Here is a 288,358-nt window from a genome sequence, read left to right on the forward strand (position 1 = left end):
GAAATACTTTTAAAGCTCCTAGTGCTGCAGACTGCCCATCATAAGCAATAAATATAACTATTATTGCCATTGCCCCTCCCACCACACTTGCTGTCATTCCTATGGCCAGTTCTGTAGGGCAGCCGGCCCTTCGGACAGGGCACACCCTTCCCCTGTGCTCTCAGTCTCCCCCATGCTGCCCCACGGCTGCCCCAGAGAGACTTCCACGTTCCGGGATGTAAGCCCTCGCTGCCCGTCTCTCCCTCCCTACTGCCACTAGCACGAGCTGCTTCCCTAGCCTTTTTTTTTTTTTCCCCAGGAGTTTCCATCGCAGGGTGTTCCCAGCAGAGTGGACTGGGTGCTTTGAGGGGCAGCACCCCTGTGGCACAGGAGTGGGGGTCCAGGTTCTCGTGATTTTGTTGCCTGTGTGCTGTGAGTGTGGAACCTTTTCTTTTCCGTCACAGGGGTTTTAATGAGCTATTGGAAGGGACTGCACCAGGGCCTGTAAACTGGTGATCCCACCATTTTACACCAGAGATCTAGTTGCTGCTTTTAAACTGGGAACACAGAGTGAAGGCACAGCCTGATGCCTGTGAAGGGGGCCCTTTCACCAGGCGAGGCATCCAGGCCTTTCTTATTCACGCTCTCTTTGACCTGCGGAGAAACCTTGATTTTAACCTGAGATGGCCAAGGGAGTATGATAGCTCCCTTTTTACACACATTTAGAGAAGTTGGAAGATCGGAGGTTAAATTTTCTCCTCAGGAGTGCTAAGACGAAATCTAAAGATGGCCAAGGAAAACTGCTGAGACAACATTCTCTTCATGTTTCCAGGAAAATTCAGAGCCTTTATGAGAAGTTCTGTGTACGGAACCCAACAAGATTACATTTGGAATCAGGTTTGTATTAAGCCTGTACCTGTAGTGACTGAGTTTCAATAATGTATGAATACACAGTTCCTTCATTAAAAGTTTGGCTGCTTTTATACTAACAAAGGCCAGAAGAGGCATACATAATAAAAATAAATACATGAACAGTTTACAAAGATGTTGTGGGTGAAATATAGTCAGGATCATACACTCAATCAGCTCACGTGCCCGCAGACCCAGTTGGACACCTAGTTTTCCCTGTGTCCTTCTAATAGCTATCCTAGTTCTGGAGGGTAGGGATGGAAGCAGAAGCTCTTGGTATCTGGGGGCCATTAATAATTAAGAATGTCCCTATGAAGTTAGCATTAGAAACATCCAGGACATTGTAACTAAAGTAAGAGCAGCATCTACACAGCCGCTACTGAAATGCAGCATGACCAATGTAAAACATGGAACTGTAGATTGTTTAACAAACATTTTCAAAGCCCCTTAAAACATAAGCAAAAACTCTAATATTGGTTGTAAAACTATCTGAGTCATGAATAATAACATCAAAACATGGAAAAATCTCTCTTTCCATCAAATAGGGCCATCCAGTATACTATGTCCAGGGCACAAATGGTCAAAAGAAACTCCTCACTTCTACATGAATTATGTAGATATCAAGAATTCGGTGACATTAACAGTTACTGGATCGGAGTTCCAGCCACATTATTTACAGAAAGTTTAAGCCCTCCTTGACCCCAAACTTAACTTTAATGCCTCACATTCCTCTTCACTACTTCTATTGTTGCTAGGGACTGGAAAATGAACTTTCTTCTTGGTGATTGCAGGTGTGCCTTAGACTGTATAAGGTGAATAGGCTTTGTCCATTTGGGGGTCCTTTGGTTAAGAATGTTATAAAGAGTTCCACTGGGACATGATCACAGAGAATCACAAAGACAGCACCAATGCTGAACTCGGAAATTTCCCTCTTCTCTGATCTGGGCCCAAGGCTAGAAGAATACAGTATGAGGTAGCTCTCAGGATCCTCTCCCTGACACTCTGTACCCTGGGTGGAGGCAGGGTGAGAGAAGGGAGTACAACCTCCATCTTGGATCTGAAGTCTGGGAGCCGCCCAACCCTCTAATCTGAGGTTTTGTACTTGATTTTGCGCAGAAGGTCTAATGCTCTGATGCAAACAGGATTCTGGTTGCTTTGACTTGCTAACTTAGAACAGTGGCCTTTACATGGAGAACATGTATCCCAGGGGTACTTGAAAGGGTTGATGATCTTAAGTTCATAGATACTGTGAACTTAAGATTCCCCTAATTCCCTGACTTATAAATATTGCTGTTAAAGTGTCATGTTAGAAATGTAATATTTTAGTACACATTGGGATTTTCTGGTAGATTGCAGAGATGGGAGTTAGACAATTTTGGACTAATGATTTTCTTCTTCTGTGCCCTGTATTTGTCAAATATCCATCTGAGGGACAGTTTCATGAAAGCAAGGCAAAAATAATGTTAACTAGTGTTGAGTAAGAAAGGTTGATTATTGAAAATGCCCCCTCCTGCAATGCATTTAAATATAAGCAGCTCTTTTCAGCTCTTCTTGATATTTATCCTTCAGACATATTATTAGCTAGGAAAAAAAAACAAACTTCAAATAGCAAAGTAGTATAGGTTAGTGTCCCTAATTCCTTTAAATGTAATCAGAATGTTTTCTCAGATTTTCAAACTTTTCAAGATATACTAGATAAAAGTTCTATGAGATCTTTTCACTTGGCACTTACTCTTCAGGTAGTTAAAACTAATTTTTATCAGATACTGCTTGAAATGTTTATTAAAATACAGTAAAACCCTCATCTTCTTTCATCATAAAAGTTAAATATTTTTAATATTTTTTAATATTTTCTACCTCCCGTTAATAAAAAGTAAACAATACCCTGTGTACAGACCAATTTTTTACTGCATCTACTTTCTCTTTCATTAAATGTAAAAGGAAATATTAGATATTGATTCATTTCATCAAGAAGTGCAATGTAAATAAAATTGAACTTTTATGCTTAATAATTATCACAATTTGTGCTATATTTATGTTGTTTGAATAGTAGTATATTAATAAGCGATCCTGGAGGGAGCTTGGAAAGATAGAGGAGTAGGAGAACCCTGAGCTTACCCTGTCTCCATATTCTCAACTAGATACCATCCTCATCCAAGTCAATAAACTGGAGAGTGGTCTGAGCAAAGGGTGGCAGAACTAACTCCGCAAGTAAATATAGAGAAGTTGTATCTGAAGAGTTAGGAAGGTCAGAAAGGTGGAGGGAGGCTGCCTGCAGGAGGAAGGGAGCTGTGCATGCCGAGAAGGCAGAGAAAGGGGCCCTTGCAGCAGGGGGCTCACATGAGGAAGACTAATCCCTGTAACATTTGGCTTTAAAAACCGGAGGGACTGAATTCCATGAGTTTGTAAAGCCAGTGGGACTGGAGCCTGAAACTTTAAAAGGGTGAGTGATAGTTGGGTTGCTGCACTTAAAGAGACAGCAGCCTGTGCAGAGAGGCAACATAAAAATGGCAGTTAGCACAATGCCAGGGGCAAATGGGAGATAGATGTGTTCATACTGATTTCAGAGTGTGGGGGGCCACTTCTCTGAAAATGAGGGAGCTAGCAGGTGCTCTTTTCCTCCCCTGCCCCAGCATAAACACAGAGGCACCCGTGGGAGGCAGTGCTGCACAGACACTTGCCATTAACCCCCTAGCAGTGTGCTATGCCCACCAGTTCTTCTGAGGACTTGCCCACTCCAAGCCTGCTAGCCTCAGCCCTGGGCTCAGAGAAAATTTTGTTAAAGCCCTGAGTGCACCCCATGCGGCTGCCAGGTACACAGCTGTCCACGCGTGCCATACCCACCTACTGCACCATGCCCAGCCATGGGCCCCCAGGCACTGTTGTGTGCTGCACCCAGCTGTGTGCCCCCAGCCACCCTGGCATGCAGCCCCCAACAACCGCAGCACTTCAGGGGAATCTGGCATAAGACTAGTGGCCCAGTGCAAATTTTGCTAACACAACTGCCCTGCTCCCAAGTTCCCTAGCGGGCAAGCCCCCTTGGAGCTGGCCTGCCTGGGTCCACTACCACCACAGAGAGCAAGCACAGCCTACAGCAGGCAGAGCATCAGTGCAGATGGTTGCACTGAAAGGAAAAGTGACTCAGTGACAACAGCAGGGCATAAGCAACACACATAGGATACTCTCCTGATGTTCCAGGTTCTAGTGGACAGGGGACACTGCACTGGGGCACTCTAGTACCTCTTCTTCATAAAGTCACTATTTTGAAGAGCAGAAGACACAGCTGACTTTCTTAGCACATGGAAACACAGAGAGGCAGACAAAATAAGGAGATAGAGAAATTTATTCCAAATGAAAGAACAAGACAAGGCCACAGCCAGAGATCTAAGTGAGACATCTAAGTAACATTCCAGATAGAGAATTTAAAGAATGATCATAAGGATACTCACTAGACTAGAGAAAAGAGTGGAAGACATGAGTGAGACCCTTAACACAGAGATAAGGAATAACATATCAGAGATAAAGAGTTCAATAAATGAAATGAGAAACACACTTGATGGAATAAGCAGCAGGATGGAAGAACCAGAGAAGTGAATCACTGAACTAAAAGAAAGAGTAATGGAAAGTAATCAAGCTGAACAAAAGAAAGAGAAAAGAATTATGCAAAATAAGAATACACATAGGGAACTCAGTGACTCCCTCAAACACAATAAGATTCATATTACAGGAGTCCCAGAAGATGAGAGAGAAAGGGGGTCAGAAAATTTATTTGAATAAACCATAGCTGAAAACTTCTTTAATCTGGAGAAGAAATATATATCCAGATCCAGGAGGCACAGAAAACTCCCAACAAAATCAGACCCACACCATGACATATTATAATTAAATTTGCAAAATTTAGTGATAAAGAAAAAAAATTTTTAAAGCAGCAAGACAAAAAATAAGTCAGTAACTTACAAGGGAAAAAACCGTAAGATTAGCAGGAGATTTTTTCAAAAAACTTTGTAAGCCAGAGGGGAGTGGCATGATATATTCAAAGTGCTGAATGGGAAAAAACTGCAGCTAAGAACACTCTGTCCAGCAAGGCTATCATTCAGAACAGAAGGAGAGATAAAAAGTTTCCCAGACAAACAAAAACTAAAGGAGTTCATGACCACTAAACCAGCTTTGCAAGAAATATTAATAGGGGACTCAAAGAGTCCACTCTTTGAGTGGAAAGAAGAGACCAAAAGTGACAGTGTATAGGTAGGAAAAATGAATATTTCTGTAAAAAATCAGTCAAGGAATTCACATTATATAACATATAATTCATATATATAAAAATATAATAACATATACCTAAAATGTGGGGAGGGGAGGAGTAAAGAATGGGTTCAAACTTAAGCATCCATCAATTTAATATTGACTACTATATTCATAAGAGGTTATATACAAATCTAATGGTAATCATATATCAAAAACCACTAATAAATATGCAAAGAGTAAAGGGAAAGAAATCCAAATATATAACTAAAAAAAATCAGCAAACCATGAAAGAAAGACAAGAAAGGACTAAAGAAGATCTTCAGAAACAACCACAAAACAAGATACAAAATGGCAATAAATACGTATCTAGCAATAATTATTTTGAATGTAAATGGACTAAACGCTCCAATCAAAAGACATTGGGTGACAGAATGGATAAAAAAATAAGACCCATCTATATGGTGCCTACAAAAGACCCATTTTAGACCTAAAAATACCTGCAGATTGAAAGTGAGAGGATAGAGAAACATCTTATCATGCAAACGAATGTCAAAAGAAAGCCAGAGTAGCCATACTTACGTAGGACAAACTAGACTTTAAAATGAAGACTGTAACAAGAGACAAAGAAGGACACTATATAATAATAAAGGGGACAATGCAACAAGAAGATGTAACAATTGTAAATATTTATGCATCCAACGTAGGAGTGCCCAAGTACATAAAACAGTTAATAACAAACATAAAGCAAGTTATCAAAAATAATAAAATAATAGTCGGGGACTTTAATACTCTACTTCCTTACATCAATGGACAGATCATCTAAACATTAAATCAACAAGGGAAACAATGGCTTTGAATGACATACTGGAATAGATGGATTTAATAGATATATTAAGAACATTCCATCCTAAAACAGCAGAATACACATTCTCTTCAAGCGCATGTGGAACATTCTCCAGAACAGATCACATATTTAGTCCACAAAACAAACAAATTTAAGAAGATCGAAATCATACCATGCATATTTTCTGGCAAAATGCTGTGAAACTGTAAGTCAACAAGAAAAATCTGGAAAGGCCACAAGTACATAGAGGTTAAATAACATGCTACTAAACAACAAATGGGTCAACCAGGAAATCAAAGAAGAAATAAAAAAAGTACATGGAAACAAATGAAAATGAAAACACAAGGGTCCAAAACCCCTGGGATGCAGCAAAAGCAGTTCTAAGAGGGAATTTTATAGCAATACAGGCACACCTCAAGAAGAAAAAATCTCAAACAACCTAACCTTACACCTAAAGGAACTAGACAAAGAACAACAAACAAAACCTAAAACCAGCAGAAGGAAGGAAATAATAAAGATCAGAACAGAAATAAATGATAGAGAAACTAAAAAACCCAATAGAACAGATCAATAAAACCAGGAGCTGGTTCTTTGAACAAAATCAATAAAATTGATAAACGTTTAGCCAGAATTATCAAATAAAATAAAATAAAATAAAATAAAAAAGGACTCAAATAAAATCACAAATGAGAGAGGAGAAATAAGACAACCAACACCATAGAAATGGAATCATAAAAGAATATTATGAAACACACATGTATGTATGCCAACACATTGGACAACCTAGAAGAAATAAATTCCTAGAAACATATAAACTACCAGAATTGAAAAAGGGAGAAATAGAAAATTTGAACAGACCAAAAACCAGCAAAGAAATTGATTGAGTCAGTAATCAAAAAACTTCCAACAAAAAAAGTCCAGGACCAGATGGCTTCACAGGCAAATTCTACCAAACGTTTAAAAGAGAATTAATACTTATTCTTCTCAAATTATTAAAAAAAATAGAAAAGGAAGGAAAACTTCCAAATTCATTCTTTAAGGCCAGCACTCCTCTAATACCAAAACCAGATAAAGACACCACTAAAAAAGAAACCAGATAATGACACCACTAAAAAGGAGAATTACAGGCCAATATCTCTGATGAACATAGATGCAAAAATTCTCAACAAAATACTACAAAACCGAATTCAAAAATACATTAAAAAATCAGTCACCATGATCAAGTAGGATTTATTCTCAGTATGGAAAGGTAGTTTGATATTCACAAATCAGTCAACATGATACATTACATCAATAAGAGAAAAGATAAGAACCATATGATCATTTTAATAGATGCAGAAAAAGCATTTGACAAAATACAACATCCATTTATGATAAAAACCCTCAACAAAGTAGGTTTAGAGGAAACATTTTAACATTATAAAGGCCATATGTGAAAAATGCACAGCTAACATCATCCTTAATGGGGAAAAGCTGAAAGCCCGTCCCCTAAGGTCAGGAACAAGACAAGGATGTCCACTCTCACCACTTTCATTCAACATAGTACTGGAAGTCCTAGGCTCAGAAATCAGACAACAAAAAGAAATAAAAAGCATCTAAATCTGGGGCAACTGGGTGGCTCAGTCATTAAGTGTCTGCCTTTGGCTCAGGTCATGATCCCGGGGTCCTGGGATCGAGCCCTGCATATGGCTCCCCGCTCAGTGGGAAGCCTGCTTCTCCCTCTCCCACTCCCCCTGCTTGTGTTCCCTCTCCCACTGTGTCTCTCTCTGTCAAATAAATAAATAAAATTAAAAAAAAAAAAGGATCCAAGTCAGTAAGGAAGAAGTAAAACTCTCATTATTTGCAAATGACATGACACTCTATATAGAAAATCCGAAAGACTCCATCAAAAAAGTACTAGAACTGATCAACAAATTCAGTAAAAGTTACAGGATACAAAATCAATGTGCAGAAATCTGTTGCATTTCTATATACTAATAATGCAGCAACAGAAAGAGAAATTAAGAAAACAATCCCATTTACAACTGCATCAAAAATAATAAGTTACCTAGGAATAAACCTAACTAAAGAGGTAAAAGACCTGTACTCTGAAAACTATAAAACACTGATGAAAGAAACTGAAGATGACACAAAGAAATGGAAAGACATTCCATACTTATGGACTGGAAGAACAAATATTGTTAAAAAGGCCATACTACCCAAAGCAATCTATAGATTTAAAGCAATCCCTATCAAAATAACAACAGCATTTTTCACAGAACTAGAACAAACAATCCCAAAATTTGCATGGAATCACAAAAGACCCCCAATAGCCAAAACAATCTGGAGAAAGAAAAGCAAAGCAGGAGGCATCATAATTCCAGACTTCAAGTTATATTACAAAGCTGTAGTAATCAAAAACAGTATGGTACTGGCACAAACATAGACACATAAGTCAATAGAACAGAATGGGAAACCCAGAAATAAATCCACAATTATATGGTCAATTGATCTTTGACAAGGCAGGAAAGAACATCCAATGGGGAAAAGACAGTCTCAACAAATGGTGTTGGGAAAACTAGACAGCAACATACAAAAGAATGGGACTGGACCACTTCCTTACAGCATATACAAAAGTAAGTTCAAAATGGATCAAAGACCTAAATGTGGGACAGGAAACCATAGAGCAGAGGCAGTAACTTCTTTGACATCAGCCATAGCAACTTCTTTCTAGATATGTCTCCTCTTTCTAGATATGTCTAGATATGTTTCCTCCTATATATGTTCCCAAGGGAAACAAAAGCAAAAATAAACTATTAGGGCTACATCAAAATAAAAGGCTTCTGCACAGAGAAGGAAACAACAAAACTAAAAGGCAACCTATGGAGTGGGAGAAGACATTTGCAAATGACATACCTGATAAAGGGTTAGTACCCAAAATATATAAAGAACTTGTACAACTCAACAACCCCAAAACAAATAACCCAATAAAAAATGGGCAGAAGACCTGAACAGATATTTTTCCAAAGAAGACATCCAGATGGCCAACAGACACATGAAAAGATGCTCTACATCTCTATCATCAGGGGAATGTAAATGAAAACATCACCTCACAACTGTCAGAATGGCTAAAATCAACAACACAAGAAACAACAGGTGTTGGAAGGATGTGTAGAAAAAGGAACCCTCCTGCACTGTTGATGGCAATGCAAACTGGTACAGCCACTCTAGGAAATGGTATCGAGGTTCCTCAAAAAGTTCAAAGTAAAACTCTTATGATCCAGTAATAGCACTACTGGGTATTTACCCAAAGAACACAAGAACACTAATTCAAAGGGACACATGCACCTCTAAGTTTATAGAAGTATTATTTGCAATAGCCAAGATTTGGAAGCAGCCCAAGTGCTCAATTGGTGAATAGATAAAAAAGATGTGATTTTATATTCATATATATATGATTGATATATATATGTATATATATATATACATATATATAGTGAGTCTCAGTCAGAGAAAGACAAATACCCTATGATTTCACTCCTATGTTGAATTTAAGAAATAAAACAAGCAAAGGGAAAATAAGAGAGAGAGAGACAAATCAAGAAACAGACTCTTAATTATAGAGAACAAGCTGCTGGTTACCAGAAGGGAGGTGGATGGGAGGATGGGTGAAATAGGTGATGGGGATTAAGAGTACATTTATCACAATGAGCACTGAGTGATGTATGGAATTGTTGAATCACTACATTGTACACCTGAAACTAATATAACACTGTATGTTAACTATGCTGGAATTAAAATAAAAACTTAAAAAAATAAAAAGGTAATAAAAAGAGTATTAAAAATAAAAAATAGTATATTAATAACTAATAATGTATCAATCCACAAGAACTTTATAAAGTTATGTATATGTTTTGGTAGTAACTTAATAACATACTCCTATGTTATTAAATACAAGGTTTGTGATCATAAAAGTATCTTAAGCTTTTATTTTTTTATTTTGAAATGTCTTATTTATAATATAGTGATTATCTTTACAACATCCTTTGCAACTATTTAAATTTATGATGAAATATGTTAGATGTAAACTTTAAAATATGCAAGAGGTATGTAGTTTTTTTAAAAGCAAATTTTCAGGGTACATACCTAAAAACATTGACTTAAAATTCTGGAGGGAAGGGATGCCTGGGTGGCTCAGTCAGTTAAGCATCTGCCTTTGGCTCAGGTCATAATCCCAGGGTCCTGGAATGGGTCCCTCAAAGTGCTCCCTGCTCAGCGGGGAGCCTGCTTCTCCCTCTGCCTGGCATTCCCCTGCTTGTGCTCTTGCTCTCTCTCTGACAAATAAACAAAGTCTTTAAAAAAAATTCTAGAGGGAATATGTGGGTTGAGCCCTTACTTCATGACTGCTACTAAATAAAGTAGTGGATTCTTTTCTCCCTAACTTCACCTTTTCTCACTAACCTCCATTCTATACTGAGTACTGTGTACCCCTTGGAAAAATAAAAATGGCTCTGGTTTTGAGATCCTATGAGATCCCAGCTAAAACCTCAACCATTTGAAAAGTCTAATAAATAGAGAATGGAAATTTGGCCACCCTGGGTTTTAGGAAATTCTGCTTTATATCGGTGAAAAGAAGTAGTCCGTTCACAATCTTGGTAGTGACCTTAATTCCCTAGAAATTTAAGGTTCCAGATAGAAAATTACAACTGTAGAACTCATTCATTTTAAGAAGACAAAATACAGAAGGCATCTATTTAAATTAATGTGTTAGACCATGTCAAGCTTACTTAGGAGAAAGGTGGATATATCTGACAATGGTGCACAATGCAAAGCCAGATGTTCATACTTTTCAGAAAAAAATATATTTCCAATGTTAAATCTTATAAAAGGCTCTATTTTAAAATGCTCCAATATTTTCAATTATATTCTAATTCTTGTGTTTGAATTATTATTGATGAGAATTATTAATAATAAATAACAATACAAGTTGAATATCAGCAGTAAGAATGTTAATAAAAGATATTTAAAAAATTTTAATGGCAAATGAAGTCAATCCTTTCATTATTTTCTGAATTGAAGGTTTAAAGAATGTAGCCACTCTATAGTATAATGACATGAGTTGACTTAATACTCATAGGCAAGTGACCGTAATGCCTTATTGTGTTAAATACAGATTTTGAAATTATAAATCTGACTCAAATTCTTATTAATGCTGTTATTTCTAACTTAAAATAAATTGATCTAGGCATAATACTGCAAGTTACAGTTTTATATTTAAGTGGTTAAGAGCTACTTTCAGGGGGAATAATGGTATTCTAGTATCTCTTTCATGATTCTAATAAGTTATCTAAGTATTCTACATTTCACAAGCGTCAAAAGACAACCAGCATTACCAGTTTTTCTTTTTTTTTTTTTTGGGAATCAGATATCCAAATATGTACCATTATGAGATTAAAATTTAAGATTATTCAATGAGTTGTCAATGATCAAAATAAAAGCATTTCTATTGGATTTTTTTTTAATAACAAATCTTCAGTTCTTTGCAGGCTCAGAAACTTGGATCATGACAGATTTTATGAATATTGATTGGATATTGATTTCCTTTAATTCACTAGTTTTTCTGGAGAGTTTTCCAGATTCACAATCAATTGGGGAAAAAAAAAGAATTGGAATGCATTGGGACCTGAGGTGTTGGATGGGTCAACAGGGGGGATGGGTGGTCTCAGAGCACCATTGGTTTCAGTTAGGCATAAAGGAACTGAGTCTAGGAATATTATTTGTTCAATACTAATGCACGGCTCTTAGAGGTGCAATATGCCAGGGCCAATGGCACCACTGTGAGCAGAGATTTTCATACTTTAATAAGAATCACCTGCGGATCTCATCAAATTAGATTTCATTCTGTATGCTTGGGTGTGAGACCTGATAGTCTGCATTTCTAACAAGCTCCCTGGAGACAGTGATCCTGCTGGATCACTTTGAGTGGCAAAAATTCACAGCATTTGTATTATTCTTCCAGTCTAGAAATGAGATGTTTGGCCAAGAGCTGGAGGCCATGACTTTCTCATCAAGTCAGCTGTTAAACAGTTATAAGGATTTAAAAGATTATTTAACCTCTAAGGGACCCATTATCTCCTTCTGTAAAATTACAGGTCTGGACTAGGAGATGTGTCAGGTCGTTTCAGAACGATAAAATTTAAGGATTTTAAGATAACACTCATTTTTATTTTGGCTGCCATGTCTTGTATTTTCCCTCATAAACAGTTAACAAAAATCAGAAAAAGTTTCCTCGTACTGTATTACCCCCAAAGGTCACCAATGAGTTGTGCTTTGCATTCTTTGAGGCCAAGATGATAGCTATTTTTTTAAATGTCAATTTCCACATTCTTCCTCCATAATTCTTAGAACACTATTCAGATTTGAATTTTCTTTTAACTTTAAGGACAATTCTTATGAATACTGAGTCTATGGGATTACTTACCTGTCACCCAAATGAAAATGTAGTTCCTATGATTTCACATTTTTCAGAGAAGCTGTAATATTCTTAAGTAGAGGGTAACCTTTAATTGGAGTCGATCTCATACACTGCACCCCTGCTAAGGGACAATCACTAGTAACAGTTTCAAAATATATTTAACAGGGAACAAATTCTTTCCCTTCTCTGACTAGAATTGGAGTCAGCTCCTTCCAGTTTATTTCCATTATCAACATCTTTACCCACAACTTCATGTAACTCTTGTCTGAACTACTGTACTAATCTACCAAACTTGTGTTCCATCTCCAGTCTTTCCACTCCATAATTATTCCTATAAAGGCCTGCCAGATTTCAACAAAGTGCATGCCTCTTCTAGTCAAAATGCTGCAAAGGCCTTTATTCAACACCTTCATGCTATGGGGTTCCTACTACTTCCCTTCAACAAGTATTTTCTACCCTTCTCATATCTGTGCCTCTTTATACATCTCCTCTACCTGGTATACCTTCTTCTATAAAACCCCACCAATTCTTTAAGACCCATGATAAACACCAATTCTTGCTTAAAATGTTCCCTGATTCTTCCAGCAAGAAGTTGAATTCATGTAACACCTTGCTTTTGACTCTTCTCAACATCTACTGCCCTATGTTACAATTTTTGTATATGCTTCCTCTCACTCTCTACTATACAATTCTTGGGAATCTGTAGTCTGTCTTTATTACTGTAACTCTCACAGTGCTTTTTCAATTCTCTGTATCTGTGGAAGAAATGAGTGAATGTATAATACAGCTTCACTATTATTCTATAGATCAAGATGCTCAGAAACTGTACAAGTTTTAAAATTATTCCTTGGTCTTAATTAGTATTTCTTTTGGATAAATTACTTAATCTCTGTGACATAGTATTCCTTATATATTTTGGGGTGGGTGTAAAGGATGTCCAGTAAATTTTTTTACTCACTTAATGGATATAAAACACTATGCTATATGAACGCTGGAGAAGGAAATCCTTTGACTTTCCGGATCATGGTAAATATTGTCATAGGATATGTGTGTTTCAGTTTCAACTACTGTGCTGCCAAGAAAGTTCCATGTGTGAATTAAGAATAAACCAAGATGACATAACTTATATTTAAGATTCTAAAGATGCAATCTCATTATATTGGCTTCACAATTTATCGCTATATAGGGTTAATATTTTCAAAAGGAAAAGTAGAATTTCTTCCTGAAGATACCATAGACACCACCTTAGAAATGCTATTATTGTCCATCATGGCGTGGGGACCATAAAAGGTGTCCTGTGCAAGGTACAGTGCACATACATTATTTTCTTAAAACATGAAAGTGAAAAAGTAAAGAAAAAAGAAAAAAAAACCAACCTATAATCATTGTAGGATTTGTGAACTTTGGGCACATATTAAATTGCTTTCCTGTGCTCCATTAAATACAACATGATGGTCAGGAATTTTCAGCTCCAGTGCATTAACCCTTTTGGGTTACTAGGTTGCTCTATCAGTGCCTTATAATAACCTTATAAGATAAAGCTTGAGAAAATTTGTTCCATAATCAAAAAAATTAGCTATAATTGACCTGTAATATTACAAAAACTTTTCAGACTGACAGAACATCAAAAAAATCTTAGTTTTACATAATTTTCTTTTTTTTTAAAAGATTTTATTTATTTGGCAGAGAGAGACACAGTGAGAGAGGGAACACAAGCAGGGGCAGTGGGAAAGGGAGAAGCAGGCTTCCTGCTGAGCAGGGAGCCCGATGTGGGGGCCCGATCCCAGGAACCTGGGATCATGACCTGAGCTGAAGGCAGACGTTTAACGACTGAGCCACCCAGGTGCCCCAGTTTTATATAATTTTCAACATTAATACCTCTTCTAGTCAATTCCATTGCCAGGAAATATAACTTTTAAGTAATTCTAAGTATAAATATGGTAATTTAATTCAATAAGACTTTCAAAAATTACTTGAGAAATCTACGTTAACTATAGATGAATTCTCCCATCTTTGTCTATCAACAGTAGTTTAAGAAGAAAAAACAAATATGGTATAATTCTGTGAGGAATATTTTCTGTGGTATTCTTTTCTTTTTGTACCTATCAATCCTTCCATTGAGGTCATGGAAAACATATATATAGGGAGAAATTAAAACTAATAGATTTAAATTAATATCCATTATATGCATTTGAGAGCTTTAGTTTGCTATAGTAGTCACTACTTCCTTAACATTCCTGATACTGTTTCATGGTAGGAGTTAGCTCATCAGTGAGAAGATCAAGGAAAGTTTGTGTTATTAACCCCCCCTTTACATACGCTAATGTGATTCTCTTTTCTTTGTCTCTTCTTTGAAAGATACCAGCACATAGCTTAGATGGCACCATTCAAGTGGTCTAGTCTGAAACGAATGTAAATATTGTCTCTTTGTTTATCCACAGAATTACCTTTCTAATATACTTGTGGAATATAACACAGCCATACTGCACATCCTGATTCTATTCTCAGAGAGATTATTTACATAATTACTCATTATAAAGCAAGAGTGTAACAGCAAACCAAGAAACCAGGTTTTGCACTGATGGTCTTTACATCGCTTTAGAAAAGCTTATGTATGACTTTCTTCACAAATTTAAATCTGTTCATATTTTGGGAAAAATATATCCCCATGGCTCCTGAAGATAGCTGAAATTGCGAGACTTGGAAAAACATGTATCATCTGATGACAAAGACTGCTGCCCCAAATATTCTTGTATACTTTTTACTAAAGATTTCACTAGCTTTTGCCATCTACCTTATGTCACCGGTACTTGCAATAAACATGCAAATACCAGATCAGAAACATTGAGGTTCCCAAAGTGTGGCATGAGTACTACTGTCATTATACAAGATGATTTTTCGGGGGTACAATAACATTTCGTACTTTAATAGATACACATTTAAAGTATTAGAAAAAATACACCTAGCAAATCAAACTCATTACTCTACAGTTATTCTTTTTTGGGTCAAGTTTTCTTCTTATATAACTTTAAGTTTAAAAAGTAAGTGCATTTAAAGAAAATATTAGGTAAATACTATTTAGAGCTTCTGTCATGATGGAGGCTGGGCAATGTGATGAGTGGAAAAATGAGGTGGAAACTTGGGGTCAGTTAAAAGTGGTCTGGTTTTAGCTGTCACTAATTAGCTGTCCTGCTTTAGCCAAGTCAGACTTCTTTGGGCATCTATTCCATATTTGGAAAGAGATGGTTGGGGGGGTCACCATTCTATGATGTTTTGTTCTCTTTTCAAATGCCATTATAAGGAATACTGATCTCTGTAAAGCAAAATGCAACATTCTAAGACTTAACACAAGATGTACTCATTTCAACCAGTCAGGGAAATCAGCAGAACTAATGTGGAATTGATTTATTTATTTTTTTAGGAAAACACTCTACTGGTAGATTAGACTAATCCTTTGAAAGATTAGACATAAACCTGAATTTACTTAGTAGCTTTACTTTTTTTTTTTTTTTTTTTTCAGATGGGAAGGATTCCAAGTACCTTTGGATTCTCTCATCAGTATAAAAGCCAAACAGAGGAGAGTTTTACGTGCCATATTTCACACGTGTTACTATATCCTCATCCGGGAGCAAGAAGCCTGGATGTCCTTGATAGAGTCAGATGAAGGATTTAAGTAAAGTCAGTCTTGAAAGAAAAATACATTTCAGTTTGAAGGGGGAAAAGATAGACAAACATTAACTTAAGGTAAAGAGTTGTATTTTAAGAAACAGGAGGGGCCTGAAGCTCTATAACTTAAAATAGCTGGTTTTGGTTGCTGGTTTTAGTTTTTCACTCTGAAAATAGAAAATATGTTAACCAGTTGCCTATCTTGGGGAGTAATAAAATGTGAACCCCAAATTAGCACTACGTGACTCTATAGAATGGTCTTGAGTTAGTTCCTTTCCCAATGGTTGAAGGATACAAGTTCAAATCAAAATCCAGCAGTGATTACCAAAAAGCATTCAATGTAGAAAATCTCTACCAAGTAATATTTTCATGGTCAGCCAGGCTCTTTGTTTTTTTTTAAATAATCTCTATAGTTTGAAAAGTAAACCACCGTTTCCTTGAATTGGAGTTGCTGTCCCTTTTCCTAGAAGGTCCCAGGTTCACAGGGAAGACTGCCTTCTTGAAGGGTACCTATCTTTACTTCTGGCCTAAAAAGAAATTCGATTAACCAATTAGATTCTGAGATGAAAAAGAGAAGGTTTCTATGATGATGATGAATTCTGTGAATATTTGAACTGAACATTTTGGAAATTATCCGATTTAGGACTAAAGTACTTCCATTTTCTATTTGGAATATGAATTACATCTATTGAGCCTATTCAGCTCAACAAACAAAGGAACAAAAACAGACACAACCAATACAATCTATTTTTTGTGGAAATATATCTGCTTGTAATGGTGCAAAAAAAAATAGCAAAGATGCCATGAGTGAAAAATTTTACCTATGATCTCTAAAAGGGCACATTCATAGAACACATCTAAACATGCAATATAGAAGTATAGAAACTGGCCCTCTGGAATATCAGCAACTTCATTATCTGTGGCAATTTCAAATAGAAAATGTGGCTTCACAATTCCTAGTTTTTCCAATTATGCTATTAAAAATATCTATAACCGTGCATTCTTGATCTGTGATAATAATATGGCCTTTGTCACCCTCAGTCACAGTGCATCTCTGGCCCCCTGGGTAAGACCGGGTGTGCTGTGTGGAGCTGCTCCGGACTGGACCAATCACTGCTGGCTCAGTCTCCTCCGCAGAATGGTAGCCAGCCTTTGTCTGGTCTCATTTACTGACGATGCTCCACCCCAGGGAGGATGCGGTTGGGGCACAGTGGGCAAACCTGAGCTGCTGAGCCTCTGGGACTGAGCCAAGGTTGGGGAAGTGGTAGGTTTTGCCACTCTGTGCAGGCTGGGAATTTTGATTCCTTTCCCAGAGTTCAGTCTTGTAAGGCTTCTTTCCCCCTGATTACTGACCACGGCAGCAGAGGAGGTTAGGCTGCCCTGGTTAAGGGAACACGGTGACAAAGGTGAACTTCCACTGAGCTTCCTGAGCTCCAGAAGTTGTTCTCTGGCTTGACTCAAAGCCTCTGTCAGTTCAAAGCGTTCTTCGCACTCCCTACGCACTGTTTCCTGAAGAAAAGTGTTCTGAAATGAAAAAGGAGTGGGGAAGCATCCCCAGCTTTAAACTGTACATATGGAAAGTCACTGGCAATATAAATGGAGAATTAAACCAGAAATCAGAGGTCTTGTCTTTGACAGTCTTTGTGGATACTCTACCACATGGGTCAGACAAGTCAAAAACACGAATGATTTGTGAAGCTGGAAAGAACTTTAAGAGGACATTTGATTCAACCCTTGCAGTTTGCAGAATAGGAAACAAGAACCAGGATCACTCAGATGGGTAGTAGGGGGCTGGGAATGGAACCCAGAACTTCTAATGCCTACTTTAGTGGGGTTTCAGCTTGTTGGCACATGTGATGTCTAATAGTTAATATCTGTAGGGGCAAGTATGTTATTTTATAATAAAGGTAAATTGCAATACATAAGACAGATAAAATTGCTTGAATTATAAGACTGAAAGAATTATATCAGCTATGATATTTAAACAATAAAATCAGTTACTTTATATGATCCTTTCTCAATAGAACTTAAATATACTGATCATTTGCTATTTTGTAAGATATATATCAAAATAAAGAACAACATCTTTTGCTTTTAATTCTATTCAGCAATCATTTATCAAGTCATTAGAAGCTGTAGTGGATACAATACCTGCCATCAAGAAGTCTGCAGCCTTGTGAGTTTGAGCAGAGCCATTTTTTTAATTTCTCTAACAGAATTTGGAGCCAAGGGTAGTAGCTATGGGGTTGAAGATTAAGGAAGAACTTTCTAACAGCCAGAGCTGTCCGGAGGATACTCTGAAGGGTTGACTCTCGCTTGACTGGGATGTACTGGATCAAATTTAAGCTTCAAATGTGTGACTAAACTAGAGATCACTAAGGCCCCTTCAAATTCTGAGACTCTACAGTTTCAGTTGAAGTTACCCATCTTTCATCTATGGTATTCATCCAAATTACTTCAAGGCCCATGGTAAGAATTAGGTCTTGGATCTTTCTAACCTCCTGACATTCATGTGTGTAGGATATCAAAAAAGAGGTTGAAAAGTAAACAATTCAAGGTAGTACACAATTAAAATGATTGTGCCATAGGATTCTCCAGATAAAAATGAATTTCCATCAGGTTAGTTTGTTTGTAGAACTATCCAAGGCCTTCCCAAATCTGACTCTCAGTGGGAAGTATCCTCCTAAGGCTTTACTGACTAATCTGCTGTCAGTGGAACTAAATAACAAAGCATTCGAGAAAGTAGCATCTTCCTGTATTTGAATTTCTTGTGATTATGATCAGAACTCTATTCAATTCCAAATTTGGTAATCAGAATTGAGGAATATGGCACAATTCCAGATTAACAGTTGCTCCATAATTTTCTATAAAATCAGCAGCACGTCTGGGTCAAACAAAGTCTCATCATTTACATATATTATTAACACACATATGTGTCCATATAATCATATATTTTTAAAAAATCATGAAGGTTAAGTATTTGCTTCCAGTTAACTTGTTTTTTTGTTTTGGGTTGTTTGTTTTTTTTGTTGTTGTTGTTTTGTTTTGAGGAACTGGAGACCAAGGATGGTGTTTGTGGCTTTCTGGCTTTCTCTTCTGGTTTTCCTTAACTTTACCTAAAATACTTGTTGAAAAGGTAAGGGAAGGAGGGCTAGAAAAGATTAATCAGTTGCTACGTTAGGTGTCATCTCATTTCCTGCTCTTAATAACTATTTTTGACAAAGAAAGACACCTAAGCCCCACTGCTTATATAACTTGCTGAGAGTAACTCAGCTCTGAAGTGTCAGGGTCCTTCCTGCTTCCAGAGCCCTGCTCCAAGCTGCCCATGCCTAAATGAATTGTCTAATTAATTATATCAAGCATGCAGGGACCATTTTATTCTAGGACATGGAAGCAATAAAAAAAAAAGACACTTCATTTGGTTTTGCCCAAGTTTTCTAAACATAACCTAAACTTTATTTTAAAAGGCACAGCAATGCTTTATTTCCTCTCTACTACTGAGTTAGCTGGCAAATGTGTTGAAGTGATTAGATTTAAGGGGCTTTCAATAACTTTGTATAAAAAAATTCCCTTGATTAAGAAAGCTATAAGAAAGACTTAAGTTTATTTGAATACATAAAAGAAAAAAACTAGCAGTTAACTAATGAGGTCAATAAATTGGTGACATGAATAATAGGTCCACCAATATGGAAGGATAACATGATGGGTGATGTAATGACAAGAGCTCTCATTAAAAGAAAAATAAAATTCAATCCATTTACTAAAATTAAATTCAAGTCTGAAAGAAAGGGAGCAGTGTTCTATGGAAAACATCCATAAAACAAGTCACTTAAAAGCTACTTTAGGCAAGTGACACTCCACTGAAGGAGGAAATGAAAAGGTGGAGTGAACCCAAAGATGTCCCCATAGCAAGTATAATGGGACCAAAGTGCCTGCCAGCTCCAGATTGAACTTTGGAAGGGCTGCTGACGATCTTGGTCTGGGGCCCACTACTCTGGAACTCATCCTTCTTCAAGGCTATTAGCTTCCAGTACAAAGGACTATTTCTTTCTTCTATTATTTCCAAGCCGGGAGGACCTCTGAACTGAAAACAAGCTGCAGAGTTAGAACTTCTATTTTTGTCTTTGCCACAAATGCTGTGAAATCTCAGGTGAATCTCACAATATCTGCATATCCTCTGCTACCATCCTCTTTTTTTTAGGGGGTGCAGAGAGAGAGGGAGAGACAATCCTAAGCAGGCTCCATGCCCAGTACAGAGCCCGAAGCAGGGCTTGATCTCATAACCCTGAGATCATGGCCTGAGCTGAAATCAAGAGTCAAACGCTTAACCAACTTAGCCACCCAGACTCCCCTGCTACCATCCTCTTTCAAAATTGAGATTACAACTCAGTTTTGTACAACAGGCAATTCAGATGTTATAAATTTATCCAACTATGGAGTAACAAAATGGAAATAGAACACATCAAGTTGAGAGGATTGCTATTTCAGGGGTGGACTGTGTGTGACAGGGCATGACAAGAGCACATGTGGATGTGGCCAGAGTCAATAAGGCACATTAGTGGAAAATTCCATCATGTGTGGAAAAGAATCATTCACTTGTGATTAGATTGCTTTCAGTGATTTAGGCAAAATGTCTCTTTTGGGGCTGTGTTTTTGGAAGGTTGTATTGTTACAGGATTTTATTGTGTGTTTTCATTGAACAACATAGGAAAATGTGTAAGATAGAAGTGCAGTAAGATTGAAAACACTGGGCAAACATGAGAATAATCAGTGAAGCCATACATTCTAAATGTTTCAGGTAAAATTATCTTTGGCCATATCTTAGCATGGTAAAATGGTATCACTGGATTGCAACTAAATTGTAAGTCAAACCGAAAAGGGAGGCACAAGCCGGGTGAAGAAGGGGCAGTGGGGTTTACCCAGGCAAAGTGGGCAGGGAGTACAAATGCCTGGCAGCATGAGAGGGAGAGGCACATCTTGGGACGACACGTAGCTTAGTAGGACTCAGGTGCAAAGTGCAGAAGAGGAGGAGAAACCAGGACTGAGGCAGAGAAGAGTGAGCAGGGTCAGACTGAAGATGACTTTAGTAACATGATAATAATAGAGTTTTAACTTAATTCTGAGGGCTATATGGAGTCATTGAAAGGTTCATTTCAAGCAGGGGGCTGGCATGGCCAAATGTGCATTAAGGGAAGATCCCTTTGCTAGCTCTAGGGAAAACGGCCCCAAGTGGGGCAAGATGGGAGGCAGGGAGGATAGTAGGAGGCCAGTGTTTTCACAGAGGAGGTTCCTATCCCATGTGCCCCTTGATTAGGGTGGGCTGGGCATGGAAGAACTACTGTTTCTGGGTCCTTAAGCTCTGTTGATGGTGAAGAGCATTATCTGTAGATACATCTATAACATTTTCAGATGAAGGCCCCTTTGAGTGGGTTTAAAATATGGCTTAATTGCACTCCCAATGGGTAAGAAAATGTCAAAATGAAAATATAAATTAGCTCGCCATCTGTTTGAAATTTCTAATATTAAAAAATGGCCAATTTCCCCCACTCTTTGCAATGTAAGTGTGGTTTATTTTTATGTTTGTTTTCATTTTTATCCTTAGAGACAGCTGGATTGCTTTCAATTCCAAAAACAGTGGAAGAAGCAAGAGAAGGCTTTGCCGGCTAACTTGATCACTCTGAAGGTGAGAGTCCCATTTGTGATGGCAATCACCTGAATCTGGCAATTAGGGGAACATGCCAAGAAAGCAAGTCCTCAGTGAAGAATAAGTACAGATGGGTGTCTTTCTTTGTGCTTTATACCCAGTGAGGTCTGAACTAGTCATGGAATGATCAGATTAGAGTTTTCATCCACCCAAACTAGATATGTTCCAGGGTGAGTGGATGGCTGAACAACTTGGCGGGGGGGGGGGGGGGGGACCACGAGGGGAGTGGAAACAAAGAGAAACTGTGGGAAAGGTGTGGAAATCAGAACAATGAGTAGGAGCTAGCCTTCCATTTAACACTTCTGGTCAACTAATCTGATCAGCCCAAAACACTGCAGAAAAACAGTGGAAATGGCCCTTTGGTAAGACAGGAATGAGAATCTGAGTATATTTCCAGGAAAGAAGTAAGATGGATGTTAGGCAGGTTGTTCTAAAATTGTATCCCTATGCTCACAAACATAATGGGCACTGTGAAATAACTACTGCTGATAGATCAAAACAGAAGTAGAAACAGGGAAATAATCTCCTGGACTAATATGCTTCAAGAGCAAATTTTCAGAATGGGGAGGAAAAGCCCGTGAAGGCACAGAGTTCAGGATTCATTCTTCTAAGTCAACAATCTACTAAGAATTTAATTGGTATTAATTCAAAACAACAGAAACAATTTCTTCATATTTTTTCTCATTCTGTCAATTTTCTGGCATCTACACTTTGCATCAGGACAAATGGTCTCTGACATGTAAAAGGCAGCCTTGTTTAGCTCTCCCTCTCCTCTACTGAAGGCTCTCAGTCTGACTGCCACATTCCTATCTGCCCCATGCCCCACCATTAAGGTTCTCAGGCTATCAGTTCACCCAACCTCCCTACCAACCAACCCTAGGAATAGCCTCTGGCCCCTAAAAGCTTCCCCAGTTCTCCCCCTGCTCCCTGGGGAGCCAGAGGTTAGAGAAGAGATTCAGATGTTCTAATTCTATTTGGTCCCAAAGTTGAGAACTACTCATTTGTTGATATACTAACTGGTACTTTGTTTTCTCATAAATGGAATTACCAGAGAAATGTGTGCCATTTTATCTATATCGATTGAATATGTAAATATAGAAAATGCACATCCTAAAACTAAGCAAATCCCTCTTGCAAAAAGCTATTTGTGTTTGCAAACATCATGTATTCCTCAAATTTAATCTTTGAGTTTACATAAATCCATTGTTGCCGGATTTATTAGTAAACTTTCCTAAATAAATGGGTTTTCCTTTTTAATAGATTTTATCTTTGGAAAATATTTTAAAAGCACAAAAAAGTTTTAAAGTCATTGATGATCCCCAAATTCTTTTAAAAGTATGAGAAGTGAAAACCTTGCTATCTCTTCCTACCCCCAAAAAAGTACCACTGTAGATAGTGTGGGGAAAGTTCTTCCTTCACTTTTTCCTATCACCTCTCTGTGTCTGTAACTCTACAGAGCAACCTCATGCACTCTCATTTTTTGTTTTCTAAACAAAATCATATCCAAGATGCCAAGAGATGGTCAGGTGAATGAACAAAACCAACAAAAATAGCTGTTGTCAAGAAATTAAGTATACATCTACAATCCATTAGCCACAATTTTGACATCCACAAAGCTCTGAGAAGAAAAATTTGTGTAAATTATAACATTTGGTAATAAAATCTGCCTGGACTGATAATCTTTATTTCACTCAGTGGGAACATTCCTATGCTTCACTGCAGAAATATTGATGTCATTGCATGGGAGGACCTGCCCTAGATCTCTGGGGGCATAGGTACTTCACTAATTTTCTAAAATATGAAATAATTTGAATTCCAAACCTATCTGAAACCAACATTTTCTATAAGGGATTGTGGCTCCATAGAAGTTGTGTGCTCCCTTCTTTAAATTTATTATGCTAAGCAAAATAAGTCAATCAGAGAAAGACATGGATCATATGATCTCACTGATGTGAGGAATTCTTAATCTCAGGAAAAAAACTGAGGGTTGCTGGAGTGGTGGGGGGGTGGGAGGGATGGGGTGGCTGGGTGATGGACACTGGGGAGGGTGTGGGCTATGGTGAGTGCTGTGAATTGTGCAAGACTGTTGAATCACAGACCCTACCTCTGAAACAAATAATACAACATATTTAAAAAAAAAGAAGAAGATAGTAGGAAGGGAAAAATAAAGGGGGGATGAATTGGAGGGGGAGACGAACCATGAGAGACTATGGACTCTGAGAAACACACTGAGGGTTCTAGAGGGGAGGGGGTGAGGGGATGGGTTAGCCTGGTGATGGGTATTAAAGAGGGCACATACTGCATGGAGCACTGGGTGTTATACGCAAACAACGAATCATGGAACACTACATCAAAAACTAATGGTGTAATGTATGATGATTAACATAATAAAATAAAATTTAAAAAAATTCTTTTTCTCCTTATAATCTTTGGTAGTATTCTCCAATTTTCCTTCTACCTCATTAGACATTCCTTCTCTGTCACTGTTGCTTAATTTTCTCCTCCCAGCCTCCAAAATTTGGAGTGCCTGTTCTCAACCCTCTATTACCTCAATTCCCTGGTGATCTCATTCAGTACCAGGGCTTAAGTATCAGCTACATGTGGTTGTCTCAAAATCAATCTCTAGTCAGCCTTCCCCTGAACATACTGCCCATTCAATACCTCCATTTGGATATCTAATAGACACGTTGAGATTAACATGTGTCAAATCAAATTCTTGATATTCCTCCCCAGTTGTATTCCTTTCCTAGTGTTTCCCATCTCAGTATATGGCACTTTCACTCACTCGGTTGCTGACATTCCAAACTTTAGAGTTAGCCTTGATCCCTCGTCTGCTCTCACATCATCCAACCCATCAGTAATTTCTGTTGCCTCTACCTTGAAAATATATCCTGAATCAGGCCACTACTCACCTTCTTCAGCACAATGACCATCCATGCATTTCTAGACCTTTTCAAGGGCTTTGTAATTGCTGCTCCTGCTTTCATTTTTGTCTCCCTTCAACCTATTTTCTACACAGCAGAGTTATCCTCTAAAAATAAATCAGATCATGTCACTGCCTTGTTCATAATTTCTGGGTGGCTTTCCATCACACCAAGAAAACAATCCAAAGTCCTTGCTGCAAGACTACAGACTCCACATGATTTGGTCCCACCAAACTCGCTTTCTCCCACTGTCCTCCTTGCTCACTAAGCTTCAGCAATGCTTGCTGATTTCCCTGTGGTTTCTCCAAGGTTCCCAGAATGTTCTTTGCTGCAGGGCCTTTACATCTCACATTTCCTCTGCCTGAAATGTTCATCTTCTCACTTCAGGTCTGCTTGACTATAACATCCTCAGAGAGTCCTCTGACCAGCCCATCCCCCACAGGACCTCTCTTTCAGAAAGTATCCCTTTACTCTATTCTTCTCAGCATCTATTTTTTATTTTCTAAAGATTTTATTATTTATTTTGAGAGAGAGAGAAAAACTAAAAGGGAGAGAAGGCATGCCCATCAGTTGAGAGGGGGCAGAAGGGGAAGGGCAACGGATGGGAAAGAATCTCAAGCGGACTCTGCACTGAACTCAAGAGCCAGAAGTGGGGCTCGATCCCATGACCCTGAGATCATGACCTGAGCCGAAATCAAGAGTCAGATGCTTTATCACCTGAGCCCAAGTGCCCCAGCATCTATTTTTTAAAAACCTGTTTACATGTTCTAAACCTTGACTTTTATCCTATCCTCTGCCACCCTATTAGGCCCTTTTTATAAGTTACTCCTTTCCATTGTTTTAAATTATTTTTTTTAAATTAAAGTAATAACTCACATATATTTAAAAATTAAAACAGTACTATAGTATAATGAAAAAAAGCAGTCCTTCATACTTCCAAATCCTATATCCCAGGAATAACCATTTTCAGATTTTTAAGCAGTTTCTTGTGATATTTATTTCCATATTCCTAAATAATAACATTATGTAGTTATCTCATGGTTTTTCAGTTTTGAAGTCATTATCTCCTGGCTTCATAGAATGGAAAATGAAGATTTAGCTTCCTATTCCAACTCCCGGTAGATGTTTCACCAACTGCCCCCCCTCGCCCACGCCCCAGAGCAGATGTTTCTCTTCCCCTAGGAGAAATTTCTATCACAATTTTATTGGAAAATCTTCCCAATCTCCATCACGATTTTTAGTCAAATCTATATTTTACTTTATATGATTATAGTATACAAATTTTATGTATTCCTGAGCCATGCAGTGTACTATGATTACATTTCCCTTCTTGCATAGCATCCTTCCAGAGTTAATTATTGTCCCACTATTTATCTGCTTAGGGTTCTAGGTGTTGATCACTAATTTTTCATTAAACCCACTTATAGAAATGTAAATATTCTTTCAACATGTTCAAACTCTCCATGTAATCCATCAGCTTCTCTTTGTTCTTGGAAACATACTTCTAAAAATGCTCTGTTCTTCTGCTGACCCCAGGCTGGTTGTTCTCTAAATCTGGTGCCCTGCTGTAATTCTTGGATTTCTCCCTACCATTGTCCTGGGGATTCTCTCCACTTCTCTCCTGTGTTGGAACTCTTACTTCCCAATTCCTGTATCTTCTCCTTTCTTATTTTGTTCCCTCATTGTGGTGTCATATATCATCTGATAACTTCCCAAGAAAGGCTGCAAAGGGAAGTATCATTTTTGAGAACTCTAAAATCTGAGAATATCCTTATTTGACACTTACTTGATTGATCATTTGTCAGGTTATAGAATTCTAGGTTGAAAATAGTTTTTCTTCAGAATGTGGAATCTACTGTCTTCTAGTTTCTACTGCTGTTGTTAAGAATTCTGAGGCCATTTTGATTCCTGATCCTTTTTAAGTGACCCTCCCAACCCCCACCCCCAGCCCAGAAACTTTCTAACTACTTATATTTATCCTTAAGGTATTGCTATTTCATGATGAAGTGCTTTGGTGTGATTGCTTTACCATCCATTATAGAAATGTATGTCCTTCAGTATGTGGAAATGACCTTGATTAGTTTCTGGATAATTTTATTTCTTCTGCTTTCTCTGTTCTCTCTTTCCAAATCTCCTCTAATCTTCTTTTTCTAATTTTCTTTTCTTTTCTCCAACTCTGCTTTTTTCTTCTACTTTCTGGGAGATTTATTCATCTTTATCATCTAACCAAAGTATTGAATTTTTTATTTCAGCTCTTATATCTTAATATTTATTCTCATTCTTTATTCATAGCCTCCTGCTCATGTTCTATGGATGCAATATCTTTTCTCTGAGGATATTAATTATGCTCTTTTTTGAAGCTCACATTTGCTCCCTGTATTATTTTGTATCTTTTTCTTCTGAGATCTTTTTTGCTTGTTTGATCCTTGTTTCTATCTCATATTAGAGGTATTCCTAAAATGTCTGGTGATCTTTTGGTTGTTCATGTTTAAATATGAGTCTCTAAAATGTTACTGGAAGCTCTGTGTGCCTACGTGAGGGCTTATTGATTGGTATACTTCTTCGTGGGTAGATACGACATGACTATTGCCATTTTACTGGGAGACCCCACTTATCAGGATCCATAGGTCTTTTCTTTTCTTTTCAGCCACCTCACTTCTCCAGAGAGGGCACTTCCAATTTCCTAGCTGTTGATATATAAACCTAGTTGTCTGTGTTCTGGGAAGTAAGTAGGTAAAGTGGACCAGGAGGTCTCACTCTTTAAGATACAGACTTTTCCTTCCAGCCTTCTCCTACATTCTGCTGTTCTGTACCCTCAGGTCCAAAGCCTCTCACATCCAGAAAATTTATGTTTTCTAGAATGTAAATCTTTGATACCCTGCTAGAATAGTGAGTGAGGGTTGCTTAGAGGTTAGGGAGGCATCTGAGTATCTATCTGTTCCTTTTATAATCATTCAAACAATCCTATTTTCAGATCCACTCTTCTCTCTTTCAGAAGAATCTCATGTCTCCAATTCCTGAGCTTTTCCAGTGCTGTGTCACAAATTGGATTTGCTCCTTTTAGGGTTCCACCCCACTCTCCCAATCCCCACAGGCATTAGGTTTCAACATCCTACAGTCTACTAATTACTTCTGAATTATTTTCCAAAATTTGGTCAACATCTCTTTCATCTGGTGTCAACTCCTTCCTCTCCTGTTCTCTTTTCCTTATGGATGTATTCACTTTTTATTAACTTACTGTCAATTTCGTGCTGTTTTGAGATGAAGCATAGATAAACATATGTATTCAATTCTCTACTTTAACCAAGAGTATTCCTTTTTATCTTTGAATGTCTTTGAGTTTCATTAGATGGTTAGAGGAACTGATAGAATTTAAAACTTCTGTCCCTTTGTTTTCCTTATTGATAATCTTAAGACAACAAAAATATTGAACATTCCATACCAGTTTTCCTTTGGTAGTTGTATGTGAACTCTCTCTCTCTCTCTCTCTTTTTTTTTTTTTTTTTGGATTTACCACATTCTTCCTCTGGATTACAACAAGACCCTTGACAGTGGGGCCTGGCCACACTGTCTTGACAGGACTCATATGAAGCTAGTAGGAAGGAAAACTGGTAGCAAGAAGCATGTGAATCTATTTTAACCTGGTTTTAAATGATGATGTTCTATTCTCTAACATACTAGGTTTCTTTTCTGACTTCTTTCTTCTTTTAAAAAAATATTTCAGGGACGCCTGGGTGGCTCAGTCAGTTAAGAATCTACCTTCAGCTCAGGTCATGAACCTAGGGTCTTAGGATCAAGTCCCACATCGGGCTCCTAGCTCAGCAGGGAGCCTGCTTCTCCCTCTGCCTGCTGTTCCCTCTGCTTGTGCTCTCTCTCTCTGTCAAATAAATAAATAAAACCTTAAAAAATATTTTCAATTTTTTTAATGTGTGTCTTCTCCCTATGAAGAATTTTCATGGGCCTTCTTTTCTTATTCACATTTCCCATTCAGTTTTACATTCTATTTTCTCCTCTTATTCACCTGCACCTCTTGTTGCTTCACCTTGTTGACCCTCGTTGTCTCTGTGGACACTCTCCAATAATCCTTGCCCCACGAAGGAATGCCCATTTGCCCTTTAGAGGCTCTGGCTTTCCTCCTATCCTTGAGAACATTCTTTCAAACAATTAAAAGCAAAGTCCACCCATTCTCTGACCCCTTGAAAGAGAATAGGGCTTTCCTGACCTTAATTAGCTTCCTTATTAGACCATTAATTTATCTTTATTCTAATGAGAATTTGTTCTTAACTTAAATGTGGCTTTATTTCTCTAGAATCTGAGAAATTTCAAGTGTCTGGAATGTATGATCAAAATAATAGTGTTTTTCACCTTACATGCTACTACCTCTATTCTTTCTGGCTCATACATCCTATCAGTTATTGTCTCATTTCCTCTTTTTACAAGAATATTCTGGACTTTGGCATGCTTAACCAGAGAAGCAGCCTTAATTATTTACTCTTACAGTTCAATGGTAATTATTTAACTTCTAATGGAAAATCTAATCTACCTCCCTTCCTCCCACCCCAGCTAAAGGAAGTCTGTCCCCAGGCATGTCCTTAGGTAACTTTACTTTTGGAATGATGCCATTCTATTCCCTAGTAATGATCAATGATTGTTTATGTGCCAAACCGGTGTCTTGTATTTTTCAAGAGTGTGCATTAAAAAAACAAAACAAAACAAAAAACAAGCTCCATCTCTAAGTGGCTTCCTTTTACAACTAATGAGCAGGAAGAGCACATCTAACTCCTTTTGTCTGAAAAAGAAATTCACTCTTCACTTTTAATCTAGTTTCTCTTGACAAAGTTACCTCCAGCAGCACTGAGATTGGCAGCCTCTAGAATGGCTCCCAGTTATCCCTGCCCTCTTTTATTCACCCCCTTGTGCAATCCCTTTGCTTTGAATGTGAGCTGGACTTACTGGCTCATTTATAATGAATCGAATTTAGCAGAAGCATTGGGATGTCACTTCCGAGATTAGGCTAAAGACTGCCTTCTATCTTAGACACCCTCTCTTGCACTCTCAGTCTTGTTAACTTGCTTGCTCTGAGGGAAGCCAGCTCCATGTGTAAGTTGTTCTATGGAGAAGTCCTTATTGCAAGGAACGGAGAGAGTCCTCTGACCAATAGCCAGCAAGGTGCTAAGGCTTTCAGCCCAACAGCCATAATAAAATAAATCCTGCTAACAACCACAAAGTGAGCCTGGAAACAAATCCTCCTCTAGTTGAGCCTTTAGGCAAAACTGTACCCCTAATCCCCTGATACCCACCTCACGAGAGGCTTTAAGCCAGGGGTACCCAGCTAAACCACATTCTGACCCACAGAAACTATGAGATAGTATATGTTTGTTATTTGAAACCACTGAATTTGAGGATAATTTATTGTGCAGCAATGGATAACCAATACAGGTCCTTAAGGCTAATTTTTAAGACTAGTCTATGCTTTTTATATGTTAATTTTTTAAATTTTATTTTATTATGTTATGTTAGTCACCATACAGTACATCATTAGTTTTTGATGTAGTGTTCCATGATTCATTGTTTGCATATAACACCCAGTGCTCCATGCAATATATGTTAAGTTTTTGTTTATGTCTTTCTTTCCTCTGGATGTCAATTTAATTTTTTTTTTTTTTTTTTTTTTTTTTGAGAGGGAGAGGGCGAGAGGCAGAGGGAGAGAGAGGATCTTAAGCAAGCTCCACATTCAACGCAAAGCCTGATGTGGGGCTCGATCTCATGACCCTGAGATCATGACCTGAGCTGAAATCAAGAGTCAAACGCTTAACTGACTGAGCCACCCAGGTGCCCCTGGATGTCAATTTAATTACTCATATAAGATTGTCTTTAAATTCTTCTTTGAGAGCAGGAAACGGCAGTTGTCAGTCTTGTTCATAATTGCACAGATAGGGCCTAGCACAGCGCCCGGCCCCTACATAGAGGTTCAGTATATACTTACTGGATTCAACCCTTCTATCTTTTTCTGCTTGTCCTAGTTTATAGGTTACTCCTTACTTTCCATATTGCCATTTCTTTAGTGATTTAAGAGTTAGAAAACTTGCTGGTCTAATTGCCTTGACCTTTCTTTCCTTTAACCTACCATCCCTTCTCTAGAGCTTCACCACTGCTGTCTCATTTGAAGCAATCCTGCATCGCCTCTCTCCTTGGGGTTTCTTCAGTGGAACTGAGTCCATGTGTGCTCTCCCTTCCCCCTCCTGCCTGGCCTGTGAAGCAGCTCACTTTATCAGGGAGGCTGTGCTGCAGTGTGTCTGCAGGAGACACTCAGCTGACCCCCTAAATATCTGGAGAGGTGAGTACTGTGCTTAGTGTTATTTTAAAAGGAAGGAAGGAGTAAGGAAAGAGAGAAAGAGAGAAAGAAAGAGAGAAAGAGAGAAAGAGAGAAAGAGAAAGAGAGAAAGAAAGAAAGAAAGAAAGAAAGAAAGAAAGAAAGAAAGAAAGAAAAGAAAGAAAGAAAGAAAGAAAGAAAGAAAGAAAGAAAGAAAGAAAGAAAGAAAGAAAGAAAGAAAGAAAGAAAGAAAGGAAGGAAGGCAGGGAGGAAGGGAGGGAGGAATGAAGAAAAGAAAGAAGAGAGAAAGAGAAAGAGAGAGAAAGAAAGAAAGAAAGAGAAAGAAGAAAAAGAGAGAGGGAAGGAAGGAAAGAGGAAAGGAAAGAGAAGGAAAGAGAAGGAAAGAGAGGAAAGGAAAGAAGAAGGGAAGGGAAGGGAAGGGAAGGGAAGGGAAGGGGAGGGGAAGGGGAGGGGAGGGGAGGGGAGGGGAGGGGAGGGGAGGGGAGGGGAGGGGAGGGGAGGGGAGGGGAGGGGAGGGGAGGGGAGGGGAGGGGAGGGGAGGGGAGGGGAGGGGAGGGGAGGGGAGGGGAGGGGAGGGGAGGGAGGGAGGGGGGGAGGGAGGGAAGGGAAGGGAAGGGAAGGGAAGGGAAGGGAAGGGAAGGGAAGGGAAGGGAAGGGAAGGGAAGGGAAGGGAAGCGAAGGGAAGCGAAGGGAAGCGAAGGGAAGGGAAGGGAAGGGAAGGGAAGGGAAGGGAAGGGAAGGGGGAAGGGAAGGGAAGGGAAGGGAAGGGAAGGGGGAAGGGAAGGGAAGGGAAGGGAAGGAAGCCTGGAGATGTTGAGTGCTAAGCCTGAGGGTCTCTTTGAAATTTAGAAGCAGAATCACTAGAATTCAGGTTTCCTGAAATAGGAAACATCGTATCATGGAGATTCAAACATGAATCTCCTCCATGCTGTGTGCCCTAAACTGCTTAGCAGTTCAGAAATAAGACTTTATTAGAAAAGAAAATTCAAATCAAAATAAGTCCATTCTAGTTTAAATAAAAACATTGCTGAAATAATCATGCATACATAAGATAGACCAACACATGTAAATTATCCTATAGTTTAGGTTGACGGAAAGATAAAGCCCTAAAGAGAAATTACTTTTAAAATATATTGTTCCAGGGTTCATAGGTGGCTCAGCCAGTTAAGCGGCTGCCTTTGGCTCAGGTCATGATCTCAGGGTCCTGGGATAGAGCCCCACATCTGGGCTCTCTGCTCAGTGGGGAGTCTGCCTGTCCCTCTGCCCCTCCTTCTCCCCTCCCCCTGCTCATGCTCTCTCTCTCTTTCTCTCTCAAATAAATATCTTAAAAATAAAATAAAATATATTGTCCAAATTATTTTTTGAACTTAAGCAGCAAGTGCTCTAAAAGTTTCTTTGGCAAAGATTTAACATCAAAACAAATAAGACATAAATATACAAAGATTCCTAGTCTTAGAAGTTTTAAATGGTCATTTACAACATTGTAGAACTGTGTGCCAGGAAACTGCAGAGATTCTGTAGTTCAGTGAATTCATTTTATAGAAAAGGAAGCCAGGTGCAGAGTTAAGTGACTGCCTAGTTAAGAACACAACCAGGATGTAATCCCAAGTCCCTGACTAATAGTCCCCAACTCTTTGCATGACACCAAGCTGCCGTTCAGGTTTTTGTCTGCTTGTCTCGTTTTTGGAAAGAATGTGTGCTCTTTCACTAATGGCGAGGGCTCCACCCTCTGCTTCCTACCTGTTCCTGGGACTGGTGAAACTGCTGTATCAGTTGTGTTTGTGCCAGCATTACTCTTTCTAGCTCGTCTGACTTCTGCTGCATTTCCTTCCTCAAGTCCTCTGAAACAGAATCATTACTATCAATTTCCTTCTTCAAGCGGGATTCAAATTCTGCAACCACATTTTTAAGGTTTTCGATTTCTTTCTCCTTTGATTCAGAATCTTCAGTATACCGGATATAAGATTCATGGAGCTTCTCTTCAAGAGTGGTCACTTCCAGCCTTAGATCTCTAGTAGCACTTGCGATTAAGTCCGATATCTGTAAGATAAATCTTGTATTAACTTGTAGGCAATATCTCTAGGTAACCACCGAGTTCTTAAGGTTCTAAGAGGTTTATTCTAAATAATCAGTGTACGCTTCTGATCAAATGAAAACAAATCCTATGATATTATGTAGGTCTTCAAGATTTTTTTTTAAAGTTAAAACTAACATGTATTTTTACCACCTTAAATGGAATTGCATATTAATGACTTGGGCATCCTTGGAAATATATAAATCTCTGTGTCTGGACTGAGCTACCAAGGACAGCTCAAGTCTTGATCCAGGTACCTGTCTGGATTCAGTATGAGGTGACTTTGGGACCTAGAAATGCCTGATGTTTGGGGGTGCATATAGGGGAGCACCACAGTTATATTCTACTCATACCATAGCAGTAAGTTTTCATTTGATATATTTTTTCTTTCTTATATACAATGATTGGAAGTACCCTAGATACTACAACTTTGAAAGCAGCACTGCCCAATAGATGATAAAGATACTCTGTGATATCCAATATGGTAGCCACTAGCCATATGTGCCTACTAACAGTAGTGTGTCAATAAATATTCAGTAACTGACTCATATACACAAAAGCCAGATTTGTATTGAGTCTCCATGGTGTAAATATTCTCACCCTGACCGATTCCAAGGTGACATCACCAATTGCGGAGTTGGGAAGAGATGCACTCCATAGGCTCTGGCTTGCCAGGACTGGCTAGTGAGCATTAAAAGTGTGGCTAATGTGACTGATGAACTGAATTTTAAATTTTATTTAATTTTAATTAATTGAAATTAAAGTCACCATACATGGCTAACATATTAGACTGTGCAATTCTAGAGAATACCAGAAAATATATATATATATATTTCAAAGTATATTTCAAAGTATATATATATACTTTGAAAATATACTGTCTCTGTAAGTGGCACCTCTAGATAAAGAGATGAGAGAATGAGAGATAAAGAGATGAGAGAAGATGAGCAGCTTTTGCTGAGAGTCCTGGGAGTCTTTAGAAGGGAAAAGGCTGCTTGTTTTTTTTTCCCTTAAAAAACAAAAGAAAGAAAAGAAAACAAACCAGGAAGAGCAAAGCTGCTTCTGATGAAACATATCCTTATTATTTATGCTATGGATATAGTCATATTATAAATATTAGTATAACAAGAAACCAGTCCGTGAAGAATCTGGAAAATATTCATAGACCAAAGTTCCAAGGATTTTGTGAACTATTACTTAATAGTTATATATCCAAAATTTGTTTCAAATGTTAAATTTACATTAAGAATAACTTCTGCACGAAATCTATTTACACTTAGTAACTTTAAAAATTAAATTAACATTCCATTATATTCAATTAATCCAGGAAGGAAGAGGGTCATTGCTAGGTCTGAGCAGTAGTTTCCATCATCCAGAGGCGAGTCGACACTGAAACAGACCAGATTATCTTTGGGAGAGGAGACTCACATAGCCACAAATAAGTTTTGACCTCTTCAAAAAGGGAGTCAGCTTTTAAAAATAAGAGAATTCACTTACAAAATCTGTATTTATGACTTACTTTGAAAAATCATAACCCCTGGCAAGTTGGGGTCTGCCTTAAGAGGCCTCCTCTCGGAGCAAACGAGTCTAGGAGAGGTAGAAATTTGGGTGAGCTGAGACTTCAAGCTCCCAGCAAGTGCGCCATTGTCCCAATAGAACTTTACTTACAGAACACAAATTCAAAGGTAAAATTACGAAGAATTTCAAGACAACATTTGCAGAGCATTACACCCAAGTAGTATGAGGCCTTTTTGAGTGTGGGACCCTGTGATATTGTACTTGTCACATACTCACGTAGCTGGCCCTGCCTATCATTGACAGTGCTATTGAAAAGGCTGTACCATATCTCCTGTACACCAAAGTAGAGGCCATTAAGTCTCATCTGATACTTAATTTACACAGACTATTAGTGAGTTTATTTGAAGTATGATTTCCCCACTGAATCTTGGTTAATATACACACACATATACATACACACAAACACAAATATATACATATACACAAAAACATGCATATATATGACACTCAGGTCTTATAATAACAGGGCAACCTAAACAAAACCTTAGACTATGTTTAGGGGGGCCCCAGATGGCTCAGTTGGAAAAGCATGCGACTTGATCTCGGGGTTGTGAGCTTGAGCCCCATATTGGATGTAGAGATTACTTAAAAATGAAATCTTTAAAAAAATTATGTTTAGGACATACTGTTTCAGAAATTATGGAGGTAATTACATTTTTAAAATATTTCCCTTCATTCAAAAATATCTAGAATTGGAAATACTTGCAATTAAAGGAGATAGGCTTTAGTTGTTGGTAAAATATCTAACCATGCTAATTATTAGTTATGTAATTTATGCTTTTATTTGTATTTATTTATTTTAAAGATTTAATTTATTTGAGAGCGAGAGGGAGCATGAGGGTGGGGGGGCATAGAGGGAGAGGGAGAGACAGACTCCCCATTGAGAGCTGAGCCAAACATGGGGCTGGATCCCGGGACCCCAAGATCATGACCTGAGCTGAAGTCAGATGCTTAACTGACTGAGCCACCCAAATGCCCCTAATTATGCTGTTTTAAAAATACGTTTATTTTGGGGCAACTGAGTGTCTCAGTCAGTTAAGCGTCTGACTTCTGGCTCAGGTCATGATCCCAGGGTCCTGGGATCCAGCCCCTAGTGTACCGGGCTCCCTGCTCAGTGGGGAGTCTGCTTCTCCCCCCGACCCCCATTCGTACTCTCTCTCTCTCTCTCTCTCACTCAAATAAATAATCTTTTTAAAAAGTTTATTTTAGTAGAAAAAATTCCTTACAGAGCTGTATCGTATGCTTATATGATTTATCTCAGCTATTAATTCTGGAAATGATCTAAACCACTCCACCGATGTCACTAAGACCAAGGCGCAATGATCCTGAGGAAAGTTCCTTGAGTTAAAAATACTGTACAGTGCTCTTAGATGGAAATGACCAACATCTACAGTTTCAAACCCATTAAATAATAATGAACATCATGATGACAGACCTTTGTTTGTAGTTCCTCTTGTTCTTTCTTATATTTTTGGATTATTTCTTGGTGTTTTTCCTTTTCAATATCAAGCTCTAGCTTAGCTTCTTCCTTAAAAAGCAGAGCTTGCTCCTCAAATTCAACTAAATGTCGGGCTCTTTCCTTGGCCAGCTCAGCTTCAGTCTAGAAAATAGCATTTAACACACATATAAAGCCATTTGACCTTAAGATGAGTAAATTAAGCTTATTTTCAGACTAATTTTTTTAAAAAATTAATTCTAATATTTATTTTTTAATGAATCTAACTTTTTAATTCTAATATTTAAAAATAATCTGACTCAGAACTTAGGCCAGAAAAATTGACCTTGGGTCAAATAGTTCAAGATCTCCTAAGACCTTCTAAAGACTTGTAAAATGAGTAGAGAAGTTAGGACAATATCTTACGACAGTTTTCAGAAATATTAAAAGCTTAATCTTCTGTATATGTGTATTATAAACTCAGTCCCACCCAGAAACCCTATAAGAAAAAAATAAAAAAGATTTTGAGGCCTTTAGACTACGTTCTGTTGAAAGCTCAGAGGGGATACAAAGTACAAATATTGATTTTTTTTAATGGTCTTTTCTTGATGGAGATCCCAGAAATTTTTGGAGTCACAGATTATCATTTTAATGTGATTGAGGCCAGAAGGATGATTAAGGAAAACACAGTCAAGTCAGTGATGACTGTATCCATGTTGTACTTATATAGAACCACAGCACTGCAAGGGACCTTAGAAATCCCCTGGTTCCATTTCTCAAGCTTCCATGAATTGTGGAAAGAATAAGCAGGGGCTTTGGATTCAGATGAAGTTGAGTTTAAATCCTGGCTCCAAACCCTGGCTCTGCCACATTCTAGCTGTATAATCTTAAATTGTGACTGTAACCTCTCCTGGTGGAGTTACAACTAGTTGCCTTGGGAGTTGTTATGAGGATAAACGGGACAAAACATATGTATAAAGCTCTAGCACAGGCAGAGATTCAATAGTCAGTGGAGATTACTTCTATGCTCTGACTCTTCAGTCTCTACCACAGAATCTGCACCAAACGATTGTCTGCCCTGTGCCTCAATACCACTAGAAACCATAACTCACTCCTTCCCAGCAAGCATTTCCATTTTCAGTCAGCACTAAGCATTAGACAGTTTTTCCTTTAGTTGAGCCAACATCTCTCTCTCTGTGGTTTTTCACCGTTGGTTTTGGCTCTGCCTATTAGAGCAAGAGAGAGAACAAATCTATGAGTACTGGAGTCATTCAGGCCTGGTTCGTCTAGTGAGATTAGAGAATCTCAGTGACAGGCTGGCTCTAGATTTACATTGTGCCATGATTATGAATTCTTAGAGGGAGTAAATGCCAGATAACTTGGAAGAAAAACTGTCAAACTTGACTTCCTGTGACTCTGTGATTCAGATCACTCTGAGAGGAGGAAAGAGGTCAACATTAATTTCTCAGGGAAACACTGAAACCAGGGTACCAGAAAACAGAAAATTTGCCAAGAAAGTTTACATAAAGTCCTTTAAGTTAAATAAAATACAGATAAAAGACTAGCCCCAGTGTGGGGTCAGTCGAGTTTGTTGCACTGGTTATAGGACTAAGCATTTCCTCCAAGGCAAAACAATTATGTTTATACTAAATGCAAGGAGTTATTTTGGCTCTCTCAAAATAAGTTTCTGGACCGTTTGAGAAAAAGGATGCTAAGGATCATTTAGGAACATGATAGCATTGCTCAAATGTATTGTTCTCAGACTCCTAAAGGCAAGGGAAGCCTCAGGGGCACTCAGGAAAAAACAAACAAACAAAAACCCCAAAACAGATGTTCTTCTGAATTCCAGGTACTTACATCTACCCATCTCCTGCTAGCCATCGAGATATACCACAGGTGTCTCAAATAAACGGTATGAACCAGAAACCTAGATACAATCCCCTCCCCACCTGTTCCTTCCCCAGTCAAGACACAGTAACCACAATCCATCTAGTTATTCAGGTCAGCAACTGGGACATCATTTTTACCCTTCACACCTAATCCAACACCAAGTTCTATTCACTTTGCCTCCCAAAGATGCCTTGAATCCTTTCATTCCTTTTCATTGCTTGAATTAAGAGAGTAAGAATATATACAGACTAGATGGGACAGGACAAACTATAAATTAGATGACAGAAAGAATTTAGGACTTTAAAAAAAATTTTTTTTTAATTTATTATGGGGAAGAGGCCATTTAGGAAATCAGTGGAGTCCCTAGAAGAGGATGGAACACAGAAGGTATTCAGGGAAGAAAAGGAGGTAGCTGATGGACTGAACAAGTCAAGTAGCAAGTCAGGTAGCAAGTCCTTCTTGTCCCTAAACTATTCCTTGGAACAACTATTGTAGGTAAAGAGAAAAAAAGGAAGGAATAGAAGGAAGGGGGCACCTGGGTGGCTCAGTTGGTCAAACATCTGCCTTTGGCTCAGGTCATGATCCCAGGGTCTTGGGATCGAGGCCCGCGTGGGGCTCCCTGCTCAGCAGGGAGCCTGCTTCTCCCTCTGCCTCTACTGCTCCCCCTGCTTGTGCACATGCACGCTCTCTCTCTCTCTCTGACAAATAAATAAATAAAATCTTAAAAATAAAAAGGAATAGAAGGAAGGTGGGAAAGAAAAAGCATGTAAATAGAAGAGAGAAGAGTGATTTACTATTACTGAGTTGATTTTTAATGTGCACAACCAGAGAAAGAGAAGCAAAGTAACGAGCTTCAGGTGGGATTTGTAAACATTTAAGGAAGCTGCAACAATGCCAAGGGCCACCTGAATGTGTTGACACTGTAGCATAGAAAGATACCACTGGTTCCTTCATAATCTGAATAGATTGAACAAAATGATGAGCCAACAAACACAGTGATTTTTTTAAGCCAGTATATTATTTGTCATTGAGAAGATGAATTCATGCCAAATTATGTTTATGTTTTTTATATGTTGATATAAGCTCTTTAAAATATCTTAGATAGGGGCACCTGGGTGGCTCAGTTGGTTAAGTGTCTGCTTTCAGCTCAGGTCGTGATCCTGGGGTCCTGGTATGGAGCTTGGCTCCCTGCTCAGCAGGGAGCCTGCTTCTCCCTCTCCCTCTGCCCTTCCCCCTGCTCCTGCTCTTTCTTGCTCGCTCACTCTCTCAAAGAAATAAATAAAACCTTGAAAAAAATAAAATAAAATATCTTAGATAAAAGAATAAAATATCTTAGATAGGGGCACCTGGGTGGCTCAGTTGGTTAAGTGTCTGCTTTCAGCTCAGGTCGTGATCCTGGGGTCCTGGTATGGAGCTTGGCTCCCTGCTCAGCAGGGAGCCTGCTTCTCCCTCTCCCTCTGCCCTTCCCCCTGCTCCTGCTCTTTCTTGCTCGCTCACTCTCTCAAAGAAATAAATAAAACCTTGAAAAAAATAAAATAAAATATCTTAGATAAAAGAATAAAATATCTTAGATGGCAGAACTTATGTTTATGCAAAATAAATTAATCTGGTGATGGTGCTTATATAAAATATGAACCACTTATATAATAACTAATAGTAATTTTAATAACCATGGGGAAAATAATATATGAGCTTAGGAGTTACACAAAGTAAAATAAATTGTTATCTCTGTACACATTTCAGTTTTTAATTTTTTTGCTTTTTATTTATCCATATCTCCCATTACTTCAAACTCCCTCCTTGGTGAAGGCTTCCTGATGACTCTAGAGCATTCTGAGTATGTTGTTTTTAATTCCCTTTGTATTTGTATTGAAATGCATAATTAGTATTTTATAACACCTGTGTCTAATACTGATGTCCAAAATTCTGTCTTTTCACTATTTTCCAAGTGAGATATTTGTGGTTGATTCTGCAATAATTTTCTGTTTTGGAGCCAAATACCATGTTGTAACATATTCATTCATTTATGACAATCCCTATAAAAGCAAAGGAATTTCAGATGTTGAAGTAGTAATTAGGTCATTTGTTTATATTTGATGTACGTATATAATTTTAAAAAATATATCTCCTAAAAATCAATTATTTTACTGTTTTCCAAAAGTTAAAAAAATGCTGGTTGAAAACTAATACTTCAGATTATTTATTAATTAACTGCTGAATAAATATATTGTAAAAGTAGATGATTATTCAAATACATAAACTTTGCAGTAAAAAAAAAAAAACAATGCTAAGGGATCAGAATATGTGTTGAAGTCCTGCCAAGAACTGTGTAAACTCAGTATGAAAGGAGAGAATATTCACTTGGTACCAATACAAGGTAGGATCGCATGGTACAGAACACATTTTATATATTAACTCATTTAATTCTTATAACATATAATAATAATATAATTATTATTCACAGTGGATTATGAAATAGGCTCAGAGAGGTTAAGTACCTTCATCAAGATCACAGAGGTACTATGAGATGGAAGGGGTGTGCACACTTCGATGTTTCTGGTAGAACCCATGGCTCAGCATGTTTCATTTTTCCATGTAGCCTGTCTCCTCACACATCTACATAGCATAGTGATTAAGGGCATGGACTTGGTATTTATTTAGTTTCAAAATATTTGGGGATCTTTCCAGATAACTTTTTGTTAATAAATTCTATTTTAATTTCACTGTGGTCAGAAAAAATACTTTGTATGTCTTGAATCCTTTCAAATTTATTGAGAGTTATTTATGCTCCAGAATATGATCTATTTTAGTAAATGTCCCATGTGCACTTGAGAAGAATGTTTATTCTGCTGTTAAATGGGAGAATTTTATAAATATCAATTAGGTCATGTTAGTTAATAGTGTTGTCCAATATATTTCTTAAAAATAAGTTGTTCTAAAAAAACTATTGTATTATTTTCCACAGAATATATCTCTAATAATTTTCTAGGTATTTTTCTATCAATTATTGAGAAAGGGCTATTATTGACATCTCTTACTCTAATTATGGATTTGTCTATTTCTCCTTGCTGTTCTATCAATTTTAAAACCCTGTTATTAGGTGAATAAACATTTAGGATTATTATGTCCTCTTGGTGAACTGATCCCTTAAACATTATGAAATGATGTTCATTATAGCCCTAATACTCTAAATATTCTGATCTTTGTTTTGAAATTTACCTTTCTTTTTTTAAAAATATTTATTCATTTATTTGAAAGAGAAAGAGAGCACTGGGGGGGAGGGTCAGAGGGAGAGAGAGACTGAGAATCCTCCAGTAGACTCTGTGCTGAGCAGAGCCTGACTCATGGCTCGATCCCAGGACGCTGAGATCACAACCTGAGCGGAAATCAAGAGTCAGCCACCCAACCAACTGAGCCACCTAGGAGCCCCAAAATTTACTTTTCTAATAGTAACTAGTTCCTCTTTCCTTTGGTTTGTGTTAGCATATACTTTGTGTTATGCATCCTTTATTTTTAATGTATTTGTTAAAATATTTCTTTACATTAAAGTGTATTTTTTTGTAGGGAACATATAGTAGAATCTTGCATTTTTATACAACATGACAACCTCTGTCATTTAATGGGGATATTTAGGCCAGGGCTTGGCAAACTATGGCCCACAGACTAAATTCAGCCATGCCCATTCATTTGCTTATTGTCTATGGCTGATTTTAAGCTATGCTGGGCAGAGCTGAGTGGTTCCAAAAGAGACTCAGTGTCCCCACAAAGCAAAAATATTTACTAACTGCTCTTTTATTGAAAAAGTATGCTGACCCCTAGTTTAGATGATTTACATTTAACTAGATTATTGATATGATTAGCTTTAAAGCTATCTTGCTATATGTTTTCTATTTGGTCCATCTCATCTTTTTTCTTCTTCCTTTTTTTTTTTTTTGTCTTCTTCTGAATTGAGTTTTTTTTAATTCAATTTTATTTCCTTTGCTGGCTTGTTAGCTATAATTCTTTTTCTATTTTTGTGGTTGCTTTAGAATTTATAGAGTACATCTTTAACTTAATGCAGTCTGTGATAGATCACTTCATGTATAGGAATCCCATAATAGTATACTTCTAATTTTCCCTTAGACACTGGGCTATTTTTGTAATATATTTTGCTTCTACATCTTATAAATCTCATATTAGGTTGTTAATATTTTTGTTTCAATAGTTAACTATATTTTAAAGAAATTCAAATTATTAAATGACTCATGTTTTTCCACATTTTTGCCATTTCTGATGCCCTACATTCCTTTGTATAGATCTATATTTTCACGTGGTGTAATTTTTCTTCTGACTAAAGAACTTCTTTTAACATTTCTCACAGTGTGGATGTGCTGGTGATATATTTGCTCAGCTTTTTCATCTCTGAAAAAATCTTTCACCCTTATATTTGAAAGATATTTTCACTTTGTGTGGATTTCTAGATTGGCAGCTTGCACTCCCCTCATTCTTTCAGTACTTTTACTCCCACATTCTTTTTGCTTATATTGTCTTTTTTTTCTAGAGAATAAAAGGGGGGGAGGGGCAGAGGAAGAGAGAGAATCTTAAGCAGGCCCCACACCCAGCATGGAGCCCAATGCGGGGCTTAATCTCACAACCCTGAAATCATGACCTGAGCCAAAGTCAAGAGTTGGACACTTAACTGAGTCACCTAGGTTCCCCACTTATACTGTCTTTGATGAAAAATCTGCTGTCATCCTTATCTTTGTTCCTCTTTATATGTCTGTTATCTTCTGGTTGCTTTTAAGATTTTCTTTCTATCACTATTTTTGAGCAATTAGATTAGAATGCTCCTTGGTGTGCTTGAGGTTTGTTGAGCTTCTTGAACGTGTGGTTTATAATTTTCATTAAATCTTAAATTTTTCCAGCCATTATTTCTTCAAATATTTTTTCTGTCCTTTCTTTCTCCTGTCCTTTGGGGATTCTAATTATGCATATATTAGTCCACTTGAATTTGTCTCCTAGCTCACTGCTGTTCTTGTTTGTTTTGAGTCTCCTATTTTTATTTCATTTGGATTGTTTCAGTTGTGTGTCTTCAAGTTCACTAAACTTTTCTTCTGAATGTCTAATCTGCCACTAATCCCATCCAGTGTACTTTTTATCTTAGATATTGTACTTTTCATCTCAGAAGTTCACTTTAGATCTTTTTTTATATAATCCATATCTCTACTTAACATGATCACCTCTTGCTCTAGTTTTTGGGCAAATGGAATACGGTTATCGTTAACTGTTTTAACGTCTTTGTCTGCTAATTCTAATATCCGTGCCTTTCTGAGTCAGTTTTTATTCATTGATTTTTCTCTCATCATGAGCCATGTTTTCCTTTTCCTTTTGGATGGCAATTTTTGATTGAATGCCAGACATTGTAAATTTTACCTTGTTAGATGCTGGATATTTTTATACTCCTATGAGTATTATTGAACTCTCTTCTGGGATGTTAAGTTTCTTTGAATCGGCTTGATTTTTATAGTTCTTCCATTTAAAATTTGTTAGGCAGAATCAGCTCAGCATTTAGTCTAGGGCTAATTTTTTCCTACTACTGATGCAAGAACCTTCTGAGAAGTATCTACACAGTGCCCTGTGAATTATAGGTCTTCCAGTCTGGCCTTGTGTGAGCATATGGTATTCCTCTCTAGTCCTTTCAGATGGGTCTTTCCCTGCCTTTGGGTAGTTTCCCCACACATATGCACTGACCATACATATACTTAATGGGGACTCTTTGTAGATCTCCAGCATTCTTTCTGTGTGCAGCTCTCCCCTGAGAACACTATCCTGTGAATTGTAGCTATCTTGATCTCTCTGGTCTCCTTAACTCAAAGAACCTGCCAAACTACCTAGATTCACACTTCCTGCACTGTGGCCTTAAATTTATTTCAAGGAACTAAGTTTGGGCAATCACAGAGTTTATCCCATTTGTCTCCTATCTCTAAGAATCATTGTCCTTCATAGTCCGATATCTAGTGTCTGGAAACCATTGTTTTCTATCTTTTCTCCAGTGGCTTAGTTAGTTAGGAAAGAGGGTAAATCTGGCTCCTATTAGTCCATCTAGGCCAAATGCAGAAGTTTTGGATTTTGTAGTTAGCTCTTCTTTTTTTTTTTTTCCAGGTTTGTATCAGTTGTTATTTCCTGGCTATATCACTTTGGCAATTTACCTAACTTCTCTGAGCCTTATTTTTTTCCATGTACAAATGGGAATAATAATTAAAATTACATTTATGGAAAGCATTAAGCACAAGGCCTGGCATATAATAAATGCTCTAATAATGGAGACTATTCTTATTATCTTGATTAAGGGTTTAAATCAGATGATATTTTGCATAAATGAAAATTTATATTTTATGACAAGTTCAGCCCTGTCAAATTCTGTTATTTTACAAGTTATCCTTCTAAATTCCATTAATAGTACACTTAAACACATTAGGAATTATTCAGCCATTTGGCTCTTCTATTTTGAAGAATTTTAGATGTTCTGTTTGCTTCCCTTTGGTGCTAGAATTGACTATTTCTTGAGATAAACTCCAACTACCCTTACCCCCCCCTGCATTTTCACTATTAATCCAGTTGCTCAGCCAGGAAGTAATGTTCAGTTTGTTTGTTTTAACTATTGGTTTTTAAAAGCTCTATGTACTATTTAAAATGAGGTCAATAGTAGTACAATTCTAAAATGTTCCTAAATAGGATATGTTAATAATAATCTAACAAAATATTTGGTTGGAATTTGTTTATCACACTACCAAGTAATAGTCAACACATGACTATCACTTAATGTCAGCAGTTTGGCTATAGGAAATTTTTTAATTACAAAAATTTTAACTGAAAAGCAACAACACTGTGTATTTGGGACCAATTTTAAATGTTCAGTATGCACATTAAATTATTTTTTTCATATCAAAGGAATACTTTAAATAAATAAAAATCCATGGCAATTAGTAAATACGCAGTTTATTTTAAAATGTGCCATCTTTGTTGCATAGCAACTATTGATTCTATTATGTGCTTTTTACATACTCTAAAATAATTAAGTACAGGCACAAATTGCTATCTACTTTTTTTGAATGTTAAAAGCATTTAGTTATGAAGTTTATTCTAATATGTGTATTATATATTTGTAAAGGGAACATTTCATTCCTACACAAAGGCACAGTGACCCAAAAAAGAGATGACAATGTCATATTAGTGATTTTCCTTTCTGATGAGAGGACTTTTAGGGAACTCTTTATTCATAGTCTCAATAACTAGCACAGCCAAGACATAATTATCATTCCTTGGCTTTACTAGTCTGGATCTTGATTTACTGTTAAGCTAAATGATAAGATTTATTAACAAGAAGTCATGCCCTCTCAACAAAATGAAATGCCCATTTATATCATAGAAAATTATACATGCCAAAATACATCTATGATATAATTAATTTATTAGAATGATATCATGGTCTTAGCAAGAACTTAGAAAATCTTACATAGGTTTATTTTCATCGTCAAATTAACAGCATGAAGCAAGACCATAATGCTTTTATAAGATCATTATATGATCAAATGCTAACATTAACTTGGTCCACTTGCTGTGTTAGCACCTCACAGACAGGGTACAGTAAACAGCAGTGATAAATTGTAAATGCAGAGACTTTTCCAGTAGATTGTATCTGAAAGTCCTTCATGGGGTGTTACCATGAAGATAAAGAACTTCTACACAGCAAAGGCAGGAAAGTTCACTCTACCAGTCTAAGAGGAGCTCAGGTGTTTGAAGGAAGGGAAGAATCTGTGAATCTCTATTCACATTAATTCCATCAGGGAAATTTCTGCATCAAAAGATGAAATGTTTACAATATCTCTTCACACATACTTCCAAATTGCTCTCCAAAGGGTTGTTGTAACTTCCAGCCCCTTAAAGAGTGAGTATGAAAGATTATCTCACAAGACCTTACCACAATGCCAAAACCACTCTGTTAACTGCATGGGTTAAAAAAATAATCTCATTGTTTCAATTTGTACTTTTTGGATTGCTGGTTAGGTTGATCGTCTTTTTTGTATTTTCAAACATGGATTGGTAAGGATGGAGGAAGTGAATAAGAATAGACTAGCCAAGTGAATACCCCAAAGCTAATAAAAATTAGAAAGAATTAAAGAAATGCAGGCTTTAGAGAAGAAGGAAAAGAAAAAGTCCAAACTTCGGGCACCTGGGTGGCTCAGATGGTTAAGCATCTGCCTTCGGCTCAGGTCATGATCCCAGGGTCCTGGGATCGAGTCCCGCATCGGGCTCCCTGCTCCTTGGGAGCCTGCTTCTCCCTCTGCTTCTCTCTCTCTCCCCCCACACCCCTGTCTCTCATGAATAAATAAATAAAATCTTTAGAAAAAAAAAGTCCATACTTCAAAATAAAACAAAGAATGAACCACTTAGAGCAACTTTAGTCTGCATTCTCAACGTTTAATTGTTGCCTCTATGCAACTGTTGTTATAGTGATCATTTCTCTTACAGCCTGAATGTGCTATCCCTGAAGGACAAGGAAAGTGGGATTGCTTTATAGAGAGCCAGTAATGCCTGAGTCTGGCCAACTGAGTAAGGAATGTAAATGAAAGTGAAAAATTTAGGACTGACCTGAGCCAGCAACAATATCTAAAGGGTTTCAATTTGGTGGATGGTAGGGTGTGGAAGAGTCCAGGTGGAGATGTTAGTTTGACGTGGCCACTGCTTGTTGCTTGAGGTTACAAGTTATAGGGTCTAGTCATCTGGGAGAAGAATCTGATAATAACCAAACAGGTTGTCAGGACTTTAGTCAAGCAATCTGAATTTCAGTAGCCAGCTCTACCTCTAGATGCAAATTTACAATGTTATCAGAAAACCAAGGATGAAGGCTAGTGCTAGGGCAGGCATCAGCTGGGCAAGAGTTGGAAAGGCTTCAGGGAATTGTTCAGGATAAGGCCCAGGGATCAATCAAGGAGTATCAGAAGTTTATGACAGGGAAATGATGGGTTGCAGCCTCAATGACTAGAGATGTACAAGGCCTGAGAAGGTAGGGACGAATAATTTTTAGAATATTATTTGTATCCTTTAAAATTATGCAAGTAATACATCTTTATTACTGAAACTCTGAAAAATTTAGAAAAATTCAAAGACAAAAATTAATGCATTTTTCAGTACTGTAAGAGAAAATATTTTCTTTGTAAACAGTGAGCTAAATACTTACTCATTTTACTTTGCCAAAAGTTCATAACTGAGTAATTTTGTCATTTTACATTCTCTTGTAGTATCTTCTTAAAAGCAGAGAAATTGTGAGAATAAATAAATATTCCCCTGCTTTTAAGGATGTAGTCAAATGCAGATTCTGTCCCTTTACAGGAAAAAGGTAAATACTTAAAAATAAAAACTATACTTTTACATGAGCACTAAGGGCTATCTTAATTTTACAAGATTTTAAGTTCCGTTCTTACCTTTTTATTTCCCATTATGTTGTCTAATATTTTGGAAAAGACACACACTATAAGCATGTTTGGTCTAGGAAATTCCAGAAGGAATCATAGAAGCAAAGATATCTGGAATAGTCTCCTGGCAAACAGATATAAATTTTTTTAAAGATTTTATTTATCTATCTGACAGAAAGAGTGAGTGAGCACAAGCAGGAAGAGCGGCAGAGGGAGAGGGAGAAGCAGGCTCCTGGCCGAGCAGGGAGCCTGATGTGGGGCCCAATCCCAGGACCCTGGGATCATGACCTGAGCTGAAGGCAGATGCTTAACCGACTGAGCCACCCAGGCGCCCCAAAGAGATAGAATTTTTAAAAACCAAATAAGACACATGCTGATGAAAGCTTACATTATCATTACCTTCTCTCTCCAGTTATCATCGTTCAGCAGCTTCTGTCTGAGGGTTTCCTGCAGCTGTTCGATGCTTTTCTGATGTGAAATCAGCATTAATTCCCTGAGAACCATAAACCCAACAAATGAGTCAAGACCCTGATACTCTTCCTAAATTGCAGTTCCTGGCTCAGAGAATAGTAATTCACAACTTAATCTGTTTCTTCTCTTTAACAATATATACACTGCCACTAGATACTACTTTTACCATTAACAGCCATTTACAAACACTACATACAAGGTAAGTATTTTCTCATACTTAATTTTTGCTTAATAAGTTATGTTATTACTTTTGCACGAAATAGTAACAACATATGTGGAGTCATAAATATCATAAAACATTACACATGGTTCCAAAGTTTGACTAAATTCTAACACTAGACAATATTTTGCTTCCTAAAAAAAGGGAAAATATGTTGGGATATGCCATAAAATCAACACATGTTTGTGGTTCTTGCTAGATTTTTCTTTTACTTGTCTCAAGTGATAGGAACAAACCAAATTAAGTAGAAGATAATGTCTCAAGTACGGTATAGTACAAAACATATTAGAAAATTGAAAAGAAAACACAAAGAACATTTTAATAGTTTAATCCACATAAATGGATCTTAAAGTTTAGTTTGTAATCCCCTGGGTGGAGGTAAGTACAGAAGATTCATAAGAGCATCTCAAAGGGGCACTGAAATTAAGCCTTTGAATATCACAAGTAGTGGCAAAACACACTTGTTGATCAGGTCTCCTTCCCTTTTCCGTAATCACTGCGTCCCTCCTTAGTTTCTGTGTAGGTAATTCTTCTACATTGCTTATTCCTCTTTCTAATCTCTTGTTTTCTATCACCACCTTGTTCCTTTTAGCTCAAACTCCTTTCTCAAAATTGTGGCTTTCAATTATAACTGCCTGTTAGATATCCCCACCCTAATGAACCATTAATACCAGATCCATTAAAAAACAAATTCACTATCATCTCCTGCAATCTTGCTTTTCCTTTTGACTTCTGAAAATCTTCAAGAGTCAAAATCTTTGGCTTGAAATCCCTGAGTTTTCTCTGACTCTTTCTTCTCCTTGTCCCACCGCATCCATTCAATACCAAATTCTATTATTTTGCTTTCTGAGTGAACCCCAAACTATTTCCTCTCTCCCTTTCCCACTACCAACAGCCTTCCTTGTTAAGGCTCTTGACTTTTTCTCCCACCTATAGTATTATAATAGACTCTCAATCTATCTCTTGATTTCTTTTCTAGTCTCACTCTTAAAATATTATTAAATATTTTTTTACCATAGTAAAAATAATGCCTACATTTCTAAGCTAGAAAAATTTAAGGACACAAGCATATGAAGACATGTTGTACTTGGTAACCAGGATTATGAATATCATTTGAGGGAAACTTATTAAAAAAAAACTACCCAGACTTCTCTTTCCAGAAGTGTATTGGACTAGGTACTTTGACAACTCTCCTACTGAAAATAAGTAAACATTTTTTTTAACTTATAAAAAAGAATCTTAAAATTCATCAGTAAGCTGGACAAAAAGTGGGAAGGATGCAGAGAACAAAACTCAAGTGAAAGAACAGGAAAAGGATAGGAGTGGAAAACTACCGAAATCTGAATAAGATCTGTAGTTTAGTTAATTGTATTATACTGTTAATTTCTTAGTTTTTACAGATGTGTCATTGTTATTAAAAACTGCCAAAGAGAAACATAAACTCTCTCTTTACTGTCTTTGTAACTTTTCTGTAATTATTTCAAACTAAATCTTTAAAAAAGTGAAGTAAAAGGAAGAACCCCCAACAATAAGTAGAGCATTGAAACCAATTCTCACCTTGAAGGTACCTTCCAAATCTGATGAACTTGAGCTTTAAATTTCATAGCCATGAAGGGCTCAGGCGAGAGAGTCTAAAAGGAAACTCACCTGCATGAAGCTGCATCTCAAAGAACTGCACATGCAGTAAATGTGTGAAATTCACACCTAGTATGTGTAAAATTCAAATAACAACTCTCAAGGTACAAAAGAAAATTACTGGTTTTGAATTTTGTTGCTAGGTAGAGGGAAAAATATAAATCTCTCATAGGAATTTGTAAACACAAACTAACCCTAATGCAGATTTTTATTGTGAATTCATACAACCTGAGTGGTTAGAAGAGCTTCATGTTGAAAAGGTATCTTAAAGTGGTAATAGGTTAACTTTATCTCCAGATGCCTGGTAGAAAAAACACCAATATTTTTGGGAGCAAGCTATCTTCAACTTGGGACTCAAAGATTTTCTACAGATAAAAAGTCAAGACCTATGCTATCCTGATTTTTTAGAAATCACAAAACTATAAAAGAAAAAAGAAAGCCATAATGCAGCAACCCAAGGTCAAGCAGACAAATAATTCAGTAAGAATATAGAGGATTTTAACAATGCAAATAAGACTGATTTAAGGTTCATGTATAGAACCCTGTACCCAATTAGTAGAAAAACACACAATTATTTTCAGCTCACATGAAATGGACATCCTAGGCCAGAAAGTAAATTTCAAACAATTGTTGTCTGATTAACCTGTATGGTCCAACATGGTAGCCGCTAACCATATGTAGCTTCTAAGCACTTAAAGTGTAACTGGTTCAAATTAGGATGTGCCTAAATCTAAAATGGACACCATATTTGAAAACTTAGTACCTCTAAAAAATCTAAAATATCTGTGATAATTTTTAAAGATGATTACATATTTAAATAATTTGTATATATGGAGTTAAGTAAAATATATTACACATTTTACCTATTTTTCTCTTTTAATGTGGCAATTGAAAAATTTAAAATTACATATGTGTTTCACATTATACTACTGAACAGCACTGTTAAGAGTCCATAGTCTCAGAAAACAAACGTCTGTAACAAAAGATATGTAAAATATCTCCATGTATTTGGAAGTTAAAAAATTTTATTTCTAAGTCATGGGTCAAGTAAAAAATCATAACTGATATTTAAAAATATTTAGAATTGAACAATAATGAAATTGCTACATATCAAAACTTACACAATATAGTTAAAGCAGAAAGGATAACTCAATTGTGGTATAGTTTAGAATACAATACAGATAAAGAAATGAAAGCTTTTCAGCTACATGCACCATAATAGACAAATCCCAGAAACATAATCTTGAGCACAAAGAAAAAAAACATTGGGTAACACTTATAGTATGATTTTATTTCTATGAAGATAAAATATATGCAAACCCTAACTTTTTTAAGGAATGTAAACAACTTGGTAAGATTATAAAGTGAAGAAAAGAAACATCAGGTGTTATCTATAGGTTTTAATACTCTTTATCCATTTGAGGAAGTTCCCTTCTATTCCTAGTTTGCTGAGAACCACAAAATGCAAGTTGGTGGTTTCCTCTGCGGAATGAGGCACTGTGGTGGGACTGGGGAGAAACACAAAGGGACTTCAAAGGTAATGGTAAGGTTCTTTTCCCTAAACTGAGTGGTTGACACAAAAATGTTCACTGTATTGTACTACTTTATACTTTACACCTATGTTCAGCTCCCATGTATCTATTCAATACTTATTTAAAAAATAATTAGTGATTAAAGCCTGAGCACATGCATGTGGAGGAAAAGGAATCAAAGGGAAAGACTATGGTGAAGGACCAGGCAGGTGACTAGTAGGGTAGAGTTTACCGTCAGCTATGCACACTTGGGATAAGGCAGTGTCATTGGGCCCTGAAAGGACAGAGGTGAATTAGGAAGGCAGGATCCCTGTCCAAAAGGTGCTCAAAATCCAGTAATGTGAAAGAAAAATTTATCTTTCAGAGTGTGAGGTGCACCCAGCAGGTTCTGATGCTTGCTTAGTAGTTGCTAGGCTGAAGTAAGTGAAACAGAAGAAACAAAGAATGAGGACAGCAAAAGTGGGAGTACATTAAAAATCTCATTTGTGGCTTTCCTACAAATATTTGTCCATTCCTGTCTCCCTTGCAGACTCATCTTCCCGTACTTGTCGTTTAAATGTTTGTGTTCCTCAGCACTTTTTCCTTTCTACTCTTTCTCTAGGTGATCTTATCCACTTCTATGCTTGAAATGCAATCTAGATGCTGACAACTCCCAAATTTTATCTCTGGCTCAGATCTATTCTCTATTCTGAGTATCTGACTCATGAATCCAACTCACTGACTGCTCTACTTTTATATTTCAGGGACAACTCAAACTTAACATATTTGTAATCTCAGAGGCTCAAAGTACTAGAGTTTATTTTTTGCTCATGTTATGTGTCATCTGCTGCTTTGTGCCCCACGTTTTGTTCCAGGATGTAGCTCAAGGAGCAACTCTTACCAAGGAATGCTATTTTTTGTGGCAGACGGAAAAGAAAAATCTCCAAAACTTTGGATCTGTTAAAGCTTCTACTCAGAATTGGTGCATTCTCTCACATTTCAGTGGCAAGAACAAGTTGAGTGGCCAAGTCTGATGACAGTCAGGCATGGACAGAATAGTCCTCTCACTGGGAGGTGTGCACCTGGCATGGGGCGGAGCCCATCGAAATTCTGAAATTCCCTTGGAAGCCAACGTGAGGATCTCTACCCTGGAGGTGGGGGATATTCCTTGCTCAGATTATGGTTCATTTTTTTTTTAAGATTTTATTTATTTATTTGACAGAGAGAGACACAGAGAGAGAGAGGGAACACAAGCAGGGCGAATGGGAGAGAGAGAAGCAGGCTTCCCGCTGAGCAGGGAGCCTGATGCGGGGCTCAATCACAGGACCCTGGGATCATGACCTGAGCAGAAGGCAAATGCTTAACGACTGAGCCACCCAGGTGCCCCATCATTTTTATTGCTGAGTAGTATTTCATTGTATGGCCACACCACAATTTATTTGATCAACTCACCTGTTGATAGACATATAGGTTGTTTCACAGGTTTGCGCTATTACAAATAAAGCTGCTATCAATACCTCTGTACAAGTTTTTTTTATAGATAATCCCTTAATTTCTCCTGAGTAAAACACCTGGGTAGCAAGGTTAAGTGTAATGCTTAACTTTTTAAGAAACTTCCAAACTTTCCCAAAGAGGTTATACTGTTTTACATCCCAACCAGCAGGGTACGAGAATTCGTTTCTCCACGTCCTTGTCAACACTTGGTTATGTTCAGACTTTTTAATTTGAGACATTATGAAAGTGTGTAGTAGTATCTCACCATGGCTTTAATTTGCATTTCCCTAATGACTAATGATGTTGAGCGTATTTTTTGTGTACTTATTGACCACTTGTATATCTTCATTGGTGAAGTGTCTGTTCAAATCTTTCATTCATTCTTTATTAGGTTGTTTATGGTCATATAATGGAGTTTCTAAAGTTCTTTACATATTCTGGAAACAAGTCTTTTATGAGATGTTTATTTTGCAAATATATTATTCCAGTCTACAGCTTGTCTTTTCATTCTCTAAACTGTCTTTATAAGAAACAGAAGTCTTAATTTTAATGAAGTCCAACTTATCAGGGTTATTTTTTTCTTTTATGGAGTGTTCTTTTAGTGTTGAATCCAAGAAATCTTTGCCCAACTCAAGGTCATAAAGGTTGTTCTTCCATGTCTTCTTTTAGAAATTTATGATTTTAGGTTTTATATTTAGATCTATATTTTGAATTTATATATTTCATAGTATGAATCAAAGTTCATTTTTCACACATGTATATACAATTATTCTAATACCAATGGTTTTAAAATACTATCTTTTCTCCAATGAATTGTTTTAGTACCCATGTAGAAAATCAATTAACCATATATGTGTGCCTATTTCTGGATTCTCTATTCTGTTCCACTGATCTATTTGTCTTTCTTGAGACTAGTACCACACTGTATTAAATATGTAGCTTCATAAGAAGCCTTGAATTCAGGTATTGACTTTGATCTTTTGACCATTTAGGTTTTATTTATTTATTTATTTGACAGAGAGAGAGAGACAGTGAGAGAGGGAATACAAGCAGGGGGAGTGGGAGAAGGAGAAGTAGGCTTCCCTACTCTCTCTGAGCAGGGAGCCTGATGCAGGGCTCGATCCCAGGACCTTGGATCATGACCTGAGCCGAAGGCAGAAGCTTAAGGACTGAGCCACCCAGGTGTCCCAATTTAAATTGTTTTTTTTCCAAAGTTGTTTTGATTATTCTAGGTCCTTTGCATTTACATGTGAATTTTAGAATTAGCTTGTTAATTTCTACAAAAAGTTGTGTTGGAATTTTGTGATTGCACTCTTTTTTTTTTAGATAGAGTGTGTGTGTGTGTGTGTGTATGTGTGTGTGTGTGTGTGTGTGCACGCGCACGCACGCGAAGAAGGAGAGCTGAGCGTGGAGCTGAGCACAAAGCCTGACACGGGGCTCCATCTCATGACCCTGAGATCATGACCTGAGACGAAATCAAGAGTCTGATCCTTAACTGAGCCACCTAAGTGCCCCGATCCACTTATCATTATGAAATGAATTTCTTTATTCCTGGTAATATTCTTTGTTCTAAAATCTATATGATATCAATAGTATTTCAGCTTTCTTTTGATTAGCATCAACTTGGTGTATTTTTTTCATTGTTTTACTTTTAAATTATTTGTGTCAATTACGTTTTAAATAAACTTCCTATAGGCAGATTATAGCTGAATCTTACTTTTTTAAATACAATCTGATAATCTTCACCTTTTAATTGGAATGTTTAGACAATTTACATTTAATTCAATTGTTAATATGGTTAGCCTTAAATCTACCATCTTGCTATTTGTTTCCTATTTATCTCATCTGTTGTGTGCTTTTCCTTCTTTTTTCTGCCTTCTTTTGGATTTTGCATGTGTCTTATGATTCTATTTTATCCACTGTTTTGGCTGTTTAGCTATAAATCTTTTGTTTAGTTTTATTTTAGTGGTTGCTATAGGATTAATAAGGGCCATCTCTAACTTATCACAGTTGTGGTAGACTAATTGCCTTCAAAGATATCCATGTCCTAATCTACAGAGTCTGTATGTTACTTTATATGGCAAAAGGGACTTTGCAGATGTGATTCAAGTTAAAAGTCTTGAGATGGGGAGATTATCTTGGATTATTTGGCTGTGCCCTAAATGTAATTACCAAGGCCTTTATAAGAGAGAGGCGAGAGCATTAATGTGGGTGAAGATAATGATGTGACAAAGGAAGCAGAGATTGGATTCATGCGGCTAGGACGCAGAGTGCCAGCAGCCTCTTAAAGCTGGAAGAAGCAAGGAAGGGGCTTTCCCCTGGAACTTCCAGAAAGAACCAGCCCTAGTGACACATTGATTTTAGTCCCTTAACACTCGTTTGGACTTCTGACCTGCAAAACCATAAGATAATAAATTTGTGATGTTTTAAGCCACGAAATTTGGGGCAATTTGTTATAGCAGCAATAGAAAACTAATGCCATGTTCTACCTTCAAGTGGTATTATACAACTTTAGGTATGAGATTAGAATTTTATAATAGTAAACCTAATCAAATAAGGAACAGCAGTCGATGGAAACTGAGTAGCACTTGACCTGGTTTTTAAAATGCTAGTATACAGAATGGATGTGGCTGGCCATGCCCTTGTTAGAGGTAGCAGACAGCACAGTCTTGGCAATTTGGTCCATTTTATTTCTTAAGCCTGGTTTCCTATTTGAAAAGAGGTCTTACTGATTAGAAAATTCCAACAAGCATTTCCAGATGGGTGCCTGTCAGTACACTAGAAGTTACCTTTATTGTAAAATGGGTGTTGCTGAGTATTTGAGATGCTCAAATTTCAGTCTCTCTGGAGACAAATATAATTTAGATACAACCAAAAGTGGAATCCATTCCATATACATTCCTCTCATAGGCTGAGTGCAAAACACCACTGCTGTTATATGTTCCCTTTTAGAACAAAAACTGAAAGTCTAGTAGATTATAGATGCTAAAATATAGTAGGCCAAGATTTAAACAATGTTAATGAAGTGATAATTATTCACTGAATTTTCAGAGTTATGAAGTTCCCTATGACATTTCCACAAAGTATAAGGTGTTTTGAATGAACTCTTTTAAAAATCATAGACTTAAAGTCTGCAGTGGTAAGTCTGCTTGACATTTATGACTATAGAAATGAGAAGGACTTTCAGATTTCTTTGATACCTGTTGAGCCTCTGACCCAGACTCTAAGACTCTTGTGCGATTCTTTAGTGGGACAAGGCAGAAAGAATAATTATATGTGATTATACAAATACTTCCCCTGATTAGCATGAAATGGGCATTGAGTAATGTAAACAGAGATGATTATATATTTGAAAAAGATAATCCCAATTCCAAAAACAAAAATCACACTTATATACTATACCCATGGAAGAGCTTACACATTGTTCAGGAATACAAAACCATTTTAAGACACTGATGATGAAAAAAAAAGCTCGTGTTGAAAGAAACTAAAAGGGATCAATTTTGACTCTTGTGAGTCTTTCTGCTAGAAATCTAGAGGAATAAGAAATAAAACATTGTTAGATGCATATTCCATGTTTTTCCATGTTATAAAAAGCTGAAAATATGTAGCTATTTTTGAATATCATACAGACATCTAATTTCCTCTTCAGAACCAGTTCTAGAGATAAAGATGCCTTAGAGTTACAGGAAACAACACAGATTTAGGTCCTAAATTTGGATTTTACTAAGAATCTAATAAAGAAGATTATAACTAGAATCCAGGAGTTTGGACTGTATTCCCACCTCTGATTTTTGATAAGTCAGAAGCTTTCTGGACCTGAGAGGAACACTGGGAGCTTTTGAATTTTAACTCATGCAATCATGGTTTCATTCGGATTAAATTCTCATCCATACATCCATCTATCCAGCAAATATTTATTGAGTGCCCATTATGTGTCAGGCATTGTTTTAGTCTCTGGGGATATAGTGGTTCTTTCTTGCCATTTTTTTGGTAATACACTAATGTAATTACCTAAATGTTCAAAGAAACAAGATCATGAAGTAGAAAATGACCATCTAAAGTGACACAATTCATAAGCAATGCTGGCTCAATCTCATACCAGCTTTGAGCTTTCTGCCGTGCTATGCTGTCTTGGCTTTCTATATTTGGGAGGGAGGTGTGGCTATCTGCAGCACTCTCCCCTGCAATTTCATGAAATATTGTTTCAAAATAACATTTCTGGAGTTGACACAACAGGCAAACTAGGATCTCTCGCAATTAAGAGTATTTATTTTAAAATTTTTAACTTTTAGATCCTTAGACCCAAAAGAAAATGAGAATCTAATTTCTTATATACATGCAAATATCTTGATTCCCTTAATTGTAGTTAAAAACGTAACTGCAAACAAATGTCAAACCATAATGCCAAACGACAGCTTTAAATTCTATTTCACAAGTTGTTCTTTTAGAGATGTCTTCACATTGTCAATCAAAGAGATAATTTTGATTTTGCCACAACTCTTGCCTTAGTTAAAAGCAGTTAACTCTGTGGTATCATAAGAAGTTTGGCCAGCCTCTTGTTCTGAGAGCTGTTGATAGATAGGAAATCAGAGAAAGAGGTGAGTCTTGGAAAAAAAAATGATAAGGTTTGTTATTTTAGAGTGACGTTACTTAAAACATTTTGTTTCATAATGCTTTCAACTAATAGGATAGCATCGAAATTGAATCACTCCACAAACTGATCTTATAACTTGAAGAGTAAAGCAGATAATATTGAATTTGACAGATATTTAATAAATAGCTACATCACCAGTGCAGGGTATAAACATTAATAAGATAGGATGCTTTAAGGAGTTAGCAACCTAAGAAAAGATGAAAAGAGGGGGAATACATTTTCCAAGCACTTACAACCTAGCAGGCAAAATATTAGATGCTTTAGTCTTCATGAGAAGATAGCTATTATTACTATCCCCATTTTACAGATAAGGAAAATGAGCCTTAAAGTGGCTGAGTTGTCCAAATTTGATACTGGTCAAGTGGAGACTTAAACCTATTTGCTTAACTCTAAAGTCCGTTTTTTTTTATACTTAAGCCACAGTACCATGAGGTAACAGACCCTTTATACACTGCTTCTGAATCCTTTTTTATAGTCTACATTTCTCATTTTTTTAATCTTCTTGAAAATATGGCAAGCCTCATTAAAGGAATTAAACATTAAGCTTCTCTTCTTCTAGAATGTGCTGTGAAATGTTATTATTCTATTTTCATTCTGAAGATATAGCTCCACTTCTGATTTTGCCAAGACACTAGAGAATAGAAGACAAAAGTCACCATCTTATATTTATTGAGTGAATGGAAGAATCCTGAAAGAGTAGAGAGGTGGGGTAAGAAAGTGAGGGGGCGGGGAGAGGAGACACAGAGGGAACACTCTGGGTTCTCCCAGGGCTGGGAGTCCCCTGAAGGCTCAGTGTTACAACATGGTTGAGAAAGAAGTCACACAGAGAGGAGCTGACAAAACAGACCTTCAAGACAGATGCTGAGGGAACTATGTGAACTGTAGTGGAGGGAACAAGGGCAATGAGGTTAGACACAGCAGAGCTTGAGTTCTGTCTTTGCCAATTATGTGACCCTGAGTGAGAGATTTAGCCTTGCTTAACCTCTTTCCTTATGTAGAAAATGTGGGAAAATGTGGAAAATGACCTGCTTCACAGGTGAAGGTTCCCAACTCTGCTAACCAGTGCCTTTGGGCAAATTTGGAAATGACTTCCCCTCTGGGTTGGTAAATTAGAAATGATATTCCTTCTGGCTGGGGTCAGACCTAGAGACAGAAGGCTTGATAAGGGAAGAAGGGAATAGCATACTTATGAAAGAAAACTGAGCTCCTTCCCCTGTGGCACGTGGCAAGGACAACAGAGTCCTGACTGGTTTTCTGATCCCTTACTCCTTCCACTGAGTGCCACATAAGGATGCATCTCATTCATGGGGCGCCCGGGTGGCTCAGTCGGTTAAGCACCCACCTTTGGCTCAGGTCATGATCCCAGGGTCCTGGGATTGAGCTCCCAATCATATGGGCTCCCTGCTCAGGGGGGAGCCTGCTTCTCCTTCTCCTCCCTGCTCATGCTCTCTTCTCACTATCTCTGTCTCTCTCCCTCTCTCAAATAAATAAATAAAATCTTAAAAAAAGAAAAAAGGACGCATCTCACTCAGGACATGAGCACAGAAGCCCTTAGAGGGCTCCCCGGAACTGTGATACCTATGGATTGTGTGTGAGAGAGTTTGAGGGAGGCGGGGTAGGGGGAAAAGAGAGGGGAGAGAGAGCATGAAGAAGCCTGCATGTTTAATTATGGGGTCATGTCATATACAGGAAAGCAGGAAACTCTCTGAAACTCCTGAAAAATAAATTGCTAGATTTTTGTATATGTTCTTCTGGGGTGAGGGTTTGTAGTTTTCAGTTAAAAACAAACGAACAAACAAAAATCAAAGACAAAGGGAGAAAGGAGAGGACCTGGGAACTGAAAAGAAGTTAAGGTCACACGTGTAAGGGAGGCTGAATAAAACCCTTCCTTATAGCCTATAAGATACCCTTCTGGAGGGACAGGAAACACTTAAGAAAACTTCATTTAAAATAGATAAAGAGGAGCACCTGGATGGCTCAGTTGGTTAGCCCCGCATCGGGCTCCTTGCTCAGCAGGGAGTCTGCTTCTCCCTCCCCCTGCCTCGTCCCAGCTTGTGCGCCCTCTTGTGCTCTTGAACTCTTCCGCGCGCTCTCTCTCTCTCAAATAAATAAATAAATCTTAAAAAAAATAAAATAGAGTTAGACAGACAAAGAGATACAGACATATATTATTTATTTCACAGAAGAAATAACACGTAAGCAACTTGCACATAACTTTGGTTACAACTAAGCTTTTCCTCCAACAATGCTCTTCACTAATTCCATTCTATTATTGGCAAGTCAGTCAAATAAGTATTTTCCTATAGTTCTTCTTGGAATGTACCAAGATGGTGCTAATACAGCTCTTGGGAATGCATAGAGTATGAGAGCTGTTACAGACAGCTGCGTGTTTCAGCACTATGGTTGTAGCCCACGTGTTAGTGCATAAATTTCTCTAAGTGTTATATGTGGGCAGTCTCCAAGCTTAAACACATATGTCCTTATAAAACGTTATTTGTAAGTTGGTTATAGGGAATTCCAAACACATTTTACCATAGAAATACTTTTCTATAAAAATGGCATTAGGCCTGCAGGCCAGCCCACAGAACCCTATTTAATCCACTATAGGCCTGAAGCGCTGTCACAAATTCACAGTCTGGGCCGAGTTCTGGCTCTGGCTGATGAGCCCCCCTCTAGCCCAGAAGCAGGAGAGCAGAGAGCTCTTTGCATAGAATTGAGAAAACAGCTGCCCTTTTCTCTGGCGCTGGCCACTGTGCTGGCTGCATCCTTCCTCATCCACCAAGGAGACCTCTCTCTCCAGCCTCAGTGTCTGTAACCAAGCTGGCCAGACCTCTGCCCCCAGCATCCGTGATCTCGAAGGACCTACTTTTCCTCCTTCCAGTGGAGCCTCTTGTCCTAACAGAGCTCCCTGAGTGTGGGGCAGAAAGCAACGCATCATTAGGTAGATTTGTCCTAATACTTCAAGTATTTCCTAGTTACCAATTCCTCTCCTGCCCCAAATTCAGTTCTACCAGTTTTTTCCTAGGGTCAGTTTTGGCTTTTTACATCTTCCTTTTCTCCTCTTCTGAAGCTACATAGCATCTAAATTGCACCTTTCTCATCACGGTCTCAGTGGAGTTTTGGCGGGGGTTCTGTATCAGGCGAGGGGAGGGAGGGGCGGCATGTACGTGAGGCTGCCTGAGCTTATGGAAGCACACACCGTCACTGGGAGCAACTTGAGCTTTGGCCTTTGGAGAGCACATCTGCCAGCCTGGTTGGTTGCAAGGCCTTCCGTGACGGTGGTTTTGGACGTTGCTGTGTAGCAGATTTCCAGGCACCACCCAGTGCTACTGAACAAGAATCTCTGTGTTATCAGTATCTTTATCATTTCTTCTTTGGAGGGACTTTTCACATCTCCAACTGCCTAGGAACACCTCTATTTAGAGGACCCACTGGCACTTCAAAGCAAAGCTTTACAGGGAAACTTGCTCAGTTGAGAGACAGGTTACTACTAAAGGGAAGAAAGCGGAGAGAGGAAAGCCAACACCATGCATGAACCTTAAGGAATGTCTGTGGTCAGGAGGGGATGGAAAAGAACCAGAGACAGAAAGGGGGCAGGTTAACTGGTTGCCCCAGCTGTCAAAGGAAGACTTGTATTATTTACATATATAATACCTAATTTATATTTTAATATCTTGAAGCTGTTCATTGATTTTTGCCTTTGCCTAGATGGGGAAGTTTTAATATCACAGAACTATCCATTTTCTTAGTATTTTTAAAATTGTTCTTTAAAGTTAAAATTATAGTCTTTTGTTTCAAATGAGATTTTCATATATCTTTGATAAACATAAAGATCTAGTGTCTAATGTGTATTGGTGGTTTTTTTTTTTTTTAATCCTGTACCATTTTAGGCATAACAGATTGCTTAAAGAGAAAGAGGATTCTTTGATTGGCTTGTCAACAAAAGTTTCAAGGTAGGTTTGGACAGAAATGTCAAAAGCTTCCAAAAGGTCATTATTCTTCAAAATATCCTTTGAACTTGGCTTTCTTTTATTTTTAAGATTTATTTATTTATTTGAGAGAGAGAGAGAGAGTGCATGGGGGAGACGGGCTGAGAGAGAGGGAGAGAAGACGACTCCCTGCTGAGAGCAGAACCTTATGCAATGCAAGGCTCCATCCCACGACCCAAGATCGTGACCTGAGCTAAAATCAAGAGTCAAATGCTTAACCGCCTGAGCCATCCAGGTGCCCCTAACTTGGCTTTCATATATCCCTTTTGGCTCAAAATGGAGTAAATCCTGGCTATTTTGCCACTACCCACTTGGTACAGACATTTAAATAACCCAGCACAAGCTGGCAAGGGGTAGGAGCTGAAGATTTTCATTTTGCTCATGTCTGTTAGGCTTAACCATACATAAAGTCCTTTCATTAATATCAAAGCAGTAAATGACCTGAGCTGTTCCCACTGCCCATCGCCATACCTTCTCCACTCAGCATCAGAACAATCTTTCCACAGGGTCACTCCTCTGCTTAAATCCCCTCAATGGTTTCTTTTCATTGCACTGTATATAATACCCAACTCCCAAAGGCCTAGGAGACCCTGCATGGTTTGGTCCTCGTCTGTCTCACTCACACTTGTTAGGCCTAAAGTCACACTGCCATTTCTGAGAACTCACCAAGCTTGCTCTTTGCTTGTAAAGCTCTTCCTGGCTTTTGGCCCAGTTACTTTTACTTGTCTTCCTTTGTGTATCATCTTGGAAGTCACTTTTATGACTGCTCTTTCCAAATCAGGACCCCTTTCTATCAGTCTCTGCAACAATACCCTTTTACTTATTTTATATCTGTTATTACAATCTGTAATTATTCTAGTTAGCTCTTTACTTTTTTTTTTTAACTATGCATCTCATTAGAATGTAAGCTTCTTGAGGACAGGGATGTTTCAGATTCACTCTTATATCCCCAGGGTACATAGTACCTGGCATACAGTAAATGCTCAACAAATAATTGTTGACTGACTAAATTACCCAAAGCAAGTCATTCATTCCCTCAACAAATATTTATCGAGTGGATACATGCTAGACTTTGAGGATACAATAGAGGACAAGGCAGACAAAATTTGAAGGTGGCCTAGGACAAAGAAAAAGGACAATGGGTTATGTCTAGGAGTAATCCTATGATAGTATGATAACTTACTGGTGCATAAGCACATTTTTATTTGTTATGTGGCAGATAGTAAACTTAGTGTCACCAAATGATTAGGTAATACCATGCCTGCTTTTGGATAGACCAAAGTGTAAAGAGCAAAGAAGGAAACAGGGCAAGTATATGAAAGAAAAAAAAGGGGAGAAGAAGAGAAGGTGGTAGTTCAGTGATGTCTCTATTCTCTGAAAACTTAAAGAAATTATCTTTCTCATTCAACACTTAAAACATAAGGTTAAGATTAGAACCATACTTAATGTCTTTAAAATGTGGCAAAACATACACATCCAGGTGAGCATGTATTTCAAAGCAATCCTCCAAGAAAGTTCTCTATTTATTCTAATGATGCCATCAATCCTCAAAACACTCATAAGACTGCCTTCTTCAAACTGCAGCAAGGGATAATTTACTAAAAAAAAAAAAAAATACAATTTATTTTTTATCCCACATGGTATTTCCCAGATTGACTTCCTACCATGTTCACAGGACTTGCTTTCACTGAACCTACTGAGACGGTTTTTAAAATCAAATTCATAAAAAAATAAAAAAATAAAAAAAATCAAGTTCATCCTAAAGGGCAAAGATTCATCATACAGAGACTATTCTAAAACATATGCACTTAAGTCAATCCTCAGAAAAGAGTTCCAGAAATGTTTGAGCAAAGACAGGATCTTTTCAATGACCACTGTAAAGAAGATGGCATTCATTCTGATAAACAAGTAAATCTAATTAATCTGACACCATTAGAAGTGGGGTATTCTAGGTAATACAGGAATATAAGGAAATTACTCAGATAACCAAAGTTATAAGCAGATTTTTAAAAATTTCTTTCTTGGTGTCCTCGTACATATGATTCTGTACTTTTTAATGTAGAGTATAAAGCTGATTTTTATTTTTCTCACTCAGGGTCATCATGATGGCCATCAGTTATTAACCCATGTTATAAATATAGGAACACTCAAAGTTATTGATGTGTGTTAGGCTGTCTTTATTGCATATTAGGTCAAATTGCAATGCTTTTCAAGTTTTTGTTTGGATTTAGAGGTTTTTTTCTTCTTATGCATGACCAATCTTTCAGCTGCCATTCCTTCTTGTTATTAGTAACTTGGCCCTTGCAAATTCCATACTTATGAAATTGCTGCTTCTAATGGGCTATGGGCTGAGTGACCATGCAATTGTGAAATGGCAGAGGTGGTGGGGTGGAATGAAGAGTCATGTAACTATAAGGTATACCATCTTTGCAAGAGGCAGGTTGTTGGTATGGCTGAGTCAGGAAGAAATCATGGGTGGCAATCAGCATCACAGTTGTTCATCTTATCCCAGGTTGGACCAGAGATAAGACTTGTTCTCCTATGAACTGGACAGAACCCCTTCTAGCCTGGAGTAGAGACAGATATAACCCAGGGCAAAGAGTTGATGAAAAAGTTCTAAGACAATTAACTTAATTCTAAGCCGCTTGCTACCCACTCCCAGACTTTTCCTCTGGGAGCAAATAGCTGCCTTTGTAAAGAACTAAAAAAAAGTTTATAAATCTTCTAAGTTAGAAACTGGTCTAATACTCATAAAATGAAATTAACAAAATAAAAAATAAACTAAAAGAATTCTGGGAAGAATGAAAAACAAATAGCCAATTTTGCATTCTGTGCAGAGAATAATGTAAGACAAAAATTCTTGCCTTATGGAACTTATGTTCTTCTGGAATATAATAGTTATATTGATAAATGTAAATGGGATATCTCCCATTAAAGACTCCCAGATTTGATAAAAACTAATAAAATAAAAGCCCCAAATGTGTGTTACTATCAGATACGCCTTTAAAACTAAAGAACTCAAAAAGAATGAGTAAACACATACGAGGCAAATGAAAACAAAAAGAAAGAAAGTGGGGTTGAGAATATTAAGTACAAATAAGGTTAATTTAAAGACAAATTAACTGAGCGACAATATCTAGGAAGGCTAAATGAACATGCTTTTTAGCTTCCCTTTACAACCTGAATGCAAGAGGTATCTTTGTGGAGAGTCCTCAATAAGAGGTGTTGATAAGTAACAGAGAAGAAACGTAGGAGCTAATAAAAGGAAAAAGTGATACAAAAAGATGTTTTCCTGTTGCAAAATGATAGAATCCAACAATTATTGGCCCAGGTGAAATTCAGTAGTATAAGATCACACATGGTCTTTTTGATACTTTTCAATAAAAGTCTAACATCAAATGCAATGTGTATTCCATCTCTACTTTCACTAATTATGTGACTTTAAACATGTCATTTAACCAATTTGATTTCAGTTTAATCATTGTCAAATGAGGTGGTGGGATGTGATGACCTTTCCTGTAAAATATATCCTTAATGCCGTGATTTCACTGTCATTAATATATGTAAGACCTTGATATTTCAAATATATATGGAATATTGACTTAAATGAAATATTTGGAAGAAATTATTAGGGACTGCACCTTTCATTTTTCAGTGTTACAACCTCTTCCTTTGTCTGAGTCAGAAGAGTTTTGGTTATCTGTAGTTCATTTTCTGCAAGGTTAATTCTTCTTTTTATGTCTTCTTCTTGCCTTTCTTTTGCAGTCAGTTCTTCCTGTAAAGTTTTATATATTTGTTGACAAGCCATTAAAGAATCCTCTTTCTCTTTAAGCAATCTGGTATGCCTAAAATGGAACGGGATAAAAAAAAAAAACAATAAACATTAGACACTAGATTGTTATGTTTATCAAAAATATATGAAAATCTCATTTGAAGCTAAAGACTATAATTTTAACTTTAAAGAACAATTTTAAAAATACTAAGAAAATGGATAGTTCTGTGATATTAAAACTGCCCCATCTAGGCAGAGGCAAAATCAATGAACAACCTCAAGATATTATAAATGTGAATTAGATATTATATATATGTAACATATATGTGTATATATTATATATATGTATATGTAATATATATGTAAATAATACAATAAGAAAAGCTAAGTACATAACAGATAAAATGTTACTTAGAGTATGGTTTCAAATTCAATGACTAAAAATATTAATTTAAAAATTTGCAATGTGTACCGTGACTCAGAAATAATGGATTCAAACTTCAGTTTTCTAAGTTCTCTTTGACAGTCATCAGCTTCATTAGATTTATTCCTAAAATAATATAAAAGAGGTTAAAATATTTTATTTCAAAATAGTTCAAGTATAAATGTTTTCCCTTTTTAAAAACATGTTTTTCCTTTATTACTTTTCTTATCTTTATATTCTATTTGTGATTATATATGCATACTTCCTTGAAATGAGAAATATAAAAGTTTTTTTCTGCCAAAAAATAACCTAATCTGTTAGTCCAACAGTATGTTTTTCCGTATCATTATTTTATTCATCCATAGGAGAAATTTCTTAGCAACTTTATATTATTATTTCTTTAAAGAAATAAACATTCAGGTCACTTCTATAATGGCTAAGTAGGCCCCTGTCAACGATCTGCATATAAATAAAAAGTCTAAACTTTGCAGAACATTAAAAAAAGAAAAACCCCTATTCGAAGGCATTGGAAAGTGAACAAAAACAAGAAGATTCTGGAGGGAAGCTGACACTTGGAATGAGGTGACAGCATGAAGGTCAGGCTTTTTGTGTTGTTTTTTGTTTGTATGTTTTTGTTGTTGTTTTTAATGATTTCAAACCTGAGGCTCCAGTCTGCATCATGAAGGGGAACTAACATTCTGAAAGAAAACACAGTCTGGCCTAAAGAACTAGAGCACAGTTTGGGTCAACCATAGTGCTGAAAAGTGAAGAGTGACTCAAAATAGGAGAGTCAAAAAGGAGTCCCAATACCTCAGATAGACCCTACACACACACATCTGACTGAGCCCTGAACTCTACATGCACAGGGCAGACTCCAAGCACGCTAAAGATAAAAGAATTAAACAGAGATCTGAGCTGTTGCCCCAGAGACAGAGTTTACAGTCTGAGGCCAACCAAATTAACTAACTGCTTAAAGCAGCACCACCCTCACCCCCACCAACAATAGTATTTGGAGAAATATAACAGAATCCAGAATTTCCATAATATAACATTTTTACAATGCCCAGAATATAATAAAAATTACTCAACACAAGAACAGAAAAGCATGACCTATTCTCAAGAGAAATGACAGTTAATAGGGACTGCCTCTGAGATGACCCAGATACTGAAATGTGCAGACAAGGATTTTTCAAAGAGCAGTTATAACTCTGCTCAAAGACATAAAAAAAAAAAACCTCTAATTAGTGAAAAGATGATAAATCTCAGCAGAAAAATAAACAATTAAAATGAACCAAATGGAAATTCCAAAACTGAAATAAACATATGTCTTGATTTTATGTAATTGGGTTTTGTACCAAAACTCAAAAAGTGAATATATTAAGAAAGAGTAATATTCCAGTTTAAGTTTGTATAGGCTGCTTATTAATAAGTCATTATCCGAAAGTACCTTAAAATAGCTTATAAACTGTACAATGAATTATATGTTAGATTGTCAATGAGTTTGCCCTACTTGTAGAATGACTTTAATTTCTTATAAGTAATAATTTATTTGCATCATGAACATAAACATTCATTTATTTTTAAAACCATTTTTATTGTAAAATATGATAAAATTGTAAGCTACAGGAAAATTACATTAAAAATTATATAATGAATTATTAGGAGAAAACTCTTATAACTACCATCCAGGTAAAAACATAAAACCTGACCAGCTACCCTAGAAGCTTCATGTCCCTCGTCCCAGTCACAGCCAACTCCCTCCTCCCTAAAATAACCATTTTCATGAATTTTATGGTTATTACTTTGATTTTCTTTAGCATTTTATTACCCAAGTTTTATCTGTGAACACTATATTTTAGTTTAACTTTTTCTTTTGCAAAAAATGTCTTTTTAAAACATGTTATTTTCTTTTATTATCCACTTTTTGTAAAATAGATTAAGGTATCATGTTGACATACAATGAAGTACATATATACTTTGATATGTCTGCCATATACATAAGCCCACAAAACCATCAACAGACTCAAGCAGCACATGAGCATACTCAGTCTCTAATGCCATGCCTATTCAAAGGAACTAAGAGTACTCAGAGAAATGGCTGCTTCCAAGACTAGGCAGAGTAAGTATATCTGAGATATCTTGTTATATCAGAAGGTGAGGAAGTGCTTATAAAAGATGAGGAAACCATGTTCCAAAGTCACGGGAGGCAGCTTGAAGGGGCTCTTACTGGCTAAGCTTAGATAATTTATGTATCAAAACAATTCAGTACAGTAATCAATTATAAACCATTGAAAAAATAAGTTCATCAGTCTATACCAATAATAAATAAATAAATAATGAGAAGAAGTGAAGCTCTTGTTTAAAGTAGGATGCTGGGGGCTAATTAATGGGGAGGGAGGGCTGGAGTCAGAAAAATCTTCATTTAGCAACCACTGTAGCAAAGTTTAGATAAGGTAAAATCATTAATTGATGCTATATCGAGGGATAAATTTTGATGAGGAGGAAAGATTTAAAGTGTATTTAAAGTGCCTCTTATAGACTGCTTACTAGTTGAAAAGGAACAACAACAACAAAATAAAACCCAGGAATAAGGGAGTGAAAAAAACTGAGCGGTACCTTTACCAGGTGATCAAAATTAGTATCACCAAATAAAGGCAGGCCAATGGTCATACCCTGAGAAGGACACATCCTCACTTATATGGTTTTCTGGCTAAGAGTACATGCCCTTAATCCAATCAAAAGGAAACATTAGACCAACATAAAATGAAAATTTTTATTTAAAAAAGTTTGAGGGGTTCTACATTTTTCAAAAAATGCCAGTGTCATATAAAAAGATAAACTGAAAGTATTCCAGAATTAGGAGGCTAAAAAGACATGCCAAACAGGCTGACTCTACTAGTCCTATACGAGTGGAGAAAATGCTATAAAGGCCAACTAACAAAATTAGAATATGGATGGTAGATTAAAGTACTGTATGTAAATTTATGACACAGATTCCTGTGCTTTTGTAAAGTATCACCATCCTGAGGAAAGGCAGGCTAAAGTATTTAGAGGTAAAGCATCAGGTTGTATGTAACTTATCCTCAAATGATTTAGGAAAGAAAAGTGTGTGTGTGTGTGTGTGTGTGTGTGTGTGTGTGTGTGTGTGTGTGTGTGTGTGTGTGTAGAGAGAGAGAGGAGGGGGCCAGGGAAAGGATGAGAGAGAAAGCAAATGGGTTAAAATGTTAAAACTGGGTAAAAGCTATTTGGGTGCTCTCTGCACTATCATTATGTTTACAACTTTTTAAAGTTTTAAGTTATTTCTGAACAAAACATTAGAAAAGAAGCAATAAGGAAAAGATTGACATACCATTAGAAAAGTGGACAAAGATTATGCTCAGCTGAGTCACAAAAGAAAGAATTCAGAGTCAAATATGCAGGAGTAAAATGTTTCATCAATCAAATCCGTATTTTTTTTTAGTTATTACACCCACTATTAGCTAGGAAGTGGAAAAATGGGTATGAACAAATACTGCTGAGATTATAAATCAGTATACTCTTATTGGAAGGCAATGAGTCATTATGTATTAAAAGCATTAAAATTATTTGATTCTAGCAAAAATTATCCAAAGGAAATACTTGTGAGATTTATCTATATGAATTTCAAAGTACCTTACTCATAAAAGTGAAAAATTTAGAAATTCTAAAAAAAAACAAACGCTTAGTAAATAAGTTATGATTCATCTACACATTGAAATACTGTATAGCCATTTAATAGTTATCTATAAATGTATCATGTAATGACATGGAAAATATTTTTTGGAACATGTCATATATTTATCACTAACTGAAAATGATACATTTATATCACTAACTGAAAACATGTTAAAATACACATTACTTATAAAAAGAAGAGTTTAAGAAAAAATTCTTAGAAAAAGGACTACAAGAATTTATCAAAATACAACTATGATGTTCTTTTTTGCATATTCCTGTATTTTCCAAGTTTTGTATATCTGCTTTGAAATCAAACAAAAATGTTACTTTAATAAATGCTTTGAGGGGTGCCTGGATGGCTTAGTCGGTTAAGCGTCAGACTCTTGATTTCAGCTTGGGTCAAATCTCAGGGTCATGAGACTAAGCCCTGCCTTGGGCTCCACATTCAGTGTGCTTAAGATTCCTTCTCCCTCTCCCTCACCCCCACCCCACTTGCACGCTTTTCTCTCTAAAAAAAAAATATGCTTTGAGCACAAGGTGATATACGGAATTGTTGAATCACTGTATCGTACATGTGAAACTTAATATAACACTGTAAATTAGCTAACTGGAATTAAAATAAAAACTTTTAAAAATGCTTTGAGGTACAGCATCCCCACCATGACATTCACTCTATGTTCAGACTCATATACAACTTTTCCAATCTAGAGGCAGGGCCAGTAGAACTTCTTTTAGTGGTTATTTTGCTAACTATATGGACAATTAATCTAGAGTGCCTACCATCCCAAGGATTCCCCTCACCATGGTCAGCTCCCACGCCCATGCCAGTTAAGCCACTCTTTCTATGGTTTACCCTCATGACACAATAGCTATCTTCACCTTCATAAGGATGGGGAGAGGGGGAATTGGAGGGAATAAAAAGAAAGCCTACATCTTTTTCAACACTACATTCTTTCCTTACCCTCAGCAAATAGTGTCAATCCTTTCTCTTCAACTGCTTGGAATAAGCCTTCAGAAAGGCCCCTGCTAAACAAACATAAAGGAAATAAAGTGAAATAATTGGATATTTTTGTTGATTTGAAAGGCATGTTTCAGGGTGCCTGAGTGGCTCATTCCATTAAGCATCTGCTTCAGCTCAAGTCATGATCCAAGAGTCCCAGGATTGAGCCCCGCATCACGCTCCCTGGTCAGTAGGGAGTCTGCTTCTCCCTTTGCCCCTTCCTCTGCTTGTGCTCTCTCTCACTCTCTCTCTAATAAATAAATAAATAAATATCTTTTAAAAAAGGCAAGTTTCCATACCATTCCACTGCTTCATATGAAATAACCATGTTCAAACTGTCTCCTTGATACTTCCACCTTGCTGTCCAAAAGGCATTCCAAATCTAATACATCAAAAGCATAGTTTATTTCCCTCACCCCATACCTATCTCTTCTACGATTTTCCCATTTCAATCAATGACACCAACACAATAATGACAAGGTAGCCTTTATTTCCTTCTTATAATTGAAAAAACTGAGACTAGAGAGATTAGTACCATGCCTAAGGTGACATAACTACTAAACAGTAGTGCTGGAAACAGTCTGGATCTAGAGTCGAGGCTCATAGTCACCTGCTCTAGTCCCTCTCGACTGTCTACCCTGATGCTGAAAATCCCCACATCCTATCCTTTATTCTTTCCTTTCCAGTCTTCTTGCTCCCCAGTCACATCCACTCCACCGATAAATCCTGTCAGATAGAACTGACACATATTTCTCTCCATCTCCACACTATATACAGCCTTACACTCAACCAGTCACTTCTCACTTGCATGAACTCACACCCTCCCACCTGGTCTCCCTGATCGCTCTTGTACTCCCACTCTAGACCATTCTCCAGGTAGCTGCCTTGCTGACCCTTTAAAACAAATCGGATCAGTTCACTCTCTTGTCAAACATCCTCTAATAGTTTCCCATTGCCCCCCACATAAATCCAGAATCCTCATTAGGTTCTGAACACACTGGTGTGTTAATTTCTTATTGTTGCTGTAAGAAATTACCATGACCTTATGGTTTAAAACAACACAAACTTACTCTCTTACAGTTCTAAGGTAAGAAGTCCTAAAATTAAGATATCACAAGGCCTGTGCTCCTTCTGGTGATTCCAGGGGAAAATCTGTTTCTTTGCCTTTTCTAGCTTCTAGAGACTACCGGCATTCCTTGGCTTGTGCCCCCTTCTTCTATCTTCAAATCACAACATTCCAAATACTGCTTCCACCTTCACAACTACTTTTGTGACTCTGACCCTCTTGTTTTCCTCTTATAAGTATCTCTGCAATTACATCAGGCCTGCCTGAATAATCCAGGATAATCTCCCTTTCTCAAAATCCTTAATCACATATGCAAAGTTCCTTTTGTCATATAGAGTAATATACTCACAGACTCCAGGGATTAGGACATGGAAATCTTTGGGTACTACTATTCTGTCCACCACAACTGGCCTTCCTCATGTCTTGAACTTGGCCATCAAGTTCAACTGGCCTTCCTCATGTCCTAACTTTTCAAAGCATCATGAATGCTCTACCACATTAGCATTACTGGTTACCTTCTTTTTTTTTTTCTTTAAATTTTTTTATTGTTATGTTAATCACCACACATTACATCATTAGTTTTTGATGCAGTGTTCCATGATTCATTGTTTGTGCATAACACCCAGTGCCCCACGCAGAATGTGCCCTCTTTAATACCCATCACCAGGCTAACCCATCCGCCCACCCCCTCCCCTCTAGAACCCTCAGTTTGTTTTTCAGAGTCCATCGTCTCTCATGGTTCGTCTCCCCCTCCGATTTCCCCCTTCATTCTTCCCCTCCTGCTATCTTCTTTTTTTTCTTAACATATATTGCATTATTTGTCTCAGAGGTACAGATCTGTGATTCAACAGTCTTGCACAATTCACAGTGCTCACCATAGCACATACTCTCCCCAATGTCTATCACCCAGCCACCCCATCCTTCCCACCCCCCACCACTCCAGCAACCCTCAGTTTGTTTCCTGAGATTAAGAATTCCTTGTATCAGTGAGGTCATATGATACATGTCTTTCTCTGATTGACTTATTTCACTCAGCATAACACCCTCCAGTTCCATCCACGTCGTTGCAAATGGCAAGATCTCATTCCTTTTGATGGCTGCATAATATTCCATTGTGTATATATACCACATCTTCTTTAGCCATTCATCTGTCGATGGACATCTTGGATCTTTCCACAGTTTGGCTATTGTGGACATTGCTGCTATAAACATCGGGGTGCATGTACCCCTTCGGATCCCTACATTTGTATCTTTGTGGTAAATACCCAGTAGTGCAATTGCTGGATTGTATGGTAGCTCTATTTTCAACTGTTTGAGGAACCTCCATACAGTTTTCCAGCGTGGTTGCACCAGCTTGCATTCCCACCAACAGTGTAGGAGGGTTCCCCTTTCTCCGCATCCCCGCCAACATCTGTCATTTCCTGACTTGTTCATTTTAGCCATTCTGACTGGTGTGAGGTGGTATCTCATTGAGGTTTTGATTTGGATTTCCCTGATGCCGAGTGATGTGGAGCACTTTTTCATGTGTCTGTTGGCCATTTGGATGTCTTCTTTGGAAAAATGTCTGTTCATGTCTTCTGCCCATTGCTTGATTGGATTATTTGTTCTTTGGGTGTTGAGTTTGATAAGTTCTTTATAGATTTTGGATACTAGCCCTTTCTCTGATATGTCATTTGCAAATATTTTCTCCCATTCTGTCGGCTGTCTTTTGGTTTTGTTGACTATTTCCTTTGCTGTGCAGAAGCTTTTTATCTTGATGAAATCCCAATAGTTCATTTTTGCCCTTGCTTCCCTTGCCTTTGGCGATGTTTCTAGGAAGAAGTTGCTGTGGCTGAGGTCGAAGAGGTTGCTGCCTGTGTTCTCCTTTAGGATTTTGATGGACTCCTGTCTCACATTTAGCTCTTTCAACCACTATATGCCAACAAATTAGATAACCTGGAAGAAATGGATGCATTCCTAGAGATGTATCAACTACCAAAATTGAACCAGGAAGAAATAGAAAACCTGAACAGACCTATAACCACTAAGGAAATTGAAGCAGTCATCAAAAATCTCCCAACAAACAAAAGCCCAGGGCCAGATGGCTTCCCAGGGGAATTCTACCAAACATTTAAAGAAAAATTAATACCTATTCTCCTGAAACTGTTCCAAAAAATAGAAATGGAAGGAAAACTTCCAAACTCATTTTATGAGGCCACCATTACCTTCATCCCCAAACCAAAGACCCCATCAGAAAGGAGAACTACAGACCAATATCCTTGATAAACATGGATGCAAAAATTCTCACCAAAATACTAGCCAATAGGATCCAACAGTACATTAAAAGGATTATTCACCATGACCAAGTGGGATTTATCCCTGGGCTGTAAGGTTGGTTCAACATCGGCAAATCAATCAGTGTGATACAATATATTAACAAAAGAAAGAACAAGAATCATATGATCCTCTCAGTAGATGCAGAAAAAGCATTTGACAAAGTACAGCATCCTTTCTTGATCAAAACTCTTCAGAGTATAGGGATAGAGAGTACATACCTCAATATCATAAAAGCCATCTATGAAAAACCTACAGCGAATATCATTCTCAATGGGGAAAAACTGAGTGCTTTCCCCCTAAGGTCAGGAACGTGGCAGGGATGTCCACTATCACCACTGCTATTCCACATAGTATTAGAAGTCCTAGCCACAGCAATCAGACAACAAAAAGAAATCAAAGGCATCCAAATTGGCAAAGAGGAAGTCAAACTCTCACTCTTTGCAGATGATACGATACTTTATGTGGAAAACGCAAAAGACCCCACCCCAAAACTGCTAGAACTCATACAGGAATTCACTAAAGTGGCAGGATATAAAATCAATGCACAGAAATCAGTGGCATTCCTATACAACAACAACAAGACAGAAGAGAGAGAAATTAAGGAGTCGATCCCATTTACAATTGCACCCAAAACCATAAGATACCTAGGAATTAATCTAATCAAAGAGGCAAAGGATCTGTACTCAGAAAACTATAAAATACTCATGAAAGAAATTGAGAAAGACACAAAGAAATGGAAAAACGTTCCATGCTCATGGATTGGAAGAACAAACATTGTGAAGATGTCAATGCTACCTAGAGCAAGCTACACATTCAATGCAATCCCCATCATAATACCATCCACTTTTTTCAAAGAAATGGATCAAATAATCCTAAAATTTGTATGGAACCAGAAAAGACCCCAAATAGCCAGAGGAATGTTGAAAAAGAAAAGCAAAGCCAGCGGCATCACAACTCCAGACTTCCAGCTCTATTACAAAGCTGTCATCATCAAGACAGTATGGTACTGGCACAAAAACAGACACATAGATCAATGGAACAGAATAGAGAGCCCAGAAATGAAACCTCAACTCTATGGTCAACTAATCTTTGACAAAGCAGGAAAGAATGTCCAATGGCAAAAAGACAGTCTCTTCAATGAATGGTGTTGGGAAAATTGGACAGCCACATGCAGAAGAATGAAACTGGACCATTTCCTTACACCACACACAAAAATACTGGTTACCTTCTAGACATACACTACAGCTTTCTTCCTGGCCATCGGAGCCCCATTATCATAATCCTACTTGGTCTAAACTAATTGTGGTAGTCTTGTTCCCCTTGCCAGTGATTCATTTAGGAGAGGGTATGTAAAGGGTTTCAGCCAAAGAGATGTAAAGAGAGGGCTGTTTGGTGGCTTCTGGGACATTTTTTCCTCATTTCTAAAGAGATAACCAGAAAAACAGGCGCTTCCTGTCTCTGGGTGGTTCCATTTGGATGTGGTACCACCTCGTAATCACAAGAGACTTAGTAGTTCTTTCATAACTCAGTTTTCTAAAAATGGATACTCTGCCCATTTTCTAATTTTAAGAAGTTCTTATATAGGGCAGGAAGCAACAGTTTTATAAACTGAAACAAAAGCATTTCCTCCAGCTAATTTGTTCGATGGACTTTAGTGAGGTGGTATTTCTCACTCCATCTCCAATCTATTCTGACTCCTGTCATTTCTCAGTATTTACATTATAAATTATGTTAAAAATATAATTAATAATGGGGAGCCTGGGTGGCTCAGTCGCTTGAGCATCTGCCTTTGGCTTGGGTCATGATCCCAGGGTCCTAGGATCGAGCCCCACATGGGGCTCCCTGCTTAGCAGGGAGCCTGCTTCTCCCTCTCCCTCTGCCTGCCGCTCCCCCTGCTTGTGCACGCTCTGTATCTCCTTCTCTGTGTCAAATAAGTAAAATCTTTAAAATATATATATATATATTTAATAAAAAATACTACAAACTATGTTAATATTAAATGGGAATGTTCCCTGTATATATAGAAAATTCTGTGCCAATTTATCAAGTGAAAAATCAATTCATGTCACAACCAATGAGCTTTATTCTTTTTCCTCAGAATGCTTATTTCTGTGGTTAGCCTCTCTCCTAACTTGCCAGGACTCCACTACATATGATAAGTCTTGGTGGATCCACAAATTCCCTTTTTAGTTTAGTCAGTACCAGCCCTACTCCTCTATTCCTAGAATGTGCCTTTGTCACTTATTGAGATCTAAGAAGCCAAAGTCACAGAGTAGCCGTGGCCTGATTAGGTTGCCCTCCACATGAGAGGTCCATATGGCCAAAGCCCTCCCTAATGTTACTAGAGGGTGGGGAACAATGGGTTTTTTGGGAGGGGGGGTAATCACCATTTTGCTTCTCTCTTTCATGCTTGTTTTCATCCAGAAAGTTACTTCCTGGGCCCAGTGAGTCAACCAAGGACCCCCTGCCCACTCATTCCCTCAACCTTAGCCATTATACACAGATGGTTGAATTACTGTATTTACGGTACTATTAACCACAGTTTTGTAAAGCTTGAATATTTGCTTTCTTTTGTTTTTAAAAGACAAATTATTTTGCTACAAATAATTCAAGTATACATTAATTTGGTAGGGCATTTTTGGAATTTGTTCTTCCTTGCACTGTTAAGAATTTTATTAAACACATTGTTTTTAGGAGTAGTTCATGGTCAACACAACATTTGGTTGCTAAGCATTCTAAATATTTATATTTCTTGTGAGGTTCATTCTTCCAAAATATAGGAACTGAAAACCAGAGCTACCAGATTATATACCACAAAATAAAAAAATTTATTTTTCAAAGATTATATAAATTCTATTTTAGTATTATAATTATAGATGTATGATATTTATACCATAAAGTAATTTTTGAAACTTCTGAAGTAAATTCATTTCTGAAAGCAATAGTGCTCTGGATATTTTACAAGGGCATTTTCTTGTCATTTGTTTTCCAATATTTTCTTTCTTCCTTGTATAAAGCATAAGTACTCCAGCATTTCAAAGATACTCAAAGATACTTTTTCAAAGATACTCTCGTTTTGAACTTAAAATTGGTAATTTTAAGAAACAACTTCAAAGTTGTTTCTTCTGGATGGATAATAAAGAGACACATTAAGAGAAAAAAAAATCAGAATATTTCACATTGAGTTATACTTGAACAACCAGGGAAAGCTTTAATACATGAATAGGTTAAGTTTCTTATTGAGTGAAAGAAACATTTTATGTATTTAAAAATATTTACATGTCCTTTAATATACAAGACAGGCCAGAAAAGTGCCTGAGAAAAGCAGACCACACTCACACAATGAAATCACTGCCAAAAGAGTCATAGAGAACAGATGGTAAGGGTGGGAGAGGCTTTCTAAAATCTACAGGTTGTTCAATGTTTACCATCTTACATGAGCTTTGCTTTATAGTTGTCAATCTTGGTCACTGCCTTCTGAAGGTTTAGCCCAAGTGCCTCTACTTGACATTGTAAATCTGAAATGACACAGTGTATTCATCTGATTAGTACATTCAAAATGTCCAGATAGTTTCAGAGTGTAAAACATATTCTTTTAGAACTGCCATTCAGTTCCTGCAGCATACTACAGCTGTTTACTCCACTTTGCCTGGATATGCAGCTCATCTCTTCGGAAACCCCACAGAATTAACGGTTTTTGACAGATCCAATTTATTGGCCTCTTTCTGCCACCAACATCTTGTTAATTTTCAAACAGCTAATAGGCTAAATTTTACTAATGTTTTTAAAGGAAATTTATGTCACTGACACACATATGAATTTCTGATCATGTGGCTCACCTCTGAAACACCTGACTGCCTGAGCTCGCTCTTGTGGCCAGGAACTGAGAAGTATTACTGAGACCTCCTGGTAGAACTGAAATAGACAAACCATGTGCAAGGCTCCTGGTAAAGAATTTGTTAACTCTGGGTAGCATCTAATAGGCATTTTAATAACTTTCAAAGCCAAGAAAATACAAGCAGGAAATTGGCTTCCATAGTCTGGGGAATTCAAGCAGTGTTTGAGAAAGATTATTCAAGCAGCCGTGTCTAACGTGTGCAGATGCAGAACTGAAACTAAAGCAGAAAGAACAAATGGCTTGAATGAAGTGGGTCCTGCCATTAGCCTGTGTGTGGGAACTATGATCTGAACCCCCACTGCAATGACAGCTCTTGTTGGCACTCTTTTTGAGAGAAAAGTAGAAAATAAACTTACACAGATGGACTAACTGGTTTCTATGGAGAAAATAATTTAACACACTGGAACTATAAAATTTCTATGCTACACCTGCTCAGATATGTTTTAATAACATAGCTTTAATAGTAAACTTTAAAATCTTTGTGCATCCATACAAATATATAACATTTCTATATATATTGTCAATCTGCCTTCTTAGCTTTGTTTTATGAAGAAAGCCAGTTCCTTTAAATTAGAAAACAAAACAAGACAAAAATCACTCTAAACGGATGTTTTAATTAGAATTTGCCAGAAATTAGTATAAATCTTCATGTTTATCCAGTACTTACACATACATTATTTAATGTTATCCCTCAAACTTCTATCTAGGTACAAATAGCCCCATTTTTCAGATGAGGAAAAAAAAAAGGAGATACTCTCTGATTCTCTTGCCTGGTATCTTACAATATGCTTTTTATTTTTATTTATTTATATTTTTTTGAGAGAGGAGGAGGGACACAGAGAGAGAGAAATCTTAAGCAGGCTCCCTGCATGGTGTGGATCCCAAAGCGGAACTCGATCTCATGACTCTGAGATCATGACCTAAGCAGAAATCAACCTTAACCACCTGAGCCACCTAGGCACCACTTGCCTAATATCTTACAATGAATTAATGCATTAGCCAACAGTTTAACTGACTGAAGGTTTTTAACTCAGCTGAAGGAATCAGTTTGAAAGAATGGCCACTCAAAGTAAAAGTCAATAAGGACTTAACTGATAGATAGTATTTGTAGGGTCCATTTTCCCCAGTTATCAAGTGATATCATTATATGAGGGAAAAGATGACATACATATAATTTATTTTTGAGCGCAACCTTCTGAAACAAAGCAATCTCTTATGAATGTTGCACAATGGATTGCTTTGTCATTAAGTTCATATGGACTTGTAGAGGGGTTCTATTCACACAGGCACAGCCAAAAGATTTCAACCCATCCTCTGAAGAATAAGGAAAGAGATTAGTGTTTGTTGATGGTGCACTCTGTGGCACTGTGCAAAATGTTTTCTCCTATATCATTTCATTTACAGTCACAACTACCATGAAAAACAGATACATATTTTCACTAGTGAAGACTCTAAGGATCTGAGTAATTAACTAACTTATCAAAGGTGACATAGCTAGTTAGAAGTGCTCCTGTGATTCAAACTCAGATTAGACTCATCCCTAAGTCCTTATCTTTCTAACTCTCCTACATGGGCTCTCAAAATATAAAAGCTACAAGGGGATTTGATATTCGTCCACGAAAGTATGGTTAGTGTAGCTATAGATCTGTTTAAGAATCTTTAAAGGGGTATACTTAAGATGAATAAAAAGTATTTTACATAAAATATGTAGTAAATTAGCAGAATGTCTAACTCCAAGAGATGGTTTAAATTTTGAAAGTTTAAAAATTATTATAATTAATGAAAGAAATTAAGACAAATATGGTATTATTGTGACCAACTTTATGACACTGACTTCAGAAAGAACAAGTATGCCTTCTTATTAATGTCCTTTGGTGCTTTTGTCAAAACATAATCTTAAACTAGATGAAGCATGGGTCTGAGCCTATGTAATAAATTTCATGTTATCATTTCTAAATACAGCTATTGTTAAGAGGAAGAATTGATTATCTTGACCAAATAATTGGTACTTGATATGTGAATTTTATGCAATTAATTCTCAATTTTCTGATAATTACAATAGTAGATAGTAAAAATGGCAGCTAATTTACAACCCCATTTTTATAGCATTGGCAAGTATTCTTTTTTTTCAGAGAGAGAGAGTGTGTACATGAGAGAGCACGAGAGTGCGCAGGGGTGAGGGGCAGAGGGAAAGGGAAAGAGAGAACCTCAAGCCGACTCCCCACTGAGCAAGGAACCTGAAGTGGGGCTCAAAGCAGGGCTCAATCTCACAACACTGAGATCATGACCTGAGTTGAAATCAAGAGTTGGAGGCTTAACCGACTGAGCCACCCAGGCACCCTGCTTTGGAAAGCATTCTTAAGCTCACATTTGAATATACTTGTGCATTATATTTCCAGAATTTACTAGGTTTAAAAGAAAATAAACTACACAATCATGACCCATGCAAGAAAGGAAAAGCTACTATACTTTCCAGTATTATTCTCTCTGCATACCCACCCTGAATATCCCTTTCTCCCTGGTTCAAGATAAGCATAGACAGCTTAGTCTATTTCACAGTGCCCAATGAGTGAAGAAGCCACTTCCTTCAGAAAGTTTACTATGTATTTACAGCAGCTCTGAGTCAAAACAGGGAAAGGAAATAAATGTTTTACTCTACAACACAGAAACCACTGAATGCTGCCATGTGAAGTAAATAGAAACAGAAAATACAAGTAATGTCAACAAAGAAATCACTTTATATAAACAGAGAAGATACCACAGAGAATTGAGGAAAAAAAAGATTCATCATGAATAATCCATAATGTAAACTGACCAGCAGTATATAATTAAGAGTTAACATATTTTCATGGCTGTTTCTTTTGTTGTTGTTTTTACTTTTGGTTACATTTTCTCTAATAAAGAAGCGCTAAGAATTATTTTAAAAAATACACAGAACTTCTCTTTACTGTTCTGAATGAGGAGTAAGCATGCTATTGGTTTATTATTGGTTCTGGTAGACTAGCAGGGTCATTTTGTTTTTGGAAGCAGAGTGCCCAGTTTCTGTCCTTAATAAAGGAGCACAGTTAGGATAAGCACCAGAGAGATTAAGCCACCTGCACAAGACCGCTCCTTCAGTTCCTGAGGCAAGGAGTTCTTAAATAAGTGTATTGTTCTGTGCAGGCCTTCTCTATAGTTAAATAAATTCAACTTCAATTTTCTGTCATTCAGCATGACATTGGATTATGAGGCAAAAGGCCCTAACTGCCTACAAAAAGAAAGGAAGCATTGGCTTTAAACACCATGCAGATGTAAGGCGGAACCCATGGAAACAATCCAAAATTTACAACAGCAAATTCTACTATGATGTGACTGCGTTCTTTACAGATATTAAATAAGAAGCAAATGATTTTGAATGAACAAGACAAAAAAGAGCTCTTAGCCTCTCTTCATACGAAGCCAGCTGCTTGCTGGATAGCATTACACAGGCATCAGATTTGGGGTAATTAGTCATTTAAGAGAATGCTGCTATTCCAAAATGTTTCCAGAAACTACAAATACAAAAGGTATTCATAGTTAGCTATTTTATAGAAGGATAAAAAAACATTACAGTCACTTGGAGAGTATATTTAGTATAACGTTTGAGAAAACAATAAATAGAACCTTTATAGTGGAAAGATATTTCAAGCTTAAAGCTTTCTGTATAAACACACACACACACACACGCACGCGCGCACACACACACATACGCACACACACAAAATCTGGTTCAAAGTGGAGGAAACTGATTGTAGGTTCAAGAAGCAGAATGAAAGAACCACCAAGCAGAATTGGCCCTCAGAGATCCCAAATGGGAATTTTTTCTAAATGAGAAACTGAAGGCTCTATACTTTTTTAAATGGTTGAGGAAGAGGAAAAACAGAAGTTCACCATTTTTAACACTCCTATGACAGGTAATATAAAGGTGTCGTGCATGATCTCTAAAGCCAGACTGCCTATTTTCAAATCCTAGCTCTGCTTCTATGAGCTGTGTGACTTTAGGTGCTTTAGTTTCCTTATCTATAAAATGGTGACTACAGCATAGGATTGAGAATTAAGAGATTTAATGTATGTAAAGAGAACAGTGGCAGGCACATAATGAGTACTCCCTGCTCGCTCTTATCATTGGTGGCAACGAGTGAGGCCACCTGGCTCCCACACTCACTTCCTCTCTGAATCTCATCACTTTTTACCTTGAGGACCTTGTTCTTGCAGTCAGTCCAAGTGTCACCAGTGGTTATCCTTGTATGGGCAAGGGTAAAAATGAAGGGTTTAATTAAATATTTTCCTTTAACAATATACAGAGTAACAATGGCCATGTTAAAACTTGTTAAATATGGGTGATGAATTCACCCACATTTGTTATATTATTCTCTGAATTTTTCTATTTGACATATTTTATAGAAATATTGTTTGGAGAGGGGTCTTTCTTGTACAGTCAAGGATGATAGCATGCTCTGTACTAAGGTGTCTAATCAACTCAGTTGTGTTCAAGGTACAAAAGAAAACAGGGTTAGAGAACTTGATGTGGAAGTGGGGGATGAGGTTGAAACTTTAAAGACAATGCATTTGACTCTGTGAATAGCTAGCTAGAGGGGTATATAGTAACAAGGAAGGTTGTTAACTTCATTTTTAAGACATTGGGACATATTATTTGGATTTGGGAATGATCCATTCTAGAGGGAACCATTCTAGAGTGTTAGTGAATTTGATGTAGACTTTAATTTGCTTATGTGTGGAAAAAAATAGTACTTTTTGCAGGTGTTTTTAAAAACTACACAAGTGATGTTAAGCTATGCATATCATTTTCATTCTTACTTGTCTTCACTACACATTATTTTTGAGACCTACCCATGCAGCCATATATAAATATGATTCATTTCTTTCGGACTGTCATATAATATCTAAAGTGTTTACATGTCACATTTTACTAATCTAGTCCTATAGTGATGGAACCCAGTTGCTTGCAACTTTGTGTCACCACAAATAATCCTGTGACAAAAGCTTTCTACCCATCTTCTTGTGTACTTACAAGGGAGTTTTTCTGCAGCATGTCCTCAGAACAAACTTATGAGGTCATAGGCATACACACACTTAACTAATGCCAAATGGTTCCCAGGATGGAGGCACCACTGTACATTTCCACCTCACTAAATGAAGGCCCCTGCTTTCCTAAATACTTACCAGAAAGAGCTATTTACTTTTTTTTTTTTTTTTTGCCAATCCACAGAGTGCAAAGTAGTGTCTCATTGTTGGTTTAATCTGCAGTTCTCTGCTCACTATTGAAGCTGATCATCTCATTTTATACTTCTTAGTCATTCCTGTCTCTCTTTTCATGATTTGCCTTTTTTCCCCCAGTCTCTTTTCTATCTACTCCAATTGAGCTTTCTTCTTCACTCTTCCACAGAAATAGCTCTTTTTTTTTCTTTTTTAAAAGATTTTATTTAAATTCTAGTTAGTTAATATATAGTGTATTATTAGTTTCAGGGGTAGAATTTAGTGATTCATCAGTTGCATATAATACCCAGTGCTCGTTACATCATGTGCCCTCCTTAATGCCCATCACCCAGGTACCCCATCCCCCCACTGACCTCCCCTCCAGCAACCCTCAGTTTGTTTCCTATGGCTAAGAGTTTCCTAAGGTTTGCCTCCTTCTTTGTTTTTAAACTTACTTTATTTTTCCTTCTCTTCCCCTATGTTCATCTGAAATAGCTCTTTTTAAAGTTAAGAATGACATGCTATCCTGGCAATTTCAAAATTCAATTCTTTGTTCTTATATAATTCAACCTTTTAGCAGCATTTGACACAATTGTTTACTTCCTCTTTGAAACACTCCTCTTGTCTCCATTACACTATACTCTAGTTTCTTCCCATCTTGTTGGCTAATTGTTTCTCAGTCTCTGTTGAGGATCCTTCTTCTTAGAACATTCCAGGGTTCAGTTTGTAGCCTTTTCTCTACCTGCATTTTCTCTCTAGTGGATCTCATCTAGTTTCATGGCTTTGAATAGCATTTATATAAAGGTGTCTTCCATCATCATCATCACAACTAATAAGTGCTGAGTACTTACTCTACCAGGCACTACATTCTATGTGCATTACACTAATTTAATCTTCACAATATAAACTCACTAGAATGTAAGTTCCACGAGAGCAGAAACCTTATCTGCTATATTCATAGTGTTTGAGGCATGGAAGTATTCAAAAAATAATTGTTGAATGAATAAATGAAATGTTGTAGATAGTAGAATAAGAACACCTGCAATTAAATGCTTAAATTTATGTACCTAAGGTTAAAAAGCATGGAACAGAAGAGTTGTGCAGTTTTCATTGATAATATCTAATATGTGCTTGGCATTAAAATGCAAACTTCCTTATAAATAGGTTATTTTACTTCACTAGACACTCATTGAGCATCTACTGTGTTATAGGTAGGGTCCATGCGAACTGGATTCAGTCTACAAATACCAATAAAATATATTCCCTTGTCATTAGAGAAATTATAATCAAGTGCCTCATTTTGCCTTCAAGATGATTAATTATGTTTTAGAGAAATAAATAACTCCTTTAGACCTAAACCTGTTTTATTTTTCCAATATTTTCAATGACTTTATTTAGCTAGATGGTTAATTATATGGCTGAAATTGTGGGATTTTTGATTAGATATAACTGATGTGAATGAACATAATCAGTATGCTGCATTTAGAGAATATTTATATGTATATTTCATTACACCATAGTTTAATGAGCTTTGACTTTTACAAAAGTAATATCTCACTTAAATTTTTTTTAAAATGAGCATTAACAGAGGAAACCTTTGCAGATGTAAGAATATATACCAATAATAGAAGAAAGTTCTATAATGAGTATTCAACTGTATCAATTGCAAATTAACATATTTTAACTTTAGCAAACATTTTACAAAGCTCAGATGTTGATATAGCCACTTGGAAAATTCATTTTAGGGTTTATACTTCAGAGATTTGATTCACATCTATTTTGAAACAAGTATACTTGAAGTACATTAACATTTTTCACATAATGCCAGAAAGGACTGAAATAACATTTGGACTTTAATACATCAGATGCTAGAACAGGTGTGGATACACAGCTAAAAAGTCGCAATTCAGTCCAGATGCAGTTATATTAAAACCAGAAAATTATTTAGCTAGGTGTGTGTGGGCAGGATAGAGTAGGGATATGCATTAAATCATGCTAAGGAGAAAATCAGATATTTAAAATTTGGAAATGAATTACATTCTAATATTAAGAATCAAAAATTTACTTCAGAATGCAAAAAAAAAAGCTTCTAAACCTTCACTGAAGTTTATTCTGAACATTAAACCAATCCAATATAACATGAAAATAACTCTAACTTATGGGGGGGCTTATGAAATACTGTAAATTATGAACAGATAAGATAGGAGAAGCCTTAAATTCTAATGTTTTTACCCTGAATAAAACTATTCTCTCTCAACTGGCAAACGAAGATAATACATCATCTATATCATTGGAATAATCCTGATGGACTTAGAAACTTCTGAATACTTTAGAACAGTACTCTGTTTTCTGACAAATTTGTACATATAAATAAATTCACAAATCATACATATATATTATAATGAGATTTTTCAAGACTGGAAAATACTAGTAATGGATATGGACAGGGACCCACCATGAACAGAGTATTAGCTAAAAATACTTATGGGATAAAAAGAAATATACTTAGGGTTAATAATAAAGGAAATGAATACATGGAAGACAGAGAAGTTTAGATCTAAAAATATTTAAGACATTTTCAAATAGAGTCACATAACCATATAAACATCAGTTTCTTTAATGAATCGGTATGTTTTACAATCAGAATGCTTACAGAGATTTCTGTATGCAGGACAATTTTATGCAAGACTGTGAAGGAGATGAAGTGCATCATCAGCCACACAGAACTCTGATTCTTCTTGTTATACCCTTCCCCCTTGTTGTGCTGGGATGGCAGTAAAATAGGTAAAGGGAAAGAATTTCTTCAAAAGATTGCTTTCATACTTTGTGCTAGTTGCATTAAACAAATTCTAACACACAATCACATAATTTAAAAGTGTCAGACAAAAAAAAACCAAAAGTTTATAATTTGAAGACGAAAGAGATCATAAGGCAACACTCACAGATATGTGAAAAGATTTAGCATGAGGTTATGTATCACAATATCATTTTAACAGAAAAAAAAAGAGAAAACAACTGTCCAAAACTAGGATACAATTAAATAAATTATGATTCACCCTAAATCAAAATACCATGGATACTTCTGACCTGGAAAATTTTATAAAAGAGGAAATGGGGGATTGGAGATTATAAAACTCTATTATTCCATTCTTTTTTTAAATTAACATACAATGTATTATTTGTTTCAGGGGTATGGGTCTGTGATTCATCAGTTTTACACAATTCACAGCACTCACCATAGCACATACCCTCCCCAGTGTCCATCACCCAGCCACCCTATCCCTCCCACTCTCCCACCCCCTCCACTCCAGCAACCCTCAGTTTGTTTCCTGAGATTAAGACTCTCTTATGGTTTGTCTCCCTCTCTGGTTTCATCTTGTTTCATTTTTCCCTCCCTTCCCCTATGATCCTCTGTCTTGTTTCTCAAATTCCTCATATCAGTGAGATCATATGATAATTGTCTTTCTCTGACTGACTTATTTCGCTTAGCATAATACCCTCTAGTTCCATCCACGTCATTGCAAATGGCAAGATTTCAATTTTTGATGGCTGCATAATATTCCTGTGTGTGTGTGTGTATGTGTGTGTGTGTGTGTGTGTGTGTGTGTGTATCTTCTTTATCCATTCAATCTCTTGATCCATTCAACGAGGCTCTTTCCATAGTTTGGCTCTTGTGGACATTGCTGCTATAAACATTGGGGTGCATGTGCCCTTTTGGGTCACCCTTCGGATCACTACATTTGTATCTTATTCTTATAAAAACATATATTCAAAACAGAGAGTCTAGGAGGATCTGCATCAAATGTTTAGAACTCTCTGTGAATGCTGAAATTTCCCAATCAATTGTGAACATGGCTTGAGTAACAGAAAACAAAAGAATCATATTAAAGTAGCCTAAAACATACCCATACCCATCTCATAACCCATCACATAACCCATCAGGAGTTCCCATAACCTGTCATCAGGTGTCTACTGTCCTCCAGACCTCTTCTGCCTTCCCCTTATGGAAACTTGTGCTTATCACCAGTACTGGAAGTGGTCTGGCACAGTAGCTCTCCTGAAATATAAATTAATGATAATAAGATATATGTTTTAATGCTCCCAGGTGGTGGAATTTAAGGGTTAAGAGCCCAAGTTTTGGCAGCACAGTTCTAGAGTCAGGTTCCAATTGTGCTCGTTAGTAACTGTGTGGCTTTGGGCAAATGACTTAATTCCTGTACACCTTGGTAATCTGTAAACTGGAGATAATAAAAGTGATTAATCTTGGAGGGCAGGAGGGTAATGATAAATGAGTACGCTGTGACTATATTGTGCCTGGCATGTGGTTAGTAATTCGTGAATGTTAGCTATTATTTAGACTGTCGTAGGAAAGCTACCTGAACTCATAGGAATGATTTTTGTTTTTTAATGATGTAAGAATAGTATTAGTGATTAGCAAGTAGAAGAGGGATGCTGGTAAGAGGTGAGACATTGGACACAGAGAGGGTGGGGTGGTCATTTATTTCTCATTCAGACAGGGTTGCTCTTACTCATGCTATTGGCCCAGAAAGTGGATAATCTATAAATGTCTACAAGCAGCAGGTTGTGTGCCTGGGTGAGTCCATGAGTGAAAGAGTGACTAGTATTGTTAAAGCTAACCAAGGCTGACTATAATATAAATTAGTGGAGGCAAATGGACCTTTAGGCAAACAGGAATTAAAATTTATAGTCTTCCTTTATTATTAAAGGAGTGCTTTTTTAATCCTAATACTTTATCCCAAATATAATAATTTGGTTTGCTATTAGACCAGGAAAACCAACTTAAAATGCAGTTTAATATTCTATATTTGTGTAGTTCTTTGGGGGGTCCTACATTTTTTTTGTTAATTCTCTTAATGTTCTAAGATAGGTTAGAAATACTATCATATTTCCATTTCACAGATGAAGTAATTGAGTCAAAGAAATTAATAACTTGTCCAAAGACCTGTAAAAGGCATAAACAGAGCCAGAAAGCTGAAGTATTTGATTGCCGGATCACTATTTTTTTTTTCAACTGAACCACACTGCTCATGATTATTTTTCACTTTAATAAAGAAGCTACTGATTAAGGAATATAGTACTTATCCATGCTACAACATGGATGAAACTCAAAGATATTATGCTAAGTCAAAGAAGTCAGATATGAAAGATTACATATTATATGGTTCTATTTATATGGAATGTCCAGAACAGGTAAATCTATGGAGACAGAAAGTAGATCAATGAGTGATGTGGGAAGGGCAGAAAGGTAAGGGTAGTGACTGTTAAAGACCATGATGTTTCTTTTTGGGGTGATAGAAAGGCTCTAGATTTTGATGGTGGTCATATACTTCTATAAATATCCTAAAAACTATTAAACTGTACACCTAAAATGGGTGAATTTTATGGTATTTAAATTATTTCTTGATAAGGCTATTTTTTAAAAATGCAATGAAGATGTTAAAATATATACAAAATAACTTTATTAAAATATTTGTATGTTATTTATTACACCAAAAAGCTTACTGAAAAAAAATTTAAGTTTTTTCACTTGGAATAAATTTGAAATTTGGTCAAATAAATTTTAGGAAAGACAATAATGCTGAAATGATTTATTTGAATTCCGTCTTCCAATATTTGTGACTACTGACAAAAAGTAAAGGACACTCTATTCTGCCAGGTGAAAGGAAAATCATTTAAGTGGACTGATTTGTGGGTCACAATGACCTCTGAGAGGAGTACTATCAATTTAGATAAATTGTGCATTTTGGAGGTTATATTAGTGTAAGCTAAACATAAAATTACAAAACTTATGTAAATAAATCTTTAAAAAAGAACCAAGAATTTAGTCTTCAAAATTTTATATGCTTACTTTCCTGTGAAAAAGATTAAATTTTGGCATTAAGAATTAGGCTGCTATAGGGCCCCTGGGTGGCTCAGTCGGTTAAGCAGCTGCCTTTGACTCAGGTCATGATCTCAGGGTCCTGGGATTGAGCCCCACATTGGACTCCTTGCTCAGCGGGGAGCCTGCTTCTCCCTCTCCTCCCCGCTCATGATCACTTGTCACACCTGTGCTGTCTGTCACTTTGTCTCTCTCTCAAATAAATAAATAAATAAATAATCTTTAAAAAAAAAAGGAAAAAAAAGAATTAGGCTGCTATTAAGAGCTTTTTACTCTTAAAACCACTATTAAACTATATGGACCAGAGTTATCACTTGAATTTAAATTTTTTATTGTTATGTTAATCACCATACATTACATCATTAGTTCTTGATGTAGTGTTCCATGATTCATTGTTTGTGCATAACACCCAGTGCTCCGTGCAGAATGTGCCCTCTTTAATACCCATCACCAGGCTAACCATCCCCCCACCCTCCTCCCCTCTAGAACCCTGTTTGTTTTTCAGAGTCCATCGTCTCTCATGGTTCATCTCCCTTGAATTTAAATTTTTGAATGTCTATATTTTAAAAAATAAAGGGAAATGTGAAAAAAAACAAGATTAAACATATTTAGATAGAAAAATAACGATCATAAAAACTATAAATTTGAATCAAAGTTGAAATTGTTTAATGGTGATTTAAAAGAAAAAAATCAAAATGTAAAAATAAGAACATTTATTTAACTTTGAAAACAAGCTAACAGCATCAGAGTTAGAATCAAATTACAGCACATTATAGCCCAGAGGGGCCTCCAAGGCCTTAGTCCAACCCACCCATTGCCTAGATGTGGACATACACTCATGAGGGAGAAATGGCATGTCAGAGTCACCTGGCTAATGTATGGACAGTCATCATCTTCTGATTCTTGGCCTAACATGCTTTCATTTAATACCACATTAGTGGGGAATGTTGGGTGGGGGGTAGGTAGACAGAAACAACAAAGAGATAGTTATGTAGTTTAAAATGGAGAAAGATAAGTTTATTCTAAAAGTGAATTCTAAAAGTAAGAGAATTGGGAATATAAAATATTAGAATGATTTTTAAAATGTATTTTTAAGGGAACACAATAATGATATAGTAGTGAGCATAAGTCTAAACTTGCAAGTATAAAGAAATATATTTCTACAAACTCCTTTTACTAGGCCCTCATTACCCTGATATCAACCAGACAAGTACACTATAAGAAAAGAAACATATAGGCCAATATTCCTGATGAACACAGATGCAAAAATCCTCAGTGAAATATCAGCAAACCAAATTCAACAATACATTAAAAGGATCATACACCCTAATCAAGTGGGATTTAGTCCAAGGATGCAAGGATGGTTCAACATCCACAAATAAATCAATATGATACATTACATTAACAAAATGAAGGATAAAAATAATATGATCATCTAAACAGACACAGAAACAGCATTTGATAAAATTCAACATTTATGATAAAAATTCTCAATAAAGTAGGTATAGAGGAAAAGTACGTCAACATAGTAAAGCCATATATGACAAGCCCACAGCTAACGTCACACTCAATGATGAAACACTGAAAGCTTTTTCTGTAAGATACAGGAACAAGACAAGGATGCCTACTCTTGCTACTTTATCCAACATAGTATTAGAAATCCTAACCAGAGCAATTAGGCAAGAAAAAGAAATAGGTATCTAAATTAAAAAGGAAGTAAAACTGTCATTATATGCAGATGACACAATATTATATATAATGGAAATCCCAAAGACTAAATCAAAAACTTTTAGAACTAATATATGTTGCAGGATACAAGGTCAATAAGCAATAATCGGTTGTGTTTCTCACTAATAACAAACTATCAGAAAGAGAAATTAGGAAGACAATCTCATTTGCAATTGCATCAAAAAGAATAAAATATCTAGGAATAAATTTAACCAAGGAGGTAAAAAGCCTGTACACTGGAAACTATCAGACATTAATGGAAGAAACTGAAGGAGCCACAAATAAATGAAAAGATATTCTGTGTTCATGGATTGGAAGAATATTGTTAAAATGTCCCTACTACTCCCAAAAAACTTCATTAGTGCAATCCCTGTTAAAATTCCAGTGACATTTTTCACAGGAATAGATCAAATCATCCTAAAATTTGTAGGGAACCACAAAAGATTCTGAATAGCTAAAGCAATATTGAGAAAGAATAGCAAAGCTGGAAGCATCATGCTAATTTCAAACTTTCTTATAAAGCTGTTGTAATCAAAACAGTATCATATTGGCATAAAGACAAACATATAGATCAATGGAACAGAATTGAGAGCACAGAAATAAAACCACACATTTATGGTCAATTAATTTACAATGAAAGAACCAAGAATATATGGTAGGGAAAAGACAGTCTTTTCAATAAACGGTGCTGGGCAAACTGGATAGCTACATGCAAAAGAATGAAACTGGACCATTATCTTACACCATACACAAAAATTAACTCAAAATGGATTAAACACTTGAATAAAAGACCTGCAGCCATAACACTCCTAGAAGAAAATATGGGTAGGAACCTCCTTGATATCGGTTTTGGCAATAATGTTTTGGATTTGACACCCAAAGCAAAGGCAATAAAAGCAAAAAAATCAACAAGTGGGACTATATCAAACTAAAAAGCTTCAGTACAGCAAAGAAAACCATCAACAAAATTTAAAGGCTATGTACGAATGGGAGAAAATATTTGCAAATAATATATCTGATAAGAGATTAATATCCAAAACACATAAAGAACTCATACAATTCAATAGCCATAAAACAATCAGATTAAAAAATGGGCAGAGGATCTGAACAGACATTTTTCCAAAAAAGATATACAGATGGTCAACAGGCACATGAAAAGGCGCTCAACATCACTAATCGTTAGGGAAATACAAGTCAAAACCACACGGAGCTATCACTTCATACCTGTTAAAATGGTTATTATCAAAAAGACGGGAGGTAGTGGTTGGTAAGTGTTGGTAAGACTGTGGAGAAAAGGGAACCCTTGTGCACTATCAATGGGAATGGAAAGTGGTGTAGCTATTATGGAAAACAGCATGGACATTTCCTGAAACATTTAAGAACAGAACTACCATGTGGTCCAGCAATTCCACTTTTGGGTATTTATCTGAAGAAATAAAAACACTAACTTGAAAAAAACATATGTCCCCGAATGTTCATTGCAGCATTATTTATAATAGCTAAGATATGGAAGCAACCTATGTACCCATTCATGGATGAGTGGATAAAGAAAATATGGTAGATATATACAATATGGTATTACTCAATCATAAAAAAGAATGAAATCTTGCCAGGGATGGACCTTGGGGGCATTATGCTAAGTGAAATAAGTCAGACAGAGAAAGACAAATACTGTATGAATCTCACTTATGTGTGGAATCTAAAACATATTCAAATACATGAATATATTTAGTCAGTCAAAAAAGTACATTGACCTGAACAACATGGGGGCTAGAAGCACTGACCCCCTGCTCAGTTGAAAATCTGCATATAACTTTTGACTCCCCCCAAACTTAACTGCTAATAGTCTGTTGTTGAATGGAAGCCTTACCTATAACATAAACAGGCAATTAACATATATCTTATATGTTACATGCATGATATACTATATTCTTACAATGAAGTAAGCAAGAAAAAAATATTAAGAAAATCATAAGGAAGAGAAAATACATTTACAGTACTGCACTTGTATTTACTGGTACCATAGGTTTACATTATTTGTTTACAAAATGGTCATCTGTCAGTACCCACCGCAATATTTTCTTATATGCTATAAAAGACTGTAGATGTCATATGTGTTACTAACACTAGACATCAAAAATGAAAAGATAATATATGGTCTGTGTTCGTATGTGTAATTTTGATAAATTTTATCTTTTTATAATAGATTTGTGTATATTTTATGGTAGTAAATGATAAAATAGACTGGTATCTACATATGTACATCTATTATGCATTCATGACATACCTTTTTCTTATTTTTTGCAATATTTCTAGGCTATAAAGTTTGTTTGAGTTTTTTCATATTGGCCCAAATCTCCAAAAATGTTTCCAATATATTTGCTGAAAAAAAATAGGCATATAAGTGGACCCGTGCAGTACAAACCTGTTGTTCAAAGGTCAACTGTATAACATGTTAGCTCATTTACTAAGAGAGGGTATCTAAGAGAGAATAAGAAACAATTAAGAGCATGGAAAATAAAAAGTGGATTCCAGGACAAGGGAGAATATATAGTATAGGGCTTGAATGAATGCTCTGAAGGAAATAATGGAAGGCAGAAGGTGGGGCAGAGAATTAGGCAAGGAAAACAGAAGGGAAGTTGTTCAGCTCGTACTAGAAAGGAAGCCTTATTGTGATGCTTATCATTTAAAGCTAGTTTTGCAAAAATGGAGGCCCAGTAAAATGATTCATAGGAAGGAGTATAAAGCATGTAAATGCTTAGAATTGGATTTAAGATTATAAATGATAATAAGCCATTTACAGCACTCATCCAAAATGAATTTAAATACTATCTATTGTATTCTTTGAACAAATTATTATGTTTCTTAAAAATAAGACATAGGGAGAGTTATGAAATGAGTAATTTATCAGTCTACCTTTATTTTAATTTGCCCAAAGAAAATCTAAAACGCTATGCCCATTATGTTAATCTAGTCATTCATCTGGGAAGAAGATATTTGCTGTGATATGCTGGCTTTTCTTCTTCTCAAATGGTTGACATGATTTCTGAAAAGACATTAGTAAGTTGGAAAAGCTATAGATGATGATTATCAAGATAGCTGAAAATCTTAAGGATATTAATTGGTTAGTAAGAGAAAAAATAAGCATGCATTTAAAAGAAAGCCGAGCAAAAGTAAGAGTGTTGAAGTTCATGAAAATCATGAAAGTAAATGCCATGCGATGGCAGAAAAAGCACAACTAAAAATAATTTGAATGACAACAAAATTGGAGCTAAAGAAATTTGTAGACTATTCTTAATATAGAAGAGAAAAATGTCTGTCAAGAATGGCTAAAGTTAAAGAGTGCCAGCACATACAACCAGTGTGGAGTTAGGAAGTCAGAAATCCTGTGAAGACCCATAAAGAGCTGGAGAATGCCTACACGCCAGAAGTCAAAGCAAAGATGAGGCCAGTTGGCCACATGTGGTCAATGTCCAATAAATACTTGTTGAAAAAATGAAGTTAAACTCAGGGGCATGGTCAGCCCAGGGCCAAGAGATGGGAACAGATGAGTTGTGGGAAGAGGCTAAGGACTAGATTCATGGATAGTGGGCAGAAATAAAATTAGGTTATCAGAAGTAAAAAATAGTGAGAGGAGGGGAGCAGAAGGGCTGGTTTGGACCCCTGCAGGTGAGAACACCTGAGAAAATCCCCAAGAAAGTTTACCAAATTTGTGATACAACACTGCTAAGACCTGAGACATAAACTTTGCTGTCTCTCCTGCACTTGTTTTCCTAAACCACTGTAACCACTTTGGAAAAATGAATTAGAAAGAAAGGATACATTGGTACAATTAGTTCACCAGAAGGGTATTTGTGGATAAAGCAAGAGGCACATTTATGAACTTTTTTCTAAATGTTCTGACAATTTCTATACTGAGACCCTAACATGGGCATAAAATTGTGGTGGGGTAAAAACAAATGAATAAACAAACAAAACAAAATCCCCCAAACCCAGTGCCCTTCATAGGTAGGCTCATAGGAAGTGCTATTTGTCATAACTAGTTGAGATCACTAGTGTCATCACTAGCTTTAATGATTCTGTCCACTCTGACTTGCCAATTTTAGTTTTAACTAAGAGAGATGTAACAGATAGCCTTTTAAAATTCTTTCTCTCTCTGATAACATAGTTTGGGTGTTACCCATGGAGTGAACCTATTCAGCAGCAGCAGCAAAAATGAAACCTTAATTTAGTCTTAAAATTATGTGCCACTTTGCTCTGCAATTACACTGTCCATTAGATGAATTTATATTGCATCCATAACTATACAATCTCTACATAAAGTACTGAATAGATTAGAGTCTCCAGGGGCACTTTCGATTTGAATATAGCTGTACTTAAATGAAGGTGAGGTCTTAATGAGTATAAAAACTGTGACTAATTTGTACTACAATGTTTTGGTGAGGTTTTTTAATGTAGGAAGTGGAATGTGAGCTAAATTTTTTTTAACATATAATGTATTATTTGTTTCAGAGATACAGGTCTGTGATTCATCAGTCTTACATAGTTCATAGCACATACCCTCCCCAGTGTCCATCACCCAGTCACCCCATCCCTCCACTCCAGAAACCCTTAGTTTGTTTGCTGAGATTAAGAGTATCATATGGTTTGTCTCCCTCTCTGGTTTCGTCTTGTTTCATTTTTCCCTCCTTTCCCCTATGATCCTCTTATTTCTCAAATTCCTATCAGTGAGATCATACAATACTTGTCTTTCTCTGATTGACTTATTTCGCTCAGCAAAATACCCTCTAGTTCTAGCCACATCATTGCAAATGGCAAGATTTCATTTTTTGATGGCTGCATAATATTCCATTGTGTGTGTGCGTGTGTGTGTGTGTGTGTGTGTGCGTGTGTGTGTATATTATACCTATCTCTTTTATCCATTCATCTGTCAATGGACATCTGGGCTCTTTCCATAGTTTGGCTATTGTGGACATTGCTGACATAAACATTGGGGTGCATGTACCCCTTTGGATCACTACATTTGTATCTTTGGGGTAAATACCCAATAGTGCAATTGCTGGGTCCTAGGGTGGCTCTATTTTCAACTTTTTGAGGAACCTCCACACCGTTTTCAGAGTGGCTGCACCAGCTTGCATTCCCACCAACAGTGTAGAAGAGTTCCCCTTTCTCCATATCCTCGCCAACATCTGTCATTTCCTGACTTGTTCATTTTAGCCATTCTGACTGGTGTGAGGTGGTATCTTATTGTGGTTTTGATTTGTATTTCCCTGATGTCGAGTGATGTTGAGCACTTTTTCATGTATCTGTTGGCCATTTGGATGTCTTCTTTGGAAAAATGTCTGTTCATGTCTTCTGCCCATTGCTTGATTGGATTATTTGTTCTTTGGGTGTTGAGTTTGATAAGTTCTTTATAGATTTTGGACACTAGCCCTTTATCTGATATGTCATTTGCAAGTATCTTCTCCCTTCTGTTGGTTGTCTTTTGGCTTTGTTGACTGTTTCCTTTGCTGTGCAAAAGTTTTTTATCTTGACGAAATCCTAATAGTTCATTTTTGCCCTTGCTTCCCTTGCCTTTGGCGATGTATCAGGAAGAAGTTGCTGAGGCTGAGGTCGAAGAGGTTGCTGCCTGTGTTCTCCTCAAGGATTTTGTTGGATTCCTGTCTCACATTTAGGTCTTCCATCTATTTTGAGTCTATTTTTGTGTGTGGTGTAAGGAAATGATCTTTACATATAAATAATTTTTCCTCTTCTGCTATTTCCCAAGCATAGACTCTCAAGAAGATTACTTGATCACAAACATTTCTGTGGGTTATAAAAATACATAATTTTTGTCATCAAAAGAAGGGAAACTTTATCATTAAAGTCTTTATACTAGTTTTTAAAAAAGGTGAATTTTTTGTTTATTTAATTATTAGTGATCAAGCATTTTGTGCTTATTATATTTCCGGTGTTTGTTTCTGTTTCTCAACCATTTGCCTATGTGGGGTCTTGGGAGTTTTCACACATAGTTAAATAAATTCTTTATATGGTATGGATAGTAACTCTCTCCATACATGATACACACATTTTTTGTCCATCTTCTATTTTTAGGTTGTTTGGCAGTTTTTAAAGTCAGAGATTTTGTATTTTTTATAGGCAAAATCTATCTTACGCTTTGTAATTTTTAAAGTGTTGCTTTGGATAAGCTCTGTATCCTTTTTTTGGTACTAGTCTTTCCTGTTATTTTTTTCTTACTTAATTTGAGGTTGATTTTGGAGTATTTGATTTGTTTTAGTTATCCCTATACCACTTACCACATAATTTTTCTTTTCCCCATTTGTTAATAATGATCCTTACCTTAAAATCTGATTCACCTTCTGAATTTGTTATTCTTTTTTTAAATTTAATTCTGTCATGTTAGTCACCATATAATCCATCATTAGTTTTTGATGTAGTGATCCATAATTCATTGTTTTCGTATAACACCCAGGGCTCCAGGCAGTATGTGCCCTCCTTAATACCCATCACCCGGCTAACCCATCCCCCTACACCCCTCCCCTATAAACCCTCAGTTTGTTTCTCAGAGTCCATAGTCTCTCATGGTTCGTCTCCCCCTCCGATTTCCCCCCCTTCATTTTTCCCTTCCTTCTCCTAATGTCCTCCATTCTATTCCTTATGTTCCACAAATAAGTGAAACCATATGATAACTGATTTCCTCTGCTTGACTTATTTCACTTAGCATAATCTCCTCCAGTCCCATCCATGTTGATGTAAAAGTTGGGTATTCATCCTTTCTGATGGCCGAGTAATATTCCATTGTATATATGGACCACATCTTCTTTATCCATTCATCTGTTGAAGGGTATCTCAGCTCTTTCGACAGTTTGGCTATTGTGGACATTGCTACTATGAACATTGGGTTGCATATGGCCCTTCTTTTCACTACATCTGTGGCTTTGGGGTAAATACCCAGTAGTGCAATTGCTGGGTCATAGGGTAGCTCTATTTTTATTTTTTTTCAGGAACCTCCACACTGTTTTCCAAAGTGGCTGTACCAACTTGCATTCCCACCAACAGTGTAAGAGGGTTCCCCTTTCTCCACAAACTTTCCAACATTTGTTGTTTCTTTGCCTTGTCAATTTTTGCCATTCTAACTGGTGTAAGGTGGTATCTCAATGTGGTTTTGATTTGAATTTGCTATTCTGTTCTAAAAATATACATTGCCATTTTTTAAAACTGCAACATACTCCTATAATAACATATTCTAAATATGCTAGGGCTAGGTGGCCAAACATGGTTCTTACTTTTCAGACTATTTTTAAAATATATTTTTCCCAAGATCTGACCCAAGAACAATTGACACCAAGGAACAGAAGCAATGAGAATTCATTCCAAGATCAACCAGTATTCAGGACCAGAGGAGGAGGTGGGGGGGTTAGGTAATATTATATATGTTATAGTTTCTTAAAAGAATATAAGATATCACATTCTCTAATGTTTTACTGTTCTTCTAAGAAATCATAATAGTCAAAGAAACTGCTTATTTCTAAGCCAGATTAAAAGGATGAAATAAAAGAAAGTCAAGAATGATAATCTTTGTTTTGAAGGAAAACTTGCACTTTTTTGGGGGGGCGGTGTGGGGAACAAGGGCAGGGGCAGAGGGAGAGGGAGAGAGTCTCAAGCAGACTCCACACTGAGCACAGAGCCCAATGCAGGGCTCAGTCTCACAACCCTGAAATCATGACCTGAGCCAAAACCAGGAGTCGGATGCTCAACCAATTGTTCCACCCAGGTGCCCCAAAACCTTGCATTTTGAAGAAAGTTATTTACAAGTGTGAAATGCATATTTTAGCAAATGTATCTTAAATTTGTCTTCCTCTTTTAAGTCTAAAATAAGTAGCATAGCATTTAGAGTTTTATTTTATTTATAACTTTAATTTTATAAATAGGTAATACACTTAAGGTGATTCAAAATATTTTTTTAAATATCATACAGTTGAAATTGTTACATTGACATTCATAATATAAATAGGCCTATAATATTCCCTTCTTTTAATATCTTTGTCTGATTTTGGTAACAGTGTTGCCTTGGCCTTGTAGATTGAGTTGGGAAGTAGTCCCCAGTTTTCAGTTGTTTAGAAAATACTGTATCAAATTAAGATCTTTTATTCCTTGAAAGTTGGTAGAACTTACTTGCAAAAAAATTTGGTCTTTTCTCTGTGAGAAGACATTGCTCCAATTTCTTTAATAGTTATAGGACCATTTAACTGCTTTGAATCTTGGTAAGATAAATTTTTCTAATAGTATGTCTATTTCATTTAAGATTTCAAAGTTGTTGGTGTAAGCTTGTTAACAGCATCCACTTTTATTTTATTTTTTTACTCTTTATCTGTAGTCATTGCTCCTCTTTCATTGCTTATATTTTTCATTTGTGTTTTCTCTCATCCTGTGATCAAACTTGCCAAAGGTCTACTTTGTTTAAAAAAATATTAATGCTTTATTTTGCTGATTGTCTTTATCATCTCTTTGTTTTCTACTTCACTGACTGCTGCTCTTATTTTTATTATTTTTTTCTTCTACATTCTTTGAGTTTGTTCTTTCCTTCTTATATGACTATTTAAAGCTATACATCTCCCTCAAAATACCTCTTTGGCTGTATCTCACGAGTTTTGATATAGTGTTTTTAATGTCATTCTTTAGGTATTTTACATTCATTATAATTTCTGCTTAAACCCAAAAGTTATTCAGCAGTGTATTTTTGTAAAACTGTGAATGAGACAAGGATGCCCACTATTACTCTTCTATTCAAGATTATACATGAAGTTCCAGCCAGTACATATATGTCATGAACCAAGGATTATGAGTGATCCAACTGAGGTCCAATGAAAAAAAGAGAAAAAACCAGAGAAAGAAAAATCTAACAAAAGCTTTCAGGAAAAAGAATAGTTACCTTCAAAGGAAAAAGGATCAGAGCTACAGTAGACTTCTCATTTGCAGTACTAAAAGCTAGAAGTCAGAGCATCTATAGTCTACTGAGAGGAAAGAACCCAAGAATCTTACACTTAGCTGAGATATCCATCAAGCTGAGAATTATTACATTTTGTATTTCTAAGGAACATTTATAACACTGATCATGTACACAACATAAAGGAAAGCTTAACAAATTCAAAAAGGTATTATAAGTCACATTTAGTCAGAATACCTCCAAGTTAAATAAATAAAAAGTAACTCCTTCCCCAAATAATTAACTACTTAGAAATTAAGAAATATACTCCTAGATAACCCTTTCACCAAAGAAAAAAATAAGAAATTAGAGTATTCAGATAGCACTGAAAAGGAGAATAATTCATATTAAAAATATGACAGAGAAAATTTTACCCAAAGGAAAACTTATTCCCTTAAATGTCTCTATTATTAAACAAAAAAGGATGAGAAATAAAAGAACTAAGTACTCCCTTCAGAAGTCTGAAAAATAAAAACATACAAACAAAACAAAAAGAAACTAGGGAGAGGAAATTAATAAATATAGAAGCAAAAAAGTAAATGTTATGGAAAATAAAATTAATGGAAAGCATAAAAAAATACAAAGGCTAGTTCTTTGAAAAGACTAAAAAACAAAGACTTCACAAGCTTGATAAATAAAAGATAAAAAAAAAATAGACAAAATTAAAAATCAGAAACCAGGCCTAGCCACAGATGGAGAAAATATTTAAAAATAAGAACATTTATGATATTCACTTAATTTTAATACAAAACTGATAAAATTAGTGCCCCCTAATAAAGAAACATTTATAAACCAATCTCACTTAATATACATGTACCAAATTTATAAATAAAATATAACCATGTAGGAAATGATATATTTAAAAAGTAAATGATGTAGGGCTTATTCCATGAGACCAAAGAAATTCAGGAAATTCAATAATACTAATCCATTTTACCAGTTGGTTAAAGGGGGAAAAAATGCTATTATATCAATAGATGCTGAAAGGCATTTAACAAAATCCAAAAGCATTTCATATAAAACATCTAAGTAAAATTGGAATAGAAGTAAAACGGTTAATTAAAAATAAATATTTACCAAAAACATCAAATATAATCCCAAGTGACAAAACACCAAATAATTTCAATTAAAATCAGGAAGTAGATGTGGATGCTCAATGTCATCATTATTATTTAACACAGTCTCAGTTCAAATGAATTTAAAAAGATATGAACAAGACAAGAAAATAAAATAACAGGTATAAACCCTGGAAAAAATAGATGAACTCTTTTTCAGGGGTGTTGGAACAGGTGATATAATTGTAGAAAATCCAAGAGATACTAGTAAAAAACGACTAGAATTAATATGAGGATTTTATAAAGTTGATGGACATAAGACAAATACACAAAAACCAATAGTCTTTCTTTATTCTATCAACAAATACCAAGATTTCCAATCTTCTTCCATCCTCTTAATTAAAACTGCTCTTGTTCCTAAAGCCCTGAAAACTGATGCTGGACAACTTGAGGGTAGCTTCAAAGAAATTGCCACAAAAGTCATGTACAGACAATCTTTGTGCCTGTTGCACTATGGGCCATTCAAAAGGATCACCAGAGACATTTAAATTACAAACCAGAAAAATTCATCTGATTCCCACAGCCTGATCCCAGTCTGTCTGAGGATGCTTCAAACCTGAGATCTGGAAATCTCTCTGGCAGTACTGGAGATTCAGACACTGGGTTTGTAATTTGCTCCAACCACGAACTTATATTTTTCTTTTGTTTCCATAAAAGTGACTCTTGTTATCTGATTGCTTGCTAAACAAAACAGTCTATATGATGGCTAACACCACCTGCTCCACAATTAAGGCCTTAAGTGACTCTCAAAAATAGCATTACATTATTAAACACTGAAATAACTCATTCATAAAGCAGTTCTCCAAAATAAAATGGCATTAGATATTTTAACTGCTGCACAGGGTGAACACGTGCCATCATAAAAACAGAATGCTATGTATATATTCCAGATTATCACAAAAATGTAACAGAATTGCTAAAAGATATAAATATTCAAATTGGCAATTTAAACAATCCCTCCCTCTCCTTTCAAGATTGGATAAATTCCTGGACTGGAGGAGGATTTTAGCCAACTATCAAAGGTCTCTTTATTGGGATTCTTTTTCTCATAATAATTTTAATCATGTTTCTCTGTTTTTTTCCAGTGTCTCTCCACCTGGTGCCAAGACTCCTTCACTGCCATAAGATCAAGCCGACAGATGACCCTTTCTACTCAAGGAGATTTCATATATGTTGTCTACCTTGGATTCAGCTGTCTCTGCCTTTCATAATGCCTACATCCCCAACTGACTAATGTTGACCCCAAGGTAGGGACATCTCTACGCCCCTATTCATCAGGGAAAAGTTACAGAAGATAAAACCTTTCACCCTCAGCAACCTTAAAAATTTAAGTGAAAACTGTTCAGGGGATAAATGATGAGGAGAACAAAGGCAAGAGAAATGCAGCTAAAATAGTCTCCTTACAACTTGCAGGTTGCTGATAAATCCGAGACATGCAGAGTGTGACATTCCTCAAGGCACTCATGGCTGCCTTACTGTTGATGTTTCATTGAAGACTAAAAGCAACTTTATCTTAATAATAGCTAGCCCTCCAAGATCCTGGAGACCTTGCTTTTAACATGCACAAATTCCTTAGAGACTATCCCTAACTCCCACTAACTAAAGGGTATATAACCCGTTAGTCCTCACAATCCCAGTGCAGCTCTTTCTGCCCATGGTCCTGTCCCTGTACTATAATAAAAACACCTTTTTGCACCAAAAAAACCCAAAAACAAAAACAAAAAAACAAATATCAAGAAGCTGAAATAGAGAAAATAGTCCATTTATAGTAGATGCAAAACTGATAGTCATAAACTTAACAAAAATGACAAAGAAACATATTCAAATAAAACTATGAAATCATTTGAAAACAAATTTAAAGAAATGAAAGGACATATTATATTCTTGAATGAGGACTTTGATAATATTAAAAAGACTTACTATCACTAAAATGTCAATTCTCCAAAATTTACTATATAAATATAATGCAATTCCAGCTAGAATCCCTGTTCGGATTAGAATTAAATGAATTACCTTAATGTATATGTGGAAGAATAACTGCTTATGAATATGTAGAGAAAAACTTGACTACGTATCTATTTAGAGTCTTTGGATTAGAAGTAAATAAAAGATCTTAAAAAGTTCAAATGAAAGAATAACTCCTCCAAATATGTATTTAAAAAGAACAGTAGAGAGAGACACCAGCTATGAGAATATGCTCTTTCGTCACTATATTCAAATGAATATGTATTAGTGGTATATTAAATAAATTAGGGGAAAAGACAGAACACAGTAATCAATGCTAGCATATATAAAATTTTAACATACGACAGATGATAGTTCTATTCAGTGGAAAGGATGGATTATTTAATATATAATACTGATACAACTGGTTATCCATTTGGAAAGAATAAAACTAGATCCCCACATCTCACACCATATAAAAAATAAATCTTACATGTACTAATGACTTAAATGTAGGAAAACTCAGGAGACTATCTGTATAATTTAAGAATGGGAGGCGCTATTTTAACCAAAAACTAACCCGAAATAGTAAGACAGTAATTTGATCATACCAAAATGAAAAACTTTGATATGGTGAAATTTACCATACAAAGTCAATAGACAAATTATATGTTAGAAAAAAATGAATATAAATTATAATTACTATACTTACAAACTGCTTTTAAAAATTATCAAGGAAAATTCCAATAATGCAATAGAAAATTGGCAAAATCTATAAATAGGCAATCCACAGAAGGGAAAATTAGAATGTCTGATATCTGCTCCAAGTTCATGTAATGAATCCTTATTTTCCATTCCAACACCAGTTTCTTTCCAGATTTCCTAGTCTGTGGTATGTTCCCACTCCCAAGAAAAGAGGTTCAGAGTCCTCTGTGACATCCTTCTCTCCCTGGCTACTCAGTCAGGTGTTTATCTCCCTAGTCTGAGTAGTCTGCTCAATCCTGATTCTGTCTTAGCCTTCCCATTGTGGCCATAAAGAGGACCAAAGAGACATACTAAGACAACCATGAGTCCTGCAATCTGACTAGGTTTGCTTTCACTTCCTGCCATTTACCAGCTATGTGAAAACAGGCATGTTACCTTTCTAGGCTTTTTTCTCTCCTCTGCAAGATGGGATAATTATATCTGTTTTCACGGTCACTGTGGGAATTGACAGAAGTAATTTATATACAGTGCACATTAGGACCTAAAATATGTTAGTTCCTTTTCTACTTCAGTTTCTTACAGTTAGTCTAGGCCTGGGTTACCAGCAAAGATAGTTTCTAAATGGCTACTTGGATCCAACTGCTTGATGTTTGGAACACCTCCAATCACTGCTAATAGCTCAATTTTGCTAAAACACTGCTTGTATTATATCATTCTCCAGATTACCAATTTTCAACAATTCCTACTGCCTCTAGGGAAAAGTACAAATTCCAAAGCCTTAGTGCCAAGACACTTATTCATCTGAGGTAGAAATTTAAAACTTTGCCCAAGGTGCCCAAAACACAATTTTTAATATTTTCATTTGGGAAAATGAAAGAGTATATTCACTTAAGTCTCATCACTCTAAATAGCAGAATGGGAAGGGAAGATAGTAAACATTGATCACAGACACAGTTATTGACATAGTTACTAATTTTGCAACACAAACTAATTAAAGCAAGATTTTATTATGGCTAGTTGCTAACAGCAGCAAAAAATAATTCTCTTTTACCTAGTACTTCTTTTTGCAAGTCATGGCATCTGGTTTGCAAGTTTACTTCCTGTTGTTTGGATGTCTGAATCTGCTGAGACCTCAACATGTCTGCATCTGACAACAATTTCAGATTTTTCATTTCCTCTTCAAGGCATATCTTATTTCTCTGGGACACCGTCAAACTTTTCTTTAGTATCTCTATTTCTGTAAGGAAAATGTAAAGTTTACAAATACACAAAATTGAATCATAAATCATTTCCCCATAGAATGATTATTTCCTTTTAGAAAATTAATAGTTGAAAGTCAAGATGACTTCTCTGTCAGCATAATGACACCTAACCAAAAAAATTTAAATTTAGTAGTTATTCTGAAAAAAGAAATAAGAAAAACGATTATATTGCTAAATGATGTATGAAAACTTTTAGTAGTTTAGCCTTTAAATTGTATTAAATGGCAATCCATCCTGCTTTTCAAATATTCACATAAATGAGTAACACAATATCTGCATAATGTTCTGAGTTTTATTGAAATTAAATTGTTTTCTTGGCAACATGATTTAGAAAAGTAAATTTAAATGTGCTAGCATGAGCTGGTTGGGTGGCATTTCTAGGAGAATAACTAGGGTACATTCTATACAAATTATGAAGAAAGGCAGTAGGGATGGAGAGGAATAAAATGATGCAGTGTCTAAAACTAATAAATTTATGGGCAGAAAGTATTAGTTAATATACCTTAATGATTCTAATAATACTCTGTGGCCTCAAAATGAGACCAGAATTTCATTATAGCAATCACTTGTCATTATTCTATCTACTTAGATTAAGCTTAATAAAAATATGCCTTCATAGCATTATGTAGATTTAAATGTGCTAATTTTATATAATTTTGTGAGAAATGCATGGAGCATATTATCCTTCAGAATAATTATCAAGCTCTCCCTTAATCAGTCTCTTCAGCACTACTGTCTTAAACCAGTATTAAAACATTTAAAGAACCACACAATGATAAAATACTATAAAATTTGTACAACCACAATTAATTTGAATTGATGAGGATATGATCTACATGCAAATCTGGACAGTCTGCTTTTTCAGAGAGTTCACTTGGAATCCCCTTCCTTGGTTAGCTTGTCCTGGGCCATGTGATGGGTTTAGCACGTGACTGGGTATCAGAGGAGTTTGGCTTGGTCTTGGAGCCACCATGGCAGAAATAGCAGCCACAGGGGCGAGTGAAAACCAGAATCAGAGATCCATAAAACAGACATGGCAGCAGAGGCAATATGGCTGGCAAGTGGTTACAGGAGAAGTAAAGTGGTAGGCTAGACAGAACACAGAGAAGAGAACATGCCTTAAAGGATGGTGATGGATAGGATTAGGAATGTGGTCCAAGGAGAGAAAAGCAAAATATCTTTCTGTGGGTAAAGAGTATGACGGGAAGAAAACATGACCTTTAAGACAGATCTAGGGCATGAGCACAAGGGGTCTAGCATTTTCTTCACTTTTAATTATTGCTCAAAATGGAAAACCTGGTGGGGCGCCTGGGTGGCTCAGTCAGTTAAGTGTCTACCTTCGGCTCAGGTCATGATCCTGGAGTCCCGGGATCGAGCCCCACATTGGGCTCCCTGCTCAATGCGGAGCCTGCTTCTCCCTCTGCCCCTCACCCCACTCATGCTCTCTCTCCCAAGGAAATAAAATCTTTTTTTAAAAAAAAGGAAAACCTGGAGAAATAAATTGAAAAAGACCAAATAAGTAAGGTTTTCTATATTCCAATGATTACTTTATATGGAAATCTTTTTCCTAGAAATAACTATATGCTTCTAAATACTTATGGATATGTACCCATTTGTACAAGGAAAACTGATCACACACTAGTGCATAAAATTTTTAAAGAAGAGGGTTTTAAAAAATATGGAGGTTGCAGTTTTTCTTCATGCCTAAAAAGTCTTGCGTATTTCTGTATCCATAAAGGTGGCTCCTTGTGCTGAATAAATTGTATCCTATCCTAATCATATCTATGTTTAAGTCAGAATGACACTGCAGAGGAGCCTGCACATGCTGTCACCTATTTTTCATTTGCCAGAATGATACTGCTTAGGTTAGTAGGCTGACTCTGTAAGTGTACACTACTATCTGTCTAAAATAACTACTCATGTCAACATGACTTTCTATCTGACATTAAAAGAATAAAAATCTGCAATACAAATTTATTTGTGAAATATATTCTAACACATGGAAAAGTACAGCAAGATTTCCAAACTAACAGGAGCTGTGTTTCTAACATGGAATTAGGAGAGTAAACTCAATGAATTTGGAGAGAATTAACTCACCCTTGGCAAATTACACATCCCTCTTGTTTGGCAATCCTACTGTCAAATATTCAATCCTACATTCATCATTCTACAACTTCGTATCTGTCAGTCATGTGTCCCAATTTGGAGTTCAGAAGTTATGATCTCCACCAGGTTAACCTATTCTGGCCATTGTACCCACCTTGTGTTTCCCCTGTCTCAGCACCCCCACGGAGAAGGTCCTCCTAACCTCATTCATTTGGCCTGCCACTGCCCATATGCTACCACGGCCTAGAAATCTTTTCTGACCCAATCTGGAAGTGACTTAGATCTTCCTAGAACTTGCTCCAATTTACACCATTTTTACTGCACTGATCATATGTATACATATGATCAACTATTAGACTGTAAGTTATTTTAGGCCAGAGATAATATCTTAATTTTTATTCCACCCATAATTATTACCAGTGATGTCCTAGAAATAACAGGAGCTCAATAGATAGTTACCAAATGAGTAAAGTCATTATTGAGCAAAACTTCTAAGTAGTTTCTGATATACTAGTTGAACATCCTGAATATTTTTTTTTGTCTTACCTTACCTTCACTTCATAGGCAAGCATTTTGAGCCCCAGATTATTTAATGTCAGACTAGATAAAGCAATAAACACACACAAGCAATTGTGTGTTTTAATAGGATAAGCAAATAGGCCTATTCTATCCCCAATTTCTTCAATTTTACGAAAAATGTGGACTACATTTCTAAACCTAATTCAGAACCTGAATTTTAAAAGTTCAAGAGCTATTCAATCAAGTTACTTTGAGAATGGAAGCAAACTGATTATACACTTAAAATATCCTACCTTTAGTGTGGTGATTCTACACTAAAAATATTTTTTTCCTGAAATTTCTCTTATTAAAATAGGTGTGCTCTGGTTTAAGAAAACCTAATCTATGACATTTGAACTTAAAAAAGTCTTGATTACATAAAGAGAAAGCCACTCATTAGAGGGGTAAGAAATATTTCACTCATATCTGCTATTCAATAATTAACATACTTTGTCAGCAAGAAAATATTAAGCAATGCGTTTTCTAGGAATATTGTTTCTGTTTTGGACTTTGATTTTAAACCTAAATTTTAATGTGCAAATCTTTTAAAGTATCTCGAATAATGTTGTGCAATGTTTATGTGGTTCATGATATTTATTAATTTGTTAGGGCTGCTGTAACAAAGTACCACAGACTGGGTAGCTTAATCAACAGAGATTGCTTTTTTCACAGTTCTGGAGGCTAAAAAGTCTGAGATCAAGGAATCAGCTGGGTTGGTATCTTCTGAGGGCCACGAAGGATGGATCTCTTCCAGGCCTTTCTTCTTAGCTTGTAAATGGCCATCTTCTTCCTGTGTCTTCAAGACTCTTCCCTCTGTATGTGTCTGTTTCCAAATTTCCTCTTTTTTTTTTAGAAACACCAATCATATTAGATTAGAGCCCACCTACTTAAATTTATTTCTTTAAGGACCCTAACTCTAAATACAGTTATATTCTGAGGGATTGGGACTTCAATATATGAATTTGGGGGAGTGACAAAATTCAGTAAATAACACTACATTTTAGAATATAAATTGGCATTTAGATTGTGATTACAAATATGCCAAAAATAAATGAGCATGTGTTGGACTAGAAGATAAAGTGGGAAAATGAAAACAATTATGTTAGGATAAAGGAATTAGGATTATGAATTAGGAGGTTATTTTACTTCTTATAAAAATGTTTCATGTTTTTGTGTCTTTTCAATTGAAGAACTATGCCATGCACAATCAACTCACCCCATAATGATATATCCATGTAGATCACAAATAAAAGCTGGTATTTAAAAAAAAAAGTATTTATCATGTAAAATGCTTGTAATACTGTCAAAGTTTATAGATAATATAGGTTTTTAGATTTAGACTAAGTATTATATAATGTTAGCTAATGTAAGTACAATTATTAGTTTTAATCTGATATAATCAATTTCTGTATCTTGATAAGATTTTTCTGTTCTTCTTAGTCCTGTTAGCTTAGCCACGTGGACTTAAAATTATTTTAGGTTATTATGTTTTTAGGAAACCTCCACAATTTTAGACATTCTAATAGATGTGTATTTCATTTCATTATGTTATAATTTCCATTTCCCTAATTGGCTAATGATGTTAAACAATTTTTCATGTGCTTTTTCCATCTGCATATCCTCTTCGATGAAATTTTTGCTGATATAATTTGCCCATTTCCTAATGAGTCTGTTTATTTAAAATGTAGAGTTTTGAGAGTTTTTCATGTATTCTAGATAAAAGTCCTTTGTGTGGTCCACAAATATTTTCTCCTGATCTGTAACTTGCCTCTTCATCCTCTTAACAGGGTCTTTCACAGAGCAAAACTTAATTTTGTTGAGGTTCTATTTATCAAGTTTTCCTTTTATGTATCATACTTTTAGTTCAAGTCTGAGAATATCAGGTCCCAAAGATTTTCTAGTTTTCTAGTTTCCTTTAGATCTATGATCCATTTTGAATTAATTTTTGTATAAGGCACATGGTTTTGGTCAAGCATTCTTTTTTTTTTTTTTGCCTATGGGTAACCAATTACTCTAGTAATTACTCCAGTTACTCCACTGTCTCTGTTATTACTTTCAATCTGTTAAAAAAAAAGGGGGGGGCTAGGCTGTCCTTCCTCCACTGAACTGCTTGCTTACCTCTGTCAAAAATCAGTTTAGCATACTTATGTGGGTCTAAATTTATATATATAAATATATTTAATATATTAAAATATATTAATATATTAATAAATATATTTATATTTATAAATATATTTATCAGATAAAGGGCTAGTATCCAAAATCTATAAAGAACTTATCAAACTCAACACCCAAAGAACAAATAATCCAGTCAAGAAATGGGCAGAAGACATGAACAGACATTTCTCCAACTGGCCAACAGACACATGAAAAAATGCTCAACATCACTTAGCATTAAGGAAATACAAATCAAAACCACAATGAGATACTATCTCACACTGGTCAGAATGGCTAAAATTAACAAGTCAGGAAACAACAGATGTTGGCAGTGATGCGGAGAAAGGGGAACCATCCTACACTGTTGGTGGGAATGCAAGCTGGTGCAGCCACTCTGGAAAACAGTATGGAGGTTCCTCAAAAAGTTGAAAATAGAGCTACCCTAGGACCCAGCAATTACACTACTGGGTATTTACCCCAAAGATACAAATGTAGTGATCCAAAGGGGCACGTGCACCCCAATGTTTATAGCAGCAATGTCCACAATAGCCAAACTATGGACAGAGCTGAGATGTCCATTGACAGATGAATGGATAAAAAAGATGTGGGGTGTGTGTGTGTGTGTGTATATGTATACACACACACACACACACACACACACACATATATACATACAATAGAATACTATTCAGCCATCAAAAAAATGAAATCTTGCCATTTGCAATGACGTGAATAGACCTAGAGCGTATTATGATAAGTGAGATAAGTCAATCAGAGAAAGATAATCATATGAATCTCACTGATATGTGTAATCTAAGAAACAAAACAGAGGATCATAAGGGAAGAGAGGAAAAAATAAAACAAGATGAAACCAGAGAGGGAGACAAACCATAAGAGACTCTTAAATCATAGGAAACAACCTGAGGATTGCGGGCAGGGACGGGGATGGGGGGATGGGGTAACTGGGTGATGGACATTAAAGAGGGCATATGATGTAATGAGCACTGGGTATTATATAAGACTGGTGAATCACTGACCTTTACCTCTGAAACCAATAATATATGTTAATTAATTGAATTTAAATTTAAAAATATATAAAAAAAGAAAAAATAAATAAATGGAATACCATACCATAAAAATCAGTTCAGCCTATGCATGTGGGTCTAAATTTATATATAGAAATATATTTTATATTAGTTTTATATTAATAAATATATTTAAACTATAAGAACATTAATTTTCTTCCCTTATTTAAGGCTACAAGCCTGCCACAAGGAATACTTCTTTAGGATAAATGTGTGGACATACGTTTTTACTTGCAGGAGGGCATCAATACCAAAGAGAAAAATTTCAAGGATCATTGGATATGTGTATATTTAGTTTTATAAAAAATACCTGTCAGATCTTTTTTCAAAGTGGCTATAACATTTTATACTCTCACTTATTTGCATAAGAGTTCCAGTTGCTGTCCTTCCTCACCAACATCTACTGTTTTAAATCTTTTTCATTTTAACCAATTTGGTGGGTATATACTATTGACATCTGCATTTCCCTTTTGACCAATAACGTTGAGCACTTTTTCATGTCCTTATTGGTCATTTGTATGTGTTTCCTTGTAAAGTGTCTGCTTTTGGCCATTTTTGATTGGATTTTTTGGCCATTTTTGATTGGATTTTTTGTCCTTTTGTTACTGACTTGTCAGTGTTCTTTATGTAGGCTGGACAGCTGTTCTTTGTCACATGTTTTTTTTTTTTAGGTATCTTTTCTGTGTGTGGCTTACCTATTCATTTTCTTAACAGCATCTTTTGATGAATAGAAGTTTTTAATTTTGATAAAGTCTAACACATCAATTTTTGGTATTTTTCTTACTTCTATGCTCTATCTAATAAACCTTCATTTACTACCAATTCATGAAGACATTTTGCTCTATTTCTTCTTCGATAGTTTTAGCTTTTATATTTAGTTTTACAATTTATCTTGAATTAATTTCATGTACAATGTAATGAAGGAGTTGAGGTATATTTTCCCATATGGGTATTTAGTTGTTCTATTACAATTTGTAGAATTTCTTAGAGAAATGAAAATACTTTGTATGATACTATAGAATAGTATACAGTATAGATACTGTAGAATTTCTTTCTCCCATTGGATTGTTTTGGCACATTTGTCAAAAGTGAAATAATCATACAAATAGGATCATTTACCTGGCTATTTTGTTCCAGTGATCCACTGATGATCCATATGCCATTATGCATATAAATCTTAGAGACAGGTGACATTAATTCTCCACTGTTTGGACACTTTTAAAAGAGTCACTTTTTAGTTTATTATCTTTTTAGCTTTGTCTTTTTGTATTTATTTTTTAGTGGTTGCTTTATGAGTTATATATCCTTTTTAGTCTACATATATATATTGCATTATATCACATAAAATACAAAAAGAGTGCAACCATTTGGGTCTATTTACTCCTTCTCTCCATCCTTTATGTTCTAGCTGTCATAAGTTAAATCAACATACTTTATAAAACCCACATATAATAATTCCTACTTTAAATAAGAATATACAATTTTTTTAAATTCAAAGGAAAGAAGTCTTTTTTACTTACCCATATTTATCACTTATGGTATATTTTAATCCATCCTAAGGGCCCTGGGGTTCTGTTCATTTTTTTTCAATGTTTATCTCTGTTCTTCAAAATGAATAATTTCTACTGATCTCTCTTAAATTCACCAGTTCTTTTTTCTATAATCACAATATGCTATAGAAGTCTATCCAGTAAATTTTTATTTCAGATATTGTATTTTTCCATTCTTGAATATCCAATTTTTAATAGTTTTCTGAGATATTCTATCTTTTCACTCATTACTAGCTTATTTTCCTTTATGTCATTAAACATAGTTAACAGCTAATTTGAAATCCTGGTTAGTTACTTCTATCACCTGGATCAACTCAGGGTTGGTCTCTGCTGACTAATCTCTTGAGTATGGGCCATGTTTTCCTGTTTCTTCCCATACCAAGAAATTTTGGGTTGTATCCTGAACATTGGGGATGTTATGTTATGGAGACCCTGAATTGTTATGTTCCTCTAAAGGGTAGTGATTTTGACATTGTTTTATTTTAACAAGCAGTTAACTTGGCTGAACTCAAACTGTAAAATATGTCTCCCCTTGGGTAAGCAGCAGCGAAAATATCAATTATTTTGGCCTTTGATGGGTTATTTCAAGTCTTCCCTGTGCACATGTATTTCAGGAATAGGCCAAAGATTTGGAAAGAGCTTACATGCAAACTCTGAGCTCTTCCTCTCTGATCATCTCTTTTCTGGAATATTCTTTCTCAGAGGCTGCCTTAATCTATGTCCTCCAATCTTCAAGCCAAAAGACTATAGATTTATATCAGAGTTTTAGCTTCCCTGCATGGAACACACTGTACCCTGCCCTCAATCTAATAGCCTTAAACAAACAAACAAAAATAAAAACCAAACCCCAGGGAATTCACCCAGTTCCATTCTCTTCTTTTAACTAAAAAAAATTCATAGCCTTTTAAAAAAATATGTCAGTTTTAGGTTCATAGTAAAATTAAGCAGAAAGTACAGAGAATTTCCATATAAATTCTGTCTTCACACATGCATAGCCTCAAAATCCTGCACCAGAGTGGGACATTTCTTATAATCAGTGAACCTACACATCATATTCACCCTCAAATCCTTAGTTTATATTAGGATTCACTCTCGATGTTTATATTCTATGGGTTTTGACAAATGTATAAAGACATGTATCCACCATTGTAGTATCATACAAAATATTTTCATTGCTCTAAGAATCTTCCATGCTCAACCTATTCTTCCCCTCCCACCCTGGCAAAAACAGATTTCTTTACTATATCTATAGTTTTACCCTTTCCAGAATGTCATTTAGTTAGAATCATATAGTATGTAGCCTTTTCACTCCAGGTTGGCATCTTTCACTTAGCAATATGCATTCTTTCAATATTTGACATTCCCTCTGTTATGTGCTTGGTTTTGGTCACTCTCCAGTGTTTTTAAGTCGTTATTCTGTCCAGAATTTATCAGTTATCTGAGGGAAGGCTGATCCGACATAAAATACTAAATCATGAACAGAAGAAAAAGTTTTAAAATACAAATTGGCACATTTAACAGTAATAAACAGACTTCTGGTCACAGCTCAAGATAGATGTATCATGGTTTATTTTAGATCGGCCTATAATTATTGAATTTTAGGGCTCAAAGAAGTCATAATGGCCAGCCAGTTTACCAACCAACAACAAATTTAAAAGTTGATCATAAGTCCCATCAGATAAAATGAAGGATTATTTCATTACTTATGATGTACAATATAGCAAAAAAAAAGATGATTACATTCTAAATATATACAACAAACCTGTCAAGGCTGTTTCACTTATGGATTTAATTTGTAGAAAAACTTCTCCTTTCAGTGAAGTCCAGTTTTGAAAATTATCATATACTTCATTTTTAATACTGGTTAGCTCCCTTTTAGTAAAAGTAAGTAATGAAAGAGTCTTATTCCAGAAATATTTGTACTCCACCAATCTTTGACTGTAAAATAGTTTAAAAAATTAGAAATTTTTAAAATAGCAAGCATAACAAATATTTCTTTGAAAAAATGGTTTTCTTTGAAAAATGGTTTGAGAATGACCATATAATCTACTGTCTAAATGGAGACAATTTTGAATGTAAAAGGAGGTGCTATTTGTATTTTGCTGAGATGACAGATATAAACTGGAACCATCCCAGGAAAACAGGTATATGGTCACCCCAACTCATTTCCATTATTTTAACTATAAAGAAAGACAGCTAACTTTTTCATACACATTAATTCAATTAATGTTTTAAATTCATTCAACAGTAAATACTTAGTGAAGAAAATTAGGTCAAAGTGACTTAATCACAGAGCCAAAATGAGAATCTCAGATTCTTAGACAGTATTCTTGCTACATACCATGGTTCTCCAGGTATGTATAAAACCTAGGATAATAAAGAATACCTTTTAAAGTGATTGATCTAGTGCTTTTGCTTCGTGAAATGTCACAGTTCAAAAGTAATCACAGATTTTCTGCAATCTCAGTGATTTTATTACTTCAGATGTTCTGGCTATAATTTACCTAATAATCAAAAAAGATTCAGGCATAGATCTGGGAGTTATTAGCAAAAAAATGATGACTGAAGCCATGGAATTGTAATTATTTGGTTAATAATTATCTTCCTGAATGGACTAAATCTATAATGCAGAGACTACATCTGTCTTATTCATCACAGTTTCCCAAGCACCTAGCACAGTACCTACCACATAATATATGCTCAACAAATACTGATGAATGAATGAGTAAAAATAATAGATCACCCAGCTGGAGGAATGAAGAAGTAAGAAGTGCTGAGGATAAGACACTGGATAACACTAATGTTTTATGGGACTAAAACAGAAAAGAATCTCTCAAAAAAAAACGAGGGAGTAAAAGAGAAGAAAAACCAAAAGAATTAATATCTGAAATCCAAGAAATAAGAGAATTTAAACAAAAAAGTAGTGGTCAGTGTTTAAGCCTTCAGATAAAGGCTGAACAGAGTGCACTGTATCTGGAATTAAGGAGGCCTCTGGTGATCTCAGAGAGAGGCATTAGGTAGGAAAGAACAGAGAAACAAAGCAGAAGTGACAAAACAGGTGATACCAGCAATCAAGAACTTTGACTTAAGTGGCAAGAAGAGAAAGAGGAAAATACAGAGTAGAATGGTTTGTTAAGACAGGAGACACCTGAGTGTGCACACAGCTAAGTAACAATACAAGTACAGTCAGAGGCTAAATAAAAACACAGAAAAAAGATGTAGTCAATTTCTTGTGCAAAGTCCTAGAAAGGACAGAGGTAGGGCAGAGGCTGAAAGATTAGCCTTTGTCAGGAAAATGGGTGGCGTCATTCTACTGGTAACTAAGGTCCACCTGAGTGATGAGAAGCCACAGGAGATGCCTCTATCAGCCTGCAGAGCTGGGAGCTAAGAGAGATGCTAATTTCAAAAAACAGAGGAGGAGTCAAAATAGATCACTTAATCAAGGGGGCCAAAAGTGAGAATGGGAAGTCTGAATGTAGAACCAGAAACTGGTAAGACAGGGAGACAAGAGCTATGAACTAAGTCAAGGTCAAGGGGCTAATGGTTTGGTGTAAGGCAGCTCCTGAGAGTAAGCCATGTGCATGGGAGTCAGGGCTTACAAGAATATTTAACAGAAAAAAAGACTGGGTGTGGATTCAAGGGCTTCTGTAGGGAGAAAATTCAAGCTTGTTAGCCAAGAGCAGATCCATATTCTATGGAGTCTAAATCTTATATGATTAGTGGTGAGTGGGAGGAGAGCTTCCTTGAAAAAAAGAATATAAGAATGATATCTACATGAGGCACCTAGGTGGTTAAGTGACTGACTCTTGATTTAGGCTCAGGTCATGATCTCAGGGTTGTGAGATTGAGCCCCACCTCTGGCCCCGTGCTAGGTGTGGAACCTACTTAAGATTCTCTCTCCCTCTCCCTCTGCACCCCCACTCTCTCTCAACCATTCTCTAAAAAAAAAAAAAAAAAAAAGGTGACTACAAAATTAGGTTAAAAGTGTGTAATTATCCATAGAATGAGAAAAATCATTACAAATAAAAATGTTAAAGTTGATGAATTCCACCAATATCACAAAATACAGGAAAATAATATAACTTCCTAATAAGTAACAGCTCTACAATACCTTTTATTTTTTGAAGATTTTATTTATTTATTTATTTTTAGAGAGCAAGCATGTGCACCATGCGTCAGTGGTGGAAAGGGGTGGAGGGAGAGGGAAAGAATCTAGAGCAGACTCCGTGCTGTGTACAGAACCCAACTTGGGGCTTGATATCACAACTCTGAGATCATGACCTGAGCCGAAACCAAGAGTCAGAGGCTTAACCAACTGAGCCACCCAGGCACCCTCTTTGCAATTTTTGTCTACATGTCCTACAACCACTTGTCCATATGAGAACCATTTTATATAACTTTATGTGGAGAAAATATAAAAATTATATAGCCTTTCATCTAGTATGGCCATTAGTTTTTTATTATTGGTAGTTTTGAAAGATTCAGCTTTATGGTTCATTATTGATAACACTGTAAATATACATTGTCCAATTTGGAAAAAACTTATCAAATTTTTTTATATGATTATAAGATTAGGAACATTTCAAGTGTTTTCAGAAAATGACTAGGCTTAAATTGTCTTTGAAATGAGGAAGTTCATAAGCCAATTTATCTTAGATGTCCTTGAAGTGGTATGATTTTTATCTTGTATTCAGTGATAGTAGCTTTTGTAAATCGGCAAGACGCTTAAATCTTTCTTCAATGTGTTTGAATAATTAACTCCACTTCATTGAATGGATTATGAAATAATCCAAGAGCTTTTGTTTAAAATATCTTTTTCTTAATGAATTTACCTGTAATATAATCTGAAAAAAAGTTACAATTTTTATGTGAGAATAATTTCTATGTTTAACTTGATCTTTCTTGTTTTTATTCCATTAATTTTTTAAAATTCACACACATACAAATTTTTAGTCGGTGATGTTTTGCTTTTTTTGTTTTAAAGATTTTATTTATTTATTTGTCAGAGAGAGAGAGGGAGAACAAGCAGGAGGGGAGAGGCAGGCAGAGGGAGAAGCAGGCTCCCTGCCAAGCAAGGAGCCTGATGCGGGACTAGATCCCAGGACCCTGGGATCATGACCTGAACCAAAGGCAGATGCTTGACCAACTGAGCCACCCAGATGCCCCAGTGTCTTGACTGTATTATTGAGGCATTCTAAAATGTCTTTCCAAATGGCAGCTTTAATAGTGTATTTTCAACTCAATTTTCCCTTACTCAGACTCCCAAAATATTTGTGACTACCCAATGGCACACCAACATCAGAAGTTTAAGAAAGGGGAAATCAGAGTGGAAAAAGAATTTTAACCAATTACAATTAGGCCACCTTACTATTGGTAGGGGCCCTCTGAGAACCTTAGAAGTGGCTCCTGAGTGAAGGGATCTGAAATTTAAGCATCATTTCATTCACAGTAAATGATGTCTGTGTTTATAACATTAACTCCCTTTGTGAAATATAAAGGAAGACACATAGCTGCTGAGAGCTGAGTAGTCTAAGCAGAATAGTGAGGATTTAGAATGGTATTGTAAGAACTGAAGGCCTGGTGTTTAATAGTCGGTAAGTATGAAGACTGACAGTTGTAAGGGTAATGACAACTAAATGAGCAGGGGTAAAAGGAGTTGGAATATTGGTAAACTCCTCTAGACAGAAACATCCTCCATGTAGAAAATCCTAAAGAACATACACACACACACACACACACAGCCCAAATACTAGAACAAATAAACAGGTTCATCAATGTCACAGGTTATAGGATATATGATCCACATGCAAAAGTCAGTTTTACGTCTGTATACTAACGGTGGTCAATTGCAAAAATAAAATTAAGAAAACGATCCCACTCATAATAACACCAAGAATAAAATACCTAAAAATAAGTTCTAAAAGGAGTGCAAAGACTTATAAAGGCATAACTTGGAGACATTGCAGGTTTGGTTCCAGACCACCACAATAAAGCAAACTTCACAATAAAGTGAGTCAAATGAATTGTTTGGTTTCCCAGTGCATATAAAAGTTATGTTTACACTATACTGTAGTCTATTAAGTGCGCAAAAGTATCATGTCTTAAAAAACAATGTATACATCTTAATTAAAAATACTTTATTGCTAAAAAAAATGCTACTGTATGCGTTTTCAGTGAGTCACAATCTTTTTTGCTGGTGGAGGGTGTTGCCTCAATGTTGATGGCCTGCTAAAACTGATCAGGGTGATGGTTGCTGAAGGTTGGGATGACTGCGAAAGTATCTTTTTTTTTTTTTGATGGTACAAAAAAGGTGACTTTTGTTTTCTTTTTTGAAAAAGGTGATTTTATTAAAGCATGGGGACAGGACCTGTGGGCAAAAAGAGCTGCTGCCCTGGGGTTTTGAGGATGACTGATTATACATTTGGGAGTTAGGGGAGATAAGGAAAAAAGGAGGTTTTCAAAAGGACTTTAATATGCTAAAGAGGACTTAAAATAAGATAGCAATGAAGTATGCCATGCCAATTGACTCTTCTTTTCACAAATTATTTCTCTGTAGCATGCAATGCTGTTTGAAAGCATTTTACCCACAGAACTTCTTTCAAAATTTGAGTCAATGCCCTCAAATCCTGCCCACCACTTTATCAACTAAGTTTATGTAATGTTCTAAATCTTTTTTATCATCTCAACAATCTTCCTAGCATCTTCACCAAGAGTAGATTCTATCCCAAGAAGCCAGTTTCTTTGCTCATCCATACGAAGCAACTCCTCATCTGTTAAAGTTATATCATGAAATTATAGCAATTCAGTCTTATCTTTAGGTTCCACTTCTAACTTTAGTTCTCTTGCTTTTTCCACCACACCAGTTACTTCCTTCACTGAAGTCCTGAACTCCTCAAAGTCATCCATGAAGGTTGGAATCAACTTCTTGTAAACTCCTGTTCATGTTTATATTTTGACCTCTTCCCATGAATCACAAATGTTCTTAATGGCATGTAGGATGTTAAATCTTTCCCAGAAAGTTTTCAGTTTACTTTGCCCAAATCCATCAAAGCAATCACAATCTATGGCAGCTAGAGCCTTACAAAATGTATTTCTTAAGTAGTAAGACTTAAAAGTCAAAATTACTCTTTGATCCGTGGGCTGCAGAATGGATGGCATGAAAACATTAATCTAATTGTACATGTCCATTAGAGCTCTTGGATGACCAGGTGCCTTGTCAATGAGCAGTCATATTTTGAAAGGAATATTTTTTTCTGAACAGTAAGCATCAACAATAGGCTTAAAATATTTAGTAAACCAGATGGTATACATATTTGCTATCATCCAGGCTTTGTTGTTCTATTTCTAGAGTATAGGCAGAGTAGATTTAGCATAATTCTTAAGGGCTCTTGAATTTTCAAATTTATAAATGAGCATTGGCTTCAACTTAAAGTCACCAGCTGCATTAGCCCCTAACAAGAGAGTCAGCCTTTTTTTGAAATTTAAAAACAGGCATTGACTTCTCCTCTCTAGTTAAGAAAGTCCTAGGTGACATCTTTTCCCAACAGAAGTTGTTTTGTCTATATTGCAAATCTCTTGTGTAGTGTGGCCACCTTCATTACTTTTCATAGCTAGATCTTCTGCAAACTTGCTGTATAGCTTCTACATTAGCACTTGCTCCTTCATCTTGCATTTTTATGTTATAGAGATGGCTTCTTTTCTTCAACGTCATGAACCAACCACCACTAGCTTCAAACTTTTCTTAAACAACTTCCTTACCTTTCTCAGCCTTCATAGATAGAATTGAAGAGTTGGGGCCTTGCTCTGGATTGGGCTTTGGCTTAAGAGACTGTTGGGGCTGGTTTGATATTCTATCCAGACCACTAAAACTTTCTCCATATCAGCAATAAGGCTGTTTTGCTTCCTTATCACTCATGTGTTCACTGGAGTAACACTTTTAATTTACTTCAAGAGCTTTTTTTTTTTTTGCATCCACAAACTTGGATAACTGTTTGGCACAAGAGGCCTAGTTTTTGGCATATCTTGGCTTTTTGTTTGTTTACTGACTTCAAGTTTTTATTTAAATTCTAATTAGTTAACATATATGGTAAAATTGGTTTCAGATGTAGGATTTAGTGATTCATCACTTACATATAACACCCAGTGCTCATCACAGCTAGTGCCCTCCTTAATGCCCATCACCCATCTAGCCCATCCCCCACCCACCTCCCTCCATCAACCCTCAGTTTGTTCTCTAGAGTTAAGAGTCTCTTATGGTTTGTTCCCCCCTTCCTTTTTTCCCTTCCCCTATGTTCATCTGTTTTGTTTCTTAAATTCTACATATGATTGAAACCACATGGTATGTCTTTCTGTGACTGACTTATTTCGCTTAGCATAATACACTCTAGCTCCATTCACATCATTGCAAATGGCAAGATTTCATTCTTTTTGATAGCTGAGTAATATTCCATTACACACACATATCCACTGATGAATGAAAAAAGAAGATGTGCTAGATTAAAAAAAGACATGAAATAACAAGTGTTGGCAAGGATGTGGAGAAAAAGGAACCCTCATGCACGATTGGTGGGAATGCAAACTGATACAGCCACTGTAGAGAACAGTATGAGGCTTCTCAAAAAACTAAAAATAGAAACATCTTATGATCCAATATTTCCACTATTGGATATTTACCTAAAGAAAAAGAAAATTATAAATGAGCATTAATATATGCTAATTCAAAAGGTATATGTACCCCTATGTTTACTGCAGCATTATTTACAATAGCCAAGATATGGAAGCAATCTAAATGTCTACTGACAGATGAATGAATAAGGAAGATATGGTATCTCTAAACAATGGAATATTATGCAGCCATAAAAAGGATGAGATCATGCCATTTGCAACAACATAGATGGAGCTGGAGGGTATTATGCTAAGTAAAGTACATCAGACTAAGAAAGACAAATACCATATGATTTCACTTGCATGTGGAATCCAAAAAAAGAATGAATAAACAAACAAAAAGTAGAATCAGACCACACTGTCTGATTCCATATATCCAAAATGTCCAGAAAAATGCAAATCTATAGAAACAAAGAAGATTAGTGATTGTTAGGACAGGTGGTAAGAACAGAGACTGAGTGCAAATTGCATGAGAATCTTAGGAGTGACTCAAATGTTCTAATATTGGATGTGATAAAGGTTGCCCAACTTAGTAGGTCTTACAATGTAAAAATCATTACATTGTGCTCTTAACATGAATGAATTTTGTAGTAATTGTATACCAACAAACCTGTATAAAATAAGATGTGATATGATAAACTATGAGATTGAGAATACAAAACAAAATAAAGCCAGATGACAGAGTCTAGATTGACAAATTAAAAAAGTAAGGGGGCATTTGGGTGGCTCAGTCACTAAAGCATCCAACTCTTGATTTTGGCTCAGGTCATGATCTCAGGGTTGTGAGATCGAGCCCTGCACTGGGGTCCACACTGGGTGTGGAACCTGCTTAAGATTCTCTCTCTCCCTCTCCCTCTCTCCCCCTCCCATCTCTAAAAAAAAAAAAGGTAAGTACTTTATATTTCAAACAATTTATGAAAGATTCACAATAGGAATCCTCTAAAAGTAAACACTGCCTAAAATATTTCAAATACAGATTGCTTTGGAGCACTGGATTTATATACAGATTTACAGAAAGTGAAGTATACTTATATTCCATACTATTTTTTAGTGTCCATTTTACAGGCCTTCTAAACTTAATTCCCATTCTCAAAGGCATTTTATTCTGAATAGCAGATGTGCTGAGCCAATTGAGGCAGACCACACACACTCCTGATCACCTCCTTGGCAAGAGACAGGTTGGAAATGATGTCAGGAAAAACAAAGCATGATGAACATTTTTCTGGAGGCTAGGTGATTAAGCCCAGTTGCAATTAAGTAAATGACAGAATAATTTTAAAAGAGCAATGTGACTCAAAGACATAGTTCATTGATCTATTAAAAGTTCCTTTTGGGACACCTGGGGGGCTCAGTGGGTTAAGTGCCTGCCTTCGGCTCAAGTCATGATCCCAGGGTCCTGGGATGGAGTCCTGCATCAGGCTCCTTGCTCGACAGGGAGCCTGCTTCTCCCTCTGCCTGCCACTCCCCCTGCTTGTGTTCTCTCTCTCTCTCTCTGATGAATAAATAAATAAAATCTTAAAAGAAAAAAAAAGGGAAAGTTCCTTTTGGGCTCCACAAATAAAATGATTATATCTGAGCACCTAAAGTTCATGCTTCTTTTGTTTGCCACATTTAGAGAGATGATAAGCTCCTTTTCTTCTGTATTCTAGTAGAAATTTTTAGGATAAATTACTATAAAATCAGCTTTTAGTAATGCAACAAAATCACTGACCCTATAAATTTTGCTTTTATTTTCACCAGACTGCCTGTTCCTATGCAATGTAACTACTAGTGAGGAATAAAACCAGTAATCATTTCTATTTGTAGATTATAAACTTTTATTTGTACTAAGTGTTTAGTTAGATGGTTACTTCGAAAATTGCTTTTTAGTAAATGCTATGCTTTTATATGTCAGACCCCAGACTCCCAATTTATAATCTTTTAGCTAAAAATAAACAAAAGTCACATATCTATTGAAATTTTTTTTAAAATAAGCAGTTAAAAGTATAACTCAAAATGATAAAACCAGAACACAATAAAAGTAACAATATGCCTCAGTTTTTTTCAAGAATTTAAAATGCTACAAATCACATGTAAAATGTGAACATTTTATCAGTCTTAATATTTTAAAGCAGCATTAATTATTTAATCTAGTCCTGGTCTAACCTTTAAAATTCAGTCAATCCTACCACCCACAATGGCATTAATGGATAAAATAAATGGGACTTTCTTAGCAGACCTGAGCCAGAACTATTGGAAGAGCCAACTGGTCAGCCTGACTAAAGTGAAGAACTGGAGTCACCTGCTGGTTCAATACCAGATTTCTAGGACAAGGCAGAAAAGATTTCTGATGACAAAAATGATCATCTGTTTTATGAGTAGACTCATTGATTCAAAAATTATTTATTGAGCATCATTATGTACAAGGCATTTATGAGAGGTAGTTGACCAGCAGATGATCACCAGACAGTATATTAAAAAATTATTAGCCCAGGTAATTTTTTTAATGGAACAATGTCTCTGGCAACAACTAGTAGACTGAAAAAGAAAAGAAAGGAACCTAACATTCAAAATATTCATTCAACATATTTTTTTAGTAACCCAGAACCTGTGTCTATTTATAATGTTCATTTAACTAACTTATTTCCCTTTTCTAAAGATAAGTTACTCAATTTTGAAAAGAATCACTGTTTCTGATATTCTCAATATATTCAATTCCAATTTTATAAAAGAAAATGAACTTCCTAATTTATTTAGAACATTGGGTTTTACCTGTAGGTATTATAAGCCCTCCAAAGATTATATAAAAGCAGGATTAACACCATTTATGTTGGAGATTTTGAAATTTAGGAGGTCTATTACTATCATTTAGAAAGTTACCCTATTCTAGGGGTGCCTGGGTGGCTCAGTTGGTTAAGCATCCAACACTTGGTTTTGGTTCAGGTCATGATCTCTGGATCCTGAAATGAGCCCCTAGCTGGGCTCCACACTCAGCAGGGAGTCTGCTTGAAGATTCTCTCCCTTTGCTCCTCCCCTACTCATGCCCACATGCACATTCTTTCTTTCTCTCTCAAATAAATACATATTTTTTTTAAAGTTATTCTATTCTATTACTTTTTGTATCACGGACTATCAGGCAGGGAATTGAATATACCAAGAAATACTGGTCAAGAGAAAAATGAATTAGTTACTGTGCTTTCATTCTAAATGTTACTGCACAATAAAAGCAAGGTGTTTGCCTGATTTAAATATATTGCTAAAACTATTCAGTTGAGCTAATGGTCAAAAAAACCCCAAGAGAAGTTGTTTCCTTTTTTTCCAACCACACCAAATATAGAAACTATATTACTAAAATCTGTTTGAATGTTTATAAAGTTAATGCACTTTTTCAATCCTTATCATTTTCAATTCTCTAAAGACAATCTTACCTGAATACTTGTGATTGTCTCTGCTTAATTTTTAATTCATGTTGCAAATGATTCAATTCTTTCTGTACTCTCTGAAATTCATATTGTTGACTTTTTAACTGCATGCTTACATCTTGAATTCTAAAAATATAAACAAACAACATCCATTACAAATATTCCTTCCTGAGAATTTTATTAAATTAAAATTTAAATACACTCTTAATAAAAATAAATGTTAAAAAAACTATGCATCTTTATATATGCTAAATGAATGTACAGAAAAAGTATGGAGAAACACATATCAAACACCATTATCCCTGGGGAGGAAAGTGGAACTGATGGGCAGGGGAAAGGCAAAGAACATCGAAGGGAGGCGTAACTTTTACTCTGTATCTTCTGTATTGTTCAAATTTTTCAATGAACATGCATTTTCACTTGAATTACTAATTAAAATGTAACTACACAAATATCAATTTAATTTTTATTAAAAGTAATACATCTATACAATTTCAAATGTCAAATATTACTAAAAGAGCTAAAGAAAGAACAGTAATCATTTCCTTTACCTCAATTCCCACTTCCCAAAACAACTTTCAACATTTTTTCTGATTCCTCTAGTATTTCCTTCTATATAACTAAATAACATGCTTATATTGTTATTCCTTAATATTTCAGTGTTCCTTAATATTTAGATATTACTTAGTAAATTACAAATCAGTTGAGATCTGATTCTGCTAGATATAACTGAGACCTAAATATGATAGCTTAAATATACAAGAGTATATTATATTGCATAAGACAAATGTATTGTTAGCCAATCCGATGCTGATAATAGCCTTATAGAGTCATCAGAGTCCCAGGATCCTTACAACTTTCTGGTCTACCACCTTTGGTGTGTGTTCTTTATTTTCATTGACCATGATAGTGGCAGAAACCCCAACAACTCCTTTCCCATTCCAGACCAGCAGCAAGAGGAGAATAATGGCTCACTCTGTTTTAAAGAGACTTCTTGGAAGTACCACCGATTACTTCTGCTGAACTTAGACATTAGACACATGGCCATACCTATTTCAAGTAAAGCAGATATATCCACAGTTCTATTACTAAGGAAGAAAGAACAATGATGTTAGGGTAGGTAGCTAGCAGCTTATATCACAATCCTAATAAGAACTGACCCTCCTACACATACCTATACTCATACACAAATACAAACACACGTCTTTCTCATCTCACCCACCCAGTTTAAATAAACCTTTCAATTTAGTATTTACATTATTCTTAACTAGTGAGCCACATGTTATGATATGATCACATTTCTTTTCTTGTACAACTTTTTGTTGTCCCTGGATTAAAAAAACATCTCCTTTTCTTCTTAGTTTTCTGTGTGCCTATCACTGATACATCTTCCAAATCTGACAGAGGTGTAATTCTTCTTTCTCAACACCTTCAGACACAGCAGAAAACTCTTCAATATCATATCTTTTCTAGGAAATATCCTTCCCAGAGCTCTCTATTCCCCTGCTCCAGTGTGGGTATTCTCTCAATTGACTATACAACTGTCATCCTGGGACTTTCCTTTCTTGTCATTTCAGGAACTGTCCTCAGCTCTCTTTCATGTCAAATCCTCTGTATCTTGGCTCTAAAGTCTTCCTCCTCTATGGTGTACTCCTTTTGGTGGAATAAATCCTCCAGGAGCATTTTGTGCATGAGAGGTAAATTTGAGAATGTGAATATCTGAAAATGTCTTTACTATATATCAGACTGGACAGTTTAGCTGAATATAGATCCATCCATGAGAAAAATATTCATGTGCAAATTAGGGTACCGTCCTCTGTTACCTAAATTCTGGTGCTGTTTTGCAAAGTCCGATGCCATTCTAATTCCTACTTCTTTGTATGATATGTGGTAGCTTCTCCCCACTCTGCCCCTGCCCTGGTTCAGAAGCTTTAACATTTTTCTCTCTTCACTTAGTATTCTTAAATTTCATCACAATATATTATCGTGTCAGTCTTTTGTCATTCTCTGTGCTGGGCACTTCATGAGTATTTGTTTTGGAAACTGATGTTTACTTCCAGGAACTTTACCCTAAGGAGAATGATTCCTTCCCTACCATTTTCTGTTTCCTTTCTGGAACATCCTTCTATTTGGATGTGGAACCATCTGGAGACATCTAATTTTCTTAAATTTTTTTGCCATCTTACTACTTTGGACATTTTGTTTTAATTTCATTACCTTCCATTCTGCCTCTAAAATTTTTAATTTCTGCTATCATATTTTAATTTTCAGGAATTCTTTCTTATTCTTCAAAAGGTCCCTTTTTTATTACCCCTTGTTCTTATTTCATGGATACAATTTCTTCTCTTATTCTTTTGATGATAATTTTGATATCAATTACCCTGTGTTTTAAAGTTTTCTTCAGCTTATTGCATTGCTTCTGTTTCCTCTATGTTTTTAAATTTTTTCTTTGCTTTGTTTTTTGTCTTTCACATTTGAAGCCTCCCTTACAGTCTGGAGATCCTTTGCTGTCTATTCATATTTACAATGAAGACTATTGGTCCAATTTCTACAAATTAATAATGATGAAGGGAGAAAAGGGGGGGAGGGTGGCTTTTCTAGATAAAAAAGAAGCAACAAAAGTGACATGTGGATCTTGTATAGAACCAGATTCAAACAAATAAACTAAATTTGTTTAAATACTAAGGAAATTTGATTATGAACTGGGAATTAGAAAATACAGAGGAACTATTCCTAATCTGGGGATAATGATACTGTTGTTATATAACAAAATGACACATCACACTGAAGTAAAGAGGGATGAAAATAGCATGCAGTCTTGGGTTTTCCTTAAATTACTTTAGCAAACAACAGAAACAAAGGGACAAATGAAACACATATGACAAAAATCATGGTAATTTTTGAATCTGTAATAATGGATATTTATTATGCTATTTTCTTTAAAAAATATAACAAATGAGACATTGAAATGCCTTAAGCTTCTGTGGTGTGCGCTGGAATTATTAAATGATGGGCTTCAACTGTGGCGAGATCATGTGGGGAATTAGATATTTTGATAGTACCTATGCCATCTGCCAGAGTTAGGACAAGGTAATTAAAAGTCTTTGGGGAGAAAGAATGGGAGAGAGGTTCTGAAAGCCTAAATGCACTTCTAAAATATTTTTAATAAATTCTATTTTCAGCCTCACTTTGTATCCACAACAAGTATTTCTTTTGGCATACTAAGGGAAAAAAAATCAGCCAAATGTTGTTTTCAGGAGTCACATCTAAAAAAAAAAAATTAACAGAAATGTAGAAAATAAAAGGTTAGAAAAATATATACCAGATGTTTTAAAAATTATAAAAGATATACATTAATATTAACAACTAGCAATACAATAGAACCCTTTAGTTTTAATAAAAATCCCAATCTACCAAGAAAAATAATGATCATGAACTTTCATATACCCAAAACATGGCTTCAAAACATAAAGAAATATCTGTTAAAAATCCAATGAGAACAAATTATTCATCATAATGGGAGTTAACACATTTCTCACAGAAATGGAATGGTTACACTGATATGAAAAATAGTAAAGATACTGAGGATTTGAATAACATAATTAACAAACTTGATGCATGGATATAATTAGAGGTTATATCTAATAATCATTCTTTCAAACACATGGTATAATCACAAAAACTGACCATGTAACCAGCCACAATTAAAATTTTAATATGTTCTTAAAAAGAAAAAAAATCATATACACAATTCATTGCTTATAGTAAAATTACATGAAACATTTACAACAAAAAGCCAATTAAAAAATCTACATACTGGAAACTTAAACATACATCTAACAAACGTTGGGCCAAAGAGGAAATAAAAATAAATACTATAAACTATTTAGAAATAAATAAGGGAAACATGATATGCCAAAGGACTCAGAGAAAAACTTATAGTCTTAAATTCATTTATTTAAAAAAATGAATGGGTATTCTGAATGTCATGATCCAAGAGAAATGTATAAATGACAAAAAACAATCAATGCTCAGAAGCAAGGTACCCCAGTAGCAATGAGCACACCCAATTCTCACATCTTGGTTTCTAAATACCACTTCCCAATAAAAGAAACCAAGGCATCTTAGAGAATTGGTTGATTCCAGAACTGGCTGGGGCAGGGAAAATCTAAGGCAAGCTTAGAACATTTTGTGGTGCCAGAAAGTAAGGAAGAGCTCAAGAAAGATAGGGCACAGGTGCCACCTGAAATCTCCTAACAGCCAAAACTGGAACAGTTTAGAAACAAAATAAATAACTATAGTATTTGAGTATAACCCACAAAATAAAAGTGAATGATCCCATACTGATATTAAGTAACTGAACAGATAAATAAATGGAAGAGAAGGAAGAGCCCTTCCCTCACAAAGAAACTCCAATTAATAAATATAGAAGGAATAAGGGAAGTATTTACTCCAAGATATGTATTAATTGCAAAGGAAAAAATAATAATTTTACAGTGGAGGAACCTGGCAAACACCACCTTAGCCAAGTGATCAAGGTCAACATCATCTGTAAGAAGACATATTGACAGCATATACACTCTACCATGATATACACTGAGAATGGCACATCACTTCTGTGGTATTCTTGCCAAAAATGAATAATCTCAATACAATTATGAGTAAATATCAGACAAACCCAAATTGAGGGATATTCTACAAAATAACTGAGAAGTACTCTTGAAAAGCCTTGGGTCATGAAAGGCAAAGATTAAGAAACTGTCACAGCCCAAAGAAGGCTAAAACAGTATGAGCTCTAAATGCAATGTGTGATTCCAGACTGAATCCTGGACTGAAGAAAAAGATGTTAGTAGCAAAACTGATACAATCAAATAAAGTCTGTAGGTTAATAGTATTGTACCAATTTTAATTTCTTAGTTTTTATAGTTGTACCATAGTTATGTAAGGTATTAACATTAGGGAAAGCTGGGCATATGGAAACTCTCTGTATTATTTTTGCAATCTTCTACAAATCAAAATTCTTCTACAAAACTTCAAAATAAAAAGTTAAAAAATAATCACACATACATATGCAATGAATAATTTGTACACGTCAAACATATCTGTAGTATAAGTTGTGTAAAAAGGTGGGTGTGTTTTAAATTTTGGAGGTTATCCAATATTTTTAATGGCAAAATAAAAGGAAATAACTTTCATGGTCAATACTGGAGGAACACTAAATAACCTATATTCCTATGTAATACTATATAAAAAAGAAAAAAGGAATAAAGTAGATCTCTATGTCCTGGCATGGAAAAAATACCGAAACTAATTATGGAGGAAAAAGCAAAGCTGTAATTTACAGATCAGTAAAAGCTTTCAAACACTTCTCGTGGGAATGTAAATTAATACAACTACTTTGAATACATAGTTGGATCTATAAACCTGGCCATATGTATATGGCCATAATCCAGAATTTCCACACCTAGTACATACCCAACAGAAATGTGCTCATATATTCACCAAAGACATGCACATGAATGCTCACAGCAACAGTGATTATAATAGCCCTGAATCAAAAACAGCCCAAATGCCCATCCACAGCAGAGCAGATAAATCCACTGTGGTATATTCATACCATAGAAAACTGAACAGCAACAGGAATGAACATCAGCTACCCAATACAACATAGATGCATCTCACAAACATAACGTTAAGTGAAGGAAAGCAGACAAAAGAATGTACACTATATAATTCCATTTACATAAAGTTTTAAAAAAAGGCAAAATTAATCTATGGTGTTATAAATTAAGATAGTAAATTCCTTTCGGTGGGTGACAGTAAGAGAGGTAAAGAAAGCTTCTGGAAGGATGTTATGTTTTGTTTCATGATCTGGGTGCTGATTACATGGGAAATTCAGTTTGTGAAATTTAATTTAGCTGTACATGCATATTTATGCATTTGTCTCTATATTATACTTCAATAAAAATTTATAAAAATAAAATGGAATTTAAATAAACACCTAGACAGCTTATTATGTGTGTATAAGCAAGCATATCAAGATTGATAAACGTGGAAAAATCCAGAAATATTAGAAGAAAATTTAAGTTAATATACTGCTGGATTAAACGACATTTGTGTTAAACATTCCTTAATTAAAGCCCACTCTAACTATTGAGATTTACCCAAAAAGAATTCTAAGCTTGTATTTGTACAAAATATTTTCCTTTCTATAATTAAAAAAAAACATATACATTAAAACACTTTCCAAGTTTACTTCTTTTAATATGTTCCCCAAATGAATGTTACATACAAAAAGCATCTCAGGCCCTCTAACAATAGTCCCTGAGAAGTTAGGCCACATTACTTCATTCTGTTCTGGCTATGTAAGTTAACTACACTTCTTTCAAATTAAACTGATATGGTTTAAAATGCCATGCCTGGGGGCGCCTGGGTGGCTCAGTCATTAAGTGTCTGCCTTTGGCTCAGGTGGTGGTCCTGGGGTCCTGGGATAGAGCCCCACATTGGACTCCCCACTAGGCCGGAAGCCTGCTTCTCCCTCTTCCACTCCCCCTGCTTGTGTTCCCTCTTTCGCTGTGTCTCTCTCTGTCAAATAAAATCTTCTAAAAATAATAAATAAATAAATAAATAAATAAATAAATAAATAAATAAATAAATAAAATGCCATGCCTGGAAAGGCACTAATGTTTGCTTTTACTGTATATATCAACTTTATGAAATAAGCAATTCACACACTGTAATAAAGTGTGTACTGTGCAAGCAGACATTTTTCTCTAACAGCCACAATTCTGCATTAAAGTTGAATACTATGTTGATGTGAGGACATGTTGTCTAGTGGGAGGGTGTTCCTGAAAATAGTAGGGACTAACAGCATGTTCTAGCATAGAGAGTCCTGTGCTGGAAGTTAGATGACTTGTATTATAAACCTCTTGCCAATGCATCCATGAGAACAACACATTTATTACCCTTATCTATTTCCTAGCTTTTCCCTTAGCTAACTTGACTAAAATGAGTTGTGTGAGAATCACAGAGTTGTAAAACAAATTTGGGAAAGGTGTTATAGTCTCTTAGTTATTTCCATTTGGATCATCTATTAATATCACTCATAATGAAAATATTCTAAAGGAAAATACTTTAAAAACACCCTTTTAACTTCCCTCCACTCTGTAACACAAGAAAACTAATCACATCATTGGGGATTTTACTACCTGTAACCTATATTCTTTTATGTCAAGCTCCTGGATCTAAGGATTCCTTTATTTTTAGTCTTTCCCTCAAACTGGTTTTGCAGCAATCTAAGATGACAGGTGGAAGCTCAGGGTCTAAAGAAAGGAGGTGGGGGATTTTCAGGATTATATCCCACCAAGGTCTGACAGGCAAAGGCATCTAATTATCAAAGGGAAAATTAGGACTACAACAAAGAAATCAATCAAAACAAGATAGTACTTCAAGAGTTCTTGGGAAATGGATTTCAGAAATGGACATGCAACTAACTGCCAATTACAAAAAGTGGCTTCTGTAACTGCTCCTCTGGAATTAACCACTGCCTAAAGGCATCCAGAAAATTAAATTGCCTTTCAAGAAAGTAGGGAATATGGGGTGGGGAGTCCAAGTATATAGGTAGAAAATCATTTAGGATTCAATAAAACCAGAAAGAATTCTTATTTTGCAGAGAAAAGTCACTAAGCACTTTGTGAAACTCTGGAGACAGAAACCAAACTTCTTTACCTACTATCAGGAGTATGGCAACTTCAAAAATGTCAACTAGAGAATGCCCAGGACCAAAAATGTCACTAACATTCAAGTGCATAGAACAGTAGCAATATTTAAAACAAAATTATTTATGGGGCACCTGAGCAGCTCAGTTGGTTTAGCGTCTGACTCTTGATTTCGGCTCAGGCCATGATCTCAGGGTTGTGGGATCGAGCCCCGAATTGGGCTCTGTGCTCAGCACAGAGTCCACTGGAGATTGTTTCCCTCTCTCCCTCCTCCCCCGTCCCCCCGAGCTCGCTTCTGCTCTCTCTCTCAAATAAATTCTTTTTTAAAATAAATAAAATTATTTGTGAATGCAAACATGTAATTTCCTTTTGAGTGATATCCTATTGCTTTTATTTATAAAATTACTATAATACCTATTTATATCTTCCTACAAAAGTTCTGGCTTAGTTACTAAAACATATCCTTTTTTCAGGTAGTTAATTTTATCCCAGTCATTATTGTATATATTAGCAGTGTTCTTCCAGTATATTGATAACTAATGTACTCAATAGTTTGGCTCCTTCTAAAGGGTGATTGCCCTATTGAGGTAAGCCTCAGGAATATTTACCTTTGCTAAAAGGTAGAGGTCTCAAAAGCCTAACAATAATAAGCTGTTGTCCTGACTTTGATATCACACATTCATATCCGTTCCCTCCCGTCTCCTCTTTCCTCTGTTTCTGTCTCTCTCCACCCTCTTCCAACAATGTGAGAGAATGGTCCCTTGCATTGGATTGAATTAACACAGCTTTTCAAACTAACTTCATTTAATTAATCTCATTTGAGCTTTATTCTTAAATTTCTCCCTTAGTCTCTTTTTTAAAAAAATTTTTTAAATGGATAAATACCATAACCTCCCAAAACTGAAGGAGAAAGAAATAGAAAATTTGAACAGACTACCAGCAATGAAATGGAATCAATAATCAAAAAATCCCCTGGCCTCTTTAATATGTAGAGACTCTATTAAATAGATCTTCCTTTGACTAAGTATGATACTCTTAAGCTTTACTAGTACAGAAGCAGAAGTTAAAAATCTTAACCCTGACTTAATAAACAAACATAATTCTGTATTGTAGGGTTGATGTATATTTTCACAAAATGGAAGTGAAATGTTTTACTGCATTTTCCTTGAAGGTAGGGGGGATAGAAGACAATTTGTAGAAAAATGGAAATTTCCATCATTTTAAAATGCTCTTAATAAAATCACATTATTTATGTAAAACACTTTTAAATATCGATACCATTTTAAGGTACTCTCAATGATTACATTATTTATTCTTTATTGCAAGAACTTATGATTCTTATTTCCCTAATTGTTCTGTCCCAGTTTTGGTAACAGCAGGCATTGATAAACATTCTTCTTTTGATTAACTCTAAAGGATGGAAATGCATATAAAATCCCTGGATATTCTCTTTTTCATGTAATGGTTAGCTACTGTTTTGTCTACCCTATATGATTCCTTTTCTACAGAATCATCAATACTTTATGCAAGGAATTATTTTTTTCCACTCTGCTCTTAAAGTTCCAACCATTCATATGACTGCCACAGAAGTTTCCATGTTCTAGAACCCAACTCCACTGGCTAGGTGGATGAAACACCTCCCCAAATAGGGTCAATCAGAGCTCTTCTCTAGGATTTGTTTTTCCCCCTGCACTAGAGAAAACAGCAGGTAGTCCCTCTCAGGTGGCAGTAGATATAAGAACTAAAACTTAGGTGTTGTGGGCAACTGCTTTTCCTTCTGAAAGGAGAAAAGTAAATCTGCAGTGTTAGAGAATAAAGCCAGTATGCAAAGAAAAGCAGAGATGAAAGACAAGAAAATCAGGGCGCCTGGATGGCTCAGTCCTTAAGCGTCTGCCTTCGGCTTGGGTCATGATCTCAGGGTCCTGGGATTGAGCCCCGCATTGGGCTCCCTGCTCAGCGGGAAGCCTGCTTCTCCCTCTCTCACTCCCCCCACTTGTGTTCCCTCTCTCGCTGTGTCTCTTTCTGTCAAATAAATAAAATCTTAAAAAAAAAAAAAGAAGAAGAAAGAAAGAAAGACAAGAAAATCTTAGGGGTGGTCATGTCCTTTGTTCAGGTTATTCCTGAGGCCTAGTTTCATAGGCCCTTCCAAGGTTTAATTTTTTTCCTTAAAATCTGTGATCCACTAAGCACTTTTTGCCCAAGCTAGTTCAAGCTAGATTTTAGTTACTTACAATTAAGAGTTTTAATTAATAGTGTATGGCTCAGGATCCATCATACAGCAAACTTAACTTCTAAGGTTAGACTGAAGATTGAATGCTTTCTACTAATCCTTAAAAATGAAAAACATTTGGCAAAATAAGCTCATGACAATAAATAAGCAACTTGGAGAAAAGCAATATTCTGAGTAAACTGAAAACAAATGTACACCACTAAAATTCAGAGAAATGGAACCTGAAACATAAATGTTAATTATAACAATTATATCACATACTTACATACAATATATATAACATATGTATTTAAATTTCTACATGTATAAATCCCTCATTGTAGGGTTTCTGTCCCCTATAGCAGAATCCACTTTAACCAGTACACTTTGTGTTGTCTAGGACTTGGGACTTCTCCACGGGGTTTGTCTTCCCTTCAGAGTTACCAAAGGGAAGGGAGCACAGGTTCTTTTTGCTGTGAGATCTTCAAACTAACTTGAGGAATCTGTCACGTACTCTCCCTTTCTGGGACACTAACCAGTGCCTAATCTCTCTCTTCTCTACTGACTTTCTTCTCACTTCCTCAATTCACAAGTCTTTATCTCTCCTAGTACAGGAAAAAAATTATTCTCTTACATTCATCCAAATCTATGATTTTTGCCATAAACTGCTTGCTCTCAGTTCCTTGGGGCTTTGACTTTTCTTCTTAGTGAAGTATAATTTACATGCAGTTATATTAGCTTTGGTATACAACATATTGATTCAACAATCCTATCTATAACTCAGTGGTCATCACTATACGCATAGTCGCCATCTGTCACCATACAACATTATTACAATATTATTGACTATATTCCCTAGGCTGTACTTTTCATCTCTGTGACTTGTTTATTTCATAACTGGAAGTTTGTAATTTTCTTAGTCCTCTTTGTCTATTTCACCCACCCCCCCACCCTCCACCTCTCTGGCAACCACATTCGTTCTCTGTACTTAAGTTTGCTTTTTATTTCTTTGTTCATTTGTTTTGTTTTTTAGATTCCACATATAAGTAAAATCATATGGTTTTTGTTTTTTTCTACATGACTTATTTCACTTAGCATAATACCCTCTAGGTTCATCCATGTTGTCATAAATGGCAAGATCTTTCTTTTTACAGCTGCATAATAGTCCAAAACACACGTACACGCACACACCCCACATCTTCTTTATCCATTTGTCTATTCGATGAACACCTGGGTTGCTTCTATATCTTGGCTACTGTAAATAATATTATAAACAATATTTTAATCTAATAAGTTAACAAAGATTTTAAAAAATGAGTATCCAATCCAATATTGGCAAATTACAATGAAACAACATTCTCTTAAATCATTTGTGGGAGTATAAATTTTTAATGGTCTGTTTTTGTAATGTATTTGGAAACTATGGATTAAAAAGATTAAAATATTCATATTCTTTGACTCAGGAATTCCACTACAGAAAACTTTTTTGTTTTCTTTTGCCTTGAAGAAAGCCAATCACCATAGTAATTTGCAGTAGCAAAAATCTGAGAGTAATACAAATGTTCAGTAAGAAAATGATTAATTGATTTACTAATGCAATTTTAGTTATTAAAAATAATTTTATAGTAGGTGTGCAATAATACAGAAAAATACTTAACATTATGGTGTTAGATTTTTAAAAATCAGGATGTTAAATTACATAACTGTTTTTTAAACTATAAACAATGAAAATTTTTATAAATATAAGCTAGATATTATTCTATATGTTAGCAGGGAATATGATTTGCATTCCAAAGACTGCTATTAGTGAAAGGTTGATCTCTATGAAAGTGCTAGCACCTTAAATAAAGGGACAAAAGCCACTGTTCTCCAAATATAGGAACACACTGCTACCCTGTATAAGGGGCTAGCTGCTCAGCTGACCTTGCCTCCAGTTTTTTAAGTCTTGGTGGTTATGACATATATAATAATTTCTTAAAATCCAATTTTAGTGCAGTCTTACATACTGTTCAGGAGCTCCTCAGTGACATTTAGGTATGTCCTTTTAGCTAAAATACATGTATTTATTCTCTTCACCCTATAATAATAAAATAGCTATATAAGATTAATTTTAAAACCTTTCATTAAAATTCTTATAGAAAAAAATAACTTACTTTGATTGTGAAACTCAGCTTCTAAATCTCTTTCTCATTAAAATAACTTTTAAAAATGTGATTTTTGATGCTCTTTAAAATGAACACATTTTAAAAGAAGAGATTGACTCCAAAAAGCCAGTATCAGTTATCTCAGGAAGTGACATTAAGGGCAATCTTTTTCATCTACTTTCTACTTTCCAAATATTCCATAATATGCACAGTAAAAACAAGAGGCTTAATTTAAAAAAAATAGACAACAGCAAATAATTTATAATGTTTGAAGCAAAAAAAATGAGTGCATTTGAAACACAGTATGAAAGCCCATTGGCTAATGCACCCCAAAACATCATTAGATTACATTAGTTGTTTTAAACATTAGTTTATATATCTGCTCTTCTTTGGAAAGTTTCAAGAGTTATGTGTGAGCTTCTAGAAGTAATGCATAGAACTGTAAGATATTCAAAGAATCATTAAAATTTGAGGCTTCCTTTCTTCCCATTTTTAGGTTTGAAGAAATAGTAAATCTGCTTCAATTAGGGAAAAGAGAATATGTAACAGCTTCAGGTCACTATTTTTAATCTTCAGATAGAACTGCAATTACACTATAGAGGAAAAACAAAAATAGAAATCATTCACTCAAAAGTATGTATGACATGCCCACTATGTACATGATAGCACACAGGCACCATTAAAGATTGGGAAATAAAGGCATGGTACCTGTCTTCTAGTGACTCAGGGTTAGATGTGGGAGAGGATAAACACGAAGAGTTACATTACAGTGGGATGAAGATGGTAAAAGAAGAAGGCAGATGAGAGGAGGCAGAAAGGCAAGGAACCAGCTGCTCTTTGTGTGTTCTTGAAAGTATGAAGAACTTGCTGATTAGAGAATTCTCTGACTGCACCATGAATGCTGTTGAAAACAGGCAAGGAAGAAGGGGAGGGGAGGGAAGAGGTTGCCCAGGCGAAATGGAGGGAAGAAAAGAAAATTTGTAAGACTTTTATTTTCTTCTCAAAATATTTAAAACTAGAGGAAAAAGCTGTGAGTTATGGTTACTTCCAAATGAAAGATCAAAGATTTTCATTAATACTGTAGTGACATTTAAAAATGTCCAAGGAATCTTATTGACAAGATGTAACATGTACTTCATTTTTCTATTCAAAGAGGATAAGGAAAGGAAATGTAGTAGTATTTGTTCAAAAGTCAACTTATTGCCTGCCATATTCTGAGGAAATACAATTATGAAATATTCTCCAACTACAAATTTTTAAATAGCCAAATATTCTTGTAGTTAACAAACTTATTTTATTTTTGGCCAGTTTTTCTGCTATCAGTGTTTCACTAATATTTTCTAACTCAAATCCTGTAGCCTTAACAATGAAAGTTTTCTAACTGCAATGCCATTAGGAAATGTAATGTGACTTTTGTAGATCATCAAATAATGGCACCATGGTCTCGAATTAATTTAAAGCAGACATTTATCAGGGTGACAAAAAACATCTCAATTATGGGGTTGGGTAAGAATCGTTAATACAATTTCTCTGTAGAGGGTTCAGTGATAAATAGAACCCAGAGTGAGCTTGTATGAAGACTTGCCTGGGTTCTGCTGTGTGCAGTCTTACAGGTGCCCAATTTTGAAGTTGCAAACCAGTCCCTAAACATGCTTTGACTTGACTTCTCATGAGAACCACCATTTCAAAATTCAGAGATTTTACATAAAGATCCAGATTCCCTACTTTTCTTTAAAAATCAAGTAATTCTGAAACAATGGGCCCACATTCCCCCAAAAAACAATCTCCTGGACCAGCTGCCTCCTTAATGAGCACACATTTTCCGGTTTACTGTAGTTCATACCCAGCCTGTTTCACTCATTTATTTGAGATACCTGCATTAAAGCTTGCCATTCTAAATTGTAATTCCAAAAATCCACTAGCAGGATTTTAGATGTTTTTATAAGCCATTTTAAAGTCCATCTGAATGAGCCTTTCACTACCTCAAATATTTTTTCTCTGAAAATTACATAAGGTGGTTGCCTGCCATTCACCTGAGGAATTCTTTAGATTAAATGAATTACATTTTTATTTTGCATAATAAAAAAATATATATATATGTATTATACACAGAGAGAGAGAGAGGCAGAGACAGAGAAAAACAGAGATAGAATGAGAAATAGAATGATCAAACCATAGAGAAAAATCAGAATTTATACTGACAGTTACCAAGATACTAAAACTTTTTTTTTTACAATTTTATTTATTTATTTGACAGAGAGAGACACAGCAAGAGAGGGAAAACACAAGCAGGGGGAGTGGGAGAGGGAGAAGCAGGCTTCCCACTGAGCAGGGAACCTGATGTAGGGCTTGATCCCAGAACCCTGGGATCATGACCTGAGCCAAAGGCAGTTGCCTAATGACTGAGCCACCCAGGAGCCCCCCAAGATACTAAAACCTTTAAAATTATTTTTATTTAAATTCAATTAATTAACATATAGTGTATTATTATTAGTTTCAGAGGTAGAGGTCAGTGATTTATCAGTCTTACATAATACCAGTGCTGATTACATCATGTGCCCTCCTCAATGTCCATCACCCAGTTATCCCATCCCTCCACCCTCCTCCCCTCCAGCAACCCTGTTTCTTATGATTAAGAGTCTCTTATGGTTTGTCTCCCTCTGATTTCATCTTGTTTTATTTTTCCCTCCCTTCCCTTATGATCCTCTGTTTTGTTTCTTAAATTCCACATATCAGTGAGATCATATGATAATTGTCTTTCTCTGATTGACTTATTTCACTTAGCATAATACCCTCTAGATCCATCCACATCGTTGCCAATGGCAAGATTTCATTTTTTGATGGCAGCATAATATTCCATGGTGTGTGTGTGTGTGAGTATATACACACACACTTCATTTTCTTTATCCATTCATATGTTGATGGACATCTAGGCTCTTTCCATAGTTTGGCTATTGTGGACATTGCTGCTATAAACATTGGGGTGCACGTGCCCTTTAGGATCACTACATTTGTATCTTTGGGGTAAATACCCAGTAGTCCAATTGCTGGGTCCTAGGGTAGCTCTATTTTCAACTTTTTGAGGAACCTCCATACTGTTTTCAGAGTGGCTGCACCAGCTTGCATTCCCACCAACAGTGCAGGGACGGTTTCCCTTTCTCTGCATCCTCGCCAACATCTGTCATTTCCTGACTTGTTACTTTTAGCCATTCTGACTGGTGTGAGAAGGTACCTCATTGTGGTTTTGATTTGTATTTCCCTGATGCTGAGTGATGTTGAGCATTTTTTTATGCGTCTGTTAGCCATTCGTATGTGTTCTTTGCAGAAATGTCTGTTCATGTCTTCTGCCCATTTCTTGACTGGATTTTTTGTTTTTTTGGGGTGTTGAGTTTGATAAGTTCTTTACATATTTTGGATACAAGCCCTTTATTTGATAAGACATCTGCAAATATCTTCTCCCATTCTGTCAGCTGTCTTTTGGTTTTGTTGGCTGTTTCCTTTGCTGTGCAAAAGCTTTTTATCTTGATGAAGTCCCAATAGTTCTTTTTTTGTCTTTGTTTCCCTTGCTTTTGGAGATGTGTATAACCAGAAGATGCTGTGGCTGAGGTTACAGAAGCTGCAGCCTGTGTTCTCCTCTAGGATTTTGATGGATTCCTGTCTCACATTTAGGTCTTTCAATCATTTCAAATCCAATTTTGTATATGGTGTACAGAAATGGCCCAGTCTCATTCTTCTGCATGTGGCTGTCCAATTTTCACAACAACACTTGTTGAAGAGACTGTCTTTTTTCCATTAGATATTCTTTCCTGCTTTGTTGAAGATTAGTTGACCACAGAGTTGAGGGTCCATTTCTGGGTTTTCTATTCTGTTCCATTGATCTATGCGTCTGTTTTGTGTCAGAACCATACCATCTTGATGATTATAGCTTTGTAATAGAGCTTGAAGTCTGGCATTGTGAGGCCTCAAGCTTTGGTTTTCTTTTTCAACATTCTTTAGCTATTTGGGGTCTTTCTGGTTCCGTACAAATTTTAGGATTATTTATTCCAGCTCTGTGAAAAAAGCTGAATGGTATTTTGATAGGGATTGCACTGAATGTATGGATTGCTCTAGGTAGCGTAGCCATTTTCACAATATTTGTTCTTCCAATCCATGAGCATGAAACATTTTCCCATTTCTTTGTGTCCTCCTCAACTTCTTTCATGACCGTTCTATAGTTTTCCAAGTACAGATCTTTTACTTCTTTGGTTAGATTTATTCCCAGGTATCTTATGGTTTTTGGTGTAATTGTAAATGGGACTGACTCCTTAATTTCTTTTTCTTCTATCTCATTGTTAGTATATTGAAATGCAACTGATTTTGTGCATTCATTTTATATCCTGCCACACTGCTGAATTACTGTATGAGTTCTAGCAATTTTGTGGTTGGAGTATTTGGGTTTTCCACAGAGTACCATGTTATCTGTGAAGAGTAAGAGTCTGACTTCTTTGCCAATTCAGATGTTTTATTTCTTTTTGTTGTCTGACTGCTGAGGCTAGGACCTCTACTAGTATGTTGAACCAAGATACTAAAACTTGAAGGCAAGGAGAAATTATGACTGTTTGCTCCAAAGTTGCATTGGATCCTTAGTTGAAAGATTAGCTAATATCTACCCAACTGACAGCAACCTGTCTCTCATTCTGCTGGCAAGAGTAAGCCCGTGCCATCTTCTTTCCCATTAAACAACAAAAACAGTAACCACAGCAGCAACAAACAACCCAGCACCAACCACAAAAGGCCCAATGCAACATACACTACAGGTGTTTTCTCATTTAAACCTTTTGGGAATCCTAGCTCCAGCTTCTCAATTTCCTTTTGATTAGAAACAAGGGATTTTTGCCTGATTTTTAGCAGTTTCTTTGCCATATCAAATGTTTTATTAACCTTTATTTTAGTGTTGTCAAAGTTCTACAGTAAGCCCCCAGCCCACTTCAAAAATGGTTTCATAGTAAACTAAAATTGGAAATAACAAATTTTTTGTACTGTAAGATTTCTTAGGGATTTTACTATGCCAATATGTAAAGTGAATCACCAAGAGAAGATAGATGTGGAGTACGTTCCAAACTTAAGATTTGGCCATAGGATACTTTTTCAATGACACTTCTTAGGAATCCCTTGGAACACACTTTGAGGAGCAATGTTCTATTTTTAGTATTAATTTTATAATTATTCTATGTGATTACTTTTATTGAAAATGGTGTTCATTTCAAAAGGTTATCAGAAGGTATCAGCAAAAGGCAGAAGGTTAAGCAAATAGCAGGCACTCCCAACAAGAATAGAGGTTCCTCTTTTTCTAGTGAGTCTTGCAGAGGCTCTACCTGGCCAAATGAACTCTTCCTTTTATGAAGACTCCTGCCCAGGATGAAGTCTGCCCCATCAACGACATCCTTCTCATACACACTATTTTAGGGGTTGTCTGCAAGCTCTGCTCTACAAACATGCTTGATCATCAAACTGGTTTCCAGCTCTTGACCCGTTACTTCTGCCCATCTAAATTCACCCTTGGCCCACTGCTTTCAACTTGGAAGATTGCTTGGACAGGTCAATGTACCCCAACCTTTGCCCAACCTGGAAGGGGTAGCTGGAGCATGTTACCCAGCCCCCAACCAATTTTCTACTCCAGACCCAGATAGTTTCTTTGACTATGTGATAAGATTGATAGTACCATACCTAAAGAAGCTATTCCTATCATCTTGGTGAAGTTGAATGTTAATATTTTTCTTGTTAAAGATCAGTAAAGCCAATCCAAAAGACACATAAAGGGAGCCAGTAAGAACAGAGTTTTCTCTGTTCTTAGAAAAACATCAGAAAAAAACACCAGAAAACATCAGTTTTCTGACTCACAACTTGTCAAAATGTCAAACAAAGCACAGAGTTTGACCTATCTGATCTTCAGATACTTGCCAAATAGCCCACACCGTGGACTTTAAGAGCCATGGTAAAAATTACAGCTAGGGAAGGTCTTTCCAATGCCATTCCTCCACCAGGGTCTTAAAGACAGAAACTACATTATTTTTTTAGATTTCTCCACTCTCCAAAAAACAGAACCTAATACCTCCCAGGACAGCAAAGGCATAATTAGAATTCCAGAGGCCCTCAATAGCAGAAATTTTCCTATATATCCTGTCATTACAAAGGCTCCAGTATCCTACATAGGGCTCTATTGAGAAACAAACAAGCTAAGGAGGATCTCTTGCAAGTTTTTGGATTGCTCCCTTACTGCAAACAGAAAGTTATCATTAGTAGGCCTAAGGTACTTCAAACAAGCTAACTATCAAACTGGACTATATCTTAGCAATAATTCTCTCCACTCAGGGTTTCATCTGTGTCATGCATTTATTCATTCATCAAAGAACTTCAGTTAATGCAGAAGACTGGCTGATCAATCAGCACTAAATGTTAAGTACTATAACAGCAGGCACGTACATAGTTTATGTGAGCTCAGGAGGTCAGTCAAGGAAGCTGAATGGTAAAGGATGAGTTAGGGTCAGTATGAAGCAGGGGAAGGCATAACAAGTAAGGAGTTCCAGAAGGGCATTAGCCAAAGCACAGAAGAAATTCCATTGATTGATAATATCAATCACACTTATTTTACCATGATCACAGCTATTGCCATATGATTTCCCTACGTAGAGACTCAACTTGACCTCTGACCTTCATGCCTTTTCTCTTCTCCTCCCCCCTCCCCTACTCAGTAGGATCAATTCTGACCTCAGACCTAAGTTCAACATCCCTGTCCACCTCTCCACACCCATTCATTCTTGTTGCTGATTCCTTTATCCTCCTTTAATAAATAAGCTTATATCTTGCTTTCTTGTAATCTTGTCTTCTATTGGTAACCCCACCTAAGACCAGATCCTTAATTTTCTCTTTCCAGGCCAAGACCACAATCTTGCAATTCAGCTTTCTCTAATTATCACTGACTGAGTGATTAGACATTTTGGATTTATAAACATGAGCCCTGCTATCTGTTGGGGCAAGTTATTAGTACTTTGCCTTGAACTTCTCTTGTTAACTACTTATCCAGATAGATCAATTCTCTTAGAAACTCAAAGAGGGTGTGTATGGTGGGGGGGTGGTTGGGGGCAGTGGTAGTGGAAGACTATACCTATACAGTGCATAAGGCTGAGGCTGTTTTCCTTAGCACCTGATAGAGCCATTGGATAAGTGTAATTCCAGGTCCTAGCCCCTTCTAGTGAGCTATATATTTGTCTTAAGAAACTGAGCCAAGCTCAATTGAGTTCAGGAAGGTGACAAACACCATTTATTCTAACTGTTCTCTGAGATGATAACCTGGCCCCTCAGGTGATCCTCACTGACACCTAATCTTATATGGCACGCCATAAAACAATCACCTTATGGTTCTCCCTTACTAGCCCTTTAAGCCTTCCCTTCCCTTTTTAGATTAAAAAGGTTCATAATCCCTTCATTCTTCCACTCTGTCCATAAGCTGGACAGTATTGGGCCTGTCCTGTAGTACTAATCATCTATTAAGTATGGAATCCTGTAACCTCACAAGGCAAACATGTATACTTTTTTCTCACCCTTAAGTAATCTTGGATTGCATTTCCCCAAATTAAAATTCTCCTGGAGTGTAATGGTGTAAACAAACAGAAAAATGCTTACTGGCTTCCCATAAATACTGCAGTCCTCTCTGTTAAAAAGAACCATGGCTTTTAGAAAATAACTGCCTATACCCCAATTGCTGCCTCTTCTCATCCACCCTTCTGTCACAGTAATGCTGGCAGAGTGTTACTTTGGGGTAATCTCAGAATGCTGATAGTTAACAGCCCAGAGAGGCCTCAGAGATGCCTGGTAAATATAATGCTAAATTATCATTTGATTTCAAATACACTAACAGGGAATTTCTGATAGTTGGAAAAAAAGGCTGGGCTGAAGTTTGTCTGCATTATTTATGATGGAAATATTAACATAATACCGCTTTTAAACTTCAGAAAAAAATACTTAAATATGAACTGCTTATATTTAGAAATAAATAAAAATTGTAATATTAGGTTTGGGGGATTACTAAAGCTAACCCATGAAGTATTAAATCACACAGTACTTTGTTGTCCTGGTTTTATTAGTTATCTGTACTTGCATGAATTAAAACTGAGCACTTACAAAATATTCTATCAGTTAGATACTAATTTGGATTGCTCTGGGCAAACAACTGAATGGTGAGATCATACATTATATATTGGGCCAATTACGTTATAACTTCTCAGATTTCACTTGTCTTCATTTTGGCAGTTAAGTAAACATCACAATATTCCTAGGAGGTAAATCCTTTATCAGCCCCACTTGACAGATAAGGAAATGGAGAGGCAGAGAGATAAGAAAGCTGCAACAGGGCACACAAGTGACCAAGCTGGGATTTGAACCCACGCAGCCTGACTCTTATCCTGCTACTAATATATAGTTGACAATATTTTACTCTGATTTTGTACTATTGATTGTTGCTTTGCATATCATTTTAGAAGATGGATTTTTATTGCATATTGTACTTTGAATTCTGCTTCAATTAAATTGATACTTAATAGCAATAGATAGGAATTGAAGAGTGGGAAATGGCATTACCAAAAAAGGAAAGTGAGCAATGGCTAAGAATGAAATATGTTATGCACATGAAGAAAAGTGAAACACCAGGTTAAATTTACACATATTTCCAAATGTATGTCTTTTTAAAATCCCCTCACAAAACTCAGGGGTTGACAGAGGGAAAGAGTTCAGTGGTAATTCTCACAGACATTTGTTTTCATGGGCATAAAATGTTTTCAGAACCAACCCCAGTTAGTCTCTGTCCTTCAGCGTGGTAAGAATTTGGCATGCTACTCCTTTCTTCCTGAGAGAGAAATCTAAATGCTTGCCAAAGCACTTAATATTCTAGCTTCCACAGCAAATCGCTTTCATCTCCTTCAAACTGACTTCAGACGTGGGTAAAAGAAAGAAAAGCATTGGAGGAAAGAGGCACAGGGGTGGTGGTGGTGGTTGTTCCTATTTTTTCCACTGCGACAAACAAAACATGCTTATAATTATGTGAAGCATAATTTTTTTTAGTATAATTCTTATCAACCCTAGAAAGCTCTCTAATTGTAGTCTTCCTTCCCATAATAGCATAAAATACCAGGCCAATATAATACTGTAATAGCTTCTTTAACTCACTGACAATTTTGAGTTTTACTACAATAGCCAACTTTTCTTCCCTTTAAAAGAGGATAGGAAATGAAGAAAATTATAACCTATTCTTGTAGATATAAAGATATGAGTGATTAAAATATCTAGCCAAAGGAAATAAGATTAAAAAGAAGTCTATGATCTAGCATTTACAAGAAAATAAAACTTTTCTTTTTAGAAGATAGGAGCTATAAAACAGGTTATCCTAAAGTTAATTTTTCAAAGGCATAAACATAATGCTTTCAGCTCATACTCTAATTAGTTTTACATTAAGTCAAGCAGAGAAAAAAAGACAGGCTTATGTTTGGACTGCATTCTGGTAAGAGAGGACTAAGAACACTGGACAAAGTCTGACACAGAAGAACAATGGTGATAAATATTCCAAGAAAATGCTGCTTTTAACAGACACAATTTACAAAATAAAGACAGGCTAAAAGCAAAAGGTTAGAGAAAGAGAAACTTAAGCAAAAGAAAAAACAGCAGAGCAACACAGAATGTTTAATTAGTTATCTCTTTCCTTGGATTAGCAGCCGCCCAAATTTACAGAATGTTCTTACTAGGCATTTTCTTTTCTTTTTTTAAGATTTTTATTTATTTATTTGACACAGAGAGAGGGAGAGAGAGAGCGCAAGCACAAGCAGGGGGAGCAGGAGAGGGAAAAGCAGGCTCCCCGCTGAGCAAGGAGCCAGATGCAGGGGGGTGCATGCGGCTTGAGGCTCTGGGATCATGACCTGAGCCGAAGGCAGATGCTTAATCAACTGAGGCACCCAGGCACCCATTACTAGGCATTTTCAATCCTTTAATTTTTGTTTCTCTCTCTATGCCTCTCCAAATTTTCTGGCTTAATATTAGAAGGCCACTTACTTCATTTCACAAAATTATTTATTTTGCAAAAACAAAGTTATTAACAAAAGGATAAGAAAAAGTTAAATCACAGAGCTATGAATGGCTCAGTGAAGAGTGTTGTGGATTTGGCCTTAGTTCTTTTACTTGACAATACTGTACTTCCAGTCTAAGCTTGAGTCTGAGCTATCCTGCTGTTTAGATTGGTCATAAATACTACCATGTTTCCCAACTGCACATTTGCTTTAGAACAGAAGTGTTGACCAACTGCTTTGTTTTACTTTTTTGTTCCTTCCCTATACTAATCCTCTCCCCACTCCTAACTCTCCTACCTTCTTTGACCATCTCTTATGCAGTCCCATTAAACTAGATAGTTTCATTAGACATAGTGAAGAGGTATGTGAACTGAGACCACATTTTTGACAAAATTACATTTGAAAACAAAGACATTCTTTGAATTCCCTGATTATATCATTATGTTTATTGTTATCACAATTTTATTTGCATGTTAATGATAGAATTTGGACTAAACAACTCTCTTGAGATTGTCAAAAATAACAATGGAATGATGCAAAATACATACAAATGAATATTCAAATGTCTTTCTCAAGATACACCATCTGGCAAAAATTAGAAAACGATGAGTCTTTCATGAATGAATGAATGAATTAACCTAAATCTTTGTCTATAGAATTTTTTCAAATGGCAGGGAGAGGGGCAGAAGGATTACCCGGATTCCAGTACCTTAACACAATAATTATGTACCATTTTTAATTTTTTAAATTTCTAATAGATAAAAATAACTCTAAATTAGAACAATAATAGGATTAGGGGCACCTGGGTGGCTCAGTCGTTAAGTGTCTGCCTTCAGCTCGGGTCCTGAATCCCTGGGTCCTGGGATGGAGTCCCACGTCAGGTTCCCTGCTCAGCTGGAAGCCTGCTTCTCCATCTCCCTCTGCCCCTCCCCACTGCTCATGCTCTCCGGCTCTATCTTTCTGTCAAATAAATAAAATCTTTAAAAATAACAATAATAATGGGATTAAAACTCATATAGTTATAGGAGTTGCTGTTTGATTGCTCTTCCCTGAGCAATTACCAGGGGACTTTCACTAATATACCAATAAAGCAGAATGTATAAACTAATCATCAAATATTTTTCAACAGAGAATTCAGAATTCAAAATGGCACATAAAAAAATCCATAATATTTATGAACACATTTCTAAGTATGAAGTCTTGTTTCCTGAAAAAAAAAACCTATTTTACAAACAAAAAATACGTGAAAAAAAAAGTTCTCTGTGAAAATAAATGCGATTTTCTTTATCCTTATCTCATATGCAGTATGAGATCCTTTAATCCTTTAACACAAAGGATCCTGAAGGAAAAAAAAAGCTCTAAAAAGATTTGTTCAGCTCATCTATATAATCACTGACACAAAAAATGTATAATTATTACAAAGTAAAAATTTTTCTCGTCTTCTGAGCCTTGATTAACTAAAATCTAATACTTTTAAATATGTATTTTCCTCCTTCCCATCCTCCTTGCCATGCCCCACCCCTAACATGGGTAAGGAAAATGTTGTAAATTATTTTCCACTTTCCCTCTATCTGTTTTTCTGCTCCCCTTTCCAAGCTCAGGCATGGGCATTCCACAAGGTGCCTGCTGTCTGGCAGCAGATGAGAAACACCCTCTTCTTTTGAGGGCAGACGATGACAAAACCCAGGAATAATCAGATACAGGCAACAAAACTCAATAAAAATTCATGTCCATTAAAAGAAAAAAATAGAATATAAATTCTGGGAAATTATTATGATTCCATATTTTAAATTATATTTGAATGATATACTTTCCAATGTGTCACTGACATTCATCTGAAACCATGTAGAAGCAAAGAAAGAATATCTTTCACAGCTCTCTAAGCATTTATCTGGTTACAAATATTAGAGGATTCAGCATGAGTGAGGTTGCCTGCTGAGAACAGAAACTGAAATGCCAGGAGGCATATTAAAAGCCAATGTAAATGATGCAATTCATGACAGAGAGCCATCTATAGGCCTACATGCATCTACTGTTAATAGGAAACAGAAGTGGCAGCAAGAGATATACTGTTCCATATCAATCCTTTCTTGGCATGGATATCATTTATACTACAGAACAACACATTAGCTTGAGTGCATTTCAGGAGATGTGTAAACATTCTTAGGTTGTGTAGAGTGGTAACATCAAAATGAAATGTAATATGAAAACCTTAGCTTCACGATTCATTTCATACATTCCAATCACTCAGCAAATCAGCAAACACCTACTATCATGCACCCACCATTGTGCTAGGTCCTACGGGTATTACAAAGGAAAATAAAGACAGTTACTGTTCTCAAGGATTCTGACATGCAGAAAAGGCAAGACGTAAGAATAAGCACCAAAAAAATAAATAAGTAAATACAAAATAAGACATACTCAACTGCCCTAACAGTTTAAAAATATAAGTGCTATAAGGTATCAAAAAGATCATTATAGGCTAGAGTAACTGTAGGTTAACACCATAAAAAAAGAAGTATCTTGAAGAACCAAAATAATCTAATCACAAAGAACGCAATGAAACGAGTAGTTTATTTTGGCTAGGGAAAAAACATGTGCAAACACACTGAAATGGGAATGGCCTCAGATAGTTTTATACTAACTCTAATCTATATCAAAATTACAGATTTTTTTACATATGTAAATGAGTTATTTTCTTAAAATTAGTCATAAGTCATAGGACAGTTCTGGTTTAAGCTTATTATTCAAGAATGGTTATTGAGGGTAAGAAAACCTGAACTGGAATTGATAAACTGCTGGAGGCTCATGGTGGATAACTGTAAGAGTTAAAAACTGCAGGGGGACCATCATAGTGCTGCCTCCACAACATTGTGAGACTTACCCCTAGGAACTTGACCAGGTTCTCATAGCAAATATCAAAGAAAAATCCCCTTGTGATTCCAGCAGGGGGAGGGCAAAAGGAATATGGCAGATCAATCTGTTCTCTTAACAAGGCCTGCTCTCAGGGGAATGTAGTTAACCAGAGCCTAACCTGCATAAGTATTATTAGATCCTAACTGGCCTGGCAAAGGGAAATACCCAGCTCCAATCTAGTCTAGCCATCCTGTCTTATCTAAGGGCAGGGGGCAGGGGAGGGGGGTATGTACAAGGGCAGAACTGAGACCCTTGTGAAGTTCACAATCTAGAGGCTCACTACAAGAATGAGACTTAATCACAGGGCTATAGATTGCTTCCCCTCCCCCTATACCTCACTACCATATTACTAAAGGCTGTTGACAGCAGTTCCTTTTACACAGATCATGTCTGGCTATCAGGAAAAATAACAAGGCATACCAAAAGGCAAAACACACAATTTGAAGGGAAAGAGCAAGCATCAGAACCAGATATGTCAGGAATGTTGAACTTATCAAACGGTGAATTTAAAAAAAACTATGATTAGGGATGCCTGGGTGGCTTGGTTGGTTAAGCTTCTGACTCTTGATTTTGTCTCAGGTCATGATCTCAGGGTCAGGAGACTGGACCCCATGTCTGGCTCCACGCTGGGCGTGGAGCCTGCTTAAAATTTTCTCTCCCACTCCCCTGCCCAAAAATAAGAATGAAATAAAACTATGATTAAAACGCTAACGGCATTAATGGATAAATTAGAGAGCATGCAAGAACAGATGGGTACTGTGGGCAGAAAGATGGAAATCCTAAGAAAGAACCCGAAAGAAATACCAGAGATCAGAAACACTTTAACAGAATAAAGAATGCCTTTAATGGTCATGGTAGACAACATGGCTGAAAAAAGGATCTCTGAGCTAGAGGATTTATCAATAGAATCTTTGAAATCTAAAAAAATCAAAGAGAACAAAGACTTAAAATAAACAGAAGAGAATATCCAAGTATTATGGGACAACTACAAAAGGTGTAACACATGCACACAGGGAATACCAGAAGAAGAAAGAGAGAAGTAACAGAAGAAATATTGGAAACAATAATGACTGGGTATTTCCCAAATTAATGTCAGGCAACAAAGCACAGACCCAGGAACCTCAGAAAACACCAAGCAGGATAAATGCCCCCCAAAAACATACTTAGGCATATTATCTCCAAACTACAGAAAATCAAAGAAAAAATTCAGAGGGCAAAAGACCTTATCTATACGAGAAAAAAGATAAGAATCACACCTGACTTTTCGTCAAAAACCAAGCAAACAAGAAGAGAGGAGAGTGAAATATTCAAACTGTTGAGGGGAAAAAAAAAAACCCACCAACCTAGAATTCTGTATGCTGCAACATTATCTTTCAGAAGTGAAGGAGAAATAAAGACTTCCTCAGGCAAACAAAAACTGAGGGAATTTGCTGGGGTATACCTGCCTTATAAGAAATATTAAAGAAATATTTTAGAGAAAAGGAAAACAAGTCCAAAACATGGATCTATTTAAAGAAAGGGAGGGAGGAGCAAGATGGTGGAGGAGTAGGAGACCTAAATTTCATCTGGTCCCAGGAATTCAGCTAAATAGGGATCAAACCATTCTGAACACTTACGAAATCAACAGGAGATCGAAGAAAAGAATAGCAGCAACTCTCTGAACAGAAAAGCGACCACTTTCTGGAAGGTCTCTTCTGATTTGTTTAGTGTATATTTTTTGGGTCGTTGTTACCCTGTTAGCATTTTGTTCTCTCATTCATCTATTCTCCTCTGGACAAAATGAGAAGATGGAAAAAAATCACCTCAAAAAAAAGAACAAGAGGCAGTACAGACTGCCAGGGACCTAATCAATATGCACATGAGTAAGATGTCGGAACTAGAGTTCAGAATGACGATTATAAAGATACTAGCTGAGTTTGAAAAAAGCATGAAAGATATTAGAGAAACCCTTTCTGGAGAAATAAAAGAACTAAAATCTGACCAAGTCAAAATCAAAAAAGGCTATGAATGAGATGCAGTCAAAAAAGGAGGCTCTAATTGCTAGGATAAATTAGGCAGAAGACAGAATCAGTGATATAGAAGACCAAGTGATGGAAAATAAAGCAGCTGAGAAAAAGAGATAAACAACTACTGGATCATGAGGGCAGAATTCGAGAGATAAATGATACCATAAGACGAAACAATATTAGAATAATTGGGATCCCAGAAGAAGAAGAAAGAGAGAGGGGGGCAGAAGGTATATTGGAGCAAATTATAGCAGAGAACTTCCCTAATTTGGGGAAGGAAACAGGTATCAAAATCCAGGAGGCACAGAGAACCCCCCCTTCAGAATCAATAAAAATAGGTCAACACCCCGACATCTAATAGTAAAACTTATGAGTCTCAGAGACAAAGAGAAAACCCTGAAAGCAGCTCAGGAGAAAAGCTCTGTAACCTACAATGGTAGAAACATTAGATTGGCAACAGACCTATCCACAGAGACCTGGCAGGCCAGAAAGGACTGGCATGATATATTCAGAGCACTAAATAAGAAAAATATGTAGCCAAGAATACTATATCCAGCTAGGCTGTCATTGAAAATAGAAGGAGAGATAAAAAGCTTCCAAGACAAACAAAAACTAAAGGAATTTGCAAACACGAAACCAGCCCTACAAGAAATATTGAAAGGGGTCCTCTAAGCAAAGAGAGAGACTAAAGCAACATAAACCAGAAAGGAACACAGACAATATATAGTAACAGTCAACTTACAGGCAATACAATAGCACTAAATTCATATCTTTCAATAGTTACCCTGAATGTAAATGGGCTAAACACTCCAATCAAAAGACACAGGCTATCAGATTGGATTAAAAAACAAGACTCATCGATATGCTGTCTTCAAGAGACGCATTTTAGACCCAAAGATACCCCCAGATTGAAAGTGAGGGGGTGGAAAACCATTTACCATGCGAATGGACACCAAAAGAAAGCTGGGGTGGCAATCTTTATATCAGACAAATTAGATTTTAAACCAAAGACTATAATAAGAGATGAGGAAGGACACTATATCATACTTAAAGCATCTATCCAACAAGAAGATCCAACAATTGTAAATATCTATGCCCCTAACATAGGAGCAGCCAATTATATAAGCCAATTAATAACAAAATCAAAGAAACACATTGACAACAATACACTAATAGTAGGGACTTTAAACCCCCATCACTGAAATGGACAGATCGTCTAAGCAAAAGATCAACAAGGAAATAAAGACATTAAATGACACACTGGACTAAATGGACTTCACAGACATATTCAGAACACTCCATCCCCAAGCAACAGAATACACATTCTTCTCTAGTGCCCATGAACATTCTCCAGAATAGATCACATCCCAGGTCACAAATCAGGTCTCAACTGGTACCAAAAGACTGGGATCATTCCCTGCATATTTTCGGACCACAATGCTTTGAAACTAGAACTCAGTCACAAGAAAGTCGGAAAGAACTCAAATGCATGGAGGCTAAAGAGCATCCTACTAAAGAATGAATGGGTCAACCAGGAAATTAAAGAAGAATTAAAAAAATTCATGGAAACAGAGGAAAATGAAAACACAACTGTTCAAAATCTTTGGGATGCAGCAAAGGCAGTCCTAAGAGGAAAGTATATAGCAATACAAGCCTTTCTCAAGAAACAAGAAAGGTCTCAAATACACAACCTAACACTATACCTAAAGAATCTGGAGAAAGAACAGCAAATAAAGCCTAAACCCAGCATGAGAAGAGAAATAATAAAGATCAGAGCAGAAATCAATGAAATAGAAACCAAAAGAACAATAGAACAGATCAACAAAACCAGGAACTGGTTCTTTGAAAGAATTAACAAGATTGATAAACCCTGGCCAGACTTATCAAAAAGAAAAGAGAAACGACCCAAATAAATAAAATCATGAATGAAAGAGGAGAGATCACAACCAACACCAAAGAAATACACACAATTACAAGAACGTATTATGAGCAACTATATGCCAGCAAATGAGATAATCTGGAAGAAATGTATGCATTCCTAGAGATGTACAAACTACCAAAACTGAACCAGGAAGAAATAGAAAACCTGAACAGACCTATAACCACTAAGGAAATTGAAGCACTAATCAAAAATCTCCCAACAGGGCGCCTGGGTGGCTCAGTGGGTTAAGCGACTGCCTTCGGCTCAGGTCATAATCCTGGAGTCCCTGTATCGAGTCCCGCATCAGGCTCCCTGCTTGGCAGGGAGTCTGCTTCTCTCTCTGACCCTCCCCCCTCTCATGTGCTCTCTCTCTCATTCTCTCTCTCTCAAATAAATAAATAAAACCTTTAAAAAAAAATCTCCCAAAAAACAAGAGCCCAGGGCCAGATGGCTTCCCAGGGGAATTCTACCAAACATTTAAAGAATTAATACCTATTCTTCTGAAACTGTTCCAAAAAAAAGAAATGGAAGGAAAATTTCCAAACTCATTTTAGAAGGCCACCATTACCTTGCTCCCCAAACCAGACAAAGACCCCATCAAAAAGGAGAATTAAAAACCAATATCCCTGATGAACATGGATGCAAAAATTCTCTCCAAAATACTAGCCAATAGGATCCAACAGTACATTAAAAGGATTATTCACCACGACCAAGTGGGATTTATTCCCGGGCTGCAAGGTTGGTTCAACATCCACAAATCAATCAATATGAAACAATACATTAATAAAAGAAAGAACAAGAACCATATCATCCTCTCAATAGATGCAGAAAAAGCATTTGACAAAGTACAGCATCCTTTCTTGATCAAAACTCTTCAGAGTACAGGGAGAGAGGGTACTCAATATCATAAAAGCCATCTATGAAAAACCCACAGCGAGTATCATTCTCAATGGGGAAAAACTGAGAGCCTTCCCCCTAAGGTCAGGAACACAGCAGGGATGTCCACTATCACCACTGCTATTCAACATAGTACTAGAAGTCCTAGCCACAGCAATCAGACAACAAAAAGAAATAAAAGGCATCCAAATCGGCAAAGAAGAAGTCAAACTTTCACTCTTTGCAGATGATATGATACTTTATGTGGAAAACCCAAAAGACTCCACCCCAAAACTGCTAGAACTCATACAGGAATTCACTAAAGTGGCAGGATATAAAATCAATGCACAGAAATCAGTGGCATTCCTATACACCAACAAGAGAGAAGAAAGAAAAATTAAGGAGTCAATCCAATTTACAATTGCACCCAAAACCATAAGATACCTAGGAATAAATCTAACCAAAGAGGCAAAGAATCTGTACTCAGAAAACTATAAAATACTCATGAAAGAAATTGAGGAAGACACAAAGAAATGGAAAAACTTTCCATGCTCATGGATTGGAAGAACAAATATTGTGAAGATGTCAATGATACCTAGAGCAATCTATACATTCAATGCAATCCCTATCAAATTACCGTCCACTTTTTTCAAAGAAATGGAACAAATAATCCTAAAATTTGTATGGAACCAGAAAAGACCCCAAATAGCCAGAAGAATGTTGAAAAAGAAAAGCAAAGCTGGTGGCATCACAATTCTGGACTTCCAGCTCTATTACAAAGCTATAATCATCAAGACATTATGGTACTGGCACAAAAACAGACACATAGATCAATGGAACAGAATCGAGAGCCCAGAAATGGACCCTCAACTCTATGGTCAACTAATCTTCGACAAAGCAGGAAAGAATGTCCAATGGCAAAAAGACAGTCCCTTCAACAAATGGTGTTGGGAAAATTGGACAGCCACATGCAGAAGAATGAAATCGGACCATTTCCTTACACCACACACAAAAAGAGACTCAAAATGGTTGAAAGACCTAAATGTGAGACAAGAGTCCATCAAAATCCTAAAGGAGAACACAGGCAGCAACCTCTTCGACCTCAGCCGCAGGAACTTCTTCCTAAAAACATCACCAAAGACAAGGGAAGCAAGGGCAAAAATGAACTATTGGGACTCCATCAAGATAAAAAGCTTTTGCACAGCAAAACAAACAGTCAACAAAACCAAAAGACAACTGACAGAACGGGAGAAGATATTTGCAAGTGACATATCAGATAAAGGGCTAGCATCCAAAATCTATAAAAAACTTATCAAACTCAACACCCAAAGAACAAATAATCCAATCAAGCAATGGGCAGAAGACATGAACAGACATTTTTCCAAAGAAGACATCCAGATGGCCAATAGACACATGAAAAAGTGCTCAACATCGCTCGGCATCAGGGAAATCCAAATCAAAACCTCAATGAGATACCACCTCACACCAGTCAGAATGGCTAATATTAACAAGTCAGGAAACGACAGATGTTGGCGGGGATGCGGAGAAAGGGGAACTCTCCTACACTGTTGGTGGGAATGCAAGCTGGTGCAGCCACTCTGGAAAACAGTACGGAGGTGCCTCAAAAAGTTGAAAATAGAGCTACCCTAGGACCCAGCAACTGCACTACTGGGTATTTATCCCAAAGATACAAATGTAGGGATCCGAAGGGGTAGGTGCACCCCAATGTTTATAGTAGCAATGTCCACAATAGCCAAACTGTGTTAAGAGCCAAGATGTCCATCGACAGATGAATGGATAAATAAGATGTGGTATATATATACAATGGAATATTATGCAGCCACCAAAAGGAATGAGATCTTGCCATTTGCAACGACATGGATGGAACTGGAGGGTATTATGCTGAGCGAAATAAGTCAGTCAGAGAAAGACATGTATCATATGATCTCACTGATATGAGGAATTCTTAATCTCAGGAAACAAACTGAGGATTGCTGGAGTGGTGGGGGGTGGGAGCGATTGGGTGGCTGGGTGATAGACATTGGGGAGGGTGTGTGCTATGGTGAGTGCTGTGAATTGTGTAAGACTGTTGAATCACAGATCTGTACCTCTGAAACAAATAATACATTATATGTTAAAAAAAAAAAAAGAAAAATGTAGTAGGAAGGGAAAAACGAAGGGGGGGAAATCGGAGGGGGAGACAAACCATGAGAGACTATGGTTCTGAGAAACAAACTGAGGGTTCTAGAAGGGAGAGGGTGGGGGGATGGGTTAGCCTGGTGATGGGTATTAAAGAGAGCATGTATTGAATGGAGCACTGGGTGTTATATGCAAACAATGAATCATGGAACACTACATCAAAAACTAATGATGTAATGTATGGTGATTAACATAACATAATAAAATAAAAAAAATAAAGGAAGAGCATCAAAGAAGGAATAAGTGAAAGTAAAAAAATTTACTTTTCTTATTCTTAATTGATCATAGCAACAATATACTTATGTATTCTTATGTCTATATTTTATGTATATATGTACATGCTTTTATATAAGTGAAATGAATGAAAGCAATGATACAAGGGACAAGAGGAAGGAATCGGAATTATTTTGGTTATTATAAGGAACATATAATATCACCTGTGATGTGTCTAGTAATATATGAAAGTGAACTTGGATTAGTTGTAAATTTTTTTTATTTTTTTATTGTTATGTTAATCACCATATATTACATAATTTGTTTTGGTGTAGTGTTCCATGATTCATTGTTTGTTCATAACACCCAGTGCTCCATGCAGAATGTGCCCTCTTTAATACCCATCACCAGGCTAACCCATCCCCCTACCCTCCTCCCCTCTAGAAATAAATTTCTAATACAAACTCTAGGGTAATCAATAAAAAAGTAAAAAAGAACTATAACTGTCATGCTAATAAAGGACAGAAAAAAGAAGTATAACTGACATGCTAATAAAGGACACACTGTAAGATTTATAATCATATAAAATGCTGAACCACAAAAGACAGAGAAAGAGAAAACCAAAATCAGAACAAAAAACAATGGTAATAAATAGAAAACAGTAAGAAATATGGTAGATACTAATCCAACTATACCAATAATCATTTTAAATGTCAAAGGTCTAAGTGCACCAATTAAAAGCCAGAGATTATCAGAATGAATCAAAAAACACAAACCAATTTTATATTGTCTGCAAGAAATCCACTTTAAATATAAAGACACATATAGACCAAAAGTAAATAGATAAAGGAAAATAAACCATTTTAATTAGCTAAGACTAATCAAAGGAAAGCAGAAGTAACCATATTAATTTCAGACAGAACAAACTTCAAAGCAAGAAAAGTTAGCAGGGAGAAGGAAGGGAAGTATACAAAAGTATATAAAGAAGGGAATATACAAAAGTATATAAAGAAGTTAATTCTCAAAAAAGACATAAGAAATCTTAACATGTATGCACCTAACAACAGAGTATCAAACAACCTCTCAGAAAAACTGAAAGAACTGCAAGGAGAAATACATGCATTCACTACTATAGTGGGAAACTTCAACACCCCTCTATAAGAAATGGACAGGGGCCCCTGGGTGGCTCAGTTGGCCAAGCGTCTGGTTTTGTCTCAGGTCATGATCCTGGGGTCCTGGGATTGAGCCCCACGTCCGGCTCCCTGCTCAGCAAGGAGTTTACTTGTCCCTCTCCCTCTGCCCCTATTCTGCCTCGCTCACGCTTGCTCGTTGTCTCTCTCTCGAATAAATAAATTTAAAAAAAAAACTTTATAAGAAATAGATCCAATAGAAAGAAAAACGGTAAGGACATAGTTGAACTCCACAATACTACTACAACTGATATAACTTACAACTACAGACTACATCCAACAAGAGCAGAATATAGATTCTTCTAAAGCTCACACGGAACATTCTCCAAGAAAAACAACCTTCTGGGTCATAAAACACATCTTAACAAAATTTTTTAAAGATTTTATTTATTTATTTGAGAGAGAGAGAATGAGAGAGAGCATGAGAGGGAAGAGGGTCAGAGGGAGAAGCAGACTCCCTGCTGAGCAGGGAGCCCGATGTGGGACTCGATCCCGGGACTCCAGGATCATGACCTGAGCCAAAGGCAGTCGCTTAACCAACTGAGCCACCCAGGCACCTGACATCTTAACAAATTTAAAAGAATAGAAATCATACACTACCTGCTCTCTCAGACCACAATGGAATTAAACTAGAAATCAGTAACAGAAAATTATCTGGAAAATCTCCCAAAGTGTGGAGAATAAATAATTCTAAAAATACATGAGTCAGAGAAAAAATCTCAAAAGAAATTAAAGAATATTTTGAACTAAATGAAACCATACCTTATCAAAATTTGTAGGATGTAGAAAAAAAAGTGTTTAGAAATTATAGTATCTAAAGCATAGATTAGAAAAGAATAAAGATCAAAAAATCAATAATCTAAGCTTCTAACTTAGAAAACTACAAAAAGAAGAGCAAATTAAATCCAAAGTAAGCAGAAGAAAATAAATAAGAAGAATTAGAGCAGAGGGGCGCCTGGGTGGCTCAGTCAATTAAGTGTCTGCCTTCAGCTCAGGTTATGATCTCAGGGTCCTGGGATCGAGCCCCACATTGGACTCCCTGCTCGCAGAAAACCTGCTTCTCACTCTCCTCCCTGCTTGTGCTCTCTCTCACCATCTTGCTCTCTGTCTCTCTCAAATAAAATCTTTTAAAAATTTAAAAAAATAAAGGGCTCACCTTTAAAAAAAGATTAGAGCAGAAATCAATGAAGCAGAAAACAGGAAATCAATTGAGAAAAATCAACAAAACCAAAAGCTGTTTCTTTAAAAAGAAATCTATAAAATTGATAAACTTCTAACCAGCCTAACTAAGAAAAGAGAGAGTACACAAATTATTAACAACAGAAATGAAAGTGGAGAGAAGGGGCACCTTGGTGGCTCAGTTCGTTATGCATCTGCCTTTGGCCCAGGTCATGATCCCAGGGCCCTTGGATCAAGCCCCAAATCAGGCTTCCTGTTCAGCGGGGAGTCTGCTTTTCTCTCTCTCTCTCGCTGCCTCTCCCCCAACTCGTTCTCTCCCTCTCAAATAAAATCTTTAAAAAAGAGAGACATCACTACAAATACTATGAATAAAAGGATAATAAAGGAATACTATGAACAACTCTATGCCCACACATTTAATAACCTAGATAAAAATGGATGAATTTCTTGAAAGAATTGCAAAAACTCACACAGGAATAGACAATCTGAACAAGACTATATTTATTTAAAAGACTGCATCAATAATTAATAACCTTCCAAAAAGAAAGCCAAGCCCAAATTAGTTCACTGGTGAATTCTAACATTTAAGGATAAGTTATACCAATTCTCTACAATCTCTTTCAGAGAGTAGAAGCAGAGGGAATCCTTCCTAATTCATTTGATGAGGGAGGCATTACCCTAAGTGCAAAACCAAAGCCATTAGAAAAAAAGAAAACTCAGATTATCTCTCATGAACACAGATGCAAAAATCCTCAACAAAATATTTATATACCATGACCAAGTGGGATGTACCCCAGGTATTCAAGGCTGGTGCAACATTCAAAACTTAACTAAAATGATAATATTAGTTAAGATTAATCACATTGACAGTATCAGATAGAAAAATTACATGATATGACCAGATGCAAAAAAATCCAATATCCATTCATGAACAAAAGCTCACAGTAAACTAGCAATAAAGGGGAATTTTCTCAACTTAATTAAGACTTTCTAAAAAAAAAAAAAGTATAACTAGCAACATACTTAATGGTGAGACACCAAAGCTTTCCTGCTAAGATCAGGTACAAGTTAAGGATACCCCTCTCAACACTCTTTTTCAACATTGTACAAGAAGTCCTTGCTAATGCAATGAGGTAAGAAAAGGAAATTAAAAGTATATAGATTGGGAAGGAAGACATAAAACAGTCTTTGTTCTCAGGTGACATGATTATCTATGTAGAAAATCCAAAAGAATTCAACAAAAACACTTCTGGAGCTAATAAGCGGTTAAAGCAATGTTGCAGGGTACAAAGTTAATACACAAAAGTAAATCACTTTCCTATTATAAATAAGATACAGAAGATATATGCCAGCAATGAACACATGGAATTTTAAATTAAAAAGCACATTAGCATTTACCTTAGCATCCCTCAAAATAAAATACTTATGTATAAATCTAACAAATATGTACAAGATCTATATGAGGAAAACTAAAAAACTGATGAAAGAAATCAAAGAAGTAAATAAATTGAAAGATATTCCATGTTCATAGATAGGAAGACTCAATACTGTAAAAATGTCAGTTTTGCCCAACTTGATCTACAGATTCAATTCAATGCCAATGAAAACCCCACAATTTATTTAATGGATATTGACAAACTGATTCTGAAGTTTATATGAAAGGCAAAAGAGCCAGAATAGCCAACACAATATTGAAGGAAAAACAAAGTTGGAAGACTGATACTACCTGACTTTACTATAAAACCACAGTAATAAAGATAGTGTGGTAGTGGTGAAAAAATAGACAAAGAAATTAAAGGAACAGAATAGAGTCCAAAAATAGACCCATATAAATATTGCTGGACAATTAGACATCCACACGCAAAAAAAAAAAAATGAATCTACACAAACCTTACAACCTTCACAGAAATTAATTCAAAATGGATCACAGACCTAAATGCAAAGGGCAAAAGTATAAAACTGCTACAAGATAACACAGGTGAAAACCTAGATGAGCTTGGGTATGGTGTTGCCTTTTTAGTTACAACACCAAAGACATGATCCATGAAGGAAATTATTGATAAGCTAAACTTTATCAAAATTAAAAGCTTCTGCTCCACAAAAAAACAATACTAAGAGAATTAGAAGAAAATCCAGACTGGGAGAAAATATTTGCAAAAGACACATCTGATTAAGTGACTGTTATTTAAAATACATGAAGAACTCTTAAAACTCAACAATAAGAAAAGAAGCAACCCAATTAAAAAGTGGACCAAACACCTTAATAGACATCTCACCAAAGAAGATACACAAGTGGCAAATAAACAAATAAAAAGATGCTCGACAGGATATGTCATCAGGTAAATGCAAATTAAAACAACAACGAAATACCACTGTACTCCTATGTGAATGGCCAAAAGTCAGATCACTGACAACACCAAATGCTGAGAAGGATGTGGACCAACAAGAACTGTCACACATTGCTGGTGGAAATGCAAAAAAATACAGCCACTTTGGAAGAGTTTGGCAGTTTCTTACAAAACTAAATATACTCTCACCATATCATCCAGCAATCAGGTTCCTTTGCATTTACCCAAAGGAGCTGACAATGTATGTCTACACAAAAACTTGCATGTGGCTATTTAGAATAGTTTTATTCATAATTACCAAAATTTGGAAGCAACCAAGACGTCCTTCAGTAGGGAAATGGATAAACAAACTGTAGTACACACAGACAATGGGGTATTATTCAGCACTAAAAAGAAATGAGCTATCAAATCATGAAAAGACCTGGAAGAATCTTAAACATGTATTACTAAACAAAAAAAAAGCCATCTCATAAGGGTACATGCTGTATGATTCCAACCATATGAAAAGGAAAAGGCAAAACCATGGACACAATAGAAAGATCAGTGGTTTTGGGGCAGAGGGATGAATAGCTATATCACAGAGGATTTTCAGGGCAGCATATTTTAGATTTCATAGTGGTTAAGGGATGGATACATGTCATTGTACATTTTTCCAAACCTATAGAATACAACATCAAGAGGGAAACTTAAGGTAAACTACAAACTTTAGATGATCATGACATATCAATGTAAGTTCGTCCTTGTAAAATATGTACACTTCTGGTGAGTGATGTTGATAATGGGGCAGGTTATGTGGTGGCAGGGAGGATATAGGAAATATCAGTACCTCCTTCTTAATTTTGTTATAAACCTAAAATTGCTCTTTTTTAGTCCTAAAAAAGAATAATTTTTAAGAATACCCCCTTTTACTCTCAAAAAGTTCCCAATATGGACTATAAATTTTATGGTTATCTTACTTATAATGTGCTATCTCAGTAGAGAATTATACTACTTGACATCCTTCCATTCAATAAAGGTTGTTTTGTTTTAAACACCACTTAGAACATTGATTCTAACTTTTATAAAGATACTTGGTTTTCTAAATATCTGGGATGTACCACAGATTAATCCAAATGCTTATCAGTCTTTTTAGATTGTGAAAGGGAAAGATTAGATTTAGGGAAAGATTTAGATTTAGGGAAATTTAATTTTTAGAATCCAAATTAAACCTGTAACTCAGAGCCACCTTTATTTTTTTTTTTAAGATTTTATTTATTTGAGAAAGAGAGATCACAAGCAGGAAAGAAGGGTAGAGGGAGAAGCAGGCTGCCTGCTGGGCAGGGAGCCTGACGTGGGTCTCGATCCCAGGACCCCAGATCATGACCTGAGCCGAAGGCAGACCCTTAACTGACTGAGCCACCCAGGCGCCCCCTCAGAGCCTTCTTTAATGAAGTAATATCTTCAATCCACAATCAACATCATCAATAAACATTTGTTGGGCATCTACTACATGTAGGATAGTGCTCAGGGTGGACAGAGTTGGGTGGAGTAGAGGTGATACAAAATATATAAGATGAGGTCTTAATTCTCTAGCAATTTATAGTCTAGTGGTTGCTGTTCATTCACTCATCTCATCCACCTATCCATTCATCCGTCCACCCACTATCATAAAATAGCTCATGCTGGGTACCAAATAAGTGATGTGGATAGGAAGTTTATGTATCAGGAATTATATATGGCTACATATAACAGAAACCAAACAGTATATTAGCCATATAGTGGTTAATTGTTCACACATAACGACAAGTCTGGAGAGAAACATTTCAGGGCTGGTAGAAGAGCACCAAGATGTTATCAATGACCCAGGCTCCTTCTGTCTTACTTAGAATGTCATGTTCATCCTCACAGGAAACTTACCATTGCAAAAAGGCTGATCTGCCTCAACTCTGTCCTCTGAATTTCAGATAGGAAGAATAAGAAGGAAGCAATAAGGGAAGAAGTGGTGCAAAGTTTCCCATAAACCCCCAGCAGAATTTTACTTACATATAATTTGATAGAACCTTCACAGAAAGTCACCCTTAATTGCAAATAAGGCTGAGAAAGTGAGTGTCCAGCCTTTTTAACATCTACAGGGAAAGGTCAGCAAATACTTTGGAGCATTACTAACAGAGACACTGTGTTAAGTGTTTGAGATAGGTAAAGCAAAGAATAAGGCTGGTTTTCATAGAATTTACATTATAGCCAGAAATGCAAACATTAAACAAATAATGGTAAATGTGAAGAGCACTATAATATGGGGGAAAAAAGAATGTCATGGAACCCCATCAAAGGTCAGGGAATACCTTCCTGACAATTTGACATTTTAGCTAAGACCAGCAAAAAATGGTAGAGAAAAGACGATAGAAGGGGGAGGAAACCCCAGCAGATGGTACAGTACATTCAAAGGGTCAGAGGTGAGGCGCCTGGGTGGCTCAGTTGGTTAAGCGTCTGCCTTCAGCTCAGGTCATGATGCCAGGGTCCTGGGATTGAACCCTGCTTCTCCCTCTCTCTCTGCCCCTCCCTCTGCTCGTGTGCATGTGAGCTCTCTCTCTCTTTCTCTCTCGACTAAATAACTAATATCTTACAAACAAAACAAAACAAAAAACAAAAAAACAAAGGGTCAAAGGCAAGAGCATGGTACCTTTTAAGAACTGCAAAAAAAGTTTAAGGTGACTGGAACAAAGAGAGTGAGGCTGGAAGGATAATCAAGGGCCAGAGACCATACAGAGTCTCAAACCATAAAGAGGATTTCAGACTTTATTCTAAAAACAGTATAAACTTGTGGCAGGTAAAATGGTAGAGTGTAATGGTCAGGCATGTATCTGACCTAGGTTTCAGAGTAAAGAATGAATTAGAAATGGGCAACAGGTCATGTAGGGAGACTATTGCAAATGTCCAAACAGGGAATGGACCAGGACCGTGGCTGTATGGTTTGAGAGGCATACCAAGTCCACACCAGTAATAATAAGACTCAAGAGATACTCAGTAGTAAGGTGACAAAATAGGAAGAATCAAGAATAAAGCCTAGGTAGGCTAGATGATAATCATAATCATAGTTTACTATGTAAGTAATTCATGTATTTTACTAAATTTACATATATATAACCTCACAACAACCCTACTTAATGCTTGGAATAACCCTATGATGTAGATAGTATTTTAAAGAGTAGGAAGCTAAGGCAAAGAGTAGTTAAATAATTTACCCAAGTCCACACCACTAATAACTTGTGGTACCAAGATTCACACCCAGGCAGTCTGACTGCAGACCACAAGACTCTCAACACTACCTTAATGCTGCATAGTGAGGATGAAGGTAACATTTTCTTAAGTTAGAAACACAAGAGTATCAGATATACAAGGAGGATGACCAGTTCACTTTGGGGCACTGTTGAAGCCGTAATGCCTCCAAGTGGAGATGTTGAATGAAAAGCTGAATAGATTAATCTGGAGCTCAGGGAAGTTAGAGATGGAAGTAGAGATTCACAAGCCTACAACACAAAGTAGGCAACTGAAGTCTTGGGCTGGGTTAAGATAAACTGGAAAGTAAAGAATAAAAATAGAAGAGAGCTATGGACAAAGCCTTGAAAGACTCTATTATCTTACACAGCAAGAAAAGGTGAAGAGGCCAGGAAAGGATAATGAGAAGCACAGTTATGAGCAGCCACACAAAAGCCAGAAGAATATGATATGGAAGTAAAAGAAGAGTATTTCGAATAGAATGGGTGAAATACTGTGTCAATGCTACTAAGAAGTCAGGAAAAATAAAGAACTAGCATATTTTTTAGATTTAGTAACATGAAGTAGCAGGTGACCTGAATTAGAACATTTTCTTTGCAACGATGCTGAGTGAAGCCAGATTACAGGAAGCTAAGGTGTGTGTGGAAATAAGAAAATGGAGACAGTTAAGTTCAGAAAATTTATTTAATAAGACTAGCATGAAAAGGAAGAAGGGGCTAAGGAAGTTGCTGGGGGAAGCCTCACACTGAGTGACTGTTTGATTTGTTTGGAGAGTCCTATGGAAAGGAAGGAGTTTGTAGAGAAAGAGAAGGTAAAAATACTCCAGAAAGAGGAAATAATAAGTAGTATCAGGTTCCTGGCAGCTAGGGTACCAGTACAGTGTGTGATAGTTGGAGTCAGCCATGGTAGGGGTTTTCCAGGCTGATACAATATAAGGATAATGGGACAAGGGTCTTTAACATACTGTCAAGGGAATAGTTGATATCACAGACCATGGAGGCTAAGTTGAATCGGAAAAATGTGATAACAGAAAGAGACAGAGAAGGTAGAGGCAGAAACGGATTTCAGGCCTCAATGAAAGTAACCAAGTTGGAAGGTGAAGAGGCTATAAACAAAGAATGGATGTCCAAATTAGTCATTTCAGATGTGGAATCACTTCGGCTAATGGAAAGAATTTTCCATTTTTATCACATCTTCAATTGACTTTTTCAAAAAGGCATGTAATACATAAAGATTTCTTGTTGTTCTTCACATTGTTTCCAGAGATAGCTTTCCTATTAGTTCTGCAAATTCAACCAACCCATTTCTTGCTAATGATACTGGATAGCTTTCTATACAGAGGGTTTCTTCAGTCCAACAGCAAGACTCAAGATCTGGTGTGCCCTGTCCCTTCAAAACAACTCTCCAATGACAGTATCTTCATGCTCTATTTTGCCATAGCTATATTTGTTTGGTTTCTTCAACTAATTCAAATGGGAATATTATAGAAAAGACAAAGTATTTAATCAGCTATGTGACACTGTTATTTAATCTTTTTGTTTATCCAGCTATGAAATGGATGTAAAAGGAGTTATTGATCATACCTTGTTCAGTGAGTTAATTCATTTTTCTCTAATTTGAAACCGTTCCCATTTATAAAAATGTAAATAATATATAAAGAACCTAAGAAGAAACCAAATTGCATGTTTTTGAAGATGCATTAAATCAAATCTGCCACAAATAAAAACCATCCTATTCTTAAGCTAAAATAACATGATCTGACTTGTTTATTCAGGCCTGGTGATAAGTGAAACAATAAGAAGGTGGAGGGAGAGATGAAGATGAAGAGAAACTAACAGCAAGATAGGCTGGGGCTGCGTTCTTTAGAAAAGTTTTGCTGCCTCCTCAATGAACAGCAGAATTAGAGGGGCAGCCACCTGTCACCTATCAGGTTTGGCTTCATGCTACACAGATAGTGCAGGTTCTCACTAGGGCCTAAGGGCCCTCCTACTTACTTCCTACAGACTTCTTGTTGATTTCTTCTAGTGCTAAGTCAGCCTTGCTTAAATAAACAAACTAAATAAACCCACCTCTCTAACCCCTACTCCGCTCCTATTCCTAGAAAAAGGCTATTAACAGAATCCCTCAAGTTCAGGTAGGATTTTCAGGAAAGCTGCACTTAACTGTTGACTCTAGGGGTTCACCTATCCTGTTTCTTGGTTTTTGTCCAACACCTTCCTCCCTTTTTTTCCGTCAAGTTGTTAATTTTATTATGTCCTTTTATAACACCTCATATCCTTTTTTGAAATAAGGGGGGTATAATAAATAAAAGTAACAATTAAGTTCTAAAATTATGCTTTCTACAAAATCTCTACTCCATTGAGCAGAAACACAGGCTGTGGACATAATCAAAGTTGGTGAGGCATTTTAAATCACCAATTAAAATGGAATTCATTGTTTTGGTAGAGCTGAGATCAAGATATTTCCTAGACCTAAGAACTTCCCTTATATCAGGTAATGTTCAGATATCCAGGATAGGTGGGAATGTGATGATATCTATGGAGGAAAAAAACTGTATGCTATTAACCTTAGTTAAAAAAAAAAAAAAACAAGGAAAGGGAAAAAAAGGAAGATGAAGGAAGTAAGACATAACTGAATTCCTGCCAGGCAGAGTAATGTGTACATCATTCCTGTGAAGTAGCTGGTTCTTTGACCATTTTCTAGATGAAGAAGCAAACGTATGAAAAGATTACAAGCCAAGGTCATGGGGCTAGGTAACAGCAGAGCCTCTACTGTTTATACCATATCATACACGGCTTTCCTTCATTCATCTTTATAACTCCCACTAGGATTTAGTCCAATAAAAATTGCATTTTACAATGATAAATGACTAATTTTAAGCAAGGAAAATTCAAGGGGAAAAGATAAATAGAAAGAATATTGAATGTCTGGAACCAAAATTCCACAGTACTGATTAAAAAGCTTGGGGAAAAAGAGACCTCCTTTAAAAAGACAAAGCAGAAAAAATATATATTTTGGTAACTACGTTGCTATAGCAACAACATAATGATACACAGAAGAGCTTTCAAAGTTATACTGGTAATAAAAGATATACATGTATACATAGGTCTATCAATGTTGTTGAATAAATATCAATCTCCATAACCTTTCCAGATCTAGTAACAAGGAAACCCATGTAAGCATTATTTATACCAATCGTAAAAACACCTGTCAAACTTTATTTTCTGTTTGCACATGCCCACAGAGAGAAGGAATAAAGGAAAATAGTATGATGTATACCTAAGGACTTTGGTCTCGAACACAGTCTAGTACTGGTGAACAACGAAAAGACAATAAAAAGATTAGCTGGTCTTAGACTATATGATGTGAATAAAATTTGTTTAGGTTTCTCAAGGTTTAAGTAATGCATAGTAAAGATATCAATATAATAAACTCATATATATACACCTAGACTGAAAAAAAAAAACGATATGAACTTCTAGGCTTAAATTATTTGCTAATGACCCTCTGTCTATTAAAGCCATTTTTCAGTGACCTGAAAAAGAATAAATACTTTCCCCGGTGGAACTCAACCTTACTTTTCCTGCCTTCCCCATGTTCAGCCCAACCACCCTCCCATTAATACCAGCTCTTATTTCACTGCAGATATTCTCACTGTACCCCAAAAGTGACAATCCAGGATCTCATGAGAGAGGTGAAGGCTTGAAAAGCCCTAGAGATCTTGAAGTGATTACCTAGGAAGTACCCCACCCCATGAGAACTATAGTTCTGCATCAGTTCTTTGCTCTATAAAATCTTAAATATTCAAAATCATTTGTCACATTTTTAATGTGTGCCTCTTAACACTACTTCCACAAACCCCAGAGAATACTGTAAAAGTAGAAAAAGCAGAGCCTTGACAAGATATGTACAGAAGACCTTTTTAAAAAGGGAGTCCTTGATACATTTTCTTTCCTTGAGATACTATTTTTCTCCCACTCAAGGAACCAAAGTTAGCATGCACAATTATTTTCTGGAAGAAGATGTAATGGTCCAGTGAAGCAGGCCCTGCTAGTGTATTCTTCCTTACAACAGAACCTGATATTTCAGCAAGCAGTGAGCCAACTCCCTGCAGTCAGTTCCCCAGAACCCCTGCAGTTGTAGGAAAGCTTTTGATCTTCTAATACAGGCATTTCCCCTGAGTGCTTCGCCCTTCATATTCCTGCCTAGAAATGAATGTGACATCTGGCAGTGCAGAAGCCATCTTGAGATCATGAGAAGACCAACATGAGACTCAACTCGTTAAGAAAGACAAAGTGAGAGATGGAAAAGGGCTGGGTCCCTGGTGACATTACTGAGCTGCCTATATACCCCTTCTTCTTGATTCAAGAAACAAATAAAGCCATGTCCACTTAAGCCACTTGCTGCATAATGCATTCCTAACTGATAAAACTAGTCTATGTGGAAGGTAGATTGGGCAGGGGAAGATAATTCACAAAATCTACTTTGTTTGCCCAATGACCCTCTATTTCAGCCAAGTACATTTATAAACTCAGAGACACTCTCTGTATTAATTTTGATCCCAAACTGAGGACTTGATCTGACTCTCTGAACCCTTGGTACCTACCTATGCCCATTCCTTGGGCTGACTGCTTTAGACTTGACTTCTGTAGCTCACCTGATTGTTGAGAACAGCCAACTATGATCAACAAAACTCTTAAATCTAGTTCCTCACAGTCAGGCCTACTGTAGAACTGCTTAAATCTCCATGCCACAGTCTCAGTTTGGCATTAGCAGAACAGAACTCAAAGAAGAAATGTTTAGCAGAGACACAGAGATGCATTTATATAACTACTGACTTTTGTGAACTAGCTATTGACATTTGTGAAAATTTAATCAATTACTTAAAAAAGTTTTCAGTTATTCAAAGCAATATTTAATTTGGCTAAAATATCAACCCAAGGTCACAACCAAGATGGAGTAGCCCTATTAATCTCAGGTCCACTAAAAAACCCTGATTGTAACACAACATAAGTATAGAAAGCCTCTGAAAGGTGAAAGGAAGACAGATGGCCTAGGAATCTCAGGACTTGAGAAATACCAAGGCAATGAGATCCCTGAATTTCCTTATTATCTCCATATATCCAGACAATGTACCAAAGTCTCCAAAGCAGAACCACCAATAGCCACAGACAAAAAAGAAAAAGTCCATAGCTGATCAGGAATAGGGTGACTAAACAACAAAAAAACATTCTTGGCACTACCCACCCTCTCAAGCTAGACATCAACTGTACCACTGTACCTCCCACCCCCCGGTTTCAGTGGGGCTGGGGCCAAGTAGAAAGTCAATCTTCCACACCATCCCATCCCTTCCCCTTAGAAGCAGGTGGTGTACTCTAATTCACCTGACTGGCATTGTCAGTGGGCTGATCTGGGAGCTGATCTTCCATTTCCCTCTTCTAGGAGTTAAGATCTGCTCCAACTCCCCAACCAGGGGAAGTGTCAGCAGGGCCAATGGAAAGCTAGGCCTCCACCATGCCCCCCCTGCACTGAGTCTGAACAGTCATATAAAGAAGTAGTAGTGACCACTCCACTTTCCTCCCACTCCTGGTGTCAGGGAGGCATAGTGGGGAACTAAACGTCCATACCGAGTGACAGCAAAGAGACGGAATGAAGCAGTTAAAAACAATACCAGCAGCACTCCTATTCCTGCTCCCCATCCAGATCCTAGAGGATCTCAATTAGGAGCCTCCAGCCTCCTCAATACCAATGAGGTAGAACAAGGTAGTATGAAACCCGAGTAGTCAACAATCTGCTTCCTTTCCTCTGGTGCCAGTGGGACCAGCAAGGAGCTGAGCCTCCACTCCAAGCTGGCATCAACAAGGCAGAATAAAGTGGCAGGAAGCAGGGCTGGGTGGCACTGTACTTCTCCCATCCCTTGGTGTCAGTGGGGCACATAGAGGAGTCAAGCTTCTTCTAACCATTCACCTGCAACAAAGCAGTGTGAGTCAGCCCTCTGACTCAAGTCTTTGGTGGCAGTGAGTTCAGCAGCAGGGAGCTAATGTTATAATCCAAGCAGAGACACAAGACAGTGCAAGTTGGTGACCCACTTTAGCCAGAAAAATGTGAATGGAGCCAAGGGGGATAGGTGAACTTCCACTCTACCAGGTAGTCTGATACAAGGCAGTATGAGTCAAAACCCACTTTTGCTGGAGTAGTGTCAGTGAGCCCAGCAGGAAGCTGAACAAATATACCCCATCTGGCTTTCATGCTATACCTCAATAGGGGGAGTGCCTGCTTTAAAAAAAAAAAAAAAAAAGATGAAATAGGATCCAGAGCCTCACAGTATAACATCAAAATAACCAGGATTCAATGGAAAATCACTCATCATGCCAGAACCAGGAAAATCATAACATTAACAAGAAAAGATAAACAACAGACCCAACACTGAGATAAATCAAATGTTGGAATTATCTGACAAGGATTATAAAGCAGCCAGCATAAAAATTATTTTAAAAGCGATTAAATATTCTATTGAAACAAAAAATAATCTGAACAAAGAAACAGAAGTTACAAAAAAGAACCAAATAGAAATTATAGAACTGAAAAATGCAAAAACTGAAAGAAAAAACTCACTAGGCAGGCTCAATAGCAGAGTATAATGACAGAAGACAGAATCAATAAACTTCAGGATAAATCAACAGTATTCACCCAAACTGAACAAAGAGAAAATAGAAAAAAAAAAAAAAAACACAATTAACGAAGTCTCAGAAACATGTGAGACAATAACAAAAGAGCTAAAATTCATAGGATTAGAATCTAAGAATGAAGAGAGAAAGTAGAACAAAATAATATTCAAAGAAATAATGGCTGAAAACTTCCTAAATATGGCAAGAGATATAAACCTATAGATTCAACAAGCTTTAGGGAAGATCTTATTCTACCCAAATAGAATAAACCCAAGAAGTCCACATAAGACACATCATTATTAGACCACAGACTACAAATTATATGTCTATATTGCAATAATGAGAACATCCACCAAGAAACCCATGTAAAGCAATATACATAAAATCACTATAAATATATCAGAATATAATCCTAAAAATTTTCAAGAAACCAAAAGAAAGGAAAAAAAAAGGAAAAAAAGCAAACCAGAGGAAACAAACTGAACACAAATAATTCAATGGCATACTTAAACTCTAACATACCAATAATCACCTTAAATGTAAATGGTCTAAATACATAAATTAAGGGGTGCCTGGGTGGTTCAGTCATTAAGCTGCTTTCAGCTCAGGTCATGATCACAGGGTTCCTGGATCCAGCCCCACATCAGGCTCCCCGCTCAGTGAGGAATCTGCTTCTCCCTCTCCCTCTGCCTCTCCCCGTCTCATGCTCTCTCCCTCTCTCTCTCTGTCAAATAAATAAATAAATAAAATATTTTTTAAAAATACATAAATTAAGAGAGACTGGCCGAGGGGCACCTGGGTGGCTCAGTTGGTTAAGTGACTGACTCTTTATTTCGGCTCAGGGCATTATAATCTCAGGGTCATGAGATCGAGCCCCACATTGGGCTCTTCATTTAGCACAGAGTCTGCTTGAGATTCTCTCTCCCTCTGCCCCTCCCCCCACTTACTCTCTCTCACTCTCTCTCAAATAAAAGAAAAAGAGAGACTGGCAGAGTAGATTTAAATTACAAAACAAAACATGGTTCAACAACATGCTGTCTACAAAACTCAAAATTTGCTCATAGGTAGATTAACAGCAAAAGAATAGAAACAATATACCATGTAAACAGTTTTAACTTTTTTTTTTTTAAGTAGGCTCCACACCTAGAGTGGAGCCCAACACAGGAACCTGAACACAGAGCCTGAACTCATGACCCTGAGATCAAGACCTTAGCTGAATTCAAGAGTTGGATACCTAACCTCCTGAGCCACCCAGGTGCCTCTGTAAACTGTTTTAAAAAAACAGTAGTGACTATATATATATATATATATCAGATAAAGTAATGATGTACTGTATGGTGACTAACATAATAAAATAAAATTTAAAAAATAAAAAAGCAGGAAAAAAAAGTAGACTTCTGAACAAAGAAAATTACTAGAGAGAAAGAAGGACATCACGTAATGATAAAAGGATCAATCCACCAGGAACACATACCAATCCTAAAGGTGTTCACATCAAACAACAAAATCACAAATTATGTAAAACAAAATTATAGACCCCAAAATAGACAAATCTACAATTTAAGTTGGGGACTTTCAAAATTCCACTTTTAGTAACTGATAGAATTAGACAGAAAATCATCAAGGAAATGAAAGAACTCAACAAAACTATCAATCACGAGGTCTTAATTGCCATATATAAAAAACTCCACCCAACAACAGCAGTATACATATTTTTTTCAAGCACCCATACAACAGTCACCAAGGCAGCACATATACTGGGTCAGAAAACAAATTTCAACAAATTTTTAAAAGCTGAAATTATGTAAGTATATTCTCTGACTATAATGGAATCAAGCTAGAAATCAATAACAAAGATAACAAGAAAATCTACAAACACTTGGAAACTAAACAGCACACTTCTAAATAATGTATATGTCAAAGAAGTCTCACAAGAAATTTTTAAAATTATACATACACACACAGATAACTAAAATGGAGATGAAAGTATAGCATATCAGAACATGCACAACACAACTAAAGCAGTGAAGAGAATTAAATTCATGAGTAAAATTTTCTATTGGAAACATTAAGTGCTTCCATTAGAAAAGAGGGAAGTGCTTCCACTAAAAAAGAGGGAAGTTCTCAAATAAATAAGAATCACTATATTGTATACCTGAAATACTAACTAACTGGAATTTAAACAAAAACTTTTAAAAAAAGATCTAAGTTCCTATCTCAAGAAATTAGAATAAGGAAAGTACAATAAAACCAAAGCAAGCAGAAGAAAAATACCAGAAAAGCAGAAATCAATTAAATTGAAAACAAAAAAAAATTTTAAAAAGAATAGAGAAAATTTATGAAACAAAAACTGGCTCTTTAAAAACATCAACAAAATTTATAAATCGAGAGCAAGAATTAAAAGGATAAAAAGAAGACAAAGATTAACAACAGCAGGAATGAAAGAAGGAATATCACTACAGATCCTCTAGCCATCAAAAGGATAGTAAGGTATTAATATAAACAATACCCCCCAAAGTTTGACAACTTGGAATAGAGTTGCTTGAAAACCATGAACTATCAAACCTCAACCAAGATGAACAAAAGAACTTAAGCAGTCTTATAACCATTAAAGACATGGAATCTGTGTTTTAAAAGCTATCTACAACAACAAAAGTCTTCAGGATTCGATGGTTTCACTGGAGAATTCTACCAGACATTTAAAGATGAATTAATCAATCTCTTCCAGAAAATAAAAGAGAAGGAACCACTTCTCATTAACACAATACCAACACCAGACAAAAACATAACAAAAAAAGAAACTACACACCAATATCTCTCAATAATTTAGACACAAAAACCCTCAACAAAGTATTAGCAAATCAGATCTAGTAAACATATATAATATACCAGGACCAAGTGGGATTTATTCTAGGTGTACAAGTCTGGTTCAATATTTTTAAATTAATCAATATATTCCACTATATATGCAGGATTAAGGAGAACAATTATATGATTACATCAAAGGACAAAGAAAAAACATTTAACAAAATCCATCATCCATTCATGATAAAAACTCAGCCAACTAAGATTAAAGGTGAACTTCTTCAACTGGAGACAGAACATCTACAAAAAAAACCTTAGAGCTGATGCTTAATGCAGTGAAAGAGTGAATGCTTTCCCTCTAAGATTGGGAGTAAGGCAAGAATGTACACTCTCACCACACTTAACATATTATTGGAAGTTCTAGTCACTATAGCAAAGCAAAAAAAAAAAAAAAAGTATAAATAGTAAAGAAAACTGCCCATATTTGCAGACACCATGATTGTCTGTATTTCTATATACTAATGATGCCTTTCTCTATACTAACAATGAGCATGTGGAAAGCAAAACTAAAACAAATACCATTTACAAATGCTCCAAAAAAATAAAATACTTGAGTACAAATCAACAAAACATGTATAAGCTCTGTATGCTGATAATTATAAAATGCTGATGAAAGAAACCAAAGACGACCTAAATAAATGGAGAGATATACTGTGTTCGTGAATTGGAAAACTCAATATAGTAAAGATGTAAATTCTCCCCAAATTGATACACAGGTTAATTTAATTCCTATCAAAATCTGAGCAGGATGCTGTGTAGACATAAGCTTATTCTCAATTCTATATGGAAAGGTAAAGAAACTAGAACTAAAACAATCTTTTTTTTTTTACGAATTTATTTATTTATTTTATTTTAGAGAAAGAGTGTGTGCGTGAGTGAGGGGCAGGGCAGAGGGAGAGGGAGAGGGAGAGAAGCCCAACTAGACTCAGCACTGAGCACGGAGCCCAACACAGAGCTCAATCTCATGACCCTGAGCTGAAACCAAGAGTTGGATGCTTAACCAACTGAGCCACCCGGGCACCTCTAAAACAATCTTAAGAAGAATAAAATAGGAGGAATCACTCTACCTTTAATATAAAGGCCTACCAAATTCCTACAATAATCAAACTGTGTGGGATTGGTGGAAAAATAGACACATGGATAAATGGAACAAAACAGAGAACCCCAAAATAAACCAACACAAATGTGCCCAAATTAATTTTTGACAAATGTGCAAAAGCAATTCAGTGAAGGGAAGGTAGCCTTTTAAATAAATGGTCTCTCATGATTCATATGGACTCTGAGAAACAAACTGAGGGTTCTAGAGGGGAGAGGAATAGGGGGATGGGTTAGCCTGGTGATGGGTATTAAAGAGGGCAGGTACTGCATGGAGTACTGGGTGTTATACACAAACAATGATCATGGATCACTACATCAAAAACTAATGATGTAACGTATGGTGATTAACATAACGTAAAAAATAAAACTTAAAAAAAGAAAACAGCAAAAATAAATAAATAAATAGTGCTGGAGCAACCGAACATTTATAGGCAAGAAATAAAATTCGACCTAAATGCCACACCTCATAAAAAAAAAACGAAGACAAAATGAATCATGTTCTTAAGTGTAAAATATCAAAACTTTTAGAAAAAAAAACATAGAGGAAAATCTCTAGGATCTATGGTCAGGCAAAGAGTCCTTAGGCTTGACAAAAGCATGATCTATAGAAAGAAAAACCGATACCTTATATCTCATTAAAAGTAAAAAGTTTTGTTCTGCAAAAGACCTTGAGAAGAGGATAAAAAGACTGGGAGATAATATTTACAAACCACATATCCTGAAAAGAACTAGTATTGAGAGTACATAAAAAATTCTCAAAACCCAACACTAAAAAACTCAACATTTCAACTAGAAAATGGGCAAAAGATATTAACATTTCACCAAAGAGAATATACAGATAACAAATGAGCACAATATCAAGGACTGAATATGTCCCTCCAAAATTTTTATGTTGAAGCCCTAACTCCCAATGTGACCATATCTGGAGACGGGCCTTTAGGGCGGTAATTAAAATTAAATGACATCATGAGGGTGGGGTCCTAATCTCATAGCACTGGTATCCATATAAGAAGATGAGGAAACACCAGAGATCGATCTCTTCAAATGTACAGAGAAAAGGTCATGTGGGGACACAGCGTGCAAGTAGCTATCTAAAAGTCAGGAAAAGAGGCCTTGTCAGAAATCAAGCACTTTGATCTTGGACTTCTAGCCTCCAAAACTGTGAGAAAATAAATTTCTGTTGTCAAAGCCACATAGTCTGTAGTATTTTGTTGTGGCAGCCCTGGCAAACTAATACACACATAAAAAGATATTTAACATCACAAGCCATTAAGGAAATGCAAATTAAAACCATGATGACATCCCATTACACACCTATCAGAATAGCTAAAATAAAGAATAGTTGACATCAAATGCTGGTGAGGATGTGGAAAAACTGGATGACTCATATATTCCTGGTGAAAATATAAAATGGTACAACCATACTGGAACACTATTTGGAAGTTGCTTATAAAACCAAACATGCAAAATAAAATAAAATAAAAAATAAAACCAAACATGCAATTACCCTACAATCCAACAACTGCACTCTGAACATTTATCTCAGAGAAACAAAACTCATGTTCACACAGAAATCTGTATATACATATTCATAGCAGCTTCCTTTGTAACAGGGAAAAGCTGAAAATAACCAAGATGCTCTTTAGTGAATGATTGATATAAATCAAAATGTGGTACATCAATACAATGTAATACTACTCAGCAATAAACAGGAATGAACTATTAATACACACAACTTGGATGCATCTCCAAAGAATTATGCTGAATGAAAAGGCTATCCCAAAAGACTCATATTCTATGATTCCATCTATATGACATTCTTGAAAGGACAAAATTATAGAAATGGTGGTTGCCAAGGTCATGAATGGAGGTGGGAAAGGGTGATTGTAGCTATAGAGAGCAACATGAGGAATCCTGTGGTAATGAAACTGTCCTGCATCTTGACTACATCAATGTCAATATCCTCATTGTGATCTTATACTATAGTCTTACAAGCTGTTACCATCGCAGGAACTGGGTAAATAGTACACAGGATCTCCATTATTTTTTATACTGCATGTGAATCTATCATCTCAAAACTAAAGTTTAACGTAATAAATTCATTCAATTCTAAACACAAATATTTCTGACCAACAATCTGCCATTATTGGTTCTTGGATTCTCTGAAACACCCATCTGTGATCAGTATGCTACTCTGTGATGAATAAAGGTAAAATGTACTACGTGTCATTCTGACCAGTTGGTGAGCACCATAAACTTAAACTAAGAGTTTCCAATAAGCTTAAAAATCAATAGAATAGGGCGCCTGGGTGGCTCAGTCGTTAAGCGTCTGCCTTTGGCTCAGGTCATGATCCCAGGGTCCTGGGATCGAGTCCCACATCGGGCTCCCTGCTTGGCGGGAAGCCTGCTTCTCCCTCTCCCACTCCCCCTGTTTGTATTCCTACTCTCGCTCTCTCTCTCTGTCAAATAAATAAATAAAATCTTTAAAAAAAATCAATAGAATACCCTGGTAGCTATAATAATGATATCTTTAGCTATTTGGTATCAATCTGTCTGCACACATAGAATCTCCTTGTGGCTACTCAAATGAAGTCCTTTCCAGAGGAACTCTGAAGTAGACCTCCCAGAGGAGTCCCAAAAGATATTTCTGCCACAATGTCACATTGGCAGCTCAGTACTAGACTATGACAGATACCAAAGGAATTGATATAGAAATAATAGCATTAACGTATTATAACCAGAAAGTCAAGGTTAGGAAATGTTATTTGAAATCCATATGTTTTTAAGTTTTCGACTCTCATATTTTTCTGCTTATTTCCTTTGTCTACCATGTTCTGTTCTTCCCCTTGGTATGTCTACACTTTGATTCAGGTTTCATGAGACTTAATGAGTCCAGCTATAAACATTTATAGAACATGAAAAAAATAAAAAATTTTAAAGTATTAAGTCTTTTTTTTTTTTTTTTAAATGCCAGCGTAAGACTTCCGGTTTCCAGTCAGGAATGTAAGGAGCTTAGAAGTCAATATGCTACCCTAACGATAGTTAAAAAGTGAAAATGAACAGCTCTTGCTAGATCTCTCAGAGAAGTGAGGTCATAAGGCAAACCACTGCCCCCAAAACTGGAGACAAAGGTAGAGACAGAGAATTACAACTTCTCAGAGCAGAACCCCAAGAGAAACCGCCATGGGAACCAATGCAAGGAAACAAAAATCTGAATCGTAACTGGCAAATGACTAGAAACTCACTGTGGACAAGTCTGAGAGATAAAAACTCTAGGGGAACCCCACATTTTTGTGAGTTTTACATCCAGGAGCCCTATCAGGTCCTCACAGTGAAGGTTAGAGAAAAATCCACTTGTGCCTCTGACAAAAAGTAAATATGTTGAAATATAACAGAGCTTTGTATTCTGTTTAACAAGGCCTGCTCTCAGGAGAAACTATCTTATCAGAGTTTAACCTGCTGGGGTTTTATCAGAGCTCAACTAACCTGGCAAAGGGAAATACCTAGCTCCATTCTAGCCATCCTGTCCCACGTAAGGGTGGGAGTAAGGAGGGGTAAGGCGCTGGCAACTGAGGAACATCTGTGAAGTTCACAATGCAGAGGCATAGGCTTACTACAAGACAGGCCCAATCACAGGACTATCCCCTCAGCTCCCACCCACCACATTATCATTGCATTACTAAAGACCCATTTACCTAGTACATTATGTGCACCTTTCAAAAAATTGCATGGCATATTAAAAGGTAAAAAAAAAAAAAAAGCAGTTTGATGAGACTGAACAAGCATCAGAACCAGAGGCAGATATGACAGGAATGTTACAATCATCAGGCTAGTAATTTTTTTAAACTATGGTTAATATGAAAAGAGGTTTAATTGAAAAAGTAGACAACATGAAAGATCACATGGATAAGTAAGCAGAGAGATGAAACTTCAAAGAAAGAATCAGAAAGACATGTTAGAGATCAAAAACACTGTAACAAAATGAAGAATGCTTTTAATGGGCTTATTAGTAGACTAGACATCATTTAGGAAAGAATCTCGGAGCTTGAGGATTTGACAATAGAACTGAAAAGCTTCTAAAACTGAAATGCAAGGGGAAAAAATGAAAAAAAAAAGAATATCCAAGAACTTTGGAACAACTATAAAAGGTGTAACATACACATAACAAGAAAAAGAAGAAATAAAGGAAAAGAAATATTTGAAATGATGACTGAGATTTTTTTCCAAATTAACGTCAGACACAAAACCACAGATCCAGGAACCTTAGAGAATACCAAACAGGATAAATGCCACCCCCCCTAAAAAAACCTCCACACTTAGGTATATCATCTCTAAACTACAGAAAACCATCACTAAAGAAAAAAATCTTGATAGACCGCCAGAGGATAAAAACACCTTACCTACAGAGGAACGAAGATAAGACTTATATCCAACTTCTCCTCAGAAATCATGCAAGCAAAAAAAAAAAAAAAAAAAGAGTGGCGTGAAATATTTGAAGTTTGAGAGAAAAAAAATTAATTTAAAATTCTGTACCCTGTAAAATTATCCTTCCAAAGTGAAGGAGAAATAAGACTTTCTCATACAAACAAAAATTGAGGGAATTTGTTGCCAGTCAACCCGCTTCGCAAGAAATGTTAAAAGACGTTCTTCAGAAAAAAGTAAAAGAATACAGAACAGAAACTCAGGTCAGCATAAAGAAAGGAAGAGTATCAAAGAAGGAATAAGTGAAGGTAAAATAAAAACTTTTCTTTATTTTTAGTCTAATAAGTAACAATTCATTCAAACTAATAATTGAGCAGTAATGTATTTGATTATGTATACTTTTAAAAATATATATGAGTATTTATGTATGCTTACTTAAAAGTGAATTGAGGGCACCTGTGTGGCTCAGTCAGTTAAGCATCTGCCTTCGTGTCAGGTCATGATTCCAGGGTCCTGGGAAATTGCCCTGCATCGGGCTCCCTGCTCAGCAGGGAGTATGCTTCTCCCTCTGCCTCTGCCCCCACCCCCACTCGTGCTCACTCTCTCTCTCTCTCTCTCAAATAAAATATTTTTAAAAAAATGAAATGAATGATAGAATGGTATAAGAAATAGGAGGAAGGAATCAGAAATGTTTCATTATTATAAGGTATTTACACTGCCCATGAAGAAGCATAGTGTTATTTGAAAGTAGACTTGGATTAGCTACACACACACACACACACACACACACACACACACACACATATACATATAGTAAATTCTAGGGCAACAACTAAAAAAACTTAAAAAAATAACTGATATTCTAAGAGAACATGGAATTATATAAAATGCTCAAATCCACAAAAGGCAGAAAAAGTGTGGAAGACAAAAATAAGAACAAAGAACAAGAGTATCAAAAATGGTAGATAACAGTCATTACTTTGAATGTCAATGGTTGAAATCTATCAAGAGACCAAGATTGTCAGAGTGTATTGAAAAATAAAACCCAAGTATATGTTGTCAGCAAGAAACCCATTTTAAATATAAAGATGCATTAGATTATAAATAGAGCAGTAGAGAAAGATATATTATGGTACACTAATAAAAAAAAAAGTGAGAATGTCCTTACTAGTTTCAGATAGAAAAGACTTCAGAGCAAAGACAGTTACCAGAGTTAAAAAGGGGTATTACATAATGATAAAGGGGTCAATACCCCCAAGAAACGTAATAATACTTAACAAGAGAGCCTAACAACAGAGCATCAAAATATGAGGCAAAAGCTTATAGAATTACAAGAAGAAATAGATAAATCCACAATTATAGTTGAAGACTTTATCAAAGATGGACAGATTCAGCATGTAGAAAATCAGTAAGGACATAGTTGAACTCAACAGCATCATCGATCAACGATATAATTGACATTTATGGACTACCTCATCCAAGAACAGAATATATATTTTTTTCAAGCTCACATGGAACATTCACCAAGACAGATCACATCCTGCACCATAAAACACATCTTAACAAATTTAAAAGAAAAAAATCATAGAATGTCTGTGCTTAGACCAAAAGGAAATTAAACTAGAAATCAAACAGAAGAGCTCGGAAATCCCAAAATACTTGGAAATGAAAAAATAACCAATGGGTCACAGAAGAAATCACAAGAGAAGCTTAAAAATACTTTAGATAAAAATGAAAATACAACTTACTGAAATCTGTAGTATGCAAATCTATATGATCACCTGTGTAGGAAATATGAAAGAATCAACAAAAAACACCCAGAATAAGTGATTATAGCAAGGTTGCAAGATACAAGGTTAACATACAAAAGTCAATTTCCTATATACTATGAACACATGGAATTTGAAAAACAGATTACCATTTACATTAGTATCCCCCCACAAAATGAAATACTTAGGTATAACCCTAAAAAACTCTAACAAAATATGTACAAGATCTATATAAGAAAATGAAATGTAGATAATCCAGTTAAGAAATGGGCAGAAGACATGAATAGACATTTTTCCAAAGAAGACAAACAGATGGCCAACAGACACATGAAAAGATACTCAACATCACCCATCATCAGGGAAATACAAATCAAAACCACGATGAGATACCACCTCACACCTGTCACAATGGCTAAACTAACAACACAGGAAACAACAGATATTGGTGAGGATGCAGAGAAGGGGAAGACCCTTACACTGTTAGTAAGAATGCAAACTGGTGCAGCCATTCTGGAAAATAGCATGGAAGTACCTCAAAAAGTTAAAAACAGAAATACCCTACGGCCCAGCAACTGCACTACTAGGTATTTACCCAAAGGATACAAATTCAAAGGGGTACATGCACCCTGATGTTTACAGCAGCATTATCAATAATAACCAAACTATGGAGAGAGCCCAAGTGTCCATCGGCTGATGAATGGATAAAGATGTGGTATATATGTGTATACATATATATATATATATATATATAAAATGGAAGACTACTCAGCCATCAAAAAGAATGAAATTTTGCCATTTGCAATGATGTGGATAGAGCTAGATAGAGTGTATTATACTAAGTGAAAGCAGTCAGAGAAAGACAAATACCATATGATTTCACTCATATGTGGAATTTAAGAAACAAAACATATGGGAAGTGGGGAGAAAGAGAGAGAGAGGAAAACAAACCATAAGAGACTCTTAACAATAGAGAACAAACTGAGGGTTGATGCAGATAGGTGGGTAGGGGATGGGCTAAATAGGGGATGGGTAATAAGAAGGGCACTTGTGATGAGCTCTGTGTGTTATATGTAAGTGATGAATCACTACATTCTAAATATTACACTATATGTTAACTAACTAAAATTTAAATAAAAATTTGAAAAAAAGAAAAAAGAAAACAAAGAAGAACTAAATAAATAGAGAGATATTCCATGTTTTGGATAGGAAGACTCAATATCGTCAAGGTATCAATTCTTCCCAACTTGATGTATAGATTTAATTCAATATCAATTAAAATTCCACAAATTATTTTGTGGATATGAAAACATGGATTCGAAGTTTACATGGAGAGACAAAAGACCCAGAATAGCCAACTCAATATTGAAGGAGAAAAAAAATTTAGACTAACACTACCTGGCTTCAAGATTTACTATAAAGCTACAATAATCAAAACAATGTAGCACTGGTAAAAGAACAAAGAGATTAATGGAACAGAATAGACAGTCCAGAAACAGATCTACATAAATACAGTCAACGGCTCTTTGACAAAGGAGCAAAGGCAACACAATGGAGCAAAGATAATCTCTCTAACATATGATGCTGAAAGTAACCATAAGATATCCACATGCAAAAAAACAAATAAACAAACAATAAAAACAGACCTTACAACTTTCAAAAATTAACTCAAATGTATCATGGACCTAAATATAAAATATAAAACTAGAAAATAACAGGAGAAAAATTAGATAACCTTGGGTATGGTGAGAACTTTTTTAGATACAACACCAAAGGCAAGTTTCATAAAAGAAACAATAAGATGGACTTCATTAAATTTAAAAATATCTGCTCTGCTAAAGAGAATGTCAACAGAATTAAAGACAAGCCAAAGACTTGGAGAAATACTTGCAAAAGACACATACAATAAAGAACTCTTATCCAAAATATGCAAAGAACTCTTAACAATAAGAAAACAATCAATCTCATTTAAAAATGGGCAAAAGGGCTGGGGAGCCCTGGTGGCACAGCTGGTTAAGCATCTTGGTTTTCACTCACGTCAAGATCTCAGGGTCATGAGATAGAGCCCCACGTTGGGCTCTGAGCTCAGTGTGGAGTCTGCTTAAGACTCTCTCCCTCTCCCTTTGCCCCTCCTGCTCATGCGCTCTCTCTCTCACACATAAACAAATAAATCTTTTTTAAACAATGTGAGGCGCCTGGGTGGCGCAGTCAGTTAAGCATCTGACTCTTGGTTTCAGCCCAGGTTGTGATCTCAAGGTCCTGATATCAAGGCCTGAGTTGGGCTCCACATTTAGCATGGAGTCTGCTTGAGATTCCCTCTCCTTCCCCCTACCCCTGCCACTCATGTTCTCTCTCTCTAAAATAAATAAATCTTTTTTAAAAAATGGGCAAAAGATCTGAACAAACATGCCATCAAAGATGAACAGATAACAAGCATTTGAAAAGATGTTCAACATCATATGTCATCAGGGAAATGAAAATTAAAATGACGAGATACTACTACACACCCATTAGAATGGCCAAAATCGAAAACACCAACACCACCAACTTCTGGTGAGGATGTGGTAACAGAACTCTCATTCATTGCTGCCAGGAAAGCAAAGTGATAGAGCCACTGTGGAAGACAATTTGGCAGTTTCTTACAAAATTATACATACTCTTACCATATGATCCAGCAATCACACTCTTGGGTATTTATCCAAAAGAGTTGAAAATGTAGGTCCATACAAAAACCTGCACACGAATATTTATGGAAGCTTTATTCATAATTGCCAAAACTTGGAAGCAACCAAGATGTCCTTCAGAAGGTGAAAGGAGAAATAAACTGTGGTATAACCAGACAATGGAATATTACTCAATGCTAAAAAGAAATAAGCTGTCAAGCCATGAAAAGACATGCAGGAAACTTAAATGCTTATTACTAAGTAAAAGAACCTGAAAAGGCTACATATTGTATGATTCCAACTATATGACATTCTGGAAAAAAACAAAACTATGAAGACAGCAAATGGATCAGTGGCTGCCAGTCCTTAAAAGGGAGGGAAGGATGAACAGGCACAGAGGATTTTTATCCTCATGAATGGGATGAGTGTCCTTCTAAAAGAGACCTTGGAGAGCTCCCCTGCCTCTTCTACCTTGTAAGGATACAGCAAGACAGCTATCTATGAATCAAGAAGGGGTGGAAGGAGCTACCCTTCCAAATACACCAGCACCTTGATCTTGGACTTCCAGCCTCCAGAGCTGTGAAAAATAAATAAATAATGTTGTTTATAACCACCCAGTGTATGGTTAATGCTGAAAAGCAAAGTTCTACTGAAGATGTTATTGCAACCATGCTGGTCAAATCAAGTAAATGTACACTGGACTATGCCACGGAGTGATAATTATGACACTGCTGACATCTGGATAAAATTTTTTTAAAACTGGCATGATACTGACACTGACACAAAATCTTGGAATTAGAAAAGGGTCTTTCAGAGTGATTATTTCTCCATAGTATCTCTAAGAAAAATTTACTCTTGAAATAGTTTCCATGAAATAAAACTAAAAATGATGAAAACATCTTTAAAATTCTTGTTTTAAGAGGAGTCTTCCACAAAGTGGAGAGAAACCACGGGCCATTTACTGCCAGCTGCACTGTGAACCTGGAGATGCTTCTAGACTTTTTCAGATCTTATTTTTCTTCATTTATAAAATTCTGGCATTGGACCAAATGAACTTGTTATATTTGCCCAAATGGACTAAGACATCAATAGCATAAAACAGAGAGTCCAGAAATAGACTAGAATAGAAATTAATAGGTAGCATTTCAAACCAAGGGAGAAAGAATGAAAGATATAATGAATAATATTGGGATAACAAGCCATACATTTAGAAAACAACAATAAACATGAAATTATAAATCCACCAGACAAAAATTAATTCCAAATAGATTAAAAAGGTAACTAAAACATCAATGCTATAAAAGTTTTAAATATATGTTGGTTTTTCAACTTGCCTGAATCTAGGTTAGTGTTAATCAGGTGAGTTTCTGTTGTTCATAACCAAAAGAACTTGACACAGAACTCTAACCAGAATTTAGCATAGAATATTAAAAAAAATCAATGCAGAAAAAACACAATAAACAAAAAGATAAGCAACCATGAGAAAATATTAGCAACATATATAAACAAAGTATAATGTCCATGTTATATTAAAATCTCCTATAAGTAAAGAAAACTAAACAACCCAATAGAAATTTGGACAACAGATATGAGCAAGTAATTAACAGAGGAAGAAATATAAATGTCTAATGAACATATGAAAAAATGTTCAACCTCATTAGAAATAAAGAAACACAAATTAAACACCCATGAAGTAACTTTTTTCACTCAAGAAAAAAGCAAAAATTTGTTGGGGCGCCTGGGTGACTCAGTCGGTTAAGCATCCAAGTCTTGAGTTTGGCTCAGGTTGTGATCTCAGGGTCATGAGATCGAGCCCTGTGTCAGGCTCCACACTGGGCATGGAGCCTGCGTGGGATTCTCTCTCTTCCTCTATGTTTGCCCCTCCCCCTCTTAAGAAAAGTAAAATCTGAAAAACTCTAATATTAACGACAAGTAGGAAAATGGCCACTTTATCAACTATTGGCCAAATATAAATTAACACTATCTTCTCAAAGGACAATTTGGTACAACATTTATTAGAATTTTAAATTGACTTTTCCTTTCTTTCAGCAATTTCACTTCTAGGAATTTATCCCACAGAAAACATACATACATAAGAATATAAATATAGGTACTATCTGTAGTAAGTATTGGAAATAATCTAAATGTCGAAAAGAAAAATGGTTAAGTAAATTATGGTATATTCTTAGTAAAGAAAATGTTGTAACAGTTAAAAACAAGATAGATCTATATGTATTAACATGGAACAACTTTCAATATATATAAATTAAGTGGCAAAAGTCACAGAATGACATATTGAATATATTGCTTATATTTAAAACCAGTCTATCAAAAGATGAAGATTTTTAAATTATACATCTTATATAATACATTAGATATCTTAAAGAAATATATCTATAATAAAGGTAAAGGCACAATAAAGGATCTAGAAAGATATACACCAAACCATTAAAAGCGGTTTTATCTCCAGTAAGAAGAAATCAGAATAAAAAGGGAATTCCTTGCCTTTTCTTCTATCTACTTCTTTTACTTTGTGTGTTTACATATGACTTATATAATTCAATATATTATTAAAGAAAGTAAAATGTAAATATAGCAAGCAAAAGAATTTCTGCTCTGACAGGCAAAAACCCTCCAACTCTAAAATTTTAAACTAAATACTTCAAACTTTTTATTTTTCCACTCAAATATTACAAAATACTTTAGTACTCAGATTTGAAATTGAAGAAACTGTAACAAAATTTTCTTAGTAAAGGTCTAAGAAATATCGGGCTCAATGGAGGTTTAACGTATAAAAATGTATAATAAAATGTAATTGAAGTTCTTAATCCTAAGAGATTTAACAAAGTTTCTACTCTTACAAAGACATATTCATTACATTCATTAAATTCAAGATTTACTAACATCAACTGTTGATACTTTAAATGGAGAAATAATCATTAATAAGAAAAAGGAAAAGCCATAAAATACCAGCAAAAACCCTTCTATAGAAGTGTCTGTATAAATCCACTGAAGTGTCTCTAGGCAGACTAAATTGCTGATTAGATTCAACAGCATTAAGAACTCATTCTTCAATTTTATTCCAATTTCAGTGATTTAGAATCATATACCGATTTTAACATTTTGGCATCCTTTTCAAAACATGAAAACCTTATTCTATAAATCTAAATATTTGAGGCCATTTAAAAACAAATGTTAAGTATCAAAAACTACCAAAATTCACCTGGTTTTTGATAGACAAATCTTCCTAATGATAAAATTAGGATATATATCTGGGGAAAAATAAAACTTGACCCATCTCAACATATAATTACTGAATTAACTGATTTCTAATTATTCAAATAGTAAATACATGTCTCAAAGAAATGTTCAAACTATAATATGTTTAATAATTATTAATGATAAAATGAACTCAAATATATTAAAGTGTAACTTATAACTGATTTAGAGAAATTCTAGAAAAACATTCAAAGTCTATTTATTTCCTGTACTTTTCTTTCAAACTAAATAAATGACAGGAGAGAATAACAGACTCCAACCTTTCTGTTTTGGATTCACTGTCAATTCTGTACTGTTCAAAATCTTGACTAAGAGACCGTAGCTTTTCTTGAAGTCTCTTTTCACGGTCTACGCTTCCTTGATAAAATTTCATCTCTTTTTCCATCACTTTCACTTTTTCTTCCATAGCCTTAAACTCATGAAGAATAAGATAGCTGACTCCACAGTACTTACAAACTTTTTCTTCAGGAGACATCTAGAAAACAGACATACATACAGACAGACAGACATACATAAATTAAAATGATATTTTTTAAATTCTGAAAAGCAAAGTTCTCTACTGAAGATGTTATTGCAACCATGCTGGTCAAATCAAGTATGCCACGGAGTGATAATTATGACACTGCTGACATCTGGATAAAATTTTTAAAACTGGCATGATACTGACACTGACACAAAATCTTGGAATTGGAAAAGGGTCTTTCAGAGTGATTATTTCTCCATAGTATCTCTAAGAAAAATTTACTCTTGAAATAGTTTCCATGAGATAAAACTAAAAATGATGAAAATATCTTTAAAATTCTTGTTTTAAGAGGAGTCTTCCATGAAGTGGAGAGAAACCACGGGCCTTTTACTGCCAGCTGCACTGTGAACCTGGAGATGCTTCTAGGCTTTTTCAGATCTTATTTTTCTTCATTTATAAAATTCTGGCATTGGACCAAATGAACCCTTAAGTTCCTGTTCAGTTTTAACATTGTATGCTTTTTACAGAATTTAACAGAATTTATGCTAGAATTCTGTCATAAAACCACAAATCGCAAAAACATTTTGAACCTAACATCTTCTCTCCCAGTCCTTCTCCTTTCACATAGGTATGGTAGATACCTATGGTAGATTTTATAGACAGGGAAATGGCAACCACTTAAGCTGAATAACCAGCTGATACATGGAGACATTGGGATTAAACCCAAGTCTATCTAAACCCAGCACCTACTCCTGTAACCATTTGTGTCATATTTATCTGCCATGTGAAGGTCAGCTAAATCATCTTCCTTCCTTCACATAAAATGTTCGTATATCTCTGGTCAACATAAGGGTAGTGAAAAATGGAATTTTAGCAAAGTCAAGAGAGAGGTAATTCTTTTTTCTGTCTCAAGTATATAAATGTTCTTCAAGTAGACTCTACTCTACTTGTCCTGCTATTCAAAAAGGATGAGAGACAGCTTCATTAAATATTTGCTCCAGGGTACTAAAATGAAAGCAACACTTTTAAGTGCTACTTTTAATGCAACCTCCCTCAAGATTGTAGAAACTGCTCCCTTAACTAAGAGTGACAGCACCTCATCTGCCTATCAATGCCATTACACAAGAGTCAGATGAAACAAACTAATAACAAATTTTTACATAGTAACATTTTGTTCATCTAAAGTTCAATAATAAAAATTTCAAATCAAAAAACATAATATTATGGGATACGGACAAATGACAACATCAATCATCTAACTGCCAGCAATACCAAAATTACAGATTTGTAAAACAACAAGTTTGGAGGAAATCATAAAGATAACTTGGTTCAAGCTCTGGATGGGTTCATAAAGTCTACTCCACTCTAGTAAGTCATTATCCTGACTATTTCAACATCCCAAATGATGGGAAACTACTTTGTAAAGCAGCCTGTTTATCTTCTGATGGCTTTGTCTCCCAGGAAATTCTTTCTCATGTTGACCCCAGATCTGCCTCCCTGGAATATCCACTGGTCCTAGACCTCCTAGGAACCATGTGGAACAACCCTAGAGCTCTTTCTAATATTTAAAAACAGCTTTCAGGAACACTCCATATCTTCTCTTCTCCAGGTCAACACTTCCAGATCCCTTAGCTGTTTCCCATATAACATGGTTTTGAATTTCTTCCTTATTCTAAATAATTTTCTCTGAACTTGTTCCAGTGTTCTATATATGTCTCAAAGTATGGTGCCCAGAATTTAATACTCCAGTGTGGTTGGTCTCACTGAACAGAATAAGAGAGGGCTCAAGCCTCCCTCATTCTAATATCTCATAAGTAATATCATTGGTAGTACCTTCTAATGCAACCTTAGATCATGACTGTCTTTTATATTTTCAGCAATTATATGTTATTATATACAACAGACTTTTATGTTTAAAAAAAAGCCCCTATTTTTTAAAAATATACTTCAGTACAAAACCATCTTTCATTATATTAAATATACCAATCTATTCCTTCCCATGTGTGTCCGCTTTTTTAAGAGAATCCACCTTCTACAGTCCTGGCTGCTCTGTTTAGTAAAATAACTAAAACTCCCTCCACCTATCCACCCTAGCCATGGCTGACTGGGGGATGAGGATTAGACATTAGACCCAGAAGAACCAAGCCCTAAGCTGGGATGAGCCAACCAGACTTATAAGTGCTGAAGACCCAGGTATTTGGGACACCTTTAAGCAGTCTTAACAGAGAAGGATCATATAAGGTACAGAGTTAGCCACATTACTGGAATGAGGGAGAAAAATGAACAGACACACAGAGACAAGATAAGACAAAGATAATCTGGATCCAGAGTAGGAGAGGAAAAAAGGAACCAAAGACCTTCAAATTCCTCACTTCAGTTCTCTTGAGACCTAGCTGCCCTTCTTGCCCTTTGGGGTCCACGCCCAATCTTCCTGCATTATTCTCTTTCCCTCTTATACTACCTATTTCTTGCAACCAATAACCTTCATTCTATCATGTGAGTATTTGGCTTTTCAGATTGAAGTGCTGGAAAATAAATATAATTATAAATATAAGTAAATAAATAACATATATTTATACATAAATATCTTAGACACACATATATTTTGAAGATAGGTATGTCTTAGTCTCAGCCTTTAGTTACTGACTTTTGTATCCAGGAAATTTTAAGCTTTGTGTCTTTTTCAAAACTGATCATTGTAAGTTGCTTTATCCATCCAATTCATTGATTAAAAATGTTGAATATGACAAAATTGAGGAAAGAACTCCACAGCATGTCATAAATACTTGGTTGATACTGATCTATTATTCAGCACATTTGAAGAGTTGAAGCTACAACTTTCAACTGGTTATTAAACTACCCAATTATCTTTATACTGATTCATATTGTCTTCAGGAATATTATGACAAACTTTGTCAAATGTCTTCATAAACTCCATATATTCTATGGCTACTACAGTTCCTGGATCTAGTAACGGTACACAAAATGGAATGGCAGGACCTACATGCCAGTTCCCTTAATGAACGTAAAATTGGCTCAACGGCTATTGCTTTCTAGTATATACTCACAAACCACCTTTTATTTTTTTAAGATTTATTTATTTGAAAGAGAGAGCGTGTGTGCTCCTGCACATGAGTTGGGGGAGGGGCAGAGTGAGAGGGAGAAGCAGACTCCCCACTGAGCAGAGACCCGATGCCAGCCTGGATCCCAGGGCCCAGAGACCATGACCTGAGCCGAACACAGACGCTTAACCAACTGAGCCACCCAGGCACCCCCTACAAATCACCTTTTAATAAATATATTCTAGTATATTGTCTGGGATTGAAATTGAGTTCACTAGTTGTAATTTATGCTTATTTTACACATGGGATGGCATTTGTACATTATCCTCTTACTCTCTACATGTTCTCAAAGATCACCAACCACAGGCCCATTCAAAGGTACTATCAGTTCCTGGGAATATAATTTATCTAGGTCAAGAGACCTGAACTAATTCAGAACAGATGGGTATTTTCTTATAATTCCTTTCCTCACTGTGAGTTTTGGTTCCTTCTCATCAATTTGAAAATTATATTGCTTACTTAAAGGCACTTTCATTCTTAACCTTATGTCTATTAATCATGGTTCTTGCCCAGATTCTGGCAAAATGCCTTATCCTCATCCTAAAGAAAACTCTTGCTGGGTGGAGCTTATTTGCAGCCTGATGTACAAAACAAAAAGAGTATACATTTCACAGTTACAAAAGCTATTAGAATGTTATTTTACCACAGCCATTAAGTGGGGGGTGGATGTAGCTGAAATATATGAAGTAATACATTTTATAGAATCTTCTAGACGTTCAACAAAGAGAGCCCCAACATGACATTATGAGCTAGGAAACAAGACAATCAAATTATAAAATAATAAGTCCATAAAAAGAGTCTCCAGACTTGGCCTGGTACAATCTGAATCACTGATTGATCTATGTTAAATAAGTATATTGAACAAAAGTTTTCAATGTCGTTAACTTGTAAATAATTTTCCATAAGTAAAACTACAACAGAAAGAAATATAATAACCCTTTCAAATTCTTTGTGTTTGTATGGGCTAATTACTTAAGACATTTTTGTGAAACTTGAGAAATTATTAAATACTATAATTATGTTCCCAAATGAAGTAAAAGTTACCTGTTTTTTGTGAAATATAATTTGTGCTTCATTCTTATAACCTGGTGTTATATCACGTCCTCATTTTGTAAGTAAAATAACGACATGCTGTCATTCTTGACAAAAGAGCTAACATTAGGATGTTTTTGCTTTCTACAAGATGCACTTTAGAGGAGGCATCAACAAATGCAGTATATTAAACGTACAGCTATTTAAAATAAATTATAAAATAAACTTCACAAGTTCAGTGTTTGTACTTTTAAAATTATAGTTATTTAATATAAAAATGATGCAAAATTTTTAAAAGGTTAAATTAGGCTTCGGATCCTTTTCAAAGTTCCTGTCTTTGCTTCAACTAGGAAAGGCACTCCAGTAACCTCCTGCTGCCCAAATGAGGCATTCTCTGCTCCAAAACTGTTCCTTCTTTCTTCCCCCACCCATCCCATGCTTTTTGTCCTTGGATAAGGAAGAAAGAAACATAAACTATTTCACACAGGTAAGAGTGACAGCAGTATAAAATGTTAACCTTTCTAAGAGGTCTTCCATTTAAAAAGATGCAAAGAGCGTCTAGCTAGTGAATTTCATTAGGATTGGGAGAAACACTTTGAGACAGGACAGTGTGCCTTTTGAATCATTAAGTATACAGGCCACCTGACCATTTCATAAAGCCATCAGGAACCTTCTTTATCAATAAGTCAAGTTGCTACACCATCAATTTAGAGATCAATTGGCAAAGAACATCTACAAAAAACCTTTGCCAACATTATATGTAATGGTGAAAAATTGTGTGTTTTTTCCTCTAATATCAGTAACAAGGCAAGGATATCCATTCTCTCTACTCTTATTCAACATAATTCTGGAAGTTCTAGCATAGAAGAAGGCAAGAAGAAGTAAATGGTATATATACCAGAAAGAAAGAAAGAAAACTGTCCCTATTTGAGAGGACATGGTTGTCTACATAGAAAATCCCAAAGAATCTACAATAAAACTAGAACAAATAAGTTCAGCAAGGTCAATGATCAAAGAATAACATAAATAAATTATAGTTGTACAGATTGCCAGTGAACACCTGGACAGTGAAATTAAAAATACAATACTGATGATTGCTCAAAAAAACGAAATACTTAGGCATAAATCTAACAAAACGTACAGTATTTATATGCTAAAAACTATAAAAACACTGAAGAAAAAATAAAAGATCCAAATATACAGAAAAACATACTGAAGACTCAAAATATTAAAAATAGCAATTGTCCCGAAATTTATATATATATAAGCTTAATGTAATTCTTATCAAAATTTCAGCAAAATGTTTTTAAAGATATAGACAGGATTGTTCTCAAATTTATATGGAAAGGCAAAGGAACTAGAAGAGCTAAAACAATTTTGAAAAAATAAAGTGGAAAGAATCATTTTACCTGATTTCAAGACATACTATATTGCTACAGTAATCAAGACTGTGTGGTATTAACAGAGGGACAGACACATAGATCAATGGAATAGAATAGCAAACCCAGAAATAGATCTGCATAAATATATCAAACTGATTTTTTGCAATGGTCGAAAAGCAACTCAGTGAAGGAAAGACAGCCTTTTCAACAAATGGTGATGGAACAATCAGATACTCATAGGTTAAAAGGAAGGGAAGGAGGGAAGGAAGGAGGGAGGGAGGGAGGGAAGGAGGGAGGGAAGGAGGGAGGGAGGGAGGGAGGGAGGGAGGGAGGGAGGGAGGGAAGGAGGAAAGAAGTTATACTAAACTCATACCCAATACAAAAATTAATTCAAAATGATTATGGACCTAAATGTAAAACATAAAAATATTATTTTAGAAGGAAAAAAACCTAGGAGAAAATTTTCAGGATTTTCTAGGCAAGGAATTCTTATATTTGATACCAAAAGCATAATCCATAAATGGAAAAACTGGTAAGCTGGATTTCATCAAAATCTGAAACTTTTGTTCTGCAAAAGACCATATGAAGAGGATAAAAAGACAAGCTATAGACTGGGAAAAAAATATTTACAAATCACATATCTGACAAAGGACTGTTATCTAGATTACACAAGAACTCTTAAAACTCAACAGTTTAAGAAAATCCAATTAGAAAACACATGGTCAAAAGACAGGAAGAGAGACTTCACCTAAGAAGATATATAGATGCCAAATAAGCACATGAAAAGATATTCATCATTAGCCATTAGAAAAATGCAAGTTAAAACCACAATGAGATATCACTATAGATCTATCAGAAAAGCTAACATAAACACTAATGACATCAAAGTCTGGTAAAGATGCAGAAAAGGTGGCTCACTCATACACTGCTGTTGAGAATGTAAAATGGGACAGACCTCTGGAAAAGTTTGACAGTGTCAAAAAACTAAACATGCAGTGCAACTAGTGTACAACCTAGCAATTGCACTCTTGGGCATTTATCTCAGGAAAATGAAAACATATGTTCACATAAAAACATATACATGAATATTTACAGCTTTATACATAATAGTCAAAAACTGGAAAAAAATCCAGATGTCCTTCAACAGGTTAAACTGTAGTACCTTCATACCCTGGAACACTTCTCAGCAACAGAAAGGAATAAACTACTGATACATGCAACAACCTGAATAAAGCTCCAGAGAATTACAATGAGTGAAAAAACTAATCCTAAAAGGTTACATACTGCTTGATTCCATTTAGATAACACTCTTGAAATGACATAATTATTGGATATCGATGGTTCCAAGGGGTCATGAATTAGGGGTGGGAGGTGGGGTAGTGGAGGTGTGTGAAGAGGTAGTTGAGGTGAGGGTGGTTATAAAAGGGCAACACAAGGACCCCTTGTTGTGACAGAACTGTTCTACATCCTGACTGTATCGATGTCAATATCCTGGTTATGAGACTGCAGCACAGTTTTGCCAGATATTACCACTGGGGGAAACTGGGGAAAGAAGGGGAAGCTGGGGAAGAAGAAGCTGGCATCTCTTAGTTTCATTTCTTGCAACTACATGTGAATCTACAGTGATCTCAAAATAAGAATCTTACTTTTAAAACCGTAAAAGTAAAAATAAATCAATCTGGGACTGAAACACAGAGATTAACCCATAAAGAAATTTTATTGAGCAATTTTAAGAAATGTTGGCTTCACACATAAATTATACATGACACACTCTGTTTATATAAATACACTTCCAAAGTGTATTTCCTCCAATACCTATTTTTCCACTGGGAAACCTCACCTTAGACACTATGACCCTCTGCAGCCAGCCAACAAAAGTATTTTGGACTTAAAAAAAAGAAAAAAAAGTATTTTGCAGATTTTTCAAGATTCATAGTAAAAAAACTGTTTTTCCTAATGAACTATCTTGGATTACAAGATTAACTGAATAGTCTCTCCAAAAATTACATTGCTTCCTATTTCTTTTGTCATTAAGTTTTAAAACTACAATTGCTTAAAATCACAACACACGTACTCACACCCACATACAAATATCACTTTTTCAGGATGCTAGTGCTAATATTTCTATGACTATATTCTCTTTCTTTTTCCTCTACTTTAACTCAACACAAAATCTGACCCTAGCCACAGTGGCCCAAAATGACCTGGAAAATTACGTTTATTTTTTCTGGCAATGACAATCTGTGCTTGGAAACATAAAACTGTTATTCTGAATAAATTTCAAAGTTCCAAAGTACTAAAATTACTTTACTGAAACAGGACAAAATGAGCTGTTACTGCTAGAGAAAGGGATTGTTATCCCAGAAAGAACAGTGTGCTCTCCAGCCCTTGCACCATCACTTCTGTTTTATAAAATAAACAACTCTGGTCTCTTTATTTTACTTCATGTTCTGTGGTAATAAATATCTTTTGAAGCTAAAATTCTATTACAAGTGTTCATTTTGTCACCGTTTTAAAAAACAAAAGATCAGTTTTACTTTTGCAAAAGAACTAATTTTTCCATTAGTTTGCTGGAGTTATTTTGACTTCTGCATATGTCCCCTAACAAAAACAGCCAAAGGAAAGTTGTTCGTTGCTTCTTTTTCTAAAAAAAAAAAAAAAAAAAGCCCACCTGTCTCTAACATCAGTTGACATTCAGAAGGGGAATAAATAAAGAATTATTACTTTGCTGATCTATAAGTATTGTTTTAGTTTTAAATTGTGGCAATTCTAAACTTAGACCAAGTGCATTCTGCTTTCAGAATGCTGGATGAAAATTCTAGCAAAGCTGTTGGATATTGGAAGTCAGAGACCGGTGGGGGTTAGCTCAGTCTAGAGAGAGTAGACTTAGAGATATGGTCTAAGAACATTCACAAGTGAACTATAGTCTAGCAGCAGACAAAGTGGACAAGTGTGGTCCTGCTGCCCAGCCCATGGGCCTGTTTTACATTTTCTGCTACTTAGGGATATGGATGTCTGAGGTGTGTTTTATGCTTAGTCAGAAACTGTGATAAAAAGCAAAAAGAGTTAGGAATGGGAGTCAAAAAGAGTATTTTATTTTTTCTTCTCTAAGATTTCCTAAGAAGATGAGATCAGGGGGAGTTAATTTAACAATTGTAGGCTTCTAATCAGGAAATGGATTCTCTAACTGTGCTGCTTGTCATCAGCATTTCTTCTTCACACCTGTCCCCACCACCCTTACTTTTTCTTGCAACTCTTTCAATTACTACCTATTTTGCTATTAATAGTACAGTATAGTACATTTTCACATTATCATGTATCTTTCATGGGATTTATTGACCATCTATTTCCAGATCATACAGCAAAAGTACAGAAAGAAATAAATAGGAAAGTTCACCTTTTCTTTCCTGATTTCTACACTAACCTTCCTTGCCTACACACAGGGGAAAAAAAAAAAAAAGGAAAACCAGCAGGTGCTTCTCTAGGAAAAAGAGCCAGCATAAAAACTAACACAAAAGGTTAACAGAAGAATTAAAAAAAAAAAAAAAACCTTTGAAAAACCTGTCACCACATACTGATCCACAAACCTCCCGTACTTGTTTATCTAATAAAGAAATGAGCACAATTTCAAAGCCATTGTGGAATAAATGATTTTTCTTCATATTAATAATGAAATGGTTCTAGAATTGTTGAATCACTAAAATGCATACCTATAACTAATATAACACTTGTATGTTAACTGTACTGGAATTAAAATAAAAACTTAATATAAGAAACTGAAAAAAATAATGAAACAGTTCTAATCTGAAGTATTCTTACCATTATAAGCTATTTATCTATTTAACATGGTTCTTTACGAAATGATGTATGCAAGCTGACTAAATAGATATACTGCCTGATCAGTGAGCAATTTAACAAGTTGCATTATGGACAATCTAGATGAATCAAAGGTAAGTAAGAAGTTGTGGAAAACAAATAACTGACTTAGACTGTGCTTAATAGGCTGTGGCTACATGTAGACATTTTCATTGTGTTATAATCAAGTATCCAGAACAGTGTCTAGCACATAATAGGCACTTGATAAATATTTGTGGTATAAATGTATCTAACTTAGGTCTGAAAAAGTGCAGAGCTGCACTTTACATTCTAAACATTCAACAGGACAAGGGCTACAATTGGCATAATTGTCCAGGGCTTTAGGCAGCTGAGTTTCTCCTGATGTCCCTTCTCTGCACTGTATGGACAGCTGCCTGCCATTCCTGCCTTAAGAATATATCTGTAGATTTATGAAAGGATTGGTTTTACCATTTTTAAACAATTTACTTATATAGTACCTTAAACATGAGAAGAAAGCATTCTGCAACTTTGAGAACAGTATCATTAAAATAAATACATACTCTTTCACATATTCAAAAAATTTACATTGTTAAACATTCTCTAACTTGGCCAGCTTTTTCTCACCAGTAAGCTTCTGTTACCTTGGCCTAGGATGCGTATTCCCATCTGTCTACAGAAATACACAGCCTTCAAGGGCTTTCGCCCACCTAAAGCTCCCCCGCTGACCATCCCAATATCAGGGATTCCTCCCACCCCCCACCTCTCCACTCTCAAAGAAGATACTACCTTATATGACATTTAAATCATTAACTGTCTTCTAGAGTTATTTTTTCATGTCATTATACATCCTCTTCCTTAGGATCTGCAGTATGGGTATTGTTTCTTTCAGACTGTTTTGTTCTGTTTCTCTTAATCTCTACCATACCAGCCTAGTACATGGAAAGAACTCAGCTGAGTGAGAGAGGAAGAATATACCATGTCTTCAAATACATATAAGCACCATTTCTCAGATAAATATAGCATAGCTAAACTCTCTGTGCTTAATATCTCTTACATGTAACTTAAAAGGTGAAGCAAATTAAATGCAATGGTTTAGAAGGTCTTTTTCTGGTCTTTTCCCTTCCAGTTCCTGCTAGGTTGCATTTTACATAAATCTGAAAGACATGCAGTAACATTAAGCATCAAGTTAAATCAATGGAATGATTAATGCTAACAGGCAGCCCAAAGCAATGTGCACAAAGGATAAAAGCATATCCGAGGAATGACTGAAATTTTTAATTAAAAAGTAACGGACTGGTGGTTAATTAAGAGCTGACTGTAGATTTACCGAAAAATCTCAATGATTAATGATAGCTAATGTTTGAGGTTTCAATACACAATTTGTCAATCAGTTTCAAAGAGATATTTTAAAAATTAAACTGTTAACAATGTATGCATTGCCAAACTAAATATAGGATAAATGCTTCTGCCTGAGGATAGCTATGAACTCACAGGGAGGAGAGCAGGATAGAAACTGTAAAGAAAAATTGATTGTTAACCAGATTCAATGAGTTGATACATATGAAAGGGTTTAAAACAGTGCTTGGTACATAAGTGGCAAAAATTAAGGTGAAACTGAAATAGACCTTTATATGGAGAGAGACACCAACATTTAGCATCACATAAACTTACAAACTAATTGTAGTTTCTATAATAGCTTACTACTAATTATCCATTTTGCAAATACAGAATAAGATTCACTTAAAATTTTAAACAGGCCCATGTATTTCCATTTTTTACAACAAGATTTTTTCTCCTGAAAAGCTGCTAGAAAAATATTTAAATATAGTATTTGGACACTCCTGAGTCCCTCTTTTCACAAAAGCTCCACAAATACCTCGTCAAATACTGTGCTGGAATTAAAGATGTCTTCCTTCATAGGTTAAACATTCTTTGCACTGAATTGAATTCTACAATCTGGCCATTATGGTTATTCCCCTTACCACTCCATCAATTCATTGCAGATGCCCTGACCAAAATAAATGTAAAACCTCTGAAATCATTCCCCCAGGTTTTATATCTACCTTAAAAGGCTCTTAATGTTATGCTGTAATAACACAATACAATATCATACCTTTTGGATTTCTTCAGGTAATTCATGCATGGGGATGTGACGATCCATAATTTCCCAAAATATGAGTTCTGAAGTAAAATAATATAAAAACATTTATAGCAATAGTCAGAATTGAAATAATGTGAGTAAAATTCAAATTAAAAGATATAAATTCTTGGGAGTACTCAAAGATGAATGGTGATAACGGTTATTTCATCAACTCAATGTTAAAAGGTACAACCAACTGGGCTTTTCTCAGTTAGCTATTAGGCCAATAGAATAGGAAAGATAACAGACAACTGAGTTAGAAACATTTTCTTTAGAACTTTAAAGTCTAATTGTAATTTCTGTGGTAGTTTACTACTAATGATTTGTTTTGCAAATACAGAATAAGTGTCACTTAAAATTTTAACAGGACTATTTCTGTTTTCTTAAAAAAAAGGTGGGGGTCCAAAAACTTAAAAGTATCTAAATATAGTATTTTAGTTCAGCAGATAAGAAAAACAATTGTGACATGAATGCTGGTTTAGAGGATGAAGTATGAAAAAAACAGTTATCAAATTAAGTATCATATGCAGGCCCTGAAGAGTCATCAAAGCATGAGAAGTGTTCATTTTACTTAAGATGAACATTTACATAACTTTATGCAGATATTTTACTTTAATAGATTTTCATTTTCTAATAAAACAACTCAACATAAAATTCTATCACTACTTTCATGTAACTACCCAAGATGAATGGAGACAGTACTTTTGGCGTTTTTTTTAATCTTTCCCAAATATGGAGAAAATACAGTTTCCTGAGAAATGTTTATATATACATCTAAGGAGTGAGGAGTAGAAAGAGGGCAGCACAGTAAGATGATACAGGCACAATTCTATAGGAAGGAAGAAAATCTGAGGGCCAGTAGTAGACAAGGAACAACCTAGGAGTTCAGGAAGGAAAAACGTCTTATCTTTCTGGTGGGAATGGGAAACTAGGGAAGGCTTCCAGACGCTGTTTGCTTTTGATCAGAGAAGGGTTTTGACACAAAGATAGACTGGAGGCGTAGTACTCTGAGACAGCAACCTCGGCCACAACAAGGTGTTAGGGAAATTGTCGACAAAAATTTCTGTAGTGGCAGTATTTTTTTTTTAATAGTGCAACCATTGGTGGAAAGAAAATTCCACAAAGCATGCTGTTTTAATGAGATGCTGTTTAAAACAAATAATGAGCTGTCTTCCCATATAAAGATAATGTGTGTGTGTGGTAAAGTTAACTGACATAGCTAACATAGGCCCACATAGCCAAGTACATGATAATCTGATGTTTGGCGAACTGTCTCTGATGTGGCAAGAGCTCATTATTCACAGGAGGCTCATTATTCTCTCTTCTGTCATTTTACAATGGACTCACCATCAGTAAAATAAGATGGCATCATCTTAATTAAACTCTGGTGGGAGTAGAATTTTTCCCAAAATTACCAACTAAATCTTTTTAAATTCCACCCATAAAATTATTTGAGAGCATGGATCTAGTGACAGTATAAACAAGGGACCAGTGGAACAGTTTTTGTTTATTACTTTCTTTATCTCTAAAGCTATTCCAACTTTGTGTCATTATTATAGCAAGTAGGGAAATTTGGCAGGTTCTAATTATTGAAGAAAAATTAAAAATTAAATACTGCCAACCCAGAAAATCTCTCCACAATGCAGAAAGAAAACAGTCTCATTACTGAATAATCATTTAACTAGACTGATGCGCATCAGAGCCAATCTGCTAATGAGACTACAAAGACAGAAATCCCACCTTTTTTATACAGCTATGTAGATACAATCCATTACATACATCTTCTCAAGAGAAATGGTAACTCGTCCTCAATACAGTCTGTTACACAATTTCATAGTTCGTTTTCAGTTCACCTAGTAATTGAAGTAGCTATCTGCGCTAATTGCGACTGTGCTAAGGAATACAAATCTCTCTGACAGAGCCCTTGGTACTAAAGTAAGGAGCCTAGGCGAAATTCCCAAGGTGACAGGGAGATAGCTTCCTTGATGTTTACATTTTAAAGAAATGGCTCTCACGCCCTCAAAAACATTCTGGGTCTTTAAAAAGATTTGCATAGGTATTAAAGGAACAGAGGAAACATTCACAAATACAGTTTCTCAAGAAAGGGAGGGGGTAAGGTCTCTTTCCTCTTTGGCAACACGGCAATTTTTTAAAATTGTTACTTCACTCTTACATTATTTTGCATGTTTTATCAAATCAATTTCTTTTATTCTTTCACATTACATACATGTAGACTGCCCTTGAGCAAGAGGTGCGGTGAAACTGACAGCAGCTACTAAGTATTTGTGAACCTGCTCTCTTAGCAGGATCACGAAGAAGACGTCGAAAACACAGAAACGTCTGGATTGTTCACTTCCGATTCCCTTCCTCACACAGCAGTGTCACGTTGGGCCATTAACTCACGTTCGGCTTTCAGACCCTTCCGTAAACACACCCTTCCCGTAGTGTGAACCACCCGCAAATGAGCGGGTCAGGGTCAGGTGAAACGGAGTTCTTGTTCTAAGACATTCCTGAAGCAGCGGCATTTTCCAAATAGAAACCAACTGCAAGGCCAGCCAAAACTGCTGGAAGGGTTTTGAAACCCGTCCCTTTCTAACCCCGTTCCCTCGGGACCTAAAGTAGCGGGAAGAGGGAGGAGGGTGCGGGACGGAGGCTGAGCTGCGTTCTCAGGGAGAGTAGAGGACGCCGGGGCCGAGCTGGCTAGCGGAAGCTGTGCGGCGGCCGCAAAGGGGGGCGGAGGAGACGCTCGGGGCCACATTCCCTCGCCGCGGCTCAGCTCTCCGGCCCTCTCCCCACGATGCCAGCACGCCTCCGCTCCGGAACTGCGTCCCGGGGGACTGGGTAGGCCGGGGGGCTCAAGGAAGTCATTTCGTTGTCTCACCTAGACCTCGACTCCCAGTGCGAACGGCTTTCCCGGTCTCCCGGGAGACCATGCTACATGTCGGCCCGACGTCAGGGCGCAGTGACGTCACGGCCCACGCCGTTCGCCAGCGCAGAGCGGGGCTCCCTTGCCACGCTCCGGGCCCCACGCGCCGGGCGGAAGCGGGAAAGCTCACGATGGGGTTGGGAGGGGAGGGCTTGTCTGTAGAGTGCTGTGAGAGGGAAGGGAGGGGCGCGAAGGGCAGGGCGGGGGAGGGCGGGCTGGAGTCGTGGTAGAAGCCGCTGAGGAGAGAAATGCCCCTAGCATCTAGGTGGGTTGGAGAGAGACTCAGCCTGCAGTGGAGGCCCAAGCCCCTATACCTCTGATCCCTGGCTCTAGAGCCCGCATGGCGGACACAGCAGCGGGCAATTATAGTTATTGAGCGCTAAGAGGAGAGAAACCTGTAAAGAGTGTAAAGGGAAGCCCTGGTCATTGGCATTGCAGCGAGGGCAATTGGGAAGGTGTTAGAATTTTCATCCTAGCCCCAAAGTAGTCGGGATGTAAGAGCTTGTTCATTGGGTATCTTGAGAACCCCTGGTACACAAGTTATTTATAGGAGGCTGCACACCTTTACACATGACTTACTTTCCTACCTTCATAAAGCAAGTATTTGTTAATGACCTACTACTAAGAGACAACCACTGCCTACCGGAATGGGGTGATTCTGTGACTAACCCAGGTAGGGGCAGCTATTGGTGTGATTTTGCAAGTGTCTCAATAGTCCCGATCTCTCCTCTTTTTTTAAGATTTTATTTATGTATTTGATAGGGAGACGCGGGGCAGGGAGCCCGGATGTGGGGCTTGACTCCGGGACCCCGGGATCATGACCTGAGCCGAAGGCAGAGGCCTAACGACTAAACCACCCAGGCGCCCCCCCCATCTCTCCTTTTTGAGGATTATATGAGGTCAAAAATGCAGCTCTTACAAGAAAAATAATCTGTGGCTCACTAGCAGAGAAAGAGACATTACTATCAAATGAAGTAAGGTTGAATAAATACAGAGAAAACTAAAACCTGTAGATTTAGAGGTGATCAAACGATGCAGAGCAGTGCTGAAACAATAGTCAAACTACTGATGAGAGCTGTTTATTAATAAGAATGACAGCATGAAGTACTGAACACTCCTAAAAGCCTTGTTCCCCAAAGTCTTGGAGATAGATCTACCCTGTACACTTAACCTGGCTGATAGTTTTGCCCCAAAGCCTACCAACGACTTTGAGTTTTCACCCCCTCAAAGAGCATTTTTCTTCATCTGGGAAAGATAAGCAATAAGAGGACTGAAGAAAGGATTAAGGGGGATAGAGGACAGCCGACAAAGTGGTCAGGTACGGCATGCTTATGAGAAGTGCAAAGAACTCTCAACAGCTATTCATGTTCGGCCTGTTTCTTTGAGGGACAATGAAGGTAGGACTCTTCTCAATAATGGGGTTTAGACTTGGGGCACAAAAATGGCAGTTCATCTAGGTCCACTGAGTGCTTTATCTGGAACAGAAATTGCACACGTAAAGCAAGATGACTCTTCTGAGGCTAGTTTAGCTAGTAGTATGATTATCAGCAATACTATTTATTGAGTAGTTCGTGTATAGGATAAGAAAAGGAAACACTTTAAGGTTGGGAGAAGATACAGCTAAAAGGCTGAAATTCATTCTGTGATTTAATTTCATCTGTCCTTAGTCATGTCTATGTGGCCTCGAGACCATTTTTCCTCCCACCATAAATGTCCACACAGTAAATGTACCTTAGACCTGCACTGTCCAATAAGATAGCCATGATAGCGTGTGACTATTTAGTTAAAATGAAATAAAAAAATTCCATTCCTTTATTGCACTAGCCACAGTACAAGTGCTCGGTAGTCACATGTTGCCACAGCATCAGACAGCCCATATCCAGAACATTATCATCAGAGAAAGTTCTCCTGACCAGGGAGTGGTAGGCCCAGTAAGAATTTCAAGGACAAAGAGTTAATAAATTGTGAAGAATAGCTTTGGTAAAAAGCAATGAAAGGTGTTATTCCTGAAGACCTCAGCAGAGATGAAGAGTTTTGACAGGGTGTTATTTTTTTTTTTAAAGATTTTATTTATTTGACAGAGAGAGTGCCAGAGCATACAAGCGAGGGGAGCAGCAGAGGGAGAAGGAGAAGCAGGCTCTCTGCTGAGCAGGGAGCCTGATATGGGGCTCAATCCCAGGACCCTGGAATCATGACTTAAGCCAAATGCAGACACTTAACCAACTGAGCCACCCAGGCATCCAGGGTGTTACTTTTTCAAAAAGTAATCCAATAAGCCTCTCCCCAGTGTCTTGTGTGTTTATTCTTGACTCTCTGTTGATCTCAATCTCTCCCTCTCTCCCTCCCTCTGAGTTTCTTTCCTTGTCTTTTTTGTTTTTCCACTACTTTTCTTTTCCCCATTATTGGCCATACTAGAACTGAAGTAGAATTTAAAATGTTCCTATCATTGGACATACTGAATAAGGTTTTGTGTTATTCTGTTCTTAAATTTTAAATCAGCTAAGTTTCACTTTTTACTGTGACTTTATAAAGTAATCCAGTGATAATTAAGTTCCTTTTCACCTCCTGTGAGACCCTTTGTTATTTGTTTTCCCCTGTAGGTCAATGACCCCTGGAAGAAAAAAATATAGTCCCTAGTTTTGGGAGAAGAGTCTTTGTAAAGTGACTAAATGAGGGCTTTCCACAATGTCTGCAGACCTTTGTCTTGTAGTAGTAATATTTATGAGAACACAGTGTCTGTGCTTTTGTTTCTATTATGAATTTACCTAAGATACTGATCCAGCAGGGCACTGTCATTCATCCCATTCATTTCGGTGAGTAATATTATTTCCTCCTTTTCACGCCCCCCCCCATGAAAAGCATGTGGAAGAATAGGTACTTTGTCGGCAAGTCTGATAAAAATATCAGGAAGTCTCCCCAAGATTGCTAATTTCAAAGTGAGTTCAGAACTGTACCAAAGGAGCATGGCAAAATTATAGTTAGCCTAATTTTATTTTTATCCTGTGAACCAGAACACAGTACCATATATTCCTGCAAAAGTTTGAATAAAATGGTTGTAGACAGGCCTCCCAGGTTGGAAGCAACCACGGCTCTCACTGCTATTTCTGGGTTCTATCCAATGCAATTGCAGAATTTTTTAAAATCTAACATTTATTGGGCGCTTTGTTTGCCAGGCACTTCATACACAATTCTCATTTATTGAGAACCCTTCCAAACATAACTCAGTCAGATCCTACTTATTGTTTACTTTTACCCAAATGGTGGAAGTGGCCAAGGGCATGGCCCAACACGTGAGCACTGAAGTGTTCTTGGACTGAAAAGTATAAGCAGAAGCACCTGGCCCTCATGTATTGTGTTAGTTGACTCTGCCAGCCAGTCAGTACCCAGGAGGCATCAGCCTACTGTGGATTAGTAACATATGTAAATACTCAAAAAGTATTGAATTCTGGAAAGTTAACTTTGTCTTAGATTTACTTTTTTCATAACTTTTCTGATACAGCTTCCAGTTTTCAAAAAAGAAGAGTTCAGCTGCAAGTGACTACTTGCTTTGTTGCACTTACCCCAACACATTTTATTCTCACCAAGATGTAGATTAGATTTTTTCCTAATACTGTTTTGTTTTTTTAACTGCTAATCAACATTTAAAATTGTAGACTCCTTTGTAAAGCTGCTTTGCATAGTTTGAATTCCAAATAACTGGTCTAGAGGTAGCTTTGGCCACAAAATACTACTTGTGGGTTTTTGCTCTGCATATTTTTGAATCCCTCCTATGTGCAGTATAAACTTGAGTACCTAATAAAATGAAGGTCACAATGTTTAAATAGCATTTCTCTCTAGGAGTTCAAATGTGTTGTGATCTGTGCAATAATAAATTCTATACTGAATTCTTTTTAGCCCTCAGAATATAATTATTGAACAAAGTTTCCAAGGAGACATCAAGTCTTTACGTGATAAATGTCTATTCACAAATATTAAAAGTAAGTCAGGCAAACTTTAGTGATTGTAAGTATATTGTCTTGTGGCCATTCACTACTGATAAGAGCTTTACTCAAAATGTACTATGTGCCAAATATAGTTCAATATTTGTTACATGAATATATTTATTTTTATTGAGATATAATTGACATATCACATTATATTAGTTCCAGGTACACAACATAATGAGTCAATATTTGTATATGTCTTGAAATAATCACAATAAGTCTAGTTAACATCCATTACCACACATAATTATAAACTTCTTTCTTGTGATGAGAGCTTTTAAGACCTTCTTAGCAATTTTTCAAATATACAATACAGTATTATTAACTATAGTCAATATGCTGTACATTACATCCCCAGGATACATTTACTTCCATGAACATATTTAAAAACAAAAAGAATAAAACTTTCATGGCACTGACTTAAAACTCTTGTAATGAATTTGATGCTCCAATATATGCCCCTGCTAGTTCTTTAAACTCTTAGCATCCAATATATAGCCTATAATAAATGTTAATGAATTCAAAGACTGAAAATTGATAACTGTCTTACATATTTAAAAAACAGCTTTTGTAGAATTTCCTTGTTTAATGAAATTAGAGCTTATTTCTGAGATTTCCATAGGATTCTAATGAAGCATCTAAGGGTCTAACATGTGTTTTGATAAGTGATTGGCAGAAGTGATTTCATTCTACCTTTGTAGATATGAAGTTCATGTTTCTGTACCTATAATTTTAGGTAGCTATGGAATTTATAGGAATCAAATTATAGCAATTTTCCTGTCATTTTGTTATATTTCTATTAATAGAATGATTTAATTCCATTAAATAAGGAGTTGTGGATCATCTTAATGATATTTTATGAATTATTGATAAAAAAATATCAAGTAGTGTTACTGGATCTATTAAACAGATAAAAAAAATTATAGTAGCCCTGGTTTGCAAGGGTATAGAGCAATAGCACTCTTAAACATTGCTTTTAGGGTCAAAAATTAATACATATATTGTGAACACCTTGAAATGTTCAAAACAACTATTGTAGTGGACATCTGAGCCCCCTTCTTCCTTTTGTTCAGGAATCCAGACCTCCTGACCCTCCCCTCCCCGCTTACCCCAAACGCAAGCAAATCAGCCCAACTCCAGGAATCAGCTCAGATTAGGTCAATTCTGCTAGCCCCTTCCCCTTTACCAGTGATTTAAATCAGAAATGGGCCTATTGGGTCACCCAGGTGGCTCAGTCTATTGGGCGTCAGACTCTTCATTTCAGCTCAGGTCTTGATTTCAGGGGTCCTGGGATAGGGCCCCAGGTCAGGCTCCTGGCTCCATGGAGAGTCAGCTGGAGACTTTCTCTCTGCCCCTCCCCTGGCTTGTGCTTTCTGTCTTGCTTTCTCTCGCTCACTCGCTAAAATAAATAAATATTAAAAGAGAAAAAAAAAAGAAATGGGCCTATGACCCAATTCTGATCAAACAGTCTCCAAGAGAAGGCTGCCAGAAGCTTCTGGGAAAGTTCTTTCTTATTAGTACATAAATTTAGTGTTCATCACAGTCTTGTTTAATGTTTAAAAGTTGGAAATATGAAAATGTGAAACAAATTGATATATCAGATATCAAGGTTGTGCATCTTTTAGAAATGATGATATCGTTCTTTGGTAATTAATGTCCCAAAGGATTGTTCTGTGAAAAAAAGCAAGTTAAAAATAATATTATAAATCCAAAAAAATTATTCCAAATAGCATTCTAAATATACATTCTGTTTATTTCTATAAATGTATATTTTATTAGGATAACAGAGCACCTCACAGAATCAACAGAAGAGCTAAATAACCAAGCTTCAAGAAAGCAGGAAACAGGACTGCTTTGAGAACTTCAGATATGGATTCTTGAACTATAAAAATCGTGGGGCATCTTGGCCCTTTGAGTTTACCATTTAATGAAGGTTGGTTCCACTCTTTTACAGCCTCTGCACATGGAAGGGCAGCAGTGGCTGACAGTCCAGATTTGTCACCAAGAGGAAAAGAGGAGGCCTCTGTTCCCAACCTCCAGTTAGAAAAATGCCAGGAAATGACTGTTTGGCACACCTTAAGTTATACAGCAATCCTTTGACCAAATCGCTGAAGCTAGGAGGTAACAGGTACATGCCTCCTGACCAATTGTGAGGATCGGGTAGGCAAGGCCACACATGATGAACTTCCCTTTCTAAATATATCCCTAGAAGAGTAAAGGGGCAGTTCAGTCACAGAGGAAACAGAGTGCTGGGCAGGCAAATATAAACATCCCCAAATACACTTAAGTGAGGATCAGTTAGCTGGGAAAACATTTCAAAATTGAGCAGTGAATCTTGCTCTCTCTTTACACATGTGATAAGCTGGGAGGTAAATATGTGTATTTTGAAAAAGTTTCCTAAGAGTTTATAGTAGGTATCCTAACCCAGGAGAATCCCCCTCTTTGATGATTACGTGACTTGTATAACAAAAATCAATGCGTGTGTCACTAGGCACCATAGGTCTAAGGTAACAGTAAGAGGGAAATAAGATCCACCATATCAGTTTATAAATAACTAGCAAATAAGCTGAAAGCTTTTAGTCCGCTGGATTGCTTTTGTGTTGAACTATTTTGGTGTTAATATTTTTGTTCTGCCCTCCAAACTTAATTTATCTAAATATCTACAAACATATGAGTTACATAAATAGATATCTGAGCGAAAAACACCGTTTCTCAAGATCTTGACAAAGAACTTAGATTCTGGCTTCTTATAGTGTCTGTAGCCTTTTCTTTTTTTAAATGCGCTTGGACTCTTGAGTCGCCTCATAAAAGAAGTCTCTCCAGTCAGTATGCCAGGGAAATAGGTACTTCTGATTTTGAAATAAAACACTGGAAAGAACGCTTCGAGGAGGAGTAACAGCATGCACAAAATTCAGACTCTGTTATTCATCTTTGTGCAGAGTGGACAAAACCGCCTTCCAAAGCCGCTGTCCTTGCCCTGTTCTTTTCCGTGTAAGCTCGTCACACGATTCGCACCTGTGCGCCCTGCCTCTTAATTTAAAATTTTCTTTGTAAAGTTTCCCGGCATGATTGCTTAGATGAAGCAGCTCTGGTTCCCAGTTCGTCTAATACATCCTGTGTGAGCGGGTTTTATTACCGAATGTTACCCACGTTCTAATAACAAGAAGATGCTGTGTCCTCCCTGGTGAGCTCATTCCCTTTCCCAGAAACATAGCGTGACTCCCCTCCCGGCTGGGGTTGTAAAAGTGGAAACCGGGTGCCGCCCTGCAGCACCTGCGCCTCCCGCCCCGCGGGGGCGGCGGCCGGCCAGGCTGCAGAGGGCCGCCACCGGCACGAAGTGCGTGCGGCCGCCGGCCGGCGCGTCACGCAATCCCGGCGGCGGCGGCGGCGGCGGCGGCGGCGGCAGACCCGCCCCCGCCGCCTGCTGTCGGCGCTTCAGTGCTCGCTTGGGGCTTCCTGGCGGGCACGGAGCCCGCCTTGCGTGCCGACCCGAACGAGTAATTCGGCGAGGAATCTCGGATTCCGCCGAGCTCCTGACACACCGCGCTCTCCGCCAACTTTAACCGAGAGGGTGATGCCCTCAACTTAACGTCAAAAAGTTTCCATCTCCGCTGCTGTAAAGCAAACCCCACGGGCGGCGGAGGGAAAGAGAAGAGGAACGCCGGCGAGGAATCGGTCTCGCCCCGCGGACCCCTCTCGGTTTCCTTAGCAGGCGCGGCGCCTGCTCGGCGCTTTCCAAGCCTGGGCTCTCCGTCGTGGGGGTCTCAGGCCCTGCCCGTCGTGCGCAGAAGGGCTGCGGAGGGCCCGCCTCCGGCAGGGAGACCCGGGAAGGGGCCCCCACTGCGCCCGGACTGCCGGGAACCCGGCGCGCTCTGACGCCCGGGGCGCGCGGGAGGCGAGCTGCGTTGCCGGGCGATTGACCCCGGCGACCTGGCGCCTACTGCCGAACTCGGAGCGGGTGGTGGCTGTGCGTAAGGGGGCGGTGAGCGGCAGGACCCGCTGAGGCCGAAGAGGGCGAGGGCCAACGCTTGGGAGGTTAGGTCATCTGTTGACGTACGGACACCATTTTTTTGAAGGCAGGATGGTGACGTTCTAACCAGTAGCAGGGACTTGCTTCCTCGCGGGTCTCTAAGGGGCCCGCAGAGCGCGTCCGCCCGAAGGCTCAGGGGTGAGCGCGCCGGCTGTCCCGGCGCCTCTCACGCTATGCCGCGTGCAAGCAAGGAAGCGCGCATCGTGACGACAGGCGATGAGATCAGTCTGAATTACCACAGCGTCGGGGCTGGGGAGTGCAGCCTGTCACGCAGCCGCTGCCGGGCCCCGGCGCCGGCTCTGCCCTGGTGGCCGTGGCTGCGGCCGCCCCGCGCGCAGGCTCCGGCAGAGGGAGCTGGGGGTGAATCAGCCCCTTCCCGGCGGTCGCCGGGGGAGCGTCGCAACTCTCAAGGGGGTGGGGAGCCCGAGAAGAAAACCGTGCAAAATGCAACTTGCACAGTTCGGGGACTGGATCCTATGAGCAAACCCGGTTGGCACACTAAAAATTACTTCTGTGAATCAGTGTCTTACACTGTGCCCAGTAGGTAACTGTCTAAAAACCACTGTAACACGGAACTCAAGAGTCATTAAAATGTGCCTTTAATTTGTTTATATTACTTCGTTTAACGGGCACGGCTTGCACATGCATGCATGAAATTTATACAGTCAAGTCTGGAGGCATGGTTTGGCAAGAGGAACGATTGCGAATTCAGTTAGGATACAAACAGTAAGATTACTTAAAAGGACAAATGAACTGAAAAAAAATTCAGACCATGACACAAGGAAGCCATTACATTCATCTTTTCATGGTCTTGAACATCTTGTACCAACTCAACTATAATACACGGCGGAAACTTCTAATTAGACACAGAAAACGCAAGTATTTAGCTGTACCAGGCAAACGTTTTCTTTTTAAAAGCCTTATGTTATAGACACGTGATTAACAGCCATAACATGGAGAAGTATATCTTTAATTTTTTTGTATTTCGGTCATTTCCTTAGTGAGTCAGTGGTACGTATGTCACTGTGAAACAATTAGGATTAATCACAATGTGCTGAAAAATCTCTGCTCTGAATTTTAAATATTTGTTATGAGATTTTTCTTTTAAGATTGTAATGCTTATACAGTGTGAGTTCAGTAAAGAAGTAGGGACTTGACCCTAAGTACTTAGTAAGCTGCATCAAATAAGTATTTTCAATGAAGGAAGGAATGAGTGAATGAATGAATGAACGTGTGAGCAGTACTCTCTGATAGAGCTGTGAACCAAAGTGTCATGAGTGAGTAATGGCAGCCCTACCACTGCCTTATGACTCATGTGTGATCCTGGTATGATGGAAATAATGCCTACAGCATACCTACCTCACCAGAGGTGTGGGGAGGAATATTCCTTACTCACAAAAGGTGCTTTGAGATCTTTGGAGGAAGGTGATATATTCAATTATTACAAATAATATACTGCTGTTATGGCAGCCCATATATAAAATTACAAAAGTATAAAATAATGTTTAAATACAACTGTGCCACCATTTTTTTTTTTTTTTTTTTTGGTATTTAGCCTATCAAATATCCAGTATCCCACTGGAATACAGTGGGAGGCTGCGTCCTTATGTAAAATATTTGACATACATGTTTCACTGTCAGTCGACAAATACGATGTGCGCGTTGGAAGGTCTAAATAATCAGTATTGAGTAGCACTTGTGGTGACGGTTTTTTATATGAAAGCTGAGACCTCTGGCCTATGAAGTGCCTAGGAGAAAACTAATTTTTGATGACCCTTCCTAATTTGATCTGTGAAATACTGAAAATGAGAGATCTTCTTGGCTTAATTTCCTTTTTTTAAAGATTTTATTTATTTGAGAGAGAGAGAGGGAGCATAAACGGAGTATAGGGGGCAGAGGGAGAAGCAGGCTCCCCGCTGAGCAGAGAGCCTGATGTGGGGTTTGATCCCAGGACTCTGAGATCGTGACTTGAGCTGAAGACAGATGCTTAACCAACTGAGCCACCCAGGCGCCCCTTGGCTTAATTTCCTATTGCTCAATGACCAAAAGTCTTGGACTTACTCAACATATTAAGGGACCTACTCTGTGTCAGGCATTGTTCTAGGTATTAGAGGTTCAGCAGTAAACGGACAAAACTGGTAGATTATGTAATATTTAAATAATTTTGGTCTCTTTAAGTGCATATCACCTCAGAAATGGTAATACATTACATATATTTTTGTGTAAATGTAAAACCTGTTCCGGGTCGCAGCTTTTAGAATAGATCTCTAGAGAGGGAAAGGAAAAGTCAAAACCAAACAATACTGCTGTTTTCCATCATGCTCCATATCCAAGTGGCCCTTATCTTTCTTACTGCGCTCTGCCATCATTTTAAGGCTACACATACCCTTCTTGCCAGGACGCCATACACGTGTGCAGTTTGTTGACTGTTTACTATGGTGCCTTGCTGAGGAGGTGGGTAGGCATTGAATTCCAACATCTACCTTCACCCCCTAAGACATGTGTTTTGCATCCACCTGAGGAAGGGGTGTCTTTTTCTAATTTGAACATAGCACTGTAGGGCCACCATGGCTCTCTTTGTTCTTAGAGTTCTCGGGCAACCAGCTGCCATCTGCCCTTGACATGTATTTTCATGTTATATTGAATAGCACTGCTCTGAGTAGCAAGACAGGGAACACTGGGGTTGGGGAGAAGCCAAGGCTGAAGAAGTGAACCAGTGACCCCTATCTGCTTCCACAATTTCAAATAATATCTAGATAAATAAAAACTAGCTGAGGCACGATGCCGTGTGAAATGTTCTGCAGCAAAGAGGAAGCAGTGATAGAGCAACAAAACTGCCTTTTCGGTTTTAGCAAACTGGAAGAACTGTCAGCTCACAACAGGTTTCCTCAGTATTGCATTGCAGCTGAAGAACATGATACAGTCAGACCACATGGCTGAACCTTTTGGCTGAGCTCATTTGTAGGATTTGATATCAGGTGATTTGATATAGGATCCATGTCCTGCTGAACCCTAGGGATGGCCTTGGGTATTAAAGTGTTTTCCTTTTCCCGTTGCTAACTTCTCTGTGGTCTGTTGACATTACATCATGTTGCAAACAATGAGTGGTAGAGACTGCAGTGTCAGGATGTAGTGACCTGATTAGTCCAAACTCCTGCAGGGGAGACGTGCAGATTAGATGAGCCCCAACAGGACCTGAAGAACCATGTCGTTTTGAAATCCTGGGTGGATGGGCCACACCCTGAATACACCTTAAATCTCTTGCTGCTTTAAAGGTATAATCATTGCTCAATAACTCCCAGGATGGAGTTAATTAGTTCTTTGTATGATTTGATTATAATAAAATCAGAGTTTGAATGTAACATTAAAATGTGCAAATGTGGGCATAATATAAATATATTTTTTAAAACTTGGAATTAATATTGTATAAGAGCATGGAAATGGTCCAACTGCATTAACACCTTCTAAAATATAGTCTCTTTCTAATAGTAGTCAAGCAGTTAGATGCTTGGCTTAACATATAGGCCTAAAGCAAATGAAACATGAAGAAATATGATTACTTTGCACTACACAATTTATCATTTTACTTATCAAGTAAAGATTCCTATGGTATTTATTAAATTAATTAATGATTATTATTTACAAAAGCCTTCAGAGAGTATTGCTTTCAATTTTATTGAAATTGAGAGCATTGCTTTTCAGTTTTCAAGGTGGGGAAACAAAGAGATTAAGTAAAATATGCCGTGAGTCCTATACCTACCAAAGATAAGAATTAAAGCAATTGTGGAACTTTACACACAAAACACACCTAGTAAAAATAGTCTACTACTATAAACTGATTAATGTTAATTCCTTATCTGAGATAATAAATGTTGCATGTAATAGATTGTTTTCTGCTTGAGGACAGATACTGCTACATGTTGATATTTGCATTGCTAGTACCATGCAATCAATCATGATGATTGAATGAGTCAATTAATGAATGAGTATGAAAGAAAACCCGTAAGAACTAACCTCGAAGAACTCCATTCTAATCCCTAGGCCCTCCCGGTTTCTCTCTTGCTCAGTGCTTCCCAGATTATTGATGCCTTACATGAGCAATCAGGAAAAAGGAAGCAATCCAGATGGGAGACTAGCTGTGGTCAGATGCCTCTGAAATGAAAAAAGTATTTGCAGATGTTTCAACAAGTGGAGGGGTAGGGCTGAGTCTAGGCCACAGGAAACAACTTCTACACCTTGGGGCTACTACAATAAAGGTATCATCACTCACCAGCACAGGGTTCTGTTGGAAACTTGAAAAGGCACTCAGGATTGGAATGTTGCATGAATCCAGACTTGCCTCAGGAATGCCACAAGTGATCAGAACTAAGTATAGAAATTAATGTGATTTGTAAAAATAGCAATAAGGATCATAGTTATCTGGGAATCAAATCCTTTCATCACTTTAGACAGAGCAAATGAAACTAGGAGAAACCATCACTGACTTTGGAGAGTCTCCTTCTAAATTAGTTGGCCTTTGGCTTTTGGAGAGCAAAGTTCAAATTCCAGTTCCTGCCTGACAGGAAAATAAGTCAGACACAAAGTAGATAGATAGTCTTTTAGACTCCGAACTGAAGTAGCAGTGCATAAAGAAGATCTGAGTCGTCTTGAAGAAACTTTGTTTTTAGAGTTGCTGAATTCACTCACCTACTGTGTGATATTTTCCATTGTGCCTTTTGAGGCTGTTCACTAGATTTATGATATTTGCCTTTGTTAGCTAATCCCTTCAAATGTAAATAAGAAATTTTAGACTTTTTAACGAGAAAGTGCTAAATTCAATTATGTTCTGTGCATGCCCTCTTCCAGAGCACGTTAGCTTTCTAGCTGCACAGTGGATGATGGAGCACATGATCATAAGTACCAGTTGCTTAAGAAGATACTAATAAAATACAAAGGCACTTTCAAAAGTGCTTGGAGGGACACCTAGGTGGCTCACTTGGTTAAGCAGCTGCCTCTGGCTTGGTCCTGATCTTGGGGACCCTGCTTCTCCCTCTTCTCCCAGCTTGTGCTCTCTTGTTATCCCTGTCTCTGTCTGTCTGTCTCTCTCTCAAATAAATAAAATCTTTAAAATATAAAAAAACAAAAAGTGCTCAGAACTAGGCTCAGCCATTTACTGTTTCTGTGCCCTGGTCATATTACTACGTGAGCCTGTTTTCTCATCTCTAATATGTAACAACTGGAGAATGGTTTTGTTTTTGGCTCAGTGGACAAGGAAGAGATTTTCTAAAACAATGATCTGAACGCTTGGCAACACTGGATTTGTTCCATAAAATCCTAAACTTTTAAATCGAGAAAAACTTAGAGTAGCATAGCTGTGGACACTTGACTAATAGAGAGAAGCTGTTCATCAACCCAAAATGAAAGTTTTTAAAAAAAAATTATAAGGATTGGATTACAATGCTGGCACTATTACTAAAATTGACCAGGATATTTGGAGGATAGAGAAAAATTAATTAACCCTAACATTATTAAAGAATTATACATACGTTCACTATACATAGTGAATTGCCTTTTGTGAATATTGGAATTCAAAATACGAAGACTAAATGAGAATGCTAGCAGCAAATCTTTTTGTTGTTGTTGTTGTTGTCATTAAACCTAAAAAAAACACAGAGGTGTATCAGATTTGCTGAGATTCTTTATTATAGAATCAGATTAGAGCAAGGAAGAGATTTAAATGTCAAGATCAAATTCCTCATTTTATGAGGAAGCAAATTCAGAGAGAAAAATTATTTTATTTAAAAACAGTATTATTGTTGTTATCATCGTCATCACTACAGGTGCTTTGCAAGGCACCCATGTCTGTTCTGGGAATCCAGCAGTGAGCAAGAGAGATGTGGTCTCTGGCCCTGAATCTCTCAGTTAATGGAGGAGCTAGAACCAGAAATGAGTCTGTGGATTTCTAGTTAAAAGAGCTTCCATTAATCCAGTACTGACTCTAGACCAGACCCTAAGTGTTTCACCTACATTAAGTCACGTAATCGTCACTAATTTACAGTAGGATGGAGCATGTCTTCCCACTCCTGACGTCTCCTTCCCTGTGAAGGGAGCTCCATTAACGTAACCATCCTGGCTTTTCTCCCTGCCTTATTTACTCTGCTCAAGGGGAGATAAAGTGACATCTGAGTTTAGAAAGAGTAACTGTGCCTGAGTAGCCCGGTCCCTTCCCTTCTCTTTTCTTAGGACAGCAGTGCCTAAAAGGAACGTCTGTTCTTTGCTCTTCTAGGCCCAAAGATGAACAGGGCAGAAGGAAGCCTCTTCAGGTCTTGTGAGTGGGGAAACAAAGTTCATAGTGGGGTTTTACATCAGGAAGCCCACTTTCCCATAGATACCAGCTTTCTCATCAATAAAATCTCTGTGTGTATGTATGCAAGAGAGAAGCATTTCATAAAAATAAAAGAGCAAATAAGCAAGTGTGCTCTCTTATTCGAATCATCCAAAACCAGCCAAGTTCTATCCAGTGTGCATGTCTATGCCCCACATTCTGACCCCACCTGCCGCAGCACTGAAGAAATAGTATCTTAAAATAATCTCAACATACCCTTCTGGGATCATATGCCCAAGCAGCGGAGCAGCTGGGCACAGCAGCCTGGTCCTGTCACAGATGGCACAGAAAATTAACCATCACACACCTTCTAAGCAGTTTTGGCCTAAGTTTTCCAAATTTCTAAAACTGTTTGCTGCTAGGCCCTTTAGGAGACAAAGTGGTGAAATAAAAATACCTTGGGATTTATAGAACTAGAAGCCCCAGATTTGAGTCCACCCTAAGTAAGTCTCTCTGACTTGGAACCTCTGTTTTTCCCCTAAAGAACAACATAGATTGCCTTAATGAGCTCACACGGTTGTTTGAGACTCAAAGAGGAAAATGTATGTGCAAGTGCTTTGTAAACACTTTGTAAACAGTAAAGAGCTATAGAAACATTAGTTGTCTTACAGACTTAAAGATATAAGCTCTAACCCTTGGCTCCATTGGGCTGGTCGGCTCTTACTATTGCAGTGGTGACCCACTTCATCGTGTCTTTCTCAGACTCTTAACATCTGGAGGTCTTCCTACTCCTCTCAGTTCTTCCACCTAGATCCATAAGCTGGGCCTTTCTCACAATCTCGCTCTTTCTTTTTCTTTTCCGTCTACCCTCAACTCACCAACATGAGTGCAGATCCAACTCTGCCCCCATGCCCGCCTGGCCCCAAGGTGCCAGTCCTAGGGACTCTTCTCCAATGCCTGAGATTTATGGGCCTGAAGAAAATTATGCATCCCTGCAAATGTCATCTGCTGAGACACCCCACGCGGAGACCGTCTCTCCTCTTCCCTCCTCCATGGATCTGCTTGTTCAGGACAGCCCCGACTCCTCCACCAGTCCCAGGGTAAAACTACCACCCACTTCTGGAGAGGAGAGAATAGTGAGGAAGGAAGATACGGCCCAGGGCAAGAAACAGAAGATCAGGACCGCGTTCTCTCAGACCCAACTCTATGTCCTAAATGATCGATTTCAGAGACAGAAATACCTCAGAACTTTCCAACATTCTGAACCTTAGCTATAAGCAGGTGAAGACCTGGTTCCAGAACCAGAGAACAAAATGTAAGAGGTGGCAGAAAAACCGCTGGCCAAAGGAGAGTGAGAGTGTGACTCAGAACACCACAGCGACCGCAGAATACCCAGGCTTCTATTCCTACCACCAGGGATACCTGAGGAACACTTCCGGAAACCTTCCACTATGGAGCAACCAGACCTGGAATAACCCGAACTGAGGCAACCAGCCCTGGAACAGCCAGTCTTGGAGCAACCATTCCTGGACCAGTCAGACCTGGTGCCCCCAAGCCTGGAACAATCAGCTCCAGAACTGTGGAGAGGAATCCCTGCAGCCCCAGATCCAGTTCCAGGAAAATTCCATCAGTGTTTTGGAGTCCATCTTAGAAACTTCTGGGGAAAGCCATAATGTACTACAACAATCTGCTAAGCATTTTAGTACCCAGCAAATAACGGATTTGTTCCCAAATTACTCTCTGAACATACAGCCTGAAGATGTGTGACGATGAGTATATTATTTGATCTCAATTTGGGCGGTGGCTGTATTACTTCTCCTAGGCTTTGTCTTTTAGGGTCCTATAGATCTCTGCCTCGATATTCTGTTTCCCATTATTCTTATTGTGTCCACTGAGGGGGTACGATTGGAGTCAAAGAGGTTTCAGTAGCGTTGACTGCTATGGACAACATGATAAAAGGTGTTTCTGGCTATAGATAACTAGATACAATCCTAATGTGGATATCTTTAGAATCTAACCTCAAGAGTAGGAAGTGAAGATACAAAGACATGTGATGAAGGATAGTTTGTATTTTCTGAGATTGTGAGGCTTTTCATGTTAATAACCTCAGTTGTTAACGGTGAAGGGCTAAGCTATAATGTGCTTCATTGATTTCCTCTGTCCCTTGTGATGTTTTACTACAACTGTTAATTTGTTCATTATTCTAGAATTTATAGAAAGACGTTTTGTATTTTAATGTATCATGATAATAGTCCTAGTTTGGCTGATTGGTTTATAGGTTTTGTTTATAGGTAATTTGTACAAATTCAGTACAAATAAATAAAATACTCACTTTCCCCTTAAAAAAAAAAAAGATACAAGCTCCAGATAACAGTTCTCATGTTTACTATGCATTTTAAGCTTATTTATTTTTTATTTTTTTAAGATTTTATTTGACAGAGAGAGAGAGAGAAAGAGAGAGGGAGCAAGTACAAGCACGGGGAGCGGCAGGCCGGGGAGAAGCAAGCAAGCTGAGCAAGGAGCCCGATGTGAGGCTTGATTCCAGGACCCCGGGATCATGTCCCGAGTCAAAGGCAGCTGCCCAACCGAGTGAGCCACCCAGGCGCCCCTAAGCTTGACTTTATACAAAGATGTTTGTATGGCCAGGTGGTTGATAGTGGTCTAGCTGGTTATTATTTAAAGACTAAGAACCACTCCACCAACTAAGCTCTTCCCTCTCCCACCCAACATTACTTAGTGTAATTAAAAAATTGCTGTCTACATTGTTGCCATTCATCTTTGGCATTAGGCAATCCCTCTCTCAGGGACATTCCTATGAATTCTGAGCAGGTTTATAAAACACTTTTCCACTAGGAAGAAGCAGCGGCACATGTGAGAAGTGGGGGTCAAATTGGGGAGGATGATAGGGAGGCTGAAGGCGGGTAAAAGGCATGGAAGCGTCTGGGCTGTCAGTTTCAACCAAAAGTTCTGATAAAGAAGCTGAGGAGGGAGATGGGAAGGTAGCCAGGAACAAGGGGAACATTGTTTCAAAGTGGCACCTTTTCCATAAATTGTTTTAAGGCTTGCTACCCCTCTGACCAGTCTACCCTATCTCAACCTGAAAGTCAGAAAAAAATGGATTCCAACCCCGTCTCTCTGACCATCCAGCTGTGTGACCTTGGGTATGTAACTTTGCCTCCCTGGGTCTCATTTTCCTTTTCTGTAAATGAAAACTTTGGATAAACATTCTCTAAAGTCATTTCCACAAACAAATATTCTGTCATTCTAGCAAAGAGCCTGTTGAATTTCCTCCTCTTTCAACATTTAAGTCTTATCTTCCTCCAGGGGAAAAATTTAGAAGGGGGCGCCTGGGTGCCTCAGTCGTTAAGCGTGTGCCTTCGGCTCAGGACATGATCCCAGGGTCCTGGGATCAAGCCCTGAATCGGGCTCCCTGCTCAGCAGGAAACCTGCTTCTCCCTCTCCCACTCCTCCTGCTAGTGTTCCCTCTCTCGTTGTGTCTCTCTCTCTCTGTCAAATAAATAAATAAAAAACCTAACCTTAAAAAAAATGTTTAAAGAAGTAGGTGTGTGTCTGTGTGTATTGTGTCTGTATGACCATGTGTTAGCATGTGTGTGTGTAGACACCAATGGTAAAGTTAAAACATCACAGGCCAGAAAGAAGCATTTCATGAAAATTAGAACAGAAATTAGGCAATTGTACACTATCTTACTTGAACCATTTCTCTTATACGCAAAGAAAGTCTCCAAGAAGTTGTTCCAATTTTGGTTGTATTCAGACACATTCACAGTTCAGTTAAAAAAAACTGTTGAACCTTACAAATCACACTTGAAAGATGAAAGAATACATACTGGCATTTAGAGCAAGCACCAGCCTAAAAGCACACAGGCTTCCTGACAATTGCTCTATGAGTAACTAAGAATAAATGAATAAAATATCTATAATAGTTGTTAAATTCTCAAAATGATACATTTGTCTCCTGAGTGTGCAGAACAGATTCTCCATGTTTTTCTGTATGGTGATAATTCTGTTCCCTGCATAAGTAGGCTGAAGCAAAAGGAATAACAGAAAGAGGTCAACTATATGACCTCAAGCATTAAAACCAGAAAAATTTAGGGGGAGGGATTCATTGATTCAGTATTAATCATTCTGAGGATCTAGTTTGGAATCAAAGGCATTCCCAAGTCTTTCAGGTACTTTAATAAGCTATTAATAACTTTGGCATCTATTAAATAAAATTCCACTCTCAGAACCAACAAAGAGCTAGGAATACTATTGTCATGTTCCTTGTTAATATAGATGACCTATCTAATTACTCTTCTCTATGAAACGTAACTACTGCTTCCAGAACTGAAGACTATAAGCATTAGCACAAGGCTAGAGATGGGAGACCAGAGAAAATCAAGAAGTTTGGAGAGGGAGGACAGTATACAGAAAAGACCACAGTCTTTGAACTGAGATGTGGGTTTAAATCCTAGTTCCTCTAAATCTAGGATTTATTTGATTTTTCTCATCGGTAAAATGGGGCTGCTATCTGCCTTACAGTTGTGAAAAATCATGATACTGCATGTGAAGTACCTAATAGGCCCTCAATACACAGTAGGCGTTGTCATTATTCCTTTGTTAATAATGTCTCAGTGGGGCAAATAGCTGTTCTTCCTGATTTAAATTTGAAATCATGCTCCTTCCAGGTCTTCACTCCATGAAACTCTGCTGTTTCAGAAAAGTTATGTAATATTCCTAAGACTACCTGGGAAAATAATGATGGTTTTCAGAATACAATCTATCTTCTGACCTAAGAAAAAGAAGAAGAAAAGAAAAAGAAGGGGGGAAAGGAAGAGCAAGAAAAGGAGAGGGATTAAAGAAAAACAAAAAGAAGTCAAAAGAAGAAAATGAGCAGAAACCAAAAGAAAGGAAAGAGGAGACCTAGGTCTTTGTACTGGCATTTAGTCACATTCAGGAGTTTCTTAAGGGGCGCCGAGATGGTGCAGTCAGTTAAGCATCTGACTCTTGATTTCAGCTCAGGTCATGATCTCAGGGTCATGGGATCCAGCCCCGCATCAAGTCCCACAACAGTTCCGAGCCCAGAAGGGGGTCTACTTGAGATTCTCTCTCTCCCCTTCCCCCCCACCTCTCTCTCTCTCTCTCTCTCTCAAATAAATAAATAAATCTTCCAAAAAAAAAAAAAAGTTACTTAAGTCCCCTGAATGGTTTTCATGAAAATCCCAAGGCTTCTCTTGCTTGACTCACCCAACTGTAATAGTCCTTTGAGCTAAAATACCTTTTTCTTGGACTTTTTCCAGACCACCAAATTTCTACTCATCTTCAAGGCTCTCATGGAATCTCACTGGAGGACCAACATGTGTAAAGCGTATCCCATGTTCCCTGTATCTCGGTAGGTGCTTTATTTGAGCTGCCTCATTTACAATGTAGTCCCGAAAGGGGGATATCAATCCTTTATAGAAGGAGGCAACTAGGAACCAAGTCAATTAGCCAGAAAAAGAGTCAAGCCTGGAATGGATCCCAGGACTGTAGGATCCAGAAGCCTTCATTTTGTTCCTTTGCATCACAATGCATATAACCCTGACCTTCTCCATCAGAATTAATGGGGGTGGAGGGGCAGAAGGAGAGAGAGACGGAGAGAGAGAGAGAGAATCTTTTTCTTTTTTAAGATATATTTATTTATTTGAGAGAGAGAGTGTGCGCCTGCAACCTGCACAAGTGGCGGGGGGCGGGGGGCGGGCAGAGGGAGAGAGAGAGAATCCCAAGCAGACTCCCTGCTACATGGGGAGGCTGACAGGGGCTCCATTGAGTTCATGACCCACTACTTAACCAACTGAGCCACCCACGTGCCCCTGGTTTTGGTTTTTTTTTTTTTAAAGGTTTTATTTTTTTAAGTACTCTGTACACCCAACATGGGGCTTGAACTTACAGCCCTCAAATCAAGAGTCTCATGCTTTACCGACTGAGCCAGCCAGGCACCCCTCACTCCATTTTGTTTTAATTTGTTGCTTTTATTCTCTCTTCTGCCAATTCTATTTATTAAACATTTGTTGAGCATCAGCTATGGGTAAAATATTGGATTATATTCAGGCTCTAAGTAGACTATAATTTTTTTTAATTTTGTTTTGTTCTTATTTATTATTTCCTTATTTTTTAAATTGTGGTAAAAAAACACAAAACATAAAATTTACCGTCTTAACCATTTTTAAGTGCACAGTTCGGTAATGTTAAGTATATTCACATTTTATGCAACTATAAATCATTTTATTAATGTCTGTAATTCCTATAGTGCCTACCACATGTTTGCTGAATAATCAGGACTTTGCCACCCAACCCTAAAACTGCCAGTCCCCAAATCCCAATGCTCCTGAGTGCACCCTGTGGGCAAAGATAGAGTTAATATTTCTAAGCTCCTGCGTAAGAGCTGTCATATATCCTAGATCTTTAATTTGATTCACTAATTTTCAATATAGGTCATAAATTCGCTTGGTTCAAAATTCAACAAGTATAAAAGAGTGTATAGTGAAAATGCTCCAATTCACTCCCCAACCATCCAATTTCTCTCCCTGGAGGCAGTCTTTATTATTTTTATTATTTTATGCATACACAAGTAAAAACACACACTCATACAGACATTCCCTTCGCCCACCTTTTACACAAACTGTGACATACTGTTTACACTCTTTGGTACTTTGCTTTTTTCACTTATATATTGAAGGTCATTCCATTTAATACATTCATATGTTACATTTTATGGATGTATATGACTTACAAATGAGTTCCCTATTGATCAACACAGTGATTTTGGGGGGCCAGTCTTTTGCTAGTGAAACATTACTGCAATGAATAGCCTCTAAATAGAGCATTTTGCAAGTGTGCAAGCATATCTGTCTGATAAATTTCTAGACTTGGGATTACTTGGTCAAGGTTGTGTACATTTGCAGTTTTAGCAGACATTGCTGGAGATTTTCTATATTACTGCCTCCCCTCCCCACTCCCTAGCAGTTGAGAATTGTAGTGCAATGACAGGTATTCCTTATTGACAATGGCAGTGTGAATTCAACATGTGAACAGTGTGGAGGCAGAAACAATAGAATCATTACAGCCTGGCTTCTTTTGGTCAGAATTTCCAATTCATAATGGAATCCGCTTGACCAGGTTCTTCCTGTCTAGCCAAGCGTCCTTGAGGCCTCCTGAAGTCACTAGCCTCGGGTTATTTACCAGCCTTGGGTCACATGCTCAACGAGAATACAGGCTGGTGGTTCAGGATCAGCCTGGAGAGCCTGGGGCTGCCTCTCCAGTCCGGGCTGGGGACAGAACAGGATCCCTTTTGGAAGGAGCCTTGGCAGGCAAACACTGGGATTAGCATGTCTGTAGGGTGACTAGACTCTCAGTTTTCCTAGGATGGCCCCAGGTTATGTCTGTTGTCTAGCATAATTACCAATTGTACTCTGTTTCATGCACAAAAGTGTCCTAGTTTGGCCTATAACTTACTAAGATTGCCTAAGGTAGGGCAAGTGCTGTTCATACCGTGTTGTAAGGAGTCCTTGGATTTGTAAAGACTTTCAGAGGGAAAGGGAGAGAGAGGCTAAGCAGGTGACATTTGCACCCCAGTGCCACTGTCTGATGTGACTAAGAGGATATTAAGCTTGTAATAATGAACACATTTCTATCTACTAGAAGTTAGATGTTTCTCAAAACTTTTAAGTCAGATGCACTTGTCCCCTCTCTAATGACACATAAGTATTGTCCGGCATTTTCTCCACCAAAATAGATCACTGAAAATCTCTTGAGGCAGTAATCTCTTGACCTCAGCAGATAAAGCATCTGAATTTACCACTCCTTTGACAGTGCAGATGGGGCTAGGCCTTGAACTAATGGACCACTTGTGGCTTTTAACAAAAGCTCCCCCCGAATGCACTTCTACTCCATGAGAGTCAGAACATGGAGTCTGGTCTAGGTGAGAGAATGGGCAAGAATGACATTTTGAGTTCAGTTCAAAGATGCTGCACTTTGATTTATTTCCAGAGTAACATCTAAGCATTGCAAAGGATAGACATGAGGTAAGTCAGACGAGGCTGCCCCTTGCCTCCTTTATTCTTCACAGAGACACATAAATTTGGTGGTCTTGGCAGCCTGAGGAGAGTGAGATGTCTGGGAGGTCAGGGGAGCCCAGAAGCGCGGGCTCACTATCTTTCATACCTCCCGCCACATCAGCAACCAGAAACAATTTATGCTACCATATAAGGCCAAAATGTAGTTCTTCAGCCGGCTGCTTCCTTCAGGCTACTGTCCAGATACCAGACCTTGAAATGGTTGTGGTGCCCAGCCTGGGGCAGTCTCCCCTTATCTACACCTGGGCGGCAGGGTGTAGGAGTTTTCCACTTAGTTTGCAGGCAGGCTTGGCCTTGGTCTACCACAAACATATTTGAGCCTTTAAGTTCTCAAACAAACTCTTGGCCTTCTCCTGAATTAACATGGGCTAAAGGACATCTGTGTTGATTGTGATCCTCTAACCCCGTGGGCCATGCTTTCCATTTTGTTAATCACGTTGCCTCATCTCTTGCTGATTACCCTTGATTGCAAAAGCCCAGCTCTTCAATTGCTGCCTGATTCTCTTTGTCCTTCAGAACTGTTCCCTCTGTGAAACAATTCATCCCTTACACACATGCAACTCTCATCCTTTTCTCCTCATTTAGAATGTTTACTCCCTCCACTTTTGTTTCCATCAGAGCCACATGTGTCTTCTTATTAGCTCTCCCAACGGTCTCACAGCCTCTCTACTCTCTGGACACAAAGGAGTGGAGAATGTTCATCAAGTACCCCCAAATCTGTGCACAATCACAACAAACCTGGCCAGGGACTAAAAACGGCCACCAACAACTGGTAATATAATTAATCTATGCCAAACAAGACAGATGAACATTAGCCCTGGAGCCCAGTTGTGTTCAAATCGATGGAAGTTTATTGTTTTAAAGTTCTTAAAGAAAGTAACTTACTTTCCTCATGCTCCCTGTTTCACTTTTTTTTCCTTTTCTCAACCTCTCAATCAAAGATGGTTTAAGATTGCTTGTAGAGTCCAAAGAAGCTGATTATGGCTTGAATGACAGGGAGAAAGTGGATAGAGTGGCCAATAAAAACAGGGAGGCTGCAAAAATTAAAAGAGAAGAATGGAGCAGATCACTGCTAACTTGGATCTTCTAGATGCCCATTAAGTTAGAGTTTAATTTGTATCAGTTTGCAAAAATATATACAAGTCCAGCTCCTCTCTACTAGCCCCTCCCAACAAGGGAGGATGATTTTGTAGGAGAGGCTGTGCTAAGAGATTACGCTTCCCACACATCAATATTATGTTTGGCTTTCTGACTTGCTTCAACTAATGAAATGTGAGTAGAAAGGGCATGTGACATTTCTAGCAGAAGCTTTAAAAGCCATTGCATGGTTCTGCCATTCCTTTTCCCTCTGTTATAAAATGACCAATGTGTCACAGGTGGGGATTGCTCCTTCAGTCCAAGTCTCAAAATAAAGATGCCATGGAACAGAAGCTGATCTGTTATTAACATGAGTGAGAAAATAAATCAGAAAACACCTTTGTTGTTGTAAACCACTAAATTAGAAGGTTCATCTGTTATTGCAGCATAATGTGGCTTGACCTGACTGACAAAGCCATTAATTCCAGAAAGCAGAGAGAGAGAGAGCAGCAGAGAAATGTTTGCAGGGCGGGGGGGGCGGGGGGGGGGTAGGGTGGGTGCGAGAGGTCAAGGGTATTGTGGCACAATGACACAGGAGATTTTGGAACCATTCAAACATAAGGAAGACCTCCGAGAGAAACAGTACTGGCTCTTACAAAATGAGCCAGTATCAGGGGAAACCTGCAGGAGGATTCCTTCAGGAAATAGGAGGGTAGAAAGGGGACACAACTCAGAATGAATGAAAGAACAAAAGTATCTTATTCTTAGTTGTCTGTAGAGTAGAAATGAAATAGCATTTGAGGGCTAAGACTATGAGAAAAGCCAATACTTTCTCTTCCTCTGGGCCAAGTTTGACTGCTTGAAGTATGATCTTGCAGGATGATCGAAAGCCCCAGATGGAATCCCTAAGGGACCCCAGACACATCTCCATGAGGAAGGTACTGTTTTAGAGAGCACATGGAAGTTGTGGTTATTCAGGTCCTGCCTACTGCCTGGGCCAATCCCAGGGAGGATGCAGGGGTCCCAGCTAGGGAAACCAGGCCCTGGACTAGCCTAGAGCTCAGAGGGAGGTGCTTCTAGGCCAATTTTCTACCTTTCTATTTTCTTTGTCTTATCTGGGCTTTGGATCCAACTGATGTTGAAAGCCAGGACTGTAATCGTCTCTGGAGCTGAGAGAAGTTGAATTTAAAGGTAGGTTTTCCCCATAGGATGAGAATCTTGTTTTCATTGCTCAAACTGCCGCAGATATGGTTAACTCCTGTCTGTGCCTAGGTCTCTGGGATGCAGGAGGGCAGTGCTTCCTTTGAAGTGACCTTGGAGCATCAGCATCACCTGGAAACTTGTTAGAATGCAAACTCTTGGGCCTCCTCCAACACCTACCGAATTTAAAATTCTGGGAGCGGGGACCAGCAATCTGTGTTTCAACAAGCCCTCCAAGGGATTCTGATACACACTTAAATTTGAGAAGCACTGCACTGGGGGCGTCTGTGAACAACAAACATGCATCTCTTTCTCAAGGCATGTCCTCATAGCCCCAGGCTAAGACAGGATCAACTCCACACCCTCCTCGGAGCTTATTAAATGATGGTCCACTCCGGTTGCCAGCAGGGCCTCCCTGTCTTCATAGCACATCTCAAAGTGGACAAGGCTATGAGAAGGGTTCAGGCCTTCCTGTGGTGCTATATTGAACACCTTGGCCAGCACCTCTTAGGCCAATGCAGCTCAGGTCCAGGCCAGATTTGGGAGCCACAGACAAATATGCTCTCACATCTCCCTTCACATAAGGTCCACATAAGACAAAAGAGGCTGCTGACGAAATCCACCCTATGAGGTTGGTATCATCTCTATGTTACACGCAGGAAACCTGACAAGAGATTTAGATAACTTGTCACAATCATACAATTAGCAAGTGATGGAGTTGGGATTTAAATCCAGTCAGTCTAACTTCAGAATCCACTGGGAAACTGTTTGCAACATTCCCGGACGTGTACTTTGAGAGTCCTGCTCAGAAATAATTGATTTGATCGATTTAAAGCCCATGTCCAAAGGGTCCCCTCATGCCAACCTGCTGTTACCAGTCATTTGCTTCCCAAACTGAGGCAGTTGACCTGAACATTAGCAAATGAAGGTAGAATTCTAATTCCAAGAGAGATGTATTGTTATTTCCCTTAAATGATTTGCCTTTAAACTTCTCTCCAAATGTATGGGAAAGAGCTACAAATTGAACTCCAAGTTCTACACACCTCCACTGGGGTAATGCATAGTCATCTCACATTGAGCATGTGCTAGGAGAACTCCTCATTCTGGCTCACAGCCTGCCCCTCCCCTGGCCTTCGCTAGCTCAGCGAACACACCACAGTGGTCAAGCCAAAATCTTAAGAGCCATTTCTTCCTTCCTTCCCTCCCTCCCTCCCTCCCTCCTTCCCTCCCTCCCTCCCTCCCTCCTTCCCTCCCTCCCTCCCTCCCTCCTTCCCTCCCTCCCTCCCTCCTTCCTTCCTTCCTTCCTTCCTTCCTTCCTTCCTTCCTTCCTTCCTTCCCCCTTTCCCCTGTATCTATCTACTTGACTTCATCAGCAAGTCCTGGTAGTTCTACTTCCAAACTGTATGGAGAGTCTGTGCCCTTCTTCCTACCTCTACCGCTACCATCTAGGCCAAGCCACCATCCCCTCTCGCGGACTACTGGGTTTGCCTCCCAACCAGACTTCGGATATTTACCATCTCACCTCCTCAAATCCATTCTGCACACATATTCGGAATGACCTTTTGAGAATACACCAGCTATCCTTCATTTGATTATTCAACTTATGTGGTTGTTTTCTGTTATAAATGGTCACATTTGCAGTTACTATATTTGTTCTTTTAGGTTTATTTCTGAATCCTAAGTAGAAAATAAACTACCCCAGGGAAACCAAAAAAATAAATAAAAATACATACATACATACATACATACATACATACACTGGCCATGTCCCTCTCCTGTTTTAAGTCCTCGAGTGGTTCCCCAAGATCCAAATTCCTTCCCAGGACATTCCCAGGACCCACAGGATCCAGACCCTGACCAGTCAGTCCCTGGCCTCACTTCCTCCACTCACCATGGCTCACCTCTCCTCTCCGCACTCTGTCTGGCCTTCTTTCTGTTCTTCAGCAGGACAGGCTGGCTCATTGCTGCCATAGGGTAGCATTGCTATTCCCTCTACCCCCAACTTTCTTGGGATCTTGAACTGACTGTCAAAGTTATCATCTGTCAGTTCTCCAAACAAATGCATTTCCTAAGAAAAATTCTCCCTAACCACTCTTTTTTTTTTTTTTTAAGATTTATTTATTTTGGGAGGGGAGGGGCAGAGGGAGAGAGAATCTCAAGCAGACTCCACACTGAGCACAGAGCTCAATGCGGGGCTATATCTCACAACCCTGAGATCATAACCTGAGCCTAAACCAGGAGTTGTATGCTTAACCAACTGTGTCACCCAGGTGCCCCCCCCACAACCACTCTTCTTAAACTAGTATATGCCCACCCCATCATAGTACCCATATATTGCCTTCCTGGTGAGGGGATCAGAACATGCACCCCCAAATATGCTGCTTTGGTATATTGATTATTTTGAGCTGAAGGCAATTGAAAAACAGCAGATACAGGAAGGGCTCTCTGCCCTTCCCCCTTTCTAAAAAAGCAGGGCATAACTTTCCTATGAGAAAGATGCCCTGCTGGTACCAGGAAGAACAGAAAAATCTTATCATTGGAAATGGGGAGTTGATGCCAAGATGAGCCTGCACAAACAAATCTTATTAAAGTAATCCTATCTTCCATTTGTTTCTCTCATATATTTCCTAGTCACTTGCCCACAAGTTACCACCCCTAGAGGCCCAAACTGCTTCCCTTTGTCTAGTTACTCCTTCACAATTTGTCACCTTTTGTTAAAATGACATAAAAGCCCCCAAGTCCGTTTTCCCCCCTTTCCTGTGCAGTCCCCTGTGCCAAGTAAAAATACTAACATCAAATAAAATGCATATGCTTTTGTCCTGTTTAATCTGCCATTTGTCAGCTGAATTTGCAAGTCCTAGCTACAGAAATAAGAGAGTTAGAGAAAAAGTTTTCCTTCCCCACAGTTGCACTTACCTATCAGAATGTCTATTGCATATCCTTTTACTTATTGTTTTGTTTAATGTCCTCCGCACTACAGTGTAAGCTCAGTGAAGGTAAGAGGAGTATTTTTTCCTATTTGTCACCATATCTACAGGCCCAGCACATAGCTGGTGCTCACTAAATATTTGTTGAACAACTGAATCTGCACAGAGGCAATGTAGTTTAAGCTCCAAGGAGAACAAGGTATCTGAGAGAGAGAATGTCAATAGGAAAGCCTCACTAAGTGACCACCGTTGATAGAATTATTTGTTCCAAGTCCCACAGGCCAAGCTACCACCTTAACTGAGCATTTGTGAAACACAACTGAAGGTAACAGATCTTCTAGTTTCAAGAGAAAGGAAGAAAAGTATGAAGATTTGAAGAAAGGGAAAGTGAACTACCAGGAAAGGGCATTGGGAATAGCACACAGCGAGAAGTCTACAAGTAGAGCAGATATCAAATCCTAAATTCCTGGTTTTAAAAAGCAGTCTTAGCACAGAATTCTGGGGAGAGAAAATGGGTAGGGGTTTGGGGTTCAGGGAGAGAAAGCAAGACAGACAGAGACACAGAGAGAACCTGGGGCAGAGAGTCATTAGATCATAAGCCATATTCTGCTCAGCAGTGGATTCAAACGAACTCTTCCCACCAAATAACATATATACATCTATTCACTGAGGAGAAGAGTAGTCAAAGAGAATTTTAGTATATACAAAGAAAAAGAAAACAAGTATGAAGTGGTGGCCTTTGCCAAGTTGACAGTGGTAACAGCCTTCCAACAATAGTGGGTTTGCCCAGTGACATCGCACGAGGCCTCTGATAGCCATGAGGACCTCTTCAGGTTTCATGTGCTACGTGACCTTTCCCATGAAAAGTCTGCCGTGGTGGGTCTGATGTGCTGCTATTGGAGTAGGAAACTTAGAGTGTGTGCAGTGCAACAGAGATACTCTCCCCCTGCGATCAATAGTTTATTAGCCAAGAAGTACTAATAAAGCATTAGTGTAAGGAAATGCCAAAGCAGAAAACCAAATGATTTTTTAAAACATACACTTCTTAAAATGGAAGAGGTGTTACACACACGTGCTCACACACATGCTCACACACACGTTCTTTTATATACCGAAATAGCTTCATGAAGTGGCTTGTAAATGTAGATTGTTTTAAACAATAATAATACGATTTTTGGCCATTTCTAGTTTAAGCTAATATTATGGGAAATGCTTTTTGGGCGATTCTTTTTAAAAATTGGTGTTAAAAAAAGAGACTATCATGAGGGAAATTATAAATGTAAAGTAATACAAAAATAAATTGATGGGAAGTACTCCTCTTGTACTTGTACAGGAAGTAGGCCTGTGACAGGAAATGAATTTGAAGAGATTTTTAATTGCATCATCTTTTTGTCTCTAATCCATCTGCACATCACTTGGTGTCACTGATGTCAGTTTATTATCATTGTGGTGACCAAGGCACAGTAGGGTCAAACAACCTTGGATTCCAGTTCTGGCTCTAGCATGCCCTTGCTGGCTGAGTCACTTAATCTCCAAGCCAAGCTTTTGTCACCTATAAAATGGGGCCAGAGGATTGTTGTAAAGATAAAATGAGATAAAATAATGTACATAAAACATCTGGTACAAAATAACATGCAGTGCACGGTCCTAGTAATTATTATGAATTACATTAATTCAATAAATATTTATCATGTGCCTTTGGCATGGGAGACATTGTTTTAGGCACTAGGGGTGGGCATCAGGGCTGCCTGTAGGATTGTACAGGTTGTGCACAAAACAAATCCACAGGCCCCAATTTGCATCATCGTCCAAAGGAACAAAGCACCCTGAAGACAGTCGGATATAACCTAGGAGTCATCCTTTGTTGCCCTAACAGTGGAAAGTAAAATGGGGAAAGCTTACATTCTAAAGAAAGGAATGACATTTATTATTATGACTTGACACTTTATAAAAACCCTATCATTCTACATAAGTAGTGAACCAATAAGTACTATTCAATGCTATGCTAGGTGGAATAGGCAATGTAGAAGTAAAGGGTTCACTTTGCCTTATTTCTGTAATTAAGCAACTGAAAATCCAGTTGGAGTCAAAATACACAAAATACATGTCAGTGTTAAACTCCCTGATATAATTAAGTACAGGCAGACCTCACTTTGCATGGCAGTGTGGATCATAAAAATGACCTGTGTAAGGGGAGCCTGGGTGGCTCAGTCGTTGGGCATCTGCCTTTGGCTCGGGTCATGATCTCAGGGTCCTGGGATCGAGCCCCGCATTGGGCTCCCTGCTCCGCAGGAGGCCTGCTTCTCCCTCTCCCACTCCCCCTGCTTGTGTTCCCTCTCTCACTGTGTCTCTCTCTGTCAAATGAATAAAGTCTTTAAAAAATAAATAAATAAATAAATAAATACTAAGAACAAATAATGCATTTATAAAAAAAAAAATGACCCGTGTAAGCTAAAGCCATGCAAAGTAATCTTAATCGTCAATAAGGAAAATTACGATTATTCCAAGATCTTCAAAAACTTTTGTAGAAAACATTAAAAACTCTCTTAAGGTCAGTTATCAATGTACTGGGAAATGAAAAAAACAGTAAAAACTGACATTTAGTAAACTAGAATTTAAAACATTAAAAACATTAAGAATGAAAGTATTTTACTTCCTTGTGAAAAAGCATCAATAAGGGTTTCAACAGTACTTGCTTTCTTCTCCTTATATAACTTTCTATACATCTTTCTGATGCCTTGGCAAAATTGTCCTATTCCTTCCTAACTCTGGATTAGCTTCCAATACTTTCTCCTTTGCACGTTCAGTGTCATGAAATACCTCCAAGAGTTTATTTAATGTGAAGTATTTTCCTGGAGTCACTTCCTCTGGGACATCGTCATCCTTTTCATCACTGCCTCTTTCCCCACTGATGTCAGTAAGTTGGCTTTGCTGTGTGCCTGGCTGCCCATCTAGAGGGGCTCACACTGCGCTGGCCAGCAAAGTCTTCTAGAACTCCATTTACATTACATTCAGATTTTACTTCCAGCGTATCTCCTTTCATTTCTTTGCTGCACTTCCCTCTTGGTCGGTCAATTCATTCTTTGATTAACTCTTTCTGTAAAATGTCACAGAGGTTTATCCCTGGGAGACAAGAAGACAACGGCACTTTGCTATCTGTGGGTAAACTGAATAACAGATGCGAGGTGGCCCTACAGACTCAAGGAAATGATTTGTCATGGATCATGATTCACATCTGTTATTTACATAGTGATTTGTGTGCTGAAGTGCTAGGATCAAAGTTTGTACTTTACGCAAATACAGTAAAGATACCATAGAGCATGGTAACCAAAATTTAACTGTGTTATTGGGGCACTTGTGTTACTTAACTACAATGTAGTAACTAAAATTCATGCGTATCAGAGCCATGCAGAGGACCGCCTATCCTACATTATCTTTGTTACTTTTTAGCATATATATAAATAGAAAATATGTCCTCATGATAGAAAGCTATCTCCTCTATTATAAGTGAATTGGATTAAACATGGAAGGTTAATAAGAGTAACGAATCAACTGAAGTGTTATAAATATTTATCTTAACATAACATAAATAAAGCTAATAAGTGTCTACTAAATCACGAAGATTAGTATACCTAGTATACAGTAGCATGACACTAGAGGCCAAAGTCCAATGGCTTCAGGTGTTTTCTGATACTTTAATCCATCTTTTTTTTTTTGCCTTTTTCATTTTCTATTGAAATTCAGATACAGTTAAATGTAATATATTTTATTACAGATAGCAACACAGAATTTGACTTTTATAAAAGTATTTCTCTATTTCCCTTCTCCTTTTTTACCTTTCTATGTCTATATTCAGAGAAAGCATGCAGATCTTGTTTTCAACTCTTAATAATGATATCACTATAAACTGGTGGAAAATGTGATAATTTTTTTATGTTCATATTTGTGCTGTGTGCATTATTTGAATTTTTTCATGATGAGCATTGATGTACATGTTTAATGTTTACAAAAGCAAGAGTGACTTTCCTCAAAATCAAAACAACAAACAAATTTGGAAGCATTTTTAAAATAATTGAAAGAAACCATTTCGATTTTTCCTAAGTGGCCTAACTTTCTCAGAATTTCCTTGAGGAAAGTACAGTTTGGCATTTTGAATAGCAAATTTGGTCCCTGATCTTTTCCTCTACACTCAGCTTGATTCTTCTTTTTAAAAGGAAATGACATTGGCCAAGGGTCTCCCACAAAACAATCAAATGCCTATTCTCTGACCCCCACTTGGTACTCTGCTAAAATAGTTATTCCTCTACTATTGTAGATGTTATAAAATTCTATTTTTGTTGATGAAATTGTAAGTTTCATGAAAGCAGAGACCATGTCTTCATTCTTGGGTACAGGCACTAATAAATAATTGTGGCTGAAAAGTTTTTTTAAAAATTTTTGTTGAAAGATAAAATTAATGCTTTGCTACATAAAGAGTAAAGAGTTGGTTTAAAAGTCTGCCTGAAATTTTGTTCTGTTTTGTTTTGAGACTCAGCTTTCTTTTTTTTTTTTTTTAAGATTTTATTTATTTATTTGACAGAGAGAGACAGAGCAAGAGAGGGAACACAAGCAGGGGGTGTGGGAGAGGGAGAAGCAGGCTTCCCGCTGAGCAGGGAGCCTGATGCAGGGCTCAATCCCAGGACCCTGGGATCACGACCTGAGCCGAAGGCAGACGCTTAATGACTGAGCAACCCAAGCGCCCCAGAGACTCAGAGCTTTCAAGACCATCAGCCTTTCTAGACTACATAGAAAGGTTGCAGATTCTAGGAAAACACTCAGGTTTACATTCAAATATTAAGTAATCATCAATAGTAAGTAAAAATTAAAAGCTTTCCAAGTAAGTCAAGATTTACGTTTCTTTAAATTTTGCTTCAAATAACAACTTTCTTATAGTAAAACATATTAGTATTTATTACATTGATATAGAATAACTTCCTGCTTCTAACAAGTATTTTTTTCTAAACTTGAGTTGACAAAGGGGCTATGTTCTTTTTTTCCTTGAGTAACAGATCAATTTGAAAAGCAGAACAGAGTAGGAGCACCTGGGCAGCTCAGTCAGATAAGCAGCTGGCTCTTGATTTTGGCTCATGTCATGATCTAAGGGTCTTGAGATGGAGCCAGGCTCTCCCCACCCCACTTTCCCCCCTCCACCCCTGGGCTCCATGCTCAGTGGGAGTCTACTTGAGATTCTCTCCCTCTCTTTCTGCCCCTCCCCCTGCTCGAGTGTGTGCGTGTGTGTGTGTATGTGTGTGTGTGTGTGTGTGCACTCTCTCTCTAACATAAATAAATAAATCTTAACAACAACAACAAAAAAGGCAAAACAGAGCAAACACCTAGTTCCCTTGTACTTCAGCCTTGCTGTGGACATAATCAGGGTTTAGTTTTTTGACCTGGTTCTCTTCTTTACATTACTTTCTAGGAAAGTTCTCTCTGTTCTCCTCAATTTCTGTTGATACAAAGAGTAGTTCCAAACCTCTCTCCTGCCCTCAACTATCACTTCCAAGACGTCTTTAATTTTGTATTTCTAATTTCTTATAATATATATCTTATGATCCAGTAAGAGTTACAATCTTGATAAATTCTCTCCTATCTTAGTTATCAAGGTTGCTTCCAAAATGGCCTCCAACTCTAAAACTTAGGAGATCCTCACAACAGTTTTCCTCTCCTGGTTGTTTTGACTTATATCAATTCATTCTATTTAGTGTCCATGATACTCATTTTCCTCCCCTCACTTCCATTATTCCTGACTGAATCCTAATCCTCCCTTATACCTGGAATTGTACAATAGCCTTTACCCAGAGCTCCTGATCTCAACCCATCTGCACTCAGCAGACAGAATAGACTCTTATCCACCATTTTTGTCCCTGTTCTTTTGCCCACTGAAATCTACAGCATTCCCCCAAAATTAACTATGTTTCATCAGCTTCCATTCAAGAACTTCCATTATCTACCTCCTTTTCTTATGAAATTATGCTGCTTTCTTATCAGAAATGGTCTCTATATAATCAAATTATGCAGCTTCCCTATGGGAAACCTCATTTCACTCCAGACTCCTTACCAAAGGCAAATAAGTGTCTGCCAATCTTTCTGATCTTCTTTCCTAACATCCTTGCCACAGCTCACATTTCTTTCTGTTCCTTTCCCCCCAAGGCCCACTACACTAGCTTTCTCCTCTGTCTTAGCCCAGATCATTGCATGATGGCTTCTTCTCAAGATTTGGGACTCAGTGTAAGTGCTATTTCCTCAGAGAGGTCTTCCCTGATTATCCTGTTTAATGTGCATTCACAGATGCTACTGTCACATCTTTTAGTTTTATTTTATTCATAGTACTTTATATTATTTTTCATTTGCTTTTTATTGTGCCACTGGGAAAAAAAGAGTTCACAAGAACCCAGATTGGCTCTCTTGTTCACTGCTTTATCTACAGGGCCTAGAAGAGTGCCTGGCACACAGTTAAAGCCCAGGAAATATTTGCTGAGTAAATTATAGTGACATAATTTTTACTCCCCGATTAAGCCAAGCCATTTTCTACATTGTCTTACATGTCCATTTGCAAATTCTTGGTTATTTGCTTTCTTCATTCTATTCTCCTCTACCTAATTCCCTTTACTGTTATCTTTTATCAATTTGCATTAGTCACTTCCTTCAAAATCTAGCTCAAATCCCACTTGTAAAACCTTCTTGAATTCTTCCTACAATGAGTACTCTTTTACTTCCTCTCCCCATAAGACTCGCCGCATCGTTTTCATGATATTATCTTGTACTTAAAAAAAAAATTAACATATTGCTTTATAACTACACCTTTTTTTTCTTCCTGAGTCACCTAATTGTTTTCTTGTTGACAGAAGGTGCAGTTAAGTGACAAAAGCTATGGACTGGGAGTCCTGGAGAAAAATTCCAGACTGTGGAGAGGCCATTTCCCACATCCACTCATTATGGAAGAGTTAGTCTAGACCATAGGTTGCAAAATGCCAGCCCTTGGGTTGAATAAGGCCCACAGATGTGTTTCATTTGGCCTTAGTGAAACTCAAATTAGTCAGCAATGTTTAAAAATTGGGAAATTTTTGGAAAGCTTGGAATTCTACCTTCTCTGAAAAAAAAATCAATAGATCAGTCAACAAGAGACCTACATTTCTGCATGGTGGCAAATCCACTGAGAAGGGATACCTGGGTGGCTTGGTCACTTAAGCGTCTACCTTTGGCTCAGGTCATGATCCCAGGGTCCTGGGATTGAGTCCCACATGGGGCTCCCTGCTCAGCAGGGAGTCTAGTTCTCTCTCCCCATCTGTCCCTTCCCCCTGCTTGTGCTCATGAGCTCTCTCTCTCTCAAAAAAATAAATAAAATCTTTAAAAAAAAATCCACTGAGAAGGAAAGCAATTGTCTTTTAAGATTTATTTATATATTTGAGAGAGAAAGAGAGAGAGAGCATGTGCGCACGTAAGTGGGGTGAGGGGCAGAGGGAGAGAATCTTTAAGCAGACTCCTGGCTGAGTGTAGAGCCCGATGCAGGGCTCCATCCCACAACCCATGAGATCACCACTGAGCTGAAACCAAGAGTCGGACACTCAAACAACTGAGCCACCCAGGCACCCCAGCAATTGTCTTTTAACATGGGGTGGGGACCCTCTGATGTGACATGGTGCCCAAGTAGCCTGAACAACTTCACTTCTGTTAATTCTCCGTTGGAGTTTGAATATATAACCCCAAGATTGTATCATTTCTGGATCCCTTCTAACTCTACATATTTATGATTCTGGATAAATATATCTTACCTCTCTACCTAGACTTAAATTCTGGAAGGGCAGTGTCTGGTGCTTTTCTTCTGCTTTTGCAGGTTATAATGCCAGGCATAAAGCAGATGCTTAAAAGTCATTTGTTGAACATTAATTTAGTTACACACAAAACCAGATTCCACCTAATTAAAAATGTACTGTTTGGTTGGCCTTTATAAAGAAAGACGCCTATCACAATGGAATTCAAATAATGACAGAGTTTGTGTGATATGGAAAATTTAACTCTGGACAGATATCAACCAGACGAAGTTTCATTTGGGCAGCAGAAAAGAAATATAGTTCCTCAGTCTCTTTCCTCTGTGTGTAACTCCCACTAATGGTTCATTGTAGTTATGCAGGCGTATCAGGAGCAGAATGTACTCTGGAGATGGAAAGATATTGCTATTTGTACTCCTAAGTAATGATTGTATGTTCAACAGCTGGAACTTGCTGAGACCCTCATTTATTAAAATACCAATAACTACCTTTGCTATATTCTCACAAAACCGTGAACTATTTGGCATGGTTCAGGACTACCATATTTAATAAATCCCATTATGCTTTTTGCAACAATTTGTTAACTTTTAAGGAGAATACATCACACTAAAATATTTTCCATGGATTCACAGCAATAGCTAAAACATTCCCCACCCAGTTTGGGCCCTGCCAGGCATACCAAAGTGAATGGAAGTCCCAGGTCGATAACCCAGGGCAGATCCAGTGCCACTGTTCTCAAAGACTATAACCTGAACACTTTCTTCTCCATTTTTCCATTTTCTACTATAAAGCATACTCATAAATGACACAAGTATTTCATGTGAGGAAAGATTGCATTCCTCAAAAACTTTCTACATTAACAGAGGACATAGCTGATATTATACCATTCATATTAATACCAGAATAAATCTTTGTTATGAAGCCTGGATAACTGTAATACTTGAAAAACACTTAAAATTTACATTTCTTTGGAACATTATATTCTAAAGAATTAAAGGGCAAATACGTTAATCTGATTCAAATATTTTAACATTTAATATAGATCTCTAAGTTTTTTATAATGTGTGCAGGGACTGAGCTGAAGTGTACTTTTGTACTATCTATGAGAAAAAGTGCCTTAGTAAGTAAATGAATAGTATAAATAATATTTGAAAGGAAGCATTTACTTACCAAAGAAAATAATTTGTTTTCTGACACTTGAGATTTCTTTTATTTATAAAACACTCTATTCAAAGTGTAGGTAAAACCAGAACTTCTTAGATAAGCTAATCATTTTTATCTATTTACTGAATCTGGGCCTGAATGGCCAGCACTTATTATTCATTTCTCTGGTTACTGTATGAAAGTAATAAGGCTGCATGTCCTCTGAAATGGCCCAGTTTTCCAGATTAAATATGGATTTATATTTTGGGTCTGAATGATCTTCATCTTCCATTGGTGTCTAAACCATTGCAAATAATACAGTTTACATATTAAAGAAATCTAGTTGTGCATGACAGTGAGAAATAAAGTAGAAGTCTTTCTGCAAACTGTGTGATCTTAACCTCGCTAAACCTGTTTCCTCACTTATAAAATGGGGGTGAAAATAGTACCTATTTCCTGGGGATGAAGGGGAGATGAATAGAGATAAGGCAAGCATTCTCTTAGTAAACAAAGTCTACATTATCAACTCTCCTAATGTGTATCGAAGGTCCTATGTAATGAATCATGCATTTTCTAATTTATACTGCATTATCCCCATTTTGCAGAGAAAGCCACTGAGGCTCGGGCAATTAAGAATCTTGCTCTAGATCACACAGGTTGAGGAACGAACCTCCTGTTTCTGCTCATAAACTGTGAGGAGAGCACTATCCTTCTACAAAGGCAATCTTAGGAATTAATCTTCGAAAGTAGAGTCAACAATCATCCATGAGTAGTGACTATGATTCTGAGACTGGTTTTCATTCACACTTTGTAGGATCAGCGTCACTATTTTGAGGTTGCACCCTGTGCAGGAACATGAGTCATCACCTACCCATCCACTCCTCCACACTCTAATGCTCTCCTTTATGAATTAAGTCCCAAGAATTCCTGTCTCATTACTCCCCAAGGGTGTTCAGTCACAGCCATCTCTGACTTGTATTTTCACCCACCTAGTTAATTGCTTTCTTAGACTCTTCTATTAGGCCAGTCGATGTCTACCTCAGCAAATAACTTCACATCATTATAGAGGAGAGAGAAATTGTTTGGATTGTGGAATGGTTTACAAATGCTGCACTTGCCACTTTATACCATCCCATGACCCAGTAACTGTGGGAGACATGGCCCTGAGTACAGGGGAAATTCCTCATAAAACATTGGTTCCCTGGGTCCTTTCTCTGACTACCTGAAGGTTAATGGAAGGAGCATATTGATGGTGGTAGTAACAACAGTGGGGATAACATGGTGGTGGAAAGATTTTGTTCAACCACATTGGCACCTCATCCAGCAATAGATTTCATTCTATTCTGACAATTCGAACTTCTTTTGTCAATGTTTTGTAATTTATTAGGAGCTATTGAAGTTCCCAAATAAACAGTATCTCCATTTTCCAGTGGTATATGTCTTTACGTATGTTGTTGCATTTTTTTTTCCTTTGAAATTTAAAACATCCTCTACCATTTGCCTAAAACAAATGCTTTTAACTTAAGACCTGGGAATGCTATATATGGATTCAGTTAACTCCTCAGTTCTTGGGAATCTAGGCATGGCACCTGCTCTAACCAAACTGTGAGCTCCCAAATGGATTAGCAGTATCTTATGGAGAATGACAATCATACGTTTGCCATGTTGAATCACTAAAAAATTTAGAAGAAATGTAATTTTGCAAGATACTTTACATCAACAAGGTATTTCTTAGTCGTGTCTGTAGATCACAGAGCTGCTCTGCCTAGAAGCAGAAGGTGTTTTAAGAGTGCTCAATCTCAGGACTTGGAGGAGGCAGGCCAGAGAGGACGGTAGGTCAATGCCCTGGGGAAAAGCCTTGGTATGGCCTCAAGAAAGCACAAAAAGGACCAAGTGAAGCCTGGGCTGGGTGCAGAGCAGTTTCCTGGGCTCTTTTATGGCTTTGTCTGTTCTTGCAGCCTATGACCTCAGGCCCTCAGCAGACTCCTTCCTGTATCTGTAAAAGGGAGGAATGCAACTCCAGGACCTCTGCTCTGCTTCTCTCCCCCAGGGGGCCAGAGACTGCCTAAGCCCTGCACTATAAAACACAGATCCTTTGCTCTAGGTGTGGTTAAAAGAACAAAATTATTATAATTACTGGGCGTAATTTTAGTCACTCTGCATCACATCTTCCCCTAAATGTATGCCCTAAGTTTGCACCTCGGTTACCAAGACAAGAAGGTGACCGTGGGTATGGGAGATGCTGAAACGCTGACTTTTCCACTGTTTTCTAGAGCCTGTGTTAATAATCACCTGCAAAGCTACGATTTTGGCAATATGAGCTGGTGGCCTACCCCAACGTCACTGGGTCTTGGATTATCGAGGTGTCTCCCCACATGCCCAAGCCTGCTTCCCACTCTTCTCTAGGCTTCACCAGCATTGCCTTTTTTCAAACACCCGAGTCTCTGTGTGTACCACCCCATACAGCAGCAAGGAGCCAGCAGGGCCCCTGAGCAGAAGCAATAAAGCCAGTCTGAAGGAAGTGTAAAATTACACATTGGATTTCCAAGACCTAGTGTGGAAAAAAGAATGTAAAATATCTCATTAACAACTTTCAATATCTTGCAGGTCGAAATGAGAATATTTGGGACATACTGAGTTAAATAAAATATATGATTAAAATTAATTTTACCTGCTCTTTTAAAAAAAATTCTTTTTTAATGTGGCTACTAGGAAGATTAAAATTAAACTTTGTGACTTGCGTTTGTAGCTCACGTTATATTTCTGTTCTTTGGTGGTCTAGTTTCCAGTCCTTTGCATTAATGTGCTCTATTTAAGAAAAAGCATCCCCTTAGACAATACCATCTAAAATTGTTTAATATGTTTATATAACTACCAAATAGTTTCAAATGAATTATCAACTAAATTATGCATCTTTAACTTTTTAAAAGAATGATTTATGTATCCAAAACAAAGCAAGTTGTACTGGAAATTCAAATCCATTAAACATAGGACAGATACCAGGACAAGCTATACTGATACGGAGGCGTGTAGTATCTTTTATTTTTAAGATTTATTTATATATTTGAGAGAGAGAGCGTCAGTGGTACTGATACTCTTCTGGGCCCATATTGTTTATTGAACCAGTATTTATGATTTTTCTACTGTATTCCAGACTGTGCCAGGCTGTGGAAATACAGCTGGTAAATCTGGTGAAAGTTTTAGATCCTCTCCCAGAAAAAAAAAAAAAAGCATATATGAACATACTTACATACCTGCATTCCATTTTAGTCTCTTATGAATCTTCTGAAGCCCATCATGAATCCTAAATTAATAATTTCTAAATTTGAAAAAAGGAGCATGGACCTTAGGGCCAGCCAGATATGGGCTCAAATGTTGGCTCCACCAGCTTCTGGGGTGGCCTTGGGCTGTATTTATCTTCTCTACGTCCAGTTTCTTCATCTACAAGATAGGGACATATGGACAACTTGTGGGGTGTTATGAAGATCAGCTCTGAGACATATAAAGACCTTTCTTGCACGTTCCTTCTTAAGCACCTTAGTAGGTATAACAGATCGTAACTATTATTTTTTCTCATCTTGTGTTATGCAGGGAAACGGCTCAGAAGATGAGTAAGTTAGAGAATGGATTCTTGAGTCTGAATCTTCTTTTCTATGTCAAGTTCTTAATTCATGTAGTAGCCCTAGCGGTTAGTCGCTGAAAAAATAAAGAGTTTGGTTCTCCAACCAAGCCATAACCTTTTAAAGAAGATGTCCAAAAATGGTGTGCAAGTGGTCTGGGGTAATGTGATCTACAGAAATGAGAACACGTCTGCCCACACCGTGAGAGATGCTATGTGGTATGTGCATGTTTTCCTGTGGTTTGAAAACAAATTTCTGTCTGCAGATCTTACAGATGGGTTTCTGTTTTGGGGGGTTATTTTTTATTTGTTCGTTTACTTAGAAAACCGTCCTGGTATGTATATACTCCTTACAGGCGACCTGAAGGCAACCTCCAGCAGGCACTAGCAAACTTTGGGATGAAAGTAGCTTTAAATGAGTAAGAACTTGGGTTCAGAAGCTAAATGCCATGCTATTTCTATACGGCTTGTCCTTAATGCCACACTCTGGAATGATCCATTCTCCAAATCACTAAGTAAAAGGTAGAGTGATTCACCAACTACCAGCAGGTGAGGGTAAGCCAGCCTTGTCATAATTATACAGACTCCTCTTTCCACTCACGAAAACAAGTTATGTATGGTATTTATGTACATCTGTGTTGCTGGGCATTTTCCAAATACCTTTTGGAGAACATTAAGCAGGAAATTGATGCCACAGGGCAAATATTCATTCTTCCCATCCTCTCTCACAAAAACAAGTACAGATTTGCTGTGGCTAGACTGACTTCCTGCAGGGTGCCGTAGCTTATTCGATTTTACACTAGAAGGAAAAAAAATACATTCTCTTTCAATTTAGAGCATGTTAAAAATGGCCAAAATGCATCAACAAAAGCTTCCCTCATGAGAGCACTGAAGGATAGAAGTCAGTGCTTTATAAAATCACAAAATTCAAAGGTTAATGATTATTTTTCATGCCTATTGATGAAAGTAAATCCATATTACACTGGACACATCAAATTTGGTTAAACAGCATGTTCTCTAGTTCTCAAATGGAAAAATCGTTAAGCACATGGCCACTGCAGCTTTTCATAGAAGGATGGCCTCTTTTTTTAAACTGTTACAGTGGTCTTTGGTTAGTGTCCTCCCCAGCATCTCATTTTCCCTGTTCACTCTCTTATCAGCCCAGAAACTATTTTGGGATCCACGACACTCTGGAAGAACTTAATCTATTTCAGCCCCAGGAACAGAGGATGTGACTTAGGTTATGCTATTCAATGCATTATCTCTCCTAGCCACAGAGATTTGTTCAGAGGCATGTGACCTAAGTTTATCCAATCAAAGGGAATCTTGAGGCTTTTGCTGGGAAAACATTAGTCACTTTTTCCTGATGGACAAGACCCACTGAAGCAGTTGGCAGTCACCTTAGGGTCATAATGAGGGCAAACCCATTTGCCTAAAAAAAGCAAATACCACAGAGGGCAGGATAGAGAAGGTGAAAAAAACTAGGTCCCAGATGTCATCATTTTACTGCTGGATCAAGCTTTGCCTGAAGATCTATCTCTGGACCATTTAGTAATATAAACCATTAAATTCCCTATATTACTTAAACTAGCTTGATTCAAGTTGTTTATAGTTTGTAACCAACACTCCTTAACTGTCATACCTATCTGTTTGAAGACATTTATAAGAGAAAAGCAAGGGGACAAGGAGATAATCTAATGGGCTACTATTAAGATCAATTTCAGAACTAATTACAGAAAAGCAAGACCAGTAAGGAATAAAGAAGTGATTGCTACTGAGAAAAAGATGGGAAAAAAATGTTTGCAAGTGATGAGTAACCACCGCAGCAGTGTGGGGCAGGAAAAAAGGCAATCCATGTACTTCTTCTAAGGACCAGCCAGAGTGGGGTCTGGGGGGTGTGGGGACTTAGCAGCAGGAAGAGTCTCCCCTCTGCTTAAACCATCCTTAATTATTCCCTCTCCTTCAGCTACTACTGTTGAACTACTTAACAACAGATGCAGTCTGCAATTATCGGTCAGTTGACCTCCATCCTCTCCGTCGGTCCTTACCACCTCCCTCTGAAGAATTATATATTATTATTATATCCAATTTTTATGGACAGGGAAACTGAGGCCCAGAAACCACAAGTTATATGTATGATAAACAAGCAGCAGAGAACAGACTCAGAGCTCAGATCTTCTTATTCCAAAGCCTATAATTTTTGTCCTATAACATACATCCTGGAAGATTGTCTTTGTGTATTATATTTGGTCATTGGAGTCATCTGGAGTGAGGCCTGGAGATATTTGACATCTGGCTTCATCCCTACTGTTTCTTTCCCACCAAGACTAGCCAGAATTCATCTTGTCCACACGGTCACCATACTTTCCTTCAGCAGTGCTCTATGCTCCAAAAATGTCCCCTTTCTACCTCCTGTGACCATGGAAACTCCCATTTCCTCAGTCCCTCAAGACAACAGACTGCAAGGAGGGGGTTTCTGAATGAATGCACACTAAGGTGGGAAATACTGATAACAGCTTTGCCTGTTAATCCTCCCTCCGAACAGAAGTACTTTACAAGCGGGTGCTTGCAGACAGAATGACTTGCACTGAAGAAGTTCATCTCCCAGCATCAATTTCAGGCAGTGTGGGCAAACTGGAGGGAAAAATATTTTGGGTAGGAGAACTTACTAGTCATCTTGCTGCATAAACCACTTCTTCCTTCACCTACTTGCAAGGCTTCGCTGAGCTTCAGCCCACAAGTTTTCAGATAGCTTTGGATACACTTTGATCCTTGTACAGAACTACTCTTTCACCAGCCTGACATGGACTCAGTCACTTCCAAAGTCATTCCATACATCTCAACATGGCATCCAGCCAACACTGCTGAGTGCTTTCTATATGATGGCCCGATGCAGCATGCAGGCACTACGACAAAGACTCAATGTTATTTAGGCTCTTTCAAATGGCAAGGTACAGAGGACTATCCAGGGTTCTTTAGGAGATGGAAATTATGGGAAAGACAGTGAAGAACTCTGGAGCTATGAGAAGCAGCTTTTAGCTGACCAGGTCTCACAGAGAATTAGAACATGGTGTAGCATGCAACAAGAGCTTCTGATGCCCTCAGGATACAACAAGAGCTCTGGTCATCAGGTCATCTGGTCATCGCCTCAGGCTTGTTTATTTATTCCTGCTCCAGTGAGCCCACTATTACTGTGGCTCAGCTACTATCTATCTCCATTCATTTTCCTTCCTTTCTGACTAACTGTTCCTCCACTTCATAGCTTCTACAACCTCATTGTTTCTAAGACTCTTAAGTCTGTTTGAGTCTGTTGGGAAGTGTCTAGTCCTAAGCATCTATTGTGGGTTCTGCTCTCAAACCAGGTACCCCAGGAGTTCCCTGTGGACCAGAACCAACCTCTGGTTAAAGCAGTCATGAAGTCCTAACCACAGCAACCCTTGGAAGATCCCTGGGACTTTGAAGAACCCACCTGGGAAATTTCCTCCTCTGCTCATTTTAGCAACAATCCTTTCCCAACGAAAACAAAAACAAAAAGTAGGCTAGACTCACCAGAGCAGACTGACAGGTCACTGTATATTTAGTGGAAGAAAAGAACAGAATATTAGAGGATTAGGGTCCTAAGTGAAAGCAACACGGGAAAAATAAGGTAGCAAAATTGACAAGGCTACTAAAACACATGATCTCATTTGATCAAGACCTGAAAGTGTTATATGTTCCAAATGCACCTTAAGGACAAGATAACGGGGACTGACAAGTAGCGTTCACAGAAACATGGAATACAAGAGCTGGAGAGTACATGGCAGACCACTGGTCTGACCCTCTTATTTCATAATTGGGGAAAGCCCATAAAAGTTAATTAACCAGTTAATTAATCCACACAATTAGTGGTAGAGCGCTGGCTCCTGAGTCATGACCCATAAACCACCAGTCTATATTTCTGAGCTAGTAGTGGATTTTTCTTCCTAAAGATGGAATAGACCACATTTAATGCTCAAAGGGCTCTACTCATTGTCCTGGTGAATGTGGACAAGGGCAAATAACAAATTTGGGATATGGTGGCTTAAGGTATTCACACAGGGTAAATAAAGTCTGTTTTCTACAGGAGTACAGGATATAATGAGATGTAACAGGAAAAAAAAAAGTAAGACTGGAATTTGAGATTCAAGTGTCATTCCTGCCACCAGCCTGCTGTGTGTACATGAACTACTGTCAACTCTCTGAGCCTCAGGCTCTTCATCTAAGGAAAAGTCAGACAAGAGGACCACCCAGGCCCCATGTACCCCTGACTCGTCCAGTTCTGATCATTCTAGGAATGACAGCACCTACGTTTTGGGGTTAAGCCCAGAGGACCGGGAGTAACAAACAGTTAATTGCCAATCAACTTAATTGAGAATTTAATAGGTTCTCAAAATTATCTAAAGGCAGGTGGACTAAGGAATGAATGTGGCCTTTCATAGAATCTTGGCTTAGATTTGTTGCCATCTCTGAAAGTACCCAGAAAGGCATTTAAAATCATAACATTTCACACAGAAAAAAACAGACAAACCAACTATCTCTATAGTGTACCATATATGGAGACACATTTGAACATGTAAGCATTTTTCTTTCTAGTGAACTGAAAATGGAAGACATGACAAGTATCCAGTACACCGAGTGGCATTTTAATACATTCTCTTAGCAATAAATTTTGATGGATGAAAACTAAAAACGGACCATGTAGAGAGAAGGGTCTCCCAGTTGGAAGTCTTTCTCTGAGAAAGCTAATAAATCTTTAGGCTACTTGCAGGGTAACTGCAGATAGTTAGACCCCAAGCAACTCTAAGATGTGCCAATCACATCGAGTCTATACAGGTCATGGCCTGGGAATGGTACACTGCCCAGGCTGCAAAATGGTCCACAGTGGCTCTGACCATGGGAGTATTAGTGAGATCCTTCAGAATCCCATGGTGTTAAGTGATATTTCAGTAGCTACTCATGGTACTGGCTCTTCTTGTGATGTTTCAGAACAAGCAACTATTCAAAAGAATAGGCGTATGGCAAACATGTGGAAATTATTGCAATTGGACGAAGAAAACATTTTCATTTACATAACCAAGTTTCAATCACTGTAACATCCAGTTATAGGGAACATCCAGTAGCGAGAAACTGCCTGGATTTTAATCTCAGTTTTGGCATTGACTATGAGCTATGTAAGCTTTGGGAATGCCACTTAATCTCTCTGTGTATCAGTTCTCTCATATATAAAATGGGGATAATAATACATATGTCATAAGGTTTTTATAAGAATTGGATTAAATGGTTTCATATTTAAAGACCTTAGAACAGTGCCTGGCACATAATAAGCACTATGTATGGATTTGTTAAATAAATAAGTAATATATACAAGTATGTACTTATTATCATTTATGACTGTTCCAGCATATTCTAATTGTTGGACAGAATGTTGTGTTAGCCATAGTACATTTTCAATTATACATCTAACTAAAACATGACTAAGACAATAATTAAAACTGAGACAAATATAACATATTGACAATCGTTTAAACCTCTCCTTCTCCAAAATAGACTAGACATGAAATATCTGAGTTACAGAACTACATTCTTAACATAAGGTAGTATTTTGGATTTTAAAACAAATGTGTAAGTTCAGTATTTGGGGCAGAAATTAGATCATCAGACAAGGTGAAAGAGCATATCCAGATGAACACTTTCTTATAGGTTTCACTTCTTCCAAAATCATAAATATAAACCGGTTTCATAAGCTGACTGCAGCCCATTTCATTATAAAACAATACGAACTCAAAGAAGTTAATTTTCTCTTCAAATTTGGATTTATTACACAAATAGCATAACAACAATAATAGAAGGAAGGAAATACCAGTAACACTTACACCCCAGCACATCAATTGTTTTCATTTTTCTTTGCTCCTTTCTACACCAAGTCCATTTGCCTGCCCTTTTTTTTACATAGTGGTTGGGGGGAAAAAAAAGCAAAATGCTCTATAAGCCTCAGTCATCTGTCCTCTTTCCTTATCACACCACACACTCCCTCTGCGAGAAGCTTTTCTCCATTCAGTAAATATTTATTGAATATCTCCCACATGCCAAGCACTGTTAACAGGTGCTGGGAATATACTGGTGAACAAGGCAGACAAGGCCCCGGTCCTCAAAGAACTTAATTCTAGTCAGGAATAAATATGTAAACCAATGCATAAAGAAAATCATTCCAGATTTTTTAGGGTCGGAGAAGGCTCCTCTGAGGATATTTAGGCAGATAGAAGAAAGATGAGGTGGTAAGAGCCGTGCAGTGAGCTGAAGGCATCAGCTAGAGCACACGCAAAAGCTCTGACATGGGAAAGAGCTTTGCGTATTTGAGAAAACTGAAGGAGGCCAATGGGAATGAAATTAGCCAGCAGGGACCTAAGAGGAAGGCAGGAGTCGGCTTCGTAAGGCCTTTTAGGCCACGGTGAGGGGTCTGGATTTTATTTTAAGTGCAACAGGAAGCCTTTGGAAGAGTTTAAGCAAGGGAGCCCCTGCTTTGCCCTAACTCTTAGGTTACTCTCCTTGCTTAGGAAAGAGTGAATTATGGTGAGACAAGAACAGAAAGAAAGAGACCCATTAGTAGGCTACTACTAGTAGTGAAAACAAGAGAGGGTGGTGACTTAGACTGGGAAGATCGAGTAAAGTAGATGGAGTCAAAATATATCCTGGAAGTAGCACCTACAAACTTGCTGATGGAATAGATACAGAGGATGAGGTAAAGAGTAATCTAAAATGATTGGGATTCTTGTTTTTTGGGGTTAAGCAACTGGGTGTATGATGGAAGTATTTACTTCAAGTGGGAAAGGATCATATTTAAGAGTCCTTTTTCATGTACATTTAGTTTACAATACCTATTTGGAGTTTAATTGGAAATGTCAGTTATGCAACTGGATCCATGAGTCTGAAGCTCAGGTCAGTTATATATCAGCACATAGTAACATTTAAAGCTATCGGACCAGAAGAGAAGTAAGGAGGGAGAATTGAAAACCAGGCCCCGTGACACTCCAACTTTCAGATGTTGGGCCAAGGTGAAAAGCCAGCTATAAAAACTGAGAAGAGTTAATTAATTTGGGAAGGAAATCAGGACAGTGTAATGTTTCTGAAGCCCAGAGCATAACCTGATTCAAAAAAAAGGAGAGAGTTCTTATCCGTGTTGAATACTGTTAACAGGTTAAGTAAAGCGAGGATGAAGAAAAATCCACTCGATTTGGCAATATGGAGAGTTTTGATGATTTTGGCAAGATCACTGCAGTAGAGTCCTAGAGATTGAAGTCAGAATGAAGTGGGTTGAGACTGAATGGATTTAATGCAATTCCAGTAAAAGTCCTAATAGAGTATTTCTTAAAAATTGACAAACTGATTCTAAAAAGCATGTAGAAAATCAAAGGGCCAAGAATGGCCAAATTACTGTCACAGACCAATGAGTTTCTTCATTTTAGATATCAGAACTTGTTAAAAATCAAAAGTAGTTATGGAACATTGACATATGGACACTCATAGCAGTGGATGGCATCATTGATTATCCATGTGAAAAGAGTAAAATTCAACCCCTCTGTCATACCATTCTGAAATATCAATTTATAGGCGGATTGAGAATGTAAAGTAAATGAACAATTTTACAACTTTTAGGAGAAAATTTTATAACCTCAGAGTAAAGAATTTCTTAAATACAAGACATAAAGTTTTAACCACTAAAGCAAAGTCTGATACATTAAAATTAAGAACATCTGTTTCTCAAAAGACACTATTGAGAAAGTAAAAACTCATACCACAAACTAAGATAAGAAGGGATGTTTGCAAGAACTATAACTAACAAAGGATTAGAATGCAGAATATCTATAGATCTCCTACCCATCAATATCAAAAGACAAGGGACTGGATAGCAAAGGCAAAAGCTATACATACAAAGGAATTTCACAGAACAGAATTCCCTCATGGCAAATAGACACATGAAAAGATGTTCAACCTTTTTAATCCTTAAGAAAATGGAAATTAAGATGATAATAGGTTAACATCTTACATTCACTAGACTGACAAAATTAAGAAGTCAGACAATATCGGGTGGTGTAAAGAATGTAGTCAACAGAAACTCTTAAAAATACTGCTGAGAATTCAAATTGGTAGAACTAACTTGGAAACTTAGCATTATCTTATAAATTTGAACAATCACATAGCCTATAGCCCAGTAGTTCCTCCCCGATATACACCCTAATGAGATGGATACCATGTTCATAGGGTTGGGAAGAATCAGAACACCAAACGGCACAAATACCGTAGACCAGGAAATGGGATTAATAAATCAGAGAACATTCTCACAATTCACTATATTTAAACGGAAGTGAATGAACTGCGGCTACATGAAATAATATGGAAAACTAAAATTCCACACGTGGGGTATACCATTCTGTCAGGCTCGAAAACAAGAAAACCGTTCATTCTAGTGTTTGGGGATACACTCTCCCAGATGGATCCTCAGGTACGTTGTGGCCCCAGGGTAACAGCTGGCTTCTCTCTGTCGTTGGAGAACTGAGGAATAGACTTTTTGTTCTGGGACTTAGAGTTAAATGTCTCAGGAAGTTCACACACACACACACACACGCACGCACGCACGCACACACGCACGCACGCGCACACTCCCGCCCTGCCCAGGTCGGACTCAGATGTAGGGGGCGAGGAATGAACACCGCGAGAACACTGGAATCTGACATTGCGGTTGGTTTCTCCTCTCTGCCGCCGAGGGCTTTTCTTTCGTCCTGTGGAAGAGCCACGTGCCTTCTGTCCTACCCTGTGTATTCCTACTCCATGGCTCCTTAGAATAGACTCGGGCGTCCCGGCTCTCCATAAAGCTTCTGGAGTGTGGAGTCAATCTTTTCCTGTTTCAAAAAAAGCCCTACTTTTGCAAATCAAAAGGGCTTGTCCTCAGGCTATCTTGTTTCCCTAGGGACTTAAAAAAAAAACTTTTGAAATTCAAAAATGTAGGCACTGACCTATTTGTTCTGGGCTATATCAAATACTCCCCTTCCCTGGGACAAAAAAACCTCAGATTCAAGGTTATTTTTAATGACTATGAGGGTAAAACAAAACAAAACACAAAAAAACCCTGGATAACTGAAAGGGAAAAATACAGCAGGAGATATTGAAAGAATATTATCTTGCTTTGCTCTTCAACCTGGGAGACCCTGCCCTTTCGGCCACGCGGTCCCTTTCAATCACACCAGTTGCACTGCTCAATACTTGCCCGATGCATTTTGCATTCCAACTGTAACGGGTATCAGTCCTGGTAACTCCCGGGAGCACCAAGCCCTGGGATGGCATCGTGCCTCAGCATGCGGGGTTTCCTTCTGCCTGCAATGCCTTCCCTGTCAGCCGGCTTCTTCACTGGATCAGATTTATACTCTGAACCTGGAGATGAAGCTATTTTCTGGCAGCTCCAAACCCACTTTTCTCTTCCCTCTTTCGTGAGGTTGGGGTTGAGACTATGCAAACCACCTTTTTCTTTTGTCAGCAGAATTCCTTCTGGTTTAGTCAATAGGGGGTGCTAAAGGGAGCCCAGAAGGCAGGAGGAAGTTGAAGGGACCTGTGCTTTCCTATTTGCTTGCTTTTCCTGTAATGTCACCCAGCAATGACCCTTCGTCCTGACAACAGGAGTTGTTTCCAGTGTCCAGTTTCTTTTGGCACACCCAGAACCAGCTTCATCCCACCTTCCTCAGAAACACCAGTGCCAACTGGCAGGGATCCCCTCTGGGGCCTGGGGCCCCTCTGTGTGTCATCCATCCCCAAGCTTCTGAATTCTGATAACCCCAATGTCTTCTTTGTTTGCTCAGACCTAGGAGGTGGTTTTGCTTCCTGAAGTTACGATCTCTGTGAAACCTCAGTGTTCCCTTTTTGTATTTTCAGTTCTCTCTAAGACCTGGTTAACTAATTCCCTGTATTAAATTTTCTCTATTGAAATTCTTAGTGTATTTTTTTGTTTTCCTGACTGACATGTCCTCTGTTAAGAGGTGGTTAGCAGAATATGCCACCCCGAAACATGTCACTTATTTTGAGCTGAAGGCAATCGATTAAGAAACAGATGGAAACAAAGCTCTCCACCTTCGCCCTATCTGCTCCCCCCCCATCTACCAGGAAGGACAGAAGTTAACCACCCCAGAGTATCTGCGTAACAAACTTTACTGCCTAGCCCTTATCATCCATTAGTTCCCCATATATTTACCTTCCCACAATTTGCCACCCCAGAAACTCAGTCCTTTTCTTTTGTCACCTTCTTAAACATTTATTGTGTGTTTGTTAAAACTCCCTGAAGCCCAAGTTCTACATTATACCCCCTTTGAGTATCCCCTCATCACTGAGTACTCCCGAGTACATGGGCGATGCGTGCACTAACAAACTTTTTTCTCTTAATCTAATTTACAGAGCATCAGCCAATAAACCTAAGATGGACAGAGGGAAGACAGTTTTTTCTTCCTTCTATAAGACTCTCCGGACCATTTCATCCACTCCCTCCCCATCAGAGTGTTTGTTTCTGTACTTCCATAGCACCTTGTAGATGGCTCCTTTGAAGTGCTGATTATCACAGTATTAACAATGATTTTCTTATATGACAATGTCCCACCACTAAGATTGTTAACCTCTCAGAGTTGGGATCATTTTTATTCATCTTTAGAGTCCCCGTGTCTATCACAATGAATACATGTTCAATAAGTGATCCTTGAATTAGCAAATAAATACTCAAGTGAATGAATGAATGCATGACTATAGTAGTCATGTATTTTATCCTGCTAAGACTTACCACAACACCTCTTTATCCGCAGAATAAATCCCAAGGCCCCCTTAATCTGGCCCATGTCTTCCTTTCTGGAGCCACTCCTTCCCACCCCTGTCTTCCCAGCCATACTGAATGGCTTATAACTCCCAGAACATACCTCTAGCTCTCTATCTTCATAGTCCTTTCTTTTTGAAATGCTTGTCCATGCCTGATTCCTCTACTATAGTGTAAGCTATTTGAGGAACTCCTTTATTTCCGCTGCCCAGAGAGTCCCAGAATACGGTAGATACTTAGTGCATAATTATTAAATAAACATTTCCATATTGCTGTAGTTTCCATAATTATCAACTTGGATTCTTGCACAATACTTTATATGGGTTATATGCCATGATTGACTTAATCATTACTTTATTACTGGATACTAAGATAGTTTCCAACGTTCATTAGTACAATTAATGCAGTAGAGCACTTTTTTGTGCAAAGAGCTTGTTTTCTTGTAGAGAGAGTTATTTTTTTCTTTTTCTTAGAAAGTATGAGTTAGTAAAAAAAAAAAAAAGGAGTTCTCATTTTTCTCAGTTAGCATCAATGATGGTGGGCCTAAGTTCCAGGGGATGCTTCTGAGGTCATCATGTCTTCAAAAGGTCAATGAAATAATTTGACTCACAATAATTTTAAATATAGACTTGCAAATCAAGATGTCAATGTCCAAGTTTTCTAGACCCAGTATGCCTGTATGCCTGAAACTTCATTGTCTCCAGCTTCTTTCTTTGAGTACACAGAGGCAGGAAGCAAATAGGTGGCATTTGACTTTGGGGATGGGGCGGTTGAGGTTTGAGGAACAGGATAATATATAATTAGCTTGTCGATAGAAATTAAATCAACTGAAACCACCATCACTGAATCATACCAAAGTTATTTTTCACTCTCTTCATCTGGAAATGTTCCAGAAATAAAGAAATCCCTTGATACACAAAACAGAAACCCTCATGAAAATCGAAGTACGAGTCCCCTCTATTGACCTCTGTTTTCCGAAATGGTTTTCATTTTGTTATTGTGGATGTGTCTCCAGCTAGGACAGGAAGTCCAACCAGATCCTTACCTAAGCTGTCTCAGACCACTGTAGTTTCAAGTAGGTTGAGAATTTCCAATTTAGAAAGGTAGACAGAGAAGAGATTAAGGGGAAAGTGGTGCAAACCTAAAAGTGACTTGACTTCTAGCTTTGGGATAGAAGCCTTTCTGGACCTGTGTCCCCATTTATAAATTTGGTAGAAGATCCTAAAAGTCCCCTCTAACTCTGAATTTCTATGACCTTATGTGTTTTAGTCCTGAGAACGTGCAGAAACCTCAACTAAGCTTAAATTAGTTTTTGGCTTTCCTGAGTCTCAAGAACAGCAGAGCCTAATTCCCTTGCAGGTGTAACTCATCTTGCACCCCCCTATCCAGATTGAAAAAAAAAAAACAACCCAAAGAATTTAACTGCTGTGACTCCTCAGGAAATCTTTCTCTATTTCATTCATTATGATTTGTATGTTCTCCTTCCTCCAAATCTATGTGGAATCTGACTTGAACTCATTTTGTACTCTTTGTTGACATAGAATCCTGAAATAAATCTCTTACAAACTGCAAAAGACAACCTTACCCAATTTAGCTGATCCACAGACCTAATCAAGAGAAATCTAACAGAAATGAATGGCTCCTCCTTACAACTTATCCAGACTGTTTCTAATTTTGTATTGTTGTTTTTTAACCTAAAGTTAACAAAGATCCACTTCAATCTGAAGAAGTTGTTCTGGGTCATACCACATGCCTTGGGCTTGGTCTGCAGATAATGAAAGGACCACTTACCTCCTCTGCTCCTTCAGGTTTACCCAGATTTATCAGAAGAAAAGGCCTCATACAGCTCTGTGTGTCATTTTTTTTCCCCAGCCAGCCAGTTCCTCCAATTTCCTCTCCCAAAGAACATACAGCTGTTTATAAAATGCTTCTATTTAGAAGTCTTCCTTAGGAGGCAAAAGAAAACCTCAGGCTTCTATCGTGTTTCAGCATTTTGCATCTTTGCTTTTAGATAACGAGTGGTAACAAGCGAGTGATAAGAATAAATAATATGTTACTGTTTGTGAGGGGGAATAAAAGAGCAAAATCAATGCCTCCACCGCTCTCAAGAGGATGAGTCCTCACCATGGGCCTCTATTTAGGAAAGATGTCGTTCAAAAGGCAACCAACCCTCTTTACTGCCAGCTCATTGGCTAGGAGCCAGGATGGCCACAGTCCAGTTTAGCTAACCAGGAGGCACTGTTTTCAAGGTGAGGTAGAGGTCACTCATTAGGGCAGTCCGTATTTGGCCATCTCAGCTTTTAAAAGTGAGGCTAGACATTCAAAGTGATGGAAATCAAGCAGGAATGTTCAGTAAGGCCAGCTGGTCACAATTAGGAAAGCAGATTTCCCCCATGTTCTTCTTCTTTGGATGAATTCAAGGGGCCAGAGTTTTGCAATGTTCAACTGATGTGACAAGTGATCCAGTTAAGTCATGACATAATGCAGTGTATATTTTAAATACAAGCTAGAATTCTTTATTAATTAGAATGCTGTAAAATGAATACAATTGTTCCTTTATCATAATTTATAGCCTCAGGTGGGTAAAGGGCAGCATTTCACTCCTTTGTCATCATATTCAAGCAATAGTGCCTTCAAGACTCAACACACTTCTATTGAACACCAACTATCTGCCTGTCTGATTCTGAGTTAGAACCTTAATTCAGGCTCCATTTGTTACATTATTTTTTAATGCAAACACTAAAATGAAAATATTATTGTTTAAGTCATGTCCTGAGTCAGTGATCTATAATTCTGTAGGCTGACAGAAGAGAAAATTGTCCTGATATCTTCTACTATTTTAGTAAGAGGAAGTCTTAGCTCTAGAGATACAGCCCTGCACAAGAAACAATCCCTGCTCCTGGGGAGGGGTCTTTCTACAGAAGGAAGCAGACAATAAACAGGTAAGTAATTGAAAAAGTAGTTTTAGATAATTACAATTGCTATTAAAAAGAACTAAAACAGGGTGCATGATAAAGAATGACTAGCAAAGTAAAGGACAACTACTTCAAAGTGGTCATGGAAGAACCATTCAGGAGGAAGCACGTAAGCTAGACCTGAATAATGAGGGAGGCCCATCCATGGAAAGTTTGGGGGAAGAATCTGGGGAGCATCCAGGGAAACCCAAGGGAAAAGCGTGGCATGTTCAAGAAATAGGAAGAAGGGTAATGTGACAGCAGGACTGTGAGTTAAAAGAGATACAGATGAAGTCATACAAGTAGGTAGAGGCTGGATAATGCAAATCCCGAAGACCGTGATAAAGTAAAACTGGAAAACATTTCAAGATTTCAAGCAATATATTAATAGTATTGATGTTTTAAAGTTATTACTCCAGCTGCTCGACAGAAAACAGATGAAAGCAGGAAGTCCAGCCTAGAGTAGTTGAGGTAAGAGATTAGTGGCTTAATGCTGGCAGTGACACGAAATAAAGTGGATGGATCTGAGATGTTTTAGAGGCCGAACCTCCAAACTTGCTGAAGAATTAGATATGGGGGGAGGGAAAGGTCGGCAACCAGGAAAATTCTAGATTTGAACAACAGCGTGGTTGGTGGTGTCGTGACAGGGAGAATTGCATTCAGGGTGCAGGGGAGGAACAGGTTTGAGATGAAGGTAGGAAGCGAGGCTCTTTGCAGCTCTGTTGCATGGGAGATTTCTACTGGACATCTGACAGGAGGCACTGAGGCTGGGGAAATAAAAGTGGGTGCGATCAGCATGTACAAGATATATAAAGCAGGCGGAGGAGAGACAAGTAGGAAGTCCAGGACCAGGCCATGCTGCACTCTAACATTAGAGGGTCAGGACAGGGTGTCGTGGAAACAGATACAGTATCTAACTTGCTGTAAAGGGAGGCCGAACATGGAGCATAAAATACATTCGAGAAAGAATCAAAGGTGACATAAACAGACAGGAAGCTGCAGTTCTCTGATAGGTCAACTTTCTGCCATGGTGAAAATAAAGATGAAAAGCATTTCATCTGAGTTAGCAAATATTATGGAAAAGTAAATGAAGATCTTTATTCCATGAGGGTATTTATAATAAGTGACTGTCTCCGCATCACTGACACCCCGGTAAGCAGTTCTTCGGGAACTGGGATTTGTCTCAGCAGTGGGGGGTCGGGGGGTTGCTCTGTATCCTGGGATGAGTTTGGCAGAATAGACAGCACACCTGTGTTTATTCAAGATTTGGAGAGTCGTGTTTGGTAAAACTGAGTCATTTCCCCTTGGCTTCTAGAATTTAAAGATGGGGTGGGGATCTTACGTATGTGTGTAAAATCTCCAGGTTAGTTCCACAGAGGGGATGGTCCAGTCTGGTCAGTTCTTATTCACCGAGCCCTTTGGAGTCTTCCGGGGACTGCTCTCGTGTTGACATGATAAGCGAACCATGCCAACACCAGCCAGGACAGAGTCCGGTGGCTCCGGAGGTGACTGTGGGCTTTGGAGCCAGGCCCATCTATGTTCAAATCCCAACTCTGCCCCTTGCCGCCCATGCCCGAGACAAGTAACCCAAGTTCTCTAAGTCCCAGTTTCCTCATCTATAAAGTGATGACAACATGTCCCAAGCTTGTTGTGACATTTAACGAGGTACCATGTGCTGAGTGATTAACCTAGTCCCTCAATGAATAGTCAGGAGATACTCAATAAGCCTTGGTCTCCCTCTTTCTTTTTATCCCAGACCTTGTGGTCACACACTCTAACCCACGGAAGCCCCAGGTAATCCTGATTCTGGACCCATTTGCTACAGTACTTTTTGAATGCAAAAATTAAAACTAAAATGTTAAACATTTAGGTCATTTCCTGAGTCAGTGATCCTTTTTGTGAGCTGGCAGGGAGAAAATTACCTTGGCAACTTCTGCTGCCATTTCAGTACAAGAAAGATTCTCAGTTAATGAGCAGCACGCTTTCTCAGTCTGGTTAATTTCCTCAACATTGCTATGGTGCGAAAAACTCCTATTTATTGTAGAATCTGAGACTGGTATCTAAACTCGGTAAGAACAGAGAAACTTCCAATCAACCACTTGCCAGATGTCCCTTTATACGTGGTCTAGTGATTTGTCACAGAGCCATTGCCTTTTTTTCATTTCTCATTTCATTTATTAATTCAACCAGTCTATACTGAGACCATGCTAAGTGCCTGACACAGAAGAGATACTGGAGTGGCAATGACAAGTGAGAGGGACACAGTTCCTGCACTCACTCTTGCATGGGCCAAGGTTAACCAGCCCATTCCACTGGCAGGGAAGGGGCTTTCCTTCCCTACCGCATTCCCAGGAGGTTTTTTTTACTTAGACAAAAAATGCAACTTGTTTAAGATTCCTAGAATTGCTTAGAAATATGAACTAAAGGTTATTACCATCTTTTCCCAGACGGCTTTCTCTTTAATTGAGGAACAGGATCTGCTTCCTTTGTGTTTGCGCTTTTAATTATAAAAACAACACGTGCTTGCTTTAAAATGTCTTCATCTAACCTAAAATGGGAAATTTCTCCTCCTTGCTAGTGGAGAAGCTATTAAACTTTGGAATTTGGTGTCTACACTTCCAGACTCTTTTCTAAGCAGATACAAATACATGTGTATATAAACCCAGCCCCATGCACCATGCACACACAATGTTCTGCTTGTTTTGTTTTCACAAAGATGATATATTCATATACTCTTCTGTTACTTGATTTTTTTCATGTAGCAATATGTCACAGACATACCATTATTTTAGTATATTAAACCATTCTTCTATTGATAGCACTATAGGTTGTATCCAATTCATTGCTATTAAGGGCAGTTACTAAGTAAATGTTCTTGTACATATATATTTTCACATTTGTGTGTGCTTATCTGTCGAATAGAATCCTGGAAGTAGAATTGCTAGATCAAAGTGGTTGTGCATCTTAAATTCTGATAATGTGAAATTGCCTTAAAGAAAGTTGGGGCGCCTGGGTGGCTCCGTCGTTAAGCGTCTGCTTTCGGCTCAGGTCATGGTCCCAGGGTCCTGGGATCGAGCCCCACATCAGGCTCCCTGATCCATAGGAAGCCTGCTTTTCCCTCTCCCCCTTCCCCTTCTTGTGTCTCCTCTCTCGCTGTGTCTCTGTCAAATAAATAAATAAAATCTTTTTAAAAAATAAAAGGAAGTTGACACCCATGGGGTGCCTGGGGTGGCTAACTTGGTTAGGTTGCCAACTCTTGATTTTGGCTCAGGTCATGATCTCAAAGTCGTGAGATCGAGCCCTGCATCAAGGTTCTGTGCTGAAAATGGAGCCTGCCTGGGATTCTCTCTCTCCCTCTGTCCCTCACCCCGCTCACGTATGTGCACTCTCTCTAAAAAAGAAGAAAAGAAAGATGACACCCAATTTAGATTCCCATCAGCACCATATGAGAATGCTCACTTCCTTCCTCTCTCTCTGCTACTGAATATTATCATTCTTAAATTTGCCAATCTGATAGGCAAAAGATGGGATGACATTTTAGTTTGCAGACTGCTGGTTTTCACCCTGACATGTAAAAAGCTTAGAAGTCACCCTCACAACAAGGAAAACCTGGACAAACGGAAAGTCAGTGACTTTCTTAGATCCATCAGAGAATTGAAGTTTCAACTCAAACTTCACTCTGAAATCTGGAGAAACAAGTGCATCCAGAGAGATACACTGGAGCACACTAGAGCGATAAGGGTGGGACCACTTAACTTCACTAGTAATTGTGATAAATTGTTGGAGGCTGAATGTGGACTAATGTGACAGTGAGAAACACCCAGGTCTCAATCATAAGGGCGCCCCACAATCTGAGGTCTTTCCTCCCTAGGAACCCCAAGTTCTCATGGTGAGGATCTGAGGAAAATCCCCTCTTGGCCCTGGCAGGGGGACAAGAAGAGTAGCAAGAGTATAACCTTCCTGGAACCTTCTCCATAACCAAGGTCTACTGTCCTGGGCAGGGAGGAGAGACAGAAACACTTGTGAAGGCCACACTTCCAAGACACAGGCCCACCCAAAGACCGAGACTTAATCAGAAGACGATTGAACACTTCCCTCCCCCTATACCTTACCACCATACCAGTAAGTCTCCAGTGGATGACAGCTGAGAGAATTGCAAGACCCACACTCTCTGAGGACAAAGGGAAGCTCCAAAGCCAGAAGAGGGGACAAAAATTAGGACACTAGAGGAATTTCAAGCCTCTGGAACTTATAACTACAACAAACATTAAACATAGCTCTACTCCAAGCCATATTAAGAGAAATCCTCATTTTTAAGGCCTGTTTACCTCCAGACCTATTACTAAGACAACAGATTGGGCTTCAACAAAAAAATTACAAGCATATTAAAAGACAAGAAAAAAACACGGTCTGAAGAGACAAAGCAAGCATCAGAATCAATTTAGATATGACACAGATGATGGAATTATCAGACAAGGAATTTAAAATAGCTATGATCAAAATGTTAAAAGTTCTAATGGAAAAATAGACAGCATGTTAGACCAAATAGGTAATGTCAGCAAAGAGGTGGAAACTGTATGAATCAAAAGGAAATACTAAAAATGAAAAATTGTAATGGAGATGAAGAATGTCTTCAGTGGGCTCATTTATTGGGCACAGTGAGGAAAGAATTGGTGAATTTGAAGGTAGCTAAAGAGAAACCTCCCAAATCAAAACTCAAAGAGAAAAAAATAATTTTTTAAAAACAGAACATTTGATAACTGCGGGACAATACCAAAAAGGTTAATGTGTATGTGATTAGAATACTGCAAGGAACAGAGAATAGGGCAGAAGAAATATTTGAAAAATCAGGCCTAAGAATTTCCCCAAATGAATTAGAGACAGCACCCCCACACACACACAGATCCAGGAGGCTCAGAGAACACCAAGCAAGGTATGTGCAAAAAACCAAAACAAAAAAACCCCAAACCTAGGCATTTTACTTTATATCTCTTTCATTGCTAGTGAAGCTTGGAATTTTGGCAATTTGTATTTTTTCTCTAAATTATCTGTTCATATTCTTTGTTTTTCTTTCCATTTTACAGGAACATTTCATATGATGTATTGTAATCCTTTGTCTGTTATATACATGGAGGGTGTTTTCTCCCATAACTATGTCTGTGGAGTCTTCCACCATACTGAAATATTCAAAATGTTTGTAATCAATTTTGTCAATCTTTGTCCTTCTTGATTCTTAGTTTTTATATGTCATTTAGAGATAACCTTCAATTCCCCCAAATTACAGAAACATTCTTTTTCTTTTACTTTCAACGCTTTTTATATTCAACTCAATGAATATGGAATTCATTATTGTGTGAGATAAAGATATGCTTTACTTTTTCTAATTGAATAGCAAAGTTCTACTACCAATTAGCAAATAATCTACTTTTCCTTCCAGTAAAATGCCACCTTCGTTATTGAGCTAGATATATATTGAAAAACCTGTCCTTCATCTACCTATTTATGACAAACTATTTTTGGACTTTTGATCGCATTTTAGTGAACTATTGATTTATTTCTGTGCTAAAACCACTTTTTATATTTACTACAGTTTTCTATTTATGTCTGAATGCTCTATTTGGTGAGGTAAGTTATCTTTTCTTGTTCTCTTTCAACTCTTAGCTATTCCTACCATTTGCCATTTTGGGTTTTCTTTAGAATGGACATGTCAAGTTTCATTTTTAAAAGTACGAATGGGTTCTTTATTAGCCTTTATTAAATTTAGAAATTAATTTAAGAAAAAATCAACAACTTTATAATCTTGAGTCTGTCATCTGATAACAGGGGCACTTCTGCCATTATTCAGGTGGGTTAAATTTTATAGTTTTTTGTCGTTGTTGCTTGAGAGAAAGAGGGTGAGAGAGAGAGTGCACACACGAGGGTGAGGGCAAACAGGGTGGAGGGGCAGAGGGAGAGGCAGAGAGAGAATCTAATGGAGGCTCCATGCCCAGCATGGTGCCCAATGCAGGGCTCAATCTCACAATACTAGGATCATGACCTGAGCCGAAACCAAGAGTCCAACACTTAACTGACTGAGCCACCCAGGCATCCCTATAGTTTTCATAATATGGGTCCTGTCTAGTTCTTGTTAGGTTTATTCTCTTCTATGGCTGATCATCTATATGGTGTTTTATTGTGATTGTAGTTGCATTTATTTCCCGTTATATTTTCTAATTGGTCACTGGTGTTCAATTATAGGAAAGCGTTTTGTTTTTTGTATGTTGTTCTAATATGTGGCCACTTTAGTAAATTTTTACTCATTAGTTCTAATTTTTCTCCTTTAATTATCTTGGATTCCCTAAGGAGATTTTTATAACTACAAATAATGATGATTTTTCTTTTTCTTTTTACCATCTACATCTACTATTTTTTCCTTGCCTTATTATATTGACTCTATGCCTTCTTAAATAGTAATGATAATTATAGATATCCTGTGGGCTTTTTAAATTTCAATTTAATGGGATTGCTTCTAATGTTTTACCATTATGGATAATATTTGCTGTAGTTTCTGATATCAAGTAAGAAAGTTTTCCTTCTAGTCTTAATTTGCTAACACTTTTCAAATACAGGCATTCATATATTTTTTAAAGATTTTATTTATTTATTTAAGAGAGAGAGAATGAGGGGGTGGGGAGGGTCAGAGGGAGAAGAAGACTTCCTGCTGAGCAGGGAGCCCGATACGGGACTTGATCCTAGGACTCCAGGATCATGACCTGAGCCAAAGGCAGTTGCTTAACCAACTGAGCCATCCAGGTGCCCCAGGCATTCATTTTTAATATGCTTTTACAGCATCTATTAAGATGGTCATATGGATTTTCTCTTTTATCTTATAAATGTTTAGCAGATTTCCTAACATTTATTAAGCCATTCTAGCATTCTTAGGTAAACACTAGTTACAGTATTTTATTCTTCCAATATAGTTTGACTTGCTAAAATCTCTCCTATATCTATAATTAATTCTCCCTTTTTCCTTCCTAATATTGGTTATTTGTACTTCCTATTGTTTTATTCGAAGGTTGGTCCTGCATTTTACTTTCCAGGAATCAGCTTTGTATTCTAATGAATTTTCATGTCAGCTTCGTTTTTGCTTGTTTTTCCTTTTAATTAATTTCTACTTTTATTTTGTATAATTTCTCATTTTCTTTTGCTTTTTCAAGATGTTTATTTTATTATTTTTCTTTTTTTAGATCCTTGAAATAAATACTTACTTTCAATTTTTCTTTTAAAACACCTGGGTCTGCCCCCAAATTGTTTTTAGTTTTTAAGAAGTAATTCTTTTTCATAATAGTCTTTTTTCTTGTTTATTGAATTCGATATCTTTTGGATCTCTCCGAGAATCTTAACTAAACTTGCCTTAAAATTATCTATTTCTCAAAAAATTCTGTTTCTTTGGTGATAGTTCCCCAACTGGTGCTTAGAATCCCCATTCCTCTACCAGTTGAAAGGCAGATTCTGATTACAAGGGTGATGGCTGGGAAGGAGGTAGGTGTGGGACCAGGGGAACTTTCATTTAAGTAGTAGAAGTAAATTAGCATCTGGATGCAGAACCTCATTTCACTGATCTTAATTAACTCTAGATTATCCAGAGCCTTCATCTCTTCTCCGATCCCAGGGCCCACTCTGAGAATTTCCTACATGAAAGCCCCCACTTCCATCTAGAAAGCTACATTGCTGGCTTGATCCTGGTGACAAACTCCAGGCAACTCCACTGAGACTGAGATTCAGATGCAGCTCATTTGTAACATTTAAACAATTCCCTGTCCCTGCTTATGGTCCATTCTTTTCCTGAGCCTCTGCTATTTCTGATCTTGGGCTTTTACTGGAGTTCTCCTGAAAAACTCACCTTTAAAAAATGTCTTCTTTTCATCTCCCGAGCTTTCATTTTTTTCTGTTTTGGGAGGTTATCTGCCAGTTTTATTTCCTGTACTGTTCAAGAATTTTCACTGTTCTGAGCCTGGTAATGACACCCTTTCTGGGTTTCTTAGCTCTGTTGTCAGTTATTCTTATTTTTTATATTTTTGTATCATTTCAATGAGATTTTGCGTGGAGTACTTCGTTAGCCATCTTGAAAGCCTTTCCATCTTTTTCTGTGCTCTCAAACAGATCAAATTATGTAAGAATTATCTGTATCTTGAAGGCTTGCTAGAACTTGCCGATAAGCCACCTGGACCTGGGCCACCTCTTCACTTATAATTTTAACTATTTCATGTACGGCTTCCTGAACTCATAAAAGTCAGTCTTCTGGCCTTGGGATTCATCTTTGGATACCTCTCAAAAGGGCCCACCTTGGTTTCACAGATGCTACCCTTGTTCCCCATTTTAGCAAATCCAGGCATGGCTTCCTATGTTTCTGGAAGGAAGGTCTCTGTCAACTCCGTCAACTCTGTTTCCAACTTAAGCATCTCCTCTTGGTTCCACAGTGCATTTTTAACCAATTAAAACAAAACAGGAAGGTCCTATGTTTTCAGGGACCATATTTTCTAAACCAAAAACTGGTACTTGAAAATTGACAACTGCATATAGTTTTAAAGAAAAATATATTAAATATTTGCAATTAATATTGTAAGTTAGATTCAGACATACAAGCTGCACATTTAGTCAATGGTGGGTTTAAAAAGGAGGCCAGTTAGTCCACCTATAACTTTTATGTATTATTATATGTGTTTAAATATCAGATAGTAAGTCTCTCATTCCCTGGGTTGGAACAGCCTGGAGGATTTTCTGCAAAGAAAGAGTTAATGGATTACTTCAACTCAAAGATGAGTAAGCTTTTAAGGGCATGAAGGTTTAAGAGTAAGAGATGCAGGAAAAAAAGGAATAATATAGGAATAAAACCACCTCAGGTATACAGTACAGATTCTTTTTACTAGAAGATTTACTTTATGCTGCAAATTCCTCCATGTCCTCATTAAATGAATATATATTTATCACATGGAAAACAAGATCACTGTTAAGAGAATGGTGACAGCTTAGTCTTATGTGGGATACATTATATTAAAAAAAAAAAAAGAGTCAAAAAAATCCAGAAGGGTTGAACCTTTCACAAGGTTTAACTTTCACACTTGAGCAGTTTGTATAATTGCTACAATTGCCACCAGGCCTTCATGCACATCTTCTGATCTTCCTAGATGAGAATTTTCAGCAATTGCTTGTCAGCCACATGCTGAGACATGACTTACCTAGCTACATGGTTTAGATAGAACATCTAGTCAGCACAGAATTCAAAAAGGACTGTGAACCCTTTAGCATCTCTCCCCAGGTCCAGAGAGTTCAGGGAAACTTTGAAGCTGATGGTGCAATGGAGCAAAGCTTTCTGCTCCAAGAGCAGCATCTTCCAAACCAAATTGATTAAGCCTCACGCCATGCACTCCCTTTCCTTGTTGCTAAAGTGAGATCCAGTCCTTCTCCCACCATATTGGGGAAGATGATACTCAGTGTGATCTTCCCAAATAACACCCAGACTTACATCTCCTATAGCAATTTTAATGACTGAGCATTAAGAGCTAGAGTCTAAACTGTGCCCAGGAGCTCCTGAAATCTGCTCTGTGTGCCTGCTTAGGGAACACGGCAGGGGGTGTCAAGTCTTAAGTAGCTAGGCACGCCATGCATCCGGAATGAGAAGCAGGCCCTAAAATGTTCACAGCATGTTGCAGCTGAATGTTTCCTCTCTGCTCCAGAAGATAAACTAGAGTAGTTTTGATTTTTTTTTCTGAATTTAAAAAATCCATAGAACAGACACGATGGGTAGGGAAGATATGTCAAACAAGCAATTCCGCAAATATTTCTTATGCAAGAGCCATTTTCCCACAGGCCACTAAGCTTTTGCAAAGCTTTGCTCTACCACATCACAAAGCATCGCGAGATGAGCCTGTGAAAATCCTTAAAGTGGATTTTGTGAATGTGGATGGGGGTGGGGGTGGGGGGTGCGGAATAAACCTTATATCAGTTCTTAACTTAGACCCAGAAACTGTGTCTCCGCCAGTTCAGAAAAGCAGAGAATTCTTGCTCTCCTTTTTTTTTTCTTATCTCCAATGTTCTCTTTTTTCACCAAACCAGGAAGAGCCACAACTTATCCAAAATAAATCATAGGCAATACACAGTTCTCAACATTTATTTTTAAATAATACACGTAGTCATATTATGAGGAGTCATAAATAGCATACATAAATCTAAAAATCCAGGCATTTAAAAAAGAATACGTGTAGCCTTCTATGCTTAATTCCAAGGAAACATTGAGAACTATTTATTTTTGAAGATGAACATTATTTGGGTGGCAACCTTTGAAGGTTTTCCTTTACTGGTGAAAGACAGTGATTCATCTTGCTCTGACTAAGGCAAACCCAAGGCAGGCTTGCTGATTCTCTAAGAGGTAGAGTCAGGGACACTTGTTAGCAAACACTTTTCCTTGTTAGAAGCTAATTAGTTTGGGTGCATGGTTTTTATCAAGTGCCTTCTAAAGAAACTGCAGTACCTTTCCTGAAATTTTCCTTTGTGAGAATCTGTTTTTAAGAGCACATCTGATCCTAGGTCATAGTTTCTCATCTATCTGAAGACTGCTGTCCTCTTGTATTTGCGTTTCCACTGATTTCCACAGCCCTGCTTGCGCTTCTATGAGGGGAACAGGAGCTGAGGCTCTGATGTGACCCCTGGTAGCAAGAGCAGGTCCACACAGATGTAGCGCAGAGTTCCGTAGCTCTGAAACATATGTGAGCACACTGAACTCTCTTTACTTTCCAGTCTCAGGATCAGTGGATTTATTGGGATGGTGCTGACATAAAAAATGAAATGAAACATCTGAGTCTAACAGCTGCACAAAATTTGGACTCATGTAAACTGGTCTGACATCACACGTTCTGCATGTGAGTTCCATGAGTATTCTCCATATGGTGCTAATACAATAACATGCCTACAAAGTCCTTGTGGTTTACGGCGTGATGAGCTCCAGAGCGAAGGAAATGAAGCCAGGAAACCTACGCCATTTGCTGAATGGAGTTGGCTTTGGGTAATGTCTCATTCTCCCTGAGCTACTCAAGTTCACTAGGGACAAGAAGCCATGCTGGGCAGGGAACCAGCAATAAGCCTAATGTTGGGGATTTGGGTCCCTTCTTCCCCAGAAGGGTAGGAGAGAGGTCTCACAATGTTTTTTTGCCTTGGTCCATTAAAACAAACAAAAAATAGATGTAGGAGTATAAAGGAGTTGTTGAAGTCAGCTTACTCCATCCTGACAGTCAGGAAAGGACAGGTAGGAAAAAGGTATACATAATGGCTCAGTACAAAATCCTGGCAAGATACAGGAATCCTTTGCTGGAAGGCTGGAGTTCTGCCCAAGGCACATGGTGGCATTGATCAGATCAGTGACACCCTACACTGACCCATAGCCATAAACAAAATCTTCATGTGCTCTCTTCTGCTAAAGACAAGGGTTACAGGCATTTAGCAAGTAGTTCTGTGTTGCCCTGATGGGCTATACATGGAACCTAGAAAAAATTTTGTTCTTATTTAATTTTTTAAAAAAAGACTCAAAGTCACTTGCTTATCTGTCGGCCGATTAACCCCATAGAGGAAAACTTTTGGAAAATATTTAGCAACAGCTTGGCTTTCCCTGTTTGCTCAGCATAATGCCCAATCTCTTCCCTCATCATCAGTTGCTAGGATCAGAGAATGCACACTATAAGTATAGCATCATAAACAAAGTCGTCTGATTCTCAAGGTCAGTGAAGTTCTTGAATGCAGCACCTATTTGCACGAGAGAATTAGTAAATGGATATCATAGGTTGGGGCCCCTCATATTTGAGAGCAGCACCTATTGGCTCTATGTCATAGTGTACCCTAGCTCTGTTAGATGCTACAAATATACAGATAGAAAGAGATCTACTGAAGGATTTCCATGGTCTGAGCAAGGGAAGAGAGAACAAAGAAAGTAGGAGTAGGAGAAATTTCAGCTCAGGAGAGTAATGAACAGTTACAATACAAAATACAAAAATATCAGTCCTACTTAGCTACTTTTTCCCTCCAGTGAAACATACCTTTAATTTTACTAAAAGAAATCATCAGAACAGATTTACCTTAATAGATAACACTTGATAAACAATTTTACTAAAATTTATTCACTCTGTAAAATTGGAAACACCTGTGATTTTAATGGACACAAGCAAAATATAAGTTAAAAGGTAAGTTCAATGATGGAATCGTTGTATAGTGCATTGTAAAACTAGTTTTAAAAATCTCCTTTAAGAGCATCTGGTTGGCTCAGTCAGTGGAGCATGCAACTCTTGATCTCGGGGTCATGAGTTTGAGCTGCATGTTGGGTGTAGACATTACTTAAAAATAAAATCTTTGGGATACCTGGGTGGCTCAGTCGGTTAAGCGTCTGCCTTCGGCTCAGGTCATGATCCCAGTGTCCTGGGATCGAGCCCCTCATCGGGCTCCCTGCTCAGCTGGAAGTCTGCTTCTCCCTCTCCCTCTGCTCCTCCCCCTGCTTGTGCTCTCCCGCTCTCTGCGTCAACTAAATAAAATCTTTAAAAAGATAAATAAATAAAACCCTTTAAAAAAAATTCTCCTTTGTTTTGACCATCTATGTCATTACTACTCTCCTCCAACACGATGGGCAATAAAAAGATGACTGTCAAAGAAAATCAAATCGATTTATAAGGAATTCTAGTCTAATCTCCCGGAGCCCAAGGTGGTGGCTTAGATGCACCCCACAGCTGCTGCACTCAGAGTCTATTTCGAGTTCTATCCAGGTTCTAGAGCCTTCTCTAATTGCTCCAACTGGAATGAAGCAAACTCTCCAGCGGTAATGAACTGTGTGGCCACATCTGCTTCTGTCAGGCACGCTACAGCCCTGCTGTGTGCTGTTAGGTTACCACATACTAATTATCTTTCAGGTTTTCTGCGCATTCTTTTCCAAACAAGGCAGTCCTGCCAACTTGTCAACAGGGCATTACTTTCTAAAAATGAAGTTACTTTCTTTTTGCTTGAGAATGCCCATAATGACTTTCTCAGAGTTCTAGGAGGCGAGGCAAGATTGTACCGTTCGCTGCCTTTTTAATTTAAAGGAGAAGAAAAATCTCTGTAAACAAATATAGTAGCTTCGTTGGGGATTATAGTGCTTCAAACTTGTTTGATTTGAACCAGAGAACAAGAAATGTCACCATTCTCAGCTGGGAGGGAAGAAAACACCATGCAGGTGGATGGTGTGAAATTTAAGCAGACTTGAGAAAGAACTAATCCATGTTTGGAATTCACCACTGGAGATCTGTTTTGACAGTTCTCTAGTAATTTCCTGTTTGGGTTGCCCACCTTATGTTAATGCTTGAAGCAGCATGCTAGTGCTGAAAAAGCCTGAGTTTTGAGATCAATGGTCTTCCTTCTGTCACTTTTAGCCAGGCTAATCACTTCTCTAAGTTCAGGTTCCGTATCTGATAATGGGTGTAATGGTACCTGACCCAGTGAGTTACTATGAGAAGTAAAATGACAATGAATACAGAAATACTGTATATTGCTGCCTACTACTTACTAGCTGCAAGATTTTATGCAAATAACTTAAGCTCTATGCCTTGGTTTCTTTATCTGTAAAATGGGGATGATAGTACTACCCCCTCCCACCTTCGGGCTGTGGTGAGCATTACATAAGTTAATATAGGTAAAGTGCTTAGAACAGCGCTTAGCATACGGTTTCCTACTACATACTTAGCTCTAAATATTTTCTGTTATTTCTATATATCAGATGGTATGTGTACGTTATTTATTTTTCAGGTGTGCTCCATTTTATACTAATTTACGTACCCCAGAACCTATATTTAAAATTCAATTATTACTGAGTATTTTGTGCAAAGCACTAAGGTGCCATATATAAATATAAATTGAGGGGATCGTCATCTATTTTGCAAAAAGAAATAGCAAGACAGTTCTTCAATTCAAGAATTCACTTGGACAAAATACAGAAGATATGTAATACATCCCTCAAAAAGTGTTTTAAATATCTAATGTTAATCCATGGTCATTGTAGAAAATCTTAGAAAATACTGATAAATGGTAACAATAATATTAATAACAACAACAACAACATAAAATTGAAATTACCTATATTGTCACCACCAAGAGATAGCTCCGTCTCAAATTTTGGGTGTGTGTGTGTTTGTTGTGTGTGTGTGTGTGTGTGTTGGGGCACACTAAATTGGAATCATACTACTTTTTAAAATTTAATGCATCATAAACATCGTTCCACATTACTAAATATTTTTCTCTCTCTTATTTTTTTCAAATTTTTATTCTGAAATTATTTTGGCATTAAAGAAGAGTGCAAAAGCCAGTACAGAGATACTTGGATAGTATGCAAATATCTAGTTTCTACTTAAACATTTGCCTTCTCTTTTTAGCATACATTGGTGGATCTTGCCTGCAGTTATTACTGTGGTGTGGTATTGGTGATTTTCTATTTCCTTCAAGACTTCTACATTTATTAATTGGTATTCTTCTCTAAGGAAGAGCTTTCCTTTCTCTCTCATTTATTTATTTAGTCATTTCTTTTTATCCATGTGGACTCAAGGACATTTATTTTGTTCTTTTTGTTATAGTCTAATAGTGTACTATTGCTTTTTATTTTGTTGCTCAAATTTTTCCAACTTTGATTATTGGCAGCTCCTTCAGATTCGCACGCATTTTTTTGTATTCCCTTTTTTTTTTTTTAAGCATTTCCTTACATTTAGACATCATGTAAAACACTTACGTTTAGGCTTATGTTTATTTCCACTGCACCGTCCCTGGAATAAAACAGTTCTGCAAGCATCTGTGATTCTGTTTATTTGGACGATGTATTTAGAAACCAATAGCATTGGGAATTAGGTGTTCTCCTTGTCACTGTCCCTAACCCTTTCAGTTGATAGAGCTAGGATGTGTGTGTGTGTGTATGTGTGTGTAGATAAGTTAAATCATACATACACATTAACTATATTTCCGTACCAATTTATCTGTATATACTTAATTTTTTAAAATTTAACATTGAAAACATGTGTCCGTATGGGTATCCTGGAATCCAACTGAACACCACGGGTCTAGCCTTCCCTGTCTTCCTATGTGTAACTTCTTCCTGCGACAGTGACAAACTTGGCTGTCACCATCTATAATGGATTTAGTTTCTGGTTTAATCCAAGTGTACAAAATAAGTAGTGTCAGAAAACCTAACCTATCTCCCTGTGAGAAACAACCCAAGTGCAGTGTTTGTATTTGCTATGTAAGCTTTATATCAAATAAAAACACTGTTTTCCAAAGTGACTGAGGTCAGCTCGTTTCTTCCCCATCCCGTCGGTGTGCGTATGTGATTCATTTGCAGTAAGTTCAACGTATCTGTCACAATCTGCATTCCATCTTTTCTCCCACATCCTGCTAGGGTTTTTTCTTTTTTCCACATGTAAAATTCATTTTTTTGTGGTGTACAGTTCTGTCGATTTTGACAAATCATAGAATGGTATTTTGAGCCACAGTCCTGTACACAATTGCATTCCCCCCAAAGTTCCCCTGCTGCTCCTTTAGAGACAACCCAGGCCCCAGCCCCTGATCTGCCAACTACTCATCAGCTTTCCTCTTTATGATTTTGCCCTTTTCACAGTGTCATGTGAATAGAAGCAAACAATTCTGGGTCAGGCTTCTTTTACTTTGCAAAACGCGGTTAAGATTCATGTATGTTGTTTTGTGAATCAATAATCCATTCTATTTTATTGCTGGTAGCAGCCTATTATATATATGGTCGTACCACAGTTTGTGGTACATCTAGGTTGTTTCCAGTTTTTACAGTGGCTATGACTATTTACTTGTAGGTTTCTGTGTGAACATGCTTTCTTTTCTTCTTTTTTTTTTTCCCCTACATAGCTCAGAGTGGGATTGCTGGGTCCTATGGTGGGTACGTGTTTAACTTTATATGAAATGGCCAAACTGTTTCCCGAAGTGGCTGTGCCATTTTGCATGTTTCACCATTTTGCATCTGCACCAGCAATGTGTGAGAGTTCCGGTTGGTCCACAGCCTCACCAGCACCTGCTGTTTCCAGGTTTTGACATTTCCAGCATTCAAACTGGCATATGGTGGTCTCTTACTGTGGTTTTAGTTTATATTTCCCCAATAATTAATGATGTTGAGCATTTTTTCTTATGTTCCTTTTGTGTCTGAATATGTTCTTTGATAAATATCTGTTCAGATCTTTGGCCTATTTTTAAAAATGGGTTGTTTTCTGAATGTTGAGTTTCATGAGTTCTTTGTATATTCTGGATACAAGTCCTTTGTCAGATGTGATTTAAAAATATTTTCTCCCAGTTTGTGCTTTGTCTTTTCATTCTTGTAATCAAAAAAAAGACAAGTTTTTACAGAGCAAAAAAAAAAAAAAATTTTTTAAGTAAGTTCTTTGCCCACTGTGGAGCTTGAACTTACAACCCTGAGATCAAGAGTCTCACGCTATACTGACCGAGCCAGCCAGGCACCCTCCAAATTTTTTATTTTAATACAATCCAATTTATCAGTTTTTTTCTTTCATGGATTGTGGTTTTGTTGTCATATCTAAAAGCTCCACCTAACTCAGGTTTTCTCAATGATGGCACTATTGACATTTTGGACTAGATAATTCTTTAATGGGGATGGGGGTTGTCCTGTGCATTGTAAGAGGTCTAGCAGCATCCGTGGTCTCTACCTACTAGATGCCTATTGCTTTCCCCCCGCCCCGACCCCTAGCCCCACCTCTACCCCCATTTATGACAACCAAAAATGTTCCAGATATTGCCAAATGTTCCCTGGGGTATATAGATGAATTTATTCAGAATCACTGGCCTAACCCAAGGTCATGCATGTCATTTTCTCCTGTTTTCTTTGAGAAGTTTTATGGTTTTGTGTTTAACATTTTAGGTCTATGATCCATTTTGAGTTAAATTTTATATGAGATGTGAGATACAGGCTAAGGTTCTATAGATAAGCCTGCTGAAATTTTGAATGGAATTTCATTAAATCTAGACAATAAACTGGGCAGACTTCACAGCGTAATAATACTGAATCTTCTAATCCATTAACATACTCTATTTCTCCACTTATTTTGGGTCTTCTTAGATTTTTTTCTTTAGTGTTTTGTTCTTTGCAGCTTCCCAAATCTTTATCTTTTCTTTTTTTAAAAAATTTTTTTTTTAGAATAATACCTAAGTCAGGTGTTTTGGTGCTATTGTAAATAGTATTGTTATTTTAATTTTGAATTTCAATTGTTCCATGCTGGTATATAGAAATATCATTGATTTGTATGCACTGACTTTGTATCCTGAGACTTTATTAGACTTATTAGTACTAGGAGCTTCTGTGTAGGTTCTTTAGGAGTATCTACATGGACAATTGTGTCATCTGTGAGGAGAGATGACATGCCTTTTATTTCCAAGTCTTGTCTTATTGTAATGGCTAGGATTTCCAGTGTTATGTTAAATAAGAATAGTGAAAGAGGGTAGATATCCTTGCCTTCTCCCCTACCTTAGGGGGAAAGCTTTCAGTCTTTTCCTGTTAAGTATGATGTTAGCTATAGGTTTCTCATAGATGTCTTTTGTTAGGTTAAGGAAGTTTCTGTTACTAGCTTACTGAGAGTTTTAATCATGAATGAGGGTAGAATTTTGTTAAGTGCTTATTCTGCATCTATTTTCTTCTTTAGTCTGTTAATATGGTGATTTACAGATGGATTGATTTTCAAATGTTGAACCAGTCTTACATTCCTGAGACCAATGCCACTTGACCATGATTATCTTTTTTATATGCTGCATTAAATTTGCTTTCATCTATGTTGATGAGGGATAGTGTTCTATAGTTTTCTTCTCTCATGATGACCATGTCTCGCTTTGGTATTAGGGAATGCCAGTATCATAAACTGAATTGAGAAGGTTTCCTCTTCTGCTATTTTCTGAAGAAAGTTGTGTTGAATTGATATTATTTCTTTCTTAAAAGTTTGGTGAAATTCAACAGTAAAAACTTTTGGGCCTGGAGACTTCTTTATGGAAAGCTTTAAAAAGAACAAATTAAATTTCTTTAATATATATAGGACTATCAGTTTATTTCTTCTTGAGTGAGCTTAGTAATTTGTTTCTTTCAAGGAATCCATTTCAGCTGTCAAATTTCTGGGCACAGAGTTGTTACTATTATACCCTTCTTATCTTGTTAGTATTTGTGGGGTCTGTAATGACACCCCTTCTTTTTTCCTTAACACTGGTAATGTATGTCTTTTCTCTTTTTGGTCTTGGTAAGTCTGGCTAGAGGTTTATAAATTTTATCAGTCTTGTCAAAGGATCAGCTTTTGGTTTTATTAATATTTCTCTATTGTTTTCTGTTTTAATTTCATTGATTTCTGTTTCAACTGTTATTAGTTTCTTTCCTTAGCTTACTTGAGTGTACTTTGCTCTTCTTTTTCTAGTTTCTAGTGGCAGAAGCCTAGATAATTAATTTGGAACCCTTTTTCTCTTCTAAGCATTTAATGCCTAAATTTCTTCCTAAGCACTCCTGTCGGTGAATAGCACACATTTTGATATGTTATATTTTTAATTTTTTTCAGTCGAAAATCTTTAATTCCCCTGAGACTTTCTCTTTGGTCCATAGATTATTAGGAGGGTGTTGCTTAATTTCTGATATTTGGGGATTTTCCAAATATCTTCCTGTTATTGATTTCTAGTTTAAATCCACCGTGGCCTGAGAACATACTTTGAGTGGCTTCTATTCTTTTAAGTTTGTTTTATTTCACAGAATATGGTATATATTGGTGAACGTCCCATGTGCACTTGAAAAAAAAAGTGTGTTCCGCTGCTTTTGGGTGGAGGGTTTTACATACATCAATTTGGTCTAGTTGTTGATAGCATTGTTCAGGGCTTCTATTTCCGTAATAATTATCTGTCTGCTTCTTCTATCAATGACTGAGAGATAATTGTATATTTCTTCTTTTAGTTGTATCTCTTTTGCCTCATGTCTATTGAAACTCTGCTGTTAGTTGCATTCACGATTTGATTGGTTATATTTTCTTAGAAACTAAACCCTTTATCATTATGTATTATACCTCTTTATCCCTAAAATAATATCCCTTGTTTTGAAGTTTACTTTGATAGCATAGCTACTCCAGCTTTTTTTTTATTAGTGTTTGCATGGCATATTATTCTTTATCCTTTTACTTATAACCAATCCGTCTCTATAATTAAGGTGAGTTCACTTGTTCCATCTGTCCTTTGTTTCTTTTTTTTTCTTCTTCCTGTGATTTCTTGTGTTCATTAAGAATTTTTTTATTATTCTATTTTATCTTTCCTATTGACTTATTATTCATTCCTTTTAAAAAATTATTTTTAGTAGTTTCTCCAGGGTTTACAATACACATCTTTAATTAACCTGAATCTGCCTTCAAATATTATACTTCTTCCTATGTTTTATAAGGACCTAGCAAGAGTGTATTCCCAATTCCTCCCTTCCATCTTTGTGTTATTGTTTTCATATCGTTCACTTTTACATGTGTGATAAACACAGAATACATTGCACTATCATTGTTTTCCACAGCGAAAAGTTATCCTTTAGAAAGATCATAAATGAGACAAGAAATGAGTTTTATTTTTCCTTTATTTATTTACTTCCAAGGTCTTCATTTCTCTGTGTAGATCCAAGTTTCAGTCTGATATATTCTTCTTTCTTTTCTTTCTTTCTTTCTTTCTTTCTTTCTTTCTTTCTTTCTTTCTTTCTTTCTTTCTTTCTTTCTCTTTCTTTCTTTCTTTCTTTCTTTCTTTCTTTCTTTCTTTCTTTCTTTCTTTCTTTCTTTCTTAAGATTTTATTTATTTATTTGACAGAGAGAGACACAGCGAGAGAGGGAACACAAGCGGGGGGAGTGGGAGAGGGAGAAGCAGGCTTCCCGCTGAGCAGGGAGCCAGATGTAGGGCTCGATCCCTGGACCCTGGGATCACGACCTGAGCCGAAGGCAGACGCTTAACGACTGAGTCACCCAGGCGCCCCTGATATATTCTTTCTGCATGAAGAACTTCTTTTAACATTTCTTATAGAGTGGGTCTTCTGGTAAGAAATTCCCTCAGTTTTTGTTAGTCTGAACAAGTCTTTTCCTTCTTTTTCTTTTTGAAAGAGATTTTTGCTGGGTGTAGGATTCTGGGTTGGCAGGTTTTTGTTTGTTTGTTTTTCTCTTTCAGCACTTTAAAGATGTCACTTCACATCTTCTGACTTACCTTATTTCTGCATTGCATCTCTTCTCTTTGTTCCACAGTATGCAATTTCTTTTTTTCTCTGGCTGCCCCAATGTTTTCTCTTTGTCACTAGTTTTCAGCTGGTTTTGAATATGATGATATGCCTAGGAGTGTGTGTGTGAGATCATCCCTACTTTGTGTTCTCTGAGCTTCTCAGATCTAACATTAAATTTAGATAAGTCTTGGTCATTATTTCTTCCATCCCATATTTCTTGTGTCCCTCTCCTTCTCCCCTACTTCTAAGATTTTAATTATGCATATGTTAGAATGTTTAATAATGTCCTGAGACTCTTGGGTGTTTTATTCCGTTTTTACTCTCACTCTTTTTTTCCTTTGTGTTTCAATTTTGGTCATTTATATTGACTTACCTTTAAGTTCACTGTTTCTGCCTCATCTGTCTGAGTCTATTGATGAAACTCTCCAAGGCATTCTTTATTATTGTGGCTTTCATTTCCAGCATTTTGATTTAATTCTTTTTTATAGCTTTGTCTCTCTGTTGAAATTAACCATCTGATTTTACATGGTGTCCACCTTTTTATTAGAGCCATGAACATATTAATCATACTTATTTAAAATTTCCTGTCAGATAGTTCCAACATCTGTATCATAACTGTATCTGGTTCTGATGATTACTGTCTCTTTGGAATCTACTCCTTCTTGCCTTTTAATATGCCTTGTAATTTTCTGTTGAAAGCCAGTCATCTTGTATAGGCTAGTAGAGACTGGAGTAAATAGTTTTTAGCCTTAATACAGAGGCACCTTTCCTTCTGCTAGGCCTTTAATGTAGTGGCATGAATTAATCTAGGTTTGGGTTGCTATGTTTATCCTCAAGGCGTTAAATTCTTACAGGGATACCTTGGGTTTTGGGTGGATGGAACTGAATTTACCAGAGCACTAGCTGTTTGATTCTGAATTTTAGCTCTTCTCCTTGCATTGTACCTCAGAGAGTCTCTTTATGTGCTCTTGTTTCTCTCTCAGTAGTATTCTGTTATTTGTTACAAAGCTTGTTGGCTTTACAGTGAGAGAGAGAGAGGTAGTGTGGGAGTTTATTCTCGTTTATTCTCCATGTTTTGAATAAGCCTGTCTTAGGCATGTACCTTATCTCTGGATTAGGGAAGGGTTATGTCTCTCAGTTCTGTCTCTACCCCAGCTGTATTACAGACCCAGTGTATAATAATCCTGTCCCTCCCTGATTTTTTTCCCTTTGGTTGCTTTCACCCAGGTGCAGTGAGTTTTCACCAATGCCCCAGGCAGTTGTGCTTGGTGTGCCTTCCCTCTACAGATTAAGGCTTTTCCCCCCTACTGGAGATAGGAGAGATGGATCCAACTGGAGTTTGTTGCTCTTCCCACAAAACTACTCTACCACTCTCCTAGGTCTGCAACATGATGGGCCCACCTAAGAGATCTTTCCAATCTTTTCTGTGAATACTTGCTGGGGTTGTGGAAAAAGCCTGAATGAAGCACAGACTCCCCAAACGCTGTGGCCCCCAGGGATTTCATACTTGCCTGTCATCCCAGACTCAGTCTTCAAACAATTTATCAACTATTTTAGTCAAACTCTTCTTATTGGTGTCCAGTGACATCCACCCCCAGTGAGTACTTTGCATTCTCTTTCTCCCTGCAGAATTATGTCTTCTTAGGTTTGGGACCTGTTGCTTGCTCTGCCACCTCAGCTCTCTGATAGTCTGTACAAAATATGATGTTAATCCAGTTACTTTCCTTTTAAGGATGAGAGGGATTCTCCTCTAGCTCTCTACATCACAGAGCAAAGCCCTTCCCTTTCATTCTAATGGCCAAACTGTATTATGTTGAATGAATGTGTAATATACCTTATTTAACCAATCTCGATCCCTTATTATTTTGCTATTAGCCAATTTTCCATTTTTTACTGTTATAAACAAAGTTGAATGATTCTTACAGGTAAATCTATCTTCGATTATTTACTTTCTCAAAGTTTACAACCTAATTAAAGAGAACAAGCAGGCTTATCAGGAACAGTTAAGAAAGGACATAAGATAGGATATAATGAATGCCCCAAATAGCATTCTAGGGTGCAATCATAATAAGGAGTCATAATGGAATAATAATGGTACCTCACATCTGTGTAGAGAATAGCAATACCTCCACACTTAGTAAACTTTTGATCTTAAAATAATTCCCCATTTTCCATATTAGGGAAATGAGAACTAGAAGACTTCCCCCCTGTTAACCCAGAGCCACACGGCTATTAAATGACAGAGCTGGGACTTGACTCAATATCTCAGGGCAAGTCTTCATAAAGGAGACGATGGGCCTGAGCTGAACCTTGAAGGATGGGTATCTTTATGTCAGGCAAAGACAGGAGAAGATGTTTCCTGCTGAGGCGGCAATATCACTTGAGACACACCCATATAGAATTTATATAGGTCTGTGCAACCCACAGACGCGTGTTGAGACTGAAAAAGGCTTGGACTAATGACTTCTGTCACAGATGTGCTTCTTGTCCTCATTTTAGAAGAAAGAATACCCATATCAGATTATCTAGGCGATTAGTACAATGGGTCTGATTTGAGAGTAGGAAGCCTTAGCTCCACGGTTCCCTGAAGCGCACTGATGTAGCCCACGTGCTCCACCCAGCCCAGGAAGGGAGCCAACCTCTCCTTCACCCAACCGAGCAGTGTTCAGTGATTGGGCAGAAAGGAAGATGCATTCCAGCTGTCCTAAAAAACAAAGACAAGCAGAAGATGGGGTAGTTTTCCTTTTCTTTGGTGAAATAAACCTGACCTTCTGGTAGGAGAGTCTGTCTTGAATCAGAAATGGTTTAAGCAAATCACAACAGGAAACAGCTCTGGTTACGGAGCCCGGCTTGCTCTGGGTCCTAACGCGCAAACGGAGTGTCCCGTCCCTACTTCCTGCAGCTCTGGGGCTCGCAGGTAGTTGCCCCAAGGAGCCCTGGCAAAGGGGGCTGGACTTTGCCTTTGGGATTTCTGCTCTAAGAACGGCCTGAAGAAGAATGAATATTCGCCAAAGGAAGAAGCACTAATCCAATAATCGGAAACCCTGGCTCTAAATGTAGTTAATTTCTATTTAATTGGCCAGTAACTACATTTAAAATAAACACCAGTTGGTAATCAAAAACAGGAGGATAAAGGATGAGCAATTGTGTAAACAGGATAGAATTACTAGACCAAAACAAAGTTGGGGGAAAGTGAGAGACAGACTGCTTCAGAGAAAACACTCTCAGGAGAGGAGGGACTGCACGCAAGCAGCTGGGCCTCCCCGAACTCATAAAGATTTATATCAGCTCTTCCCTGTGTTTGCTAGCCTTCAATAAAACTAATCACCAACTGGCCTTTAATTATAAAGTATTTATTCCTTTGTTAAATAAAAATTAAAAGCACATGTAAAAAGCGATTTTAAAACTGTCAAACAGAATAAGAGTTTGGCACATTCTGGTACATCCTCAGCGACCAAGGTACAGTTGGTCAGGCTTCCAGAAAACCCTTGGGCTCCCAAGGCACTTGCTGACCCCCGCAGCTGCTGGCAGTATGGGCTTGCAGCAACCTGGGCTGCTTCCCTGGGGGAAGAATGTGGAATCTACTGGGCTGGGGCGAGGCACATCCTACTGCCAACCCATCCCCTGTCTTTGTAATCCCTGCCTTTCTGCACCACCCAAGATGTACTAATGTGTCTTGTAAAGACTCATTCCTTGGCCTGTGCTGTATTCTGCACTGGTAGTGGGGGGAGGGCAGGGAGAGAGGTGGGGAGGAAATGAGGAAGGGGAAGGGGAAGCAGCGAGAACAGATGAGGACCGCTTGAGACAAGAGCCCCAGGCTGTGAGCAAGCTTCAAAATGGGTTTTCCTTTTAGGCAGACATTTTCTAATTAAACTTTAAACCCAAACCCTTGTCCTATCCCCCTCCAAAATGCAGGCTATGTGTCTCCCTCCTAGTTCCCAGGAAATTATGTCTTCTTGTGCCTTCATTAGAAACTGGAATGGATCTACTTTGAAGATAAAAATTCAGCTCCCTGCCTAATTTTTCTATGATTCATTTGGACCCAGTGCATATTCATCAGAGGGACTAAAAAGCCCTGTGAGAATCAGTTAAGAAGGAAGGTGCATGAGCAGCCGATAAGTAGCACTTCTCATCAGACCTGCTGCCCCTGGATGTTAAAGTGCTTTTTTAAAATGAGGACTAATAAGGCCACTCAGCATTTGCTGCTTCCTAAGAGCCTTGGCTAAATTAATTATGGCTCACAATAACCCTGTAAGGTTAAAAAAAAAAAATTCCCAGTATTTTGAAAGCAACTGCCCATCCCCAAAGAGGGAGGGTACGTCCCCCAGAACCAAGATTAAAACTCCACTCCCTTCCTGTCATCAAAGGCCAGCTTGTTTGTCTCCAGGCAGGGCCTTGGGAGAGCCGGGCACTCCGGGCAAAGTGGCCTGAGCCACAGGCCTGGGGCTGTGGGAATGCAGGCGCGGCGCGGGGCGGGGGGGGGGGGGGGGGGGGGGGTGTCGAGGTTTTGTTTACTAATTATATATTCTGGGGCGTAAGTGGTCAGACATGGGCAGGGCCTCCTGCTCAGGGACGCAGCCCCAGGCGAGGCCTAGCCAGGAGGGGCCGGCTTTGCCCTGGGCCACCCACACACTGGCACGGCTGTGAGCCCGGAGGCCAGCTCCCTTTCTGCATTAGCTACGGCCCGGATTCCGAGTCACATCTGCACGGCCCGAAAGAAAGCCTGTAATTTCCATAGAAGCCCGTTCTTTGAGTCTGAGCGGCAGATAACTGTTGGTTTTAGGTTTCTTTTCAAGGTGATTACACATCATTTGGTCGTGGGGGAAAAGCCTCGGCTATCAGGAAAGGAAGAGGCTGGGTGATTTGAAAACTATGCAGGGAAGGCCTGTGAGTCACTGGGGAGAAGCGGCGGCTCGCCCCCCTCCCCCCCTCATCTGGGGGCCTCTCTGAGAAGAAGCCAAGGGGACCCCAGGCTTCCTAGAAGGCAGTTTAATTCTGAAAATAAAGCAGCACTTCACCTCCCGTGTGTTGGGCGGGGAATTGTAAAACAAGACGCAGTCAAAACAGTCGTGAGGGCCGAAGCTAGGCTTGGCGCTCCCCAGCAGCGTGCGGGGGGCGTCCTGGTGGGACCTCAGCGGCCGCTCTCCGCGGTCTCCCCCAGGAGCCTCGTTCCAGTCCACTGAAGGCAGCCCGATAGTTTATTGACTACAAACTGGGGGGTTGAGCTGGTTGGTAAACAAGTTTGGAGAGCTTTTTTTTTTTTTTGCTGTGTTTGTGTTTTATACATGGAATAGTTTTAAATATTTTTTTGTTTCAGAACACTCCCGAAATTCTGCAACTTGAGGGAAAAACCACACAAGTTTCAGAGCAACATTTAGACACTTTCAAGACTTTATTTCAGGGACTTTAATGGTGATAAATGGGCGAAGGGACGACTTTTATTAACCACGGCATTTTAGCAGCCGACTACGGAGATCAAAACCAGGAGGCAGGCCTTCCAAATTCATATTGTGAAGCGCCTCCAAAAACATTCTTCTGTCAGCTTTGAAACGTGGAGACTTCATCTTTTCATCTGATCAAGGAAAAATATGCTCAAATTCCCCAAAAGGTATTCAGTTAGTAAAAGAGGGTCGGGGATGTGTTCTCATTGGGCCCCCACTCTGCAGACTTATCTGGTCAAAGATTCCCCCCGGGGTCTAGGTTGTGGGTTGAAGGGGTGCCCACGGCCTGGCTGCAGCTCTCAGGGATCAGCTTCCACAGATGCAGGCCAGAGAACAAAGGGCAGGCTTCATCTGCCCGCACCCCACGGGCCCCTGTGCAAGGGGGGGCTCCATTCCAATGCCCATCACATGGCCTCTGTGGCATAAAAGCCTTTTAATAATTCTGATTTTCAATATCAAATTGAAATGAAAAGTGCATTTAGGAAGGAGAAGCTCCATCCACACTGGAAAGCGTGTTCTTTGCAAACAGGTTGGGCAGGCACTGGCTCTTGCAGGCTATGGTTCTCAGCTTGGCTGCACATTGCACACCTGCTCTCAAATGTACTGGTGCCTGCCTCCTCCCCTCCCACCCCCCACCACGGAGAGAGTATGATTAACTGACCTACGACGGGGTCTGGGCATTAGGGCTTTTTACAGCTCTCCAAGTGATTCTAATGTGCAAACTTGAGAACAGCTGCGTAGGGATTTAATGCAGCATTCAAGGCCTCTCATAATCAAGCCCTGCCAAACCTTTTGACCTTTCCTTCCTTCACCCCCATCTCAGCCTGTACGTGAGGCGCAGAGACCTTTTCATTGCGCCCTGAAAGTACTTGGCTCATGCATATTTCCATGCTTTCATGCACACATATTTTCTCACTCTGGGCACCAGAGAAAGCCCAGCTCAAATGTCCTCCTCTGTGCAACTTTCCCTAATTGTCAGCCCACCTTCACCACCTTGCCCTGCAGTCACAGGACACTTTGTGTCTCCCTTTATTAGAGCATTTCTCGCATTACATTAAAGACACCTGCTTATAGGTCTGCAGCTCTCCCTCGCCAACAAAATATGGACTGCAGTTCCAGCAATAAGCACAGGGCTCGGTTAGAGCATAGGTTTCTGTGAATGCTTATCGAATGAGTGAATTAATGAGTGGATGAATGCACATAGTTGATATTCTACCACATCGAACCCAATTCTCAAACCAGGGTCACCTGGGAGACTGAGTCAGTAATTTGGGGGTGGCAGATCTACATCTTTGTTTATCAGTGAGGTTCATCGACCAGTAGCGGCTACATCATCTGAGAACTTGTTACAAATGCCGAATTTGCATTTTAACAAGATCCCAGGAAATTCGTATGCATGGTACGGTTTGAACTGTAATTTTAAACAAGCTCCCGGGTGATCCCCATGTAACCAGTCTGCTGAGCAGCAATTGAGACCCACTGCTCTAGACTTCCATTTACTGCATCTAGTAGACCCTGTGTGATTGCCTAATGGTTCCTTCTATTACCCCTTTTCCCTACCTAACGAAGCCCTGATTTTGTTCCGGTATCAGCCCTTCACCCACCAAGCCTGTCCCTCAAGGAAGCTTGACCCCACCTCCAGCCCCAGAACTGGGCCTGATTGGTCAAAGGGACATCCCATTCTGCCCCGCCCCCAGCAGGGATTGGTTCAGGAATGGACATGTGACCAAATTCAGGTTAATGAAATACGAGGGTAAATACGTTGGGGGGCAACCTAGAAAAAGTTTTCTCTTTCCTAAGAGAAAGCCACAAGGGAGAAAAGCAAATCTCTCTTCAAGAGGCTGTTCTGCCTCGATATCATGTCTTGGAACTATTGCTGCCATCTGTTACCTGACCAATGAAGAAAACCAACACCAAGGTATCAGCAGAGATGGGAAGGACCTGGGTCTTAAGACATCGTTGAGCTCTTCTTTCTCTGGACTTCTTGTTATGGAAGGTAAGGTGTATTTTTTTTTTTTTTTTTTTTTTTTACTGTTTAAGCGATTTCTGTTCGTTGCAACCGAAAGTTCTCATTGATATACTAAACATCTTACTATCTTCATTCAATCAATATTTTACTACTTACTGTGAGGCACTATGCTAAGTACATTACAAGTACTATCCTAACCCTCAAGCAATTTGTAAATCAAGTATCGTTATTCCCATTTTACAGATGAGGAAACGGAAACTTGGAGCAATCCAATGCTCGGTTAAGTCAAATAGCTAATAAGTGGTAAAGTCAGAATTTGAACCTGGGTCTGACTCGAAAGCATATGTTCTATCCACTCTACCATGGTTTCTAGTTTGGCTTTATTACATGAAGTTTCGGTATGTCATCATTTCTCAACTTTTTAGACTCAGGACCCCTTTATGTTCTTAAAAGTGAGGATCATAAAGTATTTTTATGTATTTAGGTGATATCTGTTGATATTTAACACATTAAAATTAAAACTGAGAAATTTAAGGTGTTTAATTTAAAAATAACATTGATTAGCCCATTTCATGCTAACATAAGTAATATATTTTCATGAAAAATAACTATTTTCCCAAACAAAACAAAATAGTGAGAAGAGTGACATTGCTTTACATTTTTGCAAATCTCTTTAACATCTGGCTTAATAGAAGACAGCTGGATTCTCTCTGCTTCTGCATTCAATCTGTTGTGATGTGTTGTTTTGGTTGAAGTATACAAAGAAAATCTGACTTCACACAGATATATCATTGGAAAAGAGGAGGGTATTTTATGAGGCTTTTCAGAAAATTGTGCTTTTTCTCTGATACCATACCAAAACTGCACAAGTGGTAGTTTCTTTAAAAGTTAGTTGCAGGGGCGCCTGGGTGGCTCAGTCGTTAGGCGTCTGCCTTCCGCTCAGGTTATGATTCCAGGGTCCTGGGATCGAGCCCCACATCGGGCTCCCTGCTCAGCGGGGAGCCTGCTTCTCCCTCTCCCACTCCCCCTGCTTGTGTTCCCTCTCTCACTGTGTCTCTCTGTGTCAAATAAGTAAATAAAATCTTAAAGAAAAAAAAGTTAGTTGCAGTGTGGAACCTGAAACCAAATGAATAAATGTTTCATCTCAATTGCATTACGATCCATTCGTCTGCCATATACTTTGAAGTGATCTTTACCTGTGCATAATTTTGTCACATCAGGCACTGGTCATTTGGAAAATGTTGATTCACTGAGTTATGCAGACCTTCCCAATGTTGAGACATTACTCATACAGTATCAAAAACTGTATTTGTCAATGTCACCATCGGTATCATCAGTAAAAGTCTCCAAATACTGGTAAAGCTGTGAAGCTCATGGTAGCTGAAACAAGTTTTCCAAAGTTCTAATTTTTGCTTGAAGTCTTCATTTCTACCACTGGCAACAAACACTGTCGGTTATTTTCTTTGAAGTGGCGGGCTCACTGGCCAACTTTTGAGAAAATGTCTGCCAGATATCCAAGTCAGAATACCTGTCATTTGTCTCTCAGCCATTCTTCCAGGTAGAAGTAGTGCTCCTCGAAAAGCAGCTAGTTTAGTTTGTAACTCAAACAATGGCATGAGTGCTTTTCCTCAGGAAAACATGGTACTTTGGGATACAGCAGATTTTTTTTAATGTATATTTCCCATTTCATGACATAGACTGTTAAAAAGACCAGTACCTAAAGGCCGAGATTTAATAAAATGAGTATTTTTTATGGTTCCTCAAGGACATTCTTTAAGGAAATGAGCAGAGGTGTCTCTGGACTGCAGGGGTGAGGCAGTGAAGAATGCAGTGCCTACTGGAACAGTTTGGTGCCATTGCCTTTACTCATGCTAAGGCACTGGTGATTTTCTCTGCCATCACTTCTGTGTCATCAATGCAAATGTCAGTACAGTGAAAAGAGCCAAAGAGCATCTTAATATTATCATGAAAATGGCTTTGACTCGTGGGCCAGCTCCAGTAGGGTTGGGCTTCCCAAGGGTCTGCAGCCCACCCTTGGAGAACTGCTACTCTAGGTGGTCGTGAGGCCCATGACAGCTCCTAGGAAAAACCATGGAGACAAAATGATTGTTGCCAGGCCCTGGAAGAGGCTGAGCTCTGTCACACCATGGTCTGGCCTCTCCTCTGAGTCAATGTGACTTTTGCCTCAAGCATTGCTGACATGGCAGGGCTTTTCAGAGGCGCCTTCGGAGTGTCCTGGTGCTGGGGTGCTTGTGAGGCCTGGGGCCAGGGGGCACGGGAAATTGGCTCACCCAGTCCACATGCTGCCAGTTACACACAACAGTGCGGATTCACAACTACCTTGTTGCCCTATGTAGCCCGTTTAGGTAATTTAACTTGTATTTGGCTTAGAAATGCACTATTTAACGTGCTCTGATTTCTACTCGTAATTCTTAAAATACTCCTATTAATGAAGTTATTGAAGGCTTTTCCTTGGGATAAAATTTCTCAGATGCTGAAGAACTATTAAATAATGAAGGTTTTGTGTCCTTCTGGGGGGTATCGAGACTCCTTCTTTCTAGCAGCCTCTTTCCTCTGTGGCTTGCCAGAACGGGCGTGTTGGCAACACAAAGCACAACTCTGGGGGCGTCTCACTGAGCCAGTCCCTGTTTCCAGGAAAGAAAACCCATGTCCTTGAGCCAGAATGAATGCTCTAAGGGCTGGGATTTTTCTTTCTCCTGCTAGAGAGGGAAGAATGACAATGGTTTGCTTGAATCCCCACAGTGGGAAAAGCCATCCAGAAATTCCAGCCTGCCAGACATCTCCAGGCCAGAGATGCTGCTCAACTCATGAATACGCTGAGGAATTTGCCCTGGCACCCTCTGAAGGGTTAAAAAAGGCTCCTGTTCCTGATTAGCCATGATGCTTGAGCTAACTAAAACTGGGGAAAAGGCCAGTCATGCTGCTGGCCTGCTAGAGTGACTGAACACATTTCTTAAAGCACAGAAGCAAGACAGACAACCCGAAAGATTGACCTGAATTTGTCCTGCAAATGGTAGTTTCTGCCTTGTTGCTGCGCTGCTGTGGAAAAAAAAAAAAAAAAAAGTCACAATCGGAATACAGCAGGGAAGGAAGTTCCCAGGTCCTCAGAGGAATGGCTCTGAGTGTTAGCAAGTTTTTCCTAATATTTGACCTAAAATGTTCTTTCCTTCAGGACCACACAGGCTTTTTTTTTTTTCCCTTCTTAAACACAAAACACAACCGCATCATACATTCTTCCCCTTGCTTCTGTGCTGGGAGTACAAGAGTTGTAATGATGTCCTTGGCTCTGGGTCTTTAAACCTTCCCATTGAATTTCTCTAACCTCACGCAACAGGACCAGCCCAAGCCTTGCAAGAGAGGGAGGAACTATATTCAGGGCAATAAGTCCCCAGATCTGGATTGAATTAGTCTGATCTGTGTGCCATTCCTGGCCTCTATGCTTTCAGGTTTGCATACGAACAGTGCTCCGTGTGATCTGCCTTGGAACCCCTTCCCCCCGCTGCCCCTTTTCCTTCTCACCTTGAGCTTCGTACTTTAGCTCTTATTATTATGTTGGCAGAATGCTTTCCCTCCCCCTCCCCCAAGCGCAGTTGCGGTATATTGTTTCTGTGCTGTATTAGAAGGAATAATGGATGAATAATTTGGGGGAATGTATACTCTGGTTGTGTCATTAAATAGTCCTAGATGTTGGAGAAGTCACACCCCTGTTCCAGGCTTCACCTGACAGGGGATTGGGAGAGGGCTACATTCGAGGTGGTTCATAAACCTGGAGACCAGAAATACATTTTTTTGCAAGTCCCCTCCCCTACCTCCAGCACTTCCTTCGATGGGTGCTTTGAGGACAGCAGTGTCTCCCGGTGCGGGGGCCAGCTTTGAGGCCCACTGCTGGACTTGTTGGGTTCTAGATCCTTTTCAGTCCTAAAATTTGTCTTCTCCCTGTCTCTCCAGATGCCGGGCTAGTGCGCCACTAGCTTGTACTTAACTTGCCAAAGCTTCTGCGCCTTCTAGGTGGTCCACATGGTTTCAGACCACTGCCTGTCACTCCAGGCTGGAGTCCGGACCTTCCACAGCCTAAAAGAGAAGGGCAGTTTGGTGATTTTTAAGGTATTTCCTTTATTTAAAAGAGTGAATTGGGGACTCTGAGAAGTCAGGGGGTGGCAAGCGCTCTGAGCTTGGGTCAAAGGACAGCAGGTAGGAGAGGCACCCACATGCCTCAGGTGCCATGTCCCAGGAGCCACACAAAGAGGCTTCTGGAAAGAAAAGATTCCTACCAGTTTCTGAGGGAGCAGATGGCCTCAGAGGGCTGCCCGCCCCCAGGCTCCAAGACCAGCTTAGCTTCCTACTCCTGTAGGAAGCATGACAAGCCCCCACCTACACTGCTGGCCCGAATGTTGGACAACTTAGAGCAGTTGGGAGCACAAACATTTACTCTCTGGAGGTGTTGTTTGGTGCTGCTGTGACCGAGGCCAAAAATGCAGCTTCCTAAATCCCCTGTTCCTATTGTAGGGCTCACACTACAGATTAAAGAAAAAGAAAAGAAGTACGAGAAAATAAACAGCGAGTGTGCCAGTGGGCTAGGCATCTGTAGAAAAAGAGGGAAAATCTGGGTGGCTTTAGGGAAAACAAAGACAACCAAACAGGAAAAGATTTCAAAAACACACAAAGTGTGAATCAGACG

General features: G+C 37.5%; 1 protein-coding gene and 1 pseudogene across 1 annotated transcript; one reads left to right on the plus strand and one right to left on the minus strand.

Moving 5' to 3' along the window:
• Positions 1–14,136: 14,136 nt before the first annotated feature.
• LEKR1 (leucine, glutamate and lysine rich 1) lies at positions 14,137–201,988 on the minus strand. Its single transcript, XM_028103184.2, has 13 exons — positions 201,919–201,988; positions 199,011–199,078; positions 187,322–187,536; positions 124,042–124,161; positions 113,733–113,908; positions 104,304–104,489; positions 77,179–77,260; positions 65,713–65,790; positions 65,110–65,313; positions 47,891–47,984; positions 36,147–36,311; positions 32,800–33,099; positions 14,137–17,621 (listed from the first exon to the last, which is right to left on the minus strand). Exons 1-13 carry the CDS (start codon positions 201,968–201,970, stop codon positions 17,208–17,210), a joined length of 2,154 nt encoding a protein of 717 aa, XP_027958985.1. The 5' UTR covers positions 201,971–201,988; the 3' UTR covers positions 14,137–17,207.
• Positions 201,989–217,162: 15,174 nt separating this feature from the next.
• On the plus strand, positions 217,163–218,184 carry LOC114208989 (homeobox protein NANOG-like; annotated as a pseudogene).
• Positions 218,185–288,358: the final 70,174 nt, after the last annotated feature.

The sequence above is a fragment of the Eumetopias jubatus genome, unplaced genomic scaffold (assembly GCF_037043125.1).
Source record: "Eumetopias jubatus isolate StellerSeaLion01/CBP00866 unplaced genomic scaffold, mEumJub1_p1.0 scaffold_1, whole genome shotgun sequence".
Classification (NCBI taxonomy): Eukaryota; Metazoa; Chordata; class Mammalia; order Carnivora; family Otariidae; genus Eumetopias; species Eumetopias jubatus.

Excerpts from the sequence above, each read along its gene's own strand:
- LEKR1 (XM_028103184.2), bottom strand. The coding sequence starts at position 201,970 with ATGGTCTCCCGGGAGACCGGGAAAGCCGTTCGCACTGGGAGTCGAGGT. Across the intron at positions 124,162-187,321 it reads AGTGAATCCAAAACAGAAAG|AATTCAAGATGTAAGCATGC; the intron begins GTTGGAGTCTGT and ends TTATATTTTTAG. Across the intron at positions 104,490-113,732 it reads AAGTGAAACAGCCTTGACAG|AAATAGAGATACTAAAGAAA; the intron begins GTTTGTTGTATA and ends TTTTCCTTACAG.